Source organism: Ursus americanus, chromosome 5 (genome assembly GCF_024610735.1).
Source record: "Ursus americanus isolate L20-20 chromosome 5, mUrsAme1.1.p, whole genome shotgun sequence".
NCBI lineage: Eukaryota > Metazoa > Chordata > Mammalia > Carnivora > Ursidae > Ursus > Ursus americanus.
In genome coordinates this window covers 28,401,704-28,690,061 of record NC_142131.1, presented here as the reverse complement: position 1 = coordinate 28,690,061, position 288,358 = coordinate 28,401,704, and the positions used below count along the sequence as shown (strand labels likewise).

Below are 288,358 nucleotides of genomic sequence, written 5' to 3'. Positions count from 1 at the left end.
ACTGCAAAGTTCGAAGGCACAGTCCTTAAGACTCCTATCACTTCTGCGTCATCTGTAAGTTAGGAGGTTCCCAGAACCACTCTTAGGTTTGGTAATTCACTAGAAGGATTCCTAGACCTCACTGAAAGTTATTCTCAGGACTATGGTTTATTAGGGGGAAATGATACAGATTCAAATCAGTCAAAGGAAGAGACACACAGAACACAGTTTGGGAATGTTCCAAACACAAACATTTCATCGTCCTCTCTCGTGAAGTAATGACCCATTAATCTGTGAGAAGTGGTGTTTGACAGTGTGTATAGATTATTACCAACCAGAGAAGATCACCTGAGCTTTGGTGTCCAGAGTTTCATTGGAGCTTCTTTCCCTTAGAATAACTGATTGATTTAATGAGTGCCCACAAAGTAACTCAATCTCCAGATCAACTGATACCGTGTGACTCAAAGCCCTCACCCTAAATCTCATGGTTGGTCTTCTGTTATGGCCAGCCTGCACTCTAAACAAAGACACTCCTATTAGTTATGGGAGAGATCACCTGCAGGAAGCATTTTGGTACCTGCTGATCAAAAATAAGTTAGTTACAAATTTAAAATATAGTTAACGTCAGTGTCAAGGTCTAGACCTAAGACATTCATGGACAAATTATACTGGGAAGAGAAAGGATAATACGTAGGGGATCTTCTTGCTAGGGTTGGATTTAAACCTCTGAATGCTATTTTGTTTGTTTTACATTGAGTGAGGTGATTAAATTTTGGAGCCAGGGGTAAGGGGATTATGATACCATCAATAAACTTTTACTAAGGGCCTCCTTTCTGCGAGGTAACTGTTCGGCACCCAGTTCTCCAATGTTTAACTTACCTGCTCCGGACCATGAGAGGGAACAAAGGTGATCAACAAGCTAAAGCACAGATTCATTTGACTCAGAACAGTTTATTCTAGTTTGTAAAGTCAATTATCTCAATTCTAAGCCCTGTAAGAATTTTGGTTTTTTACACACATCATTTAAGTCAAAACTAAGTCATATTCTTTTTCCTAAACTTATTTTTAAATTGTGAAATGGATGATTATCAAATAAATGGAAAGTAAAGTAGAAAAAAGAAAAATAGTCCATTGTCTCATCTATCTTCAGATTTTAGACTTAAAAATAAAGCTGTACTTCTTTTTTTCTTCAAGATTTTATTTCATCTTTTAAAAAGTAATCTCTACATTCAACATGGGGCTCAAACGTACAACCCTGAGATTGGGCGTCACATGCTGTACCCACTGAGGCAGCCAGGTGCCCCCCTACTTCTTTATCCTCTAGATATCCTGCCTCTTCCCATTCATGTTATGCTTATTTTTTCATGTTATTATGCATTTTAAAAAAGACGTTATTTAATGGTTGTATAATAATCCTTGCATGGATTTAGATCGATTGTTGACTTAATCAGTTGACTTTCCTTATTTTTCTCAATTAATGTTTGTGTTTCTTTGTTTGGTAGGGTAAAACACCAGAATGTTATTCCAAAGTGTTTTTTTCAAATTTACACAAGCTGATAGGGTATTCCAGAACCTTTCTTCTAACAGATGTCAGTTGCTTATATAAAACACATGCATTTATACACGAACGAAACTTAATAATCGAGTCATATAAGTTTTTTTATTTATAATTTTATTTACCTTGACAGATATTATGGCATATTTAATAGTATGTCTCATTTGTATGTCTAATGGAGTCAAATTTCCAGAAACTGCACATGAGGAAGGAAGAGAAATGAGTGTTTTCTAGTAAGGATCAGTGAAACTTGTCTCAGTCCGTGTGGTTTAGCCTGAGATGGGCAGTCCCAGGGTTAAAGGATTAGCCCTTTATGATTCTGCTGACCAGAAGGCATGAAGTGTGGTTTTAATCTCAACTCTGTCCTTAGCTGGTGGTGTCCCTGATGCCTCTACCCTCTCCACTTGATCTTACTACTTTTCTCTGTAGGTTCCATCATGACCTCCCTGTTCTCCTGCTCAGAGCCCGGAAGTACGTGAAGTTGCCCCACTGCTGCTCAGCCTAACCCTTTCTCTGCACTCTTCCAAATCGGCAAAGTTATTGGTAATGAAGTGAGATATTTCTTTCCTCACATGAGGCAGAGCTATCTGTTCTCAATTCCTCGCTGTGCTTCTAATGGTAATAGCTCTTTACTTAGTTTCCTCTCTATTACAGCCTTCCTATCCCTAGGAATTTGGCATGAGTTTCTTTTTTTTTTTTTTTTAAAGATTTTATTTATTTATTTGACAGAGATAAAGACAGCCAGCGAGAGAGGGAACACAAGCAGGCGGAGTGGGAGAGGAAGAAGCAGGCTCATAGCGGAGGAGCCTGATGTGGGGCTCGATCCCATAACGCCGGGATCACGCCCTGAGCCAAAGGCAGACGCTTAACCGCTGTGCCACCCAGGCGCCCCTTGGCATGAGTTTCTGAGGGCTGGACCAGAAGGCAAAGGAGTGATGCATTTCATGATGTATCCAGAATTATCCTCCCTCTCGGGCCTTATACCCTGTCCATAAACAAGCCTGGGCTCTCTCATTCCCTCCTCTGGGGTTGAACTCTTTTCACACCAAGCACGTTGTCTGTGAGAGGATAAAGGAAGAATTTTTGTTCCTCAGTGGCTTCAGGGCCTCAGGCCTAGAGTGGGCTGTCAGCATCTCCCACTGTCCTTCCCATAATGTTTCTCGGTCCTATTGTGGTTGCGCTCTGGTGAGTCTGTTTGACGGCTACCCTGACATGTTTAGACCTGTCTGAGTTCTCAACTTCTTAACTAGATAGAGCTAATGCTCTGGGACCCTCACTCCACTGATTTAGAAATTATTGGACTTGATTATTTATGTGTTAACATTCATTTTAAAAATTTGACATCACCAAATCTCCATTGACTTTACGTTTCAAATTCATTTGTGTACCAAACTACAATTTAATCAAGAAACTGGTCTAATACCCTTGTGAAAATGTGATTAATTTCTTCAGAATCTTGCCTGATGACAAAGATGTTCTCTATTCTTATTTTACCATCACTGATCTTTTTGTGCCCTTTATGGTGACAAGTGGGTGACAAAGCAGGCAAAGGGAAGGCAAATTGTTTTCTAATTTTGTTTTTTATACAGAAATTTCATTGTCCTTAAAAAAACTTTTTAGATCTTTGCTACAGCTTTTATGTACTATGATAAAATACAGCATAATGTGGCAAAAATTCAGAATATATTGTAAAAACTATTATTTACAATGCAAGTAATGAAAAAAGATTAGAAAACTGTTAGGTGAATGCAAATCTGATGTGAAAGAAATTTCTTTGGCTTTAAGTATACCTGTCCATGAAATCATTCAGCTTCAGCATTATACCTGATGGTATACTGGTTATCAAGAATGTGAAAATAATCAAGGTGTGGTGTGTGCCCCAGTGGTATATGTAATATGGAGGGGGACAGAAATATGCCAAGAGGGGTGATAGACATCATTGGAGCCCAAGGTCACATTGCTTTGGCAACCTCTGACTTGAGGTCAGAGATAGTAACCATGTACGTTGATGGCTTCTTACTACTAGTGTTCACTGAGTTTCTGAGCTTTACTGCCTCAGGGATTGCCTGTGTGTGTGTGTGTGTGTGTGTGTGTGTGTATGTGTGTGTGTGTAATTAACATGCCTGGAAAGATCCCTACCAATAAGGAATAGGAGTTGGTGGATAAATGTTTCTGTCCTTCAGAGGACAATTATAAGGAACATTCTACATGGTTCCTCAGAGGATCCCCACTGGAAATGAGCCCCAATTACTTACAGTTATAAATTGCTTAATAATTCATTTATTGGAGGGATGTCTGGGTGGCTCAGTCAGTTAAGTGTCCATCTCTTGGTTTTGGCTTAGGTCATGACCTTGGGTTGTGGGATCAGACCCCACACCGGGTTCCATACTCAGCTCAGAGTCTGATAAAAATTCTCTCCCTCTCCCTCTGCCCCTCCTCCTGCTTGTGCTGTCTCTCACTCTCTCAAATAAATAAATAACAATTTTTAAAAAATAATTCGTTTATTGGATTTTCCTCTTTAGCTGTCTTCTTCCCTCTCTCTCACTCTTGCTTCCTGGGAACACCACCCAAATAAGCTACTTATACCCAAGTTCCTTGTCACTTTCACCCAAATCAAGGTCCTGGTTTTGTCAGAATCCAATTTTTGCATTACCAATATAAAGTAGTGATTTCTATAGATGATAAATATATAAACAGAATTCTCTGGTTCTGTAGAGAATGGATCAACTAATTCCTTGAGTAGGAGTTGCCAGGTAGAGGTCAATTGCAGGAGCCAAAAAAGGGGAGAAGTTTGAAATTGATAGTTGAAAGATAAGGTTCTCCAATTTCTTTTTTTTTTTTTTAAAGACTTTATTTATTTATTTGACAGAGATAGAGACAGCCAGCGAAAGAGGGAACACAAGCAGGGGCAGTGGGAGAGGAAGAAGCAGGCTCATAGTGGAGGAGCCTGATGTGGGGCTCGATCCCATAACGCCGGGATCACGCCCTGAGCCGAAGGCAGACGCTTAACCGCTGTGCCACCCAGGTGCCCCAAAGTTCTCCAATTTCTTTAACTATTGCTCAATATGAGATAGCTAGTCCTATTACGATACAATGGAGGCTAAATTGCATATCTCCTGTTATTTGAATGAGTTATGTTTGCCTAAGACCTTGTGGGCTTTTGGGAGGAGTCAACAAGACAAGCTGGAGCTAATGCCCAGTCCTTGGACTAAGCAGTTTTTAGAACCAAGAATATGAACAAATCTTAGCTTTGACCTTAGAAACCATCTCTTGATTCATGAGGATGGTTAAAGGTAGGAGAATGTCACAATGGCCAGGCTTGGTCCAGGGATATTGGTGTGGTTAAAAAGAAAAGAACAGTTTGCTTGCAACACTGTGTGGTGGTTTTCTACGGTCTTGTAACCAAGCTCCTAGGGCAATGTGTCAGGTTCCATGAGAAAGGGGCTGTGGAAATGTAAAGAGAGGGTCAAAAGATAAAGTTGTGATTCATCGAAGCATCGCATCGCAAAAAAACCCCAAAAAAACAAAACAAACTAAAATCGTGGAAACCTCCCTCTGTAAGGCCCATCCCCCAGCAGAACCCAGTGCCTTGGCTAAGATGTCTAAAGTGTATGAGATTTGAGCAGGACTGGTGTTCATGGGAGGAAAAAATATCCTCCCTTAGCCCCAAGGCCTAAGACCATACCAAGAGACAGGCAGAAAACTCCTGAGGATGCAAATGGTGGGAAAGCAGCTGTGGCAGCTGCCCCAAGGACTGTTTCAATGAAGGGAAGTGATGTGGCAGGGATGGGGGAGAACCTTGGTTCTCAGACTCAGAGACTATGGATATAGTTATCCACATCCCTGTCAGTATTTCTCCCCAGTCATCTGGCAGTTGGACATTGGGTTACAACGGCATACTTAACAAACCAACAAGATTATGCCACTTCTCTTAAAAAACAAAAAACAAAAAACCCAGACAAAAAGAACCCAACATGGAATTCTGTCCTTGGGCAATATAATAAAGTCTAATGTAGAATGCAAGGACAAACAATACAAACCCTCAGATATGAGGCCTCTATTTCACATAATTCTTTAAATAACATTTAGATTCACTTCAACTCAATTCACTTCAAATATAATAATATTTGCTTCCCAAAGGTATATTGTATAGGAGAAAATGTATGTTGAGTCTCCAGCATTTCAGGGCCTGACACATGCCAGACGTGCAAGAAACTTTACCTGTCTCTACTATCTCTTCCCTCTTTAGAATAGCTATTCTAAATAAAACTGATTTCTTTTTAAAAATTCTCAGTATTAAACAGGGAGAAAATTAACCTTTCTATAAAAACCCAATAGTCAGATTTGGGGTATTTCTTTTGGGAGATTAGAAAATGGGTTAGATTGCTGTGATTATTTCCTCTTTTACAAGAGTTCCCTGAAGATTTATGCCTAATTTGTAACTTAAGAATTGTAAACTGTCCTTATTTTGAAGACTTTTATGAAACTGCACAGACATTAGGTAATATCAAGTGTGATTATATAATTTATGGTTCATGGAAAAAAACCCAAAATCAGTTTTCTGAAAACATACCTAGATAAAAATAACAGTAGTCCTTGTTCTGTTTCTCACACTACAGTGTCCAAAGGAGTTACAGGACTGTAACACTTATTTCACTACTTTACTCTATTTATATTTTACTATATATATATCACTATGTATTATTTTACTATTACTATATTACTATAATACTACATAATTTACTATATATACTATAATATATAATATAGTATGTATTATATAATTTACTTAAGTTTATATATTTTACTATGACATTATTTTACTTTATTTTCCTTTTTTATAGTATTTTAAATATGATCACAGGTAAACGCCTCAATATTTAAGTATACTTATGTGTGTGTATAACATACATATATGTATAATAATGTCTTGCAAAATGCATTTTGCCTTGCAAAATGAGGATGATTTCACCATGACTTTTTTTTTTTTTAAAGGATTTTATTTATTTACTTGAGACAGAGATACAGAGAGAGAGAAAGCATGAGCAGGGGGAGGGGGAGAGGGAGAGGGAGAGGGAGAAGCAGACTCTCTGCTGAGCCAGGAGCCTGATGTGGGGCTCGCTGTGGGACTCTATCCCAGGGTGCAGGGATCACGACCTGAGCCGAAGGCAGACGCGTAACCATCTGAACCACCCAGGCGCCCCTCACCATAATGTTTTTTTTTTTTTTTAATAATGATTTTTTATTATATTATGTTAGTCACCATACAGTACATCCCCGGTTTTCGATGTAAGGCTCGATGATTCATTAGTTGTGTATAACACCCAGTGCACCATGCAATACGTGCCCTCCTTACTACCCATCACCGGTCTATCCCATTCCCCCACCCCCCTCCCCTCTGTAGCCCTCAGTTTGTTTCTCATAGTCCATAGTCTCTCATGTTTCATTCCCCCTTCTGATTACCCCCCCTTTCTTTATCCCTTTCTTCCCCTACTGATCATTCTAGTTCTTATGTTCCATAGATGAGAGAAATCATATGATAGTTGTCTTTCTCTGCTTGACTTATTTCACTAAGCATTATCTCCTCCAGTGCCGTCCATGTTGTAGCAAATGTTGAGAACTCGTTCTTTCTGATTGCTGAGTAATATTCCATTGTATATATGGACCACAACTTCTTAATCCAGTCATCTGTTGCAGGGCATCTCGGCTCCTTCCACGATTTAGCTATTGTGGACAATGTTGCTATGAACATTGGGGTGCATATGGCCCTTCTCTTCACTACGTCTGTATCTTTTCACCATAATGTTCTTATGCAGACTCTTCTAAGCCAGTAAAATGAACTCTACAGTTGGTTTTTTTTTTTTAATATTTTATTTATTTATTTGAGCGAGAGTGAGCGAGAGAGAGAGCAGGAGGAAGGGGGAGGAGCAGAGCGAGAGGGAGAAGCAGGTTCCCCAGTGACACAGATGCTTAACAAACTGATCCCACCCAGGTGCCCCTACAATTAGTTCTTGCATCTCATTGGCCCAAAACATTTACAATGTTTCTATGATGTCGTTGTTTGGAATTCAGAGTTTCAATCCAGAAGACTTGCACCACTCTGTTTATATTGACTACTAAAATGGTTGTTCCTAATCTTATATTTGGGCTTATTCTGAGCAAAGATGCTATGTGGGATTCTCTTTTATAAATTAAGAAATGTTAATACCACCAACCAAATCTATCTACTTAATGTCTGAAATGTGAGTCAAGAGAAGGGAGTTCTGTTCCTAGTTCCTCTATTCACTCACTCCCTTTGCCACTGAGGCAAATGACTTCACCTGTCCAAAGTCAGTTCTTCGTCTGTCATGAAAGAGCTAAACTCCCTTTCATTTCTCATGTCCTAGGAGTCTAGATTTCATGAAAGCTAATCAATAAGCTCACCCATGAGCCATATATGTGAACATCCTTATATCAGGGTTCTTGAAGTGTGGTCAGCATATCACCTCTATCAGAATCACCTGGAGTCCTTTAAAAATGCTGATCTTGCAACTGTCAAAGGGAATAAATTAGACGCATAGCTGTTGATTTGGAGGGCCATGTTTCCCAACGCTTTTCACTTCTATAGTCATGGTACACATACAAAGTGAGAATATTAGGACCCCTTGGCTGGCTTAGTCAGAAGAGCATGGGTAAGTTCAAGCCCCACATTTGGGGTATAGATTACTTAAATATATAAATAAAAACTTTAAAAAGTGATAATATTTATGCGGTGTTTTGGGGTAAGAAAGCTTAAACTGTCTCTTTGCTAATGCACACTTCACAGAGAAACTGCCAGAAGTATCATTGAGTGGGAAAAAGAAGTTGCAGGAAAATATTATATATGATCCATTTTCAAGACAATGCCAAAACTATGTATATGTAATATGTCTACATGAATATGTATTACGTATTTGTGTATGATCATGTATTATATTATGTGCATGTAGATATACAATGTTATAAGAATGTTGAAAAGATCATACTAGGTTGTTAAAGTAGGGGAAGAGGGAAGGGAAAACAGAATAAAGAGAAAAAAGTGAGAACACCAGTATGTATGCTATGAATCCACTTACGCATTTATGTAAAATAATGGATTTGTGTATAAAGACATTAAAAAAATTAAAAATGCAGATCCAGGGCCCCTAGCTGAGATTCCCTAAAGCAGAATTTAAAAGATAGGAAATGTGCAGAGGTGGGTGTCTGCATCATTAACAAGAATTCCAAGCGATTCTCTAACAGTAAAGTCTGTAAGTCTTTGCATTAGGTGCTAATATCATTAGCTGTAAACACAGTGTATTGGAAATTTCCATCCTGCAATGCAGGCTAAGCTGATACTCATTGTCTTGGAACATAGTAGAAGCATAATAAATAGCTTCTGATTATTTGAGTCATTTGGAGGACAGGTGGAGGGAGTGAGGGCCAAAGTGGTGAGACAAGTAGATCAGGTGGGCGAGGTCAAGCTCAGAAGGGATGAGGAAAAAAGCACGTAACAACAATGGGCTGGGCCCCCTTACCATTTTCAGACATTCAACCAATCTTTGTTAGGCACTAAATACATGCAGGACACATTTTCTAGCTCTTACATAATTCCCAAATAACCCTTCACAGATTCAAAGATATTAAGGGATAGCACTAGTATCAGAACTGGGATTTGAACCCGGCACATGTTTTGAGCACTAAACTAATGAACCAGACACAAGGCAGCTGCTTAGGATAGGGTGGTGAGTACAATAGCTAGCTCTTTCTCATATCTAAAATCTTGAAGCTCTGCCATGACCATCTCTGTCGTCACTTATTAGTTGAGCCTCCTAGTCAGGTGCCTAGAAGCAGCTTCTTTGTCCCATATTTCAACTTGGATCCTGCCAAAAAGAGATTATAGTAAATGTGTTTTTTTGGTCATCATCCCTAGAGCTAGTGTTTTCACAGTGGGGAAGAAGTATCATTTCCCAGGTGACTTTGCAGAGTGCACCCCCCCCCCGCGCCCCGCCACCTAAGAAGACTAATTCTAGTTTCTTTCCCCCAAATCTTAGGCACCTACCAAGTGAGAATTCTGAGATGCAGCTCTTCGTCGCTGCATCTGCTACGTGCTTTTCTGTTAGAGCAGAAAAATGAATGTGGGGAAGGGGATGCCCTCTCATTAAGTTCAGGGGTAGAACAACAAATTGTACAAAAATTCTTTATGCCTACCCATTTTTCTGTGACCTCATCCCTGGTGTTGGGGGCTGTTGAGGAAAAAAAAAATCAGAGGTGTATATTTTGCGCCCAAATGCCTTAAAGTTAAAAACAACAACAACAAAACATCCTTTTATCACCCACTAGCCACTAACATTAACTTGCGGATCTTGATTTCTGAATTCGTGTCACCCTCACCCCAGCCTAATTCATTTCCGGAGAAGTAGCCATTTTGCAGATTCCGGAGAATGGGAGCAGGGGCTGGACCCTGATACTAGATCTTCCCTCTTTCCCAAACCTCTGTGGAGCCAATCCGGATCAGTAACGCGAGACTGGTCTCCGTGATTTGTCAGTAACCTAGAGTCCAGGGACCGGAAGACGGGAGGCTGAGATTCCCAGGTGGGGTCGAGTGGGGTTTGTGTGTGCGGAACTCATTAGCAAGGTCAGGGCCCCACGGGACGTTATCTTTGGAATCAGGTGAGGAGCTTCCCCAGCTGCCGGAGCGTCTCCAGCCCCGTGCTGGAAGCGTGGTTAAATAGCTGCTCCCTCCCCAGTTGTGCAGCCTACGTTTCAGGCTGCCTTCCCAACCTGGGGAAATGGGGTCAGTGTGTGTCTTTCTTGCTCACAAAGTACCACCTCTTCCCCAAGTCACGTTCGATCACAGGGAGCCGATCTTAAATGGACAGTAATATAATTAAGTCCAGCCAAACGCATTCCTCATCAAGACGCGGAATCTCAGGCCCCCGAAACGTAGGACGGGTCACCTCGGCTCTCCGCTCCCGGCTCCCTCCGCCCCTAATCCCCACTCGGTCGTAGCCAAAGCCCGGAACGCTGGATCCAGGCCCGGGAGAACGGGACAGCGAACGGGAGCGGCGCCGCCGGCCGGGAGCCCGTGGCACCGGGCATGCTCAGTGGCGCGGCCGGCTGGGTGGCCCCGAGAGCTGCACCCGGATCTGCTCGGCGGCGGCGGCGGCGACGTGAGCGCGCAGGGGGGCGGCGGCCTCGCCTCGTCTCCCTCTCTGCGCCTGGGTCCGGTGGGTGACGCCAAGCGCGAGAGAGATGTCGGATTTCGACAGTAACCCGTTTGCGGACCCGGATCTCAACAACCCTTTCAAGGTGAGCGTGTGGTCCCCAGCAGTTTCCCGTCGCCGCGACGCGTCGTTGTTTGTGAAAACGACAAGTTCCTTCGCGCCCACTGAGCCCGCCCCTCGGTTCCCCTCAGCCGCCTAGACTGGGGCTCCGGGCCGCCGCACCCCATTTGGGGGTCGCGCCACGGCCCTCGCACCGCTCGTTTGGGGGTTGGAGTGGAACGTCTTCAGCTCCCTCTCCCGCCGCCCCCTCCGCACATTCCCGGCTGGGGAGGATCGTGCCGTCGCCCGGGAGTGGGCCCGGGCGTCGGGAGGGTTCCTGGCCCGTCTCTCGGGAGCGAGGAGAGTAGAGCTCAAGGCAGGTGGAGTTGTCACTTGACCGGAGAGTGTGGCCGGCCGGACCCGGGCGGGGGCCGGGAGGCGGCGGAGGGGATTGCCTTCGGGTGGGGTTGTCATGGGGACCCGCGGCGGCGACGAAGAGCTGCGTGGGGTGATGGCAGAGGTGTAGAAGAGAGGTGAGGGCACCGAGTACGCTGCAATAAAAAAAAATAATAAAAAAAAAAAAGGTTGTGTTTTTATTTTTTAAACTTGTGTTGCGCCCACATACCACCAGCGGCGCTATCCCCCCCCCAAATTTGGTTGAGGTTGAGAGTACTGATACCAAAGCAGAAGTGAAAAATAAATAAACACACCTGGAAAACAATAGTGCACGTGGACGACCATCTTCTTACCTAACTGCTATTAGTAAGGTGAATGACGGGATGTTTTCCAAGCTCCTACCTAGTGCGTCACCGGTTCTCTGGGCTGTGTGAGGATAGCATTTCCTACGTGAGCTTCTTTCCTTCTTGGAGTCAACCTTATCAACCCCAGCTTCGGAAGGGCTTGGCACAGAAAACGGGCAAATGAGGGAGGCTAAGATGTTTATGATCTGTGCTTAAACTAATGCAACATCTGAGTAAATACCTATTTAAAGAATAGTAGTCTAGGTTTCTTAAGGAGCTCAGTTGCTTACACGTGTAATTTGTTTCCAGGTGTTGGTCGAAGTTTATTAATTTTTTCTGGATATATGCAGTAGTAACTTTAATTTGTAGTCACACAAAATGAAAGTAACATTATTTTGTGGTCACACAGTGCCACTTCTGCCTTGAGTTTACAACTCATTATTCTGGCTTTGTCTCTTACTGTGAATCCTGGAAGGGGCTGGCACCTGTCTGGCTCAGTCCGTGGAGCATGCTGCTCTTGGGGTTGTGAATTCAAGACCCATGTTGGGTGTAGAAATAACTTAAAAATAAAATCTTAAAAAAAGAATCCTGGAAGGGGAAATAGCCCTTTTTAAAATTATTGGCCTTTTAATTTCATGGAGGATTATTATAATTAAATCCTGGTTATTGACAACCTGATTCACTGTGTAGGAATGTAGAGTAGACTCAGTCTACTATCACTTTGTTCCTAGTGTCCTATAAGAAAATACTGTGCAACCGGCCTGGAACTTTCAGGCTTTCATAGCTGATAGGGCTACTCTTTAAGGAAAGTACTCCCCCCTCCCCCGTTTAGTATTTGGTGTTCCATCATTCCATGTTGTGGAAAATCAGGTTATTCTTTAATCATAGACATTCTAAACAAACGTTTCATAACTTGCAAAATAGGTGTTATTTAAAAATATTTGGAAGGTATAATATTAAGGACCTGTTAGCTTTTCCTAATTCAGATAATTTGTTGATGTTGTTTATTCCGCATCTGACAGTTTGACTATTTTCTGTTTGGTCATTCCATTTCGTGGCTCATTTTATATAGCTGATTCCCTTCTTAGGGCAAGACGTGTTTTCTTCTTAACCTGGACTGCTCTTTTGTGACATCTCATGTTGCCATGACACTTTGCTATTCAGCCGTATGTATGGTCATTGTAGTAATTCTAAACCCAAAAGTGGTTTTATTTTTATTTTTAAATTTTTTTCCAAAAGTAGTTTTAAAGATTCATTTATTTTAAGAGAGGTGAGAGGGAAGCACGTGCGAGGGGCAGGGGCAGAGGGAGAGGTTTTTGGTGACTGTCGCATCATTGCCTATCTGACCCTTTGTCTTTCCATTTGTGTCCACCTGCCCTGCTTCTTAAAGTGAAGCTTTACATCTGCTGATTCTTATTTCTTATGTGTGATTTTTTCAAATAGCATTTCTGGTCCTCTCTACTTAAATATAAAAGTTCCTGGCTTTATCTTTTTGTTAACTTATGATCATCTTTCTTTTCAGATCTGTTCTAATTTTCAGTATTGCAATATTAAAAAATTTCATATTTTCAAAATATGATATTTCACATTTTGCAACCATTGTAACTTCTTCTTGGTTAAAAGCTCTTTGATTTTTGGGGTGCTGAGTGGCTCAGTCACTTAAGAATCCGACTCTTCATTTCAGCTCAGGTCATGATCTCAGAGTTGGGAGATCGAGCCTGCTTAGGATTCTCTCTTCCTCTGTCCCTCCCCCCACTCCTCTCTGTCCCTCTCTGAAAAAAAAACAAAACAAAACCCCCCAAACCATAAAACAAAACCTATTAGATTTTTTTGAAGTTTTTAAATTCTAGTTAGTATATAGTGTCATATTAGTTTCATTAGAATTTCATGATTCATCACTTAAATACAACACCACAACTAGTGCCCTCTTTAATACCCATCACCCATTTAACCCATCCCCCTGCCCGCCTCCCCTCCAGCTAACCCTCAGTTTGTTTTCTAAAATTAAGACTCTGTTTTGCTGTTTGCCTCTTTTCCCCCATGTTAATCTGTTTCTTTCTTTCTTTTTTTTTTTTTTAAAGATTTTATTTATTTACTTAACAGAGAGAGACAGCCAGCGAGAGAGGGAACACAAGCAGGGGGAGTGGGAGAGAAAGAAGCCGGCTCCCATCGGAGGAGCCTGATGTGGGGCTCCGTCCCACAACGCCGGGATCACGCCCTGAGCCGAAGGCAGACGCTTAACGACTGAGCCACTCAGGCGCCCCTAATCTGTTTATTTCTTAAATTCCACATGAGTGAAAGCACATGGAATTTAACTTGTTTTGCTTAGCATAATATACTGTAGCTCCATCCACGTTGTTTCATTTTTTGATGTCTGAGTATTATTCCATTGTAGATATGCACCACAACTTCTTTATCCACTAGTCAGTGAACATTTGGGCACTTTCCATAATTTGGCTATTGTTGATAATGCTGATATAAACATCCGGGTGCATATGTTCCTTTGAATCAGTATTTTGGGGTTCCTTTGGGTAAATACCTAATAGTGCAATTGCTGGGTCGTAGGGTAGTTCTATTTTCAACTTTTTGAGGAATCCCCATACTGTTTTCCAGAGTGGCTGCACTAGTTTGCATTCCTACCAACAGTACTTTCTCTATATCCTTGCCAGCACTTGTTTCCTGTTAATTTTAATTTTGCCAGTTTTAGCCATTCTGCCTGGTGTGCAGTGATACGTCATAGTAGTTTTGATTTGAATTTCGCTGATGTTGAGTGATGGTGGGCATCTTTTCATGTGTCTGTTGGCCATCTGGATGTGTTCTTTGGAAAAATGTCTATTCATGGCTTCTGCCTGTTTCTTGGCTGGATTATTTGTTTTTTGGGTGTTGAGTTTGAGGAGTTCTTTATAGATTTTGGGCACTAACCCTTTATCAGTTATGTCATTTGTAAATATCTTCTCCCATCCTGAAGGTTGCCTTTTACTTTTGTTGATTGTTTCCTTTGCTGTGTAGCTTTTTATCTTTTTTTTTTTTTAAAGAGTTTTTATTTATTTGACAGAGATAGAGACAGCCAGCGAGAGAGGGAACACAGGGGGAGTGGGAGAGGAAGAAGCAGGCTTTCAGCGGAGGAGCCTGATGTGGGGCTCGATCCCAGAACGCCGGGATCACGCCCTGAGCCGAAGGCAGACGCTTAATGACTGAGCCACCCAGGCGCCCCTGGGAGCTTTTTATCTTGATGAAGTCCCAGTAGTTCATTTTTGCTTTTGTTTCTCTTGCCTCCATGTTACAGCCGATGTCAAAGAGGTTGCTGCCTGTGTTCTGTAGGATTTTGATGTTTCCTGTCTCACATTTAGATCTTTAATCCATTTTGAATTTATTTTTGAGTATGGTGTAATAAAGTGGTCCAGTTTCATTCTTTTGCATGTAACTGTTCAGTTTTCCCAACACCATTTGTTGAAGAGACTGTTTTCCATTGGGTATTTTTTCCTGTTTTGTCGATTAGTTGACTATAGAGTTGTGGGTCCATTTCTGGGTTCTCTATTCTGTTCCATTGATCTATGTGTCTGTTTTTGTGCCAATATCATACTGTCTTGATCACTACAGCTTTGCCATATAACTTGAAGTCTAGAATTGTGATGCTTTCAGCTTTACTTCTCTTTTTCAAGACTGCTTTGGCTATTTTGGGTATTTTGTGGTTCCATACAAATTTCAGGATTGTTAGTTCTAGCTCTGTGGAAAATGCTGGTGGTATTCTGATAGGGATTGCTTTGAATGTGTAGATAGCTTTGGGTATCATAGGCATTTTAACAGTAATTGTTCTTCCAATCCATAAGCATGGGATGTTTTTCCATTTCTTTGTGTCCTCTTCAATTTTCTTCATAAGTATTCCATAGTTTTCAGAGTACAGATCTTTTACCTCTTTGGTTAGGTTTATTCCTAGGTGTCTTAGGGTTTTTTTGTGCAATTGTAAGTGGGATTGATTCACTGATTTCTTTTTTTTTTTTTTTTTGCTGCTTCATTATTGGTGTATAGAAATGGCACAGTTCTCTGTAAGTTGATTTTGTATCCTGCAACTTTAGTGAATTTGTGTATCAATTATAGCAATTTTTTTGGTAGAGTCTTTTGGATTTCCTGTTGGGTATCACGTTTTCTGTTAATGGTGAAAATTTGATTTCTTCCTTGCTGATTTGGATGCCTTTTATTTCTTTTTGTTGTCTGATTGCTGAGGCTAGGCCTTCCAGTATTATGTTAAATGACAATGGTAAGAGTGGACATCCCTGTCTTGTTCCTGACCATAGAGGAAAAGCAGTCAGTCTTTGCCCATTGAGGATGATATTCGCTGTAGGTCTTTTGTATGTGGCCTTTATGATGTTGAGGTATGTTCCATCTATCCGTACTTTGTTGAGAGTTTTTCTCAGGAAAGGATACTGTATTTTGTCAAATGTTTTTTCTGCACCTATTCACAGGATCATATGGTTCTTACTCTTTGTTTTATTACTTCGGTGTATCCCATTGATTGATTTGTGATCATCCAAGCACCCTTGCAGCCCAGGAATAAATCCCATCTGATTGTGATGGATGACTCTTTTAATGTACCATTGGATTCAGTTTGCTAGTATTTTGTTGAGAATTTTTGCATTCATGTTCATCAGTGATACTGGCCTGTAATTCTCTTTTTTAGTTGTCTGGTTTTGGAATCAAGGTGATGCTGGCCTCGTAGAATGAGTTTGGAAATTTTGCTTCCATCTCTATTACCGGGAACAGTTTGAGAAGAATAAGTATTAACTCTTCTTTAAGTGTTTGCTAGAATTCCCTAGGAAGATGTCTGGTCCTGGACTTTTGTTTGTTGGGGGACTTTGATTACTGATTCAATTTCTTTGCTGGTTATTGGTCTGCTTAATTTTTCTATTTCTTCCTGGTTCAGTTTATATGTTTCTAGGAATTTATCCATTTCTACCAGTTTGCCCAGTTTATTGGCATATAATTTTTCATACTACTCTCATAATTGTTTTATTTCTGTGGTGTTGGTTGTGATCTCTCTCATTTGTGGTTTTTTTTTTTTTTTCAGGATTTTATTATTTTAGAGTGAGCGTGAGCAGGGGGAGGAACGGAGGGACAGAGGGAGAGGGAGAGAGAGAATCTCAAGCAGACTCCAGGCTGAGCACAGAGCTAGACATGGGGCTCGGTCCCATGACCCTGAGATCATGACCTGAGCTAAAATCGAGGTCGGATGCTTAACCGACTGAGCCACCTGGGTGCCCCATCGTGATTTTATTTATTTGGGTCCTTTCTCTTTTCTTTTTGATAAGTCTGGCAAGGGGGTTATCAATTTTATTCTTTCTAAGAACCAGCTCCTGGTTTCATTGATCTGTTCTGTTTTTTTATTCTTTTGTTTATTTCTATATCATTTATTTCTGCTCTAATCTTTATTCCCTTTTTCTGCTGGTTTTAGGCTTCATTTCTTTTTCTAGTCCCTGTAGGTGTAAGGTTAGGTTGTATATTTGAGATTTTTCTTGCTTCTTGAGGTTGGCCTGTATTGCTATATAATTCTCTCTTATGACTGCTTTTGTTGCATCCCAAAGATTTTGGACTATCATGTTTTCATTTTCATTTGTTTCCATGTATTTTTTTTTTTATTCTTTAATTTCCTGGTTGACCCATTCATTCTTTAGTAGGATGTTCTTTAACTCCATGTATTGGTGATCTTGCCAAATTTTTTCTTGTGGTTGATGTCAAGTTTCATAGCACTGTGGTTGGAAAATATGCATGGTATGATCTCAGTCTTTCTGTATTTGTTGAGGCCTGATTTGTGACCCAGTATGTGATCTCTTCTGGAGAATGTCCCATGTGCACTTAGAATGTGTATTCTGCTTTAAGATGAAATGTTCTGAATATATCTGTTAAGTCCATCTGGTCCCATGTATCATTCAAAGCCATTGTTTCCTTGTTGATTTTCTGCTTAGATGACCTGTTCATTGCTGTAAATGGGGTGTTAAAATCCTCCACTATTATCATTATCAATGAGTTCCTTTATGTTTGTTATTAATTGTTTTATATATTTGGGTGTTCCCAAGTTGGGCACATAAACATTTATAATTGTTAGATCTTCTTGTTGGATAGACCCCTTTGTTATGATATGGTGCCCTTCTTCATCTCTTGTTACAGTCTTTGGTTTAAAATCTAATTTGTCTGATATAAAGATGGATACTCCAGCTTTCTTTTGACATCCATTAGCATGATAAATGGTTCTCCATCAACTCACTTTCAATCTGCAGGTGTCTTTAGGTCTAAAATGAGTCTCTTGTAGGCAGCATATAGTCGGGTCTTATTTTTTAATCCATTCTGATAACCTTTGTCTTTTGATTGGAGCATTTAGTCCATTTACATTCAGTGATTATTGATAAGAATTTAGTGCCATTGTATTACCTGTTAAGTTGTTTCTGGAGATTTTCTGCGTACCTTTCTAGTCTTTGTTGTTTTTGGTCTTTCTCTCCCACTCAGAGTTCCCTTTAACATTTCTTGTAGGACTGATTTAGTGGTCATGAACTCTTTTAGTTTTTGTTTGTCTGGGAAACCCTTTATCTCTTTCTATTTTGAATGACAGCCTTGCTAGATAGAGTATTTTGACTGCATATTTTGCCATTCACGTTGAATGTATCCTACCACTTTCTTCTGGCCTGCCGAGTTTCTGTGGAGAGATCTGCTGCTAACCTTATCTGTCCTCTCTTGTCAGGGATTTTTTTTCTCTTACTGATTTTAGGATTTTTTTCTTCATTTCTGTATTTTGCAAATTTAACCAATTTGTCTTGGTGTTGGCCTGCTTTTGTTGATTTTGATGGGAGTTCTCTCTGCCTTCTGGATTTGAATGTCTGTTTCCTTCCCCAGATTAGAGAAGTTTTCAGCTTTAATTTCCTCAATTAAACCTTCTACCCCATTTTCCCTCTCTTCTTCTGGGACTCCTATGATATGAATAGTACTATGCTTTATGGAGTCTCTAAGTTCCCTAAGTCTGCATTCACGATCTAATATTTTTCTTTTCTTTTCAGCTTCATATTTTCTGTTATTTTATGTTCTGTATCACTTCTTCATTCCTCTGCTTCTTCCATCCTTTGCATCCTTCCATCCATTACATCCATTTGGTTTCATATCTCAGTTATAGTGTTTTTTAGTTCAGCCTGACTAGTTTTTAGGTCTTTGGTTTCGACAGTAAGGGACTCCCTGGTGTCTTCTATGCTTTTTTCAAGCCCACCTGGTATCCTTAGAATTGTTGCTTTAATTCTGGATCGAGGAGCACCTGGGTGGCTCAGTTGGTTAAGCAGCTGACTTCAGCTCAGGTCATGATTTCAGGGTACGGGGATCAAGCCCTATGTTGGGCTCTGTGCTCAGCAGGTGGCGTGGGGGTTGTCTGCTTCTGCCTCTGCCTCTTCCCCCAACTTGTGCTTACGCACTTTCTCTCTCTCAAATAAATTAAATCTTTAAAAAAATAAATTCTGGATTAGGCATATTCTTATGTCTGTTTCAAGTAGATACCTGGCCGTGACCTTTTCTTGTTCTATGGGAGGAACTCCTTTGTCTTGGCATTTTCTTCTTCATCTTCTTCTGTGTGTTAGGAAAGCCTATTATGTTTCCTGTTTCAGAGAGTATTGACTTTATAAAGAAGAGGTCATATACTGTTCAGGGCTTGGCGCTTTAGGAATTGTCTCTGCCGTATGCTTTGTGCACTGTGCTGCTGTGTTTTGCTTGCTCTTTCCCTGAGGTCAGTCCTCTGCAGAGTTTCTCCTTGCCTGCAGTGGCGAGTGTTTGGATGTTGGCCAGAATGTGGTGAGTTTTAACTAGGTGTGCCCTGGTCTGCTTGTTAAAAGAGACCTGATGCTATTTCCACTGAAGAGCTGAAGCTTTGCAGAACTCTGTGGTCAGTAGGTATGGTGTGTGTGTGGGGGGGAGGGGGGGTTGTGCTGGTCTTCTGGGGGAGCGACCTGCCGTGTTAGTTCTCACACTCGCCCGAGAAAAGCAGCACCTGCCCCGCTCACAGGGCAGGGCTTGGTTTATGTCACTGTTGACACTGTGCTGCTCATTGAAGTTAGTTTATGCTGGGGGTTGGGGGAGAGTAATGGCGCCTGCCAACTTGTTTTTCCCCAGAGAGGCAAGCCACCTCTTTTAGATGTGTTCCAAGAAGGGGGAATCATCTCTCTCAGTATGTCCTAGGGGATCTTCAGATCATGCTGTCTGCCCTGGGCTGTCTGTACTCCTTCTTCACAGGAGCACTGCATCACCTGCTAGGCTCCACACCCGCCATGCCATGGGCTCTAAAATTCTAGTGTTTGAGCCCTGTGGTTGTAAAAACTCACAAAAATCAGTCCTTCTCGTTTTCCCAGTCAGTGGCTTTGGGGAAATGTCGTCTTTGTGTGATCCCCTGTGCGCTCTTCTCTCTCTCTCTCTCTCTGTCACCTCTCTCCATGACCAGGGTTTCCTCTGCTCCGAGGCACCCATGATCCTCTTCTTCCCCAAATCATGTCTCCACATCTCCTACCTTCCATGATGTGGCCTTTTATCTCCCTCTATCTATGCAATTTATTCTGTTCTTAGAATGATTTCTTGGGTGTTCAGAATGATTCAATATTTATCTAGCTGAGTTCCAGGGAGCAGGCAAGCCTGGGGTCCTCTTCCTACTCTGCCATCTTAGCTTCTCTGGACTTTACCATTTTTAATGAATGATCATATTACCAGTTTATTATAAAGCTACAATTCAGGAATGGCCCAGCAGAGGAGATGCCTAGGGCAAGGCCTGAGAGGTGAACATCTGGCCTTCCGGCGTGCCTGTCTCCCAGTACCTCCACAGGTTCAACCCAGAAGCTCTCCAAACCCCATCTCATAGGGTAGGCGGAATGAACTAAATGGTCAAAAACTATTTGATTTCTATTGCTTTTTCAGTTCTTCCACATTTCTTTTCCTTCACTTTTATATTAGGAACACTTCTGCCAGCATCTTCATTTGAACTGTCATGAAAATAATTTCTGAGGATAATCTCCTTAGATAATGTAACTGTCATGGGTTACTTGTTTTTATTAGCTGTTGTAAAATAATTGGCAGGATTCAGTTCTTTTTTTTTTTTTCTTTTTTGAGCTCCTTGATTCTCGTGGTTGTGATAGGCTAAATGAAAGAATTGATGGGATTTGAATAGTTTTTATTGTGTATCAAGAAAGTTGGAGTAACTGAAAATATGTAGTAATCTGGAAAATAGATTATTATGTGAATGTTCCTGAGAATCCACTCATGAGTTGTTATAATGTGACTTTAAAACTGGAGAGGAAAAAATCGTTTCCACATAGTCAACATTTTTTAGTTATGTCCCTTGTTCTGTTCACTTATTTATTCAATAGATATTGAAGAAATATATATCCTTAATGTTATTAATCTAACATGTAGACAAAAATGCTTAGAAAGTAAAATAAAAGTAAAATAACCACAGACATTAGTAATACAATATGGCTGTTATAAGTTAGTGTAAATGTTTGAGTAAGTGCCAGAATGAGTGAAGTTTATTCAAAGGAGAGAAAAATTAATAAGTGGTAAGAAAACCTTCATATCTTTTAATATGTTTTAACATATTAATATGCTTATTGGATTGGAAAATTCATTTTGGAAATAACATTTTATGTAGTTTTAAAAAATGAAATCAAATTTTAATAGCTGGAAAAGGAAAATCTTATGATGGATTTATTCAGATCTCGTTCTATGGATGAAAAACCCAGATATAGGATGATTGCCAAATGTGAACTATCTTAATTTCTTCTTGATTAAAACTATTTGATTTTCGTTGCTAACTTGCTCATTATCTTATACCCAGGTGTAGGTGGTTTAGAATTGGCACTAGAATTTAAATCTTATTCCTAGTCTGTTGCTGATGGCACTCTATTTGCTTGTTGATTGCATTTCTGACACCAAATTCTTGTTTTGCATTGGGACTTTGGACTTGAGGCTCTCATGAAGAGACAGCAGAGAGTAGTAGTTAAGGTTTCTGCTCAAGAGTTTAAGAAAAACCCTGAATTTGATCCTGGCTTTGTCACTAACTACCTGTAAGACCTTGGAATGTTACTTAGCCTCTCCATATGTCTGTTTACCCTTCTGTAAAATAAGATTGTAGGACCTTCTCCATAGGGTTGTTAATCGGATTAGATGAACATATATTTAGCTTGTCATAAGTGTTCAATGCGTGGTGGCTTTAATTAGATTATAATAAGTAGTATTAATAGTAATTCAAGAAATTGTAGTTAATTACAGTTAACCATATTCTTAGTTTATTAATTTGGTGAGGTTAATGGCTTTTTAAAAAAAATTGATGTATAGTTGACACACAATGTTACATTAGTTTCAGGTGTACAAATAGTGATTCCACAAATCTATGTTATACTATGCTCATTGCAAGTGTAAGATACCATCTTTCACCTTTCAACACTATTATAATATGATTGATTACATTCCCTATGCTTACTTCCCCAAGACTTACTCCTTTCATAACAGTTCATGTTCCTTTAGACTCTTCGAGGGTGCTAGTATCTGTTGGGTAGGTCATAGTTGAGGAATCAAGGCCAAACATAAGTGGTTTGCCCTAGATCACCCTGCTAGAGCTGACCCAGGTTGTTTGAATTTTAGTGCTTTGTCACTACAAAGCCTTCCTCCCTAATAAAAGAACTCTGTTCTTTTATTTTGGGACTCAAAAATTCTCTTTTAAAAATAATCTCTTAAAAATGGGCTACAATTCACCATTCTGATTTATGATATTTAAGTTACAGTAATACCAGTGGTATCCTGAGGGTTTAGTTGGAGTTGAAAATTGAAAACCTCATCATTAAAAATGACCCATTATTCAAGACTGTTATCTATTTTGTTTTCATTTTCCGTTAGTTGATGTCACTCTTGCCTTATCCATTTAAAATTTGTGACTGGAGATTGGACAGCACTAGGAAAGAATTTTGAGGATTTCTTCTGTGATAGTCTAACATTGCAAACTTTATCTTTGAACATTTATCGGGGGCATAGTAGTAGCATTTTGTGGTCTGGTATTTTATGGTCATGTCAACTGCATAAGTTCATACTCTGTTTTCCTCATGTTGATATTTTTAAAAAGCATGTATTGAGCTGCTGGTTATATTTCATCAAATTAAGATGCATCATTATTTTATTTATCATTTGTCTCAGTTACCTAATGATGTCTAACAAATAATCTCAAAATTTAGTGGCTTAAAACAACAATTTGCTCACTATTTCTGTTATTTGAGCTGGACTAAGTTTGGTAGTTTGTTTTTGAATATTATTGCCTGGAATCACTTACGTCTCTTCAATTATCTGACAGCTTGACTGCACTGGATAGTTTAAGATGTCCTCAACTCAAGTATCTGGCAATTATCTGGGGCTGTCATTGGGGGCAGCAGTTGGTTCTCTTCCGCATGGCTTTTCTACTAAGAATAGCATGTTCTAAGAGGTCAAGAGGGGAAGCTAAAGGCTTCTTGAGTCATTTCTTTTCTGCTACATTCTGTTAGTCAAAGAAGGCACAAAGCCAGACCATATTCAAAAAGGAGTGGAAAGGATTAGATTGTATTCCTTGATGGGAGGAGCTATGTTCTTCCTGATACAAACCTAGGAGCTGAAGAGATATACCCAGCATAAAATGGCGACACAAGTACAGGATAACCCCAATAGACATTCTCATTCAAGTAGGGGAGGAATGGGAGACAGGTAGCAGTTGCTGGTCTGTGGCAAGTCTGAAATCCAGCCAGGCCCATTTGTCAGGGTCTTCTATCTGGGTTAGTGAATGGTCCTTGAATAGGACCCAGTTCTGCTACTTGGAAGTCTTTCCCTAATCTATTATTTTCTTCTGGTTTTGCTTCCACCCTCTGACAAGTCCTTTTTTTTACTATAAGAAATGTTTGCAGCTGAGTAGCATTTTCAGTGTGCTTCATACCCACTTAAAGTTGGGAGTCCAGAAGCTTCTTTTCATTTTGAAATATCTCTGTTCCTCTTAGTCCAGTCTGGTCCATTTCTCTTAACAGTTTTTTATTAATTTTATCAGGGTTCAAACTATCCCTTAAAACACATCTGTAATTGATTTTGAGACTGTCTTTTTTACTTAAGGTAGAGTGTCAGGGTGCTCTGCATCTGTACTATTAAGATACGTAGAAACGGTTTTGTCCAGCTTGAGCATCTTCTGTGGCTACCGAAGGCTCTCCGGCAGGTACAGCGGGAGCCTGTTAGTGTACTGGAGTACCTCTTAGAGGTGCTACATGGCAGAAGTAGTATTTGAACATGATTTTATTTTGGTATCATGACTTTAACAATAATCACAATTGAGATGGTGATGGTGAAAATTTTGAAAGTAAACTATTCTTTTGCTGATATTAAAGATTTTTTGGCATACAATTAATATTTAGTAGTGCTGAAATACAGATCCAGGAAATTTATAGGATATTTTCTTAATATGAATCACTGGAGTGATATAGTTCCTGGAAAATTTTTATTGGATTAATGAAATTAGTGATGAATTCCTAAAGATGAATCTATAGTATTCTCTTCTTGTCCAACCCACAGGTATTGTCTTCAATTCCAAGTGTGTATTTAAAGAGGAGTTTGAACAAAACAGGATGTGACCTAAGAAGTGAGAATGACCATGGGTCTAGAATCAGGTCTAGGAAGAATAATTTAAGCTTAAATTACTCGATAGGTTTAGTCTAGAGGAGGCTAAAGGGAAGTATGAGATATTCAGATACTGGAAGGCTTCTTGCTGGGGTGAATAAACCTGTTTTTGCTTCAGAAAAAAAAAATTAAGGCTAATTGGCAGAGTTTACATGAAGGTAGATTTTTGTCCTAAAGTTTTTTAAAAAAAAGATTTTATTTATTTGAGAGGGAGAGTGAGCGAGCAAGAGAGAGAAGGAGCAGGGGGAGGGGCAGAAGGAAAGGGAGAAGCAGACCCCCTCCCCCCACTGAGCAGCCCCCCTCCCCCGAAGTGGGGCTTTATCCTGAGACTCGGGGATCACGACCTGAGCGGAAGGCAGATGTTTAACCGACTGAGCCACCTAGGTGCCCCTAACATAAAGATTTTTAAAGATCTATTAGAATAGCCTGATGATGCTTTTTTTCTGGTATGGAGTTCCCCCCAGTTGAAGAAATTCAAACAATTTGGATGATGTACCAGAGATGCTAAAGTTGAGGTATTTGTGTCTCAAGTTTTTTTCTACTTTGAAACCATATAATTGTTGCATTTTTCTACTTGTATGGACCATTTTGTGAATGCATAATCTCTCTCCTGTTGTAATCTATTAGATATTGGGATTGCATCTGATCATATAAACTAGAGAGGAGGCTGTGTATTTTAAGAGCCTGCTAGGCTCTGAGCCTCAAAGTCTGCTGAGGAAGCAGCCCTTAGTGATTGCTTACGTGATAGGTGATCATGTCCTCTGTCGTATGACCCTTACCATGCTGTCCTTACTTGACTAATCTTAGTAAAGTCACTTGGCCCAAGGAAAGCCATTCTCTGAGATGATCGGGAGCAGCTAAGATTGCTTGGTGCAAAATTTTGCTCCAAAAGTAACAGTGGTAGTTAAGTGAGCTATCTTTCTTAGGAACTTGAACTGAAAACACAGAGAAAAAGTCCTGTAGTTATGGTGGGAATAACCATGGAAAGATAAGAGGAAAGAGCCAAATTATCTAATCATAAAACACTGGATTAGTAATTGACCAGGGCTTTTGAGGGTCATTTTCTGTATTCTTTTCTATTAAGAGCTGCTCTTGAACTACAAGAGATGTTGCCACATTTTGAAGAATTCTGGTCTTTGAAACCTGGTACCCTTTTTTCTGTATGTATCTTTAAAATATCCTCCCTTCCCCCAGCATTTGAGGTGACTTGAGTCTGTTTCTTTCAACCAGAATTGCCAAAAGGTAATTGTGATGTAACATTTCCTTGACAAAACCATGGTAGAATTAAACCTGTATTTAGATCAAATACAGGTCTAAATGAAATAGTACAGGTCTACATGATATAATTAAACCTGTGTTTAGTTTTTGGTGATATAGTAATGAAAATCCAAACACAAGGAAATTTTTTTAAATGTTTTTTTATTATATTATGTTACTAACCATACAGTATATCTCTGGTTTCTGATGTAAAGTTCGATGATTCATTAGTTGCGTATAACACCCAGTGCACCATGCAATACGTGCCCTCCTTACTACCCATCACCAGTCTATCCCATTCCCCCACCCCCTCCTCTCTGAAGCCCTCAGTTTGTTTCTCAGAGTCCATAGTCTCTCATGCTTCATTCCCCCTTCTGATTACCCCCCCTTTCTTTATCCCTTTCTTCCCCTACCGATCTTCCTAGTTCTTATGTTCCATAGATGAGAGAAATCATATGGTAATTGTCTTTCTCTGCTTGACTGATTTCACTCAGCATTATCTCCTCCAGTGCTGTCCATGTTGCAGCAAATGTAGAGAACTCGTTCTTTCTGATAGCTGAGTAATATTCCATTGTATATATGGACCACAACTTCTTAATCCAGTCATCTGTTGAAGGGCATCTCGGTTCCTTCCACGATTTAGCTATTGTGGACAATGTTGCTATGAACATTGGGGTGCATATGGCCCTTCTCTTCACTACGTCTGTATCTTTGGGGGTAAATACCCAGTAGTGCAATGGCTGGGTCATAGGGTAGCTCAATTTTTAACTTTTTAAGGGACCTCCACACTGTTTTCCAGAGTGGCTGTACCAACTTGCATTCCCACCAACAGTGTAAGAGGAATCCCCTTTCTCCACATCCTCTCCAGCAATTGTTGTTTCCTGCCTTGTCAATTTTTGCCATTCTAACTGGCGAAAGGTTAGGTATCTCAATGTGGTTTTGATTTGAATTTCCCTGATGGCTAATGATTTTGAACATTATTTCTGTGTTCTTAACCTGGTATTAGGGGCATTAGAGAAAGGAGTAAATGAAGTTTGCAGAGGTTTGTCCTCACTTCTTGAGTGAGGGAGGTAAAAGGGTGGCTCTGGAACCAGGCTGTCGAGGTTTGCTTCTCTACCTCTTACTTGAATGACCTTAGGCAAATTAGTGAATTTTTCTGCCTTCAATATTTGTTGTTTTTTAAATATTTCTTATAGGAATATTTCTTTTGAATCAAGGCAAAGATGGGATGCTCTTAAAATAACAGAGGAAATAATGGTGCAAGATTATCTTTGGTTACAACATGTGATTATTCTTCTTTTATTTTATCCCTAAATTGCCTATATTTTCTCAGACGAATTTTTATTAACTTTTAAACTTTTTGGTTTTAACAGAAATAGTAACAAAAACAAAACATACAAATTACTGGTTGTATTACAAAGCTTAGGCATTTTAGAGGCTGTTACAGATCAGAACGTGAACTGAGGGCAATAAGGAAAGATTGTATTTTTATGACTTAAGTTTTGTTTAAATGTTGGAAAGTTGTGCACTTGGTTGTTTAATGATTTTTGGAGACGACATCTGTTTTTTTTTTTGTTTGTTTTTTGTGTTTTTTTTTGTTTTGTTACATTAGGGCCTCATAGTTTTGAAAATTTGTGATTCCTTTTTGAAGACCTGGGAAGCTAGCAGGAGATGAATCCCTGGTGTCATAATTGGAACTCCGAACATTTTCCTCCCGTGGGTATATCGTACGGAATGTCTGGCTTCAGTGGTGCTTTGATTTTAAGTACCGGCCGGGGGACTTTAACCACTGACTTAACAAGAGTAGTTTATTTAGCCAGATTTTGTTTCATAAGATAGTGTTCTCTATGAAGTATACATTTATTCTCAGGTGGAAAGACTACATTTAAAAGTTCACTCTCCGTAATATGACAAAAAAAACCTAAGACCTTTTAAAATTTGTTCATAGGTCTTTGGTTGTCATATTTAGTGGTAAATTGTTTGGTAATTTCAGTAGTTAGTATGTTAAAGGATAATGATCAAAAACTCAATCTTGGTGAAGAACTATGTATGATAAAACAACCTTTTCTGTAGAGAAGTCTCCTAACAACTGAAAATGAGGGATATTTATGTGGGAAGACTGCTGTTCTCTGATCCCTAGGGTATCATTTCAGTGGTATATTCATTATGGGTCAAAGGTGATTGAACTTGCAGGTCATTGACAGACATATGTCCAATTATTTTTCCTATTCTTCATGATTACCTTTTTTCTTCTTATGTCTCCGGATTTCAGTGCATTAATACTGGGGCACATAGCTGTATTAGCTACCAGTTTTCACTTTTTGGCTGTTAGGAATAGTGCTGCTATGAATACTTGTATACAGATTTTTATGTGGGCCAATGTCTTCATTCCCTTGGATATATACCTAGGAGTGAAACTGCTAAGTAATTTGATAACTTCCAAAATGACTGTACCATTTTACATTCCCAGCAGCAGATTAGTTTTTTCATACCCTTGCCAACACTTTTCTCTGTCTTCTTGTTTGTAGCCATTCTAGTGGGTTTGAAGTGGTATCTCATTAAATCTGCTTGGGTGTGATTGCTTCAGTTTTTTTTTTTTTTTTAAAGATTTTATTTATTTATTCGACAGAGATAGAGACAGCCAGCGAGAGAGGGAACACAAGCAGGGGGAGTGGGAGAGGAAGAAGCAGGCTCCCAGTGGAGGAGCCTGATGTGGGGCTCGATCCCATAACACCGGGATCACGCCCTGAGCCGAAGGCAGACGCTTAACCGCTGTGCCACCCAGGCACCCCTGCTTCAGTTGTTTTAATTTGCTAGGTACTGATTTGGGTTCACAAAAATTAGTCTGTAAGTTGCTTTTAGGTTTCGGTAAGATTGTCAGGACTTGTAATGAAATGGAAACCAGTTTTTAAAAGTTATGATTCACTGAATAGTTTCTAGTGATTATTTAGTACTTCTTTCGATCTGTTATAAAAGGTTTGCTAAATACATGTTGTTTTAGAGTCTTGCTGAGATTTTTAATGGCTTCTCATAGTTCCTTTGGTTTTTTAAAAAATAATTGGGGCATTTAGAAATAAATAGTTTTTTAGGTAGGTGAAATTCTCAGTATTTATTAAATTCATGTGATTATAGTAGCTCTGAGAAGTACAAAGTAGGAAAAAAAATTTACCTCTCTGAAGGTAGGTCCTCTCATAGCCTCTAGCTTGGGACTTTTCTTATTTAATCAAGTTTCCTAGTCTAGTGTATAATATTGATTGGATTAAGTAGAGCTATTGAAGAGTATTTTAATTAAGTTTTGTGGAGCAATGCCATGTTTAATTCAGCCCTTTTCTTTTGAGGAGATATTGTTTTAAACATAAATTTATTACATTTTCTTCTAAGAACTCAGTCTTAGGGGTCAGATTTGAATTTGAATCCTACCATGTCAACTTATTAGCTGTATGACTTTGGGCAAATTACTTTAAACATGTGTGAGGTAGTATTGTTAGCAGTGAAGGAAAGGATATAGAATTTAAGTCATACGACTGTTCTGAGGATTACATGACATAATTAAATTGTCTAGTATTGTGCTAAAATAGATGAATTCTCTTTCTCTCCTTGAATCTGTTTTTGCTTTAGCCTTTAGTTTCTCACAGGCATGCTTGAAAGAATTAAAAATATGCATTTTCTTCTAAATGATTTTAATATTCAAATTATTGTCTTCTAGCATCTCATGTAAAAAGTATGAGGTAAGTGAAAAAGTGTAGTAAAAGTCTGCTACTGTGTTATATGAAGACAGTGGATTGGGAAGCTTCTGATCAGTTCTCTTGTCATTTTTTTTTTTTAAGATTTTATTTAGTTTTTTGACAGAGAGAGAGAGAGCAAGTGTGCAAGCAGCAGAGGGAGAAGCAGACTCCCCGCTGAGCAGGGAGCCTGATGTGGGACTTGATCCCAGGGCCCTGGGATCATGACCTGAGCTGAAGGCAAATGCTTAACCAACTGAGCCACTCAGGCATGCCTCTTGTCATCTTTTGCAATTTTGAAAAACTTACAGGAAGTTCACCTTTAAGTCTGAGTTTTCCCTTTGGCTAACACAGTTGAATTTGTCCAAATGGATCAAAGTGAAATTATATGCCAGTCTTGAATAAATTGCACTGCTTCACTCAGAACTGTCCATGAAGGGGTGCTGGGGAGGCTTAGGTTAAGCATCCAAGTCTTGATTCTCTTTCAGGTCATGATCTTAGGGTCATGAGAGGGAGTTCCACATCTGGCTCCCCACTCAGCAGGGAGTCTCTTTCTCTCCCTCTGCCCCTTCCCCTAGTGGCGTGCTCTTGAGTGCTCTCTCTCTAGAATAAATAAATCTTAAAAAAAAAAAAAAAAAAAAAGGAAAGAAACTGTCCAGTGGAAGTATAATTTGTGCTACGTATGTAATTTAAAATTACTAGTAGCCATATGGGAAAAAACCAGGTGAAATTAATTTTAATATTTTATTTTACTCCACATATACAAAATAACTTTTCAACACATAATCACCATAAAAATCATTAATGAGATATTGTAAATTGTTTTGTGCTAAATCTTTGAAATCAGAAACATGGTGTGCTCTATACTTTCAACATATTTCAATTTGGACTAGTTACATTTCAAGAGTCATGTATAGCGATCGATAAATGCTCATACTTAAAAAATCTTTCTCTCACAGCAGATTTTATTTAAATATAGTTAGTGGCAGTAAACTGTTTTTACATAGTTTTAATGGAACACGAAATGGCAAAGAACATTGATTCCACCTGTTCCTGTTTCAAAGCATGAAGACGTGCTCAGGTTACCTCAAGTGATGGAGATTTATTGTACGGATTGTTGTGGGGGGAAAGGTATCCCAACACAGTCAATCTCTGCAGTTATAGTGAAACAGACTCTGGAAGCTAACAATGTGTTTCCTCAAATACCCTCCCCCTCCCCCGCCCTTCACCAAGCAATGGCAGTCATTTTCATGCAAAATCAGTGTTTATAAAACATAAAAATTCCTCTGTAGTTGTTCAAGTAAAGATTATGGGATTGATCTCTGCCATCCTCTTTTCCTTCTTCTGCTCCTCTCCTACTTCTCCATTTTCCTTCACCTTGAAGCCCTTCTGAAGATCTTCTGGACAGTGAACTGTAATACCAAGTCATTCCTCACCAACTGGAATAGCAGTAACTTTATTGCCCCTGTTTTGGCTTGGTCACATATTGGTAACCCTGGTGATTGCCATTCTCCTCAGATTCTGTACGTGCTGCTCCCTTTTCTGGTCACCTTCTTATTAGCTTCTATTTGTCTTTTTACCATGACTAGTGTCAGCTTCTGCTGCTGCTGCCAATTACCAATCTTTATGTCTGCTATTCAAGCAGCTCAAGAAATAGGACCAAATTGATCAGTCATTATCCAATATAGAGTCACTTTTGTTGGGGTCTACCAGACTTCCTCCTCCAGTTCTAAAAATGACTGCCTTTGGCACGAAAGCCAATTCCTAATCCTTTAGTATGTAGCTAACAGGGTCACGTGACACAAAGGTTGGGCAAAGAATGTCTGTTTGCTTTCTTCACAAGGTGGCTGTGGGTATTTTGGCCTATTCATCATATATGATGTGCTATACTTTCTTAATATCTCAGTTAATCATAAATGGAAACCTTTTTTGTTTCATCCTTAGCTTGGTGTTAGTGGTAATGATAACAGTCTCAGCTATCACTTACTGAGTATTTTCCATGTGCAGGAATAGTAGTAAGCATTTTATATGTAGTAGCTCATGAGCTCTATGATACATCTTACTGGTGAAGGAACTGAGTCACATCTATGTATGAATTGCCTTGTTCAAAGTTTACAGCTTTTCATTAATGGAACTGGGATTTGAATATAGGCAGTCTGCTTTTTTCCAAATGGTAAAGATAAAATCTATAGCTTAACATTTCAGAGCTGCAACTGACCAGGACAATCATCTATCAGAATTTTCCCCTGTTTTACAGATGAGAAAATTGACAGGTTAGGTGTCTTACCTAAGTTCAGAGTCTAGTCATTGCTAGGAGCTCAGAGTTTCTAATTCCTAGACTAGTACTGTCTTACGGAGCAAGTACCTAAGATACATGAGGTTTTGAGTGTTGGTCTTGAAACTCAAACCTGTTTGTTAAGCGTCCCCAGGTATAGTAAGTTGATACATAATATATGGTTGTACACAATCATCCATGTAGGCTACTATGATATTAGACTATTTAGCTTGAGGGTAGCATATATATGGAGATAAGAATTGGTAGGGTACTGAAGTTGATTAGCCACAAAACTTGTTTACTGGCTTCATCTCCTTGCATCTAGCTGAAGGTGAAAATACTTTCTACTGAGGTTATGTGTGGAGTGATGGAGAAATGTCCAATTTAATGCATGGTGGATGAAATCATTTGAAATATAATAAAGGCACACTACCCTAGAAGATTTGGTAAAGAAACCTGGATTAAAGATGTAAAAAAGCCGATTATGCTAGATGTGAAATTTTAGTTACTCTCTTTGAAAAAACATTTATAAGTCATCTCGATTTTTAATGAAATATGACTATGAAGTAAGTGGCTTACTAAAGGGTTAGCAGAATAGCCTTGGCTTAACTAAATGACATAAATTTATAACTTTAATGTTTATGGATAGTCAGATCCAAATAGGGTATTTAATTTTTTTTCCAAATAGGGTATTTAAATTCTTAAGAATGTCTATACTTCTTGAAAGTCAATAAAATAGAAAAGCCTAGTATATTCCTTTAACTCAGTAAAATGAGACTATCTCAGATTATTTTACTTGTTAGAAACACAGATTCTCAGACACCATCCCAGACATTGAGGTACGTTTAGAATGAGGTTCAGTAATCTGGGTTTTAACAAGCCCTTCAGGTGATTCCAATGTGTGCTGAGTTTGAGAACCACTGCCATAGAAGTAACCAAGTTTCCACTTGAAACAGTTTCATTTTGTTGTGTTGAAAAGAAAGTGCACTATTTTCCTGCCAAAGCTTTGGAATCATTAGTAAACAATCAGCTCAACCAATGTTTTTTCTTTTCTTTCCCTTTCTTTCTTTTAAGAGAGGGAGAGAGAGAATCTTAAGCAGGCTCCATACCCAGCAAGGAGCCTGACCTGTGGCTTGATCTCACAACCCTGAAATCATGACCTAAACCGAAATCAAGAGTTGGATGCTTAACCGACTGAGCCATCTAAGCGCCCCAACCAATGTCTTTTCTTGATAAAGTTGTGATTGTGGTAAATTCTATTTTTAAAATGTATCTGATGGAAATAATATATATAGGCATTGGAAGGTCTTGGCTTCATATTTTGTCTCAGACATACACTAATTGGCCTTCAGTTTCCTGACCTTTTTCAAGGCCATAGCTTCTTTGTCTGAAAAATAGAATAATACCATCCATCAGGGAGGGTCATAGCAGGGATTGGAAGTAATATAAGTGCCAGACACTTAATAGGCTTTAAAAGATTATTCATTATTGGGGCACCTGGGTGGCTCAGTTGGTTGAGCGTCCGACTCTTAGTTTCTGCTCACGTCTTGATCTCATAGGTTGGGAGATCATGTCACCTGTAGAGCCCTGTGCTGGCTCATTGGGGAGTCTACTTGAAGATTTTCTCCCTCTGTCCCTCCCCCTAGTCGTGTACACACACTCTCTCTCAATATAAATCTTTAAAAAAAGATGTATTCATTATTAAATCTTGAGCTTTGCTGTTTTCTTCCAGTTTACAGACTACAGCTTCCTCAATACTATTTACATTTATTAAAACTAATTTGAAACGTTAGTCATGGAATAATTCAGAGATAGCAGTTCTTTATCTTCCTTAATTATTCTTGGCAAATCCTGTACAGATTCTACTGCTTTGTCATCTAATACTACATTATGGAGAAATTCCAGACCAACTAGAAGTGATCTCAGTTCACTCGACACAGTGATTTTGTTAAACTGCCAGTTAACTCTCAGCCTCGATTAAACTCTTCTAGAATCTAGAATGAAACCAAGTACATTTTTGTTATTGTAGTTAAAAGTAGAAAATTGGAAGAATGATTTCATTCTGCATCTCTTTGGAGCTAAGTTATACCTTAGGTAGGATTTAAAAAAAATTAATGTGAATTTTAGGACACTTGATAATTTGCTGTGCGTATTTATAAAATGAGAATTGGGACTCATTGGACTCACTGTATTTCGCTAGTATTGAAAGAATGACATTGATGGCATGAATGTTGGCTGGGATCCATCTTTTTCACTCTACATTTTGCTTCCCCTATTGGTTTTCTTTTTTTTTTTTTTTTTTTTAATTTTCATGGCTCCAAAGTAAAAACTGCAAAACAAGGTACATTCAGCAAAGTTTAGCTTCCAAGCCTGTGCTCTCTTGTCGCTATATTCTTCATCTCCCCAGAGGTAATCATTCTTACTAGTTTGTGGATTTTTCTTGTTTTTTAAAAAAAAATAATTTATTTTTTATTAAAAAAATTTTTTTTTACGTTTTACGTAAGTTATCTCTACACCCAACACAGGGCTCGAACTCAGTCACATGGTCTTCCAACTGAGCCAGCCAGGGACCCCTGGTTTTTTCATCTTGTTAAGCATTTAAGTAAACACAGACACATTAATTTTTTTCTTTGAATAAGAGGTAACATCTTACTTATATTGTTTTGCACCCGTTTCACTCATTCCATGGCAGTATATAGATTTTCTTATAGTATTTTACAACTGCATAATACTCAGCTGTATAGTACTTTATCATGTACATGTACCATAGTTTATTCAACTATATTCTATTGATAGGCATTTAGGTTGCCTTCAGTCTTTTGCTATTATAAATAGTATTTTGCCAATATATCTTAGGAATAACTTCCTAGAAGTGAGATTGTGGGTCAAAGTATAAATGTAGATATAATTTTGCTAGCTATTGCCAACTGTCCCTCCAGAGAGGTGGTATTTCTTGATTATTACTGGTGCTACTATCCTGAGGAATTACTCTTTGGATTTTTTTTCTCTTTTGGAGTGGTAATAATCACTCAAACAGTATTACTAGGAAGGTATGATTAAATAAAAAAGACCTATTTATGTATTTTTTGTATTTAAAGAAGGGACATTCTAATTTGGGAAAAGGGAGTTGTATGAAGATCCTTATGATTCTGTGAAATAAATGTTGGTGGAGATAAATACCAAGCTCTGTGGAAGCACTTAGCCTGGGATGTAATGACTTGGGTATATCAGGAATTTTATTGGTTAGCATATGAAGTGTTCTTCAGATTGAGTCTTTAAGGAAAAGGAGATTGCTAGGCTTATCCTACCTTGAAGAGTATTCCTGCCAGAGGAAGCGGCGCCAAGGAAGAATATGGTGCTGAAGACTCCTAGGTCACCTGGTTTTGTGGGTAGGGAGAAGGGGAGTGGGCATTGAGACTGCATCTGGACCATAAGGATTTAGGTCTCTACTTGTTGGCCCTAAACCCACTTAAAAAAAAAATTTTTTTTTTTTTTTAATTTTTAAGAGATCTCTGCACCCAACATGGGGCTCAGACTTACAACCCTGAGACCAAGAGTTGGTGCTCCACTGACTGAGCCAGCCAGGTGCTCCCCTAAACCGACTTCTAAATTAAGATAACCACAGCGGTGCCAAGTTGAAAAATTGGATTAAAATATTCATGTTTCTCTTAATTTTCTCCCTGAGGCACACATTCTCTCTTGATAATCTTTCTGTTCCTCATGTTTTTGAATAAACTTGGGAAGAGAATGCTGGGAAGTACAGTGATTTCATTGTTGAGCAAGCCTAAAGTTTTTACTTTTTGTCTGTGCCATACTTTTAATTTATCATTACATGTTGCTTTTTGCCAAGTTCAAGGCTCCCTATGCAATAGCTTGTTTGACTTGGTAGAGAGTGAGGATCTGGCAAGGGGATGGTCCTGTGAGAGAGTTTATGAGTCTGGAAAGGTAGGCAGGGAGGAACTAAGCTAGATAGTCAGGAGTCTTGTATCTCATTTTGAGGAATTTGTACTTTGTCTTGGTGGAGAGCCTCTAAAAAACCTGAAATGAGTGAGGAACAGAGGAGAGGGGTTGGAGGAGGGGAATGACAAGCTTTTCATTTTTGAGAGGTAATTTTGATGACTGTGTCGAGAAAGTGGATTGGAGAAACAATGTAGATGAGAGAGCAGTGCTTCTCCAACCAGCAGCAGCATCATGTGGGAACTTTTTAGAAATACAGATTCTGGTGCCCTATCCCAGAACTCTGGGGGTGGGTGCAGCAATCTGTGTTTTGTTCTGATGCATGCCAAAGCTTGGGACTAGGGATAGAAAAGTCAAGAGGCTGTATTACAGGTTGCAAATGCTTTTTCATGTTAACTATGTAGTTGGGTTTTGTTGAGATGTTCATATGTGTGTGTCTTAACATTCATTCACAAAAATAGATGAACTCTCTAGGATTTGGGGACTTATTTATTTGAAAGCCTAATATGAAAAGATTTGAAAAGCTGAGATAGTATGGTAATGTATTATACTTGAAGAAGGCGAAATAATTCAGAATAAAGTAAACGTAGTCAAATTAAACTGTTGGAGTAGAATATAAGAAGTAGGTGGTACTTAATCTTGGATGCTCTAGATGTCCATGACATTGATCTGTAATGTGGTACTTGTATCTGCAGTAGGGAAAACTGATAGAAGATATTGAAAAAAAAAAAAAAGAGGGGGGACAGGAACTCATTGTGGAACCGAAAAGAAAGGATGGTGGGTTTGACCAAGATTTGCTAAGATGCTCTTGTGCAGTCAGTTCCACGTAGCTGTTTTCATTCTTTATATAATAGCAAATTTGCATCTAACTCCGTTTTTTCATTGTGGATGTGAGGGCTGTGGGTATAAATTTCAACTTTGTTGGAATGGGACTGAGTAAATCTGATAATCTTCTTTATTTTCCTCCGTTAGCTTTACCAGGTGACCAAAAGCACAGATAGAGCAAATGCTTAGTAAATATCAAAACTGTGCCTTAAATGATATGTAATCTTTTTTCCTCCTTTGAATTTTATTCTAGGACCCATCGGTTACACAAGTGACAAGAAATGTTCCACCAGGACTTGATGAATATAATCCATTCTCGGATTCTAGAACAGTAAGACCATCTTGATTGTACTACTTTTAAATGTTGAAATTAAGTAGGAATTGTATTTCAGTTATGATTGCTTTTTTGGTTGATTGGTTAAACTTGTATAAAATAAGCTGTTAGTGTTTTATTTATAATTTAGAAAGTTACATTTATTTTAAACAGAAAGGAATATCAGTAATAATCGAAAATTACCATGATGGATTTAGTGAAATACTACAAATTTTATGTTCTACATTGCTACTAATCCGTCTAATAAGTCAGTCTTACCATAGTTCTTTAAACAGGAAAAGGAAGTGCTTTTTTGGTTTAAGTGTTGTCTTGATGGTAATGTAGGGGTGATGTTTTATACAACAGAACATTCTACTCTGTGGTAGATAGACTAGAACCTCTGGAACTTCACTTGGCTTAGGAATATACTCTTCTTAAAATTTAGTCTTCATATATGTAGGTGTATGAAAAAAATCCTTAAGAAACAGGGGTTCTCTACCCTGGATGCATATTAGAAGCACCTGGAGAATTTTATTACATTTCTCATTAGGGCCCTACTCTCTCACAGTTAGGACCCTTGTGTTCTTTTGTTGTAGCTGTTTTGGTGATTTTATTCTGAACAGTTTCGAGAACTACTGGGGTAGGTTCTGTTGAGAATTCTTCCCCCAAATTTCTCTAGCAAATAATCTTGTTACTGTACTTTGAGTGGTCTCTTGGTTTAAACACCGTTGACTTTTGAAATATAAGTCATCCTGGTGAAGATAGTGAAGTTCTTCAGTTGTATGCTTGGATTTATAGATCAGTGTAATGATTGTTAATTGATCATCTCTTCCTGATGTGTGTTTTCCGTAGTCTGGAAGATAATTCTCAACTTTATTGCAGGTTTTAGCTTAGAAATTTATTCAAGATGTTTTATATTAACATTTTTGTTTTAGGAAGAGCTTTGTACAAAGTAAAAGCATTAAAATAAGAAAGAACTTTTACATTTCACTTTATTTCAAAGCCCTTATTTAACAGACTTTGCTTATGTATAGCCAGTAAATTTCAGATTGAACCATTGGAGATGGCCAATGAGTCGACCAATTTTGACATGTAAAAATGGCAATAGCATATAATTCAGCCGTATAGTAAATTTGTGCTATGAATGTATGTATGAGAGTGCATTTGGTTGTAGTTGAAAGGGAGAAAAAGAAGAGCCGGTATATTTTATTCCACTATATGTAGTTCTTTTAATATGATTTTGGGGGCTGGAGATGGGAACAAGGCTTGTTAATATTTGCTGGTAAACAATGAAAAGAGGTTTTCATATAATTTTTTTGTAAGATTTTACTAGCAAGAAGTAAACCTTTTAAAAGTAGCAACTTTAGCTTGTTCTTATCGGTAGTATTAGTACTCTTTTTGAAGTTGTTTACTTTGTGTCATGTGCTTTACCTATCATTACTGAATTCCTGTATCATTCAAAATGGATATTTTTTATTTCTGTTTTACTGATAAAAGAATCTGATAAAGAATCTGAGACACTGGTCATCCAGATAGTGGCAGAATTGGTTTAACTAACATCTCTTTTCTCTAAAGTTTGGCTTTTCCATTTTGCTAGTTCTGTCTTTATTGAAAGGTGCTTAAGAATAAAAGGTACAGTCCTGGTCTACAAAAAATTTCTTACCTAATTGGAATTTAAAACAATTACACAAAGAAGATAGATCCAGGAAAAATAAAACATAGAAGTGTGAATTATAGTTTGAAACATATAGTTTTTGTAGTCAAGGAAAGGTTTTCTGAAAGAGAATAGTCTTATGTAGGTAGCTTGGCAATACAGACAAGCCAATTTAAAATGAAACATTTGATAGAGTGTCAGAACCAGGGAAATGTAAATTATTATAACATGTGCGTTTTCCACTGAACTTTTTTACGTGATTGAAATTGTAGTTGAAATAATAAAAAAAAATCCTTTGTTTTCTCTATGTATGGTATCAGAAACTTGTCTTTTTTTTTTTTTTAATGGTTTTGACTATTTTCCAAAACAGATTAGATGTATTTGGATAATTGATTTAAGTGATATGTTAGAACTCAATCCAAATACTGTTTTAGTTGATGGGTGGTATTCATATTTATTTTAGAAAAACATTAGTGAAAATGAAGCTTCTGAATTGTTGCGTAAGGGTGTGGTGAACTGCTTAATGTCAAGTAAGAAGATCCATCAGCAGAAGGAGTGTATAAACTATAAGATTTAGAAAAAGTTCCTGTTTTTTGTTTCTTATTTAGATTTTCTTTTATATTTAGTTTTATGTTTAAATGGAACCTAAGGTATTTAATGAAGGCAACAATTAAACTTTTTTTTTTTTTTTTTTTAAGATTTTTCATTTAGTTATTTGAGAGAGAACAGAGTGAGCAAGAACATGAGTCAGGGGGAGAGGCAGAGGGAGAGGAAGAAGCAGGCTCCCTGCTCAGCGGGATCATGTCCTGAGCCGAAGGCAGACACTTAGCCGACTGAGCCACCCACGCAGCCCTTAAATATTTTAATAATAATTTACATACTCACTTTTTATTATAAATTCAGAGAAAGGAGTTGTCCCAAGACACATTACAATATAGGCTAGGCCGGTGTGTTGGCAGTATAATGGAGGGCTGTTGAGCACTTGAAATGTGGCTAGTCTGAATTGAAATGTGATTTAAAAGTGGACGGTAGTCTTGAGTTAGAAAATAATTTTTTGTGTGAACTCAAAATGAATTTTCCTACCGAAAATTATGTTGAGCATGGTGGGTAGGTTCCCTGGCCTACCTTCTAATATTTAATGAAAAAAATACTAGAAAAATGGGCTCATCCTCGAGAACTGGTGTGTATTTATGAGGGAATGCTTTCCTTTAAAACAAGGTAATAGTTTAAAATGTCTGCTACAGAGTGATTCTCACTAGTTTCAGCCCCTGGTAATGGCATTTATGGCTTTAAACAGAATTTCTTCTGGTAGGTACTGAAGTATAGGAATTAGGGACACTGTGTGTGGGGGAAGTGTGGTGCTGCTTATATAAATTCTGAGTGACATATCTCAGGGCCTAGTATACTGTCACATTTTTATTCAGGGATAGGTTGCTTGCTTTTCTTTCTGTTCTGCTAGTTGTTGCCATATATGATTTCGGTCACATAAAGCAGCGGCAGGATCTGTATCTTCTGGCAGAGAGAGAACCAAGAGAAGAAAATTCTAAGTATTGGCATGCCCACATTTTAAATTTCTTTTTTCCTTCCTTCCTTCCTTCCTTCCTTCCTTCCTTCCTTCCTTCCTTCCTTCCTTCCTAAGTAAGCTCTATGCCTAATGTGGAACTTGAACTCACGATTCTAACCGACATCGAGTCTCATGCTCTACTGACTAAGCCAGCCAGGCACTCCTGGCATGCCTACATTTCTACCATAAGGAAAAATAAATAATTGGTTTATGTGAGAACTGCCTCTAAGATAATTCTAGACATTAGGTAGACTGAGAGTATTAAGACCTGGATTCTAAACTAGGCCTTACCACTGATAAGTTGGTGACTTTAGGCAAACCACCTAATATCCTTGGATATCTTTTTTTTTTTTTTTTAATGGGTAGTGATGGAAGTAGAGGGGAAGATGTTGAGTTAAATAGTTTTTAATATCAGTTTGTCTTGAAACTGGGTGAAACTTTTAGCTCAGGGACTGACTGAATATATTTGTACACAAGTAGTTTACCTGTCCTTAATACTGCAAAAACATTTTCTACACCATAATAATTGTACTTTCTCTTGCTGTGCGTTTCTTTTTATCTTTTCTACTTTGCTTCTTGTTGTCTTGACTTTGTTGAAGCTGATTATCTGTCCTTTATGGAACCAATTTTCTTTATTTCTCTTCTTATTTAATGATAACTATTGACTTCTATCCTCCTATCTAGCCAAGTGTCATTGGCTAGAAATATCTGAGGCTTTTTTGGCTCAAATAGCTTCTTTTCCTATCTCTAATATTTGCCACATCCTGTCACTTATATCTCCAGGAGATATTACCTGTCTGTCCTTTTCATTCCTACCAAACTATCCTAATTCAAGTACTCGTGTGAAATAATACAATGGCCTATCTATTTACCTTTCTCCAGTTTCTCTCCTCTCAGCTTAAATTCCACATTCAGTTATTATAGTCACTCCCTTGTCTTCCCTTCTCTCCCTTACTTTGACATAATTACTAGGCTAAAACCCAGGTTCTGGTTATGTACAGTTCTGTCTACTTGTACTTTCTGCCCCTACCCTAGCAGCTAAATATAGCTGGAAAAAGCATGCCAGAGGGTCTCACTCTCAGTTACTGACCGGCTCAGTAGAAAACTAGAACACTAAATATTCTGGTTATATAATTGTCCACTTTCTTTTTTCTCTCTCCTCATCTGTAAAATTTCTCCCCCTATGCTCACTCTTAGGTGATGATCTTATTTCACAGAGAAAATTGAAGCAGTCAGTAGAGAATGTCCATAGACTCCCATCACTGCATCCACCTACCTGTCAGCATTTTACCCATGTTCTCTGCTTGCCTGTTATTTATAGATGAGCTGCGTATTTGTGCTTCTGTCTAATGTCATCCCCTCTATTTCTGCAGTAGATTCCATGCATTCTCACCTTAGAACTTTGCAAATTGCTCCCTCCTACATCATTAGTTTTTTCCTTCTGTTGGATCATTCGTATCTTCATAGAAATATGTTGTTTTCTCCCATCTTAGAAGAAAATCACAAAAATTTATTTAACAGCTTTATTGAGATACAGTTAATTTGTCCTTTTAAAGTATATAATTCACTGTTTTCTGGTGTCATCAGGATTGCCCAACCATTCTCAGATTCTAATTTTAGAGTATTTTTGTTTTACCCCCAAAAGTCAGACCTTTCAGCAGTCACTTCACATATCCCTTCCCTCTCCAGCCGTATCCAACTACTAATTTACTTTTTGCCTCTCTAGATTTGTCTTTTCTGGACATTTCATATAAGTAGAATTGTACAATATATGGTCTTCTGTAACTAGTTTCTTTCACTTAGCATTATATTTTCAATATTCAGCTGTGTTGTGGCAGGTAGCATCAGTACTTTATTCCCCTTCCCTTTTTAGATTTTCATACCACATTTTATTTAGCCATTCATGAGTTGATGGGCAGCTAGGTGGTTTCGAATTTTTGGCTCCCATGAGCCTTCGGGTACTACTTTTTGTGTAGTCCTATGTTTCCATTCCTCTTGTATATATACCTAGCAGTGGAATTGTAGGGTCATATGGTAACGATGTGTTCAACATTTTGAGGGGCTACCAGCCTGGTTTCCAAAGTGGGTACACCATTTTACATTGTCATCAGTCATGTGTAAGTGTTCCACTTTTTCTGCATCCTTGCCAACACTGGTTATTGTGACTTTGTGCTTATAGCCATCCTAGTGGATGTGATGTAATCTCTCCTTGTGGTTTTGGTTTGTGTTTCCCTGATGGCTAATAATATTGACCATTTTTTCCCTTCCTTTGTTGACCATTTGTGTATTTTCTTTGGCGAATGTTTAGATCTTTTGCCCATATTTAAATGGAGCTGTCTTTTTAATAGTGAATTGTGAGAGTTTGTTAAATATTCTAGGTACAAGTCCCTTATCAAATATGTGATTTGCAAACATTTTCTCTCATTCTGTGGGATGTCTTTTCTCTTCATTAATAGTGTTCTTTGCATAGAAGTTTTAATTTTGATGTCACATTTGTTTATTTTTTCTTGGGTTGCTTGTTATTGGTGTTCTAAGAAACCATTGCCTACCTCAGGGTCCTAAAGATTTACTCCTATGTTTTCTTCTAAGAGTTGTTCAGTTTTAGTGCTTACATTTAGGGTTATGATTGGTTTTGAGTTAATTTTTGTATATGGTAAGAGGTAGCTGTCCAACCTCTTTGTTTTGCATTGGATATCCACTTGTTCCAGCACCATTTGTTGAAAAGACTATTTTTTTCTATTGGAATATCTTGGCACTCTGGTTGAAAATCAATTGATAATTTAGGAGTTTATTTTTGGATGCTCTATTCTGTTGATATCTGTGTCTATCCTTACTCCAGTAGCACACTGTCTTGATTACTGTAACTCTGTAATAAAACTTAATCTTATTTCCCTGTCCAGTTCATTTATGGCATCCCCTTCCGTGTAAAACTTTGCTCTCCATTGCTGCAGAAATCCTCTGAAGGGTAGTTTACTTATTTTCGTTTCTCAGTCCTTTCTCTTGAAAGATACTTCAATGAAGGTTTTGCTTCTAACACTCCACCAAAATGTACTTGTCAGGGTAGCCAGTGACTTCTACGTTGCTAAATTAGTGGTAAATTCTCACTCTTAACCTTAATCAGCAGCACTGACAGTTGATCAGTATCTCATTCTTTTTTTTTTTTTTTTTTTTTTAATTTATTTGACAGAGCAAGCAGGAGCACAAGCAGGGAGAGCAGAGAGGGAGAGGAGGAAGCAGGCTCTCCGCTGAGCAGGGAGCCTGATGTGGGGTTCAGTCCCAAGATGCTGAGATCATGACCTGAGCCGAAGGCAGAGGCTTAACTGACTGAACCACCCAGGCACCCCTCACCATCTCATTCTTAGAACATTTTCTTCATTTAGCTTTTGGAGCAGTTCAGTTTTTCCTTCTCAGTCTCCTTTTTTGGTTTGTCTCCTCCCCCTGCATCTTCACCTGCAGTATTGGAGGGTACCTGGCATTAGGCTTTGCTTCTCTTCTTCATCTGTGTTTGCTTAGATGGTGACTTCATCCAGTTTTATAACTTTAACTTCTATCTATAGCTTTAAATACATGTGGGTGACTCCCAAATTTACATCTCCAGCACAGACCTCTCTTCTGAACACCAGGTTCGTATTTTCAGCTGCCTACTAGATATGTCTACCTGGATGTCTTAAAAATTGCAAATTTGGCATCATGAAAAGTGAACTGAGTCCCTTGCTTATAAACCTGCTCATTTTCAGTCTTTCTCCTCTCTGTCCTACTAGTTGCTTAGGCCAAAACCTTGGTGGGATTTCACTATTTGCATTTCCTTGTATCTCATGTCTTTCTGTCAGGGAATCCTGTTGGCTCTTCTGCAGAAATACATCCAGATCTGATCTTTTTTCTCCATAGCCACTGCTTGGCTTGAGCTGCGATCAGCCCTTGCCTGGATTACTGCAGTGGTGGTTTCCTGATTACTCTTTCTCCTTTCACCTTTGCCCCATTTCAGTCCCTTTTCAACTCCATGATCATGTGATCCCTTAAAGTTGACCATTTGTCTCCTGTCAAGAACTCTTCACTAGCTTTTAATTTTCTTCAGAGTAAAACCAAGAGTCCTTAAAAGAATCTGGTTCCTAACAACTCTCTGTTCTTTATCTCCTCATATTCTTTCTCTCATGTATTCCTATAGCCAGCATACTGGTCTTGGTTATATGTGCCAGCCATTCTGCTCACTTTCCTCTGGCTGTTCATTCCCTCTACCTAAGATGGTCTTCTTAGATGTCCACAGATACCTGCAGGGTTGACTTCTTCACTTCCATAAAGTATTTACTCAAATATTGGCTTCCCTGACCACCTTTGTAGAATTGAATCCACTCAGCCTTTATTCGATACCTTTACCCTGATCTTTGTTGTTGTTATTGTTGCTCCATAAAATTTACTGCTTTCTGAGATACTCTAAAATGTGTTTATTATGTATATTGTTTATCTTCTATTGCTAGAATGTAAACTCCATGAGAAGTAAGGTTGTTTACCTGTTTTGTTCATTAATGTATCTCAAGTGTCTATAACTCGGCCATTGTAATTGATCAGTAAATGTTTGATTAATGTATGTATGAATATGTATGGTCACGCCTCTCTTCCTTCATTTACCTTTCTCTACTTGGAAACTCCCATCCACGTATATTCCTTCTTTCCTCCTATTGTGCACCTCTTCCCCCAAGTATTCTAATCTTTAAAAGCCTTATTTTAAAATGGTTATCTATTCTGATAAAATAATTTCTATTTGTCCTGATTCTGACATTAATATGTATAATTTTCACCACCCTTAATAACAAGAGAATCTATGTTAAGTATAGCTACAGTCAGTTCTTGTCTGCTTAGAGACTGAAAAAGTCAATGAAAGCTGCAAAAGTTTTAGGTTTCTTTTGGCAGCCTCTTAAACTTTGTTGCCTTAGAGAGGCATTCTCAAATTTCAAGGTGTCTAAAACTCACTCTGGGGAGCTTATTTTAAAATGCAAATCTTTTCTCTTCATTTCCCTGAGTTTTTGAATCTGTGTGTCCATAGTGGGGATCAGAGTTTACATTTTTTTAAAGATTTATTTATTTGGGAGAGCGAGAACGAGCGAGCTGCGGGGTGGGGGGAGAGGGGCAGAGGGAGAGGGAGAAAGAAAATCTCAAGCAGACTTCCTTCTGAGCATGGAGCCGAGATGAGGGGTTCCATCTCAGGACCCTGAGATCATGACCTGAGCCAAAATCAAGAGTTGGATGCTTAACCAGCTGAGCCACCCAGGTGCCCCAGAGTCTGCATATTCAATAAGCATCAGGGATTTCTGATGCAGGGTATCTATAAACACATTAAGAATCCTTGCTTTAGACCCTGAGTAAACTTAATGAACTTTATTGGTTCACAGATGGAAGAGCAAGAACAGGAAAAAATAAGGAGAAATTTTCTTGAATAGGTATCTAGAATATGGAAGAAAAGCAAGAGGGAGAACATACATGTGTTTGTGCGTCAGAAAGATAACTCATGGACCAGTGCCTTGAAGGGATCTTATATATTATTTATTTAATAATGAAACATCTTTAGAATTTTCAGTGCAGAGAGCTTATTAGATTATAGAAGAATCTCTATACTATTTGTTGCCATGATTGTTATAATGTTTTTAATTCTATTGAGCCAAAGTATATTTTGAAATGAAAAAATGTTGGACATTTTTTCATGTGTCTGTTGGCCATTTATATGTCTTCTTTGGGGAAATGTCTGTTCACGTCTTCTGCCCATTTCTTGACTGGATTTTTTGGTTTTTTGGGTGTGGAGTTTGATGAGTTCTTTATGGATTTTGTATACTAGCCATTCATCGATAAGACATTTGCAAATATATTCCCCCATTCCATAGGTAGGCTTTTACTTTTGTTGATTATTTCCTTTGCTGTACAAAAGCTTTTTATCCTGAAGAAGTCCCAAGTAAAATACCAATTTTTTTAAATTGAGGTTTTTACAATTTTAGTTCCAGGATAGTTAGTATACAGTGTTATGTTAGTTTCAGGTGTACAATATAATGATTCAACAATTCTGTACATTGCTCAGTGCTCATCATGATAAATGTACTCTTTAATCCCCATCACCTATTTCAAGTATTTTATTGTTTTTGATGCTGTTGTGAATGGGATGGTTTTCTTTTTCCATTGCTTCATTATGCATGTAAAGGAATGCAACTGATTTATATCCTGTCACTTTACAGAAATCATTGCTTCCAACAGTTTTTGATAGACTTTTAAGGATTTTATATATGTAAGATCATAACATCAAAAAAATCATAACTTTATTTCTTCCTTTCCCAATTGCATGCCTTTTGCAGAAATGGAAGTCTTGAGTGGATGGTTTCATTAGTTTTCTTTTTACTTTATGTGCAAAGGTAAAAAGTTGAAGTAGAATTAGGAGCCATCCTCAGAATAGGTCTTTAATAATTATGGCTAGAGCCTTAATTGTTTGAGGTGGCTAATCAAGTAAATTGTGGCTGAAGAAAATACTGGATCCCAGAACTGGACAGTGATCTAACTAACATCTACAGATTTGAAGAAATTATTAGGATAATAGCTATTAGGTTAATTTAACTGCTTTCAGAGTTTTGTGCCTCTCCAACCTTTCTCATCATTGCTATACTACAAGCCACAATGACCACATATATCAAATTATTAGCTCTAATCCAGCCTTCATATTTATGAATTGATTGTACTTAATGCTTCATTTGTGATTTAAAGCAGTAATGAATTTATAGTAAATTTTCAACTTGGGTGAATTTTTGGATAGTATCTTATGTGCTTTTTCTGAAGTGTGCTGCCAAACTAACTTTGCCAGTCTTTTTTTTTTTTTTTTTTTTTTCTTGGTCATTGTTCTGTTGTCTACATACTAAACCAAGAGAGGGATACTTAACGGCCATTCTTTTCTAGTCAGAGAACAGTTAAGATTGATCAGCTATAGTTTTGCTGCTGCTTAATAGATAATGGAGTGAGAGGAATAAGCAATTGGAACAGAGAATTTATAATTCTTTTGATAACAAAAGATGATCATGGAGATAAAAAAAAACCTAGAAAAAATTTTAAATCTCACTATCCAGAAATAATCGCTATTAATATTTTGATGTATTTTAATAAAATTTAAAATTAAAAACTGACATAGTTTTATAACTTTTATCACTTATTGTCGGTACAAACTTTTCCAGTTTCATTAAATATTCTTTCAGACTTTTTAAATAGATGCATAAAATGATCTCCTATGGATAAAACAGTTTATTGATTTTCTTATTTTGGACATTTGGGTTATTTCTAATTTTTTGCTTTTGTAAATAATCCTGTGGTGAGAATCCTTGGCAAACACATGTTTGTGCCTACCTTGGGTTATTTCCTTATGATATTTTTTTAAGACTAGTTATTTGTGAGTCATAGAGTATAAATACTTCTATGGCTGTTGTACATAATACTAAATTAAGCTCCAGGATTATTATAGGAACTATAATCCCATTATCAATGTGTGAGAATACCCATTTTATATCTTTTCCAAAATGTGATACTCTTATGGTGGTAATGACCTAAAAAAAAATTAGATGAAGCTTACGTTGTTTTTGATTACTAATGAGGGGTTAACATTTTTACTATGTTTATTTTGTGTGTATTTTGTAAGCTGCTTGTTGAGGGCTTTTTAAAATGCATTTTTCCTCAATAACATGTTCATCTATTTTTTTTTTATCGATTTGTATGTAGTGAAATGTATTAACCAGTTGACGGTTATGTGTGTTATTAGTTTTGCCCTTTAATCTTGGTCATGAAATACTTTATATCATTCAGCTTCTTAGTATTTACTAGATATATTACCTTTTCATTATGATTTCTTTCATCTCATCCCTTTTAAATACTTAGAATACCTTTGCTTCAACACAAGATCAAATAGTCATCTGTATTATTTGTACTATGCTATGGTCTAGTGCTTTTATAGTTTAACAAAAAAATATCCATTTGAGATTTTTTCCAGTGAGATATAGAAAACTGATTTTTTCCCCCTAAAACATTTAAGTAGTTGTCTTGGCACTATTTTGGTGATCTTTACTGTTCCCATTGTTTTGAAATGCTATCTTGGTTATAGGCTTTAATTTTTATATATGCTGTTATTGTATATATACTGGAATTCCAAATTTTGTTATTTCAGACTTCGTATTTTTGTATCTCCTTGTTGTAAAATATGTCACTCTTTTTTCATTTGTTGATTACTAGTGAGTTTGAACCATTAATTAATATTTTTATTGACCATTCCCGATTTTTTCTTTGTATTGCCTGTTCAGATCTTGTGCTTCTTTTTCTTTTTCTTTTTCTTTTTTTTTTTAAGATTTTATTTATTTATTTGACAGAGATAGAGACAGCCAGCGAGAGAGGGAACACAAGCAGGGGGAGTGGGAGAGGAAGAAGCAGGCTCTCAGCAGAGGAGCCTGATGTGGGGCTCGATCCCATAACGCCGGGATCACGCCCTGAGCCGAAGGCAGACGCTTAACCGCTGTGCCACCCAGGCGCCCTTTGTGCTTATTTTTCTGTTAGCAGTTTATAGTTCTTTCAATTTATAGCAAATCTTTATTCTGGGTGGCATTATATATGCATTATAACCAATTTTCTCTAGTCTGTGATTTGACTTTTCACTCGATGTTAAGGTTGAATATACAGATTTCCCCCACTATGGAAAAGTAGAACACACCTATAAAACTTTTTGTAAGCCAAGCTGGCGTAAAGTGAAGGGTATTCCCTGCTTTCCAAAACTTCATGTTACACCACTCTACTTTTACAGAAGACCTACATTAGTACCTGTTTTTGCTAACCTGAAGAAATCTGATTGTCTTTGATTTTTATGAGAAAAGCTATCACTGTACTAATGCAGGTCTTTTGAAATGGTGTAAAGAACTTTCAAGAAGCGGGGGATACATGTAGTTGAACTTGTCTATCTTTATTGTTTGTGTGTTTTTCTAATCTTAATTTAACAAGTACTTAATGAGCATTTACTGTGTTGCAAGCATTGTTTTAGGCACTGGAGATATATCATAGACAAAATATACAGAGATTCCTAGAGCTTACATTCAAGAAGCTCTTATGTACCCTAAGTTCATAAAAATATTAACCTGTATTTTTTTTTTCTAAAAGTGTTTAAGTTTTGCTTTTTCACTCTCAGATCATCCACCTGGAATTTATTTTTGTGTGGTGTGAAGTAGGAAATTTAGTTTCACTACTAAATCTGGGTAGCCAGTTTTCTTAGCATCATTTATTGACTAATACATCATTTCTCCCCTGTCTTACAGTGAGTGTCCCCTCTGTTGGATATCAAGTTTCTGCAATTGTGTGGGTCTGTTTCTGTGTCCCTTCTGTTTATTGGTATATTTTTGTATCTTTGCCATCTGTACCACCTCTTAATTACTATATCCTTATAATAAGCTTTGATATCATAGGTCTGCTCTATTCTTCCTCAAAATTGTTTGACCTATTCTTAGCCCTTGGCTTTTGTATATGAATTTTAGAATTAGCTGTATTCTCCAGTTATTTCTTCCATTGTGCCTAGCTTCCTTTTCAGGACTGCTACTTGCTGAGCCAGGATAAAATCTGGTACATTGGTGGGGTCTTCTTCTGGCTCTGACAGTTTAGATCTTTGAACTTCCCTTTGCAGCCACTTGCTCATGTGCTTTCTTGAAACTCTTTTCCTTTTTTTCTTTCTGTTTTCCTTTTCCTATGGCCATTTAAAAGAAAACTTTAAAAAATAAATATATATATATTTAAAAAATTAAAATAAAAAAGTATATATTTAAAAAGGATATATATAAAATATATATTTAAAAATTTAAATTTTTAAAAAAGATTTTTATTTATTTGAGAGCGAGAGAGAGCATGCAGCAAGCAGGGTGAGGGGCAGAGGGAGAAGCAGGCTCTCCGCTGAGCAGGAAGCCTGATGTGAGGCTTGACTCCGGGATTCTGGGATCGTGACCTGAGCTGAAGGCAGATGCTTAACCGACTGAGCCACCCAGGCACCCCTAAAAATATATTTTTTGGCTTAAAAAAAAAGTAATAGTATTTTGCCCGGGGTGGGGGTAAATAATAAAGACGTGTATAAAGCAAAAGGTGCAAATCCCACTGATAGCAGTTTGCTGAGAGCTTCCAGATATTTTTCTGGGTGTGTACAAGTGTGTGTTTATAAAAGCAAAAAAATGGTGATATGTATTCTGTAGTTCACTTTATTTCATTAATTATTTAAAAGGCAGTCTTCTGTAACTCTAACTCATTCTTTTTGATGGCTACATGGTATGTTTACACAGTAATTTAACCAGTTCTCCTTTGATGGACTTGTAGATATCTATTTGCTCTTTGATCTTGCAGCTGCTTTCAAATACTGCTGGTTCCACTGGCAAAGTGGAGGTTGTGCAGTTTATTTTCCACCTCCCTCATGCTCTTAGTCTTTTCAAAGGGTATGAGTGGAGTTCTGTCAAAGCACTCCTATTTACTTTTTCAAAAAATCATTTTAAAAAAAAATCTCGATAAGTGTACTCTTTAATCCCCGTCCCTTATTTCGCCCATCCCTCCACCCACTTCCCCTCTGGTAACCATCAGTTGTTCTCTGTAGTAAAGAGTCTGTTTCTTGGTTTGTCTCTCTCTTTTTATCTGCTCCTTTGTTTTGTTTCTTAAATTCCACATACAAGTGAGATCATGATATATTTGTCTTCTTCTGACTTATTTCACTCAGCATTATACTCTCTTGCTCTATCCATGTTGTTGCAAATGGCAAGATTTCATTTTTTTTATAGCTAACACTGCAGTGTGTGTGTGTGTGTGTGTGTGTGTGTGTGTGTGTGTGTATACACGTCTTCTTTATCCATTCATCTATCGATGGACACTTGAGCTGCTTCCATAATTGGGCTACTGTAAATAATGCTGCTATAAACACAGAGGTGCACGTATCCCTTTGAATTAGTGATTTTTTGCTAAATACCCAGTAGTGTGATTCCTGGATTGCAGAGTAGTTCTGTTTTTAATTTTTTGAGGAACCTCCATACAGTTTTCCACAATGACTGCACGAATTTGCCTTCCCACCAAAGAGCGCAAGAGGGTTCCTTTTTTGTCACATCCTCCCCAAGGCTTGTTGTTTTTGTGATTTTGATTTTAGCCATTTTTACCTGTGTGAGGTGGTATCTCATTGTAGTTTTGATTTGCATTTCCCTGATGAGTGATTTTGAACACCTTTTCATGTGTCTCTTGTCCATCTGGACGTCTTCTTTGGAGAAATGTTTGTTAATGTCTTCTGGCCATTTTAATTGGGTTACTTGTTTTTTTGGTGTTGAGTTGTATAAGTTCTTTATATATTTTAGATACTGACTCTTGATTGGATGTGTCATTTGCAAGTATCTTCTCCCATTGTGTAGGTTGCCTTTTAATTTTGTTGATTGTTTCCTTTGCTGTGCAGAAGCTTTTTATTTTGATGCAGATAATAGTTTATTTTTGCTCTTATTTCCCTTGCCTCAGGAGACATAGCCAGAAAAATATTGCTAGCCGATGTTAGAGTAATTACTACCTGTGCTGTTTTCTAGGATTTCTCTTGTTTCAGGTCTCACATTTAGGTCTTTAATCCATTTTGAGTTTAGTTTTGTGTATGGTGAAAGAAAGCGGTCCAGTTTCATTATTTTGCATGTGGCTGTCCAGCTTTCCCAACACCATTTGTTGGAGACACTTTTTCCCGTTGTGTATTCATTCCTCCTTTGTCAGAGATTAATTGGCCGTATAATTGCGGGTTTATTTCTGGATTTTCTATTCTGTTGATCTAATGTATCCTTTTTTATGCCAGTACCGTCCTGTTTTAACTACTACTGCTTTGTAACATAACTTGAAATCTGGGATTGTGGTAACTCCAGTTGTGTTTTTCTTTTTTAAGATGGCTTTGGCTGTTTGAGGTCATTGTGGTTCCAAACAAATTTTAGGATTGCTTGTTCTAGTTTTGTGAAAAATGCTGTTGGTATTTTGCTAGGGATTGCATTAAATGTATGGATTGCTTTGGGTAGTATAGACATTTTAACAATAATTTTTCTCTCAATCCATGAGCATGGAATGTCTTTCCATTTCTTTGTGTCATCTTCACTTACTTTCATCAGTGTTTTATAGTTTTTGGAGTGTAAGTCTTTCACCTTTTTAGTTAGATTTATTCCTAGGTATCTTATTATTTTTGGTGCATTGTAAATGGGATTGTTTTCTTAATCTCTCTTTCTGCTGCTTCATTATTAGGGTATAGAAATGCAACAGAGGCACTGGGTGGTTCAGTCACTTGAGCATCTGACTCTTGATTTTGGCTCAGGTCACGATCTCAGGGTTGTGAGATAGTCCCTTGGAGCTCACTTGGGATTCTTTCTCTCTCTCTCCCTCTGCCCCTTGCTCCCTTCTCTCTGTCTTAAAAAAAAAAAGTGATGCAACAGATTTCTGTACATTGATACTGTATCCTACAACTTTACTGAATTCAGTTATCAGTTCTGGTAGTTTTTTTGGTGGAGTCTTCAGGGTTTTGTTTTTGTTTTTAAAGATTTTATTTATTTATTTGACAGAGATAGTGACAGCCAGCGAGAGAGGGAACACAAGCAGGGGGAGTGGTAGAGGAAGAAGCAGGCTCATAGCGGAGGAGCCTGATGTGGGGCTCGATCCCATAACGGTGGGATCACGCCCTGAGCCGAAGGCAGACGCTTAACTGCTGTGCCACCCAGGCGCCCCAGCAAATAGTGAAAGTTTTACTTCTTCCTTACCAATTCCTTATTTCCCTTTTTTCCTCTAAAGATTTTACTTACTTATTTTGAGAGAGAGGGAGAAAGTGAGCAAGTGTGTGCACACATGCACATGATTGCGGGGGAGGGGCAGAGGCAGAGAGGGAGAGAGAGAATCTCAAGCAGACTCTACACTGAGTATAGAGCCAGACGTGGGCCCAATCTCACAACCCTGAGATTATGACGTGAGCCAAAATCAAGAGTCAGATGCTCAACTGAGCCACCCAGGTGCCCCAACCTTTTTTCTTTTTCTTTCTTTTTTTATTTTTAAGATTTTATTTATTTGAGAGAGAGCAAGCAAGAGAGAGAGCACACATGAACAGGATGAGGGGCAGAGGGAGAAGCAGACTCCCCGCTGAGTGGGGGGCCTGATGTGGGTTTTGATCCTGGGACTCCAGGATTATGACCTGAGCCGAAGGCAGACACTTAATGACTGAGCCAAGCAAGTGCCCCCTTTTTTTTCTTTTTGTTGTAGGATTGTTGTGGCTAGGACTTCCCATACTATGTTGAATGAAAGTGGTGAGAGTGGACGTCCTTGTCTTGTTCCTGACCTTTGGGGAAAAGCTCTCAGTTTTTACCTATTGAGTATGATGTTAGCTGTGGGTTTTTAGTATAAGGCCTTTATTATGTGGAGGTATGTTCTCTCTAGACCTACCTTGTTGAGGGTTTTTATCCATGAATGAATATTGTACTTTGTGAAATGCTTTTTCAGCATCTGTTGAAATGATCATATGGTTTTTATCCTTTTTCTTATTGATGTGATATATCACGTTGATTGATTTGCAAATATTGAACCACCCTTGCATCCTGGGAGTAAATCCTACTTGATTGTGGTGCATGATTTTTTTAAATACATTGTTGGATTTGGTTGGTTAATATTTTGTTAAGGACTTTTCCATCTATTATTCATCAGAAATAGTAGCCTGTAGTTCTCTTCTTTAGTGGTATCTCTATTTGGTTTTGGTATTTGGGATATTGGCCTCATAGAATGAATTTGGAAGTCTTCATTCCTCTTGCATTTTTGGGGAAAGTTTGAGAAGAATGAGTATTAACTCTTGCTTAAATGTTTGGTAGAATTCACCTGTGAGGTTGTCTGGTCCTGGACTTTGGTTTTTTGACCACTGATTCAATTTCATTGCTGGTGGTTGGTCTGTCCACATTTTCTGTTTCTTCCTGTGCTAGTTTTAGCATGTTATATATTTCCAGGAATTTATCCATTTTTTTCTAAGTCCAATTTTTTGGCGTACAGGGTTTCATAATATTCTGTTAAAATTGTTTGTACTTCTGTGATGTTAGTTGTTTCTCCTCTTCCATTAGTAATTTTGTTTATTTGGGTCCCCCACACTTTTTTTCCCCCCTCTAATGAGTCTTGACGGATTTATTGTTTTTTAGATATTGTCACAGAACCACCTCCTAGATTCATGGATCTGTTCTATTGTTTTTTTCAGTTTCTAGATCATTTATTTCTGGTCTAATTTTTATTGCCTTCCTTTTCCTGGGCTTGGGTTTTTTTCTTTTTCTAGCTCCTTTAGGTATAAGGTTAGGTTGCTTACTTGAGATTTTTCTTACTTCTTGAGGTAGGCCAGTATTGCTATAAACTTTTCTCTTAGAAGTACTTTTGCTGCATCCCAAAGATTTTTATTTTTTTAAAAGATGTAATTTCTGGGGCGCCTGGGTGGCTCAGTCATTAAGCGGCTGCCTTTGGCTCAGGGCGTGATCCCGGCGTTCTGGGATTGAGCCCCACATTGGGCTCTTCCGCTGGGAGCCTGCTTCTTCCTCTCCCACTCCCCCTGCCTGTGTTCCCTCTCTCGCTGGCTGTCTCTCTCTCTGTCAAATAAATAAATAAAATCTTAAAAAAAAAAGATATAATTTCTTTCTTTCTTTAGAGAGCGAGCATGTGAGTGGGGGGAAAGGGTGGAGGGAGAGAGAGAGGAAGAGAGAGAATCTCAGACTCTGTGGTGAGCATGAGACCAACGCAAGGCTTGATCCCAAGTGAAATCAAGAGTCATACGCTCAACCAACTGAGCCACCCAGGCACCCCCATCCCAAAGATTTTGGACCATTGTGTTTTCATTTTCTTTGGTTTCCATGTAATTTTTGATTTCTTTGATTTCTTGGTTGGCCCATTCAGTGTTTAATAGCATGTTATTTAACGTCCATGTATTTGTATTCCTTCCAGATTTTTTCTTGTGGTTGATTTCTAGTTTCATAGCGTTGTCGTCAGAAAAGATGCACGGTATGACTTTGAATTTTTTGAATTTGTTGAGAGTTTTTTTGTGGCCTCATATGTGATCTATTCTGGAAAATGTCCAGTGTGCACTTGAATGTGTATTCTGCTCTTTTAGGATGGAATGTTTTGAATATGTCTTAAGTCCACCTGGTCCATTGTGTCATTCAAAGCCACTGTTTCCTTGTTGATTTTCTGTTTGAATGATCTGTCCATTGATGCAAGTAGGGTGTTAAAGCCCTCTACTGTCACCATTATTGTATTACTATTGATTAGTTCCTTTATATTTATTAACTATTTTATGTATTTGGGTGCTCCCATGTTAGGTGCATATATATTTACAGTTGTTATCTCTTCTTGTCTCCTTCATTATTACATAGTGCCCTTGTTTGTCTCTTGTGGTCTTTTGTTTTAAGTCTATTTTGTCCAATATAAATATTGCTACCCAGGTTTTTTTTGGCATCCATTTGCATGATAAATGTTTTTCTGTCCCCTCACTTTCGATCTGCAGGTGTCTCTAGGTCTGAAATGAGTCTCATAACAAATATACATGGATCTTATTTGTGTATCCACTCTGTCACCCTCTGTCTTTTAATTGGATCATTTAGTCCATTTACATTCAGAGCAATTATTAATAGATATGTAGTTATGTCATTTTGTTTTATGGTTGTTTCTATAGATTTTCTGATTCTTTCTTCTCTTCCTGTCTTTCATGGTTAATTGGCTTTTTTTCATGATATGTTTGGATCCCTTTCTCTTTAGTTTTTGTATATTTATTACTGGGTTTTGATTTTTGGTTACCATTATATTTGTATATAACATCTTCTGCATATAGCAGTCTATATTAAAGTTGATGGTTGCTTAAGTTTAAACCCATTCTTTGCTCCTCTTCCTCCTGTCTTGTAGGTATATAGTGTCATATTTCACATTCCTTTTATTTTATGAATCTCTTCAATGAGTTTTACAGAAATATTTATTTTTACTGCTTTTGTGTTTTTTATTTTTTGTACTCTCACTTATGGTCTTTCTTTTTCACTCAAAGAATCCTCTTTAAAATTTCTTGTAGGGCTGGTTTAGTGCTTATGAATTCCTTTAACATTTGTTTTCCTGGGAAACTCTTTATCTCTCTTTCTATTCTGGATGATAACCTTACTGGATAGAGCATTCTTGGCTGCATATTTTTCCCTTGTACTGCTTTGAATGTATCATGCCACTCCCTTCTGGCCTGCAAAGTTGCTGCTGAAAAATTCACTTGTAGCCTTATTGGATTTTCCTTGTATGTAACTGCTACCTTTTGTCTTTAAATGTTTTTTCTTTATCCCTACTTTTTGCCATTTTAATTGCTATGTGTCTTGCTGTGGACCTCCTTGGGTTGAATTTTTTTAGAGGATCTCCCTTCCTCCTGAATCTGGATATCTGTTACCTTCCCCACATTAGGGAAGTTTTCAGTTATTTCTTCAAATAAATTTTCTGCCTCTCTCTCTCCTTCTGAGATCCCTGTAATGTTGATGTTACTACCTTTGATGGAGTTGCTGAGTTCTTTAATACTGTTCTCAATTTGTATACTTTTCTTTCCTTTGCTCAGCTTGGTTACTTTGTATTACTCTGTCTTCCAGGTATTAATTCATTCCTTGGCTTCATCAAGACTGCTATTTACTACATCAAGTGTATTTTTAATTTCACTTATTGTGTTCTTGACCTCTGGTTCTTTTTTTTATCTCCGTGTTAAGGGTCTCACTGATGTCCTCCACTCTTTTCTCCAGTCCAGTGAGTTTCTTTTTGATCATTACTTTAAATTTTCTTTCAGGCATCTTATTTATAACCATTTTGCTTTGGTCTCTTGCTGTGGTTTGGTTTGTTCTTTCATTTGGGAGATGTTTCTCTGTCTTCTCATTCTGTTTGACTTTCTGTGTCTGTTCTCTGTGTTAGAGAAGTCAGCTACTTACTTTACTCTTAACAATAATAGCCTTTGAAGAAGAGGTATTATAGAACCCTGTAGTGCAGTGTCCCTGTCCCCCAGGGTGTGTTGCGGGTGCTCTGCTGTTGAGTTCTGGCATCTTTTTCCTTCAGTCCGGTTGTTTGCTGATGCTCTCTTTACCTACTGTGAGTAGCAAGGCGTGCAGTGGCCTCCTTGTGAAATAATACCTGCCACTGCTGGAACTGCAGTCCTGCAAAAGAAGCAGGTCAGGAGATGTACTGGCAGGAGGGTCTTCTGGGAGGAGGGACCCCACAGCAGCAGGACTCAGGGGAGCATGACTGGGAAGGGCTGATCTGCCAAAGCACATATGGCGGGGCTTGGTTTGGTGTAAGCAAGTTAAGTAGCATGTGTCCACACAGTGCTGGTTTCCGCAGGTGGCTGTTATTTATGCTGGGGAGCAGGGGAGGAAAATGTCACCTGCCAGCTCCTTTATTCCTGGAGGCGTCTCCCCATGATTGCTGTCTCTCCGGGCTGTGCTCTGAGATGAGCAAATCTCTCCCCTTCTTGTCTGCTCATGGCATTTTTCAAATGGCTAGTTCTACACTGCATCTGCATAGGCTGTTTTTCATGCTCTCTCTTTAAGATGAGGGACTCTGTTTCCTAACATCTTCTGGGCTCTCCCAGTGCTGAATATGCTGGTTTTTAAAATTCTAGGTTTTAAGTCCTGCTGGTTTTAAGAACTCATGAAATTTCAAAGGCAAATATGGAGATTCATCCTCCCTGCTAGCAGGCTCCCCTGTATGAAAGTCTGTTTGCCGCTGTTCTCTGTGCCATGGGCTCCTTCTCAGTGGCGGCTGACTGCGGTCCCTTTTGCTCCCAGACTCTATCTTTGCCCTTCATACCTCCTTTGATGTGGACTCTTCCCTGCCTTTCATTGTGGAGTGACTGCCAGCCCTTGGGCTGTTTCCCGTTATTTCCGTGGATGTGGATGTTTTCTAGTTGTATCTGTGGGAGGAGCTGAGTTTAGGGCCCTCCTCCTCTGCCATCTTCTCAGCCAACCTCTTCTATGAACTTTTTAGGGCCCCGGCACATCCCTTTCTTTGGTGGAAAGAGTTAACAATTAACCTTGATGTAAATTCCTCAGTTTGGCACTATTTGTATTTTACTAAAAAGCAATACTTCACGGTTTTGTTTTGTGTTTTTACACGTGGCATCCTGGAGGAGAGTGTTTGCGGTGTAGTGGTAGCGGTAACAGCCAAATTGGAGAGTTGAGGAATGAGTGAGTTTGAGAAAATGGAGATGGAGCGCTGAAGCAGCACTTTACTACACGCTAGAGGAGGGAGAGAGGAATTCTTGGTGTTTTGCTTTTTTGGGGGGTTAGGCCTTTTGAAAGAAGTTAAAATTGGATCTCTGTCTTATATAATTTGTCCTTTTCTTAATCTTCCTAGCCTCCACCAGGCACTGTGAAAATGCCTAATGTACCCAGTACACAACCAGCAATAATGAAACCAACGGAGGAACATCCAGCTTATACACAGATTGCAAAGGTTAGTTCATGTTATGTGTGTAAATTTGTATTGGAAATTACAATATCAGTAACATCTTCAGGGTAGAATTCTTTATATGTTGCCTTACTTAATTTTTTTTTTTTTTGCCTTATTTAATTTTTAACTTACTTTTGAGTCTGGGTTAGCTAGTTTGTCAACCCTATAACACAGTGCTTTTTCAGCTTGTAATATTGACTTTATCCTATTATTAGCAGTTATTGAATTCATATATCCTCTTTATGAACAACTTGTTTAGGGAAATTTTTGTTGCCTTTTGTTGGCTTCACTTGTACCAATAATAAGAAACTATTGGAAAAGAGTTGTAATGGCTAAGCAAAGGACAATGGTAGGAAGTAGCAGGTGGTAAAAATATGAGAATAAAGGAGATGAATAGGATGCCTTGTGTTACATAAAGGCAGATGGAGTTTACAAACCAGAATTTCTTAATCATATCCTTCTTTCATCTCATTGTCTTCTAAAATAGAAGATACTGTATATTCTTGCATTGGAAACCTTAGGTACCATTCAAACCAATTCTTAAGAGGCAATTCAGTTATCATTTTCTCCCTTTGTCTGTTTTGCCTCAGTTGTTCCCTTTGTTCATCATTCTCATTTAGGCATAGAGGTCACCTTAATTTTATTTTCCCAATTAGGACTCTGACTTACTGAGAGAATTTTGCCCTGTTCTAAATATGCCCAATATTTTCACTGACGGTTTTCATAACCAAAAAACCAAAATCAGGGACGCCTGGGTGGCTCAGTTGTTTAAGCGTCTGTCTTCAGCTGGGTCCTGGGATTGAGCCCCATATCGGGCTCCTTGCTCCGTGGGGAGCCTGCTTCTCCCTCTGCCTGCCGCTCCCCTGTTTGTGCTCTCTCTTTCTGACAAATGAATAAATAAAATCTTTAAAAACAAAACAAAACAAAAAACCCCAAACCAAAGTCAGTCAAGTATCTCCATAATATCTTCCGAAACTGTAACTTTCAGTGAATTCCTGTATTTTTTTAAAAGATTTTATTTATTTATTTGAGAGAGCGAGAGAGCCAGGGGTAGCGACAGAGATAGAGCACGACCAGGGAGGAGAGGGAGAAGCAGACTCCCCACTGAGCGGGGAGCCCCATGACTGACTAAACCACCAAGGTGCCCCTGAATTCCTATATTTTGGAAGAGTATTTGAATTAAGATTCTGACATTGTATGACTCTTGATCTTGGGGTTGTGAGTTCAAGCCCCACATTCAGTGAAGAGATGACTAAAAAATAAATAAACTTAAAAAAAAGTTTCTGGCATTGTAGAGGAAGAGAGGGAGTAGATAGCATAGTCGTGTTACAGGATTTTCTAATTCTGACAACCTGTTCATTCATTGATGTTTTGTTTGTTTGTTTAAGGAACATGCTTTGGCACAAGCTGAGCTTCTTAAGCGCCAAGAAGAACTAGAAAGAAAAGCAGCAGAATTAGATCGACGAGAACGAGAAATGCAAAATCTCAGTCAACATGGTAGTATCCAAAGAAGTTTGAAATAAAAATAATTTCTAAACACTTTAAATTATGCCTGTACTAGCTCTTAAGTCATTTGGTTTATGGATAAAGCCATGCCATTTTTTCCTGTTCTAGCAAGATCAGAAAGCAGATTTCCTGCTTGTTACTCTGTAGCTCTCTGATCTTGGCTGATTTGCATAGTCTTTTGATAGATTATAACAGTGTTAGCCTTATCACACAGAAAGTGAATGTGAATATGATAATTTTGGGGTTTGGCCAGGAGCCTTTGATTCTGCACTTGGGCCCTCTTTGAGTCTATTGAAGCTTTAAGAGTACATGGGATTGTGCCCTAAATTTAACTTTTTTATTCAGCCCAGTTTCTTTTTTTTTTTTTTTTTTTTCTGTTTATTTATTCAGCCCAGTTTCTAATTATCTGCCCCTGTCTTCAGCAGTATAACATACCTGTCAAATCATATTAAAAAAAAATGTGTGGCACGACTCTGGGAAGCCTCGGGTTTCTCAATAATACCAAAGAAATAAGTACTGAATTGATCACTTGCCATGAAATCTATTAGACTGTGACTACCAAAGGCCACTTCAAGGTCGTATCTTAGAGAAAGGTAGCAGTGTCTGGCTACAGGATTAAAGAGCTAGACAGGTCATTGTTACTATGTCTAGGATAGTGACAGGGCTAGGTCAGCAACAATATACTGAACTATTTCTTCCTTATCTTAGATTGTGTAAGCCTAAGTCAGAAGACGACAAATACAATATGATTTCACTCATATGTGGAGTTTAAGAAACAAAACCAACGATCATAGGGGGAGAAAAGAAGCAAATTGAGAAACACACTCAGCTGTAGAGAACAAACTGATGGTTACCAGAGGGGAGGTGGGTGGGGTTGGGGGTCAAGGAGTGCACTTGCTGTGATGAGCACCAGGTATTGTATGGAAGGGTTAAACCACTATAATGTACCCTGAAACTAGTATTACACTATATGTTAACTAGCAAATTTAAATAAAAACTAAAAGTAAAATTTATATATTCAAAGACTATTAAAAAAAAGTGTGTAAGCCTAGGGCCTTGTGAGGACACATTCATCCTTGGCCATTTTGTTGGCTTGCGACATTAGAAAGAACATCTATAAAAGGAGAAACTAAAGGTTTATTTGAGATCAGTGTTTTTGAAATACCTGTAGTAAAATCTGTCCTATGTCCTTAGTATTGACTAATATAAGTTATTTCTATGGGAGATACTTTAGTAAAGATAGTAATGAAGAGTGAGAAATTAAGTGTTAGACTTTGTAGTACATTACACTTATCCTCTATTAACTCATTTAATTATCAGTATAATTCTCTGAAGGGTGGTATAGTTGTTATTCTCTTGTTATTTCTACTCTTAAATTTATGAAGAAACATAAGATTTTATAGATGTCTTCAGATTTTATCAAGTCTTTAAGAGTTTAAGGTACACAGTGCCCCCTAGCCAATAAATGGCTAGGCACTTCTGTTTTCAGGTCCTAGTTCTTATGTTGCTATTCTCTGCTCCTCTCAAGTAGTATGAAACTTATATGAGAAATGAATATGAAATTTGGAAAGAATTATAAATAGCACAGACATGTTGGGAAGAATCAGACATAGGTCTTTCTTGTTTTCCACTGTAAAATTTTCTTCATCTATACAAAGTATATAAAATCAAATTTTCAAAAATTGTTGCATATAATTTCTAAAATGAGAAATGGCCTTTAGGTGTTGTGTTTACCTTCTGTTTTTAATGTTTTGACTTCTTGCTTTAATTTTAGTGTTTCTATTGCTCCCACCTCTTCCCAAGCCCTATTTTCAGTTTCATTTCTTTATAAAGACATGTTTTTCCCTCCTCATAGTTTGAATTTATTTTTCCTCTCAGTTTTTGATGGTGTTAAAATTCCTTGGCTCCCGTCTCCTGACTGTTTCATATTTTCTCCTAGTTTGATGGTTTTCTTACATGGATATTTTGAATATCATTTTTTCAGACTTTGGGATATCCAAATTTGATTCTTTGGTATTAGTGAATCGTGTGTTTCTTCATGGAGTTAACAGTAGGAAACTCAAAATTCAGAAGCTGGTCTTCCCTCTCCACATGGGCTAGGAATTATATTCAAATACTTAAGATGCTGAAGAGGAAATTGTAGATATTTAAAAACTGCATGACCTTCACATGACAGCCAGACTCTTGGGACTTTGAGAAATAAGTCTGTTTTTAGGGTAGAGTCACAGGGTATGTCTTTTTGTTCTTTTTTGTTTCTTGTATCAACTGTATATAAATGGTTCCTGCTAAACATTATTTGACACTGGAAAAATATTTTACCATCTACTGTTTTCTAAAGTGATACCCTGGGGGAAAAATTTCAGATTTTTTTTTTTAAAGTAATCTCTACACCCAGTGCAGGATTTGAACCCACAAGCCTAGATCAAGCGTCGCATACTCTATCGACTGAGCCAGCCATGTGCCCCTACTTTGGGAAAATTTTTAAAAATGCAAAGCTTGGCTTTCAAAGCTGTATAAATATAGAAATGTAGAGATACAGGATTTGATCTATAAAACATCTATGAAAGAACAAATAATGTTCTTTATTATGAAACCAAAAGTAAGAATAGCACATATTGGTCCTAATATACTTTTTTTTTTTTTTTTAATTTGCAGGCAGAAAAAATAATTGGCCGCCTCTCCCTGGCAATTTTCCTGTGGGACCTTGTTTTTATCAGGATTTTTCTGTAGACATTCCTGTAGAATTCCAGAAGACAGTAAAGATTATGTACTACTTGTGGATGTGTGAGTATAAAATAAATTGTATGTTCAACAGAGTTTATGTTTTATTGTCAAAACCACCCTTTTTGGAATTCAGATATTAAGGATAGTATCACGAAAAGGTTTTTTTGTATGGCTCTTAATTTTCAGAGTGAAACATATTTAGGTATTGCAAAATTAGACTGTATGCGACAATCTAAACTGAGGAAAGCATATATGAGAACTGGCATTCTTTTGAGGAAAGAACTTCTCTGTCACTTATATGTATGTTTTGAGGAAAAAGGAGTAGTTGTAAAATACTATCTAGGTAATACTTGTTTTGAAAAAATTATACTATTTTTATACAAATGAAGGCTGTTTAAAAAATTCTTCAAAGCAGTATGACTTTTTAAAAGGGCCATAAAATATTATTATAATTTGTCTTAGAGCTTTGAGCACAATTTACTTTTCTAGTGGTTGATAAGTACTTTTATTATTGGAAGTACCTAGTTAATATAGGATATTTTACTAAATGGAACATTAGGACATATATTTACGCTGTGGTGCTTGCATTGTTTTGAGTATAATTACAATTCATGTAATAACTAAAATAAAATGTAAAGCTGTTAACAGTTCTGTGTACACAGAATTCCCACTTTTTTTGTTTCACTTTTATTACAAACAGTAGTCTCAGCCCCTTTTAATGTTACTATGTTAGTAGGAGAGATGTAGCTGAGTTCTGTTTTGTTTTATAAATATATAACTTTCTGAGGTATTTAGAGTACAGTTTTTCTTAATCCTGTTGAGTTGACAGATCTCGTATTTAAAGAGCTCTCAATATTTAAAGAAGCATTACCTGGAATAAAGTAAGATCTAGTACCAGCTCAATGATGTTTCTAAATTTCATAGAATGGAGATTGTTTTAATAAGTTATTTTCAAGAAGTGTCAACCTGTTAATGATTTCAGAGGAGACGAGTGCTTCCACACTGTAGCAATAATTATAATGAAAGAGAACAGTCATTGAGAATTTATTTGTGCCAGGCACAGTACTCATCACTTTGTATACATGATGTTATTAACTCCTAACTACACTGTGAAGCAGGTACTCTCTTACTTACCTAAGGTAGGGAAACCAAAGCTTAGAGAATTGGAGTAACTTGTTCAGGACCGCACAACAATTAGGATTGGAGTTGGATAGCTTGACTCCAGAGCCCAGTCTAGATTTCCATGTTTTACAACCTACGGAGTACCAAAATGAAGAAATAATTTATGTTTTAAACCCAAATAAGTGAAGATATACTTTCAAAAGTACCTTACTTGAAATAAAAAATTTACTCTATAAAGGAACTGAAGCAATTAGAACTATCACTGAAATGATTCTTAACCTCTTTGAGTATATTCTTGAATTTAAAAAAAAAAAAAAAAAGGAAAACAAGCCACTTAAAGATCAGTTAGTCAAGAAGATAATTATACTGTTTAAAATCCGTTTATGTTAGGTGTTTGTGTTGTAATGCAGAGTTTATCAAGAAGAATATTGTAGTGATAGTTGCATATTTAGGTCCACTAATAACAGATTTGAGTGCTTAATAAAGCAAATGGAAATTTTCTGTGAAGTTGAGTCATTCAGTTTACAAATCATGTGGAGAAAATGCCCTAAAAATTTTAGTGTTATATGTATACCTGGAATCCACCAAGTGGATTGGAATGGGATTGAAATTAGCAACATAGAATCATGTGTTTCACGTTACCTTGCCTTTCTGTATATTTTTTGATCTGTGTGTAAGTGGACTAATTGTTTAATAAGTAGGCCTGGACATCTTACTTCTTGGGGGTACAAATAAATTACTTATTGATCATGGTTTTTGGTTACTGTGAAAACGTTTAGAAAGAAATTTTAATAGATTACACAAAATTAAATTGACATTTTTATCAATAGTTGGAAGAATTTTTAATGAACCTTAAATACACATAACCATATTTTCTTTCTTTCCTTAGGCGAATTAGGAGATAAACCTTTAAAAATTCTCTTAAGGTTGAAATTTGAATTATAATGTTGTGAATATATAAAACTTTTTTGGGCAGTTGGATGCTATTTAATATTAAAAAACGATAACTTCCTATTTCACGGTCTTTTGAAATCTGTTTTTAAGCCATTGACAAAAACTGCTTTTATTTTGAGACTAAAGATCGTGTGTAAATTTATTAGGAAGCTAACTTCGTGAGAGTTAGAAATCCTAATGGTAATAAAGTTAATAAGGAAGAGTCTTCTTTGTGTAATAGAATGGAGTGGAGTTTTATTTTTTTTTTTTTTTATTTTTTTTTTTTTATTTTTTTATTTTTTTTTTTTTTTAAGATTTTATTTATTTATTTGACAGAGGTAGAGACAGCCAGCGAGAGAGGGAACACAAGCAGGGGGAGTGGGAGAGGAAGAAGCAGGCTCATAGCAGAGGAGCCTGATGTGGGGCTCGATCCCATAACGCCGGGATCACGCCCTGAGCCAAAGGCAGACGCTTAATGACTGCGCCACCCAGGCACCCCCTGGAGTGGAGTTTTAAACGTGGAAGAGCTCCTGTATTTCTGTAGCTGAAAAATTGAAATGCAGAGGTTGATTAGCTCAATAGAATATCTCTATAACCCAGGTGTTTTCACTCTTCCTCTGGTGCCCTGTCTCTTAGAGTTTGTATATTTTGCTAGTCAATAAAGCAAATTTAGAGGCACCCTATAATGTATGTCTTTATCTTCTTTTGTTAATTTAACTAGTTTTATTTAATAAGTTGGAAAAATTTTAAAGTTTTTAATATAAGTTGAGATTTTTGTATTTGGATTTACTAGGTTTTTCATTTATTTTTAATTCAAGTAGTAGTTTCTTGGTGTATTTTTCTTATATTAATTTACATTGAACATTATTTTAACTTTTGAAAAAAAATATTTCTTTTAATTAAGCCTGTGAATAAATTTTTAAGAAATCCTTTTAAAAAGTTATTAATTATAATGGGTAAATGTAGTTCTTTAGGATCAAAGTATAGTTAGATAGTACTCAGATTTTTTGTTTTAGGTCTTTCTGGATATGTAATTATTAACAACATATGAAGAATTTTCCATTAACTGTGTTAATTAAAAGCAAGTTCTGCCACAGCAGCTGAAATGCATTATTTCCTTTCTTTAAAAGTAAGTTTAGTCCTCTACCAAAACACCGTATTTATCCCAGCACTTTAAAAAATGATAACCCTATGAAGATGAATAAGCCTGAGAGATTGACTATATAGTTCTTGAAATTGCTACTGTATTAGTATTTTTAGGTCAGTGCTTCTAATGAATTGCTTAAAAATGTTACAAAGAGATTGCACAGGGCACTTTCCCAGTTTTTTCCTCCTTGTATAGTCTACTCTGGGAGGAGTTTGCAGCCTACTCTGTAAAAATGTAATTCAGAGCGTTGGATCTTTTTCCTCCCAAGTCCTGGTTCTTTCCCTGGCAGGGCCTTGGATCAGAGGCACATCATATGTTTCTTTCTCAAGGAAGAATCCCTTAAGGCAGTGCTTCTCTGGTAATTGCCCATTAGGAGAGGGCCAAAAGAATTGTTGCCAGACAGTGCATATATTAAGGACTCTTTTTCCTGTATATACTGTTTTCAAATCAAATGTGTAAGAAACAGCAATGTGTTTTGAAAGATTCTGACTGGAAACAAGGGGTAGAAGACATTTGCTCTAAGGAAGAATTTTTTCATTTACAATTTTTGTTGAATGAATTCATAAATTGAATGTAAACATTTCTATTTTGTTTTTTGATTCCACAGTCCACGCTGTAACCCTCTTTCTAAATATCTTCGGATGCTTGGCTTGGTTTTGTGTTGATCCTACAAGAGGGGTTGATTTTGGATTGAGTATCCTGTGGTTCTTGCTTTTTACTCCTTGTTCATTTGTCTGTTGGTACAGACCACTTTACGGAGCTTTCAGGTAAAATGTGTGTACTTTGAAATATACTCTTTAAAACCTGTGAAGTAAATAATTGGTAATTAACCTTAAGGGGAAAATTGACACATTTTCACTAAAATTTTTTTTATTGTGTAACATATTCTGACAAATTCATATGTAACATGCCTTTGTAGTAACTAGGTTTTGTAAGTCACAAAATCCCGTTCTTTTCTCCCGCTTGCGAAGGTCAAACATGAAAATGAATGGAGAAATGACAGTAGTCTTATACCTTAATACTTGTAGAATAAATATTCTATTTCATATGATACGCTTGACATTAAGGAAAATTTTGTTCTTTATTCCCCTTCAAAAAAAAAAATCAGAAATGGTGATTATAGTCCAATTCTTAAATGAACCTAGGTAAGGTCGGTATACCTATGATATTTAAAGTGAGTCACTTTGACCTAGCAAGGTAATTAATTTCTATGTAAATTCACTTTTAGCTTATCAAAAGTTCTCACATTTAAGAACCATTAAGATTATAAGATTATAATATTTTGTATGATATATTTTAATCAGTGGTTAGGATTAATATTTCCTAAATGCATGTTCTGTGAGGTATTAATAAATGTTGCCGAAAAAGGGACTTACTAGCTTAGGTTTGGAAAAAGCCGAATAATAAATTTCTTCACTTCAGGATTTCTTAGATTCTTTTAAGAACCTACTGTGATTTGACTATGAAACCATTATTTTTCTGTGGAACACCTTGTTGGACTATTGCTTTAAGAAATAAATGTAGGGAAGTGCCGATTTAGATAACAGTTCTCTATGAGTCCATATATTCAGTCATTTATCAACTTATTTTTGAGTAAACTCGTTTGTGAGTAATGAACCTTTTTTTAGCTCTCATGAGTGAGGGGCAGCGTTACTAGGAAATAGGTTATGTATTGTGCAGATGTTATACTGGAGAAAATACAGGGCCACATTCAGGTTTTTTTCCCCATTTCAACATAGAATTTCTTTGATTAACCACAGTGTGTATTCCTTCGTTGTGGAATTAGAAACCCAGATATGTAAACAGATGGAAAAAAAAACACAACAACAGAAGGAAAAGGGAAAAGATGAGGGAATTTGGGGAGAAAAGGAGTCATTCAACAGAAAACTAAATCGGTTAGAATTGGAATGAAGGGAAGAAAATGGATGGAAGGAGGAAAAGAAGGAAAGAATCTTTGGATATATTAGAATATGGAGGTTAGTTATCAAGGAATGGGGAGAGCTGCCCCCTCTGGATATGGGTTGGAGAGGAATAAAAGGACCTATTTACTCTTTCCATGATCTAGGAAGAGAGTTACTGCTGCTTTTTTCCTTGTTATCAAGGCCTGGCTCACAAGGTTTTAAAATTTTTTAACATCTGGCTTTGGGTTTTGTCTGCGTAGTTCCATCATGTTACTAATACATTTGTAATGATGCTGGTGGGTTAAGAATGGGATTGTTTTTGAGCCTTTAAAAGCGACATGAGGTGGCGCCTGGGTGGCTCAGTCGTTTAAGCATCTGCCTTCAGCTCAGGTCATGATCTTGGGATCCTTGGGATCTAGCCCCACATTGGGCTCCCTGCTCAGCGGGGAGTCTGCTTCTCGCTCGCATCTATCCCTCCCCCTCCACCACCTGTGGGTGCGTGCGTGCGCGCTCTCTCTCACATGCTCTTTCTCTGAATAAATAAACAAAATCTTAAAAAAAAATGAAAGTGACATGAGACTAATGACTTCTGGGTTTTAAACCTTCTATGACTAATGTAGTCAAAACAAACTACTAAAAGCCAGCTTTCTGCCTTTTATTACTTGAAGTCACTTGGTTCCTTTTATTTCCTTTCTTTGCCAGTTGAAATAAAAATGCTTTGTGGAACATTTTTACTTCTGTCATTATTAATCTGTAGGCTAAGTTCTTAGCTGCATCTCAGTTAGAGTTTATCCCAAACACATTAATTATCTGGGTTTCCCTGTTCAGAGCAGAACTGAGAGGAATAATCTTTAATGGGGAAAGTTGAAATTAAAGTATTTTACATCATTACTGTACCTTCTCAGTATGTAACTTCGGCATTTCTTTCATCCACATTGCCACGTGTTTCTGCGCCTAAGTCTTTCCTGCTGTATGTGGTAGTTTGTTAAACTTGTATTGATAACAACTTTTTCTTTAAATATGAAAATCTCATCACAGGTACATTGGATATGATTCTTGATATTAAATATAGGGCTTTAAATAGACTTATTCACATGAATGCTTTATTTTACATCAGTTTTGATAGGGATTCCTGCCTTTGAGAAAGGCAGTCAGAATATGCAAGTGTTTCATATTTTGTTTCAAGACTGATGATTAAGAAATGAAAACAAGCATCTGAACATACTATGTAAGTCAGTAGAAAATGGTAGCTAAAACCTTTTAGGCCAGGTTCAAAGGTTTCTTGAGAGAAGTAGTTTTTGAAAGCATTTAGTTTTTATTAATCAGACTCTGGAGTGAAGCTAATATGCTTTTTAAAAGTTTTCGGGTTTTTTTTTTGTTTGTTTAAAGTTTTACTTATTTATATTAGAGCAAGAGCGCACAAGCAGAGGGAGGGGCAGAGAGAGAGAAGCAGCCACTTAGGTGCCCCTAAAAGTTTTCAAGTTTTACTCTTCTCTCGCTAATGTGTATATCTGCCTCTTCTGCCATAAGATTATTTAAATATCTCCTGAATTTTATTTCTCCAAGTTTCCCCCCAGAAGTGAAGAAAAGACTAGTAAGCAGTAAGGCGCACCTGCGTGACTCAGTCGGTTATGCATCCGACTGTTGGTTTTGGCTCAGATCATGATCTCAGGGTTGTGAGATCAAGCCCTGCCTCCAGCTCACAGCTCATGCCCTGGGCATGGAGCTTGCTTAAGATTCTTTCTCTCCCTCTCTCTCTGCCCCGCCTCCCCCTTAAAAAAAAAAATAGTAAGCAGTAAGAAAGATGGCACAGATTGATTTTAGAATAAAGTAGTCATTGCAAACATAGAAGTTAGAGGAGGGGGGCGTTAGGTTTGAGAATGTGATCAGATTTTTCATTTTTTAGTTCAGTGATTTTATTTTTTTCTTGTGGATGGAGGTAATTTCAAGTTTCTAGAGTAGTTGTTAGCTTTGTGGTGGAGTGCTAAAAATGAGAGGACATATCAGGAAGCCTTTATTTCTAGAATGCAATGGAAATGTACCTTAGCCATTTGGAATTGCATTTTTAATTGCTTTATGTGGTTTCTCTTTTGCCTCTGGACTCCAGAGTAAAAGTAAATAAATCAGTATCTCAAGAAATTCCTTTTTAAAGGTTAGCAGTTAACTGTGTTATCAAGAATTTGTTGTAATTTGCTTAATAATATGATGGCTGAGTAAACCTTTTTTTATATTAACTCTAATCTGAGAAGAAAAATATGATTGTTTTAACTGAATTATAAAATGCCTTTAGATTGAATCAAAGTATTTGGTAATATTTTTAAAGCCCAATGGAACATTTAAATCTACATTTAAGTGATTATATCTAGTAATCACATATAACACATCATAATGATAATTACACATAATTTTAAAATGTGATAAAGGTAGACTATTTAGCAATAATCATTTTTTACTTAGTTATTATGCATGAGAAGTTGGTTTTCCAGTGTCATCTGAGTTTCTGTTTCAGTATTTTATTTGCATGCTCATTATTGAGTTCACTGGATTCTTTCAGGGGTATATTAATATTAAAAGAAATAACTTACATTTTCCACCTGCTTTACAATCATGAAGTATCCTAAGGTTAAATGAATCACTCATTGAACAATGATCATATGCTAAGCTGGAGATACAAAGAAGACATGGTGCTTGCCCTTAGAAATGTATAATATAACTGATTTGAAAGTAGGCATTTCTGAGGCTTTGGCTAGTAAAATTTATATATAAAAATTGGGTGATATTCCAACACCCCCAGAATATTTGAATTCCAAAGGAATTTAATATTTGTGACATACGTTGTATATAAACCTTGTATATACCTTATATCTCAAGATAGAAGATCAGTTATCTTCAAATTAGTCTTCTTGGATTACCTATTAGAGGATTTCAGTTTTTAATAAATATTTTTCTCTGACATCAGGTAAAAAAAAAAACCCTGCTTTTATTGGCACCATTGAAATATCAAAATGTTCATGAAAAAGATGGTTTTCAAACTGTGTAAAATACTGTTCTGTATGACTTATCTTAGTTTTCCATCAAGAAACTGGTTTTACTGTTGCACTTACAGGACTTTGTCCTTCATAACGTTATCCCTCCCCCAGAATCTGAAGGACCATGTAGAGAAGTTTCAGGTATATGTGCTTTTAAAAGTTGTTTAATAGCTATCAAAATTAAATCTGAACTTCTCATTTTGTCACATATATATTTTAAAAAGATTGTAACCTTGATCTTAATTATGTGCTTCCACAAATGACTAAGCATTATGTAAATACTTTAAGATATTAGGTCATTATTAATGAGGCAGTGTTTTGTTGAAAAAGCTTACTTATTAGGGGGCGCCTGGGTAGCGCAGTCGTTAAGCGTCTGCCTTCCGCTCGATCCCGGCGTTCCGAGATCGAGTCCCACATTGGGCTCCTCCGCTTGGAGCCTGCTTCTTCCTCTCCCACTCCCCTTGCTGTGTTCCCTCTCTCGCTGGCTGTCTCTCTGTCACATAAATAAATAAAATCTTAAAAAAAAAAAAAAAAAGAAAGAAAAAGCTTACTTACTGGAAATAGATTGAAAAAGGGTAAAAACCCTGGCTTCTCTTCTTAAGAGTGTTGACCTCCTAGGAAAATGCAGTATAAAACTTTAGTGCCTCAGTTTGTTGAATGTAAACAGGGGATAATATTTGCAGAGTTGATAAAAGGATTAGAGATAATATATGCAAAGTACTAGGTTTTATAGGTTGTCAACAAATGGTAGCTGGAATTAATGTTTTGTTTTTGTGTTAGGTTTTATTATTTACTTTTGATCCATAAAACTGTTACTTGTTATAGATCATCTTTTGCTCCTTTTAGTTCATAGTCCTCTGGGGCCTCAGTCTGAGCTAGAGGAAATCATAATTTATGCTAGGGTGTATGTAGGTCCTTGTGTTGAGAGAGAAAAATAAACTTAAAAAAATCTAGTATAATAATCTCATCTTTTAATTGGAGCTTTTTGTCTTTATTTAATGTAATTACTTATTTATATGGATTTGTATCTGCCTTCTATTTTTTTGAAGAGGAATAATTCTTATATTATGAAAATTCAAAAAAATATTAAAGTTGAAAGAATTTTACATCGAACATCATATATACATCATCTGGATTCTATCACTAACATATGGTTGCATTACAAGGTAAATTGTAGACATTAGTAACTAAAGCTCAGTATTTGTTTACAGTTTTGATTTGTTCTTGTGGTTTTTTTTTTTAATGTAAAATCTGAATTCACAAACCCTATCAAGATATGGTACATTATTACCATCACCCAAGAAAATTTCTCAGGGTCCCTTTTTTTGAATCCCCTTTCCCACTCATCCAGAGGCTACCATAAATACTGTTTTTTTTGTCATTGAAGTTATTTTTTTTTTAAATTTAAATTCAGTTAATTAACATATAAGGTATTATTGGTTTCAGAGGTAGAGGTCAGTGATTCATCAGTCTTATATAATAACCAGTGCTCATTACATCACGTGCCCTCCTTAATGTCTATCACCCAGTTACCCCATCCCCACACCTCCCTCCCCTCCAGCAACCCTCAGTTTGTTTCCTAAGATTAAGAGTCTCTTATGTTTGTCTCCTTCTCTGGTTTCATTTCGTTTTATTTTTTCTTCTCTTCCCCTATAATCTTTTGGTTTTTTTTTTTTTCTTGAATTCCAAATATCAGTGAGATAATGTGATAATTGTCTTTCTCTGATTGACTTTTTTTTTTTTTAAAGATTATTTTTATTTATTTGACAGAGACAGAGATAGCCAGCGAGAGAGGGAACACAAGCAGGGGGAGTGGGAGAGGAAGAAGCAGGCTCACAGCAGAGGAGCCTGATGTGGGGCTCGATCCCAGAACGCCGGGATCACGCCCTGAGCCGAAGGCAGACGCTTAACTGCTGTGCCACCCAGGCGCCCCTGATTGACTTATTTCACTTAGCATAATACCCTCTAGTTCCATCCACGTCATTGCAAATGGCAAGATTTCCCTTTTTTGATGGCTGAGTAATATTCCATTGTGTGTGTGTGTGTGTGTGTGTGTATATATATATACATACACACACATATATATATACCACATCTTCCTTATCCATTCATATGTTGGTGGACATCTGGGCTCTTTCCATAGTTGAGCTATTGTGGACATTGCTGCTGTAAACATTGGGATGCAGTGTGCTCCTTTGGATCGCTACATTTGTATCTTTGGGGTAAATACCTAGTAGTGCAATTGTTAGATGGTAGGGTAGCTCTATTTTCAACATTTTGAGGAACCTCCACAACTGTTTTCCAGAGTTCTGCCTTCTATTTGTATGTACTAACTACTGTGTAAAACATATCTCTTCTATACCTTTTTCTTTCTTTGCCTTTTAGATCAATAAGTTCTATTTTTTAAATATATTTTACTTTTTTTCTGTGTTTTTTTTTTTTTAATATTTGCTAGAGTGTGCTTAAGTGCGAGCAGGAGGAGGAGCTGGGGGCGGGGGAGAGAGAGAGAGAGAGAATCTCCAGCAGATTGCCTGCTGAGCTCAGAGCCTGACTTGGCTCAATTCCACAACCCCAGATCATGACCTGAGCTGAAATCCGGAGTCAGTCACCTAGCCAACTGAGCCACCCCAGGGCCCCTATGGTTCATTTGTTTTTATTTAGGTCTGCTGGCACTGAATTCTCTCAGATTTTTTGTTTCAAAATATATTCATTTTGCCATTTTTTTTAGCTTTATTGAGGTATAATTGGCAAAATTATAATACATTCGAATTGTTTAATGTGATGATTTGATAGTCATACACGTGAGAGTATTCCCACATTTGGGTTAATACATCCATCACCTCAAATATTTACATTTTTCTTTTGCTGTTGAGAACTCTTGAGATCTACCCTCTTAGCAAATTTCAATTATATGGTACAGTATTATCAACTATAGTCATTATACTGTACATTAGATCCTCAGACCTTCCTGATTTTATAACAAAGTTCATACCTTTTAATCAACATCTGCTCATTTCCCCCATCCCTGGCAACCACCATTCTACTCTGTTTCTATGAGTTCAACTTTCTTTTTTTAGATCCCCATACAAGTGATACCATTATTTATCATTCTCTATCTGGCTTATTCCATTTAGCATAATGCTCTCCAAATTTCACGCACATAGTCCTAAATGGCAGAATTTCCTTCTAAGGCTGAGTAGTACTCTATTGTATATAAACCATTCTTTTTATTGGTGGACATTTAGATTGTTTCCCACACCTTGGCTATTGTGAATAATGGTGCAGTGAACATAGGATTACAGATGTTTCTTTGAGATAATGATTCTGTTATCTTTGGATAAATGGCCTGAGATGGATTGCTAGATCATATGGTAGTTATATTTTTAATTTGTTGAGGAACCTCATACCGTTATTCATAGTGGCTACGTCAATTTACATTCCCACCAACAGTGCACAGCTCTTTTTCCTTGTCAACACTTGTTATTTCTTATCTTTTTGATAATAGCCATTTTAACAGGTAAGAGATGATAAATGATTGTGGCTTTGATTTGCATTTCCCTGATGATTAGTGATGTTGAGCACCTTTTCATCTACCTGTTGGTCGTCTGTGTGTCTTTGAAAAAGTCTATTTAGATTTTTTTTTTTAAGATTTTATTTGTTTGTTTGACAGGGAGAGAGAGGGCATGTGAGAGAGCACAAGCAGGGGGAGCAGCAGAGGGAGAGGGAGAAGCAGGCTCCCTGCTGAGCAGGAAGCCCAACACCAGGACCCCGGGATCATGACCTGTCAGGCCAAAGGCAGACGCTTAACTCACTAGACACCCAGGCGCCCCTGTCTCTTCAGATCTTATGCCCATTATTTTTTAGTTGGATTTTTGTTATTGTTGTTGTTGAGTTGTATCAGTTCTTTGTATATATTGGATATTAATCTTTTACAAGATAAATTATTTGCAAATATTTCTCCCATCCAGTAGGTTGTCTTTTCATTGGTTTGATGGTTTTCTTTGCTATGCCAAAACTTTTTATTTGTGTAGTCCCACTTGTTAATTTTTGCTTTTGTTACTTTTGCTTCTAGTTTCAAATCCAAATAATCAGTGCCAAGAGTGATGTCAGGGGGCTTACCATGTCTGTTTTCTTTTATGAGTTTTATGGTTTCAGGTGTTTCTTTCAAGTCTAAATCCATCTTGAGTTAATTTTTGTGTATGGTATAAGATAGTGGTCTGATTTCATTCTTTTGCATGTGGCTGTCCAGTTTTCCCAACACCACTTATTGAAGAGACTCTTTTACTCCATTGTATATATTTGGCTCCTTTGTGTGGTACATTAATTGACCATATATGTGTACATATATGGGTTTGTTTTTGGGCTCTGTATTCTGTTCAGTTAATCTATGCGTTTGTATGCCATTACCATACTGTTTTGATTATTACAGCTTTGTAATAATAGTTTGAAATCAGGGATTGTGATGCCTCCAGCTTGGTCCTTCTTTCTCAAGATTGCTGTGGCTATTAAAGTTCTTTTATAGTTCCATACAAATTTTAGGATTGTTCTATTTTTGTGAAAAATGCCATTTGAATTTTGATAGGGATTTTTTTGAATCTGCAGATTGCTTTGAGGAGTGTGGACATTCTGACAATATTTTTCCAATCTGTAAGCATGATGTGTCTTTCCATTAATTTGTGTTTTCAGTTTTATATGTCTTCAGTTTCTTTAATCAGTGTCTTACAGTTTTCAGTGTAAGGGTCTTTCACTTCCCAAGTTAAATTTATTCCTAGCTATTTTATTCTTTTTTAAGCAGTTGTAAATAAGATTATTTTCTTAATTTCTCTCTCTGATAGTTTGTTGTAAATGTAGAGAAACACAAAAGATTTTTGTATATTGACTTTGTATCCTGTAACTTTACTGAATTTTTTAGTTCTAATAGTTTTTCAGTGGAGTCTGTAGGGTTTTTTTTATATATAAAATTATGTCATCTGCAGATAATGATAGTTTTATTTCTTCCTTCCATTGTGGATACCTCTGACTAGGACTTCCAATACTGTGTTGAGTAAAAGTGGTGAGAATGGGCATCCTTCCACTCTCGCCATTATTATTCAACATAGTATTAGAAGTCCTTGGAACAGCAGTCAGACAACAAAAAGGGATAAAAGGTATCCAGATTGGCAAAGAAGAAGTCAAACTGTCTCTCTTCGCAGATGACATGATACTCTATATGGAAAACCCAAAAGACTCCACCCCCAAACTACTAGAAGTTATAGAGCAATTCAGTAATGTGGCGGGATACAAAATCAATGCTCAGAAATCAGTTGCATTTCTATACATGAACAATGAGACTGAAGAAAGAGAAATTAGGGAATCCATTCCATTTACAATAGCACCAAAAATCATACGTTATCTCGGAATTAACTTAACCAGAGATGTAAAGGATCTATATTCTAGAAACTACAAATCACTCTTGAAAGACATTGAAGAAGACACAAAAAGATGGAAAAGTATTCCATGCTCATGGATCAGAAGAATTAACATAGTTAAAATGTCTATGCTACCCAGAGCAATCTACACTTTCAATGCCATCCCGATCAAAATACCAATGACATTTTTCAAGGAACTGGAACAAACAGCCCTTAAATTTGTGTGGAACCAGAAAAGGCCCCAAGTTGCCAAGGAATTGTTGAAAAGGAAAAACAAAGCTGGGGGCATCACGTTGCCAGATTTCAAGCTATACTACAAAGCTGTGATCTCAAAGACAGCATGGTACTGGCACAAAAACAGACACATAGACCAATGGAACAGAATAGAGAACCCAGAAATGAACCCTTGGCTCTTTGGGCAACTAATCTTTGATAAAGCAGGAAAAAACATCCAGTGGAAAAAAGACAGTCTCTTCAATAAATGGTGCTGGGAAAATTGGACAGCTACATGCAAAAGAATGAAACTTGACCACTCTCTCACACCATACACAAAGATAAACTCCAAATGGATGAAAGACCTCGATGTGAGACAGGAATCCATCAAAATCCTAGAGGAGAACATAGGCAGCAACCTCTACGACATCAGCCACAGCAACTTTTTTCATGACACACCTCCAAAAGCAAGAGAAACCAAAGAAAAAATGAACTGGTGGGACTTCATCAAGATAAAAAGCTTCTGCACAGCCAAGGAAACAGTCAAAAACACTAAGAGGCAGCCCACGGAATGGGAGAATATATTTGCAAATGACACTACAGATAAAAGACTAGTGTCCAAGATCTACAAAGAACTTCTCAAACTCAATACACAAGAAACAAATAATCAAATCAAAAAATGGGCAGAAGATATGAACAGACACTTTTCCAATGAAGACATACAAATGGCTAACAGACACATGAAAAAATGTTCAAAATCATTAGCCATCAGGGAAATTCAAATCAAAACCACACTAAGATACCACCTTATGCCAGTTAGAATGGCAAAAATTGACAAGGCAAGAAACAATTGCTGGAGAGGATGTGGAGAAAGGGGATCCCTCCTACATTGTTGGTGGGAATGCAAGTTAGTACAGCCACTCTGGAAAACAGTGTGGAGGTCCCTTAAAAAAGCTAAAAATTGAGCTGCCCTCTGATCCAGCAATTGCACTACTGGGCATTTACCCCAAAGATACAGATGTAGTGAAGAGAAGGGCCATATGCACCCCAATGTTCATAGCAGCATTATCCATAGTAGCTAACTCGTGGAAGGAGCCGAGATGCCCTTCAACAGATGAGTGGATTGGTCCATATATAAATGGACCACACAGATGTGGTCCATATATAAATGGAATATTACTCAGCCATCAAAAAGAATGATTTCTCAACATTTGTAGCAACATGGATGGGACTGGAGGAGATAATGCTAAGCGAAATAGTCAAGCAGAGAAAGACAATTATCATATGATTTCACTGATTTATGGAACATAAGAAGTAGGAAGATCGTTAGGAGAAGAAAGGGAAGAAGGAAGGGGGGTAAACAGAAGGGGGAATGAACCATGAGAGACTATGGACTCTGGGAAACAAACTGAGGACTTCAGAGGGGAGGGGGGTAGGGGACTGGGATAGGCTGATGGTGGGTATTAAGGAGGGCACGTATTGCATGGTGCACTGGGTGTTATACACAACTAATGAATCATCGAGCCTTACATCGGAAACCGGGGATGTACTGTATGGTGACTAACATAATATAATAAAAAATCATTAAAAAAAAAAAAAAACTAGGGCTGTAGTGTATGGTGACTAACATAATAAAAACTTATTATAAAAAAAAGTTAAAAAAAAAAAAAAAGAATGGGCATCCTTGTCTTGTTCTTCATCTTCGAGGAAAAGCTTTGAGCTTTTCACCACCGGATATTATGTCCGCTATGGGCTTGTCGTATATGACCTTTTTTATGTTCAGGTATATTCCCTCTACACCCACTTTGTTGAGAGTTTTTTTCCTTAAAGATTTATTTATTTTAGAGTGGGGGAGGGGCAGAGGGAGATGGACAGAGAGTCCCAAGCAGACTCTGCACAGAGCACAATGTGGGGCTTGATCTCAAGACCCGGAGATCACGACCTGAGCCGAAACCAAGAGTCAGATGCTTAACCAATTGTACCACCACCCAGGCGCCCCTTTGTTCAGATTTTTAATCATAAGTGTATGTTGAATTTTGTGAAATACTTTTTCTGTATCTTTTGAGATGATCGTATGATTTTCGTCTTTCATTTTGTTAATGTGGTTTATCACTTCAATATGTGGATGTCAGACCATCCCTGCTACCTTGGAATAAATCCCACTTGATCATGGTGTATAATCCTTTTCATGTATGGTTTGCTATTTTTTTTAAAAAGATTCTACTTATTTATTTTTGCAAGAGGGAGAGAGAGAAGAGAGCCCGAGCAGGGGGAGGGGCAGAGGGAGATGCAGACTTCCTGATGAGCAGGGAGTCCAGTGTGGGGCTTGATCCCAGGACCCTGGAATCATGACCAGAGCTGAAGGCAGACACTTAACCGACTGAGCTACCCACATGCCCTGGTTTGCTATTTTTTGTTAAGGGTTTTTGCCCCTGTGTTCATCAGGGATATTGGTCTATAATTTTCTTGTAGTGTACTTGTCTGATTTTGTTATCAGGGAAATGTTGGCCTCATAAAATGAGTTTGAAAGTGTTTCCTCCTCTTCTCTTTTTTTAGAAGAGTTTGGTATTTTTTGGAAGGATTGATATTAATTCTTCTTTAAATGTTTGCTGTAATTCAGTAGTAGAGCCATGTGGTCCTAGACTTATGTTTGTTGGGAGATTTTTGATTACTGATTCAATCTCCTTATGAGTAATGGGTCTGTTCAGATGTTCTGTGTATTCGTGATTCAGATTTGGTAGTTGGTATGTTTCTAGGAACTTATTTCTTCTGTGTTATCTAACTTGTTGGAGTATAAACTCGTGTATTGAATTCTTAATTTTATCAGTTATTCTTAATTTTATCATGTGTACTTGAACATGTTAAAAAATATTCCCTAGTGAAATTCTGTTGATGTGTTCGTTTGCACACTTTGTATCTAGATCACTCTGTGGGTCTGTTTGTAGTTAAAGTAAATTTATAGTGTTGTGCAGCCTTCATCATAATCAGTTTAGAACTTTTTTCATCACCCTAAACATTTTCCTGGATCTCATTTGCAATTAATCCCCATTCCCACTCCTTAGCTCCAACAATTCTTATTGTCTTTTTTTATTACAGCCATTCTAGTGGGTGTATAGGAGTATTTTATTGTGGTTTTAATTTGTGTTTTCCTGGTTACTAATGTTGTTTACCACCTTTTTATTCACTCATTAACCATATGTGTGTTGTCTTTGTTGAAATGTCTGTTCAGGTTTATTGCCCTTACTATTAAGTTTAGAGATTTTCTATTTTTTTAAACTATATATTATGGATACAAATTTTTGATATGATTTGCAGATATCTTGTCCTAGTCTGTGGCTTCTCAGTGGTACTTCAGGAGCACAAAAACTTTCCATTTTAATGTAGTTTATCACTTTTTTCTTTTCTGTCTGGTTCTGTTAGTGTCTTATCTAACTATAGAATCCAAGATTATAAAGATTTTCTCTTGTATTTTCTTCAAGAGGTTTATAGTTTCAGCTGTTGCATCATCTATCTTGAGTTAATTTTTTTGTGTGGACTAAGGGCTTAAAATCATCTTTTTGCACATGGATATCCAAATAGCGCTATTGTTAAAGCAACTGTCTATACTAAATTGCCTTTGTACTTTTGTTGAAAACAAAAATCACTTGTTTATATATGGGTCTCTTTCTGGACTTGCCTCATTGTATTGTTTGGCGCCTTTATTAAAAAACCATTGGCCATAAAAGTAAGGATTTATCTTTGGACTCAGTTCTGATCCAGTGAACTATGAGTCTGTCTTTACACAATGTCCAATTCTTGATTAACTGCTTTATAATGTAAGTTCCTCCAACTTCATTGTTTTTTCAGAGTTATTTTGGCTATTTACAATTCTTTCACTTCATTTAAATTTTATAATCAGTTTCTCTATTTTGCTAAAAAATAAATATGCCTCTTGGGATTTTGATAGGGGTTAAGTTAAATTTGTAGCCCTCTTTGGGGAGAATTGATGTCTTAACTATATTGAGTTTTGTAATCCATGGTATTTCTCCATCTATTTAGATACTTTTAATTTCTTTCAGCATTGTTCTCAAGTTTTAATTATACAAATTTTGAACTTACTTTGTTGAATTTATTCCTAAGGCCTTTATCTTTTTTATGTCATTTTGACATTCTTAATTTTTTCTTTGGATTGTTTGTTGTAAGTAGTTGGAAATACAATGGGATTTTGTGTATTGATTTTGTATCCTTCTGTCTTGCTGAACTTCTTCATCAAGTTTAGTCTTGAGATGTTCTGTGTATGTAGGATTATGTCATATGCAAATAAAAGGTTTTGTGTTTTCATTTACAAACTGGATATCTGTGATCAATGTACCTTTCTTTCCTTCCTTTTGTTGATTATACTTCTAGTAAAATGGGAGTAGAAGTAGAAAGAGTGACATCTATGCTTTGTTCCCCTTTTTAGCGTGAAGCATGCATCATTAAGTATGATGTTAGTTCTAGAGTTTTTATAGTTGCCTTTTATTGGTTTGAGGAACCTCTCCTTTATTTCTACTTTGTTGAGAATTTTTAATCATGAATGATAGTGTATTTTTCCAGATGCTTTTTCTGTGTTGAGATAATCATGTGGTTTTGTTCTTTTATTAATATGGTGCATTGCATTGATTATTAGATATTAAACCAACCTTGCATAGGGATAAGTCCTCTTTGGTCCTATGACTCCCTTCTGACAGCTGCAGTGAAGGTGCTGATTTTCATGCCTTATTGTGGTTGAAATGTCATGCCAGGACAGTATAGGGAAGGGAACAGTTCCATGTGAGAATGCTACAGACTTATGCTGTTCTTAACCAAAGTTTCAGTTTTTCTGAATAAAGCTGTTTCTCAGTTATATGCCAGTCTATTGAAATGGTTGGGGTTTTTTTGTTTGTTTTTTTAATCCAGCTTTTTTTAGTTTTTACTTTTTGAGGAGATTTGTTGACTTTGTCACTCTGTTGTGCTGGAAGTGAATTTCTGTTTCTTGATTTTTAACTTTCAGGTGTCCTGCACTCACTTCCTGCTATGCATAATGATATTTCAACTTTTCCATAGCTTGTATAGTCGCCCTTTCACCTCCCTTTATTCACTCTGTCTCCCCACAGTCCTTCCATTACATGTAAGATAATTTGAGTTTAGGTTAATATTTGAAGTTCCTTGTTTACTGCTATGTAAATAATATTTACAACTGGACTTTTTTTTGTACGACTGCCATTACTGCAGGAAATATTTGCCTTGTTTTGGTCTCTTCTTTTTACACACACACACACACACACACACACACACGCACTTGCACATGCACATCCTTTTTCTGAGTCCTTGCATATGTCCTGGCATAATTGAAAAACGATGCTTAAATACATTAGGTGATCTGTTTCATCATCTGCCCCCACCCCACCCCCACCACAAAGACGTCCCTTTTAGAGTTCTTGTTCATCCTCCTTCATTTGAACTGGTTAGTTTCTGTGTTAACTTGTATTTTCTTTTCTTTGTCTTCAGTGTTATGTTCCTATACCAGGGTTCCATCTCCTATCTCTCTGTCTCTTTCTCTCTGTCCCCCTCTCCCTTTCTCTCTCTCTGTCTCTGTCTCTGTCTCTCTTGATTTACTCTGTCATTATTATTATTTTTTGGCCTAGTACATCTTCATCAGCTAAAAGGGTATAAGAAAGATTGTTCTTTTTTGAGTCTTAGCACGTCTGGAAGTGCTTATTTATTACCACACATTCAGCTTATAGTTTGATTGGATATAAGTTGGAAATTATAGTCCTCAGAATTTCGAAAGCATCATTCCCTTGGCTTTTAGTATCATTATTTCCATCGAGAAATCTGATAGCATTCTGATTCTTAATCTTTTCATGTGGCTCATTTTCTTTTTTCCTTTTCTTGGAAGTGTCTAATATTTTCTCTTTATCCATGGTATGCTGAAACTTAATGAAAATGGGTGTTGGTGAAGGTATCTTTTTCATTTATTACACTAGTCACTCTCTGAACCCCTTTACTCTGGAGACTAAGATCCTTAAATTCTGGGAAAATTTATTGTATTGTTTCATTGATTTTTTTTTTCCTTTCTGTTTTCTTTGTGTTCTTTTTAATAAAATATCTTGTTAATCAGATATTGGGAATCTAATGTTCTTTTTTCTTGTATTTTCCATCCTTTCATTCTTTTTTCTAGAATTTCTAGGATGACATTAATCTTCTGAATACCAACACTGAAAACTAGAAGACAGTTGAGTAGTGCTGTCAGTTTGAAGGAAATATAATTTCTAAGCTGGAATTATATACTCAAACTATCAAATTAAGTGTCAGATAAGATGGACAACAGAACTTCACAAAGTATACCTTTCCTGTATCATTTCTCAGGACTCTACTAGAATAGATGATCCCTGCCAAAATGAGAGAGTAAAACCATGAAAAAGGAAGACATGGGGTCCAGAAATCAGGACTTCTAATACAAGAGAGAGGTCTAGTTTATTCCCAAGATATTGCTGAAGAGAAGTCTCAGGATAGAAGTTGGCGGCTATCCCAGGGCTTTATCAACTCAGCTTTGAGCTGATCAGAAGATTTTAAGAGAAACATTTTTAAGAAGATAAGATTGATAGAATTTTTAATAAATTTAAATGTGTTAAGAGCAGATTTTCACAAATTAAGGGGCAATTGATCAATTCAGTGTGTGTGTGTGTGTGTAGCTAGAGCTAGTAATCTAGAATGGTTGTGCAGAGTAGAAATTTCTATTTCTTGTCTCAGCTGTGAATAACATTTGCATAGTACTAATAAGTGAGCAGTACTACTCATCTGACCAAAATTATAGCTGTATTTGGAAGATGGAAACAAAGTGTCTATGTGCAGGGTCGAGCTAGAGGTAGGGAAGAAGGATTTAAAGGAAAGCAAAATCCTTATTTCTGGAATAGTAAGTTGCTATTTAATGTTCAAGAGAAAAATCAAGTAGTAGTAATATGAGTATACTGCTCAAGGTTATGGACATAAGTATCCAAATGATTAGTTAAGAATTAAAAATGGTTACATCTGAAGAATGGCAATGGATTGTGGAAGAATTGTGGGGGTGTTGGAAGATTACTCGTTTTTTGAAACAAGCATGTAGACTATTAGACTCTTTAAACTATTACACATATAACCTCAAATTATAAAAAAAATAAAACTTAAAAAATATGCACTATGAAGTGAAGTGGAAGTTGTTTGAGTGTGAGTAGGACCTTTGAGTAGCCTCTGTAAAGCAGGATGATATAGCTGGACCATTCCATTCATGTGCTGCCTATGTTGGTAGGTGGGTTTTTTTTTTTTTTTCTCTTCTTTTCCTCAGAAACAAATGTTTCAGAGTGATGTTTTTTACTCTCTAACATGAGATTAATCTGGCTACTGTTATCAGAGTTGTGTGAAAAGGAGACTGGGTATCCTCTTGCCATTCAGACTATGAATGTTCACTTAATTTTTGTTTTCAGTATGACTGTGGTCCTCTGGTTCTGGTGTCTTGGTTTCGGATTCCCTTTGGTTCAGTTTCTCTAGGAAGTAAGTGTCCAGTCTTCTGCCTTGGTTATTGAATGGCATTTGCCCCGTGGGAATGGGAAACAAGGATCTGAGGTCAAATTGCTTTTTAATATAGACTTTCAGCCAGTCTTCGTGTCTTTACCCCACTTGCATGTTACTTTGCAAAGATAGTTTGTGTTTCTAATTTTTGAGGTTTTCTTAGGTTAACACTTTCTTAGACAGTTTTTTTCTTAACTTTATTGTTGACTTGAATTTCAGTTTTGTCTGTTGATCAGTTACTACTTGCCTGTCTCCTTTCCAGCTTACGAAATTTTGTTACCATCATCTTCTCTTTGTTTTTGTTTCTGTGGTTTTATACATTAAAAAAAAAAAAAAGGAACAAAATTATTTACTGTCATTTTAGTGGCACTTGGGGAGAGAGTAGAGGTAAACTTGTATGTTTAACTGGAGATCCAGGTATACTTTATTTTTAATGTTTTGTTAATAGATTTTACTTTTTAGAGCAATTTTAAGTTCACAACCAAATTGGGAATAAGGTGCAGAGATTGCCCATATAACTCTTGCTCGGACATATGCATAGTTCTCTCTGTTACCTGTATCACCACTGGAGTGGTACATTTGTTAAAATCGATAGACCGACAATGACACATTATCACTCGAAGACTATATTTTATATTAGGATTCACTCTTGATGTTGTACCTTTTAGAGGTTTGAATAAATATAATAACATACATATATCCACTATATATATAGTTTCACACAGAGTAATTTCTCTGCCATTAAAATCCTTTTTGCCTTTTCATCCTTCCCTCTCCACCAACCCCAGACAACTACTGATCTTTTTATTATCTCCATAGTTTTGTCTTCTCCAGAAGGTCCTGTTTTTGGAGTCATGCAGTAGGTAGCTTTTCATATTGGTCTCTTTATTAGAAATGTCATCTGTGTCTTCTCATGGCTTGATAACAGATTTCTTTTTAGTGTTGAATAAGATTCCTTTGGATGCACCACAGTTTGTTTATTCATTCAGTTACTGAAGGACATCTTCGTTGCTTCTAAGTTTTTGGCAATTATGAATAAAACTGCTGTCAGCATTTGTGTGCAGGTTTTTGTGTTGATACAAGTTTTCAGCTCCTTCAAGTAAGGAAATCTATGGAAAAGTGGGGAAGAACTGACATCTGGACAGTATTGACTCTTATTCCGTGAACATGAAATATATCATCATTTATTTATTTCCTTGATTTCTTTTATCAGAGTTTGTAATTATCCTCATATAGATCTTGTACATGTTTTGTTAGATTTATACTTGCGTATTCCATTTGTTGGGTAGTATCGTAAATGGTATTGTGTTTTTAATTTCAAATTCCACTTGTTCATTGCCGCTATGTAGTGGAGCAATTGATTTTTGTATATTTGCATTGTATCCTGCCACTTCACATTAATTGCTTATTAGTTCCAGGAAGTTTTGTTAATTCTTTCATATTTCCTATGTAGATGATCATGTTATCTGCAAACAAAGATAGTTTAATTCCTTCTTTCTCCATCTTTATACCTTTTTTTTTTTTTTTGTCCTAATGCATTAACTTGGACTTTCAGTTTGATTTTGACAAGCTGTGGTGAGGGTGTGTTTTCTTGCCTTGTTCCTCATCTTAGAGGGAGGGCTTCCCAGTTTCTCACCATGAAGCACGTTAGCTGTAGGTTTTTGTAGATAATTTACTGAGAGTTTTTATCAGGAAATGTTGGATTTTGTCAAATGCTTTTTCTCAGTCTATTGATTCCTAGAATCTACGATACACATTCACAACACTTTTAAGTAACATACCACTTCTCGGGAGTACTTTTTAATATCAAAATAATCCTAATATCTCCCTCCTTTCCTTTTTATCATTGCTGTCATTCTTGTCACTTATATGTAAGCATTTATCTACACATAGATAAGCCTTTTTCCTTCATTTTCTCCTTCTTTGATGCTCTTCCTTTATGTGGATCTCTTTTTCTGACATATTATTTTCCTTCTCTCTGAAAAACTTCTTTTAACAGTTCTTGCAAGGGCAGTCTACTAGCAACAAATACCTTCAATTTTTGTTTGTTGGTTTATGTCATTTTTCTTCTTTACTTTTGAGGAATAATTTTACAGGGTTTAGAATTCTAGGTTGGTGGCTTTTTTTTTTTTCTCTCAACACTAAATATTTTACTGAACTGTCTACTTCTTTGCATGATTTCTGAGGAGATGTTGTATGTAATTATTATATTTGTTTCTCTATAGCTAATGTGTTTTTTTCCTCTGGCTTTTTTCAGGATTTTTTATCTTTGAGTTTTTTGGGGGGAATATAATTTGCCTTGATGTGCTTCTGTTTAGTGTTCTCTGAGCTTCCTGGATCTGTTATTTGGTAATTGACATTAATTTTGGGGGAATTCTCAGTTAAAATTGTAATAATCTTTTCCTTTCTCTTTTCTTCCAGCATTCCTGTTTTACATATGTACAACTTTTGTAGTTGTCCCATAGTCCTTGGATATCATTTAATTTTTTTTTTAAGTCTTACTCTCTTTGCTTTTTATTTTTGGAGGTTGTTAAGATGTCCTCAAGCTCACATTCTTTCCTCAACCATGTCCAGTCTACTAATAAGCCCATCAAAGGCAATCTTTATTTCTGCTACAGCAGTTTAGACATCAGTCATTTCTGCTTGGTCTTGCTTAGTTTCTCCATCTGTGTGCTTACTTATAGTGCTAATTTCATCTTGCGTGTTGTCTCCTTTATACATTGGAGCCCTTAGCATATTAATCATAGTTGCGAAATTTCTGTTGTGATAATTCCAACATCCCAGCCATATCTGACTCTGGTCTGATGCTTGCTGTCTCCTCAAACTGTATTTTTTGCATTTTCGTATACTTCGTAATTTTTTACTTGCTAGCTAGACTTGATGTAATAGGTAAAAAGAACTGCTGTAAATTTTGCCTTTAGTAATATGACTTATGGTTGTGGGGGAGGGGAAGTATTCTTTAGTCCTAAGATTAGGTGTCTTTTAGGGAACCTGTGCCTCTGGACTGTGAACTTCACCAGTGCTTCTCAAGCTCCCTACCCCCTTAGATGGGACAGTATGGCTAGAATTGGTTGGGGTTGGGTATTTCCCTTTCCTAATGTGGGTTAGGCTGTAGTAAAGCTTTCTGCAAATTAGGCTCTGGTTAGTTTCTCCTGAGGGCAGACCTTGTTAAGAACGTGTGTGCTTTGGAGTATTTCCAAATCGTTCCTTTTCTCTTCCTCCTGCCAGAAGCATGAGGGGATTTTCCCCAGTTTTCACGGTGAGAACCAGGTTGAGCTCTTGGTGGTAAAACAAACATGTGGGGCTCCTCCATGACTAGGTGTCCCTGGAGATTTTAACTCCAAGAGTTGTTTGTCTGAGCCTCCGGAAATTCAATTACAGTTGAGATTTTTCTACCCTGGCACTGGTTCCTGCAGAGGTTTCTGCTCCGATAAGGTTTGATCTTCTGTATTCACCTGTCTCTCCAGTTTTGGGGTAGCAGTTTGCTCTGTGACCTCACTTTCTTTGGGATTTAAGAAGAATTGCTGATTTCTCAGTTTGTTTAGCTTTTTACTTGTTGTTAGGATGGATTGACTATTTCTAACCTGCTTTCAGGTGTACTTTTTAACAGTAAGCTGTCTCTGGGCATCAGACAGGGTTTTTGTTTGGTTTGGTTTCGTTTGTCTTGTTTCTTTCTAACATGCTTAATATCCATGGGGATATTACACCTTTTACGTTGGATTATTTTGCTCACTGGAATTAGAAATTAAATATAATTGAACTATAATACGATTTTAAACATCTTAAAAAACATATTTTAATAGAGAATGAACCAGAAAGTTTAATTTAGCTTTTCCTCTAAAAAGATAATTTTATAGTTGATTTTAAGCACAAAAACATATTCAAAGATCAGGAATTGATATTATTTGTATGCTGTTTAAATTAGTCTTTCAGTTTGTTTATATGCTGTTTAAATTAAAGTCTTTTAGTGAGTTGAAATGCTGCCTTTTGTAATTTTTTTCATCCTCTCTGTTTATATAACCAGAATAAGAGAATTTTTCTTTTTTTTCTATTTAAAAAGCATTTATTTTTTAAAGTTTTTATTTAAGTTTCAGTTAACATACAGTGTAATATTAGTTTCAGCTGTACAGTATAGGGATTCAGCACGTCTGTACAACACTTAGTGCTCATCACAAGTGTACTGCTCAGTCCCCATCACCTCTTTCACCCATCCCCTAGCCACCCTCCTCCCCTCTGGTAACCATTAGTTTATTCTCTATTGTTAAGAGTTTTTCTTGGTTTCTCTCTCTCTCTCTCTCTTTTTTTTTTTACCCTTTGCTCTTTTGTTTCTTAAATTCCACGTATTAGTGAAATCATATGGTATTTGTCTTTCTCTGGCTGACTTATTTCACTTAGCATTATACCCTCTAATTCTATCCATTGTCTTTGCAAATGGCAAGATTTCATTCTTTTTTATGGCTAACTAATATTACACTAACTGATGAATGGGTACATACCACATCTTCCTTACCCATTCATCAGTTAAAGGACACTTGAGCTGTTCCCATAATTTAGCTATTGAAGATAATGTTTCTATAAACATTGGGGTGCATGTGTCCCTTTGAATTAGTATTTTTGTATTCTTTGGGTAAATACCTAGTAGTGTAATTGCTTGATCATAGGGTAGTTCTATTTTTAACTTTTTGAGGAACCTCCATACCGTTTTCTAGAGTGGTTGTGCCAGTTTGCATTCCCACCAAGAGTGCAAGAGCATTCCCCTTTCTCCACATCCTTGCCAGCACCTGTTGTTTCTTGTGGTGTTGATTTAACCATTCTGACAGGTGTGAGGTGATACCTCATTGTAGTTATGACTTGCATTTCCCTGATACTTATCAGGGAATGTTGATCATCTTTTTATGTGTCTTTTGGCCATCTGTATATCTTCTTTGGGGGAATGTCTGTTCATGTCTTCTGCCCATTTTTTTTTTTAAGATTTTATTTATTTGTTAGAGCACAAGTAGGGGGAGCGGCAGAGGGAGAAGCAGGCTCCCCGTTGAGTAGAGAGCCCAAGGTGGGGCTCGATCCTAGGACACTGGGTAGACGCTTAACAACTGAGCCACCCAGGCACCCCACTTCTGGCCATTTTTTAATTGGATTAATTTTTGGGGTATTGAGTTTTATAAGTTCTTTATGTATTTTGGATACTAACCCTTTATCGGATATGTCATTTGCGAATATCTTCTCCCATTCTATAGGTTGCCTTTTAATTTGTTGATTGTTTACTTCACTGTGAGGAAGCTTTTTTTTTTTTTTTTTTTTGGTGTGTGTGTGTGTTCCAGTAAAGCTTTATTTACAAAAATGGAAGGACAGTGGGTTTGGCCCCTGAGTCATAGTTTGCTGAAGCCTGGACTATGGGAATAAAAGCCTTTCTCTCTGTAAGACCAGTTGGACTGGAATCCTATGTTTAGAGACCCTCAGAGGAGTTCTTTTGCTGAAAGTAAGCTGCCCTTGTAGAGGGAGAAGGCAGGAATCTGTGGATGTAGACGTGCAGACGATGATGGCTAGTGGTGAGGTCAAGCTTTGGGAAGTGATAGGGCCACCCTCCAAATTCAGGAGGTTATGCTAGTCTTCTAATAGAAGTAGAAAGCGAACTATTTGTCCCCCGACAGTACCAGTGCTGACAGGACCAGTAGTGTAAATACATAAAGATAGTGGTGGGGTCACAGAAGGTGGCAGTGAACAAAGATGGGCTCCAGAGAGCAGTAAACCATGATGAATACAGGGCAGGAGCAACAGTACAACGATAAGATGGAAAGCTCAAGTAAGAAGAACCCCAGAGATTTATCCTGTGCCCATAGAAACAGTGAGAAATAGCTGAGTGACTCTTTGGGCCAACTTTCAAGCCATAACAACATGTAGAGCAGAAGGAGTTATGCAGAAGCTTTTTATCTTGATGTAGTCCCAGTAGTTTATTTTTGCTTCTGTTTCCCTTGCCTCAGGAGACCTATCTGGAAGGAAGTTGCTACGCCCAATGTCAAAGAGGTTACTTACTGCGTTCTCCTCTAGGATTTTTATGGTTTTAGGTCTCAAATTTAGGTCTTAAATTCATTTTGAATTAATTTTTGTGTATGGTGTAAGCAAGTGGCCCCGTTTCATTCTTTTGCATGTTGCTCTCCAGTTTTTCCAACACTCTTTGTTAAACAGACTGTGTTTTTCCCATTGGATATTCTTTCCTGCTCTGTGGAAGTTTAATTGACCATATAGTTATGGGTTTTCTCTTCTGTTGATTTGTGTGTCTATTTTTCTGCCAGTACCATACTGTATTGATTACTGCAGCTTTGTAATATAACTTGAAGTCTGGACTTTTGATGCCTCCAGCTTTCCTTTTCTTTTTAAAGGTTGCTTTGGCTATTCTAGGTCTTATTTGAGAATTTTTCTTTTTTGACACTGGAGTGTGAAGTATGACATTAAACTAATCTGATGGAAAGATAATATTCTTTCTGTACCTGCAAGGAGAACCTACTGTTTATCATATTTTCTTACCATATGTGAACATATGGTACTTTAAAGTCTACAAGTCATGTTTAATATTTACAAGCTTTCGAATGGGTTGTTAGTTGCTGAAATTTCCCACCTAGGTCTTCAGACTAAATAGGGCTCATGTGTTTGTTCCTAATTTGTTACATTTACATTATCATTTAATTTGTGGTGAATCCAGGTATTTCAGTGGTCTCCACTCAGTGGGTTAATTTATTTTAGAATATTGACTAGCAATGCTTATTTCTCAAATAGTTTTTTACCCAAGGTAGGTAAGAACTTACTCTTCATTATAAAGGTCTGTGCCAGCTGAGTGTTGAGTGTATAGAGAAGTAAGTGACCTGTTACTTTTTATGCAGCTTATTTCATAATAGTTTTTCTAAGTGTAATGTTAAGACACTTGGGTCTTTTTCAGGGAGCTTAAGGTTATCCCTTTCTAACTCTATGTGTGGAGTTAATTTTCAACCTAAATAACATACGTAACAGATTGAGTGCAGAAGCTATTTTGAAAACTCATATAGTAAGTAGCAGTGCTAAGGATTTTAGAACTGGGTAACGAGCACCTCTTTTTGTGCGCACTTGAAAGAATGTATATTCTGCTATGGATGGGAAGAATGTGTAAATGTAAGTGTGGTCATATTGGTGGACAGTGTTGTTCCAGTCTTGTGTAACCATAATAATTTTTTGTCTACTCGTTTTGTTAGTTCCTGAGAGTGATCGGTTGAAATTTTCCAGTTTATTTGTGGATTTTCCCATTTCTTCTTTTAGTTCTATTGGTTTTTGTTTCATGTAGTTCGATACTATCTTGTTAGATAGATACATATTTATGGTATGTTTTCTTTGTGCTTTGACTTCTTTATCATTCATTATGTAATGTCCCTCTGTAATGTTTTATCTGATGTTATTAAAACCACCCCATCTTTTGATTCATGTTTGCATATTATATATTTTTTTGTTATTTTTGACCTTTCAGTGTGTTTACATTTAAAGTAGCTCTTTTTGGTAAATAACATATAGTTGGCTTTGGTTTTGCAACCAAGTTGACAATCTCTCTCTTTATTAATTAGTGTGCTTATGTCATTTACATTACTTGATCTGGTTGGATTAAAATCTCTCTTTTTATGAGCTGTTTTCTATTTGTTCCGTCTGTTCTTTGTTTCTTATTCATTTTTGCCTTCTTATTATTCTTATTATTTTTAAAAGATTTTATGTTTTCATGTTTTTTCATTGTTTCTACCTCTTACCAACATCTCTTTTTAGTGATGACTGCGTTTTTATAATATACATCTTTAATTAATCTGAATCTGTGTTAAAATAATGATGTGTTAAAAATAATGTGTTAAAATAATGTTAAAATAAAACATAAGCACCTCCCAACAGTATACTCTCATTTTCTTACTTCATCCTTGGTGCTCTTTTTGTTATATAGTTTATTTTTATATATACTAGGGACACATAGTACATTGCTATTATTTTTGCTGCAGACGATCATTTCTCTATTAGAAGAATTAAAAATGAAGAAAAATAAATTTTGTATTTGCCTTCATTAATGCTAATTTTTGCTTTTCATTTTTTTTTTTTTAAAGATTTTCTTTATTTGAGAGAGAAAGAGAGAAAGAGCACGAGAGGGGGAGAGTCAGAGGGTGAAACAGACTCCCTGCTGAGCAGAGAGCCTGACGGAGGACTCAATCCTGGGACTTCAGGATCATGACCTGAGCCACCCAGGCACTCTGCTTTTCATTTTTTTAAAAAAAAATTTCCTTCCCTTTTTCTGTCTCATCATAATTATTTTGCTAGAAGAATTCTCTTTTATATTTCTTTCAGTACAGTTCTGCTGGTAATCAGTTATCTAGTTTTTGTCTGAAAAAAATCTTTATTTTCCATTCATTTTATTAAAGATACCTTCACTGGTTATATAATTCTTGTTTCACAGTTCTGTTTATTCAGTACTTGAAACACACCATTTTGTGTTCTGGCTTGTAAATGTTCAGATAAGTCTTCCGTAATTATTCTTATTATTTTTGGAATGTGTCTTATGCCTGGTGTGCTCTGGGCATTTTGAATGTGATTGTGTGTGGTATGCATATGTGTATGTGATCGTATGTGTTTTGGTTTGTATCCTTACTGTTCCATAATGTTCTTGGATCTGTGGTTTGGAGTCTCTTGTTAACTTTGGAAAATTCTCAGTCATCATTTTTCAGGTAATTGTTTTGCTTTTTTTCTTCTTTTTCCAGAATTCTTACTATACATAATTTGGACTGTTTGATACTGCCCTACATCTTTTGGGTGCCCTGTTACTTTTTTCTTCACTCTTTTTTATCTCTGCATTTCATTTTGTATAATTTCTACAAGTTCACCCTCAACTGTTTTGAGTGTGTTGATGCGCTTGTTAAAGGTGTTCTTCTGTCTGCTTTCACGTTTTTCTTTCTGCCATGTCTGTTTGGTTATTTCTTATAACTTACATATATGCTGAGATTCTTCTTTTGTTCATTCATGTTGTCCACCGCTGTGACTTCAGTCTTGAATGTATTAATCATTGTTATTGTAAATTCTAACATCTAAGCTATATCTGAGTTTCTTTTGATTGCTTTGTCTCTTGTCAGTATGTTCAGTTTTTTCTTGTTTCTTTTTATACCTTACAATTTCTTATCCAAACCTGGATATGTTTCGGGGCACCTGGCTGGCTCAGTTGGACAAAGCTTGTTATCTCTTTATCTTCGGGTCATGAAGTTGAGCCCCATGTTGGCTATAGCAATTCCTAAAAATAGAGAAAAGAAAATTAAAAACTGAGTATGTTTCAAAGACAATAGAGTCTGAGATAAATAAGGTTTATGGAAACAGGCATGTCTTTTCTGTTGCTAGGCTTTTAGTGTATTTGTGTGGAGGGGACAGTTCAGGCAATTCAGTGAAAGTTTGGAGATTTTTTTGTTAGTATGCTTTATGGTTGCCCTTAGGTGTCTCACAGACTTCAAATTCCTTTGTTAACTCATGTCTCGAGTGAAGCCTGGTTTTCCAGTCATTTTTTTAGCATCTGCTCCTTCACATCTCCTCTTTATATGTGTCCTTCAGAGAAGGATTTTCTGCACTCTTTTTCCTCTTCCATGGAGTAAACTGTTGCTTCTGCTTGCTAGCCTAGTGGTAGGAGGGAAGGGGTCTAGTTGAAGACTGGAGGATATTCTTTGTTGTTCTGATTCATCCTCCGTCCTAGGCAGGTTTTGTCTCTGGGGTGGCGTAAGATGGGATGGTTCAGTTTTACCAGTGATCCTCCCCCTCTCCACTCTGTAGGTTATCTGTAATAGTCTGGACTCTGACATACCCCTGTCCTTCCTCCAGTGTTAGAGGATGTTTTTTTCTGTGCTCTTTCCTTACCTGCTCTCTTTCCCTGCCCTGAGGAAGATGATGTTTGCTCTCCTCCTTCCTCCACTTCAGTGTTTTGTTTTGAGGAAAGGTGGAGGAATTTACGGGTACTGTTGATCCTTTCTCTCAAACTTGTACCTGGAGTGAGGCCTGCCTCCAGGCTTTCTTCTGAGCACATAGGAAGTGTATGGAAAAGAGCCTATAGGTGGATGTGAATTCCTCTGTGTTTTGGCTCCTGGGGGTTCATTCCTCAAGCCAATTTTCAGCCTTCAGTAATACATTACAAGCTTTTGGTGAATTCTTTGCTGATTTTGTCATTCACGGTCTGCTCTGTGTAAATAACTGCTAGTTTCTTGTCTCTCCTTGAGTTACATTCTAGTTGGTTTGTTGCCTTTTGGTAAGTTGTAGTGCAACTGTGATTTTGCACATCATCCAGCTTTTGTTTTATTCTTATGGTGAGAGCAGTGCTCTTTCCATTTTTCTATATCCTAAGCAGAATCCTTTCCCCACTACATTTTGGTTTTAATTTGACAGATATAGGAAAGTTCCTTCTTAGGCGTGAAGCATGACCTTAGACAAGGTATGAATCATCTGTCAGTATATACATCAATATTGTCTTCCATGATAGAAAACACTCTAGATGTTTTATGTATTACTAACACTAGCTATCAAAAATGAAAAGGTAATGAAAATGAAATCCATGTTTATTTATAGGTATAATAATTCATGCATTGATACTGAGGAAACAGCGTATGGTTGCTTTATAGTAGCCTAGCCTGTGCACTAATGAATGAATCATGAAATTTTTATTGGCATACAGTATTATAGTCCTATTCATAATACTGTATTAGAAATACTATATTTAACGTATTAGAAATACTATATTTACTAATTTCAGGGACAAAGCATCCGTAAAACCAGTTCAGAAGAAGGGTTCCCATTGTCCGGGCCTTCTTGTTGTACAGCCAAAGGATTGGCAACTGGTGTTTGTTTATCTTTTCCCTTGAAAGCTTGGAGGTTAAAAGCTTTATAGATAAGCACAGTCTTGGTTATAAACCTGACTGCATTTGCACAAAACAGTAGAGTTAGCGTATCCCTTCTTCCCTTAAATCCTTGTGCTCGCTTCTCTTCCTTACTAATAAATGTCCTTTGTGGCATTTTTTTTTTCTTGAATAAGGCACTTTCATCTGCCTTAAACACCTGTTCTGGCAAATACTTTCTTCTCAATGACTTTCTTAATGGCATCTGGGATCTCTTTTGCTGTCTCTTGGTTGGCAGAAGTTGCTTCTCCTGTTACCTTGACATTTTTTTTTTTTTAAGATTTTATTTATTTATTCGACAGAGATAGAGACAGCCAGCGAGAGAGGGAACACAAGCAGGGGGAGTGAGAGAGGAAGAAGCAGGCTCCTAGCAGAGGAGCCTGATGTGGGGCTCGATCCCACAACGCCGGGATCACGCCCTGAGCCGAAGGCAGACACTTAACCGCTGTGCCACCCAGGCGCCCCAACCTTGACATTTTTTAAGCCAAACCTTTTTCTAAAATTATCAAACCATCCTTTGCTAGCATTAAATTTTCCAGCTTTAGATCCTTTACCTTCCTTTTGCTTTAAGTTGTCATGTGATGACCTCACTTCTTCTTGATCATATTAGATAGATATGCCTTTATTATAGCATTCCTACACCCACATAAAAGCTGCATTTTCAGTATAAGATAAAACGGTATTAGACAAAAAATGTAAGGTCTTTACATCCGCTCGTGTAGATGCAGTGATGGCTTCATGAATTCCTTACGCTGGATTCATGTATCTTGAAATGATGGGCAACCGCAGCTGCAGACCTCTCAACCTATGGTACATATCAAGCAATTTAACTTTTTCTTGTAATGTCATGACTTTTCTGTGTTCTTGGAAGCACTTCCAGCATAACTAGAGGCAGTTTGTATGGGTCCCATGGTGTTACTCAAGGTTTGCTATGTTGTACTAAACACAATGAAAAATATGCAAGAAATGTGAGGCATCACTTACTACTGCAGCGTGCAACTTGCTAGAGAGATGGACTGCTTACTCAGAGATACTAATGTCACATGGTATTTTAAGTGGGTACTGGCAATACTTGAGCTCACCACAGTAGCAACAGGAGGTGGGTATGAAACTATCACGGTAGTACAGTGTATGTACTACAGTTAATTATATGCATTTATCATTTAGTACCACATCTTTACATTTGTTTATGTGTCTCTTGACTATAAGTGGTGTCATGTACAGTCTTGGTGTTGTATGCATAAGTTGTGATAACTTTTTATAATAGATTTATCATTTACTACCATAAAATATGCAAAATAGTTTAGTATCTACATATAGTTGTGTTCATGACCTTTTTCTTTTTTTCATATTTCTAGGCAATGTGGTTTGTGAATGTTTTCACATTGTTCCAAATCTCCAAAAAAAAATTCCAAAACATTTATTGAAAAAAATCCATGTTTAAGTGGGTCTACACAGTTCAAACCTGTGTTGTGCAAGGGTCAAGTGTACTTTCAAATGTGCCTCTTATATACCAGCTGAGATGCAGAAGGCAGTGTTAGCTGTAGAGTTTTAAAATCCCTAGCACTTTACAATGGTAGAGGTTTTCAGTACATATGGAAATAATTTAAGGTTGATGAGACAAATGTTTTTAAAATATCTTTTGATCAGTTAGTTCTAGATTCTTTGTTCTCTTAGCTGGTTATTTTGCACACACGTGATAATAAAAGAAAACACAAATAAGGTGAGTAGCATTATTCCTTGAATGGCAAAAACAGGTAAGTAAGGGACACTTATATATGGTATAGTTAAGAGTAGTTTAGATATAGAACAGAGCAGAATGATACATGTGCATATATTTACTTATGTGTATATAAATACATATGTAATGTATCTGTAACATACATAATATATGTTAAAGTAAGTAAAACCCCTTTAATAAGAAATTCAAGATGAACTGATATTGGTGATAAAGTTTTTAGTTTATTTAATAAAAGTTATTTGTTTTTGGTAATACTCCATGAGATATATTATTTTTCTCTATGGCATTTTACTATAAGTAATAAGCAGTACATACTTACTAACTTGAAAAATGAAATAAGATAGTTGATTTAGAATTTAAGTATATGTGAACATTTAAGGAAATAGTTGAGTGGATAAAAGGGTATTTCAAAGTAGATTAAGTAGTTAGGGAACTTGTAGTGTGGAAATAATAGGACTATAGGCATTAAGTTATTTAAGTGGTTGACTCCTGGATGATTTTAGCTGTTTATGCTTTCTAAACTGAATGGCAATTCAGTTGTGAGATTTTAGTTGTTTGGAAAATTTTTGCTTAATCAAGTAAAAGTTTTAGTAAGTTCCACTCCTTATTTTCTGATTAGCTACAAAATAGTATTTTGTCAGTCATAACCTCCCTGATTCTTCTTAAAAAGGAGTATTTTAAAGAACTTAAATTATTACAAATGGAAAGAAAATTTATAATCTCCCTTTATATAGAAAACACTACATTGAGCATTTGAAGTTAATTTAGAGAGTGGTATTCTATTGATAGATAATTGGCTTTCTTGGGCAAAATGGAATTGAAATAATAGCCTAGGGATAGATTTATCCCATGGTTAAAAACATTAGCTTTGTAGACACACAGACGAGTCTCAGCATTTCTGTCACCAGCTCTGCATTTGGATCACTTAGCCTCTCTAAATCTGTTTATTCATCAGTAAAATGGAGTCCGTGTTTTTGCCTACCTCACAGCGGGTATTGTAAACATTAAATGGATAATGCACGTGTTTGCCATGGTCACTGACACATAATGTTCAATAAATGTTAGCTGTTATTAAAAACTACAGAGTCAGTTAAGTGTAGAGGATAGAGTGTTAAGTGTAGAGGATATAGACCTTGAACCCAGGTCTAGGTTTAAAATTTCATTACATGTGAACCTTTTATTATGCGTCTCTGCTTTTGGCATAGCATAGACGGGAGGAAGACAGTCTAGGGGTCAAGGTCTCTTTCATCCCAGTCCTATGCTTTTTCATTTAGAATAATCTAGTGAGTGGTTTTTTAATGGTTTTTATGTAACAGACTCCATTATGAATCTAAAATTTTTGAGTTCTCTTTTTAAAAAAAATACACATATGCAAAATTTTATGCACAATTTGGGTGGGTTTGTGCTGTTTCCTTTTAAAGCTTATCTGTGGAACACCTGTTCTTGGAGAAAGAATTGATTTCAGCACAAAATTGTTAGAAGGAAAAGGGGTTACATCCCAAAGTGACTAAGACAAGGAAAGTAGCTGTACCTTTGTAGGTTCCTTTTTATTGTAATGTTTACATCAGTAAGAATTTTATGTATCACTTTGTTCTCTTAGTAGTAATGAAGTTACCAGCCATGTCCCAGAAATGCTCAGGATCTTGTCAGAGGCCAAATACCACTTGTGTAAGCAAAATATTCTGTGAACAAAACTGTTTCAGTGTAGTATTGTACTAGTGTAGTAGAGGTACCAGATAACATTTATTGGTTACTTACTGTGTGCCTGTACATTCCTTGCTAAGCCCTTTACATCTATTCCATCCATAAAAAAGTAGATTCCACTGTTACTCCCATTTTGTAAATAGAAAATCTTAGATTTAGGCTTAGATTTTGCTTGAAGTTACACAACTTTTAATGGGAGACTTTTGGTCAAACCCAAGTCTGTCTAAAGCTACATGCTCTTGACTCTTATGCCAAGTTACTGAACGTAATATGTTTAGTATTTTAGTTAAGTTGTGCTGTGCTCCCTTATCATGGGAGCTCCCTTATACATTTTACAAATGTAAAATTTTTGTTAGCTCTTTCGAAATGCTGAGATACCTTTTCTTCTCTGCTTCCCCAAACTGTAGTTGTAATTAATATCTCTGATACTGATAGGTAATGTGAAATAAACTTTTAAGATCATATAAATCTATTTTCTGAGAACTTTTATGAAAATTTAGGGGAGAATTTTTTTGTTTTAAGGTATTGTAACAGGGCACCTGGGTGGTCTAGTTGGTTAAGCGTCTGACTCTTGATTTTGGCTCAGGTCATGATCTCAGGGTTGTGAAAATTGGCTCAGGTCATGATCTCAGGGTTGTGAAATTGAGCCCTATGTGGGGCTCTGCACTGGGTGTGGAGCCTGCTTAAGATTCTGTCTCTCTGGGGCTCCTGAGTGGCTCAGTTGGTTGAGTGTCTGGCTCTTGGTTTCAGCTCAGGTTGTGATCTCATGGGTTGTGGGATTGAGCCTTGTGATTGGGCTCTGCATTCAGTGGGGATTCTGCTTGGGATTCTCTTCTCTCCCTCTGCCCCTCCCCTGCTCGCTAGCTTGCTCTCAAATAAATACATCTTAAAAAAACCCAAAAAGGTATGTTGTAACTTGGCAGTGTATTATTTGAAGACAGCCAAAACTAACTGGCTTATTTGAGATTCAGTTTCTAGTAGACTTTGATCTGGAAGAGCTAGGTTGGCCAGTAGTAGAGCGTTTATTATTTATTTATTGATTCTGATGAGGAAATAGATTATGTACGTGGGTTTATTATGAAAACATATTCACAATACCATAAATACTTGATTATAAACTGAGGCAGATTACAATTTAAAACTGCTTAGCTTAAATAAATAGATAGCATTTTTTTCAAGTATATTTGTACTTTTTCTTCTTTGGCTTAAAATAGCTATATACAAGCTGGCTTATTTAAACAGTTTATTTACTAATCTTTTCCTATATACAAGACCTACCCCTTTTGGTTCTGGATGCCAATAGAAGTCCTCTACACCCCTGATGATGTTTTTTTCTCCTGGACTTCTTCTCATTTTGGCTCTGTCCCTTTGCAGCCCTCCATCTGGGTGTCTTCTGGCAGCCTTACCTGGCTTTTCCCTCAAGCATCTCAAATGAACTTGCTATTCATGTGATGATTGTATTGGTCAAATTTGTTAATTTACACTTTACAGAGTTTACCTCTTTTCAGTATATGGGAGGTTATTTATATTTAATATACTTTTTAACACTGTGATTAGCTCAATTTTTTGCATATAAATTTTTAATAATTTTTAGGATTTGGGGAGGGAATGTAATCCCATATTGTAAAATTGTTTTCACAGGATAGTCAGATTCACATGTTTTTGTGTCACTTTGATACAAAGAGCTGTATTTTCAGTGACTGCTTGTATAGTTAAAAATGAGGCAACCTGGGGCACCTGGGTGGTTCAGTGGGTTGAGCGTCTGCCTCTTGATTTAAGCTTCTGTTGTGGTCTCAGGGTTGTGGGATCGAGAGCCCTGCATTGCATCGGGCTCTGTGCTCAGCAGGGAATCCGCTTAGGCTTCTCTCTCTCCTCTTTCTCTCCCTCCCCTTCTGCCTCTCCTCCTACTCTCACTTTCTCTCACTTGCTTTCCCTTCTGTCAAATCTTTTTGAAAAATGAGTTAAACTTTTAAAAATTTGAATCTAATTTTGCGTTTGAAATAATTTGGATAGATTGTATAGAAAAAGATTTGTGTACTCTTGGAGGTAAGAGTTCAGGTAGTTATCTAATGAGTTTATATCTCAGAGAAATTTGAAGTCTTTTAAAATAATCATTTATATTTACATGGTAGGTGTACAGTGAAATGAATTTTACTGTCTCTTTGTCCACAAACAGAAAAATTGGTTAATCACATAAAGCAAACAAGATAAATTGAGAAAGGTATCTAGCCTGTTCAAAAAGTAGATGTAGACCAAATGGGTTTCAAAGACTTTGGGGTTTCTATTTGATCGATTTAGTATGCTAACTTTACTTTCATATGTGCTAACTGTACATTTAAAAGGGGCAGGTGAACCATTTTTAACATTCTTCAATTTTTATCTGAAAGCAATATTTTGAAAATACTTGCTTTTTAGTAGGACTTCTTTAGTAGGACTTAAAATATTATGTATTTTCTAATAGATTTCTTAACTAGAGGTTGTTATTAGGCAATTGCAGCTTCTAGAATATATCTGTGAGTTTGGAACGAAGAAAGATCCTTCTTAGGGAACTGAAGTAGCTGTTGTGAAGCCTTTAGACATTATGTAGGAAGCTCTTATTCAGAGTATATATTCCATATATAATTTTAACCATTTTGATAATATGGTTTCTTGGTACACAGGTAATGAAGTAAAAACTCAAACAGGAACAAGAAAATTATAAGTTAGGATCTTTTTCTACTAAAGGGATAGGGAAACAAATATATTTTAGGAGTACCTATTTGAAAAGAGTAAAAAAATTGATTTATTAGAAGTGGCATAGTTTACCAAGTATTAGCCTGGAGAAATGAAGCATACATGGGGTTTCTATTTGGTATTAAAAAAATTGCATTTTATATAGCGAACTTTTTATTGCTTGTTTTTTTGTTGGTTAAGTTTTCTAAGTTTTATGGTCAGTAAGTAATACCAACTTTGGCATAATATATTACTGATAAATTACTGTGAAAGGTGGGACCATTCGATTTTAATCTAATACAGAAAACATTATTCATGAACTATTAAAATCTGCTTTTTTGTACTTTGGAGAAATGGCTGAATCTAAAGCAAGGAAAATACAAAATGAGCAGAGATCAAGTGCTTAAGCAAATAGATTCTAAAAGGCTAAAGCTGGAACAGTTTTAGCAACAAAATAATGATAATGTTTAATTTTAACCTAAAGAATAAAATAAATATCCATGAGTCCATACTGATAGAAACAAATGATGAATAAACAGATGGAGCTGAAAGGACAAATCTTTTTTTTTTTTTTTAAAGATTTTATTTATTTATTCGACAGAGATAGAGACAGCCAGCGAGAGAAGGGAACACAGCAGGGAGAATGGGAGAGGAAGAAGCAGCTCATAGCAGAGGAGCCTCATGTGGGGCTCAATCCCATAACACGGGGATCACGCCCTGAGCCAAAGGCAGATGCTTAACCGCTATGCCACCCAGGCGCCCCTGAAAGGACAAATCTTACATACAGAATTCCAAATAATTGTGGATTCTATGCTTGCTAAGGGGTAGAGCTTAATTGTCCTCTGTTTTAGTGTGGGGTAGACTTAGTGACTCATCTTAAAAGCTGAGTACATGTTTGCCAGACAAAAAAGAGGACTGTATTGGCCATTTTAGACACAGTGTAAGTAAAAGCATTGAGATAGCAAGACATGTTTCCAGTTTCTGTTATGAAGATGTGTGTGTGTGTGTGTGTGTGTATGTATGCTGGGTCACATTATTTGGATTTCATCCTCTTCCTGGTGGGTCAAACATTAGAAGGTACAAGCATCACCTAAGGAGCACTCCTGTAAAGACAGTTTTACATTATGACATGAAGGTGGATCTTGAAATGAGAGACTGAGAAGCAATCTAGATTAAAGAAGAAACAGAAGTAGAAGTGAGTGATATTATAGAAGCCAAGGTCAAAGAGTGTCAGATTCCATTAAAAAAAAACCCAACAACAAAATAAAGAGAGACAAGAAAATTTGGTTTGGAAATTCATAGATTGCCCATGACTTTGAAGTACCTCTGGAGGAATAGGTGAGGAAAGGCCAAGTTACAGTGGGTTAAGAAGTGAATGAGAAGAGGGAAGTAGAGGAAATCAAGACTTCTTACTGATGGGAAGGAGGGAGATCAAGTAGGTGGAAGTTTAGCAGCGGAGATAGGGCTAAAGGAAGGCTAGTCGAAGATGAGAACTATGTGTTTATACACTGGGAAGATCCTAGTAGAAGACCTGAAGACACGTTAGGGGAAGAGATAAGTAACTACTTAAGTAGAGTGCTCCAGAGGAACTAGAATGATGGACTGAAGATTTTTATGCAAGTGTTAATTTTGAAATGAGTGATACCGCCTCCTCACAGATAAGCAGTAAGGAAGGTTGGTATATATATAAACTTGGAAAGTCATTATATGGAGAAGAAAGTTGAGGTTTATTTCTGTGGCTTCTGTTTTCATCTCTGGTGAAAGAAACAGTTTTATGTTGAGACTGAGAACATTGAAATGTTAAGGGCCTTGAAAAATGTGTTTTGGGGTTGGAATGGTCACTGTGATGAAAAGAAAATGGAGTAAATTTGGGATGGTTGAAAATCTTGCCAAATAAATCAAATCCAATAATATGTTAAAAGGATACCATGTCCTAATCAAGTGCATAGAGCTTTTCCAGGAATTCAAGGCTGGTTTAACATTTAAAAATTAATTAGCATAATTCACCATATTATAAATTAAAATAGAAAAACCATATGATTATGTAGAAGAAGCATTTGACAAAATACAACACTCAATCACTCATGAAAATACCCAGTAAACTTAGAAAAGAGAGAACGTTAGTGGGGCACCTGGGTGGCACAGTTGGTTGTGTCCGACTGTTGGTTTTGGCTGAGATCATGATCTCAGGTTGTGGGATCAAGCCCCGTGTCGGGCTCTGTGCTCAGCGTGGAGTCTGCTTGAGACTTTCTTTCCCTCTCCTTCTGCCCCTCACCCGTGTGTGCTCTCTCTCCCTTTCTCTAAAATAAATAAATAAATCTTTAAAACAGAAAAAGAGAGAGAACTTTCTCAACTTGATAAAGAGCGTCTATGAAAAACTATAATAGCTTATACCATACTTAATGGTGAAAGACTAAATCTTTCTACCTAAGATCAAGAACAAGATACAGATGTTCATTCTCAACACTTCCATAAAACATTGTAATGGAAGTTCTGTCCAATATAAAGGGGCAAGAAAAAAAAAAAAAAAGAAAAGGCATCTAGATTAGAAAGGAAGTAAAAACTGTCTTTATTTGCAGATCATTTGGTCATTTGTGTAGAAAATATAAATGAAGAAATAGACCTTGTTAGTAGTTGGGAAGACGTGATGTTACTGTGATGTGAATTCTCTCAAAACGGATCTGTAAATGCAATGCAGTTCCAGTAAAAATTCCAGCAGGTTGTTTTATAGAATCGAACAGGGTAATTCTAAAAGGCATATAGAAATGTAAAAACGTAGAATAACCAAAAGAACTTTGATTAAGGACAAGGAATTTGGAAAGCTACCATTACTTAATTTGAAGACTTAGTAGGAAATCCCAGTAATCACAATAGTGTGATACTGACATAACAGGTAGACGGGTAGAACAATGGGAGAGAATAGTGTCCAGAAATAAATCCACTCATATACAGATGACTGATTTTTTAAAAAGATGCAGTGGTAATGTTGTACAGAAAGGGCAATCTTTTAAAGAAATGATGCTGTATAAAGAAGAAAAAACCTTTAATCCATACCTCATACAATATTTTAAAAAATTAACTCAAAAAGGAAGATAGACTTAAATGCCAAACTGAAAGTATAAAGCTTCTAGAAAAAACATGAAAAGAAAATCTTTGTGTTCTTGGCTTTGTCAAAGATTTCTCAGATAAATCAAGATCCATAAAAGAACAAATTGATAAATCGGAGTTCATAAAAAGGCAAAACTTCTGCTATTTAAAAGACACTCTGCAAAGAATGAAAAGACAAGCCAGATACTGGGAGAAAAATCCTGCCAAACATATATCTGATAAAGGACTGGTATATGGAAACACACAGAACCTAACAGTAATAGGAAAAAACAGTTAAAATCTTGGGAAAAGATTTTAATAATTCACCACAAAAGGAAGATGGATGGCAAAAGACAATGAAAAAGTGCTCAACATTAGCTATGAGGAAAATGCAAATTCAAACCAAATGAGATAGTATTATATACCTACTAGAATGGCTAAAATTTAAAGGACTGACCATACCAAGTGTTGGTGAGCTGTGGAGGAACTGGCATACTCCTACAGTGCCACCGTGACTATGAAATAGAATAACCCCTTTGGAAAACAGTTTGGCAGTTTCTTAAAAAATTAAACATATACCTATCATGTGATCTAGCCATTCTACTTTTAGGTAGTTACCCAAGAGAAAAGGAAAGTTCTCATGTGAAGACTAATAGAGGAATGTTAATAGCACCTTTATTTGTAATAGACTTTTAGGTCATTTCTAGTTTTTTACTATCAGTAGGTGAATGAATTGGCAGACTGTAGTGCGTCTGTACGGTGGACTACTACTCAGTGAAAAGGAGTGAACGCTTGATGCACGCAACCGAACGAGTGAATCTCAGAATAATTGTGCTGAGTGAAAGAGAGCAGACGAGAAAGTGTATACTGTATGATCTCATTTATTTAAAATTCTAAAATATGAAAACTGTAGTGGCAGAAAGCAGTGGGTAGGATGAAGAGGGAGGGATTATCGAGATGCACAAGGAGACTTTTGGGAAGTGCTTACTATTTTGATTGAAATAGATGTATGGGTATATACATGTCAAACCTTATCAGATTGTGTATTTAAAATAGTTGCAGTTTATTGTATGTTAATTAAACCCAATGAAACTGTTCAATAATTTAAAAGAAAACAAGAACTTTTTTTGCCAAGATGTTTGTGATACAGTTGAAAAGTGAGAGGACAGAAAATGAGGTTGGAGTTAAAATGTCATTGAGTATCTGGGGAAAGGGTTCACATACATTATCTTGATAGCCTCAAGTAGTTGCCAGTGATATTTTTAAAAATATTTTTATGTCTCAGTGTTTGAATGTCTTTCTTCAGGTGAATATAAAGGTATTGAGAAAAATGACACTATCCTCTTCTTCCCCCTCCCTTTTTTTTAAAGGAGTGACAGTTCATTCAGATTCTTTGTATTCTTCTTCGTCTATATTTGTCAGTTTGCTGTACATGTACTCCAAGCTGCAGGATTTCATAATTGGGGCAACTGGTAAGTCATTTACTTTAATTACTCTAGTTTTCATCTGTTTATCTAGTATCTCCATAATTTTGGCTTCCTAAAAATAGTTAACATAGAAAAGCCAGATTAGCAAAAGTAAACAAATGTAAAAATAGTAAAAAAATGCAATTTAAGAAATGTCAAAGCATAACCTTTGGGCAAACTATTCTACTGAAAATTACATTGCCATTTTTAAAAACAGCATATTGTATTTAGTTTAAATGAAATGTGTATATAACGGGCACTAAGAGGAAGAGTGAAAAGGATACTGAGAAGTGGTCAAATAGCTGGGCCAAGGATTGTGGAAGGGAGAGAAAAGAACTTCTGGGACTTAAAAAAAAAGGGTATCTATTATGTGTAAAGCACTATTTTAGGTATAGAGACCCATATTTCCATACACACACAAATACACACATATGCACATGGACACTTATCCTTGAAAAATGGGATCACTGCAGTGCTTACTCTGTGGGAGACCCTCAGAAACTGAAATTATTTAGACTCAGGCTAGGAGATAATGGCAGATTAGTATCTCTCTTCATACACTTTGGAGCAAACATTCCTTGAATGAAATGGTGGGCGGAAGAGTACACATCTCTAAAATTATCCCTCCCTCTCTTCTATTATAATGGAGTTGCATACAGTTGAATTCTTATAAGCAAAAGCATGTACAAGGCAACTTTGCTGCAGTGTTTACAAAAACTAAGCATGTAACTAGGGTGTACTGAGGGCTTAAATTTAGTGTGCTAGTTCTGAATCAGAGTGGAGACTGGCAATCAGACAACTATAGGTAGCTTTGTGGATCCTCTAATGGTCATGCATACATGCAGAGAATTTATTTGGATACTTTAAAACAGTTCTGAAAGAAAAACTGTACATTATCATTTCAAATAGTGTATTTAGTCTTTGGCATATGAGGGAAAGGAAATGTTTTAAATGTTTAATTAAAAAATATACTGCTTATGTTAACAGCACAAGTTTTTTTGTTCTTATGAAATTGAAGTAATTTCTTTTGCTCTTTAGCACAAATTTGGAAAAAAATGTTAAAAACGAGCATAACATTGTGTAGTGGCTGCATAGCACGGGAGCCTGCTAGTGAGGGAGCATATAGGATGACGTGTTCGAAGATATCTAGACCTCATGTGCTTCAGCAGACTTTTAAAAAATTAAAAATTTATATTGTTTATTTTGAGTTAATTGCAGATTCACATAGTTATAAGAAATAATACTGATTACCCAGTTTTTTCCATTAGTAGCATCTTGCAAAATCATGGCGTAATATCAAAACCAGGGTCTTGACATCGACAGAGTAAAGATAAAGAACATTTCCATCACCAGAGGAACTCTCATGTTGCCCTTTCATAGCACATTCACTTCCTTCCTGTCCTCATTTCCTTCTTAACCCCAGCAGTCACAAATCTGTTCATCATTTCTATTATTTTGTCATTTCAAGAATGTTATATAAATGGAATCACAGGGTATGTAAGTTTTGTCTTTTTGTGCTTGGCATAGTTCTCCGGAGATTCATCTAGGTCTTTGTGTGTATCAGTAGTTCGTTCGTTTTTATTCCTGAGTAAAACTGTAGCTGTACCACAGTTTGTTTAATCATTCACCAGTTGAGGGACTCTGGACTGTTTCTAGTTTTAGGCTATTATAAATAAAGCTTAACTCTGTAAATGTGAACAAATTTTGTGTGAACATCCATTTTTACTTCTCTGTGATAAATATCCAAGAGTATAATTGTTGGTTCATATGGAAGTTGTGTATTTAGTCATTTTTAAGAAACTAACAGACTTTTCCAGAACGGCTCTGCCATGTTACATTCCCACCAACAATGTTTGAGTGACTCAGCCTCCATGTCCTGACCAGAACTGGTGTTGTCACTTTTTAAAATTTTATTCTGATAGATGTATAGTGATGTCTCACTGAGGTTTTAAGCTTGTGTTTCTCCAGTGACTCATGATATTGAACATCTTTTCATGTGATTATTTGCCTCTTTATATCCTCTTGGTGAAACACCTTTTCATGTCTTTTGCCCATTTTCTAATGGAATTTTTTTTTCTAACCCTTTAGCTTTGAAAGTTCTTCATATATTCTGGATGGTAATTGTTGTTTGTATATACAGTTTGCAAATATTTTCTTCCATAATTAAGCAGAATTTAAAAACTGAAAATAATAATGAGCTCATATGCTTAAAAAAAAGTAAAATCTGGTGGTACACACTTAAGGCTCTGGTACTTAGTGTTGGATTTGAATTCAGACTATGCCATTTATTAGCTGTGTGACTTCGAGCAAGTTAGTGAATATCTCTGACTCAGATGCTCATCTGCAAAATAGGGATTTAAAACAGCATCAGGGGGCGCCTGGGTGGCGCAGTCGCTGAGCGTCTGCCTTCGGTCAGGGCGTGATCCCAGCGTTTTGGGATCGAGCCCCACATCGGGCTCCCTACTCTCTGCTGGGAGCCTGCTTCTTCCTCTCCCACTCCCCCTGCTTGTGTTCCCTCTCTCGCTGGCTGTCTCTGTCAAATAAATAAATAAAATCTTAAAAAAAAAACCAGCATCAGTCTTATGGAATTGTGAAAATTAAGTGAGTTAATATAAAGAACTTGAATATTGCCTGGCTCATAAGTGCTGAATATGTATTGGTTACTATGTTATTTTTTAAAAAGCAGGTATTCACTTACTTGTCTAACACTTGTTTTTTTTAATTGCTTCTTAGTGGTTGGATTTCATCCCTTACTGGTCTCAACCAAAGTATTCCTGTTGGAATTATGATGATAATCATAGCAGCACTTTTCACAGCATCAGCAGTCATCTCACTAGTTATGTTTAAAAAGGTAAGCGAATTTTACATCTGTAAATTTTTATACTTAATCTTATGTTCAGTCCCCATCTTCCCGTTTTGCTCTTAGTTCAGTGTAACCTCAAGCAGTTTTGTCGTTCATCTTGAGCGCCTGTTCTCTTTGAGGATTACCTTTTACAGTTACAAGTTAAGCACAAAGAAAATTTCATCACATTTTTAACTTCCTGTAAAAAGGAAATATTTTAAAATCCTGTTAGCTCAAGGTTTCTTAGACGAAGAGTCAACCTCATTTAAAAATTTTGGAATTAAAATTTTTTTTCTAATTTCTTTTTTTTGAATATAAAGCATATTAGCCTGATTAATACAAGAAGTAAATTTGTGTGGAATGTGCGTTTTGTTTGTTTTTAAAATTGAAAGACATGAAATTATGAATATAAAGTAAGCTGGTGACAGCTTTGGGCTGTGTTACAACATGAATTTGTTTTTAGTTGACTGCCCAATTATCTTAGCTATACTTCTCTGTATAAAATTCCCATGGCTGTTTTCATAGCCTTAAAAAAAAATCATTACATAGGGTGAGAGAGAAATCAATGGTTTTGTTTATATAAAGTTTTACTGTGTCTCAGATAAGTATTTTTGATATTCTACATGTGTTCGAATATGTAGATTTTACATGATATAGAAACCCTGGGAATAACCCCTGTGTTTTAAGATGATAAAGACTTTTTGGTGGGTTTCACTTTAAAGAAGATAATTCCTTAGGACAGTTTTTTCTTTATTTTTTACTGTCTGGTAACTTGAGAATATGTACAAGGAATACTGTACCTTATATTTAAGAATAACTACTTGTGCATTTGCCTTTTATCCGCCTCAAAACTCTGAAGACTGGGCTGTGTTCTTTCTTTTTTTCTTTTCTTTTTTTTTTTTTTTAAAGAATTTATTTATTTATTCGACAGAGATAGAGACAGCCAGCGAGAGAGGGAACACAAGCAGGGGGAGTGGGAGAGGAAGAAGCAGGCTCATAGCGAAGGAGCCTGATGTGGGGCTCGATCCCATAACGCCAGGATCACGCCCTAAGCCGAAGGCAGACGCTTAACCGCTGTGCCACCCAGGCGCCCCTGGGCTGTGTTCTTTCTGCCCGTATTTTGCTACTCATTTTCTCTCTTAAAAACTTTTCTTTTCTGAACTACACACAAGTACTATCAAAACTCAGCTTGCCAAAGTTACTAAGTTCTATAGCCTTTTTGCAGTTACCTTTTCCCTTGAATTCTGCAGTCTTCTACCCTACAGATGGCTCCTCTTCCTCAGTGTTTGTAATTGTGTTCTGAATCTCCTGCCTTTGAGGCTGTTCTTTCTTCATTTCTTTGTCCAGCTCCTAAGTACAGGTCTTCTTAAATGAAATCAGCTCTCTGCTCTTTGTGCTATATAATCTTTTTCCTGGAGATTTCAGTCTCTCCCATTTTTTGAGTTCCTTCTCTTCTCTATCGTGGGTGACCTAGAGTCTTGGAGTTGGAAGACATAATGCTTTGCATAAAAATTTACTTGCTTGATCAGATGAGTGTTTAGGTCTCCAGTTGATTGATACCATCTCACAGTAATGCGTCAGCGACTCATTAGTTCCTTCTCAGAACTAGCTCTTCTTCCAGAAGTTCTGATCCATAGTCAAAAAATATTTACTAAGACCACATAATATATGATTTCATTTATATGAAGTGTCCGAAACAGGTGAATCTCTAGAGATAGAAAGTAGATTGTTGGTTGCCTTTGGCTGGGGGTAGGGCAGAGAAGGATGGCTGATGGTTATGAAATTTCTTTTTGTGGTAATTAAAAGTTCTAAAATTAGATTTATAGATGATATATTCACAACACTAAAATACTAAGCCCCATTGAATTCTACACTTTAAAAGGATAAATTGTTTATTATGCAAATTTTATCTCAGGGAAGCTGTTCTTTAAAAATGAACATTTATTAAGTACCTACTATAAATTTGGTGATGCTAAGTATTTTCTCATGATTCCATTTAAATTTATTTCAGCACTTTGCTTTTATCCGTGTTTTCGTTACTTTTTAAGTCACTTTCCTAGATACTTTCTTAGAATCCTTTTCATCTTTCTTTCCATTCCCAGCCTCAGCCCAGAATTTTTTTTGCAAGTCACTCACACTGCCAACTTCCTTCAATCCGTTTTATGTGTAGTTACTATGTTAATCTAAAAAAAACCCAAGCCCAGCAATCTGAAGATTTTTTTGAAGTGGACTGGGTTGAGAATGGAATTTTGGTGGTTGTGGGAAGTATGGCTAGTAGTGACCTTTTACTGCTCCTGGATCCATACTTTCTCCTCTAGTCAAACTGTATTTCTAAGTTTCTTTATATGTATCACATATGTTCCTTTGTCCCAGTTTTTGTTCATGCTAGGCCTTTTGACTCCTCGGTTGCTTCATCTTCTATGCCAGTTGAAGACCTACAAGTGTTCTTTTAAGATCTAGCTCAAATCTTCATTCCTCTTTCACAGAATCTTTCTCATTACCCATGTCTTCAGTATTAGGTCATCCTCTGTTTTCTTGGGGGAACTTAGTGTCGGTATTACTCACTGCAGCATCTGGGCACAAGCCACTTTATATACCTTTCATTCTGGGTGCCCAGCTTGTTAAAGTTCCTCTGGGTGAACATGTCCTTTAGCATTGGAATTAGAAGAGCAAGAGCTATGGAACCATACACTCAAGATTGAAATTCTGGTGCCTTGACTTAGAGCTCTGAGTTGAGGCAGCCTTCTGTAACCACTCAAATTCAGTGTCATCACCTGTTCTGTAAGCTCCATGAGAGCAGAGACCTAGTCTGTTTTCTTTGAGGTTATATTTCTTACATCTGGAACAGTGACTGACAGTGATTGGCATGGGAGAGGCACTCAAAGTATTTGTTGAATGAAGGAAGGAATGGAAATAATAACTACTTCCATAGTGTTAGGGTGAGGATTAAGTGAAACAGGGAACATAAGTTGCACAGCACAGAGCTTTCTCAATTAAAGTTAACTTTTTTTTTCTGGTCTTCTTGACCCCTTTATCAGTTAATATGTAGGGTCTGGTTTAGTGTCTACTTTTATAGTAGATGTCTGTATCAATCAGTGTTTTATCAGAGAAACAGAATGAAGAGATTTATTGAAAGGAATTGGCTTATGTGGTTTTGGGGGTTTGCTAGGTTAGTCTAAAATCCATAGGGCAGGCAGTCGGGGGTGGGGGGTTGGAAAATCTCAAGCGAAAGCTGAAGTTCCGGTCACAGGTGGGATTTCTTCTTCCTCAGAGAAACCTCAGTTCTGTTCTTAAAGCCTTTCAACTGATTGGATCATGCCTACCCAGATAACTCAGAACACTCTCGTTTTCTTAAAAGCAACTGATTAATAATCACATGGACAGAATGCCTTCATAGGAACACCTAGATTAGTGTTTGATTGATAACCTAAGACTATAGCCTAGCCAAAGAAACATGACCATGGCAACATCTCTTTGGACATTTCTTTAATTATTCCATGTGTATCATTGGGGGTGCTTTATAAAACTAGAAATGTAATAAGTTTTAGAGTACCATGGAGGGTTTTCTGGTATGTTGCAGTTTCCATTCATTTGTTAACCATTTATGAGCAATGTGTTATGTGTCAAAGTACTGCACTATGTATAAGCTCAAGGAGCTTGCATTTTGGCATGAAGGAGAAACAAGTGGCTAGGTACCACAATTCATTGATTAGTGGCTATTTATAGGGACAAGTATAGGGATCATAGAGGAGAGACACCTAAGTTTTGGAGATCTGTGTACTAGTGAGGTTTTTTAAAAGTATTACCTTAGCTGAGATGCCATGATGAACAGGAGTTATCTAAGTAAAGGAACAGGGAGAAGAGAGAGGATAAGTAGGTACGGGGTAGCAGGAATACTGTTTTCATATTTAGTGCAGGAAATAACGTGGCATATTCAGGGATTTAAAAGTAGCTCAGAATGGATGGGAAATAAACCTGGTGCATGAGTTGGGTGGGGGAAGATGTGGGGTGTTGCTTGTGGAGGACAGGGAAAGAGGGGGCTGTACACATAAGTTACATTCTGCAAGGTCTTGTAAACTGGGAAACCTTATTAAGAAGTTTAGACCTTCTCTACTGAGTGGTGGTGAGCCACAGAAGGGGTTTAAAGAGGAAAGTAATGGCATTGATCAATTTAAGCTTTAGAAAGACTGTTCTCAAATAGATTTGGCATTCGTAGGGCAGGGATATGGTACTTGGAGAAATGAAGCCTGGGAGACAAGGTAGGAAGCTGGTAATGGTGGTGGTCAGAACTAATGAAACGGCAGTGTGAAGTTACTGTAGTCAAGGGAAAATGAGGAGGTAGTGACTGATTGGACCTGAGCGTGGAATTGGAGGTTGAGGGAAGACTCAAGGATTACGCAAAGGTTTTAGATGGTGGGTCATTCAGGAAGAGAGTACAGGAAGAAGAAAAGATATATGGGCATCAGGGTACCGGGCTGGTTCATTTGCTGGGCATGCAACTCTTACTCTCAGAGTCATGAGTTCCAGCTCCACGTTGGGCGTGGAGACTATGTACATACATATATATATATATATATATATATATAGAGAGAGAGAGAGAGAGAGAGAGAGAGAGAGAGATGTATGTATATATATGTGTGTATATATATATATATATATAGAGAGAGAGAGAAGATATATGGGCATCAAGTCGTTTTCCACTTTGAATCAAGGGACTTTAAAATAATGCTGGAGCACCGAAGTATAAACACATGGTAGGCTTTTGGATGTATAAATTGGGAGCAAAGGAAAGAACTTTAGGCTGAATTTCTAGACTTGGGAAGTAATGACTTCTTGATGTAAATGAAGCCTAGGAAGTGGGTTTGGTAGTGAGATGAGGGTAGAACTGCAGATCTGTGAGGAAAGAATGTGGAGGGAATTTTAACCAGTAGTGATGGTGGCATGTGTGGCACAGATGATGAATCAGCCAGAGTGTGGAGATGGTGTTTATTCTCCAGCTGCTGTGTAACTGACCACTGTGTGCCTCACTCTAAAGTCTTTGACCTGCAGCTTTTCTCCCAGGTACACAACTCTTTAAGATCCAACCCATGAAAGGAAAAGTTTTATTGCTGTGCTGATTGTATGCCAGGCATTCAAAAGAAATATGACTGCTTCCAAAATAAATGTATTAATATGGGAATTGTGCCGCATACTGTATTTTGGTTGACCTTTTTTTTAACTTCATAGTTGAAGAAGTTACCGGTGAAATCCTTTTATATGTGTTCACTGTCAGTCAATGCAATACAAGTCCCTGAACTTCTCTGAAATAGGAATTTAGATGAGATGGTTTTCTGTATGATTTTATGAAGTATAATAAATGGGATGTAAGCTAAAATATAATTGAGCTCAGATTTCATACCATAGTGGCAAGGATTTCTCTTACTTTTTTTTTTTAAGGATTTTATTTATTTGAGAAAGAGGGAGCACAAGCAGGGGGAGCAGCAGAGGGAGAGAGAAGCAGGTTCCCTGCTGAGCAGGGAGTCTGAAGCAGGGCTCCAACCCAGGACCCTGGGATCATGACCTGAGCCGAAGGCAGACATTATCTGACTGAGCCACCCAGGTGCCCTGATTTCTCTTACTTTTGATAGAAATTGAGATCCAGTAAAAGCACGGAACAGCTGAAAACATACTGGCTGTTTCCTCTGTGTGTATGTAGCCATAGTTGCTAACCACTAGGGGTCAGGCTCTTCATAAACAGTTAATGCCCTCCAAAAGTTCCCAAAGCGCACTATTTGACTCTAGAATTGTTGCATTTTGTTAGGCTATTCTGTGTCTCCAGCCCCAGCTAAACATGCTTGGTGGTATATATTTATTTCAGTGATAATGAATACAATTTTGAGAATTCTTTTGGCATTCTGATTTGGCCTTGCATAATTGGAATAAGTAATCATGGCTGTATGAAGTGCCCAGTATGAGTGCTGTGGTATCTTTGTTTCCTCCTAGTGTCATTTTATAATTAAAATTTGAAAAAATTGAAATGCAAGAATATCTGTCTCTTCACAAATAAGCGAACAGTTCACCTCTTACCTTTCACAGGTTTCTTAAACTTTCACTTAGATTGTTTCTAAAAGGTATTTTTTTAAAAGGTCGTCTTTCTATAGTAAACAAATAGAATTAAGTAATAGTTTTGGACTAAGAGGGGGTATTTTCAGTAGATCGTACCCAGGGAATCCAAAAATTTCCTTCTTTTAATTGGTTTAAGAGCCAGAACAACTTAGTATGGAAGAGATAAATAGATGATACATAATTTGTATTCCTTTTGGGACTTAGTTTTGAGTGATTTTTCCCATGAAATTTAAGAAACTGTTCATAGACATTTGTGTTCACACTAATAAAGTAATTACTAATAGTGATTTTTTTAAGCATTTCAAAAGAATTTTAGAAAAAACTTATTTCAGGGGTACCTGGGTGGCTCAGTTGGTTAAGAATCTGCCTTCAGCTTGGATTGTAATCCCAGGGTTCCTGCTCAGCACGGAGCCTGCTTCTCCCTCCGCCTCGTCCTCTCTTTCTCACTCTCTCTCTCAAATAAATAAGTAAAATCTTTTAAAAGAACAAAAACTCATTTCACTTTTAAAAAAACAAGTTTCCCTAAATGCTTTAAAATTTTTTAAATGCCAGTATATCCATTCTGAAAATACTTTTCTGTGAGACTATAGAATTTGGGTATATCATCCAGAATAATGACGTCTCATTGATTAGTTCAATTGGTGTTTTATAGTAAATGCTTTGTAAACATATCCTTACATTTAAGTAATAGTCGTAGATTAAAAGTGATGCTTTCACTTTTTTTGAAAGCACTGTTGTTCACTTCTTTCTTCCTTTCTTCCTTCCTTCCTTTTTCTTTCTTTCTTTTTTTTTTTTTTTTTTGCTTTATTTGGATCTAGGACAGAATGCTAATAATTTTAATATACTTTTTTTATAGTCACAAATAGGTGTACTTCTTTTGTCTCCGTCTCTTTCTCTGAATCATCCAGCACTATAATTTTTCCTGTTATGAATCAGTTTCAGATGATTCACATTGCCTGTTAAAACGCAGGTCCACATGCTTGTTATCTTCATCCAGGGGACACAGGGTAGGTACAGTAATACTTCCGAATCCCTAGAAAAATTGGCACTCTGAGAAAGTTGTTTATATCCTCTCCTCAAGTGGTATCCTTAGTATGTTCACTTTTTTCTGATTGTCCCCTATTTTTGTTATTCTTTTCTGTAAGTACTTAATAAATCCCAAATCAAGATTGATATGTCCTAATTATTGAAAATCATCTTTACTTAGGCATGTTCAAATTTGTTGGCTCTGCTAATATTTATAATGCTGTACATGATATTTTATCTAAATAATCTTTATTTTTAACAACTCATGTTGAGTGATCATTCATATATTATGTAATTTACCCATTTAAAATGTACAATTCATGGTTTTTGATATTTTTTCAAATTGTGGCGAAATATATAAAATTTGCTATTTTTATCATTTTTAAGTGTACAATTCAGTGGCATTAATTACATTCACAGTGTTAGGTAACTATAGCCATTATTTCCAAAACATTTTCATCATGCCAAGCAGCACTCTGCAGTCCTAGAGCAATAACTCTCCATTTCTCCCCATACCCAGCCCTTGGTAAGCTCTCAGCTGCTTTCTGCCCCAATGAATTTGACCATTCTAGATATTTATATAAGTGGAATTGTAGGATAATTTACTGTTGTGTATGGACTATTTCACTTACCATAAAGTTTTCAGGGTTCATCCATGTTGTCTGTATCAGAATTTCATTCTTTTTGTAGCTGAATAATATTCCACAGCGTGTACATATAGTATATTGCTTTTATTAATCTGTGGACGGGCATTTGGGTTGTTTCTCCCTTTTGGCTATTGTAAATAATGCTACTCTGAATATTGGTGCACAGGAACCTGTGTTAATAATCTCTTTGCTTTGAATTCTTTTGGGTATATACTTAAGAGGAATTGCTTGGTGGTCAAATGGTAATTCACCAATAAGTTTTTGAACAGCTACCAAACCATTGTCTGCAGTGGCTGTACTGTTTTACATTCCTGCCAGCGTTGTGTAGGTTTTCAATTTCTCCACATCCTTGCCAATGTTTGTAATTTTTCATTTTTTCTGATAAGAGCCATCCTCGTAGGTGTGAAGTATAGTATGATCACTTTTAATTTCTTAATTTTTTTTCCCAAAACTGAAATCACTTCAATATGGTACACATGATTACATAAAAATTCAGGGTTTTCACAAATAGATTATGCTCTCTTCTAAACTTACTCCAGAGGTAGGTATTCATATTTTATATCACCTGTATAAAATCGTATGTATATATTAATATAAACTTAAATCATAAAGAAGACAGGGCATTCAGTATCGAGATTTACAATCAATGAAATGAAACAAATATAAATAAGGAGTTAATAATAAGTAAGCATAATAATATTTTTAAACAATATGTTGACATTAAAAATTTTTCTGTTCTAAAATACTTTTTTTTTTTAAGATTTATTTATTTATTTATTAGACAGAGAGAGACAGCCAGCGAGAGAGGGAACACAAGCAGGGGGAGTGGGAGAGGAAGAAGCAGGCTCCTAGTGGAGGAGCCCGATGTGGGGCTCAGTCCCGGCAAGCCAGGATCACGCCCTGAGCTGGAGGCAGACGCTTAACGACTGCACCACCCAGGCGCCCCCTAAAATACTTTTTATTTTTCTAGTAACTGAATTACAGTTGACATACAATATTATATTAGTTTCAGATGTACAACATAGTGATTCGACATTTATAAACATTATGGGGACTCCTGGGTGGCTCAGGTGGATAAGTGTCAGACTCTTGATTCCGGCTTAGGTCATGATCTGAGGGTTATGAGATTGAGCCCCGTGTTGGACTCTGAGCTGGGTGTGATGCCTGCTTAAGATTCTCTCCCTCTCCTTCTGCCCCTCCCCCTGCTCACATGCATGTGCATGTTCTCTCTCTTAAAAAAAAAAAAAAGGAAATAAACATGATGAAATACTTTCCATGATAAGTAGTTAACCATCTGTCACCATAAGAGTTTACACAATATTATTGACTATATTCCCGTATGCTGTACTTTACATCCCTATGATTTATTTATTTTGTAACTGGAAGTTTGTACCTCTCAAACCCCTTCACCTATTTTTCCCATCCCTTCACTTCTGTAACACCCCTCCCAACATCCCCCCACCCCTAGCCCTCAGCAACCATCATTTTGTACTCTGTATTTATGTGTCTGTTTCTGGTTTTTCTGTTGTTTGCTCATTTGTTTTGTTTTTCAGATTCTGCATGTAAGTGAAATCATATGGTATTTGTCCTTCTCTGACTTACGTTACTTAGCATAATAATACATGGATCCACCCATGTTGTTGAAAGTGACGAGATCTCATTCTTCTTTTGGCTGAGTAATATTGCAATATATATATATACACCACATCTTCTTTATCCATTCATTTATTAGCAGATACTTAGATTTCTTCTTATCTTGGCTATTGTAAATAATACTATAACAACCGTAGGCATACATAAATCTTTTCCAATTAATGCTTTTGTTTGCCTTGGGTAAAGAACCAGAAGTGGAATGACTGTATCATGTGGTACTTCTATTTTCAGTGTTTTGAAGAATCTACATACTGTTTTCCATAGTTGCTATACCAGTTTACATGCCCACCAACAGTGCAGGAAGGCTCCCTTTTCCCCATATTTTGGCCAACACTTGTTATTTCTTGTCTTTTGGAGGATAGCAATTATGGCTGATGTGAGGTGGTATCTCATTGTGGTTTTGATTTGCATTTGATGGTTGGTGATAATGAGCATTTTTGCACATAGCTGTTGGCTATTTATATGTTGTCCTTGGGAAAATGTCTATTCAGGTTCTTCTGCCCGTTTTTTAATTGGATTGTTTGGTTTTTTGAGTTGTATTAATTCTTTATATATTTTGGATATTAGTCTCTTATTATTTGTATTATTTGCACATATCTTCTCCCATTCAGTAGATATTTCCTTTTCATTTCGTTGATGGTTTCCTTCACTGGTAGAAAGCTTTTTAGTTTGATGTAGTCCCATTTGTTTATTTTTGTTTTTGTTGCACTTGCCTAAGGAGACATATCCAAAAAAATAATGCTAAGACTAATGTCCTAGAGTTTACTACCTGTGTTTTCCTTTAGGAGTTTTATGGCTTCAGGTCTTACATTATATGTTTAATCCATTTTGAATTCATTTTTATATATGGTGAAAGAAAGTGGTCCAGTTTCATTTTTTTGCATGTAGCTGTCCAGTTTTCCCAATACCATTTATTGAAGAGACTTTCTTTTCCCCACTGTATATTCTTGCCTCCTTTGTCACAGATTAAGTAACCATGTAAGAATCAGTTTATTTCTGGGCTCTGTATGATGTTCCATTATGCTATGTGTGTCTCTTTGCACCAGTACAGGACTGTTTTGGTTACCGTAGCTTTGTAGTAGAGCTCGAATCTGGAATTGTGATACTTCTAGCTTTGCTCTTCTTTCTCAAGATTGCTGTGGCTATTTGGGGTCTTATGTGGTTCTGTGTAAATGTTAGGATTATTCTAATTCTGAGAAAAATACTGTTGGTATTCTGATAGGGATTGCATTGAATTTGTAAATTGCTTTGGATAGTTTCGACATTTTAGCAGTGTTTTTTTATAATAATTTTTTATTATGTTATGTTAGTCACCATATAGTACATCCTTAGTTTTTGATGTAGTGTTCCATGATTCGTTATTTGCGTATAACACCCAGTGCTCCATGCAATACGTGCCCTCCTTAATACACATCACTGGCCTATCCCAGTCCCCAACCCCCTCCCATCTGAAGCCCTCAGTTTGTTTCTCAGCGTCCATAGTCTCTCATGGTTCATTCCCCCTTCTGTTTACCCCCTTTCTTCTTCCCTTTCTTCTCCTGCTGATCTTCCTACTTCTTATGTTCCATAAATGAGTGAAACCATATGATAATTGTCTTTCTCTGCTTGACTTATTTCACTTAGCATTATCTCCTCCAGTCCCATGTTGCAACAAATGTTGAGAAATCATTCTTTTTGATGGCTGAGTAATATTCCATTGTATATATGGACCACAGCTTCTTAATCCAGTCATCTGTTGAAGGGCATCTCAGCTCCTTCCACGACTTAGTAATTGATTTCTAGTTTAATACCATGGTGGTCAGAAAAGATACTCGATATGATTCCAGTCTTCTTAAATTTATTGAGATTTGTTTTATGGCTTAATATGTAATCTTGGAGAATGTTCCATGTGTACTTGAAGAGAATGTGTGTTCTGCTGTTTTTGATGCAGTGTTCTGTGTGTATCTATTAAGTCCGTCTAGCCTTATGTGTCCTTCAAAGCTGCTCCTTCCTTGATTGATTCATTTTCTGCCTGAACGATCTATCTATTGATGTAAGTGGGGTGTTAAAGTTCCCTAGTATGTTCACTTTTGAAACAGCCTGTGAGGTAATTGCAAACTAAGCGATTTATTTTGTAACACAGGTACAGTCTGCTAGAGCAGTATTGTACTTCTTTGGTAACTATAAATAGGGTAATTTTGGGCCATTTATTTAATCCCTAATAGATAAACAAGTAATTAATTATATAGTAGCTTCTACTGCAAGTCATTATGTCGTGTTTTTTGTTTGTTTGTTTTTTTAAAGTAAGCTCTACACCCAACGTGGAGCTTGAACTCATGACCCCAAGATCAAGAGTTGCGTGTCTATGACTGACCAAGACAGGTGCCCCAGCAAGTTACTGTGTCTTATAGCAGATGTAACAATGAGTGGAAATTAGCCCTTCCTCTCAAGGAACCAAAAGCATGTGGGATATAAGACATGTATGTCTACAAACCCTACAAAAGAAGAAGCATGCTGTACATCCCTAGAAGGTATACAGGTATCGGAGGTGCTCACAATAGGGAGAGCCACAGCTGGGTCACAGCAGTATATGAGATAGGCCTCGAAGCATGAGTGGGATTTCAATAGTGTGAAACTAGAGTATTCATTCAGGAGGTTACAGAAGAGGTGTCTGACCCTGATCTGTGGGCAGTTCACAGATGGTTTATAGGACATGTTTAATTGAAAGCATTACTATGAGACTCATAAGCTTTTTAAAACTCAAAGTAAGAATCAAAATTTCAAAAATTAATTTCTTTGTTTTTTCCCAGGTTTTAAAAAAGTGAAAATAATTTTGGCATAACAGGCATCTCATATTTATAAAAGCATCATTTCTTGAAATCGTATGCTGTAAGCTTTAATGGAAATGTACGTTTGGATCATTTTGTTTAAGTGCTGTACCATGGTTCTGTTCTTTCTGTAGTATATAGTACAAATTTTTTGTGTCATATGCCACCACAGTATATACTGGCATGTTTTTGAAGATAAACTAAGGAAGCAAAATTCCATTTTGGAGTTGTATCTTGGCTGTGACACTTCTACAGATATTTAAATATTAATTTTAATTTTTATACATATTTACATGTTACATATTTACATAATTCTCATTTGATCCTTAGGAAGACTCTGAGAGACAGATAGGGCAACAAATACTCTTGTTTCAGGGGAAGTAAACTTAGGGTGTTTTTTTTGTTTTTTTTAAAGATTTTATTTATTTGAGAGAGAGCATGAGAGGGGGGAGGGTCAGAGGGAGCAGCAGACTCTCCAATGAGCAGGGAGCCTGAAGTGGGGCTGGATCCTGGGACTCTGAAGGCAGATGCTCAACCCTCAACCAACTGAGCCACCCAGGCACCCCTAAACTTGAGGTTTTGAGTGGTGACCAGCCAGGTAGAAAGTAGTGGAATCAGTAGATACCAAAATCTAGTGTTCTTTCTGTATTGCTCCTAGAACTAAATGTTTAGGTTAATGCAATTCTTGTAACTGGAAGGTTAGCAAGTATTTAAGCTCTTTGGTTTTTCAAAATTGTAATATTTTATCATAAAGCTTTGTCCCTAATTTCATAAAAAGGAATGTGAGCTATCAGTAGATATCACTCTGAAACAGCAGGGAAATGACGAGCTTTTTGAGATGGTGATACTTAGAATTAGCCTGTCATATTGCTGGAGCACCGATACAAAGAATCACCGTTTTCACATGGATATAATGGATTTCATACAGCATGTGAGCATTATGCACTGAATACATATGCAGTCTTGTCCCTCTGGGTGGCTCTCTGAGTCTGTATGGATTTGGACTACTGAGAAATATGTGCTCTTCTGCCTTTGTTTTGTCTTCCTGCTCTGGGGCTGTGCATTACATTTTGTAAGTAATGAAATATGAAACCCATTGAATATGTAACATCAGGCACTCAATTTAAAATACATTTGGGAAAGGAAATAACAAAGCAAGTTAGAACAAACATTTGTTTATTACGTGCCTATAAACTTGGGGGAAAGGAGGAGAGACAGACAAGTGAACCTGTGGTGGCATTGCACTGTGACAGGGTCTAATAAGTAAAGGTTTATTAGATTTCTGTAACACATTTCATTTTCTTGGACCTAATCATATGAACTCTGTTTGGAGATAATTTTCTTGAACATAGGAGTGGTAATTCATCTGTATCTTTTATGTTCCATAGAAAACTTGGTTTCAAAAAGGGAATAGGTACCTGGGTGGCTCAGTTGGTTGAGTGTCTGACTCTTGGTTTTGGCTCAGGTCATGATCTCAGGGTCGTGGGATGGAGCCCTGTATTGGGCTCTGTGTTCAGTGAGGAGTCTGCTTGAGATTCTCTCTCTTCCTCTGCCCGCCCCCCACTCACTTGCACTCTCTCTCTCTCAAATAAATAGATCTTTTAAAAAAAATTACCAAAAAAAGGAATAAAAATAATTATTTATGATTCTGAAAATTCCCAACATGAAGAAATGCTTTTGAGGATGTTGATCAAAATTACAGAACAGGAAGTGGTCATGTAATGGAATGACGTTTGACAAACGTGCTATTATGAAGATTAATATTTCAGATCCCTTTGTGTTTATAAGCAAGGATCAGCAGTTTTGTTTGGAACCATTTTTGTGTGTCGTAACAGTAACTGTGGATAATGCATAAAGATTATCCCTGGAGAGAGAAAGGAATACAACAGAGATGCAATATAACATTCCGGTAACGAACATGTGGAAAAGTCATTTTCTCATCATTCTCTCAAAGTATGAAAAGAATTAAATTACGATAGTGCTATAGTACGAGAAGAAAAGAATTTTAGGGTTTACCTAAAGTGTACTTGTCAGCGCTCTCTTTTATTCCCTGACCCTTTTACACTTTGTTCCACTGTAATATGGTATTTGCCTTCATCACTATGTCAGAAGAACTTAGTGCTGTCTTCCACCCTGGACAGCCCTTCATTTCTTAATGTGGCTTTCTTCCCTTGGCACCTGTGAAAAAGTCTCTGGCTTTTCCCATTCCTGTTTTAATTATTCCTTGCTATTGTGGGTACCTCTTAATAAGATATTGGCATCTTAACAGACTTTGGTACTTGACTCTTTTTCTTTTCTTCCCCCGTGGACCATTTTATTTATGTCAGAGTTGCAGCTACCACTGATGTGCCATTGCTTTTCAAGTCCCTATTTCCTGCCCATTTCTCTCTTGAGCTCCAAACCAGATCTTCACCTGCGTGTTGTCGCAGGTCTAGAGTAGGCGTCCAGTCACCATTTGTGGAATGTGTGAGTGTTTAGAACTTAGCATCTCCTTTCCCTTCGAAACCAACCCGTCTTGTCTATTCTCTGTCTTCTTGAAACAACTTCGCATATCTAAGCTTGACTTGAAAGTCTTTGATTCATTCTCCTTTTCCTCATTCCATATTTACTCCACAAGTATCAGTCCTTATCCAGGATTGGGGAAAAGACTGACTTGGGCGCACTGCCCCGATGTTCCCAACCTGCTTTGATTGCATTCCAGGCAGGCTTTATTTAGGCCTCATCAATAATAATATAAGTTAATAACTTTAACTATTATATTAATAATATAAGTTTATAACTTATAATTTCCCTTTCTGTCTCTTCCTCCCTCCCCCCAGGTTTGTAGGCAGGTAATAAATGAATATTCTAATTTGTTTTATTCTTTTTTTTCTCAAATTTATATTAAATTGGCTGATGTTATGTATTGTTGCGCTTCATAGTTTATGCATCTTGAAACATGTGCAAATAGAGTATTTTTGAGCCTTGAACTTACAAATAAATCCTGAAGATTTAAGTGATAAATCAGTATGGACAGACAGTTACCAAAGTTTTTCTTTGTAAATCCTTTAGGACTTCACTGTACACAAAAAGTAAAATGGTATACAGAGTGAGAGAGGATAGCAGAAGTATCTTTAAGAACATAAGGAGTTCTTGGTACATTAAATGATAAAATGATATCATTTGATTGTAATAGGGTTAGTGGTGTATATGTTCAGCATAGAAATAGATAAGGTATTATTCTCTCTGAATTGTCTTAGGTAGTAAATTAATAAATTAAAGTCTGAATGTCTCTTGTTGTGTTTAAACCATTCTCTGTAATATCTTAAGTAAGTAGGTACAGCAAGAAACTTAACCTTTTGCACTTGGTTAAGAAGTTTTAAAAATTATTTTTGGTTTGCCATAAGCGTAAGTACCTCTTCTGCATTGGGGATAAAATGGAAAAGCCTGTGTTAGGAAAATACTTAAATACAATCTTGTGTGCCAGTGTGGCGGCTGATGTTCTTGACCTTAGGAATCATGGCTGCAGGCTAGTCCTTTTATCTCTGGGTAAGGTTGAGATTAATTGAAGAGTTGCTGAAAATGAATGTATAGATTACCACTTACCTTGTCCCACTGTTTTGTGCCTCCATAGGTACATGGACTATACCGCACGACAGGTGCTAGTTTTGAGAAAGCCCAACAAGAATTTGCAACAGGTGTGATGTCCAACAAGACTGTCCAGACTGCAGCTGCAAATGCAGCTTCAAGTGCAGCAACTAGTGCGGCTCAGAATGCTTTCAAGGGTAACCAGATTTAGAGAGCCCTCCAACAATACACTGGTACCTTCTGACTGTACTTTTTCTCCAGTTACTGTATTCTATAAATATTTTTATGTTCAAAACAGTACACACGGCATGTATATTTCCTGTTCACTTGTGCATGGGCTAAAACCAGAAAAACTTGTCTTATTATTTACCTAGCAATTTAATATTTTGGTGCCCCCTGCAGAAAAAAATATCACATGCTAAATAAATATTCTCCATATTTTTTGGGGGATGAATGTTCAGCAACTTATTTCAGTGGTGACACACTGAAATTAATATGGTACTTATGATTAAAAATGCATTTAGTACTAGCTGCAGTCTTTCTTTCAAGAATCTTAGACTTAAGGATTACATATTGGAACATTAAGGCCATACTTCATTCTGTTTTCCCCATTTATATTGAAAGAAATAGGCCATCAGGGACTTAGGGACTTTAAAATTGGCTTGCTTTTTAGCAGTTTTAGTCACCAGTGACGAGCCTGTGTGCATTTCGTGGTAGATCATGTAAATTTTAGCCTTTTATTTTTGTTCCTTTTTTTCTTTTTTAGAGTAGTTGATATTTTGATATCATTCTCTGATCTTGCATGGGCGCCACATTTCTTAAAAGAATTCGTATTTTGGCTTCTGCACTGCTTATGGTTGTAGGATTAGGGAGTTGCTGGTAGAATCAAAGAAGTGGTTTTCTGCAATAGTTTCTTTTAAATAAAAATTCATTGGGTGCAATTTGAGAACACAATATGCAGTGCATTATCCAAAAAAGGGTAGATAATCAATGGAATAGAATGTAGTAATGATAATGTTTTTTTTTTTAATTTTCAGTATTCGTATCAGAATAGAATATTACTGTATGGAAACTTTGGTATATTCTTGTGGCCTCTCATTTTAACTGAATTGAGATTGTGTTTGGCAGCTCTTTTTTGGGGAGTGTGTAATTTTTAACAGAGGTATTAAAGTCTAGACTAACTCCTTGTCCAAAAAGAACATACAGTATTTCAGGGATTTTTCTTTTAGCCTCTCATCTGTAGTGGGATTAAAAAGAAAAAGACGCTGTTGTTTCACATATACTTGAATCCCTAATGCACCTCAGTCTTTCAGTTTTTGAGGCAGACTGAATACATTAAAATTTTTCAGCAATAGAAAAAACAACGTGCACCAAACAAGAAAATACAAATACAGTTAAATGCATTAATTATGACTACAACCACATTAAAAATGTTACTATGCAGCATAGGAATTAATTCTTACAGCATACTTGGTTTGAAACTTTGAATCATTTTTAGTAGAGATTAAATGACTCAGAGACGTTTGTAAAGTCATTATATAGTGTGTTTCGGAAGTCGTTAGCTAATTTAAGATTGCAGACTAATCAGTGATTTGTTTACCTTGACTTCAAGTAAGGATAGTCTATTGGATTATATTATTTGAGACTGCAGATCCTTTCTAAAAAGAATCAAATGGGCATAAATGGTTAAATCACTTTCATTCTTTTCCCCAAATCTGGAGATAAATGAATTTCATGTTGGGGGTGGGATGATGAGTTCTTACTCTTTATGAGGGAAGCTTTGTGTGACACTAGGTAACATGGATCCATCTGGATTGTGTTTACATTTGATTTACTTGGGATTTATTGAAGTAATGGACTTGGAAGATATTTCCTTTGTTCTGATTAAAATAGGATTCAGAATATGAATTTAAAACTGTTTTTATGAATATTTCTGATCAGTGATAATCTCCCTATTTTCTCAGCTAGTTCAAGTTCATCAGATTCTATAATCTTACTGAAAATCTGTTTTATCACAGTGTGCTTTACTGAGTATGTATTTTACAAACATTCAAAACATTAACCACAAACTATAACAGTACTTATGTTCATCATTAATTTATATCTCAAGTTCATTTCTTTTTTTCTTTCAACTACAAATGAATATAGAGACTTAAAAAATACTGACATACTTTCCTTCAAGAATAGGAAGTCTTCTCTCTGTCTTGTAGAAATCCCCAAAGGTAGCATTGTTAAACAGCAAATAATTAAAACCAACAGTACCTTTTTGTGTGTGGATGGGGAAAATGTTTTAAAATCCAGTTCCTTGGGTTCATACAAGCTTACGAGAGAAAATTGTTTTTTTAAAAACATAAATGTGCATTAAAATGATGGCAATACTAACAGTTTGATAAGGTATAGGGATTTTAAATTCTTATATTCTCTATTCTCCTAACAATAATGAGTAAATGGTCACAATTTTCCAGCAAGAGATTGGCATTTGTTAATGTTTTATATTTTATACTAACATTGACCCAGTATCGCAGTCATGAAATGGTCTTCATTGTTGTAAGCATTCGTGTCCTTTTTCAGTTTGCAGTAATAAACTGTGGCTATTTTATTTCAAACTAAAATTTGAACACTGGAAAATCGTTGCTCAGTGATTTGTAATTTGGGACTCGGGTTATTTATCTAGGGATGTTTGTATATTTCGTCAGTGAGTAATAGTGCGCCGCCGTCGCAGTGAGCATCATGGTATAAATGCCTCCACCTGTCCCTCTAATGTTGCATGTTTTCAGTGGTTCGGAAGTTTTGTATATTTATTGTATTAACACAGTGTCATAAAATAAAATGCTGTTTACTGGATGTTAGTTTGTCTAATTTTAAACACAATATTAGCGTTTCAGAGGTAGAGATGATGCTGTGGGGTTAATGTATATAGAAATTTCACATTTGATTTTTAAAGAAGCTATAATTCTATCATGTGCTGAAGAAATTAAATAATATAAAAGACTTCATTAAAAACTGAGCAACATAAAATGAGAATTTTTCTGTTGGATTAGACCTTTTAGGGGATGGAACATGAGCTTCACTCATATATTTTGATCACTTTGAGGTCAAAATACACATACTATTTAGAAGTTAATGAGATTCAAAATGGAAAACCTGTTTTGTGGCTCACGTTTCTCCTTGTGGGTTAAAATGGATGCCTCTGTACTAGTATTGTATTGACTAGCTTGAACTTGTGTTCTGTTTCCTAACCTAGCTATCTGTTGTTGCTTTATGTACTGATGAACGTACCTATTTGTGTATTGTTGGATTTTTCACTTGGGTTATCTAAAGAGGATGTAAAAATCTAAAATGTTCGTGGTGAATCTTATCTTGAGAAATATGTGTTAAAATAGGAAGAGCATTTTAAATTTTCTGGGTGTTATCTAAAAAGTGAGTTTGGATTTTCATTGGGTATATCTTCTATAAATCATGTTGAGCTAATGTGTATGGTTTACATTTTATGGGGAATTTATGTGAAATTGAGTTTATTAGTTGTTCCTGTAATTTATTTGTACTAGGATAATGCTTTTATAGTTATTGCTATATCTTTTCCTGAAAATGCTGACACATTAGCATTTAATTTTATGTCTTTACTGGTAAAAAATCTATGTTCTAACTGTTTATATGGAGTTTGTTACAGTTTTGCACATTTCCCCCTGTTAGAATTACCATGGCTGTCAGACACCATTTCACTGTATTTCCTTCCATTTTTCCTTGAAGGAAAATGTTTAGAGGGATTTTTTTGATTCCATGTGATTAAGACCTGTAGAAGTGAAATAAAAGTGGTTAATGTAAAAATAATGGTTAAAAATAAAAGAAGCCTTACTTTGATAGATTTTCAAGTACCATAGTATAAATTTATTAAGAGTAGAATAATATATTGTAAACATTAGAGTTGTTTTAAATACTTGTTTATTAAACTAAAAAGTTACATCTCAGTGGTTAAATATTATGGAAAGTAAAGTATCTCCACTAGAATTTTAGGGTACATTTTATAAAACAGCGTGCTTTTTGTATTGATGGGTGTTTTAAAACCTTACTCTATCTAGAGCTTTGTCATAGTACATAGATAGCTAGAAAGAAATCTATAGAAATTTTCTAAGCCAGACATTGCCACTGATCTGTACTAGATAAATATCTGTAAAGATTCTAGGAAAATAGGGAAAGACCCTTCCCTAGTGTTCTTACCCTTCCTATCAGTTTCATATTTACAATTTAACTTTGTGGTTTTGGTGAGACAAAGCCTTCAACCTGTAGAATTTTCTTTAGCTCTGTTTATATTTTCAAATGGCAGGGGAGATGGGAGCTACCATGTAGCAGTGCAATGAGTGTTAAATTTTATGTTTATCTAACTCTTGATTTATTTTTCAGGTTATCTTTTTTTTTTTTTAATTTTAGGTTTTTTTTATTTACTTAAGTGATGGCTACACCCTGTGTAGGACTCAAACTTAGGAGCCGGACATCAAGAGTGGCATGCTCTGCGGACTGAGCCAGCCAGGTGCCCCATCAGCTTATATCTTTCTGGGCTTGTATGGCTGATGATATAGTTAAAACCTTCCTGCCACTGAAGCCCATTTTATCTTTTCTCTAATAGGATAAAAAATAGTTAATCCTCTTCAACCTAGTAATGTTTCATAAACTTGTATAAGATTACTCTGAATATTATTTTCTCTACACAGTTACAATTTATAGAATCATAGCATGCAAATTTTATTTTTTAATTCTTTAGTTAGTTAGAGCCCTAACATGTAATCCTAGAATTCCTCCAGAACTCATTTAGTATTTTGTAGGTCGGTGGTGACTCTTAAGGTAAATCACAGTTGCGAGTAGTTGTTACTGGTGGCAGTTTATGGTATTCTTCAGCTGTTCCTTCGGCCAAAAATCGCTGTCTTTTATCTGGTCAGAGTAGTTCCTACAATATTATAGTCTACACAAAAAACTCAGCCCATTGGTCATAGACATTCCTGAAATTTTTTCTAGTTTGAAAGTCATATATACCTGTTAGAAAATAATTGGAAAATAATGAATGAGAAAAAAATAGTATGTAATTCTGTCATCTAGGTTTGTCTGTCAGTGCCGGTGTTTTATTGTATTTTTCCATCCTTTTTCTATTCATACATTTTTTTATAGAATTAAGGGATATAAACAATGTGGATTTTTAAACTCTATTTTCTCTCATTTAGCATTACGTCATAATGGCCTGATAGTAAGCTTCTAAAATTTAATTTATGAAATTAATACACACTTGAACATAAATTTTAGAAAATACTTATAAGCAAAAGAAGAAGTTGCTCATAATTTTATACCAATAAATAACTGCTATTAAAATTTGGCTTATATGTTTCTATTAATTTTCTAGGAAGACAACTTTTATCCTCAAATTGAAAAATAAGTTTCCCTTCCGCATTCTTGTCCTAGGTCCTCTGGGGATGTTTATCTAACTCTCACTAGCCTCATCTCTTTGGGCCCCTTGAGAGCACCCTGGTACAAGATGTCACCTAGCCATAGCAGGCTTACACTTTGCTCATTAAATGACAAAAATGCACAAGGAGGATGAAGTACATAAAAAATATCCTAATGGCTTTCCATTTCCTGTATGATGCCCAGCAGCTCACCCATATTTCATCCCATTGTCCCAGTAATACTCTTACTCTGTTTTCTCTCGGAGCTATCTTGAGTTGGTTTCCTGTTACTTTTAAAAGAATTTAAGTGGTTTGTAATCTTTTTTCAACTATGATATGAATATATGTTGAACTTTTTTCATATTCTTAATATATTTCTATAACATTTAATACCTGTATAGCTACCCTTATATGCATGTATCATGTTATTTTTTAATGAAAATTTTATTGAGGTAAAATTGACATATAACATTAGTTTCATTACAACATAATGATTCAGTATTTGTGTACACTGTGAAATGATCACCACACTAAGTCTAATTACCATCCATCACCATACATAGTTACAAAACTTTTCTCCTTGTGATGAGGATATTTAAGATTTATTCTCTTAGCAACTTTCAAATATTCAGTACAGTGTTATTAACTGCAGTCACCATGCTGTACATGACATCCCCATGCCTTACTTATATTAATACTGGAAGTTTGTATCTTTTGACTCCCTTCACCATTTCACTTACCCTCTCTACCCTCCTCTGGCAACCACCAGTCCGTTCTCTGTATCTATGAGCTTGGGTTTTATTGTTTGTTTTGAAAAAAAGGTTTTCTTTTAGATTCTGCATATAAGTGAGATCATAGAGTATTTGTCTTTCTCTGATTTAATTCACTTAGCATAATGTCTTCCAGGTCCATAAATGATATTGCAATGGTAAGATTCCATTTGGGGGGGTGGAGGCTGAGTAATATTCCAATATTCCAAATGCACATATTGCAGATATTTTCTCCCATTCAGTAGGTTGCCTTTTCATTTTGCTGATGATTTCCTTTGCTGTGCACAGGCCTTTTAGTTTGATGTAGTCCCGCTTGTTTATTTTTGCTTTATTGCCTTTTCTTTTGGAGTCAGATTCAAAACATCATTGCCAAGGTCAATGTGAAGGAGCTTACCACCAATGTTCTCTTCTAGGAGTTTTATGGTTTCAGGTCTTAGATTCACTTCTCTAATCCATTAACTTTTGTGTATGGTGTAAAATAGTGGTCCAGTTTCATTCTTTCGCATGTGGCTGTCCAGTTTTCCCAACACCATTTATTGAAGAGACTGTTCTTTCCCCATTTATATTTTTGCCTCTTTTGTCATAGATCAATTGGCCATGTATATGTGGGTTTATTTCCGGGCTTTCTGTTGTGTTCTATTGATCTGTCTGCTTTTAGGCTAATATCATACTGTTTTGATTTCTATAGCTTTGTAATATAGTTTGAAATCAGGGAGTGTGATGCCTCCAGTTTTGTTCTTGGGTTTTCTTTAGTTATTCAGAGTCTTTTGTGGTTCCATACAGACTTTCCTATTTATTTCTTTGAAAAATGCTATTTGAATTTTGATAGGGATTGCACTGAGTCTGTAGATGGCTTTGAGTAGTATGGACATTTTATTTTTTTAAAAGATTTTATTTGAGAGAGAGTGAGTGAGCATGAACAGGGGGCAGGGCAGAGGGAGAGGGAAAAGCAGATGCCCCACTGAGCAGGGGGCCCCATGTGGGGCTTGATCCCAGGACCCTGGGATCATGACCTGAGCCAAAGGCAGACACTTAACCAACTGAGCCACCCAGGCACCCCTACTATGGACATTTTAGCATTATTAATTCTTCTAATCTGTGAGCAGAAAATATCTTTCCATTTGTTTGTGTCATCTCTGGTTTCTTTCATCAATGTCTTATTTTAGTCTTTTTGATGCAATTGTAAATGGGATTGTTTCCTTGACCTCTTCTGTGACAGATTGTCGTTAGTGTATAGAAGCATAACAGATCTTTTGTATGTTAACTTTGTATCCTGAAATTTTACTGAATTCATGTATTCTAACATTTTTCTGTGAACTCTTCAGGGTTTTCTGTATATAAAATGTCACCCACAGATAGTGACAGTTTTATTTCTTCCTTTCCAGTTTGGGTATCTTTGTTTCTTTTTCTTGCCTTCTTGCATTGGATAAAATTTCCAATAGTGTTTCGAATAAAAATGGTGAGAGTGGCATCCTTGTCTTATTCCTGAACTTAGAGGAAAAGCTTCTAGCTTTTCACTATTGAATATGGTGTTAGCTGTGGGCTTGTCATATAACACCTCGTCATATTATCACCTTTATTGTAGAGGGTATGTTCCCTCTGTACTCACTTTGTTGAGAGTTTTTATCATAAATGTTGAATTTTGTGAAAAAAATTTTTCTGCATCTATTGAGATGATCATATGATTTTTATCATTCATTTTGTTAATGTGGTATATGAGATTGATTTGTGGTGGTTGAACCATCCTTGCATCCCTGGAATAAATCTTACTTGATCAAGGTTTATGATTCTTTTAATGTATTGTTAAATTTGGTTTCCTAGTATTTTTTGATGACTTTTGCATTTACGTTTATCAGGGATTTTGTCCTGTAATTTTCTTTTCTTGTGGTGTCCTTATCTGATACTCATTAGGGTAATGCTGGCCTCATAAAATGAGTTTGGAATTATTCTCTCCTTTTCAGTTTTTTTTGAAGAGTTTGAGAATGATTGGTATTAATTCTTTGAATGTTATGTAGAATTCCCCATAAAGCCATCTGGTCCTACCCTTTGATTTGTTGGAGGTTTTGATCACTGATGCACTCTCCTTACTAGTAATCAGTCTATTCAGACTCTGTTTTTTCATGATTCAGTGTTGGAGGGTTGTATGTCACTAGGAATTTATCCATTTTTTCTAGGTTGTCCATTTTATTTGCATATAATTGTTTTTAATAGTCTCAACATCTTTTGTATTTCTGAGGTATCTTTTTAAAGTCTTCTGATTCTTTTTGAGTGCTCTTTTTTCCTTGATAAGTCTAGCTAAAGGTTTGTCAATTTATGTTTATATTTTGAAACAACCAGTTCTTAGTTCCATTGATCTTTTCTCTTGTTTTTAGTCTTTTTTTTCATTTATTTCTTCTCTGTTATTTTTTCCTTCTTCTAACTTTGGGCTTTGCTTGTTCTTTTTCTAGTTCTTTGAGGTATGAAATTAGATCATTTGAGGTTTTTGTGTTTCTTAAGGTAGGCCTGTATTACTATGAGCCTCTCTCAGAACTCTTTTTGCTGCATCACATACTTTTTGGTGTGTTGTGTTTGCACTTTTGTTTATCTCAATGTATTTTTGATTTCTCTTTTGATTTTATTGACCCATTGGTTGTTCACAGTTGCATGTTTAATCTCCACATTTTTGTAAATTTCCAGTTTTATTCTTGTAATTGGTTTCTAGTTTCATACCATTATGGTTGGAAAAGATGCCTGATATGAATTATTCTCTTAAATTTATTAAGAATTGTTTTTGTAACCTTACATATGTTATGTCCTGGAGAATGTTTCATGTGCACTTGAGAAGAATGTTTGCTGCTGCTTTTAGATGGAATGCTCTGTATATATCTAGTCTAATATCCATCTGGTCTAATGTATCGTTCAAGACCAGTGTTTACCTAATGATTTTCTGTCTGGATGATCTATTCATTGAATGTCCTACTATAATGTCCTACTATTATTATATTTCATTGTGTTGTTTTGTCTCTCTTTCCCTTTAGATCTGTTAATATTTGCTTTATATATTTAGATGCTCGTGTGTTGGGTGCATAAATATTTATAAATATTATGTCATCTTGTTGGATTGACCCATTTATCATTATGTAATGCCCTTCTTTGTCTTTTTTTACTGTCTTTATTTTAAAGTCTATTCTGTCTCATGTAAGTATTATTAATCCAGTTTTCTTTTGGTTATTTTTACATGAGAGATATTTTTATACCTTCACTTTCAATCTGTGTGTGCCATTAGATCTGAACTGAATCTCTTCTAGACAGCATAAAGTTCGGTCTTGTTTTTTTAATCCAACATTCAGCCACTATTATGTCTTTTGAGAAGAATTGAGTCCATTTACATTTAAAGTAATTATTGATAGTTATATACTTATTGCCATTTTGTTAATTGTTTTGTTATTTCTTGTTACTCCAATAAGTTCTGATTTTCATGTTTTTGTATTAATAATTTATCAGAGAATGTATTGTTCCTAAGTTTGGGGGCCTAGCCTTTTGTTACTTCTTTAGGACAAATTGCTGGGTCAAAACTTAAGTTATTTTTTTTAAAGTAAACTCTACCCCCAGTGTGGGGCTTGAACTTACAACTCCAAGATTGAGTCACATGCTCTACCAACTGTGCCAGCCAGGTGCCCAAAACAAGCATATTTTTAAAGACCTTTGATTTGCACTGCCAAACTGTTCCAGAAAATTTTATCAACTTATCCCCCATCAGTATTGTCTGAAATGTCTTCTCTATCCACACTCTGCCAACATTGCATGTTCCTTTTCTAAAGTCTTTGCTACCAGTAGGTCTTGACAAATAATCAGGTTTGTTTTGTTAGATTCTGGTGTCCCATAGATGATGGGCTAAGTCAACACTAACCTATTTATCTTTTTGGTTTTGCTAAATAGGATTGACCACGTATACTGCATCCACAGAGAAATCTTCCTCTTCCTGAAAGCACTAAGTTAAAGATGATTAGGATGGAAAAAGAAATGGTGGCCTCAGGTAGCCAATCCAGTGACCCTCTCTCGGTAAAATTAGATTGGTTTTAACAACAAGTTATGTTATTCTTCACAAGTTTTTAGCATTAACTCTTAAGATTAAATGACAGTCTGGGCAGACAGAACATTCTCTTAATTTTCTTCTAGTAACTTATTGAGGACTTTATACCAGAGAGTGTACTAACTGCTTTAATATATCACTTAATCCTCACACCAAACCTATGATGTAATTTCTATTATGGGCCCCATTTTTATAGACGAGTAGATTATCCTAGTCATTCAGTGAGCCGTGGTGAAGGGGCAGCTAGACCCATGACTCCTGCTACATATGGGGCTGCCTCTGCCCCATGGTACCATGGTATCACTTCTCTCCAACGGTTTCCTTTCCATCTTTCCAGATTCATAATTCATATCCATAATTCATATCCATCCTTTAGGGACAGTGGACCCTAGGAAAAAAATCAGTACCCAAGAAAAAAAATCACAGCATGTATTTGAAGTCTCTACACCAAGGCCTAGCCCTGCGTGCGGGTGAGTACCTGCTGTACCATTACCAAATGGTCTTTGGCATTTGTGTGTGTGTTTGGAGAAACTTTAGTTGAAGTCAAATCCTTATTAGGTTAACTACTAAAATAGGCTTTTTAGCTAATAATAGCTGCTTACCCTGGATGATAGATTATTTATAGTAAAATAATAATTATCAAAGCATCATCTGTTTAACCACAATCATATATCCTGATGAATTTTTAGTGGTACTTTTCAGGATTGAGTGAGTTGAGACAGGGTGTCACCATCAAAGGTAAGAAAAACTACCAGGTCTTTCTCTCAAAGGGAGGAGAGAGCAGTTTTCATCAGTTGTCATCTTATGGTGTGGTCTTTTGGAGTTGTGCTTAGAAGTTATTCTAAGATTTAACTATGCAGACATGTTGGTGTTCCCCCAGGATTCGTATTGGCCTCCTTTTCATCATGTACATTTTAGGTACAAGGAAACTGTCACTGTTTGAGAATATAGACTTGGATGTCAAACCCATCTTTGAGCCTTGGCTTTGCCACTTACTAGCTTTTAACCTAGGGAAAATTCCGTTTAGTTCAGTTACTTGAGTAACAATCTATAACATGAGGATAATTTTCTGTTCATGGGGTTTTGATGAATAAATGAAGTGCTTACCACAGTATGTGCACATAGAAAGTACACAGTAATTCAGAACTCTTGTTGTCTGTCATTTCCGAATCTCTTTGTCTAACCTGGTCTTCACAGTGTATTCCTGGCTGCACACAGGACTTTTGGCAACCTAAGCCGAAGCTTTCCACTTTATGCTGTTTCTGCTCCTCTTTAATTTCTGATGTTGGTGATACCATCACTTCCCACCCAGTCTGCCCAAGCTCCTCTTCTTTCCTCCCCTCCCACCCCCAACTCCCCCCGGCTTCTAACTAGTCACCGAACTGTCCGTTCTTTTTCCAAAGCATACCTGATTCATCTCCTGGTCTTCACCATCACCTGCCTTAATTGAGGCTTTCTTCTTTTGAGATTAGGTCATAGTGGTTTCCTTCATAGGCACTTGGTTGACTGCTTGCCTCTAGGTGTTAGATTTTTCAGGATATTTGACTATAAAAAGCCGAAGAGCTGCTAATATCTACATGTTACTTGATTGACTTTTCCTTCCCATGTGGTTTTACTGCTTCCTCTTACTTATTTACGCTTTTATCTACATCCTGTGTACCTCAGCAAAATGAGCAGTTCACAGCTTAAGACTTATCTCGCAGAACGCTCCAGGGTGAGGAAGAAGCTGCAAGGAAGATGATAGCAGTAGGGACAGCAGCTAGATGGCCCCAGCCAAATGATTAAGCAGCTGATAGGGACTCTGAAATAAAGGCAATTATTGGTTCTTGCTGCTTTTAAGAGTAAGCTAAACATTGGCTTTGATGCCGTTATTCTTTAGTGTTGAGAGTTGAAAAGGTAGTGAATTAATGCAAACCACTGAAATAACCCACTTAAAATGTCCAATTTTTCAATAGTCAAGACTGTTCTTAAGTGGTTTTATGTTAAGGAAAGACTTTTTAAGGAGAGCTAGGAGTAAGTTGAATGCAGTGTTCCAGGAAGATCAATCATGGGAAGCTGATCCAGTAGCAAAACTGCCAAGTAAAAACTAAGGATGAAATGGGAAGCACATGTGAGGGTTTTCCAGCCTCCGCTGACATGTAAAGCCAGGGTCCTTTCTCTTTTGGATTGAAGATGTGATAACTGAAAAAGCAAGTGAAAATTTCCAATTTTGTTTGGACTACCTAGATCCTAATTTTTTTGGAAATTTTTTTCTTTTGTGATTTGGATAATTTTGTCAGTTTTTAATTTTTGTTTATATTAGAGACTTAGCAAATGTCAGGTATCTTTAGAAGCCAAAGCGTAAAAGTAGTTTCAGCTGTCGCGGGCTGTTGAAAGAGCCATTTTTGTTTATTCTATCAGGTAAGTGCCTCATGGGATATGCAGAGTTGAGTGAGAGTTTATGAGAAGTGTTATTATTGTCATCTTTGAATTTCTGAAGGAGAATTCTGCTTCTTGATGAGGCTTTCTATGGGCAGGATTACCTTCAGGAAAGGTGGGTGTGCACCTGCCCCACGACTGGCTTTTAATTTCGGTATTTTTGTTGGAAGAGACTGTACCCTTCAACTGACTTTCTTGTCATTATTATACATGTTTTTTTGAAAAGTGTTAATACTTGGAAACGTTTTCGTATTTCTTAAATTTACTGTAAAATTAAGATATTTGTATAATATTTGAGAGTTCCCCCCCTCATTTATGTTGATGCTTCTCCAAGAAAGAAATAGGTACTTAATCTCGAAGTTAAAGTCAACCTAAGGTAGAGATATATATGTGACCAATGAATGGTATAGTTAAAAAAACCTCAACATTTTCCCCCTATCATTAATAATAAGTTAGTGTTTAAAGTAAAAGTTGACTGGTAGGTGTTTGCTTGACAGTTGTTGAAACTAACAGACTTGAAAAAATCAGAATGAGTTTCCAAAATCTGGTTTAATTCTGATCTGGGGAGGGGAGGGCGTTGTGAAATACATATGCACAGGAACCTAATCAATGCTAGACAAACAACGTATTAGTTTACAATATAATAGGATAACCATAAATTTGAAGGCTCAAATTGAGTCCATTAGCGGTAAATACAGTTTTCTGTTTGGCTCAAGTGGCTACTGAATAGCAAGTGAGGCTGAGTTCCTCCAAAGCACCTAATGACCCCCCAGCCTTGGAAGGAGTTTCACCACAGTCTCCGAAGAAATCCCAGTCATGCCTTTAACTCTTTTGGCCCTTGGGAGTCATCACTGCCCAAATACAAACGCAGGCCAGGGATTTCTAGTGGCCACATGTTATTGCACAGAGAGGTCTGTTCTAAGCCAGACTCTTATGGCTAAGGTGTGAGATCAGCCCTTAAATAGTGGTCTAGCATTAACGTGGTCTATCAAAGCATGTTAAGAGAAAGCTCCTTAGTGATTATGTACCAGCTACTAGTTTTTGCACTAACAGAAAAGGCAACGTGGCAGCTTCACATTTCACATAAAAGACTAGCATTATTAACTGGGCCTGATGCTGGCTTAATTTTCACGTAAATCTAGTGATTAATTTAGACCCAGGAATAAATGATTTCATACCAGTCTTTTCTTCACATCGGTTTGTGTAGCATTTAAATTGTTATGGGTTAATGACTAGGCCATGAAGGCAAAAATGTTTAACTCTCCTTTGCCAAAACAGAAACAATCCCTGTTCTGACTCCTGTCCAGTTTCCAAAAAAACAAAACCTACATACACCTTTGTTATTGCACATCTTTCACACAGACCTGTGTATGTATAATATACATATAATCTATTATTTTAAATATGCTACACATAAAAAAAAAGACTATGGCACTTTACATGTTTAACAAAGATCATTACACCACAGATGTTTGAAAACTATACAAAAACCCTTACACAATTAATGTAACATTGTTGAATTAGCACACAGGTTTAAAAAATCCACAGAATTCAACGCAAGTATTTCTGCCTTCTTGGAGTTCATTGAGAAGCCCAGCCCATCGCAAAACTTTAAGCGCAAATGCAGGCAAAAATAAATAAGACTTTTCTGGTAGTAGTAATGGTTCAGGTGTATTAGATTTTTGGACTGAGGTGATTAGGTGACTGATATTTATTAGGAAAATGTGGGTCAATGATCAGTCCAATTGTTTAATATATTTCTAATACGTTCCTCATCTTCAGTGGTTTTTAAACAAACAGCTGTACAGTTTTGGTGTAGACTAGCATGATTTTAAGGTTTCATTTTTCCCAAAGCCTGGCTAATGGACTGACGGTTTAAAAGGCCCAGCATTAGTTCTTACTCTGTCTCTGCTACAGAAATTCCACCTCTGCTTTGCTTATTCAGTGTTTAAGTAGTTTTTAGTGGTTTGGGGTGATGTGTGTGTGTGTGTGTGTGCACGCTTTGTCATCTGTAGCAGACTAATGGAATAAAAACACTGTCAAGTGAATTTCTTGAAGTAACATTTTCACTTGTGACTACTGTTTATCAGGGTGTCCTAGAGATAGATGTCCCCACCTTTCAGGTAGTAAAGATGGTGGACATTCTCGGAAGGTCCTCAGGGCTTAGGACTTTAACCTGTCTGTAAAAAGGGAGTTAGAGAACCCATTTCCGAACACTGATTTTGTACAGTAAAAAAAACAGTAGAGCGAACCTGCTGATGAAAGGAGACCCCCCCCCCCCCCGCTGTTTTTTTTGAATGAAAATTACTGCCAGGGTTTAAAAAGTAGTTACTGTAGGCATTGGGAGTTAGTTAATTAGAGCATAAAAATACACGGCAGGGACAGGAGCCCTGTCCACTGGCTTCCAGAACCTCTTTCTGTGTGGTGTTAGAGGGCTAATGCTTCCTGCGCCTGTACAGTAAGCTGCTAGGAGGAGAACTATTTACCCCTTCTCTTTTCAAAAAAAAAGTTGTAGGACTTAAATCTTGCTTATTCTGAACTTTGGTCTAAGAATGGTGAACTGCTGAAGGCCTGGTTCTACACCACCACTCCTCTTGCCCTTAGCTCTTGCATCTGTGTGATAAGATGGTTTGTGGTATAGGCCAAAGGCCAGAAGGGAATAAAACTTGAGTTGCTCCATTCCATCTACATACAAAGCAACTTGTTTGCAGGAAGGCATGGTTTTAGACTCAGCCTGGAGATGATTCACTTCGGGCACTGTTGTAAAACCCGAATCAGGTTTCTATGCCTGGTGGCACTTAGCATATAATACCTTAACCCAAAGAAGGTGCAAGCCATTATTTGTTAAGTTTTCAAAACAAAGTAAGCTCTCAAGTGAACAGATTCAGAAGCCCAAACAGACCTATACTTTTAATTCTTCCAGAAATCTCATAGGTCCACTCCACTTGCTTATAGTGTGAAGGAGTGTTTCTGTCATCCTGTAATTCTGAAGCTTCAGGTAATACCCAGCTAGGTTCTTGCCACTGAGATCAGTCCAAAGTAAATTTGAGGCGGTTGCTAATACCATTTTTCTGAATTTTATTGGCAATTTATAGAAACTAGATTATAAGGTCCTGAATCCTTTTTAATAGTGGTGTTTCGTTCTTTTTGTAAACAGACATAGGCAGGTGGTATGGGCTTGATCTAGCTTTCATTTTTGCATTAAATTTCTACTCTGTGCTTCTCTGGGTATGAAGGCTTGCTGCAACTCACCCACTGAAGTAATTTTAATGTTCTTTCAGTTTGCTTTCAGGAACACCACTAGTAACTGGAGAAACTTAACTTCCCATGACTAGCTCCTTTTTTTTTTCCCGCAAAAAAGGTCATTCTGTTGCTGCTGGGGTTGAAAATACAGCTAACTACCACATGGTTACACATGGTTACCAAACAGTGGGAAAAGGTCTCCCCACAAGTGCTGAGATTCTGGCAAGTTCTCCCAGTGAACATCAGAGTGAGCCACAGTTGGCTTGGAGACCTCTGTTCCTGGAATGAGGAACCAGGGTGAGGTTTCCTTTGGCAGTCAAAGCTCAATCCTAACCCTAGGAGAAAAACATGGGATCTCCTTTAGAAGAGGGGACTGGGCCAATACTGGTGCTAGCCTGACTGCTGGGCAGTGGAATGAATTTGTCTTCACTAGCAGGATTTGCTACTCTTATTCCCATGATCATATAGGTCCTTATTCTTTCCTTACTCAGATTAATAAAATCTTGGAGGGGCAGTTCACTGATCCAACCTTACCCTGGAATTCAGCCTAGAGGAAGTCCCACAGTCAGATTCCACACTGACCTTCTGGCCCCTCTGGTCGTAAGAAGCAGTGTCTTACTCCCTCGAGCACATAACCTATCCCCAGTAAGTACACAGTCTTCATTTTAGTCTCAAGAACTAGGAGGGACAAAAACACCAACCCCAAAACCTCATTCCGAGGCAGTGATGCTTACAGGCACGAACCTTGTGGCAGAAATACATCTCAGAACAGCCTGCAGTCTAGCTCACAGCCTCCTGTTACCAGAAGAGCTGCTCCCGTAATGGTTTAGATCATGATCCTTCAGGAGCCTTGGCGAAGATGGAGTCAGACAGACTTGTCAACTACGTGTCAGGGTTCACACAGTAGTTTCATATTCCATCTCTGACAGTTTGAACTCTGGCCCCTGAGTGCAGTCACTTAGCTGGATGTTGCCTTGCACTGGTCCTGTTAAGGCTTGGCGCCGTGGAATGTAGGCTTTCGTAGATAAAGGCTAGTTCTTCACTTGACTCAGACGATGGAACCAGAGGGGTACTGTTTCACAAGGTCACACAGAAGAAAATGGCATTTGTGTCTCTTCCAAACTAGAGGAGGCAGATAAGGTTTTTCCCCTCCTCGATTTCTTCCTGTACCTTGTCACTGGAGGTTGCGATTTCTGCTTGTGCGGAGAAGACGGCACAGACGAAGGTGAGGACTGTGCCTCCGATGGCGGTGTAGAAGGCCCAGCCCAAGGAGCAGTCTCCGGGTTTGTAGGCCGATGCATAGTGTCCGCAGTAGCCTATGGCCTTCTGGCAGCCCCAGCCAGCGGGGTAGAGGATCAGACCCAGGATAAGGAACAAGCCTGCAAGGCAGAAGAGGAAACAGGTGAACCCCCCCTGGCTTCACACACGGCTGTCACTGCTACTCATGTCCTGCTTTGGGCTGCGCCATCTGTGTTGTAGGAGCACTGGGACTGTGTCATGCAACTCATCTGATCTGATCAAGAAAGACCATCACTTCCCTAGAGACAGATCTCGCCTCCTTTGTATATGTTGGAATGTGAATCCATTAATAATTTCTCTTCTAGAAAAGCAACATTAAACTTGTTACTATTTCTTCTCACAACTCTTATTACAGTGAGCATTTCCCTTTTGGTCTAAGGCAGAGGCTGGCCAACTAGCTCAAACGTGGACTTGGCTCTGTGAAGTTTGTTTTTAAGATTTTATTTGAGAGAGCGTGAGTGAGAGAGAGCGCAAGCTGGGGGGGGGGCGCAGAGGGAGAAGCAGGCTCCCCACTGAGCAAGGAGCCTGATGCAGGACCTGATCCCAGGACCCTAGGGTCACAACCTGAGCCATCCAGGCACCCCTGTAAATAAAAGTTTTATTGGAATGTACCCTATGCCCATTTGGCTGTAGACCATGGCTGCTTTTGTGTTGGAACAGCTGCAAGAGGATGGCTTTATTTTATGTGGCAGGAGAAAGACGGTATTCTCTGCAAAATGATACCTAATATACATCAAGATTGCTAACTTCATACCCCCAGAAGCTGTTTTTTAGGCAATTTTAACCTCAAAATTTAATCATGGTTCTAAATTCTCTTGTCCTACCTTTACTGAAGTTCTCTACACACGAAAACTTCTAAGTCATTTACAGGAACTCTCCCATAAAAAGAACAGGACTGAATTGACGGATGATCAAAGACAGTGTTTCATAGTGGTCGATGGCATCTTCTTGCCAGTGCTCCTAGAACAGTTCGGATCTGATTTTCCCTACTTTGCAAATGAATCCCATTGTTCTGCTCTGGAGGCCTTAGGGGACTTTCTAACAAGGCTGGAATACAGGGAAGTGGTTCGTGTGTTCACTGTCTGAAGAAGAGTGCTTCAAAAAAGAAGTCTTTCTAACATTGCAACCCTTTATTTCTGCATAGGTCAGAGTGCTGGGCAGGGGGCAGGGAAATGCACTCCAGGGTTAGAAGTGAAAGACACCTCACCGAGTCATTCCAGGGAGGTGCTGTTAGAAATGACTGGGAGCATGGAGCTAATTCCCCCAAGAGTAAGACTGCCAGTGGAGAATGTGTTGGTACTCTGGAATATGCAAGGGTTTAGCAAAGACTTGCTAAGTTAAGAGGTGGGCTGGTTAGTAATTAAGAGCTCTGAGGTAAGGGTACCATCAAGGTCTGAATCCAAGCTCTTGCCATTTATGAGCTGGGTGACCTTAGAGAGGTCTCTTAACTTGTCTGGTTATGATTCTTCACCTTTTGTACAACTGGCTAATCCTTACCTCAAAGTGACTGTGGATTATTGAAGTGTTTAAAAAATACTTTATACGTCCATAACAGTAACAGCTGTAACAAAACTGGAACACAGACTAGCAACTGATAATAGGTTAAAGCCTCTGGCGGACCTCTCTCATATATAAACACAAGCACAGTTTAAAGTTTACCACTTTTATGAATAAGCAAATGAGGTCCGTTTTGAGGGTATATATGTTTTGAAAGGTGTAATAATTTGGGGAGGGAGAGAACCCAAGCTACAATTTAATACCCTTGGAAGAATAATCTGTTCTCCATCTGAACATATCTTACTCTGCTGGGGAGATCTCAATCTACTGAGCTAATTCTTCTCTGTCTCTAAGGCCTATGATAAGGCCTGATTAATCCCCATCTCCGTCCCTAGGAAAGCTCCCCCGAGGTAGACAGCCGTCTGGTAGTCTCCTCCCTCAGGTCCTCAGTTACCACCGTGGAAACAGTGAGGTGGCCTCACTGGACTTCCGTAAGGATTCGGAGGCGCTCTCCGGCACGCCGCCTCTACGGCCAAGCTCTAGTGCCTCTCCCCGGCAAGGGAGCATTAGCTGCTTCTCCCTCTAAAAGTTCCAGGTGTTGGGCGCCTGGTGGCTCAGTTAAGCGTCTGCCTTCAGCTCAGGTCATGACCTCAGGGGGCTAGGGTATGTCTGCAAGCCCCACGGGATGGGATCTGTGCCGAATCCACAGGCAGCCAGCCTCCACCAACACCAAGAGTGCCTTATCCAAATTCTCAGAGGGTCAGTGTGTCAGAGGATGGAAACTGCCACTGTCTACCTTGCCCTGGCTGGTCACCTCTCCTCCCAGCACTCATCAGAGTTGTCATGAACACAACTGATGCCATGAAAATGCAGGATGTACGCCTCAATGAGAGAAAGAGAACAGGAGGCCTTCAGGTGAGCAAAAATAAAAATTTAAAAATCCCATTTTTCATCTCTCTAGTATTTAGACAAAGGCTCTCTACCGAAGAAATTCCAGTAAGTTTAACAATTCAGGTTGCCTCTCTAGTGACTGCCACAGTTAGTCCTCACAACATCCCGACTCCAGCCTGGGCCCTAATAAGCATTCCTTAGTCATAAAACACTACCTGAAAAGATTCTTTTTGCTTCTTAGTAAAAGTGAGGAAAAAAACCCATCACAGTTCCCCATCTCAGGATAAAATCCAGCTTTCTCTTTGGCCTTCAAGGCCCAATAATCTGGCTCCCTATCACGTATTCAGACTCACCTGTGCCTTTCTCACCCATGCGTACTCTACTCCAGCCTCACCAGCCAGACGGCTCTTCCTTGGGCACACGTCCCAGCCGTGCTCGGGCCTGCACACCTGCTGTTCCCCTCACCCGCAGTGCTTTCCTTCCACACAGCTTAGGCTACATGCACATGCCACCCTGTGCGTGTGGCCTTCCAGTCCACTCAAAATTCCAACCACCTACCTCCCTCCTTTCCTTGCTTTATTTCTCCTAGCAATAACGAACACAGAATAGACTTGAGTCACATGAAACTTTCACTATTTGATGATTTTTGATTATAAAAATGGACTGTCCTAGAGTTCAGCCTACTATTTTACTTCTTTTAACTGTTATCCTTTTCCACCCTAGACCTGAAACTCCATCAGGGCAGGGATTTTTGTATTATATATTTACCACTCTAAAGCCAGTACTCAAGCCAGTGCTTGGAACATAGTTAAACCCATAATAAAATTTCTCCAAACCCCGGTGCCTCCCCGTGAAAACCAGTAAAATAACTTGACAGATACCAATCAATGAGAACGAAATGTGTCAGCAAGAAAGGAAAGAGAGACTCTTAGCGGGCTGGTTTAGCCTGTCACACCGTCCTGTTCCAGGCCTCTGAATCCCAGTGTTTAGAAGCAAACTTATGCCCTGAATTCCAAACAGGATGAATGACACCAACTAATGAGACAAAATTAAAGTCTTAAATAGGCATGTAAGACAACTGGCATAAGAATATAGTCAGACATACCACGTCTGCTGCAAACTTAGCATGGTTTTTCTGGTCCTCGGTTTGGAGTATACCCACGGACTCAGCATGCTTCTGGGTTACAGCTAGAAATCAAATGGAAGGCGAAGTGTGCTCTGGATTGAATTTCACATAGAAGCCAAGCCAGAAAATGGTCTGATCTTCCTGTGTAGCTATTAAAAAAGAAGTTTCTGAAGTTAGGCCAGCCTATAGTGAGTGGTCTCTGGGGTCTTTCCACCACCTTGCCCTAATGCATTATTGTTTTGGGAGGGGGGCATATATGTGTGTTTTGTGGACATTGATAGAGTAAGTAAGTGACTAGGCCAGTAGGCCTCGGCTTTTCTGACTGGCATCTCTTCCCACGTGTCTGATTAAGCAATGGGTGGTCTAGCTGGGAGGAAGCTAAGCAGGGAGAATGATACTGGCTAGCAACCAAAGGAAACTGGCACCACCAAAGGAAAAGTAAGGGACTCCGAGCAGTGATAACTTCTGCTGTGGCTCCACTTGCTAAGATGGTACTCCAGAAGGTACCATCTGCTCATCATGGGGTCACCTGGGGATGACTCAACCTTATCTGGGAAAGAAAGAAATGAAGAACTGATGGTTAGTTACTTGGTGTACCTGCAGTGCCACCCCAGGGCTGGAGACAGAGCTCTGACGATCTCAGTGAGGCTGGCCACATGGTCCTGGTGCGCTCGTGATGAGCTGGGCACCAGCTATCACCACGCAGCGCCCACCGTGTCTCTGGGCTGTTTTAGTAACATTTTCCCCTGCCTGGATGGAGCTTTCAGACTCAACCCCAGACTCCCAGCAGTTCCATCTTGCTGCACAGCAATCTTCAGTCTCTGTGGGCAACCTAAGCATGTGGTGTGGGCTTAAACAATTAGACTTCGTGAGCTCCAAAAGGGCAGAAACTACGTCCTGTCATAGCAAGCATTTCCAGTGTCTGAAACCGAGAAGGTGCTAAAACACAATGCGATGCAGCAAGAAAAGTTTCAGTCCTCTTGCTTTGTGGTCCGCATCTACTGCCTGCCGCGATTAGGCCGACCACAAAATTGTACATCGTAGGTAATTTTCTTGCTACTACCCTGGAATGAAATGATGTTATCAAATCTAAGTTTTAAGCAAAACCCTGAGGTAGAAAGATAAACATCTCCATGATCCTGCCAAGGCCCCAATTTTATAAAGACCAGGAGTTCCTGAATACAATCATACTTTACTTGGTTTGCAGCTGACCATCTCAAGCTTCATGAGATGCCAGGAATGGGGGCAGCCCAGTGTGAACCACAGCTCTTCAGTCTGTGAAGGGAACGAGGAAGGCTCCATGGCTGTTTGACAGTGTTTTCCTGGCTGTTCAAGCATCACCTCCTTCCCTCCAGGTCAACCACACAACTGTCACTTTCACCACGGGCTGGCCAAGGGAATGGACTCAAGGTTTCTTGTCTTTTGTGGGTCACCCACCATTTGTACGGAAGAAGGCCATTTTTCCTGCCCTGAAAACGTGAGAACTAAAAGCTGGCTCTTGTTCCAAAGAAGAACAAATGGATCTTTGGACATGATGTTCCTGTTTCCTCATCAGACAGGCTTTCAGACTAAATAGCAAAGACTGACTAGACCTCAGTTTGCAAAGCACTTTTTTAAGGACATGAAGAAAAAAAGGCCAGCTGCTACTGCTCCTGTCGACCTGTGGAGAAGCTCCTGGTGAGGGACACAACACTTGGCCTCCACTGGATTATAATCGAGCAGCTCATTCTGAAGTTGTGAGATAGCCTCACCTATCTCAGTCAGTACACAGCAGACAGTTGACAGCAGGCTTAGTAGCTTTTGGTAACTCTGGGTTCCAGTTGGGTAATTTGTGAGGGGAGTCCCCTGAGTGTATGTACCACGTGTTTGTCCTGGGCACAGCGGTGAGTGGCTACGGCAGGGTTACGAGTGGGTTGATGTGGGGTTTCACAGGCTTTAAACACTTTTAGTCCAGTAATACTCAAGGAATCTGGTCACACTCCACACACCACCATTCCCTGAACAAGGGACTCTTACTCATGCTGACCCCTTGGGTACTCATCTACCTGGAAATATCCCCCCCTCACCCAAGTTTCACCTCCACGGAAACATCTGTCACCACGTGCTGCCAGAATGGTCTTCTCTGTGTGCTTCCACTACCCTGTCCCTCTTCAGCTCTTCGTCACGCTGTTTTGTAGTCTTGTTCAACAACCATTTACTGAGTTACCGAAGTGCCAGTCATTATACTCAGCCCTGAGTAGAGCAGTACCCTGGTAGGACTCTGAGCCCCTTGAGGGCAGAAAACTTGATTTATCTTAGTATACATCACAATTTTGTCTTAGCATTTACCATAAACCTGATGGGTGTGTCATAGTTAACGTCGGATAACAAAGGTCAAGAGTTCATGAAATAGCCACTGACTCATTTAGGAACCCAGCAGGAGACCCCGTGTTTGTCCCCTTCGGGTCTACCCTGTGACTCAGAGCTCTGGGATGGGGACCTAGCTTCCAGGCACCCCAGCTGAGTTCACTAAGGCAACATGCCAGGAGGCTGCCCCTGCCACCACAGCCTTGCAGCCATCTAACAGGAAGGAAGGCAAATCAGACAAAAGAGTGACTGGCGTCCAGTATCCCAGCCCCATTCTGGGACACAACTCAGAGAGCACTCCAGGCTTTTTGGGAGTGGTACTGTCAATCAGCAAGTCCAAAAAAAGTACCGACAGTACAGGATTAGAGGAAAAGTAAGACAGGACAGTCCTCCTTGCAAGTAGTTTAGACACCATCCACCAGTGTTCCAGGTGGGAAGCCATATTAGCTTTTCCTTCTCAGTGTCCTTTGCTGTCATTAACTTTCCAATATCTTAACATTGGAGTGCCCAGGGCTCAATCCTTTGTCCCGTCTGTTTCTCCTTACTGATCTCACTTGGTCCCACAGCTTTAAATACTCGAGGCTGACATCTCCCGCACTCTGATCTCCAGGTCTGTATCTCCAATTGCCTACTTGGCCTCCACTTGGATGTCTAACAAGGTACTTGAAAATTATGTCCAAATCTAATTCCTGACTGCCACTCTCCACAGTCTTGTCTTTGCCCCGTGGACTTCCTATCAACAAATGGGAGTTCAATTCTTACACCCACTCAGGCCAGAAACCTTAGAATAATTTTTGATTCCTCTGTCTCAGAGCGCACATTACTCTATGAACAAGGCCTTCATTCTAACTGTTCCCTGGGCCTGCAAAGCTCTTCCTGATTACCCATATGGCTACCTCTTTTATCTCCATCAAGTCTTTAAATCTGTTCTGACTCCTACCATGACTACCCTATTTAACATTATAACTTGTCCTCTTATCCCAGCATACCTAACCTCTCTTACCCTGGCTACACCTTTTTTTTCTTCCCCAGTACCAACCACCTTTTAATATACTAAGTAACTTAGTTTATAGTCTGTCTCCACCGTCTTCAGTGTAAACTCCATGAGAAGAAAGAACCTTGCCAGCTTATTCTTTATGGATCCCGACTGCTTAGAACAATGTAAGACATGTAATGGGTGCTCAGTAATATTTGCTGGGTGAATGAAAAGACAGGGTGCTGTGATGCAGATGTTACATTTTAAAGGAAACCACTGGAACGTACTTGCCAAGTTTTTTAAATGGTTGGAGGAAAAAGCTTCACTCGATAAAATGAATCTCGGGAGTTGGCTGGCAATTTCTGCTAACAGAACAACAGCCATACTTACTAATGAAACCCACACAAGGTCCAAACCATGGGACGTGACTGCAAGCACTGAAAACCTCCTTTCTAGCTCTAGAAAATGATGCTCTTTGGGAGAAGACAAAGAGAAAAGTATTAAGTCAATTAAATAAATTTTCAGTTATCTAGAGACCAGCCTTAGTTTAGCCTCAAAACTCTGAACTTGTTTCCAACTCTGGCTGGCTGGAGTGAGGACAGCTAAAAAGACAGACTGTAGCTGACCTGTGGGACCTTTCCAGGACACCAGCTGGGAGGGGAGCAGTGCAGGGATAAACCTGGAGAAGTCAGGAAGGTGGCAGGTGACAGCCGAGAGGTACAAGGGTAAATGAAGGAGGAGACGGACCGAGGCGGTCTGCAAAAGAGGTAAGGGTAGTAACCAGAAGCAGCAGGAGCCTGGACAATGGAAAGACACCAGAACGTGCCAGCACTGAAGGCAGAGGATGCAGAACTACTGTACGGCGCAGGAAAGGCCCCCTCCCATCAGCAGCCCTGAAGGCAGCGTCACACATGGGCATCTGGCGGGCGTGGTCTGCACTCCAGGCCAGGAATACCCGGTTAGCTATTCACCTCTAAGTCTGGGGCCATCATGTTAGTAGAACAGTTGATGTCCAGAGTGGTTGACAACAAACGCAGGGATGCTGGTTAACATTTATCTGTACATTTACTGATCTCTTCTGTCTAAATTTTAATTTCCCCCAAGTCACCTTTCATGCTGACAGCTGGAAGTCATTTTGGCAGTCCTTAATAGCTACGGGTAGGGCACCGACTGTTGTTAGGTGGGGACACTTCTCTTTCACAGGACCGCAGGCGAACATACCATGCTTTGAGGAAGGCAGACCTCACCAGACACATCCAGTTCCCACCCACTGAATTTGCCGTCCTGCTGGTCTCTTCCCAGTCACCATGCTGTGAACCTATACACTCTTCACGCGCAGGGGCTTTGTGAGACATCCTGTAGGGTCATTCTCAGTCACAACACAAGGTGAAACCAGGTTCTCTCTACTCTTACAAGGAAGAAGCAATGTCATTTTTATTTAAAATTTTTACCTATGAAATCCTAAGGAGCAAGTACAGGGCTAACCATCTGGAAAACTATACAGAACAGTGATAGTAAAAAATAGAAGTCTTAACTGTGACATAATACGCTTTTGTCCCATAAAAGAACAGCACTTGTTTGAGCTCAGATGGATGCGCCTTCAACTGTGAACTTGTAAGAGCGGTAAGAAGTGTGTTGTTTGTTCCCTATTGCTCGGCTTCTACGTCTCCGTCCCTATCCCAAGTCTACACCGCGTGCCTAAGCCACAGTCCTCTACGCAGGCTGTGCTGTTGGCCAACTTCACATGTCATTTCTGATTCTTGCTTTCTTTCTAGTCTTGACATCTTCACAAGAACCTTTTGGGAAGGTCTTCTAGGGCAAAAATGCTAGATTGCAAGTAAAGATGAAATGGAGCTAAAGCTACACACATCTTCCCCCGATTTTATACATTCACGACTAGTACTTCAAAGGTGGAAGTTTATACAGATGATTAGAACTTTTTAAGGTTAGAATAACTTAGAATAACAATGGCAACCACTGCCGCTTACTGAGCACTACAATGTGCCAGGCACTGGGGAAGCACTTGGAATTGAGTTCATTCAGTCCTTTTCACCATCATATGAGGTTGGTACTATTAACATTATCACCGGACAGATGAGGAAACTGAAGCCTGTGGGGATGCGGTAGGGCCCCACAGCTAACGAGTGCTGGAGTCGGGACTCAAATCTAGGCGGTCTGGCCCCAGACTCCACTCGGGAGCCACTGTGCTCGACTGCTGCCGCTTCATGCAAACCAGAGCTTCTAAGACAAAAGCATCTGTCCGGCCCAAGAGGGGAGATGGGGATGGACTCAAAGCTGGCTTACTTATTCCTACAAGAGGTGAGAGAGCCGATGAGGAGGAGCACTCATCAAGTGAGAAAACCACAGGAGTGCTGCAGGGGGAGGGCAAGAGGGAGGGAAGGCCGCACCAAAATAAAGGGTCACCTATTGTTCATTTAGGCTGGTTTGCTAACGCCACAGCAAGACAGCCACAAATAAAGAAGTTCTATCCACACCTTCTCTTTCATTACACTCTGTCACCATCCTCCTCACTGCAATATAGATGCCACTGTGGCATGGCTGCCCCTGGCTAAAGAAACTTCTAGAAAGAAAACCTAGTAAACAGGTCAGAACCATTTCAGGTTTGCTATGATGTCCTCTTCTGCAGGATGTGCAAAACCCGTGTGAGCGGAAGACTGCAAGCAAACCTGAAACCTATCGGACTAGAGGGAAGAAACGTAAGCCATATGATCCACACACATTTTCGTCTTTGCTCTGAGATTCTGTATGACTGGGAATTGTCTAAAATTGCACACCCACCTAAAACAATAATGCCGTCCACAAGCAAACGTATCCTGTGTTCTTCGCAGGACAGCTGATGAGACAAAACACAGCACTGACGGCATTCCCAGACAGGCCCCAAATTACACCCACCTCCAGCAGGTCAGGCCACTGCAACCATCTCACCCCCTTCAAGTGGCTTTTCTTAATTCGTAGAACACAGCTGCTGATCTTTGTCTCTCCTGCTCTCCTCCTAATCCTGCATCCTTGTGCCATTACCTGTGCACCCTAGGTGTAAGTCATCACGTGTTTGCAAGAGATCTGCTTGTCTCACTGCATGCCGGGATGTCACCCTCAGTCTGCGGCACCTGGCTGGCATGACATCTTGCTCAGGACAACTGCAGACACCAAGATGGGGGCTCTCAGGGCCCTTCCCCCCACCCAAGGAGAGTCCCGGGCTCACGCCTGCCAAGTTGCAACGCCGGCTAGCAATGGTATTCCAGTCTGCCTGACTTCTCATATGCCAGGCAGGCCACTATCCTCAGTACGAAAATGTCAAGTTCGCCATTCAGAGTCAGGGGTACTTGGATAGTATTTATAAATAGAAGTAATAAAGTATTAGTTGTAACATGAATCAAGGATTTCTGCCCAAGAACTGCCACCTTTGGTTAATCTGTACCTTTGACATCAACTTGCCCGTTAATTTATTCAAAAGCCCAAATTAGTGCTTGCCAGTTCGGAAATGATTCTTATTAGTTCTTTGGGTAGTGGCTCCATTAATCTATTTATACCCTGAGAGGGCAGAGGTCATGTCAGGATTGAGGCTTAGCAGCACCGGTAAAGAGTTTCCTCTTCTCCAGATACCTAGAAATTTATAGCTGTGCTAGTACAGATCATTGTAACATAGATCATGTTTTTATCAATGAACATACATTTACTGAGGACTTCTGTATGTAGCAGGGCCCATTCTGAACAGCAGAGATAGAAATGTGAAAAAGACACAATTTGTACCTTGCTTACATTCTAGAACAGTGGTTCCCACACTTCTAGACCTCACACACTAGTACGATAGCCAGAAAAATTACTGGAAGGTCAGTATTTTTATTTTGCTGATATAAGGACACTGAAAACCATCACCTCCTTTCCTCATCCTTTCATAAAAGGATATTTTAACACAAAAGCAGTGAAGGATGTAATCTGTTCTTCAAACGGAATACACTCAGCTCAATGAAATCTCACTGCATTGTCCCTGTCTCTCTCCTTTTTGCTGTGGACGGCTGGTCCACCTCAGCAGAGTGGACCAGAATTCATTCAGTAACTGCTGGCAAGAGGCCCCTCTGAGGAGTTGGGGGAAGGAGGGCAGAGGTTGCCTGTATCAGGCTGGGGACACCTTTCCTAAGAAGCAAGTAAAAGACTGAAGAGTAAGAAGGCTCTTTTGAATAATGTCTCTTTGGAATCCAGAATCTAAACTTGCTCTCGCTGCACCTCATTTTAAAATTCTGTTTATGGGGGCGCCTGGGTGGCACAGCGGTTAAGCGTCTGCCTTCGGCTCAGGGCGTGATCCCGGCATTATGGGATCGAGCCCCACATCAGGCTCTTCTGCTATGAGCCTGCTTCTTCCTCTCCCACTCCCCCTGCTTGTGTTCCCTCTCTCACTGGCTGTCTCTCTCTCTGTCAAATAAATAAATAAAATCTAAAAAAAAAAAAAAAAAAAAAAAAAAAAATAAATAAATAAATAAATAAATAAAATTCTGTTTATGGACAAGCCAGACTGGGCCCAACTCTGACATTTAATAACTCTGCTTTGATAGGCAGATCAGGAACTGGAGGTCAAAGGGTTCACTGGTAATCAAAAGGGTTTTTGGCTGATACCAGTGTCTTTGCTGAGCAGATTATATCCACGCATCATCTTCGTACATGATTAATAACAGAGGTTTTTAACCAACAAGATTTTCTGAAGGGAAGGAGAAAAAAAGTGAAGGATCGGGTGTCAATTTTTTAAAGAAGTTTGTATTAATGCTCACACCATGTCCCCAGAAGAATCTAGTATGGTACTGGTTTCCTACTAAAAACACACAGGGAATTATAATTGGCAAGAAAAATACTTTTCCAGGGTCGGGGGTGGATAGCGGATGACAGAGCGACAGAAAGAGAAATCTTCGGAAGATAATCAGAGCACAGTTGTCATAAAAAGACTTTACAACCAAGGCCCCCAGAGGAAGTTTCTGTTAGAAATACTCAGAATTAGTGGCCATCAATTAAGAATTGTCTGATGCCCTTAAAATATACAGAGAAACAATCTATAAGAAAGCTGCAGTTTCTCCCCTGCTGGAGCCTCCTGAAGTCTTTCTCAGCAAGATTCATGTTTATATGCAAATTCACTGGCAGTTTCTAAAGCCTTAACTCTTAACAGTTAAAAATGCATCCTAACAAACTAATTTAGCCAGATTATCCCTTCCTGTGAATTAGTGATACAGTTTTCTTCTCATTCCAAGTGAGAAGCTATTTTTTTTTTGAGAAGCTATTTTTTTTTTTAAGATTTTATTTATTTATTCGACAGAGATAGAGACAGCCAGCGAGAGAGGGAACACAAGCAGGGGGAGTGGGAGAGGAAGAAGCAGACTCATAGCGGAGGAGCCTGATGTGGGGCTCGATCCCATAACGCCGGGATCACGCCCTGAGCCAAAGGCAGACGCTTAACCGCTGTGCCACCCAGGCGCCCCTGAGAAGCTATTTTTTAAACTACATGCAACTGGGAAAAAAATATGAAATATTTTCTTGATAAATTATTCATCCAACATGAAAGATTAAGAGCGAGCTTCTGCTGACTGTAACCAAACTACACTGATCATTCAAAATAAACTTCCAAAATAAATAAAATGCAGTGTACAGCAGAGTAAAAGACAAGTGAAAAAAATTAATTTTTGAGCTAGCAATTTTTAGGACAGTAAGTAAATTTCTTGCCTGCTGAAGTCTTAGGGTCTAGATAATGTTAAGTAACTCGTCCACTGCGGCAGGCGTCTTTTCAACACAGGATCCTGACGTTGGCCTCAAAATTCCCAACACACAGCAACTGTGCATTCGGTTTGAAATTTTTAATGCTGGCTTTGTATTCTCAGTGTTTATTTTAGGTTTCACTAGGACTAGGATCTATCTTTTAAAAAAGAGAGTGATTCTTGGGGGCGCCTGGGTGGCTCAGTTGGTTAAGTGTCTGACTCTTGATTTCGGCTTAGGTGGTGATGCCAGGGTCCTGGGATGGAGCCCCGCACTGGGCTCCCTGCTCAGTGGGGAGTCTGCTTCTCCCTCTCCCTCTGCCCAGCCCCCTGCTTGTGCGTGTGTGCTAGCTAATAAATAAAAAATCTTTTTAAAAAAATAAAAGAGGAAAAAAGAGAGAGAGTCCTGGACATTTACTAAAGCCCGCATACAGTCACTGAACTCGTAAGTCTGGCTGCTGTGCTGCGGCACAGCTCTGCACAGGCTGCAGGCTACTTTTCAGGTGGCGTCACGGCTTAGAGCACTAGCCATGCGGTACGCGCTTGAAAGCGAGTGCCCGACTGCTCTGTAAGTATGCAGAGCCATACTTAAGTGATTATTTGTTCGTGGAATTTGAACATACATCATCCATGGCTCCATGATCATTTACATCTATAATTAAGTGGTTACCATGGCAAACCGCTTTCTACATTTTATTTGCATATCAACTGCTATATCGGATTTTAAGAGAATTTGCAATTTTCTTCTAGACCTTCCAACTGAGTCTTTAAAAACAGATCCCATTCCCTGGATTTACTCAAATTAATGCTTGGTCCACCTGCTTTTAGGGAGTAGTTTTTTTAATCTAATGATATGGTTGAGTTCTCTGTTCCGTTCATATACAGTGATTTATATGTATTTTTTTTGCCTCTCTAGGGTACAGTTTATGAAACAATGGCTCTCTAATACGGCTGGGGAGCAGAAACCCAAGAAACTGGAGACCTGAGTCTACAGGTCTTTGCACTTAGTAGGCATCCCATAAAAGCTCCTTGACCTGATGTTTAATTCTCGCCTGCTGTTCCACATGCCCGCAGTCTTCAGATTTTACCAGGGGGTTACTAGACGTTGATGCATTAGCAGATGTGTTGTAATCGATGGTATTTTTAAATTGATTCAGACATAGAACCGTTAGACCTGACTTCTGGGGGAGGCATTCTCTGTCTGCAGAGCCAGAAATAAAGATCCTCCCTTTGACGCCGGAAACTTCCAGTGCTTTGTTCTAAGAAGGAAAAGCATGGATGCTTCCTCTATTTTCCTCACGCTTTTTCTCTGAGGGGATTTTGAAGTTGGGCAATCAAGGTCACACAACCTTCTTGGAGAAAGCCAGTTAAGTTTTTCAGGTGTAAAACTATGGGACAAGGTCTCAGAGAGTTAGGATTCTCTTCTTCTCTCCCTCTGCTTTCTAAGCCCTTGTTCTTATTTTTCTCCTCGCCAGTGGCTATCTTCCTGGCCCAGAAGTGAATGCATAGAGCAAGAGATAAGTCAAAATATATGCTGAGACCAGGTTGAGTCGTGGTTATCTTTTTGATGCTAAGGTTACCGTTCAGCCTGTGAAAAACAGCAATGGCAACACCCAGTCCTAGATAGCGATCATGGTCTATTTCATATGCCTGTCCATACTCCCACACACACTCTGACTACGACAAGCAATTCTACAAGCAGCAAAGGCAAAACCCTCCACTTGTCTCCTCTCTCAGATTCTTTAATTCCTTGCCCTTTTTTGCATATTGTCCTCCTTCATCCTCAATCATTGCTCACTTCCCAGAAGGCTGAGCCTGCCCGCAGCAGTCGCTGAGCCATGACAGTGGAGAGCGATTCCCATGAGCACGCCCTCTCGCCCAGACCAGCGAAGGCAGAGTTCAGCCCCACAGCAATCTATCTGGTCAGACTGGTGGAGCAGCTTGTTGAGGCAATCCTGTTGGACTGAAACAGATATAGACAGAGGGCTACGGGGAGTAGAGAGCGTGAGAGCCAACCAGACACAAAGAAGCAAACGAGCATCTGCGCGAAGACTGAAAGACAGCAGGCAGCCAGGCCCAGCAGCTCATGTGCTGGTTCAACCCTCACGGCAACCCCAGTGGAATAGTCCAAGCCAAAACAAGTGAGCCAAATCCTGAGCTCATTCTAATGGCTTCTGTCCCAAACCTGAGTCACTGGGGATTCCATGGACTTCTAAGAGAGCCCTACATGCATTTCTAAAAACAAACTGCTTGATGCTGTCATGGAAAACCTGGATCTTTGCGTTCTTCGGTTTCATTATGGATTACATCCAGGTCACAACCTAAGGAAGACAGCTGGCAGCGACAACCCTGCTGGCCGGTTACCCAGTTTTTGTAATGAATCCCACAGGGCTCCAGACTGATGTGTGTTTCTGGCTCTGCCAAGTTCTGGACAAGTCCTCACCTCGTGAAGACCGATCAGCCTGTGATTTAGTCTGTGAAGGGAGCCTGAAAAGCCACCTGCAGTCAAGGATCCACTGCGAGAAGCTGCCTGCAGCAAGGAAAGGAGGCAGGGACTGTGTGTGTCAGGGGGACGAGCAGGCAAAGGAAGAAGTCCTTGGTTTTCCTGTCAACTCAACTGCTGTCTTCTGCTTTTCAAAATAATGCCCCAAGGATACCCACAGTCACCCCAAAGCCACAGGAATGCTCTACGCTTTTCAGCCCCAACACAGGCAGGCTATGAAGGGGCCAGGAACGGCCCTATACAACACACTGATGTTTGATTTTCAACAGAACAAGGTAAGTTCTAAAGGCTAGAAGAGAAACCACTATTCCTTAAAATGCAGCAATTCTAGGAAACATAAAAAAAAATACTAAGTCCTGCCAAGAAAGCAGAAAAACTTTACTGACGATATAGCTACCACTTATTATTTACTACATGCCAAGTACTGTGTTTAAGTCTTTCTTCTCATATATGATCTAATTCAATCCACAAAACAACCCTAAGGTGTTATACCTAATTATACCCATTTTACAAGTGAGAAAAGACGTTCAGAGAAGTGAGGTAAATTACTAGCCATTTCACAGCCACTGTAAGGTGAGGTCAGGACTGATCCAGAGGCAGGTGAGGCCTGACCTCTAATTGCAGCCAAGAGTGAAGTACTGAACTCCAAAGGCATGTGTGCTAAGTATGCAGGAAATGTCAGATGGGTGCCCACCAATAGGCTAGACCTTGAGGGCAAATCCTGTATCTGGGTTAACTTAATAGTCAATAGTTGTATCTTACTGTTATTTTTAAGTAACCTAGATTTTGAGAGTTCCACTGAGGTAGCAAATTCTTTCACATCCACTTCAAAAACCAAAATACCCAGATTTTGATAATTTATGTTACACTTTCTATAGACAGCGAGGGTACACAAACCTAAGGCCTATTTATTCTTTAAAATTAGTTGCAGTAAGGAGTACGCTTACAGTATCGCGTAATTTTTCTTCCAGTTGTATTTTACAAAAATGTTATTTTTGCCAAAACGAAAGTTTTAAGAGCAAACACAGACTGAGTGTATTTCCAAAGAATGCCTTTGTTGTACTGGCAACAGCTTCTTTCTCACCATTTGTTCCGACGTCACATAGACCCAGGCCTGAGAAGGGGGGCTGGGGGGAGGGAAGACTGATGCTCGCAGCTGCACCGAGTCCTTGGCTGAGGCTGAGGCTGGGGCTGCCCAGATGCTATTACATATTGGCCGACAGGAGAGAAAGCAAGTCAGCTGTTTCAGACACTGCTGGGGCAACTTTCTCAGCCATAGATTTAAGGACCATGGCTGCCATTTATACTGGTTTGAACTACCCAGTGTAGACCTCCATTAGGAGAGAAAGAGCCCACCAAGCATCCCTTATAAATGTGCCCCCCTCCCCCAAACCATGTAGGAGTCACCTGCCTAGCGTGTAGTTGATGTCACCCATGACTTCTGCTCAAGAGAGAAAGGCTGGGAGGAGAGAAGAAACTACTACTTCCTGTACTTCAGTTCTCAGCCTCAGACCGGTGGGCTCTAGAAAGACGGTCTGACTATACAGGAGTTTTTGCCACCAATTCAAAAGTTTAAGTGATTTCAGACCTTCTGGGATGCTGTATGTATTCACGGGGAACATAAGTGAGAGGGGTGGGGAGAAAGTTCTCTTAGAAAATCTAGACTCTGGGAATGAACAGGTGACCAACAGACTAACACCTCAGGTATGCTACTATTGCCTTCTTTTCAACCCTTATTCCCAGAGGCCTGATACAGACAGAGAGGGAGAGAGGGAGAGGCAAGTCAGGAATAATTTACTAACGTGTATGTGTAATTCCTATGACATATACTGATCTTTGTGCCAAAATGAACACTCTTGTCATTTATGTGAAACAGCAAACAAGAGCACCAAAAGATTTGTTGGACTAATCCTCATTCTTAGAGACTGAGTTCACCAGACTAACACCTTATTAAAAACTACATGGGGGCACCTGGGTGGCTCAGCTGGTTAAGTGTCCGACTCTTGATTTCGGCTCTGGTCATGATCTCAGGGTCGTGGGATTGAGCCCCACATCGGGCTACGTGCCGGGAATGGAGCCTGTTTGGGATTCTCTCTCCCCCTCTCCCTCTGAGCCCCCCCGCCAACCTGCATGTAAACAGTCTGTAAGACTGAAAGGGTATCTGTAAGCTGCTTCTGAATGACTGTAAAAGACAGCTCAGGGTGTTATGGCCCAAGATGACCCATTCGTACTATAGATGGCTAGATGTGCTAGAAGGCCCTCGGTTTCTCCGGATGAAAAGCATTCTTAGGGATGAGAAACCAGGAGTTCTGCCTGCATACCAGCACTTTGACAATTCATTGTAAAGGCATGAATCACCAAGGATGAGGAAATACACATAGTAAGGAAAAATTACACAGAAATCCACTTCTCTGGTCAACCAGGGCTCTTCAACAGGATTAATAAACTGTGCGTGCTGCCTTCTCTTCATCCACCCATTTATTCTGGCTTTTCAAAAGCCTTTGGTAATACTTCTCAGCAGAAGTTTTAAGATACACACAGCATATACGCACGTACCCCTGAGGCACTGTGTGTCTCAGGGCAGTAAAGTAGGGGTATATCTCTGACAAGAAAAAGATGAATCTTATTTAATGTATCTGGGAGGTAAAATGCCAAGCTGAAGGAGATGAACTTCAGATTTCAGAAGGGAGTCAAAAAGGGGATAATGAGCTTCACGAAATTAAAAATCTAAGGTAAGGTCAGATTTTCCAATCTCCCCTCTTTTCAGATGAGGAATGCCAAGGTCCAGAGAAATGGCACATTTATCTCAAGCAAAACTGAAAATTAGAATCCTGGCCTCCCAAAGTCTGTGAGTGCCTAGGAGCGCCCGAGTCCTTCATGGTCTGGCTAGTCCTCTCAGAGAGATGGGGGCCCCAGAGGTATATCCCCCATGCAAACACATCAGGACTGTGCGGCAGACCCTCTCTCATTTCTCTAGGCCCCTTATCCACCAACCACCACACACATGTATACGGGGGCTCCCGTAAGATTGGACGGACAGAAAACATTATCTTATCAGCTGTTTGGAAAATAACTGGTGTTTCATCTGCTGATTTGGAGACCAACCCTGCTGAGCTCAGGCAGACTAGAGTTAATTCATTTGGGGTCTGTTTCCTTATAGACCTGGACACCAGGCTCAGTGCTTATCTTCACTGTTGAAGAGTCCCACGCACAAAGCTTTAGGATTTGCTGAGGGATGAGTCACCCGTGCCCTTCAGTTAGGGTTGTGGGTGGATTACCATTCTCCTGTTAGAGTTCAGATTAACAAACACTTTGGTTCTAATTGTTTAAAAAGTGATCCCCCCCCCCCGAAAAATCAAAGCAGGAGTCTATTCCTTAGTTCCTTGAGGATGTCTTCAAACTGCAGCATGGGTGTCTACGTGTGTGTACTTCTGCCATCCAGAACAAAGCCCTTGAGCCTGGACAGACCGAGTGATACCCTGTTGGTTCAGGGTCCACCTTTCAAACTATATGGGAAAGGCTATGAAAGTGCTGGTGCGCGTGGAAGTTCTCCTGCAGCTCACTGCCTCCCCTCTGGGATCACTCCAAAGGGCGCATACTCTTCTTTCCAGCAATTTCTAACAAGCTCATTAGTGATAAATTGCCTGCAAGTGGAACAGTTAGTTTGTATTTTCTGATCTGAATGCACAGAACATTCTCAGACTCCAGGAGACAGACAATTTAAACCAGAACATTATTAACACAGAGCAGCTGATACTAATTCCTTCCCAGCCTGCTTCTTCCCCTCCCAAAGCAGAAATCCTCCTGCGGTTGGGGACAGGGCTGAGTGGGCAGCAGGACCACACTCACTGCCCTGGACTGAAGGCCCCCCCACTCGCATGCCTGCCTTCCCAGCACAGGGTGCCTGCTGCAAGTGAGACTCTCTCACCGAATTCCCTCAACGGGATGCACTGACCTGGAAAGCGTGCTTTTAATTTAGTGGGAAAAACAAAAAAGTAGGAGTAGTTACTCTAACAAAACCCAACAACTTAGAACCCAAGCAAATGAGCAACAAAGAGGAACATGAGAGAAGAAGAAGAGGGGACAGCATAAGGGAGAAAGGGAGCGATGAGGGCAGCACACTTATGCTGCCTGGAACAGTCTTTCCAAAGCCCATCTGACCAGAGAGGAGACGGTCTTCCAACTGGCAGGGAACGAATAAGGCAGGGAGCGCGCTGCACACGCAGTGCAAGGGCCCCGGCCCTCTCCCGCACACTTACCTGCGATTCCTTGCAGCAGCCCGCAGACGTTGAAAATACTTTTCTTCATGATGCTCTGCACACACATGGTGAAGACGGACACCAAGGCCACGGTGCAGAGAATGAAGATGCCCACGGCTAGGAAGATAGCGGTGGCCTGCCAGAAGCCGCTGGCGATCTCGCCGAAGTTCTCGGCGTACGGCCCGCACAGCGTCTCCCGCTGCACGTGCTGCACGCCGGGGTTGCGGATGCAGCGGGCGTAGATGCCCAAGGTCGGGTGGTAGGGCTCGGGCGAGCCTCCGCTCCGGTCGTCGGGCTCGGCGCCGCTGCGACTCTTGGCTTTGCCGATGAGCCAGTCGGCGCTCATGAAGGCAATGAGCTCCGCGAAAGCCACCACAATACTCAGGAGGGTCCAGAGCATCGAGCGACAGGTGACAATAACATGACACATATTGATGTTCCAGGCGGCGAGGTCAGGAGTCCAGGGGGTGAATGAGAAAAGCCAGCGGGCGCGGAAGGAGGCTCAGGCGGCCTCAGCCAGCGGTCGCTGCTCCGGGCGCTCGCTCCCGCAGCCTCGGGCTCCTTCTGGCCGGCGTCTGGCCGCGCGGTCGCGGGCCGTCATGCTGCCATGTCAGAGCTCGGAGCGGCCTCACCTACGGAAGGGAAGGGAGGAGGGCGGTGAGCGGCGGCCAGGCTCCGCCCCCAGCGCGCGGTCGCCAAACCCAAGTGTGCGGGCGCCTCCCCGCGCGCCGGCCTTCCCCGCCCGCCCCGCCACCGCCCCCGCTGCCGCTGCTCGAGCGACCGAGCCCCGCCGGACCCGCCGGAGCAGCGACCGTCCCGGACGGCACACCGCGCGCAGTCACCGGTTTTCTTTGTTTCGACTTCCCCTGTCCCCGCTCTCACACTGTCTGTGCGGTGGTTCCCTTATCTCCGGGCGCACAACGGCCGCAGGGCCAGTTTCTGCACCCACCCGGGCGCGCCCTTTGGCACAGGAGCTCCCGCCAGGGCCGGGCCCCCTTGGGATGTGGTTCCTGCTCCATCACCTCTTCCTAGAAAATGTCAACAGCACGGAGATCCAAAGAGATCTGGATAGGACTCGAGGCAATGAACCCTGCCGACAGACTGGCTATGTTTTTATAAAGCTCACAGGGACACTCTTGGTACTAGATGAACGAAGTTGGGGAAAACTCGCACCAGAAGCTTTTGCTTAGAGATAGAGCGCAGCAACACCCACTTTTATTGCCTGGGAATCAAATCAGCAGCAGAGACCTAAGAGTGAGGGTTTGCTTCATAGGTAAATGAAAACACAAAAGGAAACAACACTATGAAAAATAACACACTCCTCCCCAAACTTATTTTTATCCATTTCTCACAGGGTGATTTCTGGACAAAAAACTACACTAATTAAAACTCAAAGAAAAAAGAAGAAAACCTTGAAGAGTTCATGACTTACTCACTTGGGGGAAATCATTCAAAAAAGAGGCATTAATGACCACTGACTAAGTATCATTACCACTGAGTAGACTTGTTGACAACAGCACTTGCCTAGGAAGAATGCGTTCCTTGAACTGTCCCAACTCAGCCCATGGGCCTCTGCCCGAGCTTCCATTCACTCCAGGTCTGCAACTCAACATGCCCATTGTTCCTGGTCTCACAAGGGCTCATTCTGTTCCCAGGGACAAATGGCTTCATTACCAGAGGGCTTTGCTCTAAGAGCTCAAACCTTTAGAGGAGTCTGAACCCTGAACAGGGGTACCATGCTCCTCGGCAGCCCCATTTGCTGCCCCTTTTCCAAGGTCAGGAAGAATCACACAGTTCATATCTGACATGTGGGCACAAGGCTGTGCTGTGAATGATTAGACATTATTAACTGAGGTCATGTCAACCTCACGAGAACCACAAAGAGCCCCCTGGCATGTTGGCAGTGGGGTGGGGCAGGGAGTTACTGAAGAGGAAGGGCAGTGGGGAATAAGGAAGCCCAGAGTCAAAGCCTCGACACCACGCTAGGTGACACGCTAGTGAGAGATCACTATTTACCTCATAAAACAGCACATTTAAAAATCCTCACATCATTATAGTTACACAAGATGCTGTTTTGGGAAATTACCTAACACAGTACTAAGGACACAACCCCTTCATAATTGCCAGTGTGTGTGCGTGTGTGCTGAATGCAGCTCTGCTGAGCACGGGTGAAGGGAGAAGTGGGTTCCACTCTAAGAGTTTTGGAGTCTCTCAGGTCTGGGTTCCAAACGCAGCTCCCCCACCCACTGGCCATGTGGACGCCTCAGCTCCCTCACCTACTCCATGGCAACAGTAAGGTATCCTGCCTCACAGCGCTGCTTCGAGTAACTATCAAGAATCTGCTGGAGCACCGCAGTGTCTGGCAGAGTAAGCACTCAGTAACCGTCAACTCCTTCCCCTCAGAAGGCTTTCCCTGAACACGGAGGACACTGGTCAGACCCAACTGCTGGAAGTGCTTGCAGGTAACAGAAACTTGGCCATTACACGCAAACATTAAGCCCAGGCTAGTTAGAGATGGATGAGGTCACTTGTGTCAGCCTCCCCAACAGGCTTCACGGGTGCGTCCTGGTCTTACTTCCTACTTCCTCACTGCCTAACCCGCTGCCAAACGCAACTGCGGAATCAATCAGCACTGGGCCAGAAGGAGAACCTACTCCCACTCCCTCATCTCACCCCACTCAACCCCAAATACCACCAAATAGAAATGCCTTCCGAGAAAAGCGTTACCAATACAAAAAAGCTTTGGAGGAGATTCTTAGAATGCAACAACCATTCTGAATGAGAACAAGAAACCAGCCAGGATGACTCCCGGGAGGTCCCACAAGTGGCGCCCACCTGCCCGCCCGCCAGGCTCACACACACTTTGAACGGACAAGTGGAAAGCCAGCCCGTGAGGAGAAGATGAGGCTTCCACAGAGTCTTTTCATTTGATTAGAAAACCAGTTCACTGATGTGCTAGCTGATCTCGATCCCTGCTCCTCTGCTGTTTAATGGACAATTTTCAATGTGAATATAAACCTTCCGTGTGTTTGGGCTCTTTAAGGCTCTGCGACAACCTCTCAGGTGGCCTGGATCTTAAGGACCATGTCACGTGTCCACTGTCCTGGTCAGCAAGCTCGGCTCAGAGTCAGGCCTGCAATCAGGTTGCCGCTTATGAAGAGAAAGGATGTGAAACTTCAGGAGAACGGAAGGTGGCACATTCAGTCTTAGCGAAATGGTCTGTGCCAAATTTAGGGCAGGATTATTTAGGGAGCCAAGTGCTTAAGTCCACAAAACATAGTTTTCTGTCCGTCTGTGCTAAAACATTCCCCCATCTACTGCACCAAATTTTCGCATTCAGGCCAGCACGGCTGGAAGGAGGCTTTTATTCTCCTGTCTGGAATAGGGAGATAACATGCTTTGCTCTCTCCAGCCTAGTGTGCTAGTAATTACCGTTAAGTGGAACAGCCATACTACACAAGGCGGACCGACTGGCTTTCCTGCGGATCCAAGAAAAGTCCTCAGACTGACAGGACAAGGGAAAATCTGGAAATGCATTAAAGGGCTTCACCAGGAGCCTATGCTGTCGAGTGTGCCAGTCTGGCCATGTCACACGTGCAAGGACAGACCCCTGCTGGCACAACATCCGTATCAAAGGAGAAACAGATCCTCATCATGGCAGATGTTGTGAACTGCGGGGATCCCAGCACAGAGCTCCTCGACACGCCCTCCACGGCCATCCCCTGCACTCCCTGCTTCTCCACAACTCACCCACTAAGACCAGGCCCTCGCGGACAGTCCATGTAGAAGTCTTCTCTCCACAGGCCACCATATACATTTCCACTCCGGGACTGCTGACTTTGCTGTCGTATCCCTGATGGCTGGGATCATCCGGACAGTCCTCGGACTGTTCTCTGATGCTATGATTCTCACAAAGGTCCACAGTCGGAATGCAGAGCAAGGGGAAACTGACAAATGGCCGGTCTCCACAAAGCCCTCATATTTAAATAGGGGTGAAGGTAGTAAGCTGAGTTCAGCTGGGATTGTCACTTCCATCACAGGGTCCTATCTCTGGCAGCTTCTGCTGTCAGTGAGCAGGGAAGAAGGTGCAGGTGGAGCACAACCCCCCAGGGCCAGCTGGCCGGGAGATGATGTCACAGAGACTGAGGAGCAGAGGCGTAGTGAAAGGACTTGACTCAAGTGTGTCACAAGCTACCCCAAGTGTGCCGCCATTACTAGAGCACATTAGTGAAGCCCGTGAATGAAGCCATGACAAAGTTTTGAAGAACACTAGCTTGCTTCTTCACCTTGGTTCTCTTTTTCTACTTTATTATGAAAGGGGGCAAACAAAGATAGAAGTTGAAAAGAACAGACTTTGAACATTCAGCTTCAACGCTGGGATACAGCCTCATGCTAATACTCAGACGGTTTTTTCGGAACCATGTGAAAACAAGTCACAGATGTCTTGACCCTTCAACCCGAAATACTGTAGCATACACCCCCTCAAAATAAAGACATTTTCCTACATAACCACGGTAAAATTAACACGCCCAAAAAGCTGACAATACTTTCCTTCTATCTAAAGCCTGGTCCACATTCAAATTTCCCTCTTCTGCCCCATTTCTTATAGTTGTTTTCTTAAAACCATGACTCAGTCAAGGCTCATACATTGCATTTGGTTTTGTATCTTGTTTCTTTTAGTAAAAAACAATCCTTTCACCCCTAACCCTGTTTGCATTTTTTCCCTTGACACTGAGACTTTTTTTTTTAAGACACCAGGCCAGTTGCCTTGAAGAAAACCCAAAAATCTTGATTTGTCTATTTCTTCATGATGTCATTTAAAGTGTTCTTTATCCCCCGCTTTTTAGAAATGAGGTTAAATCTAAAGGCTAGTTTAGAATCAGCTTAAGTGTTTTTGGTGAGACTCCGCTGCAGGTGACGCTGTTTATTCCTACTGCGTCACATTTAGAAGGAATAATACTGAGTGCACCTCAGAATCAGAATAATTTTATACGTATCTAGACATACACGAATATGTGTATGTGTACATGTGTAAGTATATATACACTTTATATGGATATATAGAGAGAGGGAGAGAGACAGACAACATGCCGGGTCCCCAGAATTTGGGGGAGGCAGCATGCAGGCGGCTGGCTGGGCAGGGCTCCACATGTTTGGAAGTGCTCCTTGGGTGAGTTTTGATGGCGATGTTGAGAAGCCCTGTCCTAAGAGATGCCATCCTGGAAGCTTTAAAAGTCCTTTACCAAAGGGATTTTACTTCTAAGAAATGTTTGTTGTATTTCTTTGCAATGGAATCACATTTTATATATGATGTATGAAACACGGAAAGCTCTGCAGACCTGGGGAGTAAGATATAACTTAGAGAGAGGCAGCCCTTTCCAGAAGGACTGACTTGAACCCACAGAGCCTGAGTGTAGTGATGAGGAAAGCTTTTGCGTGACGAGAAGGGCAGGCCATCTTTCCGCTAACCTCAGAGCCCTCCCGTTCAGAAAGGACAGCCCTGGGCTCGCTGAGGCCCCCCGGTGACCTTGCCCTCGGCCCGCCAGCCTGGCCTCAGCCAGTCTACAGGGGGCCTCAGGGGCTGGCAATACCACGCTGGGCAAAGGACACCACGCTGTGCGAGCTGGGATGGCGGGGTTTTAAGAGCTTTGTAAACAGACTCAAGATCAGATCTCAGCTCTGGCACCAAACAGCTGTGTGTCCTTGGGCAGGTTGTTTACATGCCCCTCCTCGGCCGGCCTCAGTTTCCTCTGCAAGAGAAAGGGTAGCAACATCTTCCTCCCAAGGCTGCCAGGAGGAATAAAGGAGAAAGCACATGCAAAATCAGCAGCAGCGCTCCCCGTTCACTGTGCTCAACATAACTTAACTACTAGTAACCGTATTTAATACATTAAGTAATGATCAATTATCATGTTCATCACATGATCATATGACTAAATAATATTCATGTGACCTGAATGACCAATACACTTCCCAGCAGATTGCATTTTGCTCCCACGTCACTGGTGGTTTCTTTGGCAGTATGGTCTCCATCCCAGTGTCTTCTGGAAGGATAATAGGATTAGGTGAGTAGAATATATGTGCTTTTTGCCTTCTACGAGTTGGAAAGACCCTCCAGAAGGCTGCTTCTTGTAGTGTGGTCCCTGGACCACCCCCCATCTCCTTGAGGGAGATGTAAGCCATAGGTTTTAAAAAAACATTCAGGGGGCGCCTGGGTGGCACAGCGGTTAAGCGTCTGCCTTCGGCTCAGGGCGTGATCCCGGCGTTATGGGATCGAGCCCCACGTCAGGCTCCTCCACTGTGAGCCTGCTTCTTCCTCTCCCACTCCCCCTGCTGTATTCCCTCTCTCGCTGGCTCTATCTCTGTTAAATAAATAAATAAAATCTTTAAAAAAATTAAAAAAATAAAAAAAATTCAGTTCCTGGTCCCTACACACTGCATCGAACTTTCTGGAGGTGTTGCCAGAAAGTGTGCTCTTAACAAGCCCCCCGGAGACTCTCTGCACAGTGACGTCTAAGACCAGGCGGGGGGAAGCCTCGCACTTGGGGAGGTCACCGGCCCCGGCAGCGCCTTGGAGGACAAGAGGCAAGGAGGGGCTTGCCTGGCTCAGGAGGATAGAGCCAGACCACCTGTCCTCGGCACAGCTCCCAACGCCACAGAAGTCACTGGGCCAGTGAATGTGCAGGGACACAAGCTGCCTCCCCGCTCACATTATGTCCAGTGGTCCTTGCACAGCACGAAAGAGCTCAAGCAGGACCGTCTCTTCAGAGCACGGAGCAGCTCTCAGAACTGACAGACCGTGCTGGTCCAAAAAGCTCAGCACCTTGTATGACTTTAAAAAAAAATCAGCTACCAAACAAGGTTTTGCGAACTCTCATTTGCCCTGGCCACCCCCTCAAACACGCAGACTAGGAAATGCGGACCTCTTGACAATATTTAAGTAGAGGCCCCAATGCGCTCATCCTTCCACTGTCTTTGGAGTTCCAGCCTCACAGGCTCACATCCTCCTGCTTGCTGCCACGATCTCTTCCTCGCTCCCTCCCCGTCTCTGCTCTGACTCAACTTGGAAAGCTCCTGCTCTGGTTCTCAACCAGGACGATTCTGCCCCCTCCCCCTTGCAGGGGACATGTGGTGATGCGTGGAGATATTCCGGGCTTGTCACAGCTTGGGGAGGGAGGGGAGGTGTGCTGCTGGCATCCTGGGGGCCAAGGACGCTGCTGACCGGCCTGCAGGGCACAGGCCAGCCCCCACAAAAAGAGGCAATGTCAGCAGTGTTTACGGTGAGAACCCCTTTCTGGAGGCTTCCTGCATAGAGCAGTGTTAACATTTGTAGGTGCAACATAAGACAGACTGCTAAAGCCGTTGCTTTTTACAAAGGTCTAAGGAGTAAGCCACGTTCTACAATCTGGATGGACATTCACAGTATTTACTACATTAAGTACATTTTTAGTCATTTTTCTGAATTTCTGTTCAAGGTCCATGCTAGTCCGTATGTCCCAAGATGGCAGCCTTACAGGATGTGGATCCCAACATGTCAGCATGAACACACTCAGGGACAGTGCCCTTGACCCTGCCTCTTCGGAGACCCTGACAGTTTTTTTGGATCACACACAGAAGTCAGCTAATGTTTTCAGTCACCTCTCTTCTGCAAATGGCAGAACAGGGTAGGAGGTCATTCGCTCTAACTTTCTTTGCTTCCCTGAGGGTCTTGCACTACCTCAGAAAACTCCAAGTTTGACCACATGGCCTTTATTTCTCTCAAATCCCCCTCCTCCCAAGCTGGGCTGTCCACTCCGTTACACGCTCAGGTGGCCTTGGCCAATCCAAATGCCAGGAAACCTCAAGGAACTTCCAAGGAGACCCAGGGAATGTGCAGGCATTCTGGTTACTACCCGACCCCAGCCCGGCTCCCTCTACCAGATGCTTTCCTCTCCGGTTGACCCGCTTAGCAGCGTCTGCTGCCTGATGTCCAGTGGTCCTTGCAGAGCACGAAAGAGCTCAAGCAGGACCGTCTCTTCAGAGCACGGGAGCTTTCCTCTCGGGTTGACCCGCTTAGCAGCGTCCAGCGCACCAAGGGCCCACCCTCCGAAAGCAACTGAATGAGCCTTTTATTTTCTAGGCCTGGAGCACCCAACGAGCTCTTGCTTATTGTCAAGTGTGTCCCTTAATTCCCTGCTCCTCACAACTCCTTCTTGATGCCCACTCTCACTCCTCTTGTATCCAATCCATCTGCTTCCTACGCACCCATTTCTAAAGTGTCATTTTTATACTTCCTCCCCGAGGCATCAGCAACCAGAGGGAGCAGGTCTACTTGTCTGGTCCTATTTTCTAAATGATCCCTTCTTTAAGATTTCTGAAGTCCACCTAACTTATTTCTTAATTTTTGCCTTGTACAAACCTCATCATCTAAAAATCTTCAGAAAGCAAGTCTTTCTTTACGGGTCTTCTAGTCTGTCAAACAGGAGGGACCGAAGACTCATTCTCCGAGGTCGACGCTGACGTTTGATCTCGCACACATCCTCTAAGCCAGGGGCCACAAGCCTGTGCCCTCCGCATACTGTGGGGTCCAAATGTTTCTGGTTTGTTTCAATGGAATTAGAGCTTGAACTTCAAGAGTTGCCTTTTAATGTCAATGTGGTATATAATTTTAAACTAAAGGTGTTCTTCCTAATGCTCATAATGAATTCTGTGATACCAGGCAAAATAAGTCTTAAAGTGAGTCTCTTGAGTTTTTTCAGAATCAGTAAGAAAGTAGAGTGTTTTAGTGGAGAAAAGTAACAAAGGATGGAAAACAAATAACTTAGAAGAACTTATGCATAAAAATTAAGATATATAACTTCCTTCCTCCTGAACACCCAATGAACACCAGAGACTCCAAATGCCCTCTGTTTAAGTGCCTCAACTCTGAGAATAAATAACCCTTAGGAACAGGCTTCTGGCTTGTCTAAGTGGACAGCTGGGCAGCCTCTCCCAGCATGGAGGAGCACGGACATTCATTCTCACAGCAACTGCAGGCTTTCTAGTCCCTTCCATACACAGGCAGAAAGAATCACTGCTGTTCACGAGATACAATGCCATCAGTCAGGTTCCCTTCCAACAGCTTGAGAAAAACTGAACATGATAAACGGAAAGGATTATGCCATCTGTTATTTCTGAGGCTCTCACACAAACCCAGAAAACCCAAGAATCAACTAGAACAAGAGTCCCATTCTGACTGGAAACTTCTGCGGAAGCTTTTGTGGAAGACTGTATTATTCTTTCAAATATACTCTGTCTCTCCTTGGAGGAGGGTCCTATTTTTCCAGCCCATCCCCATCAAGCCTGACCAGAGCACTGGCTTCAGCCAATCCAATGTGAGAAGTGACACATGCCCACTTCTAAGTAGAAGAGTTTGTGAGCTGGCACCTTATTCTCCATCCCACGAGATCAAAAACACCTCAGACAGAGGCCTCCCCATCAGCCTGGGTCCCTGACAGCACAAAGCAGGGGCCCTGGATCCTTGATAAACACGCAGTGTGGGCCCCCAACAGACCCTGTTGTTGCCAGTGCTGAGATGTGAGGGTCGTGCTCCTCGCGGAATCCGAGCACCTGCCTGTCCTGACCCTCTTGGGTGTCAGGTTCAATTCCATTTCTCCATCCTCTACCATACACACAGCAAAGAACTTTCTGCAATTAAACATAATAAATGAGAACATTCAAGCTCAGCCACTGTCTCAGGGGTACTCACTGAACAATTCAACGAGGTAAGCTGCTCCAATACAGGGATTGCTCTCACTCTATTTATTTTAGGGTTAATAAATGGACGTACTAAGAAAGAAGAAAAATTCCGTTTTGAGTAAATGAGGCCATTCATGACTCAGAGGACCAGCTTGAAGACTCACTTCCCACATCAGGCGCTTCTCCGAGGTCTCTTACCAAAGAGCCCTGAGTCACTTGGAGCTGCCTCAGCTTTCCCTTCTCTGCTTCTACTCCTTCCACCCCGGCGGGGGCGGGGGGAGGGGGTGTCTCCAGCCACCTTCTGCAGCCGCCAGCAGGACGACAGCTAGCTAGCTGCTCCCTTCGCAGGAGAGCTGTGAGCGGTGCCCGAGGGGAGGCTGGGCCGCAGCGGCTGCTCAGGAGAGCCTCGCAGGGGCAGCTGGTAGCAGGCATCGCCGAAACCAGGGCGCAGGGCTGCCCAGAGGCCGGTCTGTGACATGGGTCAGGGCGGGTCCCTCCAAGGGACTGCAAACCACAGGGCTGGAGTGCGGTATCGACTGACACAGTGGACAAGAGATCCTTGAGGAGGTCAGAGGGCAGGACGAGACCCTGGGGCTCCGGCTGCAAACAGCCGCCAAAGGCGAGAGGGGGAAAGTCAGGGAGGCACAGGGTGGAGGCAGTGAGTGCCAGGGGGACAAAGAGCCAGGACCACACTTTACATTTTTTCAGGTCATCTCTATCATTAGAATCAGAATATTCCTTCTAGGAATGTGGCCACTTCGGAGATGGCATGAGGGTGAAAACCGGTGGCTTCCATGAGGAAGACTTCCAACTACTGAGAATATCTGTCATTTAAAAATGAAGTTTTTAAAATTTCAGTATTGCCTCTTTTTGAACCGAGTACTTTTTTTTTTTTAAGTAATATGGTATCATTTTATAAACTCAGTAATAAGTGACAGACAGACGTTAATCTGGAAATATTCGCTGGTAGTTAAAAAACAGCAAAAACAGTTCTTCTTTCCTAGCATCCTCCCCTCCACCGGCGCTGAAAACCTCACCCATTAGTGTTATTAACACAAGAAAAGCAGAGTGGTTAATGTTCAAGCTGGGCCTTGGTGCCAAGGTTCCACCAGCCGTTAAGGAGGTGACGGGTGTGAGCGGAAGTGCTATAGAAACCTCCTCTTAGAGGCCAAAGGGACAGGGCAGGTGCATGACTCAGAGAAGGGGTTCCCACCTGCAGACCGAAACTCCACCCAGGAACTTCCCAAAGGGCACAGGGCAGGGAACCGCCTCAAACTTCACCCAGGACCCCCTTGAAACAAGCCCATCGCAAAGCTACCCACCGTCTCGTCCGCTTGCAAAGCCCTCAGCGGACTGATGTCATTTCTATTAGTCATTAAAAGATATATATTATCAATGAACTGGGCCTAAAGACACAAGACAACCCTCATCCTTAAAAACCAAGAGGATAATTTTGGATTTACCAGAGACCAAGATAATGCTAGTCATTGCTCACCTTCTTCTTTTCAAACCTTTTCGATTCTCACTGAAGTCACTTCTGTTTCTAACCAACACTGCTAAGCAGCACTGGAATATTAGAAGTGTTTGCATGAGTTGAAGGAAAAGGCCAAAGTCTACTGTCGACTACGCCTGTATTTCTAAGAGCATCACTGAAATGTTCGCACTCATTTTTTATTACTTCACTCACATCGATACTGGCTTTCTGCAACTGAAGATACAGCCTGCAGCCTGCAGTCTGAACCGTGCTGTCTGCTGTGTGCACATGCCCTGAACGCCAGTGAGCGCGGAGAGGGGGCAGACGTCGGCCGAAGCGCTTACGCACCCAACACACACGCAGGCGAGAACAAGATGCACACGGTGGCTGCTCACAGCTCTTTGTAACTCTAGGCATCAACGATCCCCCTCTCTAGAGCCGCCTTCTCTCATATATTTAAGACCCATGAGACACGGTGTGATCGTGAACGTGCACATACACTCGGATTCGCAATGTCCGACTTTTTTAAACCTCTGAAAAATCAGCCAGACGAAGCTGCATACTGTATCCACACCCAGTTCCTGAACCACTGTCCACTTCAGTGATCTCACAGCCAGAGATCAAGCTACCCAGCATTTTTCCACTTTCCCTAATGAGAATACCATTCAAAACCATAAGCAGGTATAAACTTCCTTCATTTATTAACTGGAGGAATTCCCCAGATATTTAGAATTCAAACTGTTTTGGCAACAGATGGGCTTAAGTACAGCTCCCAAAGGGATGCTCACTCTTCCAGGAAAAGTATGTTCGATCCACAGCTGCTAGCAGCTTCAGGTAGCTGCAAAGGGAGAGCAGTCCCAAGTGCAACGGGCCTGGCCTACGTTCCTGAGCTGGCCTCATGACTGAGGAATGTACCAGGCGGAGGCAGCCCCAGCAGCCTTCTCACTGCAGTCTACATGGAGGCAGTGCGGACTCCAAGTTCAAGATGGTCAGAGCAAGTCTGAACTCTTGTACTTGATCAGATGACCCAGGACTTTCTTTCTGGAAACAGGGATTTACTGTTACAGTTTCTAACAAGAGTGAGGCATAGTGAACAGAAAGTTCAACTGGATGTTTCAGAAAAGAGAGTCTGTGTCAGAAGACCATGCTGCTTAAAAACGAAAGCGCAAGTGCTAGAAAGACTGGGAGCAGAAATGGCTTTAGGTTCCCTTCTAGAAGAGACGCCCCAACCCTCTGTTCCCCAGCTTCTGCCCTGTAAGGGCTGGTAAACAAGGTGGGCAAAGAGGAAGCCTGTCCTGGTTTCCACAAGCGTCCAGCGCTATGGACACCAGGGCCACAGTGGGGTCAGCTGCAGGGCATGACCCACTGAGAACCCACATGGCTCGGTAAGAGAAGGGTGCAAGGCAAGAGCGTCTCGGGGATCCGCAGAGGAAAAAACAACAGACAGCGTCTGGTTACGTAATAACATGGAGCATCCCCGAGACGCTGACACATACTCCGCGCTGATCACTGCAGGCCTCATGAGAAGACACCCTCATATGACAGAGGAAGACCTTTTCTCTGCGTCCCAACTGCCAAGCTCTCCCATGAGCGGGTGGCTAATAATTCTGGGTTCCAGCATAATAATAACAATAATAATTCTGGGTTCCAGAGTCACCCTCTCAGAGTTCCTACAACACCCGCTGCCCTGCCCTTGCAGACCAAGGAGATCCCCTAGAAAGGCAGCATGGGGGAGGGACTCGGTCTGGAGCCAGACTGCCTGGACTTACATCCTGGTTCTACCACTCCCTAGACGGTGACTTTGGCACAGACCTGCCTCTGCACCTCGGTCACTGTGTCTGCAGAACAGGGTGCCAACAGAACCTACCATAGGGGCTTGTATGAGGGTCCATGAAGTCAAAAGAACAGGCTCAGAACAAGGCTTGGCACCTGCTCGTTGCTGCCGGCACATGGCACATGGCCCAGGGTCCAGCCTCCCCACCTCCTGACTCACATCAGCATGGCCACTTTTGGGGTTGTGCCTGAGGCATTCCTTTTGCCATTCAGACCTTCCTGCTCTGTAAGGCCCACCTGGCATGCGGTCATTTGCCTCCCCTTCAAACACCAGTCTTTCCCATGTAAAAGGAGAGACAGAGCAGGAAGGATAGAGCATGGAGCCAGACCCTCTTTCAGCGCTGTCACCCTGACGGCATCTAGCTCTGTGTCTGTGGACAATGAGGTTCACCTCTCTGAAGCGGGGATGATCGACATATCTACCTCACAGGCTGTTACAAAGCATGACAATACCCGGACAGGTAACGTGAGGGAGAATTGTCAACACTCATTAGGTGGTGGGAACCATTACTATTATCATCATGTTGGTCAACATTTATTTTTCTGCTCTCAAAAGGCTGCTTGGCTCCACAAGCCCACAAAAAATCATCTTATAGCATCAGTAACAGGTGGGGAAAAAGCCCTAGACAGGAAGCCAGGAAAACATGGGTGCTGGTCTAGGCTTTCGCCTAACTGGCCTGTGACCGGACAGCTCGCTGAACTCTCTGGCTTCAACAGCTCAGGCACAGTGACAGGGATAGGTTTGCAGATCACCACTGCCATTTCCGGTGCTAAAAGGCTGTCAGTTCAAGCACCAGACCACCTCTTACCACCTTCTCCCAGACCAAGGGCTCCCCTGGAGCAGGCGGCTCCCCAAGCCCTACTCTTCTAGAGTGGGAGACCTGTCGGGGAATGGCAGAGGGGAGACCCTGCAGGAATGCCAAATGCAGTGGCTTAAAGGTGGCAGCAGAGGGGCACGTGGGTGGCTCAGCTGGTTAAATGTCTGACTCTTGATTTCAGCTCAGGTCATGACCTCAGGGTGGTGAGATCAAGCCCCTCTTCAGGCCCTGAGCACAGCAGGGAGTCTGCTTGAGATTCTCTGTCTCCCTCTCCTTCTGCCCCTCCCTTGGCTCACAAAAAAAAAAAAAAAAAAGTGGCAGAAAAGGTCACATCCGATCACAGTGCTGAATAGACTAGGGGCTGGGGCACATGCCCTTGCCCAATGCACAGGGACGCATCCAAGGGCCATGGTCACAGGAGCTGGACTAGACTGGTTCCCCCTTCTCATTGTCTTCCTGTTTTCTCCCTGGGGTGGAAGAACCCAGCTCTGACCTTTCATTTCCAGCTCCAGAGTGTGTCTCATTCTTGGAAACACAGCAGAGCAGTCCCCACTCCAGGCTTTGGGCTTATGGCTACAAATGAGGCCCCCTCCTGTCCTCAGCTTCCGAGATGGTTCCTGCAACCTGAGGGACCCTTATTCAATTCTGAAAATCCATGGTCATAAAAAAGGTCCTTTCTTTCTTAGATACTTTGGCTATCCATCCTAGGCAAGTAAAACATCTGATCATGAAGAATTTCACAGCCGTGTGCCAGAGGACATGATAGAATACAAAGTCTTCATCGTTCTGAAGTACTCATGTCTGGTTTCACAGGTACCAGCTGCCTCACCAACGCGCCTCAGTACGAAGTCTCCAGCTGGAGAAGCCAGCAACACGGACGCTCCTTTTGAAGGAGTTTAGTTTCAGGCAGGAGTCAAAAGTCATATCCCTTTTATTTCGAAACATAAACTGTATGAAACTGTCCCATAAAATTAATGATTGCTGCTGTTTATCCTCTGTTCTTTGGTGAATTATTAAAGTCAGGCAGTGTAATTCTCTCCTCAGTTGTTAATGGCCCCGAAGGCTGATTTGCATCCTTCCAGGGGCACTTATTTCTGATAAGTACTCTTATTAATGATCTAATAAAACGTCTTGTTTTGTTATGATCAACCAAGTGATTCGAATGATGTTTAAAAATTCAGCAGCCTGGTGATGAATTTGCTGAGCTGACATTAATTTAAAGTGATTTTCCATTTTCCTTGGCATTATCAGTGAGATCATGGATGGATTAAAATTTTTTTTTTAAATTTTGGTCCCAATGCTGTCAAAGGTAATCTTTTACCAAGATTTAGTAAAATTGATCGGATCAGAAATGATAATCACAGAGAGTGAAGGCCAGGGGTGCGAGGAGCCAGTAAGACAAATTATTTGGTGGTTAAGCCACACACATCCTAAACTGGCAGGCTGCAGGCATGGGCTGCGAAAAAAAAAGCTATGTCCACACCAAGAACAACACTCACAAATACAGTTTCACGCCTCCCAACTTCCTGACCTTTGTTCCAAAATGCCCTTTAGCAGAGGTGGCCATTCACACAAGCAAGGGCTAAACCCTATTATGCCTCCTCGATGGGGGCAGGAATACAAACGCCCTGCGCCCTGCCCGTGCAGAAGGCTGGCTCTGGGCAGGTGCTCGTAAGCTGATGAATGCCTTGTGCACACGCATTAGCGGATTAGTGGAGAAACCCCGGGCCCAGACGCTTTGCAGGACAGAAGTAACGGATTTCTGGGGTAATGCTGAAACTGTCCATATTCTGCAAAAATAGCTCTTCTTTTTCCTGGGACCGAGAATATCTGATCGCCTGATTTTTTTTTTTTCTTCACCTTTCTCTGAAAATAATGCTCATTAAATCTTTGCTAAAACTAAAGCACTGAACAAGGAGTCCCAGTCTGCAGCTCCCTAAACCAGAGAAGTCATATTCCTATGCATTTATTTGTCCTTATCACTGGGATTAGCAACCGAGCACTCAAGCTCTCAAGGGGTAACACAAGACAGTTCCCTCTAGAAACTAACACCTTGTTCAAGATCTGACTGTCCAAGGTGTGCAGAGCAACATGGGTCACGGAGTAGGGACAGGACGGGCGGGAGGAGAGACAGAGACACTCACTGCCCTCAAGGGGAGTCAAGAAACAGAACAGACAGACTCAGGCCCCTGAGGGGCAAGACCGGCCATGGAAAACTCACCAGCGTGGACCAGGGCGGGCAGGACAGGAGGGGGACAATTTTGAGAAAACTATGGTAAGGTTTTATCAGGAACATAATGACTGGGAAGTAAATTGAAGGGAAACTGCAGTTGGGGGAAAAGAAGGTGAGGGTTATTCCTGCTTCTGTTGGATAACCCCAGAGGGGGCATAACAACACTTCTGAAGGAAGGCTGAAGGGCTGCACGATGCCGACACGCCTCCCATTCTGAGCGAAGCAGAAGTGGGGCAACCCTCCTGTGCTGGGGTATGTGAGCAGAAACGGTGGCTGCGGGACAAAGAGATTTAATCCCGGTCTATCTGCTGGCTAGTTAGTATGATGAATTTTAAACAGAAGAATTAAATAACCTATGTTCTAACAGCCCCTGCTTCCCCGTTCAAATTCACTTTTTCACAGACAGGATTATTCGTGAACTTTTCATAATGATTGCAAGGACCTAGGATGAACTTTGAGTCTGGCTTTCTCATCCAAATTCTATCAAGAAAGAAACTCAAGAACACATTGGGTTTAGGCAGTTTTAAGAGACAAACATGCTCTGTTGAACATCAAGCCCATACTATTTTCGGAGGCCAGAGGGGGCATACCTATCGGCAGGCCCGCTCTGTCCTCTGCTTCTTCTCCAGAGCACAGGGTCCTCTGGCCCTGAACACCAGTGCAAGTGCAATCACCATGCGAAGCAGCAGCTTGCCCTTGACAAATAAGTGTTTATATTTGGCTCAGGGGAAAAATAAATGACATTAGGGAAAGAGTTTGCAAATATAAAGTGTGATCCCAAAAATAAATTTGCGACCCTTTTTGCAAGCTGTTCCTTCCTGCTAAGTTCTCTAGGAGCTCCTGACCACAGGGGACAAATCAGGAGAGGAAGGAAGGAGGCACCAATGGATGTGACTGAGAAGACTGGGAGCTCTGCGTCTTATGTAAGACACACTATTTAATGAGGGACAAAAGTCCCCCACGTGCCTCACCAGAAAGAAAGAGAAGTCTGCTCGGTCGTGGCCATTTCTCAGAAACCATGCGGCCAAATCCCGGAACCAAGGGCTGAAATGATCCCATTTCTGAGAGTGAAAGGTTCACACACCTTCAACAATAACTTTGTAAGTCTGTTCATGTGCCTGGATCTGAGCCAGGGCTGGGACACCGAAGTGATGCGTCCTCTTCCTCAAAGCCGTCACAGGCTCGGCAGGGGACGGGAGAGTCAACAGGGGTGCCCGGCCCCGAGCACTCAGTGAAGAGGGTGCGCGGCGCTCGCCGGGACGCAGACGAGGCCCGGGGCAACAAGTGCTAGCACACACACTGTCCTGTGACGCAGGAACGTGACAGGGAGAGAGAGCAGGAGCCATCTAGGGAGGGGCTGGATAGGTCTGCAACTTTGAACTCTGTCCTATACATTATGAAGAGGGGCCCCCGGAATAATTTCAGCATGAAAGTGACAAAATCAGGTTTGCATGTTAGAAGATCACCTCTAGGATACCTGCAAGGATTAAGCCAACTAACAGGAAGGAACACACGTGTCCTGAGTAAGTGTGTCTGCGCGTGCACTTTGCGCGCATGCATGCAGAGGTGAAGCAGGGTCTGCGGGGAGCTGGCGATCCCCAGGATGGTTCAAGGGGGGCGGCTGGGCCCCAGATCCCCCAGACTGCTGCCACGAGGCCAGGCAGAGCCCGTGCTGCCAGCGACGGCCTACCAGAGGCCCGTGAGGAAGTTCCTGCCGCGATCCAGGTGAGGGCAGGTAAGAGCCTGAGCTCCCGTGGTGAGAGAGCAGGTCTGAGAGGGACGCGGCCTAATGGGAGTATGGAGGCTGTTGGGAAGAGGAGTCCGGATTGACTCCCAGGTTTCTGTCCAACCACCTGAATGCTTCCATTCCCCGGAGTAAGAATACGGAAGGAGGGACATGTGGGGCAAGACCATGTTATCTAGTCTGGGTCAAGAAGAACCTGAGATCTCTGCGGCCATGCAACAGGCACTGAGAGGAGGTCTAAGAGCTCCCAGAGTGAGGGACACCAGGGACGTACCCTGAGGATCCCAGGAAACCGCCAGAGAGACGAGGAGCAGTCGGAGGGGGGAGAATGAGGGGACCACGTGTCTCGGAAGGCACGATGGAGAGAGATCACAGGGGGTGGCCATGGTCAGCAGAGACCAGGGCAGACAGTGCCATTCGCGTCCTCCCAAACATTTTATCCTAAAAAGCAGCAAGGAGATCGCTGAGCAGGAACCAAGTGAGTCTCACTATGGTCTGACTTACACTTCAGAATGCCGTGCACTGCATTTTAGCTACATCCTCAATTTGCCAGCCCCGAGCATTTAATTAAAAGGAAAGAAAAAGTCCCAAGGAGTACTTCATCCGAGGAGTCATTACAATAAACAGGCAGGCAGCACAAGGTCATGGCGAGGAAGAACGGAACAATACCGCGCTGTGGATGCGGCTGGGGGGCGTGGGGAGGGGGCTGCAGGGAAGGAAATGAGCTGGACAACGCACAGATGTCGACGTTTTCGCTGCCAGCAGTTCAGACAAACAGGAAGACCTTAAACTTCTCCAACTGGGAACGCTCAGTTTTGCCTGATGAGCAGAGGGGCTGAGCACATGACTGGAACACAAAAACAGACGGTTGTGATTAAGGCTGCTCCACACGGAACCTGTGTGCAGCCTCGTTCACGCAGAGCCTCGAGCCCGGCTTACCCTGCGCCCAGACCACGCGCCCTCGGCCCGGGCCCCGCTTCCCCAGGCTGCTCCACGGGGCTTGGGGGTGTGTGGTCTGTGAAGCTGAGAGCTGCACCCACCCCTGGGACCAAACAAGGCCGACACGCTAAACTTCACAATTTTAAGATGTCCTGCTGCTGTCTAGCACAGGACCTACGTGCATTAAGCCTGTAGGGAGGATCCGAAGAGAAAACGGCGAGCGTCATTATCCAGGGGAGACGCTCTGTTCCTGTACCCGTATCACAACGGAGGTGTAAGAATTGTTAGAAATCCTTTGCAGTTCACAAGTTAGGAATTTCATGAAATATTTTTTCCTTGTAAACAGTTATATATTTTTTTCTCCCTATCGAGTAACTATGCGAACAAGGAGTAGTTCTTGACGTAGCTGAAGTTTCCGAGTGTCACTTGGAAGGTGCCCCTTAACTGTTCAACATAAATGCTCTGCTCTAACTACAACAGGGTTTCTCAAGCTCAGCCCCTTTAACATCTGGGCTTGGGTAATTCTTTGGTAGCAGGGCGCGTCCTGCAAGTTGTAGGATGTTGAACAGCGTCCCCAGCCTCTTCCCGCTACATGCCAGCAGCACTCTCCCCGTTGTGACAATAAAAAGTGTCTTTCGATACTGCCATATGCCCCTGAGGGACAATTTTGCTCTAGAAGATACCCACTTGTGGTTAAGGCACAAGAGCTAGACTGAGGTGAGGTCAAGCCCTAGCTGTGACACATGCTAGCAGAATAAAGTTGGGCAAGTAAAAGCCTCCCTATGCCTCAATGTCCCCAGGCATCAAATGGGGATACTACCACCTACTTCACAGGGTTGATACGAAGATTAAATGAGAAAATACATACAAAATGCTCTGCACAGAGCCCATCACATAGTACGCATTCAGTAAATGACAGCAGTGATAGCGGTTAAAAAAGAGAGTTGTAGACCCATGACTCTGGAAGACAGAATCAAGCGTATCACTCGTTTGGCCATGCAAACCACCTACAGAGCTCATGTCTAAACAGTCCTCACAAGGGCACTTACGGCAAGTATGCTAGAAATACAACCACTCATTAATACTAACCTTGGGGGGAGAATAAAGAAAAAAGAAATGAAATGGAAAAACTGCTATTTACTGAAGACAAATAACCTGACACGAAGTGGAAAAGGTAAAACCACACCTTTGAAAAACTACTTGGGCCACCAATTAAAATAAACAGAAATCTGGGGTGTGGGTACCATGGTAAGAATGAGCACCTACACAGTTGAACATGGTGGTCACTGGGAGACCAAGGGGATGTTGTAACTCGATGCAGCCAGGACAGACAGCAAGGAAGCAGGAAGGTGTGAGCACTGGAGACTCTGGCCAAGAGCAGCGAGATTTCACTGCTTGTTCCTGTCAGCACAGTGGGGCCTGCTGCAGAGGGTAGCAGAGCCCCCCATGGCCTCCCGAGGGTCCACTGGCTTTGAGGGCAGCGATGAGGCGCCACAGACAAGATCTCTCCTCCTAGACGTGCCCCGGTCCTCAGTGGGGCTGGCAGGACATCACACTGCTGCGTGGGGAACCCCCCTGGACTGAGAGAAGCCTCCCTCATCCGCTGGCATCGCAGCCCACCTCCACCACCCCTGCACACACGCATGCATGCACACATGCACGAGGAACACAGAGCACCTCCCCTGCTCAGCCGGCGTGGCCTGTGCTTCCCGAGCAGCCTGGCTCTGGACGGAAGAACCAGAACGCAAGCACAGTCAACCAGCATCCAGGTTTTCTACGGTTTGGCAACAGTGACTTCATCCAGTAGCTGGAGTCTGAAAGAAGCTGAAGACAGTCATCTGACTCACGGAGAATGCAACACTAACTTGGAGATATCTCCTAATGAACCACTCATAAACACAATCGAGCCTTTCTCTGGAGACAAAGCCTGAAGTTTATGGTCAAAGACCCCTTTCACTGTTTTCTGACCTGGGTTTCACATGTATCTCAGTGACACACGGTTGTATACTATGTCATTCAAACGCACCATGTTTTTTCTTTTCTCATTAAAATAAACTGAATAACCCAGGATACTAGTAGGCTTGTGCCCAGCGTGGAGGGCTGTGCGCATTAACATTCAACAATGTGCCCACACATGCATCATCTAAGCCTCCGTCTTGTCCACTCAAAAACCCAGTGGAGGCGAGGGACGTTTTACCCTGGTATACTATTATGTTGTTGTCAGCTGAATGCACTCTAAGAACCAAATGAGGAAAACAAGACAACCCTCCATTCTTTTCTGAAGGATGGCCACGCAGCGCCCTCCGTTTGACCCCAACAGCCAATCAAAGACATCACATGGCATTTACATTCCAGGGTAATTTGTGTAAGATTGAAACTTCTACAGCACAACTTAAAAAGCAAAATATTTGACATAAGTACAGTACCCAACGTGCAGTAGAGGTTAGAAATTAGAAAAATAGGCAACAAATAGATAGTTAAAATATCCTAAGCCATTTTGACAAACTCCCAAAAGTTGAATGCTAAACTCACTTTGCTAGAATTAATTTGGGAAACATTTAGCCCTGCTAGAAGGAGAACTGGACTTCCCCAGCCAACGTTTTGTCAAGTCACCATTTCCAGAGTTTGTTCCTGTCAGTGTTCCATCTGAGTAACTAAGTGTTCCTCTCCCGCCTTGGCTGGGAGGACTAACATGGGGCCAAACACCTTGGAGACAGAAAAACAAACGGACCCAGTTACTAGGTTTTAAACTCAGTTCTGTCTGGAAATCAGGAAGCAAGATCAAGCTTCGGGGAAGCTCCAAGGCTGATGAGATTTTTTTTTTTTTTTTTTTTTTTTTTAAAGCTCAAATGAGAAGTCATCCAGAGCTCAGAAGTGCAGAAGGCTTAAGAAATGGCCATGAGGATGGCCTCCTGAGGGCACAGTCCACCTTCACCACTCGGGACAATTTTTTTATTCCAAAGGATCAGAAATTTGGATCAGTGTCCTGCCTCGTCATTCCCACCTGACTCTTCTGTGTTTGCAAATTTTACATACAACGTCTCTGCCCCAAAACGGATCTAGATGGTCAGTTTCACTGTACTTCTAGTGGAGCGAAGGAATGGAGAATTTTAGATTTTGCCTCATTCACAGGGAAAGAAAGGAAAAAATATTGTGAAATTTTCACATTTCCTTATTACAACGGTTTTTTCCATCATAAGAGGGAAATGACTGAAAAATGTCATTCAGCTGGAAAAATCAGCTATCTGCCCCCAGGCACCCTCCCACTGTAGCTGTATTTGTTCACAGACATGATGTTTATTGAGCTGCCCAGCTAAGAACATGAAGTCAGCCAAGGCCTTCACTTCTGAGTCCTGAAGAGAGCAGACAATGGATGGGAGCTGGGGTCACGAAGGGTGACATCCAATACTCACCAGTCTTGCCTTCTCCTTTCTCCTGTTTCTCGGTTCTGATAACCCTCTCTCTCCATTTTCTGAATCCGACCACGGCCAGGACTTTTCATTGACTACAACTGATCTCTGAGCCACACCATCTGCCTAAAACTCGATCTCTCTCTCGGGTGACTGCGCTCCCAGAAACAGAGTCCTGAAATGTTTGGACCGATGCACTGCATGTGGGCGTTCAGCTACAGAACCGTGTCTGCTGTGGGCTTCTACCTACCGGACAGACTGCTGTAACTCAACTCAGTTTGCACACTCCCTACTTGATGCTCTCAGACTGTCCTTCAGCTCCGGGCCATGTCCGTGCGTGTGCAGCAGACCACGCCGATGCGGCACCGGCTGGCGGCCATGGTGCGGGCTACGGGCCTGGCGGGGCAGCAGGCGCCACGCTGCGTACCGTGCGTGCCCGCTGCTGAGCTCCCGCACGGCGTCCAGACACGCTTCCCAGACGCGGACACTGAGCTCTAGGCCACAGAAGCAAATCACTAAATACAGAGCTTTCCTTCCGACATCCGAGAGAGAGCATGCACGTTCAAAAGATGCTAATAAATGCCGACAACCAAGTGCTTCTATTTTAACCACTGTCGTGTTAACATCACTTGAAAGACTACTTTAGAAATGCCTCTTCAACTGGACACAAACCAACCGAGTGTTAATTACACAGCCCTGTCAAAGGCAAGCACCTTCATACCTTAAAATTACATGTTTACCCATACCAAAAAAAAGTTTACTCATACCAATACCTAGAATCGTATAAGGACTGAAAAGTACTTTTCCTGGTGACCTCATTTAACTGCCATAGCATTCCTGAGAAAGTTTGGAAAGAACTGATAAACTACAGCACTTTTCCCTGAGGCCTGAAGCTTTCAGACTGCCTCTAAAAGGTGCTGTGCGGTGTGCAGGCAACAGGGCTTCGTGCGGGATGGAGCCCCGCCACGGTGCTCGATGACTAAATGCTCACAGGTTTAACAGCACAAAGCATTACACAAGGAGACAGGTGAGAGGATTTGTGAAACAAATCACTGAATTTTCAAAGTACTATATACTCTCAAGAAGGGAAATCATCTGACAGACTGAATCATGAATTTGTGCAGTGCGAGAATTTACAAAAGCACCAACGTATGAATCATAGCCACAAAATGTTTTGTAACATCCTTGTAAAAAATCCGCCTTATAAATGTAGCAGCTCTTCCAAAAGCACTTGTCTTTTTGTTTTAGGTATTCACTCATTTAATGATTTGTGAAAATAATTTATAAAATCTACCTGAGGTATAATTTCTGGAAACTAGAAGAGGAAAGGGAGAAAAAGAAACTAAACCCCAGTACAGTGGACTGTTTGGATGTCATTTTGTCTACACCGGAAGCATTACCAAAAAGAGAGATTATCATGTTACTCCGTCTGGTGATACTAAGTCAAGCCATAAATCCAATAAGCACTTTATTTTTAGTATAATTACTCAAGGGCACTCTAATTAATAGCTAAATACCATCAGTAGGAACTTTTCTAAAATTACAAATAATTTTGTCATGAAATTTTAAATGGGCTTCTCTGAAATGCCAGGTGATTGTTAAAAGCTGCCCCCAAATTCTAAACTCTGATCAAATTACATCATTAGGACTTAAAAACAGCAAATTAACTGACTTTGGTGTTGTGTACACATGTGGCCTTAGTCAGCTGTTTCTCCAACATTCCTTTGCGGAGAAGGTCCACATGAAACCAAGCTGAAAGACAGGGACTCATTCTGAGAGGTAGGTCTATACATGGAATGGGGAGCTGGAGAGTTCCATCCCGACACGAGGTCTTCATTAATTCCTCTCCTGATAAGGACCCATCATTTAGTGAGATCACGTGCCCTGAGTTCTAGAGCTACTGGTAAGATGTTGAGTCAGTGGTTCGTCTGGGAAGTTGCAGCCCCATTTGTTGACTCGTACTTACTGGACCAGACATTATTAACCACTTTTACAGCATGAACCCCCAACTGACCACAACACTCACTCATCCTTGGTTACCAACCACACCTTAACCCTCCTCACATGCAGATGCGAAGATGCTACTTCAAGGTGACTCCCTCAGGACTGGGGTTGTTTCTGAGCAGTTCCTATGTGGTAGGAATAATGCCCCCACAGCCTGCCTGCCAATGGTGTCCCCTCAACCACAAGTTGACTCATTTCACAATCAGCAACGGGTAAGGACTATTCTTGAATAAGCAAAAGGTCATTTTTACTTGGTAGAGACTGCCAGGTTCCTACCTAATATCCACTCCCCTCTTCTTCACGTGGAGTACCTATGGCCAGAAACTGGGGTGAGGAGAGTAAAACACTCTCCTCCAGCACAAAATTTAACAGGACGCCAAAAATGGACTAAATATGATAAGTAATATTTTAATATGCAATCATGTAAAAACAAATCAATTAATTTCAAAATCCACAATGAACCAAAATAAAATTTAAATAAAGACCAGGTCAGCATTACCAATTTTTCCTTCTACCTCAGGTTCCAATATGACACTGCAACATTGTATTAAAACATCATTTATCTTAGTTACTGGGTTTTTTGGTATACCCTTAAATTCTGCACAAAGGCTGAGTGCCTTACTTGCCTCACCGTATTCCTGGCCCTGAAAGAAATCGTATCTTATGGGAGGTGGCAATGTGTCCAGCTTTCAAAAAAAAAAAAAAAAAAAAAAATCTACATTTCCTTTGCAGATGAGGTGGCCAATGAGACTTAAATGGAGAAGATGGGGAGAGGTCTCTGAGAAAGCTATTTAAAAGGACCTGCTCTGTCTCTGTGTCTGTCTGTCTCTGTCTGTCTGTCTCTCTCTCTCACACACGTGACTATGTGAGGTGGTGGATGTATTCATTAACTCGGTGGAAATCATCACATGGTAACCTTAAATTTATTATAATTTTATTTGTCAACTATACCTCAATGAAGCTGGGGGGGAAAAACCTGATAAGAACAAAGGACCTCACTCAGTTTTGATACTAGCTTTTCCTCTTTGGGGAAGTGACCATGAAGGCTCCAGTGGGGACTTACAGGACACTAGTGACTGTGGAGCAAGAGGACAGAAGGCAACCTGCATCTGTGACAACATCACGCAGCTCAAATCCTGGTCAGCCTTTCTCAGGATTCTTACCTGAAAACAACACAACTCCTAGTTCGCTTAAAGCACTGTAAGCGGGCCTCAGGTAACTGATACATGCAGTTCTGAACTGATAGACTAGGAATACTTACTAAAAAACAAAAAAAGCTAATCACAGTGATAAAACCATCACCTTCATTTAAATGGGACTGTTCAGAAGAGACACCACCAACATCTCAGAGACTTCTCTTCCCACCTTATTAACTAAAAACACCAATGTTTCCACCCAAACGATTCTAGTGTCAGTTTACCATTAGGAAGGCCATGTGCTGGCCTCCCGAGGAATTAGAGGCAAAGGCCAGGGAAGGCTGTGGATTAGAGACGCTTCCCCTGCTGGTGGGCAGGCGCTCAGCTGGAGCCTCACAGCATTGCCCCTGCTGCCTGCTGACAAGGAGACCGAGAGGCCAAGCCCACGGCGCCCCAAGAGCCTGATTCTGGTAGACTGGGCAGTGTACCAAGGGACTTCAGAGACTCCTCTCCCGTCCTCTCCTCTACAGAGTCTACTTCGGCCCCACCAAGAGGCTCCCGGACACCGAGACCCTTGGCTGCCTTGGGCCGTTAGGGCTTCGCTGCTCAACCTTAGCGAAAGTAACACAGGCTTAGCTCAGTGCACTTTTCAAAAACCAAAATTTTAGAAGATGCCTTGCACATTCCTGATATTGCTCTCCTCACAAAGGAGTAACACCTCCATATGGAAGATATATCGGGGAACACTGAACATTAAGGCTTAACATATTTTTAAACTATATTCTTAAACAAATGAAGCTTTGTTCCATCAGGTATGGCAGTAATTCAAACCATATGAACAAAGTGTTGCCTGGTGACATTCCTCAGAAGACGTGTGACAAATATATAGGAGAATAAATCAGAAGAAAAATCAGCATTTGTTTGTAAACGTACTGCTAACACTGTGGGAGCAGGGGTGGGAGGTGTGGGGCGAGGGGGGGGTAGTGGGAGAGGTAAGTAAAAGCATAACTTTTCAATCTCCCTGAACAAAGGAAATAGGGGGAAAAAGCCCTCTCGGGCTAGGAAGATGTCAGTGCAGGAACTGAAGGCTCCTATTCCAAGGTCAGAGCCCCCTTTTCAGCAGAAGAAAAGAAAAGAAAGCGTCATTTACATTTCTCCCGGCTTGTGTGGGTTGTTAAGCAATAAGCCATGTGCCAAAACCTTAATCTGCAGGATCAGCTCTGAAAAGAGGAAGAGAATTCTGCCAAGCATTTATCAACACCTAAAATTGTTTCTTTTCATTCCTAGAACTAAAGCTGTTTTATTAAATTTATAAACCTGAGGTCCGTCGCTTGCCTCCAAACCTGTAGGCCTTCCTCAGACTTTAAGCCATTGCTCTAAGAAAGCAAGGGGGGGCACCCCACGCCAAGGAGGCTGTTAGAATAAAGACTGGAGGCCCCCGAAACCCTCCCCAGCCCGCAGACACCCCCGCACCCAGCTGGGGGCCTTGGCAGGACGGCCTCCCCACAGCCCTCTGGACAACTCCAAAGAGCAGTACCCCAGATGGCACCCTAGGAAGGAGAAGCTCTGCAGCTGTGGCCACACCATCATGTGACTGCTAGATGCTGGCGGAGGGGGAGGGGGGAGCAGAGGGAAGGGAGGGGCAATGCTGCTGGCCGCCATGCCCTCAAAGGTACAAGTTGGGGGGATCTCTGAGACCTGGGCCTGGACCCAGCAGTGTGCTGGGGGCCACAGAGAGGAACAGGAAGTCAGTGAGATCCTGGGAGGCACACTGGTGCAGAGCAGGGAGCACTAGATTGGGAGTCCAGCAACATGCTCCCCTAGCCAGCTGTGTGTCCTTGGGCAAGTTGCTTTGCTCTTCCAGGGCCTCTGCCAGCCGGTTCCTGCCCAAATGAAGTCATTAGAAAGACAACTGTCAAGGGACCCTCCCAGCTCCAATGTCCATGACTCAGTGATTCCCTGTCCTCAAGCCTCACCCATCCCTGGTGCTGAATCACTCACGTTGTGACTACTGGGATTTATTTTCTTGACCACCCTTCAGATTCAAAGCAAAACAGGAACATAAAGGCAGAACTCCAGATGTAGGGTCAATCTTCCCTACTTCCCATGTTACTGAGCCAGCTGCAGATCTTTGGGGGAGCAATGGCCTAAGCTTTGGCCCCCAGGGCACCCTTGAGCCCAGGGCCGCCTCTGCCCAGCCAGGCCTTTGCCGGCCCTGTCCCACCCCCACCCAGGCCCTGGCGAAACTCCCTGTTCCTGCCAACCTGTGACGGAGGAGGCAGGGGCTGTGATGAGGCCCAGGGATTTCACTTAGAGAAACACTGCCAAAATCACATAGCCGCCACAACTTAAGCTTTTCAAATCTTAGAATATTATTTTTTGCCCTGTACTGTAAGTCCATGGCAAAACTTAAAAGCTTTAATAGCATTTTTGTTTCAAGTTGAACAAGTTTGCTGGAATGCAGGGAGAAAAGCCATCAACTTCTTAGGAGTAACAGGGAAGAAACACCATTTTCCAGTGTCCCAGGACTGCTCCCCATTTCATTTTAGTTCTTTGTATCCCACAAAAGGAAATGAAGCTTCATCTGAACTTTAGCACGCAGCACAGGTGAGACATCAAGAAGTGGTTTTGCCAAGGAATCCAAGACAGTTCTGACTTGGAACACCACACTTAGCATCCCAGTGCATGGGGCCCCTAGCTTTCCACTGAGCGCTGACCCTGAGTGAATCACAGCAGGGGGGGGGGAACAGAGATAAAGACAATCCTCAGAAAACCCCCTCTCCTACAGAGACCCCACCCCCACCCCCCATTCTCAGTCTCGGCTCCTGCTTATCTCATTGTCCCAGTTCCGCACAAAGGGGAGAGGGGAATTGGGAAGTGCAAAGATCTAGGGCCCCTTTCCCACCAGAGCCAACTGCCAGGGGAGAAAAGCCATCCACAGGGGCTCCTCCCAGCCAGCCACCCCCCCCCCCCCATCTGGGTCCCCAGCTCTGCCTGTAAATTCCCAACCCCACCCACTCACTGATGCCTTCGGGCGCCCCTCACCGGAACCCCCTGGAGAGGAGGAAGTGAGGGAGGTCTAGTGCTTGCTCCCCTCCCAAGCCCTAACCACAGGCACACCAGGACGGCCAGCCCTGGACTCCATTACTGCCATCCCTCATCCACAGGATGGGCCGGCTATGGGCTCCTCCACAGGCCTCACCAACTACACCATTTCCACAGGACAACGGGCTCTGGATTCTGACACAAACCGCTAACAATCTCTAGAATACAATCAAAATCACAAGCTGGAGCCTACTGGCCTCAGAGTTTTAATAATCAGACTGGCTGTTCATACCCTTGGAAGAGACTTAGGCCTTCTCCCTCAGGAAATGGGGGTCAGGCAAAAGATCCATGCAAAGGGAGCTCACCGGGTTTCCTTCTGTGAAGATCACCCAGCCATGGTTTCTGCAGCCAGATTTCACTACAAATCCTCAGGGGCCCATGCCAAAAACAGACTAATGCCATTGACTGAAAACAGCCCAGGGACCAAACGTGAGTGGTGGCAGACCCCACAGGGGATGAACTCCCATGGGGGGAGGGGAGCGGTGTCAGTATTCAAGCGGAAACTGGCCAGGGCTCTGCCAACTGTTGTTGCCTCTCCTGTTCAGTCAGTCCGAGGCCCCAGCAAAAGGATGACCCTCGCCCCGCCCTTGCAAGGAAGTCTTTCAAGGAGACAGAGGAGTACAGTCTTCTACTCAGCTCTAGAAGAAACTCCAACAGCTTACAGAGCCAGCCCAACTTTCCCCCCCAGTCTCAGCCCAGGCCTATCATACTCATCTCCTACAGATGGGAACAGAATCCTGGCCTCTCAAGGAATGATTTTATTCCCCTGCCACCTTGCAAACTACCTATACGCTTCTAAAGGCTTTAAAATTATCAAAATGACTTTAACCTCACAGCTTTAGTGTCTGGGCTACTCTTCTGCCCTTACAATTTTGGTAAAGTCTGCTCCATTATTTTTAGAAGAGTCTCTGTATACATCAGCTAGTGCAGGTTTGTGCTTTACTGAATTAGTCATTGCATCTACAGTGGTCACAGTTTGCCCAAATAGATGCAATTTTTACCAGCCAAATTATACTACACAACACTCAGAATCTTGTTAGTCACCACCACCAGGCTAGGGAAACATCGTCAGTGTGACCCGAGGCAGCTGTCAAAGCACTGATCTTTTATTTAGCTTAGGCCAAGTACAGGATGATCAAAACGGAGTGGGGTAATTCCCCTGTCTGTGTGCCTTCACCCCTCCTCAGAGGCCTGAAGATCACAGGGGACTCTAACCCGTGGCCACTCAGAGTGTGTTCCCAGGAACAGAAGCATCGGCACCACCCTTGAACTGGCTGGAAATGACGACTCCCGGACCCCAGCCAGACCTCCTGAATCAGAATCTGTATGTAACAGTCATAGGCACAGTAGAGTGTAAGAAGCACTCCTCCCAGGCCTTTCTCCTTCCCCCTCCACACTCCCCCAGCCATCCTCTAGAACATACACGTTGGCCTCAGATCTGAGAGCAGCCCATACTCCCTGGAGGCTGGTGAACCTTTCTCCAAGGGGCCGAGCTGCCATGGTAACCCCACTCTGCAGGCCTTCCACCCACCTGGCTGCACCCTGCCCTGCTGGCCTCCTCCACTGACTTGCCTGGGATGGTGAGAAATGTGCGAGGCATTTCTGTCCCCCCAAAATGGTTTATTCATGAGGAAAAAGATCTATTTTTAAGTGTCAACTGCCGGCCCATCCTGGCTCACCCAGTCCCTCTCCTCCCACTTGTCCAATTAAGAAAGATCATATTGTTTCCTGGCATACAGTTCCAAGGGCATGGAGCACAGGCAGGGGACCTGGAGAGGGCTCCAAGAACAGCTCTTAGTGAATGGAAACAAGATGATTTCTGCTCAAAGCAATTTCCTCAGCACCCACCCTTTCCTCCCACCATGGACCCCATGCTGAAGGGACGCCAAGGCCACGTGGAAGTAACAGAACACCAACATATGCAAGACATATTTTTTACCCTCGAAATACAGCAGAAAAAAAGGAGAGCCAATCAGTTAACTCTCTTTTTATCCCACCCAAGTTGAAACCTTAATAGCCTAAACCCAAGTTCCCAGATGACAGAGAGAAGAATCCAAGTTTTTCTTATATGGAGGAGTGTGCCCAAGAAGGAAGGATGTAACAGCAAAAGCTTCTGAGCTTGCTGTGCTCTCAAATTCTGAATTTTTAGGGGGATCTGGAAGTGACGGTAACCAGCTAATTTACCTTACTCTCCTGGGGTACTCCAGGGATGGCAAATACGCCAGGCCATTTGCCTTTCCTGAGCTCACAGTAGATGGCACTAAGTCACCACAGTGCTTTTCACCACTGAGCCTAGATTCTGCCTTAGAATCCTCCCCGACAGAGCCCCTATCCCTACAGAATCTCAGAACCCACCCTAGAACTCCTCAGTCAGGATGTACACTGGAGCAAGACCCAGGTGACTCACACGGTGAGAAGCGCTGGTGGAGCTGTGCCTGACGCGGGCCCACAAAATGAGATACACGTGCTACCCCTGGTCTTGTGTCCTGGGGTTGCCAACGTTTCCAGAGGCTTCAAAATCTGGAGGCTTATAAGTAACAGCTGACCCATTAAATTTTTTAAAAAGTTAGTAGCATTTAAAGATTGCAAGACAATGTAAAAATCTAGATTTTTGGCTTCTCTTTGGGAGGGAAAAAAACCCCACACACCTGGCAATACTGGGCTTACATTTCCACATGGCAGAGACTAGAGTTAAGAAGTGGCTGTTCATGGGGCGCCCGGGTGCCGTAGTCACGTAGGCATCTGACTCTTGATTTTGGCTCTGGTCCTGATCTCCGGGTGGTGAGATCAAGCCCCCCGGTGGGACCCCTTGCTCAGCATGGAATCTGCTGGAGACTCTCTCTCCCTCTCCCTCTGCCCCTCCTGCTTGTGGTCTCTAAAATAAATAAATCTTTTTTTTTTTTTTAAGTAGCTGTCCTTTTTAGAAAGGACATAAATTCTTCACTTTACCCCAGTCTCCACTACTCCTCATAGCCTATTTCACTCCTTCCTGCTGCCCACCCGAATGTGTGACTGTACCACAATGGAGACTGTCATGTTTGCCAAGTGATTAAGGACAGCTGCCCACAACACCAACCTTCACATTTAACGCTTTTCACTGGTCCTGAAGGGGAGCAGCCACATGTGCATTGGCACACTTTCCCCTTCCCCACGTGATCCCCACATGACAGGAGCACTGAGTGGAAGCTGCCCTTCACAGAGCTCCTGTCCTGTTGGAGACCCAAAGGCTGCCTGAGGCCTGCAGCTACACCACACATCCCTTCTGCTGTCTCTGCCCAGCACCAAGCGCACACCAGGAAACACGACCCTCGACAGCGTGAGCCTCAAATTCCTGGCTGTGCCACTCGGGAGCAGCATGAGGACCCTGGGCAAGCCCCTAACCCCTCGGAGCCTGGTTCCTCCTCTGAAGTCAGGGGAAGCACTTAACTCAGTGTTCTACTGAGTTACTGGGGGGAACACACGGCAGCGTGTGCAGCGCTCAGCACAATGCCTAGAGCGTCTGTGCATCTTTCAATTACACACAGCCGGTGCTCGAGAAATGTTTGTTAACAGACTGGCTTTCCCATCCCCTTTGACTATCCCACTCCCCAGAGACATGGAGAGCTTTCAGACCCCTGCACTGTCATCTAGGTTGGGGATGAGGCGCTGCAGTCCCCGGGGGTCTCTGCACAAGCTGGCCACATCAGCGTCTGGGGATGTGGGCTGGCGGGATAGACACCTAAAACCGCACAGCCAGGCAGGGCATTTTCCTTGCCCCCACTCACAACTTCTACACAAACCAGGCAACTTTTTGCTTTTTTTTTTTTTTTAAAAGGTCATTAGCATTTCCATATGTCTCCCTTTGAAGTTAATAAGATATATTTTTAAATTCCATTCCAACCCAATCTCTCACTTCTCTGATCTCACAATGCACTTGGGTAGGTCCACACATTTTAGCATTTAATGCTCTCTCAATATTTCATCTAGACCTTATGACTCTCCAGAAAAAGTCTAAGTGGTCTCTAAGGTGATTAGCACAATGTGTGGCAAACAGAGGTATTTTTTTTAAAGTACACATACATGCATACACATATAAAACAATTTCCTTTTGAGGCAAAACAATAGATGCTTTTGCATTTATTCTGCACTAGCAAAGTAACAAAATATATGCCATGCCCCTCAATATCCATTTCCTTGTGCGCTAAGAGCCATGTTTCATGTTAACTAAACTATGAAATGGAACTCTTCCAGTTTTCTTTGGTAATGTTTGAATGTATAATAAATGAAAAGGGACCGAATTAGGTCACTGTCTTGTTTGTTTCCTTAAAAAGAGACTGGTGATGATCTCTGGGCCACAGCATTTTATCTGCCAACACTGCAAAATTGACGGAAGAAACATGCTATGTCTTTCCAAAAACAATGGTTTCCGTGTTAGTTCCTCCTTTCAGTTCTAATGTCTCAGTCACTGAGTTCAATGCGCCACAGACCCTAGTCTTGGCCTTCCTTTTTAGGAACCATGATGGCCTCACACTCATAGCCTGCAGAATGCAGAGGGCCTGGTGGTCACTAGCAGGGACTGGCGGGAAGAGAACCGCACTGGTCATTTTCAGTCTCCCTAAGATGGGGAGGAAGTAGAGCTGTTTGGGACCCTTCCTGGCACCTATGTCCCATGCCCCTCATTCAAGCGTCCTGCAGCTGCTGCTGCTTCACAACCAGCTATGACTCCTAAGGGGCACATCAAAACAGCTACAAAACCCACTGTTTTAATGGCAGCCCTGGACAACAGCTCTGCCTCCATGGGGCAGACAATGGTCCCGTTGAAACAGCTCTCTGGGGTGGATTTGGAGTCATCTGCTTGTCTGAGCAAACCGCACAGCCCTGCCAGGCAGCTGTCACCTTGCTATGGGGACATGGAAAGTTGTTGTCATCCTGCCCTTGGCCCTTAGCAATAAGGAAACCCCTGTGTTTTCGGTGAGGAAAGAGTGCTGGCCTCTAGCAACCCCAGAGGGAATCCTGAGAGTGTTCTGAGCAGAGCCTGAGGTCTCCAGGAGGGAAAAAGTTAGGAATATTAACACTAAGAAGAAAGGGGCAGAAAACTCCTTAGCTCCCAGAGAGAGGAAGTAGGTCTCTTAATTAACTGCCTGATATTTCACCCGTGAGTGACAGCCCCACCTCCCCAACTCTCTACCACCCCCACCTCAGCCCAGATCTGCATGGCACTTGCTCTCCAGACAGATGCTAAATCAGCTACCTTGAAATGAACTAACAGGACTTCTCAGTTGGTGGGCAGTGAAGGTGGGGGAGAGGAACCATTTGGGGAAACAAAAGGGGCACGAGAAAGTGGGGAAGGCAACTTCCAAGTATCCATTGATAACAAAATATAAACACACTGACTGGAGGCCCAAAGGCCTTACGAGTGCTTCCTCTGTAGTTTCTCATCTGAGTACCCCGAGCAGTCATGAGATGTGGGAGCCCACTGAAGGACACTACGGAGCCCCTCTTTCAAATGTCTGCTTGTAGAAACCACTTCACATTTACTGTTGTATGGAGAACACAGAGGCAGCCCACCGCCTGTCACACCCCATCGGACTCATGGCTGGGCCAGTCACAGAGTCCTTGGGAAAGGGGAGGGTCCCCTTTCATAAAGACTTACACTATGACCAGCCTAGCAGCTGATAAATCAGTCACTGAAACAGATCCTGGGGACCTAGTTAACACACAAAAGGGAGGAAAACGTAACAAACCAACCCACAAAATAATACTGTGCTACAAAAACCACAGGAAGAGAACTTGCAGTGCAGGAAAACGCATCACAGGTACATGGTAATAATTAAAGCCGAGCCAGGTGCCGGGATACCCACACAGGTGCGGGCAGTCACTAGCCTGTGCCCACCGAGCCTACCAACGGTAGGAGCCATAACCACTAAGGCTAAGTTAAACCAGAAGGAAAAGGGAAAAAAGTATCCACATTGAAAAAACACATTTCTGTAGCAGAAATAACATTAGGATGCTTTGAGTTTGAATTATGACAAGGGTCCACTTTAAAAGGGAAGCCATTTGTAATTCTAGAATCCTTAAGTTACAGCAATTTAGTAGCTCTGTGACCTTTGGATTTTTTTTAAACCACTGTAGTTAAGCTTTTGTCCAGCTACCTCTGCATCCTTGGGAAATAAATTCTTCAGCATTGTGTCATGGCTCTGATTTGCCATCAGGAAAGGAGAAGTGAACAATCTCTGAGGGACCTCACACTACCCCAGAACATGTTTTCTCCAGTAAGGTCCCTTGAGAGGCTCAGGTTTCTGAAGGACAAGCACTGCTGTGGGCCCAGCAGCACGATCTTTACAGAGCTGCCAAACCCACTTGCTTTGTCCCTCTGTGGAACCTACCAGCAAAGGGAGCTTGTGAATTGCTTCCTGAGACTTCCAGGAATCGCCCTGCTGGGCTCCTCCTTGCTGCGGCCTGTGTATGTGTCCTGGGAGCCACAGAACACATCTCAGCCTCTCCTGCTACCCTCAGAGCTCCAGTCAGGCAGGGGCCCGCATGTGCCTACCTCAGTGCTGTGGTCTCCACACCCTTCACGGGCATAGGGCCACCGCCAATCCGTCCTTCACGGTCTAGCTCCGCTGCCATCTCTTCCACAGAGCCTTTCCTTTCAGACTATCTGCTCGCACTGAATGGGATCCAGTCTTTATCTGCACCCCTTCAATGGCACAGCACTTTCTACAGCACGGTGTGTCTAAGAGAACATCTTTTCTCCCTTTCCGGAGAGCCCCACAAACTTCTTGAGCTCCGAATCCTCACCGGACTTGCAGTCACATGCCCACGGGACTGCACACCCAGTGCCTGCTCAGTAAGTGCCTAGGGGAACCTGCTTCTGCCCGCAGGGAGGGCAGCAGGTGTCCACAGACCTCACTGGGGCACTGCGATACGCTGGGATGGAGTCTCCCGTCCTCCCTGCTGAGGCTCTCTAGGCTTCCCACCTTCCTTCACTGTCCCTCTGAGAGGACAGAGAACAGCAGGACAGTCATGGCCACAGCCTCACCCCTGAAACACAGTCCTCAGTCCCCAGGCCTGGCCTCCCGGATATAGGGGGAGAAAGAGCCTTCCCTCAGCCACAGTCACCTGCAGATACAAACATCTGGGGGCCTGAGACAGGGAGATCTGCCCGGTGCCAACCAGGACAACATATCAGGAGGGTCAGGACGAGGCATGAAGCCACTGTGGTACGTGCACTGAGGACAGAAAACGTGACTGGGGGGAAGGGCTGCCGGGGGGCAGGGGTGTCTGTCATAGCCTCTGATTGTCTCCTGCAATTCCAGGCTAGGATGCTAAGGGCAGCCCGCCTCCAGCGGGCCAGGCTGCAAGCACTCTGCCCTGGCTCTCGCAAGGGGCGGAGAAGGCAGCACAGTTACTGCTCTGGGACCAGGTGGGAAGGGCTAAGGGTGGCTGAGGAGAATCACTGACCACCCACCAGCGCTGAAGCAGCAAGGAGAGGGAGATGCTTGACATGGCAATGGAATTTCCTGTTCTGGGCTCTGTGCAGCCCCTTGGGTGGCTCTCTTCTAGACGTTGTGCAATTCCCTTACTTCACACCCCCAAGCTGTGCGGGCCTCACACCCAGCCTGCTGCAGACAGCAAACTCCAGAGGGCAGGGACCACAGCTGTCTCCCCAACTGAACATCAAAACCTCCCACAGCATCTGGTGCATACAGCAGGTGCCCAGTACTGACCTGTTGAGTGACACCTCGGAGGTGAAAACAGAGCTCAGATTTTTGGTTTGGAATCATCGGAGGTAGCGCATTTTGAACACAAAGTACGAAGAGCGTATCAGCCTCTCCATTCCTGGATTTATGTAGTAGGGGACAGGGTGGGCATATAAAATCTCCAAATCAAAATCCAAAGCTGCCTTCTTATGGGGCTACCATCTCTCACAGAAATCACCTCGGTTATGATTTTTGTCAATAGGACGAATACGTATCATTTGTCTGAATCCTCGAGTCACAGACGTGTGCCGATGCAGTGAGGCCCCGCAGCTCTCCTGACTACAGCGGTTGCAAAGCAGCTTGTTCTGGCGAGACCAGGCCACCTCGGTGGGGAAAGTCAGGCCGATGGCAGAAAGTGTGCCAGGAAGTCCTGGGCCATATTCTGGCGTGCGGGCACACGCACGCGCACGCACACAAACACACACACGCCCAGAACACACAAACAAAGACAAAACCATGAAGTGACTGTGTGAGCACGCATTTAACTGCCTCTTAGTCTGCTTTTCAGTAACTGGGTCAGAATCTGAACTTTTCTTTGTCTTCCTTTTTCTAAAAGAAAACATTCCCTAACCAAAATATGGAATTCATCTGCACTGTAATCCCAAGTGGAGCGCAGACTCATTTCCTCTTGATCCGCGTCTCACTCACGCCCACTCACTCTTGTTTCTCATGGACAATGAATGGAAATACTCCCCTGTAGGAATCTCAACCGCCCTCTCCGAAACAGATGTTCTGGAAACCCCTGACAAGCCGCCTGTCACCGTGAGGCACACTGCACACTTCACAGCCAGTCGGGTCCGACGCTTCCACACGCCCAGCTCCAACATGCCTCGCAAGAGCTCAGAGAGCTGTTCCACGAGATCAGATAGAACTCTGTCGTTTAGCAACTTGGTCTCCGTGTCCCCTTTCAGCAACATTCCCCATCAGGAGGCCACTTCTGAGGCCCTGCTTCAGCAAAGTCATTGTCATCTGCTACAGAATCAAGAGTGGGGTTTCTCAGGCACATCTCTGTAACGATCTAGTACGGTCGAATCCTTCGATGAAAGCATTACTTTCAGGAAGTGAGCCAGGCACTTGGGAAAGAAAATGAACTTTTGTAAGCCACCAGGGCACTGTTCATAAATTTCTGCGAGGCGAACGGCGCCCTTGCGGCCTGAGAGAGTTATTGCTCAATACTTCCTAAGCACCCACAGAAGTTCATGTTTCTCCCTGAGGGCCTCACTTGCTCCAGGGGAGAAACGCACTACTAGCTTTCGTCTCGGTTCAAACTGTGTGATGCATGGAGGCCGATCATTCGAGCCACCTGCACGTGCTGTGAATAGTTCCTCCAACAGTTCCAGCTTTTCCAAATACACCTATAAAAACAAAACTAAATGCCTGCTAAATTCACTCGTTAGGGGACCTACTTTGCTCCAGAGTCAACTGACCAGAGAGGAGTTTCAGTGGAGCCTAACACACTTGCTTGAACAATCTAGTTATCAGCCAGAGTGAGGAATAGGTTTGTGCACATTTGGAAGGCCATGAACTAAGGCAAGAGCAGACAACCAAAAACAGACCCCTTCTTGGGCTTTCGTGAAGATCATGATACAGAGGATGAACTGGAGAAGCTAAGGAATCTGAGAGAAGCAATCGACATTTAAAAATTTAAAACCTGGGGCACCTGGGTGGCGCAGTCGTTAGGCGTCTGCCTTCAGCTCAGGGTGTGATCCCGGCGTTCTGGGATCGAGCCCCACATCAGGCTCCTCCGCTATGAGCCTGCTTCTTCCTCTCCCACTCCCCCTGCTTGTGTTCCCTCTCTTGCTGGCTGTCTCTGTCAAATAAATAAATAAAATCTTTAAAAAAAAAATTTAAAACCTGCGAAGCGTTATTTCCATCTGTCTTAGCAATGGGCTTCAACAGTTCTGATTTCTACTGCATCAATAAAACTTTGCATGACTATCTGTGAGCCATTAAATCCAGACACAAACATCTCTCTAGTGCTGTACGTGCCTGCTTAGTATTAGTACTCACTGTAAAGGTTAGAGCTTTGGCTCCTTTTCTCTACATTCTTTTTTCTATCAATGAGGATTATTTACATGTAAGACTAAATTTCAGTTTTAGATGAAGTAAACTTTGAGTGGAATGACCATGAAGTTGTAATTATGATTTTAAAAAAACAAAAGACATTTTCTCAAACCAGGTATCCTTAGGTCCTCCATTCACCAAACCCATTAGGAGGAAAAAAATACACATACATGCATACATACAGACACACACACAGAGATAAAAATAAACAAGAGATTAACAGAGAACGGCAATATAATGGAATATTTAAGAACATAAACTCCAGCCCAAAGGACCCATCCCCAGCTCCATCACTTTATCAGCTGTGTGACTTTGGGCAATTTAGTCTCTGAGCCTCAGTGTGTGAAATGGGGAGAGTAGAACGTACATGTCCTAGCATGGATGATTCATCTTGAGTCACAGTGTCCAGCAAAAGGAAAGTTCTCAGTAAGTGGTTGCTTTTATCATGTGGTTCTTACTAACCTCGACTCCAGAACCCGCTGGTGCTTGCTTACTTAAGAACGACACAATCTGGCAGAGTCACTGGCACATACGACCGTAACTGGCCTCTTGTTCGCCTTGCCACTTAGAGGTCACAGTCTACACGTTCTGTTTATATTGACAAAGAGTTTCCTGATGACACAGTAGTTACACAGAAATATCTATTTGTTTAGTTCTCTGCTTTTTGCTGCTTCCAAATGTCTGTGGATTGATCTATGTGGATCCCAGAAATGTAATCGTTAGTTGCTTGGCTAAAGAGGCTTCTCTCTGTGTTTGTTTTTACTAGAAGTCAGTCCTCTGAACCTGTGGTTTACAAACTTTCTTTTCGAGCACAGAACACCATTTATCAAACAGAATCTGACCAGCAACCCTAGGCGCATGTATGAAACAGCTGGGAGCAGAGCTGGTGCTGACTATAAAATAAGGAGCCGGCAAGGGCCACCTTGCTCCCATGACCACCACCACCTCCAGGTAGTCCTTAAAAGGCCGCTCGGAACTGGAGCGACTGCAGCACTCTGCGGACGGTGCTTCACAAAAGCACTGATCTAAACCACTCTTCCAATCTGATCTCAGAGCCTTTGAACACCACATGGCCTGAACTTGAGTCTCATTGGTGAGCTCCTGCTTTTCATCTCCCAGCTCCTAACAACAAAGCCAGAGACCCACAAAACCACGATCCCTTGCTTACCAAACGTTCCTAACATGGCTGTGGTCTGTACAGATACACAGACTCTTACTGTCTTTGTTTTACTGGACTGTGCACTGAGTTACAGCAACTCCCCCAAAGAAATGCCGTAGGACCCCGGTGCTCACATGGCTGTGCCGACCAGCGTGTACGATGCATGTTATCACTATTCCTGGCTTCTGGAGGACCATGTTCCACTTACACGTTGTTCCACGCTTTAGTCCATGACATATAAACCAAGGTCAGTCCAATCTAGCAAAGACTCAGAAGAACGTTGGAAAACCTTTCAATGCCTATGCCACTCTCGTGCTGAAATATATACCCTTCCAGGGCTTAAGGAGTACCACACAGTTTCCACACATATGAGATGTTTCAGGGATGAAAAAATTAGAGAGAAATTCAGAGGAGGGGAATGAGAAGGCTGAAGCAGCTGGAGAAAGTCATCACTTCAGAAAGCGCCAAGCCCGTGAAGCAGGCCCCTCCTCCTCAGTTTAACGGCTGCTCGGCGGAAGCATGACATAGATTTAACTGTGGGAAGGCAAGAGGTAGAGGGAGACTTGCTCAGGGTGGTCTGAGGGAGACCAGCCAGGAGGGATGGGGCTGGAGCCAACCAACAAAAGATCCCAACCAATACGGAGGAAAATATTTCCTCCACAGAAAAAGCCGCTCCATCTCTCAAGGGAATGGCTGGAAGACTCCCAGCCTGAGTCATTCGGAAACAGATTTTACAAACCGCTCCAGAGTATCCCAGGGGGAATGATCAGGCCATGACGGAGGAAGAGGCTTCATGACCAGCTCCAACTCCCATGATTCCCAGAACCTTCTACTTCTTCCCAACTCACTACAGCCTGCGTGGCCATAGCTTGACTGTCACGACCTCCCCTGTGAGCCCTCAGGGCCTGGGCGTAGCTACTGCTGTGGCTCTGAGTCCTCCCAGCTGCCAGCGGGCGCCTGCAGTCCCCATGTCCCTGCACACAGCCCCACCTGGCCGCAGGGCACTGACGAGATGGTGAAGGTGATAACCAAGGATGCAGAGCTGCCAGGCCCCAGGCCCTCAGCAATCGGGCCTCGGCCAGGGGCACTGGCACCGGGCCTCTTACGTTTCCGCACCTCACGGGGCCTTGGACATCTGCTCATCAGCTCTGCTCCCAGGAGCCGGCAGTAATGAAACGTGCCGTACGGCTGCAACACTGGCAGGCCTCACATCCCCGCAGCGGGCCAGCCACGGCAGCAGAGGGGCCGCCTCCGAAGCTGCGTCTGCTCGAATCTCATTGTCAGCCTGAAGAATGAGCCCTAGGTGACCCGGTCACCTCGGAGATAGCCATCAGACAGGCCTCGGGACAACGCTGGGGGGAAGGCTACAGCTCCTCCATCAGTCCCTCTCGCCTTCCTCCCGAGGCAGCGTTAGCGCCAGCCGCGCGGCCTCACTCACACTGGGACTGGGTGCCAGCTTCTGGTGCCGTTAATCATACACGAAACACATTTTTCTTGGTAGCTATTCACTTGACTGGGGTTTCTAGAAAATCCCTGTCCAGAAATTTCATTTTAAGCCAGAAAAGCCTCACAGAAAGTATCGGATTAGATAAACCACCACATTTTTGGTCTCGTTTCAGTCTTTAGTTGGGTGTTATGTTAAGTCAGTATCCCTGCTAACTACTGCTGTGTAACAAAGCTCCTCAAAAACAAGGATTTATTATTTCTCAGGATTTCATGCGCCATCGGGCAGTTCCTCTGCTGGTTCTGCCCCGGCTCATGGATGCACTGCTCTGGGCTGGGTCAGCCATGCTGGAAGGCCCACTGAGGCTTCGTTCAAACATGCGGCAGTTAATGTTGCCTGCTGATGGGGGCACCGTGGGCCTCTCCTCATCCTGTAGGCTGGACTGGCTTCCTTCCACACAGGTCTCAAGGCAGAGTCTCAACAGGGCAAAGCAGAAGCTGCCAGACCTCTCGAGGTCTAGGCTCTGGGATTCACACAATGCTCGGGCTGCATCTGTCACTCCAAGTGAGTGAGAAGGCCAGCCCAGCCTCACGGGGTAGGGAAATAAGGCTGCAGTTCTAGATGAGAAGAGCAAAAAAAGGGATTCGTGACGGTTTCAAATCTACCACATGTCAGCATCTTCCCAGTGTGTCAGAATGACACGAGTTCTGGACAGGGGTCACAGGTGCTCTTAGAACAAAGAGATCCCAGAACAGATGCCAAATCCTAAAGCCCACCCTTGAAAAGCCGCTGTATGCGTTACCATGTTAAAGTCTGAAAAGTCTCACAATAAAAATAAATCCTGCTTAACAATCAACAAATAACCTTATAGAAGCCAGAAAAGACTACTTTCCTGTTGTAGTTGGAAAGCTGGGTCACGAATCCTCAATTTTGGGAGTAGTTCTGGTTTTGCATGCTTTGTTCCTGATGACCTATGAAACACCCCAGAAATGTCACACATGTTTCCAGACCACCTCCTAATATATGGAAGGGACACCACTACTGCAAGTCCTGAGGTGGGGTTATAAAACTAAAAGCCACCACAGTTATCTCTCAGGTAATTAGAAATGAACAAACTTCCACTCAGAATCATCTCGAGTAGCCCTAGAAAACATTCTTAAAAGTTGTAGGCACAAAGGTTTGCAGGCTTTTTCTTCAGATCTAACATTTTTGTGCATTGACATTAGTACTGTTTCCTACAGAATGAACATGACCATTAACTCTAAATTTCACAAATTTGAAATTCAGTGAAAATAGCACAAAAAATAGCAGAGCAGGAGGTCAAAGGCTATTCTTCCACAGAAGCTGATGAAGAACTATTCTACTTCTTACCTGCCTATTGGTCACCAACCTGTGCCCTTCCATAAATCCGTACCCTTCTGCTCCATCAGAAAGAAAAAGCTCATCCATCCTTAAAACCAGGTTCTCCACTGGCAGGTTTCAATAGCAATGATATTGGGGAAAACAGGTCTAGTGCTCTGCTCATGAGACCGCAAGGGTTCCAGTGGTGAGTGAAGATTCACATGGGCTGGGCCAAGTCAAGCCATGATCTAGGACCGTGGAGACACGTGCACTCACGAGACCAGGAACAAGGGCAGTCTCCTCAGATTCAAGACCCAGACCCGAGCACGGTCCCTGCACACCGAGTACAGTGCACAGGGAAGGCACACTGCTAAATGCAAAACTGAAAACATGTCCTATCTACCTCTGTATCTCCTCTTGTATCAGGGAGAGTGACTGACAAGGAGAGAAGAAACTGCTTCTGGCTGCTACAAGTTTCTCAGAATTGACTGCTCTTACACACTCATTCACTGAAGTACAGTGATTCACCCAAAGACACACAGCTGTCAGGGATCAATTTACTAAATTGGAACCAAGACATCTCAGTCTTTCTTTGGCATCAAAAACTTTTGTCTTAAGCTGTGAAATCATCAGGGAAACATCTCCTGGATAAAAGCGAATCTACAGACAAATGGGGGGAATTCCATGGGAAAAAACACGCCATGTGTGATAAAGAGGAAGTAGGAATTCCCACGGGAGACGGAACCCTGAGCACAGTGGTCAGTCTAAGAAACCAACGAGGTGCCTGGCTGAAGGAGTTCCGCAGCACAGCCCCTTCGAGAGCCTTTCTGGGAATGGATGAACTACACGCAAGTTTGACTTCAAGGAGCAAGAGGCTGGTCGAAGGATCTGCTGAGAGAGTAACGGACCAACTTCCTCAGGGTTCCTAGAGATGCGTCTGGGAGTCCGTTTTAGCTCCTGTTCCCTCCCAGTTCACCGTGAGAAACGGCTCCAGGATGCGGATACCACATCGTATGCTCTTTCCCTCTACCAAGGTAGCTAAACCATTAGAAACAACCAAGGGACTCAGCTGCTCAGCGGGGTACGGGAGAAAACCTGCAGCCGGCTTACTACTTTGCTCCCTTTCCCAATCTGTGCAGTGAGGGATTCTAAGCACAGATGTGTCCATGAAGCACGGCCTAAAGCACCCACACTGATGTGATGACATGGCGAGAGCAGAGAAGGGGGAACTAGGAAGAGATAAGCACTAATAATTCTGTTACATATAGCGGGGTATTTCCAGAAATACAGAACACTGGGCTTGCTGGAGTGACAAAAAATACATGGCCAAGAGAGGACAAGGATATACTTTACATCGAATACTGACCACCTGTGTGAAGCATGTCGCTTCCCTCATCGACAAGGCCACTTAGGATCATGGATCAGCCGCTAAGCGCAAAATGTTCATTTTATGGCCAGAAGGCTGCATCTGTGCAACGCTGAGCCCCACACAGGTTGTACAAGCCCCGTTCATCATCCTACGCTATTTCTAAGACGCCAGGATATTTGCTGAGGAAACTGGAGGGGACAGAGGAGGTTCAGCTGTCAATGCCATCTGCCTTCTGACGGTACGGGAGAGACAACGAAGGCAGTGGCCAGGCCCTCAGGCCTTGGACAAGCTGACTTCTCCTGTCCGCGGGTACAGCCTCATGACACCATGTACCACAGTCCCGCCAACCACTCACTGCTCCCTGAGCACACCCGGCACTCCCAGCCCCCTGCCTCCGTCCACACCCGTCCCCCCCCTAGACGCCATTCTCTTCCTTCATGCCTTAGTGAAACGCAGTCATCACTCGGGCCCAACTCAAACGTCACAGCTCTGGAATGCCCTCCCCAAATATCAGAATTGTTCTTCCATCCTCTGTCCCCAGTTATTATCCCTTTATCGCAGAAGCAGTGACTTCTCTGCTCGTCCTCTCATGGCTGGATCGGGAACTCACTGAGGACAGGGACACTGACCTCCTCTTTGCTGCTCCACCGTCACACAACAGGTCTGAGATCGTATCCACTCATCCCCCAAACGACACTCACAGAACAGCCAACAGGATATTAGAAGGTATTTTCCATTTTAGGATGTGTCCTCAAGACCATGTGCAACAGAGAAGAATCAAAAAAATAAGAGAGATGGGTTCTTTTTAAGGGGCACTAACAACTCGGATTCCCCCTTCCTTCCTTCCCTAGGAATTTCCCAAAGTAATGTGGATGGCTCTGTTCAGACTTGGCTGGCCACGAATTTCCGTCAGATTTTTGTTTTCTTCCAGATCTGAGTGCATGGAAAAAAACCCGTAATTTCCTTGTGGGCTTAGTAATAATTCTGTAGGCCGATCAGCAACGAGGAAACCTCGGCCCTGTAAGAAGCCCTGACAGTCCAGTTGTTCCATCTGTTACTGTCAAGGCTTATCAGGGTTTTTCACTGAGGCACAGTGTATCATTTTAGGATCCTCACCTGGACACCTCTCAGAGATTGTCCCTACATCCCTCCCTCCCCCGTTTCAGGATCAGTGGCATCGAATTCTCAGTATTTTAAATTCACTTCAGTATCTATCTGACACTGATATAACTCACACTCTGCTAGCAATCTCTGCATGTGCTTTGTTTCTGACCACCTGTGACGTCTCCAAGTGACCTTGCATATCATTGTTAAAATGTTAAAGCAGCGCGTTCGGCAGGCGCCATCAGTGGCCCACGCATACCCCTCCTCTCCCTTGGGTGCATGCTGACAGCAAGCGCCCACAACCACCACCCAAGCAGAGAGCAGGCTTAAGTGCTGGCCTCAAGAGCAGCCACCCGTCAGTGACAGATGGGAGGTGGAGGCAGTCTCCCCCCGCTTGCTGGGCCCTCCAAGGGCTGGTTCTGAAGGACGCCTCCTAGAATTCACTAAGGATTCAGGCCCAGGTGCCCACAGCAGCAACTGACTCGAAATCATCCCTTCATTGCCTTTCATCTCCTCGGGAGTTCACATACCTGTTCCTTTACCAGTGTCTTCCAGAATTACTTTCCAACAACCTACTTGTGCTTGAATCCTGGCCATAGGATCTGCTCTGGGCGAAGCCAATCTAAGAGAAGTCCCAACACGGAAGCAACCTGACAACCAATATGGGAAGGCAGATGGACAGGGACACCCTGCGTCCAAGTGTAGTAAATATTCACAGTAAATAAAACACTGTCGCGGCATATGCGTGCTGAAGAACCTTTCCGTGTCATAGCCATAATGAGCCTGACGGCCTCAGGAAGTGAACAGAGCTGTCTTAAATCTCCAGGAATTAGTGTGTTATATGTGTTCTAAAAACAGACTGGATTTCAGGGGCTGTTTCCAACGTCCATGGCATTAAATTTCCTCTTATTCTTCCCAGCACCATATTTCCAATAAGCCCTGAAAAAATGTACCCCTGGGGAAGGATATTTTGCTATCTTAATAAAGTCTTTCAGTCCTTAGGAGACAATTCACCATATTTCATTCTCAAAAATATTAATTTTACTCCCCCGAAGAATCTTATGAAAATATTTGTATTCCTTGCCTGAGTTCCCTGGGAGGTGAAGTTGAAAAGCTAGCTAATAAAGGATAATTCCAATATTACAAAAAACAATACATATTGCAATATGGAAATAATTAAGATCCAAATAAAAAATGGCAAGCCCTCAAATCAAACACCCTTTCACTAGAAAGTAATGTCCAGGGGCTCTCATTTGACTAATATGTATTAGACACCATTCGAGGCATATTTTGCTTTAAAACAAGCTTTAAAACTTGCTTTAAAACAAGTAGGTACCGAATTCAAGTTTCTATAAAAGGTAAATTCATGGATGAGGATTCAATTCACATGCAAAAAATTCATAAATATTCCATTAAAATACCATGCCCTTGTATTTTAGAGAAACCTGATTTTTTTTTTTTTTTTTAAAGACTGTATCTGATTGGGAAAACACACCTTCCTTCCTCCCAGAAGTGTAGCCTGGACCAGAGTGGGAAGAACAGGGATGCAGATGAAGCATTAATGAAGGAGGCAGAACTGAAAGGTCGTCATGTAACCCGTGGGATGTGGGCAATGAGGTAAAGGGGGGTCTCAAGATGCTGCCCAGGTGTCTGGCTTGGTAGACGGGCTGGAGGCCTTTTTAGTGGGATAGAAAATTCAGGCCACAAAGCCAGGGAGAGAGAAGGAAGAGGTTCATTTTGGGGCACGATGCATCGTAACTGCCAGTGGGACACCAGGGGAAGACCCCCTGGGCCTGCAGCCTGGAGGAGAGGTTTGGTCTGGGAGGTCTGGCCCATGAGTGACAGCTGAAGTCACAGGGTGAGCCATATAATTTGGAGAATGCAAGGCAAAGAAGGAAAGGGGTAGAGGAGTCCCTGGAAACAATGATAAGGAAGAGGCAAGGAAGTCGGCTAAGCAGTCCGAGAAGAAACACCAGGGAGAAGCAGGTATGAATCACTTCATGGGGTCAGTGAACACTTTATTAGGAGCCAGCATGTGGAGTTTATTGTTATTATTTCATCAACATGAGCTACACCATGTGCCCTGCACAGGCGGGGGGGGAGAAGTACCAGGGCAGGAGGCAGGGTGATAGCTGGCATGCCTACCAGGTCTGGTGCTCCCTGGGTACAGCTGACTTTCCAGATGCTGACAGTCCCAACCAAGAAGTCATATTAGAACCTCCAAGTGTGTTCTCTTTGACACTTTCACACCTGATTTCATCTCCCATAAAGGACAATTCCATATACAAGAACTATTACTAAGATAGTATGTGCAAAGTTATGCATCTCAATAAACCTTTCTAGGAAAAGGGGTCAAAATCATAAACATCCCAACCCTCATAAATGACAATTTCACCTGAAGAAAACGACATAATCACAAAAAAGGAAATACAGGTGGCTATTCTGTTCAAGAAAAACATTCAATTTCATTAGAAATAAAAAGAGCAAAAATTAAAGTGAGGTGCCATTCTTATTTCCCAAACTGGCAAAGATCCAGGTCATTAGGGATCCTGACAGGGAGCTCAAACAAGCACTCTTACTGCCAGGGAGAGCCCAACGTTCCTGGAGCTATTTTTAAAACTGAACAAATATCTGTAAAAGGACAGTGGGAGTTTATATTCAATGATTTTAAAAAATCAGAAAACTCAAATGTTAAAAACAGAAGGTCAAAATGATTTAAGTATATACCACAGATATAATTTTCCAACACTGAAATACTTTTAACAAGAAGCTTCTAATGATATGGGGAAATGAATACAGTATCATAGTAAACAAAAAAGTGACTGTAAAGTTGTATACAGAGAAAGCACTCAATTATGGGAGGAAAAGAATGTACAAAAAGAGACACTCTTTGGGGTTTAGCCACCAGATTGCAAGTGGTGACCCCTAAGGAGACTGATTTTTTCTTCTCCTGCAGGTCTCTACTTTTCTGTATGAACCTGGATTATTTTGATAATCGGTAGAAAGCACAAATAAACATCCCCTGGCAATTCTAGTCCAGCAATAACAGCCCATAAGGGTTGTTGCCTGACTTCACGATATGCAAGCATAAGAGCAGCTAGAGAAAACACAACTCCTGGAAGTTTGCCCAAGTGACCTTCTCTACAACCACCCTTATACCAAAATGTGTGACAATTTCCAGAAGGGGAGGATTCCATGTACCTGCCGTGGGGTGTAAATGGTCAGTAAGTTGGCTACCCTGACTGTGAACAACAATGAGAGGTCCGTGAAAGCAGCTGACCACGAGGCCAGGCTGGCTGTGACTTCCCAGGCCATAGCCAGTCCATGAATATGAGGAGAAAAATGGATGGAACTTCAACTGACCAGGGATGCAGTTTGAGAATGAAGCAGGAAGAGAGAAATGTGTTGATGAGGCCACAAGACAGGAACCAGCTCTTTCAGATTAGTCACACTAGATTTCTAAAGTGAATTCTCAGTCATATTTGCCTTCATTACATGAAAGAGATGACCTAAGCTGTGAGTTAATGACAGGAAGAGCCCATTTCCTAAAACGACTTGGCTGCGTACATAGAATAATTTGGATCAAAATTGGGTACATTTCTAAGTCCATCTGAGCTTGCCAATTAGCTCTTAAGAGTTTTCCACAGGCTGTTCTGGGCTGGTAACATAAGGTACAGAGACTGGGGGCCAATCGCATCTTTACAGGCTGCCTGCACTCTAACCCTACGAAATGTGGGGAGTGGCTCGGGGGATGCTGGCGTCTTGAAGGACAGGACCACTGTGTGAATAGTGGTTCCCACCGGTACAAGAGCACAAGAAAAGCAAAAGATTACAAAAACTTTATTTTGGCTTTTGAATTAATCCAAAAGGGAATGTAGATTAAATCAACATTTAACTGAAAAGAAGACGGTTGCTGTTAGGAAGTCCTGATGAAATTTCAAAGAGCAAATAGGGTGTTTATGGGTGCAGATCTCAGACTTTAGAACTACACTACTGCCTTCTGATAAGTAGGGATTGCTGTGATTTGACCTGAGAAATGATAAAAAATCTATACAGCTATGACTTACCTATGTTAACAAGCTTCACGTAAAAGCACACATACATTTTACAATGACGGCGAGGGAGACACCTCTGGACCACCTCCATGAATATTCATGCAGATGAGGAGGGCTCATCCCCTTCCTTTCCAGGAGCAGCTTACAAAGTGGATCATTAAGGTGAAAGAGCTTTCCATGTAAGGGTCACAGCATTTCTTTGTGCAGATGGAACAAGAGGAGTACCAACTGGAACCACATCTACTGGATGGAGGAGCTATATACAGCCTCTTCCATAGACGTGAGCATTTCCTCACAACAAAACTCTATGTTTGCTGATACGAGATCCAGATCATCCTTGTGGACTTACTCCATCAGATGGAGGACCTGAATTCTCCGTCGAATAAACCGTTACGCCCAGAATTTCTAGGAGGATGATGTTCTCGGCACATCAGCACTGAGAAGAGCTCTTTTCCACACAGCGAAGCTTAAGAACCCCCAGCTTCACCTATCCTCCCCCAAACAGATGACTTTTTCTACTTCTCAAAAGAACTGAGGCCAGCACATGAGAATTCTCTCAACATCCACTCCTTGTACCTGAAGCGTATTTACGGCAATACTACCCTTCCTATCCAGAGAGCTGCCCCAGCTCCTCTCCAGAGCTAACCACACACGGGCCCAACTGTGGCACTGCACTTCATTCCATTAGCTGCAGCCCTGCCCACCCGAGCCTCCCAAGCCTCCCTCTCCACCCTCATAGTTTCTTGCCAGGGGCACCTTCCTCCCTGGTTTCCAGCCTCTGGTCAATCTGCTAGCCATGGTGCCTTCCTAATATTAACCTCATTTCTTTGCTTAAAAGAACCTTTGTAGGGGCGCCTGGGTGGCACAGCGGTTAAGCGTCTGCCTTCAGCTCAGGGCGTGATCCCGGCGTTGTGGGATCGAGCCCCGTATCGGGCTCTTCCGCTGTGAGCCTGCTTCTTCCTCTCCCACTCCCCCTGCTTGTGTTCTCTCTCTCGCTGGCTGTCTCTATCTCTGTCGAATACATAAATAAAATCTTAAAAAAAAAAAAAAAAAAGAACCTTTGTGGCCTCCCAAATTATAAATGGGTCATACTCCCAAACTCCCTTATAAACTGGAAGTTGAACTTAAGTCTACATTCACTCCCCCAATTGCCCAGTGTTTAGCAAGCACCTAACGTATGAGACACTATGCTGTACAGCCCTAACATGCCCAAAGTGGAGTTCTCTTCAGAGGATGTTATAAAACTAGCTCTATAGTCTAACCACAGACATGTATCTTCCATGCATTCTACCGATATTCAGTGAGCACTTAACTATGCATCAGACATTGTACTGGGCACTGAGGGTATAATAAAAGACTCAGAGACTCAGAGCAGCCCTCAGAAGTTCACTGTCTATCCAGGGAAGCAACTTTTCATTCTGTCCCTGCTAAGAATCCTCAGCACTCTATTGAATGGCACAGGTCTAGCCAAAACTTCTTATCATAAAAAAGGCAAGCTGTTAACACACAAGTAACAAAAGTGGAGAAAGAACTGCTTTCACTTTAAGTCTTTAATATATCCAATTACTCTGATTTGCTTTTTTAAAATCTTGAAAACCACAATCTTGTTTTTACTTTATTTTATCATTTTCCTATCCAGACACCATGTATTTGATTCAATTTACCCTCAGTAAAGGAAGAAGGCCATTACACCCTCCCCTATTAACTGCTTCCAAGCTACTGGTGGAAACGAACTCTATACTCTGCCCCTGGAACTGAAAAACCTCAATGTCGTAATAGTTAAACTCTACGCAGGGAGAAGCCACTTTTTGGTGGCTACAGATTCTTCATGAAATGTGATGATGGCTTGTATTTAATACAGAAATCTCAATCCTGTTTAATTCCTGAATAGAACGATATCGGAAAGTAAACTCATTCATTTACTCAGCCTGGAAAAGTATGAGGATGGCAATGTATCCGCCATGTTTATCACATGAAGGCATGTGGTGTCACAGATCAAGTACACACAACTGCAAGAATGCTGACAAGGTAAGTGGCTGGTCTTTGTTGGCACCGATCATACAGGAACAGAATCAGAGGTTAGGAAAGCTCACCACTATCACCCTGTGAGCCAACCATGATTCAAACCCAGACCAGCATGATTCCCCGGTCAGATACTCTTCCCTCAGCTCTTAGAATACACTTCAGTGTCACGCAGGGCATGAATGAGAAACAAACACACGGTTGATCCTAACTGGATTCTCTTGTCATGTTTCACACATACACTGGTGACAACTAAGCATCTAGCCAGCAACCATTCCCTTGAGAATGTATCTCTGTATTTCTGGTACCATAGTAAGGAGAGAGGGCTAATTCACTGTAGGCAGTTAACAGTCATTTTCTCCTGGATGACAGTTCCTACACTAATCTCCTGGGCCATGTCAAAATGTGACTCTGGAAACATGGTACCTGCATCAAATGTCAAAATTAACAACCATCAAAGAAACAGAACATTTAGCTGAGAAGTAGTGTTTGGGTTCATATCCTGGTGGATAGTGGTGAGTGCCTCCCTTGGCACATTTCAGAAGGAAGTGGAGGAGAAAGGTCTACACCAAGACATCAAAACTGAGCCTTGGGCTGTATGACATAAGGTCCAGGTAACACAACAGCTATGTATGTGCCTTTTCTTTTTCTTTCCAATTTTGAATATTTAAAAATATTCCTCTAACTGTAGATGGTGAACAAGAACTTTAAAAAGAGAAAGAAAACACTTTCACAATCTTCACATCTATTGGAAAAAACTGTATTTTACTTAATAAATTAGGAATTACCCCATCCTTTTAAGGACCTTCTAAAGCATCGATGTCCAATGGAAATATTATGTGAGCCAGATATGGCATTTAAAATTTTTAGTAGAAACATTTAAAAAGAAAAAATTAATTTTAATATTTAACTTTATATATCCCAAGTGTTACCATTTCAACATATAATCAATGTAAAAAGTATTAAAAATATTTTACATCCTTTTTCTTAACACTAACACTTCAAAATCTGCTGTGTACTTTGCACGTAATGTACACCTTAATTCAGGTACTAAGTTTTCATCAGAAATACTTGACCTGATTCAACCATATAAAATGTACAGTTGAAAAAATAGATCTGCATGCCCAAGTTGTCTCAAACATGCTTAGAAGTTTTCCAATAACTGAATTAACTATCAGTTCTAAATTTTCAATGAACTAAAATGAAGTAAAATTAGCAATTCAGTGCTTCCGTCACACTAGCCATGATTCAAGTGCTCAACAGCCATATGGGGAGAGTGGCTACCAGAACGGACAGTGCAAGTCTAGAGCTCTCACTTCACTCATTTGGTCAATTCTAGCAAAAATTCCCCCAGATGGGGAAAGGTCTGTTGACTCATGAATGGAAAGCCAAAGAAGACTAACTCCCAGTGCTTCCCCCTTCTGACGAGGGAGTCCCACATTGGAGAACAAGGTCACTCTCAATTTATTCAGGAAAAACATGATCCTTCCTGATCTAAGTAATATCACATCACATACAAGGCAGCTCAATAAGCCAAAGTTCAAACTCACGAGATTTTAAAACCATGGGTATTTTTTCAAGTCAGATTCTCTGCCTCCCTTCTTATGTCCTGGCAAATTTATGAGCAGATTTATTGAGATTCACTAGGTGCTAGTTCCATATGCCTCACTCTACACACAATACATCACTTAATCTCACAGCAATCCTGTGAGGCAGGTGAGAGCCAGAGAGGGGTGTTAATAACTTGTTCAAGGTCATATACCTAATTATAAGGTGTAGAGCTGGGACTAAAGCCCAGAAAATCTGACTAGATTTTTTTTAGAAGCCTGCCCAATAGAAGCCCCCTAATACCAACTATACACCCTACATTCACGCTTTTCAAAGATTTCTCACAACCCGCCCAGTAGGCAGGGCAGAACAGAGCAGGTAGGACCTTGCACGGGAGGTTCCTGGCAGAGCAGTTCCTCCATCCCACATGAGGCGCTCCTGCTTCCAAGGTCCCTGACGCCAAGACGACACGCAGGAGGTACTTGTTGCTGCCGTTACACCACACACATGCTATCTTTACCTCGCTGCATCCTCCGAAGTGCTCTGGGAGGAAGCGGTATAGCCACACGTAAAGAGATGGGAGTTCCATCAGGTAAAAGAACATGCCTTAGATCATGGAGCCCAATGGCACCCAGCTGTGCCCAGCAGAGAGGGACTCTCAGCCTTGGACCACCTGATGACAAGCCCTCCTCAGACTGCCATGACTCCTTGTTCAAGAGAAACCTTTCAACAAGTTGATACGACGTGAGTAGTCAGATTTCTTCATAATTCACATGCCGTTATTTCAGAAAATGCCACTCCTGTGTCTGACTTGGTCACGTTTTATTGTACTTGTATGGGATCAACTTCCAATTTTTAAAAAAGAAAAAGGGTGAGTTTTATCTGGCTAAATCTTCAGAGAGGGGGACTTCAAGGATGAACATGACTTAGCTCCTGGAGGCACTGGCAGAATGGAATCGGCTTCTCCCCAGAGCTGGATTCAACAGACCAGCGTGGCAGTGATCCAGGGTGACAACCCACAGTGGGGCATTGGACTACATGGGAAATATGGAGACACTCAACTCAGGGGTTCACAGGCGACTCCTTACATAATGGGCAAAATGGCAACTGGACCTGTTTCCACTCAAACAGACAGTGCCTGGGAGTTGAAATAAACACACTTCTCACCAGCACAGATCTGTCTCTGTTGAGAAGATTTTCCCTTGTAGACCTGTATGAGTGAAAACAGGCCTCACTACCAACCCCAATGTCACCTGGCTGACAGACATCTGAAAGTCTGGACCTGAACAATGCGTGGCAGAGTGTTATTATTAACCAAATTTTAAACAGACTTATGAACACCTGGTTCAGAAAATCACATGTAATAAATCCCTTATTTTCAACATACAGGAAAAGATATATATATATTTTATTAATAGTCTTTATTAATAGAAAATCAGTTTCACCTACTCCCAGTAAATAAATAATGGAACAGATACATCAAGATTATCAGTTTGATAAGGTCGCCAATGATTAACCTTCTTCACAAGACACCCACCCACCTTGGGTCAGCCCGGGCCTTCCCATGAGAAGGAATTTTGCTCAAATAATTTCATAACTCACGAGTGTTTACAGTTCCCATAAAAAAAAAAAAAGAACCCAATCTTCCTCATCTAACCCAAGCAGTAGTAGCTATTAGACAATTTACTAACATTCCAGAAATCAATGGTTCAATTCATTATATAAGGGCAATTTTAACTTCCCCAGAATCTGTAAACAGGCCTTTTACCTGTAAACAGGTAAAAAATCACCATTCCACAGTTGAGATGGTGTCTGTGAAAATATGTGAAGTCACTGCATATGGCAGAGCCTCCTGGATAGGGCGTCAGTGGGTCCCACATCCAAACCACATACTTGCCTGAGCTGTGTCCTCAAGTTCAATACAAGGCCCCTAGAGGACCAGGTTGCGTACTGTCTGCCTTTTCAGAATCAAAGATGGACAAAGTCTTCTAAAACAATTATTTAATTGATTTTCCTGAATGCATACTGTAGGAGATTACTCAACCCCTAGTATTATTACTAACACTTTCCAAAAGTGACCTTTATAAATCAGAATCTATAGACTCAATCATACATCACCTATTAGTCAACTGTTTTCAACTTTTATTTAGGCAATTCCTCTACCTAAGCTGTCATCAGGTAATAAAACTGGGTAATTTGAATTGGCCATCTCTACTTCCCCTTTCACAGAGAAATGATAACACATGGTGAAATGCACAGAGAACTTAAAAGGAAAGACAACTTCGAGTCAGCTATGCCCATTATGAAGAGCTCCGAAGTTTGTTTATAAATGGTGACAGAACCTTTATAGGGTCTTTTACAACATTTGTGTATGCTCATCCAAGAGGTATTTTTAAACAAAAAAACCAAAACCAAAACCAAAAAAACTAGTGTGACCGTTCAAGGTCCAGAAGTCTGAAACACTATACCTTTTCAAGAAGTGATTTGCTACTCACCTGGAAAGTGTATCCAAAGAATTGTTCTAATAAGGGTATCTGATTTTGACTACTTACCTATTTTATCTGCAGGAATGCTGGGAAGTGTCAATGAACAACTTCAGAAAAATGCCACCTGGAGAAACAAATTGAAAAAAAAACTTGGAATTTTTTTTTTTTAAACATAAAGAAGACTTAGCATACAATTTTGTGTCTCATTAAAATATGTAATGTTTCAAATACTGGCCCCCAGGCAGCGTATAGTTCAACCTGCATTAGAATATAGCCACCTGTACGTGGGAACAACTGCCGATTCGTAGGAACACTGATGTACTAATACAGAGTCCAAACCAGCAATGAACCAAAAAATACGAGAGCAGTGGGGGAGGTGCAGCCCATGAACATGCCCCTTATTACATCCTTTCCCTTCACAAAAAGGCCAACCTGAAAACACATAAATAAAACTTGTATCCTTCGGGGCACTTTATAAACAGTCCTAAAAGGCTGAAACGAATTAATTGTGAAGGAGGAAACTATCCTGGCAGTACTCTATATCCTTTTCAGCAACTCTAACTTCTTTTAAAGCTAAACTTACAAGGATGTCCAAGACTGGAGAAAGGGAAAAGTGGCTATTACAACTCTAACACAGTAAACAAAGGAAAGAAGAAATAGGAATTTAATGATTAGTTTACTCAGAAAACAAGTCGTCTGGTAACATTAGAAAATTATAAACCTATTAATATGTTCACAAAACAAAGAATCCCAAAATGTCCATTCGGCATTGCTTTGAAATATTAAACATAAATGAAACAAATTTCTAATACAAAGTACCACAGTTACTATCTGGTGGAAATCCATTATATAACAGCATAACACGGCATCAGATTCTAAAATTTCCAAACAGACAGTATGTCCACTGACAGCTGATGAAACTAATGTTGAAAGAAGGAGAGAAACCTCCCCAGCATCACAGAGACCCAGGGTTTCCAAACTGCAATCTTTTCATCCTGCCATGTGGCCCCTTGCAAACACCTTCTACTCTACACCTGCTAGTCTAAGTCATTACCTCTACAAATAGAAACCTGACATTCCTTAACACAAAAGCTCTGGAAAACAAATCAACTAGCAGATAAAATTAACTTTGCTTTTTGTATGCTTAAAAGTAATTTCTTCATTTCAAAATGGTTAGCCTAATCACGCTATTTAAGACTGTAATGTAACACTGCATGTAAGTAAAGAAATATTAAATACACAGCTAGGAGTCAAGACGTATTTTTAACTCCAGCTAAGACAGATGAAACAAAATATTTGACAGCCTCAATTCTACTGATGAACAGAAAAACAGGAAAAGTCTACGTGTCCATTTTCTATTAACAAACTTTCAAATATCCCATCATCAAATTCTCATAATGAAAGCCTGTAATATCAGGCCACAAATATCCATACTTATAACCAAGTAACTAATTTAACAGCAGCCGCATCAGTGTGAATCTAAACTGGACCTGAGTTTGAAAAGCCAGTGTGGGGCTCAAAGGCTCCTCTATCTAAAGACATCATCTTAGTTCAATAATAAACTTGAAGACACTGAACAACAGTCACTGGGTTTCACTTTATAAAAAATAAATACACAAAAGAATTCTGAATTCATAAGGTTCTTTGTTTTAATAGCTTAGGGGAGTTATGATTTTTTTTAAATGGTTCTTTATAAGTTAATTACTAGTTAAATTCCAAGCATTTCCCACAATTTTACCCCTTTAGGGAAAGTCACAGGAAGTCATGATCGGTGTTTTTATCTGAAAACTGCTTCTGTGAAAGAAACCGCTAGGATTATTATAAATGGGTCTGTTGTGGTAGAGCTTTTGATACACATTTCATTACCTCTCAAAGCCGAAAGGGTCACAAACACACTGACTTAGCACAGTTCAAAATCGAAGATAACATTTAAAAAACTTTTTGTCACATACAACGCAAGCAAAGCTCTGGACAGTTAAGAAAGATCTCCAACCTCTAACAGTAATAGAGAAGGCAGGGTCATATCCTGATTCCCACCTCACTCGCGCTGCCAGTAAAGGGCACTTCCTAGAATAAATAAATTTGGTCTGAAGCTCTGAAGAGAAAAGGCATCTGGGAGTAAGCTTTCAGTACCGTGATTACTGGCAACAAAGTCCCATCTTGTGAAACTACCAAAATGATGAGAAAGATAAAACATGATAGTAGGGCATTACAGTTATTTTTATTAAAAATGTCATTTTAAATGTTCAGTAGACTAAAAATATACTAAGTCATAGAGCCCTCAAAACTTCACAAAAAATAATCACTGTATTAGGCATTCAGTCAGGCACTGATCCATGTACTTGATGGGAATTAACTCCCTTCTCACAAAAACGCTGAAGTAGGTACTAATTCATCCCGCTTTAGAGACGAAGGTGCAGAAACAGAGAAGTCTTTCAAAGTTCCATGGCTCTGAGAAGTGAAGATTCGAGTCCATGTACATGACCACATTTAATCCTAAACAACTATAATAACAGAGGCAGGGAAAAAAAAAAAGTAGCCCCATTTTGATCTGAGGGAAAATGAAATTCTGAGGAGTAGAGAGACGGACTTCCCCCCAAATCATGCTGCCCAGCAGCAACACGGGCAAGAAGAGAACCCAGGGCATCCAACTCTAGGGTCGGGGCTGGGGTTTATTATTTGCTTGTTATTGTTTTCAATTCTGTTAATTAACACGTAACTCAATGAAGAGAGTGTATCCTGCCTTTAATCTCTGAGAAGCCGCTTCAGGGTCCTCCCAGGGGCTGTGGCGACTCTAAGAACATGGAGCAGAGTGCATGCAAAGGTATTATCATGCTGCCACTTCATCAGTTTCCCTTCCTCTATGTGCGACTGCGTTTTTTGCTTACTGGTTAACACACACAGAGGAGTTTACAAAAATCAGAAATAGATGGCTTTGTGATTTATCATTCTTTCATCTTCATTTTTAGAGATCAGTAGTCTCCTTGGCCATCTGAATGAGTTATAACCTAATAAATGCAGGCACCGATTCAGCAAGTACCCTAAATGAGATCAAAACCACTGTTATTTTTGCACATTAAGGAGTTAAAAGTCTGTACTTCCCATTCATCTCCATCTGGGTTGCGTGCCCTTCTGCTCCACTTCCGGAGATCGGAGGAGAAACAATAGCTGCCTTTGGTGGCCGAGCACGGCACCCACGGGACAGGCACCAGCTCTCATTTGTTGCATTGAACTGCCAAAAACAGGAAGCTGAGTTGTAAGACCCCTTTCTCAGTTACAAATTTCTATGACTTGATATATGCTGATGGGAACTGTTTCATGTTAACTCTGTAAAATGAGAACCAAGAAGTGTAACTTGTTTTGGAAGTTGTAAGGATACATTTCAGGTCAACTGAAAAAAGAATGTCACCATAAACAGAGTGGCCACACAGAGGTCCAGGTTGCCGCGGGCAGGGGTGGGGGGTGGTGGCTAAGAAGCAGCAGCTCATGATCACAGAAGCCAAAGAAGGGTGAAGACTCGATTACTGTCCTTAACAGAGAGACTCATTCCATGAACCTGCGACAGTTCAGTACACCCTTCCTTGGTGAGAATGCGAGTTCCCATGGCAGAACACCATGTAAGTTAAATGACGCTTTACAATTCATCTTCTTATCTGACCCCCGCAGTGAGTAGAAGGCAGCTGGAGTGGGGGTGTGGGGCAGACATCATTTACTATTCCTACTTTACAGACTAGGCATTTGAGCCACTTCAGCTAAATCACACAATCGGTAAATGCGAGATCTTTCTAACAACCAAGACATGGTGCTTTTCAGCCATCATACTTACTCATCAAGGACGAGGGCAAGGATGGGCCCCAAAGACTCAAAGCATGAAAAGGAAACCACAGGAGATGAACTAAAGGCAAAATACAGTAAGAGCCCTATTACTCTTAGAAACCACTCTAACTTCACCCAAAAAGTACTCTGTATTTTTAGTAGACAATTCTCTAGGTTCTTTCCTACTTGTGTCAACTAAAGGAATAGTTGTCTGAATCCTACTTAACTATGCTCTGCTGATAAAATGTTTGTTTATGGTTCATATTTTAAGGGGAGTTGGTGGCAGCAAAAGAGACACAAAGAGCAGTGTCCCGTTTCTGCATCCAAAGCATAAGTTATTGTTCAAAGATTAGGCTGAGAGGTTGTTTTTTTTTTTGAAGTCAGTGAGGTAGAGACTCTATTCTGACAACAGGTCCAAGAGAACCTCACACCTGGGTCTGCCAACAGGAGGTTAAAAGAAATGGGTCAGCCACTGAAGACTGCTGAACCTTGCAAGATTTTTTAAGGAAAGACATGAGAGTGTCAAATTTCACAAACCTGTCTACAAGCAGAGGGACTGGCAGGTTGCCAAAGGCTGGACTGTGTTAACTCATGTGAAATGCTGGGAACTTGAGCCTCTACGATGCCCGCCCTGCCACTCAGCCACACAGTGAATGACGGAAGTTCAAGGTTCTAGAGGCTTCACAGTCTATAAGCCACATGTTGCTCATCACAAAAACTTCCTTTTACTCTTAAGGAAGGACAAACTACTTGAGTCAAAAATCACATCAACTTGAAGCTGTTAAAGGGTAAGTTTTTAAATATCTGAGAACAACAGAATAACCTACCCATGTGCCAGCACTAAGTCAGATTCAATTATACTGCCTTTCAACACACCAGGTTTGTGTGCCACGTTCATTCATATGACCAGCAGCCTTTCCCCCAACATTTAGTTACCGATCGACTGGACCAGAAGCTCCCTGAGACTGTAACTAATTCTAACTTACTCCCTGACATATCTCCTGCACTTAGCACCGTGCACGGCACAGAGCAGACATTTTATAAATGTTTACTGAATACATAAAGGGATGATTTCCTACAGATAGTCAGAAAAGGCAGGAGGGAGAAGAGAGAAATACAGGGTTGACAGGATGGAGAAAATCATTAAGCAAACAGACAGCTGGAATTCCAGCAGGAGAAAGTACAAGAGGCAAAGGATGAGTCAGCAGGCGTGGAAGGAGCAAGGGGATGGTGGTTACCCTGTCCACGTGGATGTGTTTCAAAATACCAGTGTCTGAACCAACCTCCATGATATCCTTGGAACACAAGTGGTGGAGGAAGGGGACAGGAGCAAGTGTATATAATTAAAGAGCTCTTTGGGTAATTCTGCAAAATGCTTCTCCAGATGACAACAACTCTTAATATTCTTGGCCCGTTTTTTTAACCTTAAATATAGCTACGTGATCATTTTGCAAGACAGAAACAGTTGTGAATACTGCTGGACACTGGTAATGAGCAAACCTCATCAAATACCCCAAGCACGGGTTCAAGAGTAAGTCCTTTAGGATGGACAGACACAGGTCGCTACAGACAGGTGAGTGCAGCATGCTCGGAGTGCTCGCCAAGGCCAGCGGGTGGCCATGCGGGTGGCTTGGACTAGAAGCGCTGACAGGCCCTTTCTCTGTCTGACATTCCTTAGCAGACTGCATTCCAAATCTGGGCATCAACTTACTAACAGACCAGTGTTTCTGAAAAACAGAGGCCAAGATTAAAACTAGAAATAAATGAAGGCTACACACTGGAAACCTTTCCAAAGACAGTAATACGGACACACTCCACACTCAGGTGAGAGCACACAGACGGCGAGTAGAGATGCTGTTCCCAAGCTGGCCATCAGTTATAATCCCCTTAAAGTCCAGGAATGAGCCAGTCTGACCTGTGGAAAGGCCCAAAGACCCTTGTATAGCAACACCTTCACACAGGTGAAGGTCATTGAGGGGGCACGGCTGTCACGACATCAACACAGGCTAACTCACCATTCTGGAAATGTCTTCTTTAAAGCATTTGCAATGTCCTAAAAATGAAGGAAAGACTCCTGAGGCTGATTCTAGTGGTGAAAGACAACTGACTTTTGGAGGCCTGGCTCCCCTATCTAAAATATTTACCCTTTTCATTACCTTGTGCATGTGAAAAGCATTTATCTGTCCATTACTTTATCCTCCCCTAGTCAAAAATTATCTGTTGGGCAACTATTCCCTGGCTAGCACCAGGGAGACCAAAACAAACAAGGCATTATTTGCTACTCCCAAGAGAAGTACCGTCTCCCCTGCACTGCTCAGCAGTCCTCTGCCCTGGTCTCCCAGTGCCTCCTGGGACTTCCACTACACGAGGGGTCTGGTGGCCATCACGTACACAACACACGCCGGTCACTGCGGTCTCTTCCAGGTGGACTTCAGCATCTGTCTACATCACCAAAGGCTTTGTGCTTTCCTAAAACCTTAACACTAGTGAGCAAGTAACAGGATTTTAGTGAAGCAGAGCCAGAGAAGAGGAGCTTCGATTACCCCTTGGAGAGCTCAGAAGGCCTGTGTCATCTCAGGAGGAGCGAGGATGTCTTCTGAATACATGTCGGAGGAATAAAATCACTTCAACACAAAGTGAATGAGGACAGAGTGACTCAGTTTTTACCACTTGCCAGGGAAAACTTTCAAAAAATTTGTAAAAAATACATACATACATACATACATACATAAATAAAAATCTGTATCATAACATGGGACACCTGGGTGGCTCAGTTGGTTAAGCATCTGACTCTTGATTTTGGCTCAGGTATGATCTCAGGGTCATGAGATCGAGCCCCACATTGAGCTCTGCGCTTAAGACTCTCCCTCTGCCCGCCTCCCCGCTCTCAAAAATCAATCTTAAAAAAAAAAAAAAGTTGTTTTTCCACTAGAATATAAGCTCCGTTAAGGCACAACCTTTTGTGTGTTTTAGTCTGTGCTGCGGAGATCCCTAACATCTGGAGTGGCACTTGAGACAGAGCGAGTTCTCAGTGAGTAACAGTTGCTGAATACATGTGTGGGCAGATGATGATGTCTTCACCAAAACAGGAAACCAAGGGAAAGGGGGAGATCAGGTGAGGGTTTGGAGGAAAATTTGCTCATTGAGGCTTTTCAGCTTGAAGTACCTGGTTGGGCAGATTCCAGCAGGCATGGCGAGAACTGAGGAAAGAGGTCAGTGCAGGTGATACAGTTTGGGAAATCTGCACCGTACAGGAGGTGTCTGAGGCCATACGTAAGGGGGCGATTACCCCCCAGAAAAGCAGTCGAATAAGGGAAGAGCTGGCTGTTGTACAGTAAAGTCAGTAAATAACAGCATCTACCTCGTAAAGGTGTGTCTACTAAAGGAAAGAGCTCACGTGAAACACCTGACCTCTTGAGCTCTTTGAGGCTTAGCCAAATTACGCAGCAGGTGCTCAATAAATACTTGCTGCAAATGTGCAAACACCTTTCAAGACTGATAAAGACCATTTTTAGTGCCATCTTATCCTCACGGCATTTGGGCACAGCATGGATGCAAGAACTGTATGTTTACACAAGGCTGTGTTTTTCTTTTGGAGGACTCTGACTTACTCCAGTCTGATCAAAGATTAAGAGATTCTCCAGCATTATCTACAGCGTGAAATAATGCTGTCTTCCTTTTTATTATCTAGTGGAGGAAAGTAAACAGGCAGGAACACAATTACCAGAAATGGGGGTATGAAAGGCTAAAACTCGTTCATACAAGGTCCAAGTACATGAACGTCTACCGTGGTCCAAGCACTGTAGTTACAGATTTAAAGCTAAATCCACAAGGAGAAAAACTTGCTGCCACAGACTAAAAAAAGTAGTGACAAATGTGGCATTTCAGCTAAACTCAAAGGATGAGTTAAATGTAAAGGTTCAATTTCAAGAAAGAAAAAAAAAATCACTAGTTGGCTTAGGTGGTTTGCTTTTAAGTTCGTGACTAACTATAGCTTAACTAAAAATAAGCATCCCAAGTCAATGATGGGAAAACAAACGTCACTATGAGTGCCCCATTTATAAGAGTTAGTCAAGGAGGTAGAAGTTTAACACCAATCTGCCACTGAAGCAACGGGGTTAAGTGCCTGCTGTAAGTGCTGCTGGGTCTTTGGGGAGAAGGACCCTGTGGTTTCAGTCGTCAGGGCAGAGGAGGAAGTGAGCAGAATTCTTCCCCAGCTACAACTAGAGTGTCTCTGCTTTTATCTTTTTTTTTTCCTATATTAGAATTCCACTGAAAATTTTGTTTAAAAAGAGCACTCATTGTCAAAAACAAACATTTTGAAAGCTACTGACGTGGTAAATATTAATTCTGGGGATAAAAATCAACAAAAGTTTTAAAATTCTAATTTTTTTTTAAGATTTTATTTATTTGTTCGACAGAGATAGAGACAGCCAGCGAGAGAGGGAACACAAGCAGGGGCAGTGGGAGAGGAAGAAGCAGGCTCATAGTGGAGGAGCCTGATGTGGGGCTTGATCCCATAACACCGGGATCACGCCCTGAGCCGAAGGCAGACGCTTAACCGCTGTGCCACCCAGGCGCCCCTAAAATTCTAATTTTTATACCCATTTTCACAATCAGCTCAAGAAAGGGTGATCACTGGGGGGTTGGCTGGTGCGGTGATTAGGAGGTGCAAAGGTTTCGTAATTGTGTAATGTTTGAATTGTTTTTTATAAAAATGAATACTTTTCCCACCAAAAAAGGGTTTGAGATACTTTACTTCAGCCTACTTGTCTTTCCTATTTTTCAAAGAAAACAAATTATAACTAAATGTAATTGCTTCCCTGGGCAAAGATGAAACTGTACAGAGGCTTCATACATTGCTGTGTTTACACTAAGAAACAAGAGAAAATGTTCCATGTTTCATTAATAGTGAAAACCTATTGATAGAGAACCATTCTCTAGAGGAATGGTGTGCATGGGAATAGTATTTTTTTTTCCCAAACAACTTCCATAAGACTCCTGTTCTTTTACAGATGGAAATCAAGTGTTTTGAATTTTAATTACAAAATGGTGTTTAAATGAAGAAATGAGAACAAGAAGAGAGAATGAACGATGGTCTTAAGGAATTAGCAGCAATGTCTCCTCCAACGGCAGCCCTTTGCCCGATTCCCGAGGGCGAGGACTGTGTGTCATGTTGAGAGCTATGGAGCCCTATTTCAGCAACCTCTAGCCTAACTTAGTGAAGAAAGTCTTGTCCTCAGACCAAGAGACCCACCGACCGCTGGCACCGAGACTCTGGCTCACAGGCGGCCTATCAGATGCTCCTTTGAAGCTGTTCCATATGCAAGCGAGATGCCCTCCAACCGCAGAGACGAACGCCACGCCCTCCACTATCAGGAAAAAGGCCCCACGAGACCCCAGGAGGAAAAGCTGAGTCCGGACATCCTTCCACCCTCTCTAACCCTCCCTGGGACCCGTGGCATACATGTGAGAGGCAGCTGGTCGGGGTTAAAAGTACAGTCTGGCCGCACAGTCCCGCCCAGCTAACTGGCCCACAGAGCAACTGAACCCTGACCTTGGCCTCACCATCCCCGTTCTCTAAGCACATGTGTTAACTGGCTGCAGAGCCTTGAACCATGTAGGCCTCGATGATTCCCAAGCTAACATACACACACACAAGTGACAGGACATAACTTTCTCTAGTGAGGAAAAACTGTTTTATTTATTAAGAGCTAACCACTTACCAACAAAGTTGACTACCGTCAATGGTAAACAAGAACCCATAACTTAATTAAATCCCTTTCTGCACAAGATTCTTCTGTGCTAGAGGGTTACAGACGCCTCACTGAAATCTCTGGAAAACATTTTCCTGAGACGATTCTGCTGATGCATCAGATTTGGCTCCCAAGCTCTCATTTGCATGAACTGAAGAGCATTCGTGCTGGACCAGGGTGATTCTTCCTTGAGCCAGGCCTTCTGCACTCGCTGTGGGTACTCCTCAGCCACCAGAATTCCACCACCTCAGTGCTGCGTATGTGTACCTCTGAACTGCTTAGGGCAGGAAGGACGTCAGAGACGATGGAGCACAACGCCACCATTCCACCAAAACAGGTCCAGAAACGGGAAGTGACAGAAAAAGTATTGGTGGCAGCCTGGGAGCAGCGAACAAGGCCCTCCCTCCCAATCCTGTGTTCATGTCAGGGGATTAAAAACTAGGTTCCTCAGGGCCCCCTGGTGCTCAGATGTGCCTCAGAAACCATGGAGCAGGAGGCAGCGGCGGGGGAGGGGGGGGCAACTCCCCAGAACAGCTACGGTTTATCTGTTTCATGTATTAGAGTTAAAAATAAGATTTTATTTGAAAGAAAGGGTTTCAGTGTAAATACACAAACATCTTGAAAACCACCACATGGCAGAACTAACTTCAAATAAAAGGAAAGTTAAAAGAGAGAAAGAACTAAAAACATAGGGTCTTACTTTAATGAATGTGTCCTTTCTTAAAAGGAACGAGGAAAGAAAACAGTACTAAAACCAAATGTTATAGCTTGGAGTTCTCTCCTTTATTTTTGCCTGCCCAGGAAAATAAAACAAACAAGCAAAAAAAGACAAAGAGAAGAAAAACAAAGGGAAGATAATATATTTTAGTTTCTAGGTCCTTGGGAAAGTCTTAAATCCACATTGCATTGACTGGACAATTTCAAGAAATAGAGTCACAGAGGGCATTAGCCTCCTAATTTAAATTTCAAAGATAAATCTTTACTTAAAAAAAATGGAAATTTTTTTCATAAATTGCCTGTTAGGGGGGAAGCAAGGCTCCCAATTTCACATTTTGCTTTCTTGTCTGTCGAGCAGCTTTAATGCTTTGAATTTCTCCATTCCTAAAAAATCAAGTCCTTCTTACAGGTATTCATGAGCCCTCGAACTATGTCTCTTTAAGGTCACCAGGCAGGAGGGAAACTGGTTTGTCACTATGTGGTGGGCTAGAGCTGGATGCAATTTGCAGAAGGAGGGGAAAGCCCTGGAGACATTGGGAATCCAGCAAGTCACCAAGAACTATGTTCACTGTGGTTTGGCATTCCACAAAGAATCTTTTCCTTGACTTTTTAATTTTTGTCACTCTAGACTCATACTGGATCCAGATGATTTAAAAAATCTTGCTTCAATCTTCTTAACTTTTTACAGTTAATAGCTTCCAATGACATTGAACCAAACAACCTTTTTGCATTTTATAGACCATTTAAAGCCAGCAAACTAATCATTTAGTAATGCAATAGTTCTTTTACAGGAAGTGTCCTGGCTCTAAGTACAGTTCTTTGGGGACTTTGTTAATATGCTCAGTCAAGTCAACTCTGCTTAAGCCAAGTGTCCTCTCAGTGCCATCCTCTGAAAGGATCGAATGTCACTTTCTAAACCAACAACCCCTCTTATGTCCTCCCTCCCACTCACTCCTAAATTTCCACCAGCAACACTGGCAATCAATGCAAATGAGACACACAGCCGTTTCTAGGCACAGGGAGCTCAACACATTTTTAAGGAGCTCAAAGAGAATGCAGCAAAGTACTGATTTCCTTATGCTCTACGGATATATGAATATTAATACAAGTTGTTTTACAAACTTGGAACGAAGCAGGAGGCCATCTTGGTTAGGCTCCAAGCCAACTTATTTAAGTGACCTAATTTTTATGTTCTACTTTTGAAGATCTCCAGGACAGAAATTCCACAATCTCCATTGGTAGCCTGACTTGTGGTTTAATCTCCTTCAGAGTCAAAGGGGCCGTTTCTCTCAACTTTTTAAAAAAAAGTTAAATTAGAGCTTAAATCTTGTTAAAGATGTTATTTGAACCCTGAAACTGGTAAATGTAAAAACAAGCGAACCACCAAGAACGAGGCTACAGCACAGGTCGAAGCGTCGCCGGCTCACTAAAGATGGTCACACTGCTCCGTCCTGCCCAGGCGAGGCTGCGCGCGTCACGGACGTCCACATTCACAACTCAGATTCACAAATTTAAGAAATGACTCTACAGTATGGAATTGTTGAATCACTGCATTGTACACACGAAACTAACAGAACGCTCACTGTATGTTAACTAATTGGAATTAAAATAACGACTTAAAAAAGAAAAGAGAAGAAAGACTACAGCTCCTGGAAGGAAAGGAGCTCATATGCAACAATGAAGTATTTCGCAGTCACTGGGGAAAATCTTTCCCAGGCCTTCCACACTTTCCAAATGAGAAGAAATTGTGTTTTTTGGTTTCCTTTTCCTCTTCTGTTTTTCTAAGAGTCCCCTAAGCAAGATCATACTCAGGTTTTCTCCTTTTTTGAAAAAAGATGAACTTTCCACTGAACTGCACTCCTTAAAACAAGTCTTCTGGAGATTTTACCCTTGGCCTCCTGGAATTTTTCAATGAAGTTTGAAAGAGATGTTTGCCTGACCCCAAATGTTATCCTAATGAAGACTCTGTTTTTAATTCCTTGAACTCTTCTCTTTCTCTTTTCTTGTCATGCCCTCTGGGAAAGAAAGATACATACAGATGTTGGCTTGACCTCAACTGGCAAACACCAAGATAATAGAGCTCTAATAGTTTCTCAAAAACTTGGACAACATCACAGAGATTAATTATGCCTTGTTCTCTGGCATGATTCTCCACACTTCACCTTTTTAGAAGATCAATGTAAAGATAGAAAATGCCAGCATACTAACTTTGTGACAAAAACAAGATGCCAATCACTGGAAGAAGAAAAGGAATGTTATGGGTTTCTCAAAAGCAATGAGAAGCAAAAAAAAACAACTATGACCCTGTTAAGAGGAGTTAGAACCATTTTCTGCCGGTTGAAGAGTCCAAATGAGGCTGAGGGCAGGCTGTCTCGGCAGGCGGCATCGGAGGAATATGGGAATTGGGCACCTACAATCAGGGTTTAGTTGATAATTTCCCTTTTCTTGCAAGAAGGAAGCTTCCGGGCCTGGAGGTTTGGCAAGTCCATTTCAAACGGTCATATCCACCACCACCCCCCGCCCCCACGCCTTTAGGAATGGCTTGGGCTGTCTTATGTACATACACAGCCACGTCATATGCACTTCATATGCATTTCAGCGTCTTCCTCCTCCTCCTTTCCAGGTACTTTCCTCTACCAAGAAATCAAGGGGTGAGATCAACAGCTTCACTTTACTGCCAATTTTCTCTGAGAAGTATCTTCCAGAAATCATTTAGGTACAAGGCTTCTGAAACCAATCTACTCGACTCCATCTGAAACGCTTGGCTCCCAGTAGCATACCTGCTACTAACGACCCATCCTGGAATAAGGCGAACTACCGCATGATCCATCAAGCACACACACGAGCATGGGGGGGGGGGGGGGGGCTCAGAGTCCAAGTCCGGCCAGTCGCTGCCAGGAAACATATCCCAGTAGCAGGAAGAGCGCCGATTCACACAGCGCTTTGTTTCAAGAGGATCCTTTTGAGAAAGTGCACTTGGTGTAATACCGAAAATGAACTCAAACCCAGTACAAAAGTGTAGTTTATTTCCTCTACTTTTTGAACCTGAGTCTGCAAGGGAGATGAAAACTGCCCTCAAGCAAAGGAAAAAGGCCTTCACGTGGCCAATAAAGTGCCGTGAGTTCAGTGATTTGCTCTTTTTTTTTTTTTTTTTTTACAGTCTGGCCGTCTCCCTGCACTGAGGGTCAAACCGGCGAAATCATCTGGAGCCATGGCTGGAATCTTCCCAGATTTCGGGACCAAGCCAAGTAGAAAGATGAATCTGCACAAATGCCCACCGTAAGGGAGCAGTTCACACTTGCTGACTGGCTGGACTGATCTGTAGGATCTGAAAAATTGCTCTTTGGCATCTCATTTATATCTCATTTATATTCCAGCTTTATCTATCTAATCAAGGACTTTAATGGGGATCTCCAGGTAAAGGAAAAAAACACACAAATCACTAGAGTTTCCTCATCTACGGGAATCAGAAGCAAGATGTTTGAGGATGGTGATGGCCAAGGAATTCATATGATTAGCAATAACAGGAAATAAGTGAGCAAATAAGGATTTTCAACCTTTTGGTTTATTTTATCCAGCTCAACTCAGACTGGCTACTGCTTTATCCCTGGGCCACTCTGCAGAAACAGGAGCCCCAGAATTAGAAACAAGGGAAACTGTTTTCTTCCCATCCCATTCAAAGTTTCATTAACTAAGTTTCATATTAATGGCTTGTTGTGGGGTTTTTTGTTTTGTTTGTTTTGTTTTTAAAAGGACTGATAGTTCAAAAAATGGTTTTTCTTCTAGGGGTGCCTGGGTGGCTCAGATGGTTAAGTGTCTGCCTTCGGCTCAGGTCATGATCCCAGGGTCCTGGGATCAAGCCCCACGTTGGGCTCCCTGATCGGCTTCTCCCTCTCCCTCTGTTGTTCCCCCTGCTTGGGCTCTCTCACTCTGTCAAATAAATAAAATCTTTTTAAAAAAATGGTTTTTCTTCTGGATTCTAAATGAAGGAGCTTTTGTCTTAGTTCATGTGGAAACCATCTGGCCTAAATGATGATTCGAAGGTCTCGGCAAACAGCTGATTGTCAGGACACTGTACATGGAGATGGCATTCTAAGCCAATCCTAAAGGGAGGGAAGGAGCTAACTGGTCTAGGATGTTCATAAAAGTTAGATTAAAAATGATAAAGTTAGAACAGAAGCGTCCTATTGTCTTTCACGTTTCCCCTAAATACATGAGTAAGAAAAAACAAGGATGAAAAACTTATAAACGTCAGGAGAAGAGCAAAAACATCTGTTCTTTTTTTCATTAATACTAAAAATGAGGGAAGCGGTGTGACCCCACTTTTGGGGTCCTCATGTGGGCCTGTCTCTACCTATTTCTAGGAAATGAGATGAGATGATACTTGCCAACCCCTGGTTAAGTGATACACAGGAACAGAAGTTCCTCTCTGCTTCTGCCTGGGATAAAAATACTCCATAAACCTTTAAAGGATGAATTAAAAGATTAGCTCTGGACAGAAGCTATGAGTGCCACTGTCCTTGGGAAGGCACGGGGGTCAGCATGTACCACAGGCCCAGCTGTCTCTTTTGCTTGATGAGGCAGAAGAATCTTGCAAGTTTAAGCTGGGGTATGTGGAATAAATAGGAAACACATGACAACAGAGGCTCAATAGCTGTTCTCCATGGAAACCAGCCTCAAGGAAGATATTACGGGGCGTGTGTAGCATGGGAGGGTCAAGAGTGCATGTTCAGCCTGGAAACAGCCCAGCCACACATGGGTCCAAGGAGAGAGAACCTTCTATAACCAAAACCTCAAGAACACTGAGAACCTTAGCAGTAACAATGGTCTTCCTCCTCTTCATTATCATGCATTGACTGAGGTCTTGCTAGGTGCCACAGTGCTAAGCACTTAATAGCATTTACCTCCATGGACCACTCACAACAATTACATGAGACAGTCTATTAACTCCATTTTACAGATGGGGACACTGGGAGTTGGGGTACCATGTGCAAGGTCATACGGCCAACAAGTAGCACAGACCCTTCTCACATTACCTCCCAGTGGTCTAAAAGGCCATGCAACACCAGAGCTAGAAGTGGGGAGAATGGTAAGGCCATTTTTATCCCTCTCTTTTCCCTCTCTAAAGGACTTGAGGACGAAGACAGCACTAATTCTGGAGCTCAAATTCTTGGGTTTAAGTACCACCTTCACCATTTGCTGTTTGGGGATGTAATGACCCCAAGGGTGGCCAATACCTACCCATTTTATTCTCCTTTCCCTGGGGCAAGTTATTGAGACCTCTAAGGGCTTTTGTCCTCCTGTCTACCATGCGATCACCATCATGTCACCTCTCCAGGCAGCTGTAAGCATTCAGTGAGTTGATTTTGATATGGCAGTACACAAGACAAGCCATTGTTATTCCATTTGATTTTCATGTTGTCTCACTTGCAGAAAGTGCTAAGCCATCTGGTTTTGCAGAAGCACGGTGGGCAGTATAGGACAGTGCTGTCCTCATTTCACAAATGCGGTAACTGAAGCCCGGCACACGAGGCCATCACACAGCCACGTGGCCCTGCAACCCACCTTCTATTCCTTCCTCCACCCTTTATCTCGGTCACCACAAAACCTCACATGCTCGGTCCATGAACAGAACTACCACTCAGCACAGTTAAGTGCCCCAACAATGGTACCTTGCAAGACTGGAACCCACTCCTGCTCCCTGCCCCCCCCCCAACAGGAGGTTAAGTAAAACAGCAGCAGAAACTTCTGGATTTTGCAGGAAAAAAGCTGATCCTTCAACTGTGTCCCACTATTCAGTTTAGGGTCCTCTGTTTATTAATATGGTATAAGCTATGTTTTCTAGCAATTATTTGAAAAGCTCTGGAAAGGGGCATTTCAATATAACAAGAACTAGAATGTTATTTTTATATATACCAAGACTTGGAATATTCTAATTGTTTTTGCTGCCTATTAAAGGTTTCGTGGATTTTTTACCTCAGTAAGTATATTTCTTTGTTGGAGGTGGGGAGAAACCTAGCAGCTTTTGCTTCAAAAAGAACAACTGTTAGATTACTGTCACAACTCCTATCATTCCAATCTGTCCTTCATCATCAATAGTAAAGGCATTTCTTACAGTCATTAAAGCCTTGGCCATATGGATTGTGAAAAAACAGATATAAAACAAGGCAAACCTAAATATCCTGAACCTTGCTAACGTTAAACTGTCAGTTGCACAGCCAATTAAAGTTGGTCACAGAGACTCACATTTCCCACAGTCGATCTGCTGGCATGGTTGATGCTTGTTGGCAAAGAAGCCAATTAGAGCCACCTTACTAAACAGGACAAACGAAGACTGCATTGCAAGCTAACTGTTACGGAAGATTTCCACTGCTCTGAAGGGCCTGCGGGAAAACAATAAATGATACCCCAGGAAAGACCTCCAGAAAATGCTGACACCTCCAATCTCTGCTTTTGTCTCTGCATCCCCCACCTCTTGGACACAGGGACTTGGGTCTGAATCCTAAATATCCTATACTCACATGTAAGCCATTATGAGTAGCTGTTCTTGACATTTAATTCCACATCTGCTCTTCTGCAGCCTTTAGAAATCTTATAAATTTCTCTGACAACTGTTTGCAAAGGCCATAATCACAGGCATCTGTAACTGGATCCCCAGCTACGGGGCAAAACACCATGTAATTCCAACAGGCTTTTGGTCCAACCTTATTTGGTTTCTTGTCTCTCTTGCTTGCTTTAAAATTGTGCTGAGGCTTCAATATGCAGAGAGAGCTGATTAGCACTGGGAGGCGGCGGCCTAGGACCTCTGCACCATTCCCACCACACAGACGTGGGCACATCCTCCTCATGTCCCTTTTGGTTGTGGCTGTTCAGGCACCTTTAGGAAGAGCCCTCGTGACGGTGGCAGGAGGCAGTGGGAGCCAAAAGACAGTCCCTGTGCCACTTCCGTTCCTCCCTAGTGCTTTCAAACTCCCAGGAGGAGGCCTGAGGGTGCACATGGCTCCAAGCAGACTGGACGCAGATGCATTAAGGACTTCAACTCCCGCACTTGGGTTGCTCAGAAGCCGTGTGGCTCTGGAGCTGGGCCTGCCCTTCCTGATTACAGCTGGCCACTGGCATGACATGTGATCTCGAGCAACAGGATGAACCTCCCTGTGCCCGTTAGAGATTTTTAGAAGTTTCACAGCACCCACTTGTTAACAGGACTCCTGTCCCGTTCTTTCATCCTGTTAACACTCCCAAGAATCAGGTGGGAAAAGTGCTTGCGCCAACTGGGGGCCACACAGAGATTCAGTAACCCGGGGCAGGTCACCTCCCCTGTAGGAAACCTCCGTTTTCGCTCCCAATTTCTAGCCATCTCCTGTTTTTTATGGGGAACACATGTAACAAGGCAACAGAAGCATTCCTCAAGGGATGAAGCATGAAAATCTAGCCATCACTATCACGGCCGCCTCACGATCCTCTTCAAAAACTCCACGCCCATCATGAAGAGCTTTGGAGCCATACAGGCAGGGTTAATGCAAGTTACTTCACCCCACAAGCCTCGATTTTCTCATCATTGACGTGGGCATGAAATAACAGCACCTAACTCAGAATTCTTGAGAGGATTAAATGAGGAAATGTACAGAAAGCACCCAGAATAGTGCCAGAAACAAACCAAAAAAATGGTGCCTAATATTAGCCACTCTCAGTACCCTGTAATTAACCCTGCTTTCTTTCTTGTTTCACCAAGCACCTTTCAAAACAAATTCTCTTTTTCAAGGCATTCGACCTTAGTGTGCCAAGGGAAGAGGAGGAATTCATCATTACTGTTACCTATACTATCTGATATCCAACACACACGGAGCATATTTTATTATTCCCTTTCTATGTGAAGTTCAGAAAGGTGGAGGAGCTAAGGCAAGGGGCGGGGGGCCGCCAGCATTCAAAGGCAGGCCTAAATAACCCAGGCTATGCTTTGCATTGCCTTGTTTCCACTGGATAGGAAGTGGGAGAAAAAAAGCAGCTTCCCCCTAAATGAGAAAGTCACCTAATTTACATAAACAGTGTGGTTCAAAGTCTATTGTTAAGAAACAGCTTTTGATTGGGACTTAAGAGTCAACACTCAGCTCAAAGGGCACCTACTCTTCTTGCCTTCCCTCCTCTGCTCCTCCCTAACCTGCAGCCCTGTGCACAGTGAGGTGAGAAGGAGCCTCTGCCGCATGTCCCGGCCTGTGTGGACCAGGGCACAGCCCTTGTTCCCCAGCAGCACACCTGCTGGTTTGTGTCGGTCCCCTCCAACGGACCCTGGGTTGGTTCCCTGAGGCCCAGCACATCTGTTCACCTCATTCACCCAAGGCCCCACCTGATGCCCAGCCCAGAGCAGCGGACAATACCGTCAGCTAAATGAATCCATGAATGCTGTCCATCCATGGAATCCTTGCTGCACTGAGGTCTGGTTTATTTGACAATTACTAGAGGTTAAAAGGTCCCAGAATTAAACCTTGTCACTGCAGAATACGATCTGTCTATTTCCCAAGATCACACCTTACAAAGAACATTTCATAAGTGATGTAATTAGAAAGACACCTAACTAAAACAAATTTTATAGTTATGAAACTTGGCTTGTGTCTGCTAGGAAATGTTTTTGTATCAAATACAAAGGCACAAACTTTCACACACATGACTAGACTATAACTAGTGCCTTATTATGTATTTTTGGAGGGTCATCCGGGAAAGTCCAGTCAATAAAAACCAAAAAATGGGCAATAGGTTTAAAGGTATGTTGTAATGAAAGCTTACCTTTGAATCATTAGGTTTCCTTTGCAAAAGTACCACGCAAGAAAACAGATACAAACTTAGATAAAGGCATTAAGTGATTATGTAAGTAAACTCCGAGTTCTTTACACTACACCTACAGCCCACAAAGTCAGTTTGCCTTGCCTCTCGTTTATTTTTAATAACTATATTAAATCCATTTTTTTTCCTTCTCACCTTATGCATTTTTCCAGTTTATAAGTGGGTCTTCCTCCCGGAAAGGTTGAGAATCAGGGAGGCATGCAACTGCCTCGTGAAACTTAAGTGACAAATTGTTAGATAACTGTTTTAAAAACCTCTATGATGTTTACTCACGGATTTGATAAAGACTGATAGGCTTTCGTCACAAAGAGTATTTAACATGGAGTAAGTTTATACTTCATTTAATACTCATACAAAAGCTAGAAAGTTACATCCATGCTGGAACATTTAATCTTACCAAGTAACGTAAGGTCATGATAGCTCCAGGATAACTGCATACAAATGCATAATGCAGATTATGCCCTACGTAAGCACAGTCAGAGCTGGGGAGAGTCCCTCTTCCCTCACACCTTTGATTCTACTTAGGGATCTGTGACTGTTTATACCTGGGTGTTTATGGTATTTCTGAGAAAATCTAACTGTTTACCAGTAAAAATTACCCAAGCTACTTCTTGCTGCTAACCTAGTGACACATGAACGTGGAAGAGGGAAATTGGATTTACTATTTTTCATAAAATCAACTCAATCCATACACAGTCCCTGTCCACACAGAAAGACACGCTACCAAAGTAAAACACCCAGGACTTACGATGTATGTATAAATTCATAGAAGTGAATTAAGATGAGGACGTAACCTTAAATGACCAGTTTATCTGTTCCCATGACCAAGCAACAAATGAAATGCCAAGAACAAGGGGAAGGAGTTGACCTACACAGCCCTCACATTTTTCCCTCTGCAGCTTTTGAAACAGTTTACAGTTTCTTTATCTTTATTAGGACATTTTCCCTCATCAAATTAATGAGTCACTAAACAAAGGGCTTTACTAAAATGCTTACATTTGGGAATGAAGTATCTGTTAAGGCTTTAGCAGAAAAGACAAGTCATACTTTGCCACTGCTTTTCAATAAAATCATCTAGGAAAAGCCAGGCAGAATTGCGGCGATAGAAACATAGGACAACCATGTACAATTCAAAGTGACTCCTGAGACCAACCCAAAGAAAACATTTGCAGTCCTTTCTGCCCCCTAATCCTTAACAGCATCATTTCCACCCTCCTATCTTTATGGAGCTCTTTCTTCCTTTCTTTCTAAGATTTTATTTTTCAGTAATCTCTACTCCCAATGTGGGGCTCAAACTCACGACCCGAGTTTGAGAGTCACATGCTCCACGGACTGAGCCAGCCAGGCACCCCTGAACTCGCTCTTTCTGACAACTATTAAACAAGACATTCTACTGGAATAATTTGCATTGTTATAACCAGATAATGTGCAAAGTAAGTGAGGGGAGAAGTCAGCAGACTTCAAGGAACAAGCAGCTTGTTAGCTGAGGTAACAAAAACATAAAATGGATAGTAAGAAATAAAGGGCAACACATACATTCATCACATTTTCTTATGGTTCTATCTGGGTACATGCCACTGGCTGAACATGTGGGTGATGGGTATGCCGAGAGCCAGCACAGGGCAGCTGTGAAGGATGCGCTGGACACTACATCTGGAAAGTCTCTGAACAGAAACGGTTCCTTTCGAATCATTCCCATTTGGTGGTCTTTCCACAGTGGTCAGAACACATATTCTTGAATTAGCAAATGGTACAATATTCTTCTTAACAAGCAACACAGACCTACAGTTAGAGATCAACAGAAGTTACAGATTCCACCCCGGGAACTCTGGAAAGACCAGAAGTACTCAGAGATGGCAAGGCACTCTGTCTCCGAAGCTCAGGAAGGGCACAGCGCCTGGCCCCCAGGAGCCGGAGGAGCGCGGCCTCACCCTGCACAAGCAGCCCCTGTAATCCGGCTCCCAGTTCTCTGTTAAAGAGACAGCGGAGGCTCCACCAAGTAAGAGCCAACCTGTGTTCTTCTCCTGTGTGGCTTCCATTTCCCAGGGTAAATTGCATAAATCCTCTGCTCTGTGAGGGCCGAAGAGTTCTTTCTCCTTCTTCTCTGAGTTTCACAATTACATACCACACTGACCCTTTCTGAACATCCTTCGCTTTCTTGGCCTCTCATTTCCTCTACATTAAGTCCTGCCTGATCCCTCCTCCAAGTAGTGAAAAACCCAGGTACATATAATCAGAGTCAGCTGAATTACTCCTGGAGATCCAGGTCGTTGTTCTTAATTTCTAAAAAGTTCAAAGCTGTACAGAGGTTCCTTTACGCAAATAGGCAGAACCAGCTGTACTCCTGAATCCTTAATATCCCTTCAGAACAAAACCAACAGCACTATACCCATAATCATAGCAGCATTATTCACAATAACCAAAAAGTGGAGGCAACCCAAGTCCCTATTAACAGATGAATGATCAACAAAGCCACCATGGGCAGCCTTCAAAAAGAAGGAGATTCTGACAAGTGTTCCAATATGGATGAGCCCTGAGGACATTACACTAAGTGAAATAAGCCAGCCATACAAGGACAAACACCGTACAATTCCTCCTACATGAGGTTCCTAGGGTACTGACATTCACAGGGAGAGAAAGAGAAGGGTGGCTGCCAGGAGCTCGGGGCGGGGGGGGACTACTACTGAACGGGTACAGAATTTTAGTTCTGTAAGATAAAAAAAAAAAAAAAAAGCTCTGGAGATGGGTGGTGGTGATGGTTGCAAAACACTGTGAATGTATTTAATGGCATTGAACTCTACAGTTAAAAACATAAAAATGGTAAATTTTGTCATGTGTGTTTCACCACAATGAAAACAAAATGAAACAAAAACTCACAGGCAGTTTCCACATCAGTTTTTGGCAAACTGTGTGCCATCTCCATCACTGGGCTTTCTGGGTGGGGGCAGTCATCCACCGCAATGCTGGGCCACTACCGGCTTCTGACATGCGCACTGTGCTAAGGAGCAAGGGGAAGCCGGCCCTGGGGGTGGAGGGGGCGGTGCTCCGAGGGGAGTCCTCTCCCAGGCCGCGTGGTTTCTCCGGTTTCTCCGTCAGGAATGCCTGACTCACTTCCCTTCATCGTGGGAATCAGAAGGGAAACATTTCAGGCCCTGAAGTGGGATGGGTAATAAGCCCTCCAGGTTCTCTGAGTTAAGGAAGGGGAGAAAGGAATAACGAAGTCAAGAGCACCAGGCCCAGAGACCGCTGGTGCTCTTTCCACCTGCTGGTTTTCTGCCTCCTCCAGGTACCTCTCCCTTCATGTTCACGCTCCTGTAACGTAGCATTTTCAGGATAAAAAGATTAAAAAATAAAAAAAAACGAAACTGCTCTACAAGGTCCTTGTAGACCCAGCCTTGCCTCCAGGAGGTCATCATTTATGATACGCCCTAGTGCTACACCAGCTGAAACATACGGACAACAGGCTGGGTTAGAAATCCATGTTTGAATGGGCAATGATGTATCCACAGCCGCTGTGGTAAGGGTGGGAGCGGGCACATTTTGAGAACAGGCAGTGAGACCAGAGACTACACAGACCAAGTACGTGTAGAAGGACCTGGGAGCTATGCCCACAGCCTAGAGGGTAAAGACTGGACCATGGTTCCAAGAGGGCCTCGCCCCTAAACTGGCAGGTCATGACCTTCCCCCAGTCCTGCCCTATTCTGAAGCATCCCACAAGCGGATGCAGGGCACCGTGCTTGTTGAGGCAAGAAAGAGAGGAAGTGGAGAGGACATCTCATGCCTATCAGTCTTCACAATAATATACTGATATAGCAAAAACTTGCATAGAGCTCATCACAAGCCATTCTTCTAACACTTTATAGATACTTGTTTCAACCTCACAACTTCAGGTACTGTCTTACCCACTGATGGAAAAAACAAGACATAAAAAGGGTAAGGAACTTGCCCAAGGTTTCAGAGCTACTAAGTGTGGGAGTGAGACAGTTGCCCTTGCTCCTAACCATTATGGCATCCTGCCTCTCTGAAAGAAGGGCTAGACATGTCACTCGACAGAGAGGCTGAAGGACATTTGGCACTATGTAGCATGGTGGTTCTGCCCCTCCCCCTATTTTTAGGGGGGAAGGCAGTAGAGCCTTGTGTAGAGACATCCGCCAAGTCAGGATGATGTAAGTAAGAGGTCAGCTTTTACAGCTCGTACTTACTAGCTATGTGGGCATGTTAATTAGCCTCTCTGAGTCCTGGCTATCCACTCATCTGCAGTATATGCCCTCTAGTCTATCTAGAGGATTAAACCAAGTTCCTGGCACACACTCAGTAGAGAGAAGCTATTATAGACCCAGCCGAACGTTCTCAAAACAAGCATCTGACAGGGGCGCCTGGCGGGCTGAGCGGGTAGGGCATGCGACTCCTGATCTCGAGGTTGTGAGTTTGAGCCCTAAGTTGGGTGTAGACGTTACTTAAAAATCAAAAGTTAAAAAAAAAAAAAAAAAGCACAGTCACCACCTAACAAATTAATCAAAATTCTGTAATAAAGTAGTAACGACTCTAAGTCTAAACTGTCGGTTGATAGCCACAACCCCACAAATCTTGAACAGTCCGTTTACCACAGTGTTTGGGGAGGGATTTGGTAATTCTTCCTAAGTGTTCCCCTGGGACAGTTAAGAACCAAGACACAAGGGCACAAATTAAAGTTAGCAGAATGTTTTACTTACAAACATAGTGCAAAAGTTAAAGATTCTTGAAAATGACATTTTATAATAGTCTTTGATTCCAGGAAGCCAAACATTCCGTAATTAGTAAATCACATATGAAAAATGAACAGCCTTCAACGACCAAAGAAAGAATATAAATTGCTCGTCACATCTCAAACTTCACAGAGAAACCGCCTGATGAGGTTAACCCTCCGAACGGCTGTGAGCCCTGTGTTCTCTCCGTCAGAACGGACCCTGGTGACCGGCACCTGGCCGGCCTAGCCTCAGGGTGCACAGCACTCTCTCAGGGACCAGGATAGCAGGCTTCGTACCCGGCACGTTCCCAGCTCACATACAAGAACGTGAAAATCACCGGCACCACCTCTACAGACGTTTCCCAGGGCTGCGCCGAACCAGGATCTGAGGAAAAGCAGCCAGCTAGACAAACCATGGGCAGACACCCCACCTCCGGTCAGGACGCAGGGATTCTCCTTCCTGGAGACAGACATATTTTTACAACAAGCTTTTCTATTTTCCTTACAGATTGCTTCAACTGTAACAGCACAAACCAAACATCTGAGATAATGAGTCACCTACTGGCTTGAATCCGAAGCACCAGGTCAAATGCAGTTGAAGCCACGTCAGTGCTTAAAAGCAACCCTAGTACAGTGAGTGGACAGATTTCTGCCACCCACCCGCTGCGTGCCCTCTCTACCACAGTACGTGATGTCTCGGTCACAAGACACATAAGGAGCACTCCCGGTTCTGCAGGGGACCATCAGGAGAGCCTATGGTGTTCCTTCCCTCTGAAACTGCCCCTTTTTAGAGGGGATCCCAGACAAGGAAAAGCCAGAAAAGAAACTCAAATTTAAAGCATTTTTTCCTGACAAGCATTCCCGGCAAAGAGCAGTTTGAGAGAAAGGCATGGTTAAATTAACAGTAATCGTATTAAGTAATATCACTCTTATTTGTGGATTTAAGTTAAATTTGTTCTGGATTGGGTAATAAAGTTGAGACATGTTTTCAACCCTCAATTCTCCAGCTATTCTGAACTAAACCGAAAAAACAGATAACAAGATTTACAATAAATTACAAGCAACTTTATGTGACACCCAAATTATACATTTTCCCTCCTTTATGATATCATTATAATGTCTGTAATTAAAGTCAGCAGATACTACTTGAAATTAAATTGAAAAGATGCACAGCTACAAGATTACTTCTCAAGAAAGATGGAATGAGACAGGGTCCTCATTCCGAAAGGCTGGGCTTTCAGGAAACACAAGCCTGTTAACGCAGTTCCACATCATCTCGTTGGAGATGAGCGACCGCCTAGAGGAGGACCACTCAGAATGAACGAGTGAGTGAATGAATGTCAAATAAATGAGTGAGCATGCCCGCATGAATGAATGGTTCATTGAACATTTGACTAAAGTAGCTCTGGAATTGCAAAATTTCAGGAGTACCTCTCATGAGTCTTCTAATGCCCAGTTTTCCTTCAACATAAGTTGGTCTTACCTCTTCCAAAATATACCAGAACTGTGATAAAGAGAAGCACGGTAAAAATGACTGATCTTCCTTGGCCAATCCTTATGACTATTATCTAATCACTCCAATTCTACTTAGGGATGAAGGTATCGTGCACCTGCCTCAAAGTGTCTACCACAGCTATGTTTTGACTGTCCAAAAGTCGGGCCCCCAGATTCTCAATCACTCAGAATCCATCTAGGAACCAGGAAGGAGAAAGGGGCTCTGAGCAGGGAAATGCTGTCCAAAGCTCAACAAGCCACACTCAGATACTGATAGAATTTCTAATCATCCAGAGCAGACAAATTCCTCCTTTTATGATAATGTGGGTGGTTTCTTCTGCTCTTTCAAAGTTTTTGCCTTCTTCCCACTAAACCACAAAATTAAGTGACCCTAAGTTGCCCATGTTCCAAAGTCTGTAAATTCACAGGAAACCAAATTTAAACATTTAAAAAGAAATTCAATTTGTAAGTACTGATTAAATAAATTACAAAGTAATATTTAACACACTGAATGTGTTAATTTTGTGAGTAAAATGCCAAGCCCAGTTCTTGGCCCTTATTCTGTATCAGAATCACCTGCTGAGACCTGAAAAGTCACAAATAATCCACTACCATGCCTCAAAGATCAAATATGAGGATCCAATACTACCCTCCAGAAATCAAGTACGATGATTTAGGACTGCTCCCAGAGATTGAGTATGTGATCCATACTGCCCTCCAGAGATCAGGTGGGCCTGGGATGGAGTGGACACGGCCCTGGGCAGCGAGCCAGGCAATAAACTTTCTAAGCCTGGCTTTTCACTTCCCGTGTGACCTCGGGTACAACACATCTCTTCCACGTGTTTCCTCAATTCCAAAATGGAAGCACTGTATCAAAGAACAACAGAGCCTCTTCTAGCCTAACACATACAAATTTTTAAAATTGTCTCCTAACCCTAGAGTTCTTCCCACGTTGGAAACTTACAGCTCTTAGTACCACATATAAGCCAGGAAAGGTAGAGACAAACTTACCAAGCGTATATCAGGGTACATGAGCAGACTGATTCCACAGGATCAAAGGATTTGTGTGGGAAAGTGAGGAACGGGCAGGGTAGATTAGGGAAGACCATGGACAGGAGGCTTGGAAGGTCCTAAAACTCGAAGACCCCATCCTTCCTTTTGCCTTTTAAGGAACAGAACAAAAGAAAAACTGGAAGGAGAGAGAAGTGAAGTGAGGGACAGTAATAAGTTCGATGCATTTCATGAACGTTTATCAAAGGTACCTTGTGCTGTATTACAGGAATGGAAAGGAGTAAGATTCAAGTGAAAAGCAGCAAGGTCTCTGAACTCAAGGGAACTGTGATGGAATCAGCGGCTCTTAAACTACGTATGCATTAGTATCACCAGGCAAACTTGTTAAAAAATGCAGGGTTCCACCTACCCATCCCAAACATAAGAAACCAGAATTACTAGGATACGGAGCCCAGAAATGTTTTTGTTGCTCACCAAAATTTGACAACCACAAACTAACGATGAAAGCCAATTTTCAGATAATACCGTAAAGACACAGGCCCCTGAAGGCAACTCTGACTTAGTTATAGAGAACACACACCGGTTAAGACCCAGGTTCCCACACCATGTGCCAAGGTGCCCCGGAGAGCCGCAGGGAACTCACAGGAAGACGGAGGGGATTCCAATTTCTCAAAGAAAACACAGTGAAGTTTTGGGCACTGAACAAACTATGAGGTCAAGTTAATTCACAGATTGCATTACATGACATCATTCATATGTTTGTGAAAAGGTGGTTTTTGTTTTTTGGGGTTTTTTTTTTCAATTCCTGTGATAAAAACGCAAGTATCATTTGAAAATCAATATGGAGCAGAAAATGTGAGTGGGAGTGTCTACTCTAATTCCAAGGTTTGAGAAGCTGTGCACTGTCCAACAAGTAGACACATCATTAGTAAATAATGGTACTTATTTAAGAATGAAATAAATTTTTAAATTTTAAGAGAAAAACATATGTTTTTACAATTTATAAGTCTTTTTCAAATGGCCAGTGTTTAACTACTTACTAAGCAAAACCGTTAGGTGTTTCTTTTGAAAAAATTATAAAGACATGTAAAGCACCATGAAGAGAGAAAATCTGGAAACTTCTGGGTCATTACAACTTTACAACGAGATTTTTTTTCACCGCACAACTTCATTCACTTCATCAAAACAGATCCAACATTGCATTCTGACAGAGAAAGCATTCTGGAGGAGTTCCAGAATGGTGCTTTTCCAAGTAGTCTCAAATGAGAACAATGGATAATCATGACTGTCTATCCACTGATGAGCCATAACTCCATGAATTATTTTCTTCCATGTTGTATTTCAAATAACATTCCAAGTAAAACATGGGTAAGCATTATTACGTTTGTGCAAAGCCTTCAAACATGAGACAGCCCCACTAATTTCGCAAAACTGGAACATACAGACCCCTTGGATAACCTAAGCATAGTTATGCCTAGTTTTTCCAGCAACAAGTCACAGGAAATGCTGAGCTCACTGTAAGTGTTGGTATCATACTGATCTCCAGTCTTTTTTGGCACAGCAGTACTATTTGTTTTGTTATACTACACCATTCTTTTGTCCTCCCAAGTGTTACATATACGGTTTTCTTTTTTTAATTTTTTAAAAAGATTTTATTTATTTATTTATGAGAGAGAGAGATAGAGACCACATGCATGCATGCACATGTGCGTGCAGGGGGAGGGGCAGGGAGGGAGGAGGGGGAAAGAATCCCAAGGAGATTGCTGCAGAGCGCCAGATGAGGGGCTCAATCCTACCACCTCAAGACCACAACCCCAGCAGAATGTATAATTCATTGCTCCACCGACTGAGACACCCAGGCGCCCCATACTTTTATTTTTGTCAATTAATGTGAATTGGGTTTTGAGTCTGCCTGTCTGTTCAAGGATTCAATGAATAACAAACATCAAGGCTTACTGCCTAGCCTTGGGATCCTGTCTACTTGTGACCTGGCACAGATAATGGTACCATGGTGAGTGCTTCTTAACCCTCAAATTGGAGATTTTTCAAATATCTCCCAAATTACTAGCAGTTTTTAAAGTTCTCTTTAGAAAACGCCTGAAGGGGCACCTGGCAGGCCCAGTTGGTGGAGCACGCAACTCTGGATCTCAGGGTTGTACGTTCAAGCTCCACGTTGGGCTGGGGGGGGGGGAGAGAAAGGAAGGAAGAGAGAGAGAGAGAGAGAGAGAGGGAGAGAGAGAAAGAAAAGAAAAGAAAAGAAAAGAAAAGAAGAAAAGAAAAGAAAAGAAAAGAAAATGCCTGAAAAGACAGAATTTCTGAAGTAGATGTTCAGAGTCAAACCTCTGACTATAAGAAAATTTTAAGTAACAAAGCAAATCTTAATTGTCTCTCTTAAACATCGTTTTCTCAGATGAATAAGGAGCAAGCAGTACACTCTTTGGAAAGAACTGCTTCCTAGGGAAACACACATCAAATAATGGGTGGGAGCTTTTTCTTGTGTGAAAATTACACTGAAAGACTGAAGCTGATAGCAATACACCTACTAAATTCCTAAATAGTTTTGAAAATCTCAAACGGGAGGTTTTTTACTTTAAGATGAGCCTTTCAGGGGCGCCTGCGTGGCTCAGTCGTTAAGCGTCTGCCTTCGGCTCAGGACGTGATCCCGGCATTCTGGGATCAAGCCCTACACCAGGCTCCTCCAATGGGAGCCTGCTTCTTCCTCTCCCACTCCCCTTGCTTGTGTTCCCTCTCTCGCTGGCTGTCTCTGTCTAATAAATAAATAAAATCTTTAAAAAAAAAAAAAAAAGATGAGCCTTTCAAGTCAAAAATTTACAGAGCTGTTCTTGTCAAGTGAGCAGACTAAATACTAATTCTAACAAAACCCTGTTATTTCACCTTATGCTCTCAGCATATGGACATACCAGTTTCACATTAAGAGTTAATCAGTAAGCTCTTCAGTTTGGGGCTGGGGCTGCGGCTGGTGAGAAGCGAAGTTAAAACTATGACCTGGGTCAAAAGATAATTTCTCTGCGTTGTGAGTTTCAAAAATCAAATCATAAAGCTTTCAGAGAGATAAGAGACTAATGAACGCATGCAAACAATATACTTACCCCCAAGAGAGATATTACTAACAAAATCCTAGGAAGTTGGTAACTAAAGTAAATGTTCTGGCTGAAAAAATACTTTCCACAATGGAACATCAATGCAGACAACCAGGACGGTGCTCCCTTCTGGCCTGTGTCCGAATTCAAATTAGCAGTTTAAAGAAAAAAAAAATTCACCAAAGCTCTGAAAACACTAAAAAGTAAAAGGAATGACACTTAGATTTGCCCAACACTTGACCAGCATGTTTGCCATTTGCCCAACCTCGACACAGGAGTGACCCTGCAGGCCAGGAGGGCACTCAAGTCTGAAAGATCAAGTAACAACAGGCAGAGAAACCTCTGAGGAAAACTGTGAAAACACAAGGAAGGAGAACAACTCCTACCATTTGGTCTGGTGATGAAGGCGAAATGAGGTGTCATTGCGGATGATAAATATGTGGACCCCTGACTTCTCTGTGAGGCGAAGGTGACAGAACAAATGCCTTTTCTTGAAGAAGTGATGCGGTTTGCCTCGAGATTTGTGAGGCTGAGGTGATTCCATCATGTTCACAAAAACCACCATTGAGAATTCAGGTCCAGAGCAGAAGGTCCCAAGAGTGCAGAGTCATGGATTATTCCCTGAATTCTTCTGCTCAGAGTAAGGGCCCACTAGCCATACACATTATTCTCAGGTGTGTAAATGAATTAATACTCACGGGGAAGGGTCCCTGTGAGGTAGGCAGATTGCCCAAAACGGAGATGTTGGTTAAGAACAGATGAGGAAGAAATTTGGTAAGAGTATTGACCATCTCTGTGCAACAGACTTATATCGCCCATCAATTCAACAGCACTAGAGAACAAAACAAAACAAAACGAAACCTTCCAACCCCTCACAGGGTTCCCAGGGCTGGAGTAAACACAGAACAAAAGTCCCCGTGTTGGCTGCATTCTCACCAGGCCACTTGCTAACCTGCTAGAGAAAAAGGAGAAGCCAGAGGCTGGGGGAGGGTGCGGGGAGCTGCTTCTCTGGCCCATCAGTCTCCTCCTCAAAGTCATTTTTCCTCAGAGCCTCAGTTCATCCAGCAGATGTAGACCACCTCACCCCTAGTTAAACACTGCTGAACAATAAATGTCACGGCTAAACTTCAATATGAAGTCAGTGAGAATTCCTTAAAATCATTAAAAACGTTTAAAAATATATACTGATGTAGCAAACACATACATACCCCCCCACACACATTTAGACTCTTCTCCTAAAAACATTGATGAGATATGGTATCAAATTTAAAAGAGGTTCCACTGGGGGTGCCTGGGTGGCTCAGTTGATGAAGTGTCTGTCTGCCTCCAGCTCAAGTGATGATCCCAGGGTCCAGGACAGAGCCAGGTGTCAGGCTTCCTGCTCAGCAGAGAGTTTCATGCTCCCTCTGCCCCTCCCCGCTTATGCTCCCCCCCATATATAAAATCTTTAAAAAAAAAAAAAAAAAAGAGGTTCCACTGAAATTTCCAGAAAAGGCAGGCCTATCCAATACATACTGTGGAGAGAGAATGACAACACACTGATCCCAAAATATACACATGGTTCAAGGGGATGATGACAGCCAATGAAGAAGGGAAATAATAAAAAAAAATTAAGGTCTAAATGATATTGACATTTCTTTGACTTTTTGATACTGGGCAATTGTAGACAGAAAGATTTCTATTAATGTCATGGGAAAGTAGAAGGTGCAACATTGTCTTAGAATACCCAAACAAGTTAAAATTTTCATCCACCAGCTTCTCTAAAGGCATTTTATTCAAGCTAAGGAAACAGGATTGAAAGGAACACATCCTTCTCAAATTCTACCTTTATTACCTGAGCAAAAAAGTATAGTACCAGCAAAAAATGGTATGTTTGCTACATAGAGAGTTGGTATTCTTTTTTAATTTTTTTTAAATTTTATTTTAAAAGAGCATGAGCGGGAGGGACAGAGGGAGGAGGAGAGAGAATCCTAAGAACTGAGCGCAGAGCCCCACATGGGGCTTGATTTCAGGACCCGAAGATCCTGACCCGAGCCAAAACCAATAACTGGATGTTCAACCAAATGTGCCACCCAGGTGCCCCAGGTCTTTTGTTCTTGAAGAACACGCGTCTGCCTTGGGGCTGGGGGTGGAGTCGCAGAAACCCTTGACCATACCCATTCATATACAAAGCTGAGAAAGAGCCCATTGCAAGAACTGACCCCAGGTATGAGAATGCTGACCCAGAGTTCAGTCAAGCGTCCTAGAGCCCAGGGACTTTGGGGAACAACTTGCCAACACTGCATAAACCCAATTCAGAGGCCTGCTACCACAGGGCCCCCCGCCCCCAGTCAGAGCACATCACAGCAGCTCTCACTCACTGAGCACCCAGTATCAGCCAGGCCTGTGCCCTGTACCAAGTAATGGCTTTGCAGCACAGGATCGCGTATAAAGCTCAGCACCGCCCACGACCAGGCAGGTGCTATTCCGCGCACGTTATGGAGCTGGAGGTTCCGAGAGGTAAAGCAACAGGTGGGAACCGACGCCTGGCTACCTGCACAGACTGGGCTCCGCAGCATGCCACTGAACTCATGGACTGATCGGCCCACACAGCACACGAAGTCTCACTGTAGGTACCTGAAACCTGTTCGTCTCTTGCCAGTGAAAAGGTTTCAAATCTCAGAGGCAATTCCTTTTCCTTGCGTTCATTTTCCCCTTTCTTAGAGCATCTCTTCAGAGGACCCTTGAAGCAAAGGGGAAGTAGGAATATGGAACAAGAGTGACAAAACAGGTCATGCTCTTTTTACCAGGGATTTCTCTGCAGGGAAATATATCCCCAAGAAGAACCCCAAGGTGGGAAGGGGGGCACAATCTGCTTAAAGACGTTTGCAGCAAGGGCGCCTGGGTGGCTCAGTCAGTGGCATGTCCGACTACTGATTTCAGCTCAGGTCATGATCTCAGGGTGATGGGATGGAATCGGGGCATTGAGCTCCTCACTCAGCAGGGAGTCTGCTTGAGATTCTCTCCCCTCCCTCTCCCTCTGCCCCTCCCTCCCAGCGTGTGCACTGGCTCACACTCTCTCACTCAAATGTTTTAGAGGAAATAAAAAAAGTTTGCAGCAGGATTATTCATGCCAGCCTCCAACTGGGAAGAGTTCAAATGTCCTAATGTGGGGCTAGTCGAGCACACCATGACACATAGATGATTAAATACTAAATGGGCTATTCAAAACGAGACTGTGGTTAATGCAGCTGTATGGAACGTAAAGTAACAATAACGTTAAATATCTTGAGTACAATAGCATGTACCCACCAATGAAAACTATTAAACAGATACAATTTCAGATACAATTTCAGAACCCAATCAGAATGTCAATCAACTACAGTCTGTTATGGTGGTTTAAAGCTGCTAAAGAAATATAAACTATAGAAAGTCAAAACAGAGACCAATAATAGACTGCTATGTGATCGAAGAAACTTATATTCATGCCAACATCACATGTACATTCTGATCACGGAAATTAATTTTTTTAAGATTTTTAAGTAATCTCTACACCCAACATGGGGCTCAAACCCACAACCCTGGGATCAAGAGCCACACGCTCTACTGACTGGGCCAGCCAGGCACCCCTAATTTCTTAATCTGTGTTATTAAAATACCTGTCTATTCTATAGCTTCTTTTTTATAAGATTGTATTTATTTGTTCATGAGAGACGAGAGAAAGAGAGAGAGAGAGAGAGGCAGAGAGGAAGGGAGAAGCAGGCTCCCCCACAGAGCAGAGAGCCTGACATGGGACTTGATCCCAGGACCCTGGAATCAGGACCTGAGCCAAAGGTAGATGCTTACCAGATTGAGCCACCCAGGCGCTCTACTCTACAGATCCTTGAAAGCTGGCTTTAAAATAAAGTCAACAGCCTCCCTGGGGAGAAAGGAGGTGTGAGATTCGTCATCAGTGCTGCTCAGGAAACAGTTCCTTTAATCCTGTTTGTTTATTCCAGTCTTTGTATCTATGAACTCTTAAATCTCTTCTATTTAAATCATAGCACTAAACCTAGGATTAAAGATGCGGTGAATCTTCTGATAGAATGTACTTAACTTTATGTCTGGGCCATGTGCTTACAACACTTTTGTACTTGAGTAATTTGCTGAATGCACCGGTATGAAATAATGTGTCTGAAAACTCACCTTTTAAAATGTGTTTTATCAGAAGATGTGACAGGAGGTTTCTATTACTTCTGCTAAGAAAAGGTTATCCCAGCCCCACCATGGACTTGTACATGTTAGTGGGCTCTGAAGCCAGGCGACAGAAGCCACGGTGTGGTGAGCGTTTACATTTTGTCTTAAACATGATTAGGAAGAGGAGTTTAATGAAAAGGATTTCGATTAACTGTTGATTAGGTGACAAAATCAGACCTTCTGCAGGACAACCAGGCAATCAATGCAACTTTGAGATCTGGCAGGTGTCAGGAGCAGAAAAGCACTGATACATCACCCAGCCTCTGAACAGGAGGATGTGTGTCTGGAAGACAGATGTCACCACAGGGTCATTAGCCATTCCAGCCACCTGTTTCATGGACCACTTCTCCATGCTGTAGGCTGTCAGTCCTTCCTTCTGCCATCCTTCAAAACACTCACCAGGACTTTTAAGATCTTTTATATCATCATTATCATCACTATGACCATGATACTCCTATGCTGGATAGAACTCAGTCACCTTATGACACACCTCATTTCCACAATAAGCAAAAATCACAGAAAAGGCAGTGCCTTTATGCTTCTATTTTAAAGTAACAAGTTTAACTAAATCGTCCTTACTGACCCACTTTCTCCTTTGATCTGTCACAATTTACCTGAGGAATCAAGACACAATAACCTGCATGTAAGTTTTCTTTGGATTAATCAGTTCCACATCTCAGAATTCCCCAGAATTCAATATAATGCAAAAATTAATCACTTCTGCATAGTACTGTCAGCAGACAATATTAATTACCTTATGTTTACCATCTGGTTTGAGGTCCTTCCAGTTTTCACATTTGCTATTTAACCCTCACAACCCCTGCACACAGTGAAATCTCTTTAGTCAGCCACACTGGAGAACACGTTCTACAAAATCAACATCTCCGATACGAGTTCTGATGAAACAACAAGATGAAACAGGTGTCACCAACAAAAATTCTGTCCTAAAATACATAACTTAATTCAACTCGACCAATATTTACCGAATGCCTACCACACCCTACCCCAGGCAATGTGCTCCTGAGTCAGGCTTCTTAAGGGGAACAAAACCACAAAATAAAAAATTTAACCACCTTATGTATGTCCCTAAACATTAAAAAACAGAAACAAAAACAAAACACGGTCCATGAACTCCAAAAGTCTGGCAACCACTGATTCACAAGATTTTATGGCACCTTGACACTCCGTATGCCTAAGCAGCCATCTGGTTTCAGATGGGCATCTCTAGAAACGGCCGCCAGGGACCGGGCCGTGAATTACAGCTCAGAGCTATTTAATGTACAAGACAGAAATGTATTAAATGGCAATGAAGTAGTAATTACTAAATGGTTCCCTAGGGGCTCAAAGAGTCAGTAATGAACTACCACTTACTACACTAAGATTGCGAGTTACTAAACGGCACTAAAGGAACAGTTCGTTGACTGGTACCTTGGTGTCCTGAAAGAGTCATTTCCATACAACTCAGCACCAACATGCTTAGACACTAGGCCAATCCCGCTGTTTGCTGGAAAACAATGTGCCTTTCCAGCCTGGAACTCCCCCATCTGGTTAGCTGCCTGAGCAAGCACTTCATTCAGTGACACCCACCCACCAGCAGTGCCGGGCACTCATTCGGCCTGCAGCCTGAGTGTGGGGTATAGTAAGACTGCAGCCCCACTGAGTATGTCACAGTCCTGTCTCTGGTACCAATTCACACCCAAGGTTGTGGTGAATCTTCTCACATAGGTTTGTATTTTGCCATTCTGACATGAACAAAGAACATTTAAAAATAAGTCATGATCTAATTTACAAATAAAATTTGCCACATTTACTCTGACAACCTCCTCTAAAATGTCTTTTTTGTGCATCCTACTTATTTCCCTCTTCTTGGCTCCCACCTCTCGTTCCCATTCTATGCTAAGTTAGCCTCATCCCTAGCCATTCCTTTCCCCCAGTTAGTGATCCCAGCCTTTTAAATCAAAATTCAACGTGAAAAGTCTATCCCCTCTAGAACGTTTTACCTGATGAGGAGATAAGACATTGAAAAACTCTCCCACTTACTTTAAAATCATCCCTTCAAATTCCAAATAGGTTTACAAAGAAAACTAAGTTGGGGTGCCTGGGTGGCTCAGTTGATTAAGCATCCGACTCTTGATTTTGGCTCAGGTTCTATCTCAGGGTCATGAGATCAAGCCCTGCATCCGGCTCAGCACTGAGCATTGAGCGTGGAACCTGCTTCAGATTTTCTCTCTCCCTCTCCCTCTGCCACTCCCCTGCTCTTTCTTATTAAAAACAAACAAACAAAAAAACAGAAAACAAAAAACAAAAACTAAGATGGTGTTATTTTTCTCCCCTAAGCTAAAGTTGCCTAGGTCTTGTTATTGCAATAGTCCCAACAGGCAAATCTACTTTTCGTGGATCTACGTAACACTCAGACAAAGGGAGCATACGATGAATGTTAAACACTGAATCACTCTGGCTTGTAAAAGAATACACACTACAAAAGCTTTTTAAGATGATAGATGATAGCCTTATCATTAGATGAACTCAAGAAAGTGTGAAAGAAAGATAAGCAATTAACCAATGAGCTGGTCAAAGTTTCAGGTGACACAGAGGATGGACCGATGAGATCAAGGAGATAACGTTCAAAGAGGCGGAACAACAGGACATTAATCATATGGATCTGGGGAAACTTTCACAGACTGAAACAAATGGAGAAAACATTCTAGAAGAAACCAGAGAGCCATGAAAGCAGTGCTTCCATAGTAGAAATGCTAGAATACTCACCTCAAGATGATACCTTCAAATAAGAACTCAAAAGTTATTCTTTTAAAATCCCTATTAAATTACAAAGTAGTATTTGCTACTTTTATTGCCAAAAGCTCCCTTTAGCAAAGTTTTAGGAGCAATATGAAAAGTATGGAGCATGACAGATTGCCACAATAAAGACTGGAAAAGGGCACTGGCTTTAAATGCGTAATCTCCAACGTGATGATTAATTGCAATGAAAGTCAAACGAAGACATTACTGTGTAAGAGCACAGGACAGTCTGTCCCAAATGTACCCCCATGGCATACTGATCATTTTGAACTGAAGCTACCTGGCAAACAGCTGGTGTAAGACACTCAGACCCTCCCCCCATCCCCCTGAAATAAACTCCCATATGAAAGGTGCCTCCCTGGACTAAGAAGTAAAACAAAAAACCTTCTCATTACCAGAGATGGGAACTTTAAAGCTGAGAAAGCTATAGAAACAAACTTGGTTACTTTTTTACTCATCTATTACCTCAGCCCAAATGCCACTTAGAATACTAATTAAAGCTCCCAAACATCTGCTTTCTTTATCCTGTCAATTCCCCACCAATTTATTGTCTCTTTGTCTAAATTGTATAAGAACAGCCTGACTTTGGTCATTTGCTTGGGTCCCAATTTCAGTACCGCGCCTCTGTGCACACATAATAAAACTTGGGTTTTTTTCCTCCGGTTAATCTGTCTCATGTAGAATTTAATTCTCAGTCCAGCTAGAAGAATCTTAGGCCGAGGAAAATTTCATCCTCCTGTTTAACTGCATTCTAGAATGATGTAAGGGAAAATACAGACTTTTTGCTTCTTAACCAGTGAAGCTACATCCATCATTAAACCTCCCCTTAATTAGTTATCCAAAGTCTATTTGCCAAGAAAAAAAACAGTAGCTGAAGAGTTCAGGAAAATTAATCATTTAAAATACATTAAAAGAACAGCATTGAAGAAGTCAGCAACAGGTTTTCCTTCATTATGGGACAATAAAAATGGTTCAACATTTCTGTAGGTAGCTTGTCAGCCTTTATGAAAATCCAAATAGTTATTATATTGTGACGCAGTAGTTCTAACCCATTTATCCTGTGAGAGAATCAGACTGGTACAAGGATGTTTAATGAAGCATTATTCGTAACAGGGAAAACGTTCCATCTTTAAGAGACTGGTTAAATAAATCACAGCACATTCATACAATGGCATATGTTTCAGGTATTAAAAAGGAGGGGTCTAAATTTACTGACATGGAAAGATGACCACAATCTATTGTGAGGAAAAAAACAAAACAATGCTTATAATATGATCTTGTATTTAAGGCTGTAAGTGTGCATATGTGCGTGATGATAGCGAAACGTAAGGGCGATAATTATCTTTAGAAGGTAGGTACTTCGCATGGTTTGCCCTTTACTTAGACTTTTATATGCCGTTTAAACTTTCCACAATAAGCATTTCTTTAAACAACAGGAAAAAAAAAAACAGAAAATTAAGCTTTTTTTTTTTTTAAGATTTTATTTATTTATGTGACAGAGAGACAGCCAGCGAGAGAGGGAACACGAGCAGGGGGAGTGGGAGAGGAAGAAGCAGACTCATAGCGGAAGAGCCCGATGTGGGGCTCGATTCCATAACGCCGGGATCACGCCCTGAGCCAAAGGCAGACTTAACGACTGCGCTACCCAGGCGCCCCTAAGCTTCTTTATATGTATAGGGAGTGGAATCACTAATGCATCTTTTTAAAAAAAAAAAAAAAAAAAAGAACCTTTTTCTAGAGAGAGTACCAGTCGTCCTGTAATACAGGATGAAAATTCCCAGTCATCCACCAGAAGCTCCTGAGAGGAGACAGCCTGAGCCTCGGGCTGGGCTAGTAGATCCCAGCGTAACTGCAATCAACTACCCAGACTGCCATGGGCAGAGCCGGCAGAGCGACCGTCCACGGTCCCCCGGCCTCCTCATTAGCACACACTCGCCCTCCTGCTCCGGGGCTCTGTGAGAGGCAAGGCAGGACAGCAGCTACTGGTTCAGGATATGCCAGCTGGGCCCTCTGTGCTCAGCCCGTGGCGCCCCGTGGGGAATCGCTAAATGCAACTTCACCAGAAGGGAGTGGGAAGATAGAGACCACCACATGTCCTGGGTCCACTCACTTTTCCACAGATGCAGCCAGGGGACCACTGGGAAAGAAAGTCTGCTTAAGATCAGTAAGCATGCCCACCAAACGGTGACAAGATTCCACCGAGGAGCAAAGGGTCCAAAGCACGAGTTACTAGGTCCCTAAGAGGCCCAGTGGGGACCCAGAAGAGCAGTGTGCCCTAGAGGTGGTGTGGGGAGGACAGCAGAGGGGAGGCAAGATCACTGTGGGCTGAGGTAAAGAAAGGCTTTCCAAGCGGAACTCAGCCTGGGCCTGAATTCTGTTCCTGGTCAGTCTCTACACCCAGACAGGGTAAGAATTGTCAACCGGGCCTGGCCCACAGGGCTTCTGGGCTTCCTTCTCAATAACCGACATACCACAGCCTGAGGAGGTTATGAGGAGCTGAGCCTCGAACTGGAGGAAGCCACGCCAGAGGCCTGGGGCAAGAGCATTTCAGGCAGGGGAAATGGCCATGCTGAGGGCCCTGAGGGGGGCAGGAGGAGCTCGGTGGCTGAGGACCAGAAAGACAAGTCTCAGAGCCGGAGCGGAGGGAGAACAGGATAGCTAGAGTGGGGCCTGGCAAAGATGGCAGGATTGCATCTTGACAAGGAATTTGGATTTTATCCCTAGTGCAACAGAAGAGTGGAAGATTTTAAGTAGCATGTGAATGCAGCTGAATTTGTAGCCTCATTTACATTTTTAACAATCCTGACAGCTACTGTGTGTACGTCATGGATCATGTGGGAGGTCAAATGTTTCAAATTTTACTGAGTATCTATTGTTAAAACTCAGAATGAATAGGCCACAAAGCAGAGTCTTTTTCATTTTCTTTTTTTTTTTTAAGATTTTATTTATTTATGTGACAGAGAGACAGCCAGCGAGAGAGGGAACACAGCAGGGGGAGTGGGAGAGGAAGAAGCAGGCTCCCAGCGGAGGAGCCCGATGTGGGACTCGATCCCGGAACGCCGGGATCACGCCCTGAGCCAAAGGCAGACGCTTAATGACTGCACCACCCAGGCGTCCCAGCAGAGTCTTTTTCTAATCCATTTTCCCCATGGGTGGTACAGAAAGCTCCTAGAACGCACACTCGCACACTCCCACACTCTTTAAAAACCCACAGGACATGGTAAGATGGTCCTTTCTAGGGAATGGATTTCTCTCTCAAACAACAATTTTAATTCTGGTGTGTTTCTCCTCCAAAAGCAAAACAGAAGAAAACAGTAAGACAGAAAAAATACACAGTTGGCCCTTGAACAACTCAGGGGTTAGGGGTGCCGACCCCTGCGCAGTCAAAACTCCACACGTAACTTTTGACTCCCCAAAACCTGACTACTAATAGCCTACCCCTGACCTGAAGCCTTACCGATAACAGAGTCAACTAATACATATTTTGTGTCTTATATGTATTACATACTGTATTCTTACAAAAAAGCTACAGAAAATCCACATATTAAGTGCACCCAGCCATTCAAACCCAGGTTGTTCAAGGGTCAAATGTATTCTTTTATAGCAAAGGGCGTGCTTTCACTACATTATTTTGTTACCAATTAATGCAAAGTTAGCTGTTCATTGACAACGGAGCACTTCCTACTATCTCCTTACATTCAAACTCTGATACTGTGAAAACATTTCCTCTCAGACGAAAGAACTTTTTTTAACTAGTTCAATAATGATATGGAAATAGAAAAATCACCCTGGTCTTTTGCAAAGATTTTTCCCTTAAAAGGTAAAAATAGGAAAATAGCCACTAAAGCAAATGGTCAGTACAGAGTATGATTTGCATCTTTTAGACCTGGAATGCCCTTAAATAATCTCTCCTCCAAAACTCATGAAAATATGACTACTATTTATCTAGAGCCTTCCGTTAAGCAGTTAAAGTGCTTTACAAATATCATCCTCATAATAACCCCATAAAGAGAGGAGAGTTTGCTATAAAAGTTCATAGGGCGTGAAAACTTGGCTCAGTTATTCAACAGCTTGATCCAAAAGCAATTATTAAAATTAATTTTTAACAGCAACAAAAATAATTTGGCTGAAAGAGTAAACTAATAAGCAGTCAACTAGTTACCCATGGAACATTTCCTCTGCACAAAGGCTGCCATTCGTTACCCCAATACCCAGAATTACTTCTATGAACCAGCTCCTATAAATCTCAAGAGCCCAGAGGACTGGTGTCAGGGGCTCTCTCGAAAGCACTGGACTCCATTTTATAGTAGCACTTAGTCCTACATTTCAAATGCCCTTACGTCTGGCACCAAATGAGCTGGGGAGAGAGTGATTTCCTAATGAATTAAGGCTGAGCAAAAGAGCCATCGTTTGTTGTGCATGTGGGATCCACTAACTGCTCAAGGACATACAGATTCGTCCCAGCCTCTCCCCCCCTGGGAGCGGCACCATGCACACACCTGGCATCTTGAAGTCCTCCTGGCAGGTAAAACACAGCAAGGATGGGGAAGCTCTGTGGAGTGAGCAGTTTGTGCAAGGACGTGCTTGCTGGTGCAAAATGCCAACCTCCATAAGCCCTTTTCCAGGTTCTGAGGAGCAGAGGCCATAGGAAGGAGGCCAAATCCATGGAACCTTCTACTTGGAGGTCAATGTCTCCTTTGCCAGCCTTCTACCTCCGTTGTGGACTAGTTCTCTCGTTAGCCATGGGCAAGTTTCCCAGGTAAGAAATTTATGCAGCATAAAGGCAGTTGGTTCTATAAAATAATGACAGGCTTAAAACATGCACCAATCCAGAATTATCTGATATACCCTAGAGGCAAACAGAGTAACCAGACCTGGGAAGAAGCCTTCCCAGACTCGTCACAGCATGGCATGGGGGAAAAAAGGATTCACAGTCCTCCTCCCACCTACTACTTGTGTTATTTACACAGGTTGACTTATATTCACTGAGCTTCTATTGCCTCATCTCTTAAATGGGTCTAAGACTCCACAGGAAGGTTGTGAAGATTAAATATGCTAAGTAATGTGCAATGCCTGGCATAAAACAGATGCTAATCATTACTCTCTTCTGTTAGCATGAAGTCAACCTCCTGTTTTCAGTGATTTCCATCCTTAGTGCTTGTTACTCTCAGTTGCAAATTTTTTAATCCATTCCAAATGGACTACCCATATCTACTTCATACTAACAGAAAGGCCAGGGTAGTGATTTAAAATTGGCTTTGGCTCAAGCAGAGCTGTGGTTAAAAACCCAGTTGTACTACTTATTGGCTGTAGGATGATCCTGGGAAAGTTTATGGAACCAGTGACTCAGTTTCATCAGATGCACGACCGGGACATTAACATCACCGTTAATGGATTACTGGGAAGATAACTGCAAGGAGTAAACAGCTGCCTTTGTCAGAGAGCCCTGGTCAGTATCCTCCCTGGGATCGAGGGCACCCGAAGCAAATGCCACTGCATAAAAACACTTTCTTTGCTTGGTCATGAGACACTAGACAGGAGCCCACACAAGTTGCAGAACAGACCTTAGAAATAAGGCTTGCTGACCCATGTTGATTTGGGTGCCCATGCTATGTCTGAAACATTAGCAGATGACAAGGTTTAGCTCTACACTTTAAAAGCCTCTGTGGGTAAAATACACCTGAACAGTCCTGACCCTGAATCTGGTCTGGTCACCGTCAATGCCCCTGGGAGAATGGGACTGGTGTGCCTGGGCACTTGGAACAGAATCGGGAGTACTTCCAGCCGGCCCCTTAGGAAGCAGACTCCTACAGGGAAATGCTACTGGTACAACTATACCCACCTTCTTTGGCCAGGGAGTCTCTTCACATCTCCCCTGGGTCTCAGGAGGGTGGGAGATAGCAAGAAAGCCCCATCCTCTGTGCATCTGGGTAAAGCCCATTCATTTTACAGAGAAAAGAATCTACTTTTGAAGTCCACCTCTAATATTAGAAAAGCAGTCCCAAATCAGTGCTTCTCACAGTGTCTGGCACATAAACCTATTGTTTTTGACTGCAAGACTCTACCCATTTTATTGGAAGTCATTAAGAAATACTCTAAAATTATTTTGTTATATTTGAACTTAAAATTGTGGTGAAATCTATATTGCCTCTACAAATATAAAAATACGAGCAACAATATAGCTCATATTTAGAAAAAGAAAAAAAAGGTCTAAAAGATTCAGGCATAGGGAGATGATCTTGGCACCCGTTAGAGTGATACTTTATCAGAAAGATGTAATTATTGAATATACTTAAAATATACCAAGTGCTGACCCATTTGATCGTCACAAAAATAATGATCCCAATTCACAGGTGACAGGACCGAAGCAAGAGTCTAACTTTCCAAAGAGCACCCAGCTGTAAATGTCAGAGCTGGTTTCAACCCTGGCAGTCTGGCTCCAAAGCCTGGGCTTTTAACCACTCTATTTTTAGTCACAGCTTATAAATGCAAGTTCAAGACTCTTTCTCCAACATGATTTGCAGGAGAGCCTTCACCTTCCATCTACAACATGGGCAGTATCAACACCTCAGGAGTGCTTCCTATGCAGGCATTTAGGATCCCTGGTTCCTATTCCTGTAAAGCCTTAGGGCAGACTAATCCCCTCCCAGATCCAAACACCCCTGGTACATGGAGGAGAGAGGGGGAGAGGACAGGAGTCAACCTTGTCCCAGTTGAGAACCATTATAGTAAACAGAAAAGGAAATCAAAAGGACATCAAGGAAATTTAAACAAGAAATGCCTGTCAGAAAGCAAAGGAAGATAAAGAAATGAGAGACAAAGGGAAGACACACACCAGATTTCCTCCCTTTTCCTGCATTGTTCAACTGGTAATTAGACTAAAACAATCCAAACTTCTGAGAAGCCATCAGGACTCAGCAGTTAACAGAGAACTGTTTTCTGAAAACAAATCCATATATGGTAGGCATTCTTAATCCGTCCTTTCATAAACTCTAAGCTTCAAGATTTCAAATTAACTTAGGACCTGCCAGACAACCATCATTCTACAAATCTGACCTCCTGATGGGAGTATGGGGAAAAGCCCTCGGCTGTGTTCAGCCTCATCTAAGAGAACTCAGACTGTCCCAGAACAAAACACTGACTTTGGATTCAAAACCTGCTTGCTACAATAAGAACCCATATTCTGACAAGGGCACCACTCATTTGGCTTCAAAAATAAAGACAGCCAAGAAGGTCCAGCTGATGGATACATGAGAAATAGAACACTCACACTCCTTCCTCAGGCTGCCCTCCCTTCTCTACCATCAGATGGGGCGCCAGCCGGGGGAGACCACCCAGAGGCAACGCCCCTAGCTGACTACAGAGAGAGGCTTACCTCTGCAAAGCTGGGGTTAGGATGTGGGATTCGACGTGCCCCATGATGCTTATGCTCCTCAGACCTGGAACATCTGCCACATAGCTACACCGTCTCCAACACCACCTGCTCGCCACTCCTCCCCCTTGTCCTCCTCCTTCATTCTGCCCTCTACTCTCTTTCCCCTTCTTCCATTTCCTTGGCAAATCCAAACCTCCTTCCCCAGGCTTCCTTTGTAACTACTCTAACAATGGATTGCTTCTGAGGACATTTTACGCAGAAATCACAAAGCCAGAAAGGGATTTTGGCAAGAATTCCAAAGCAATCCCATCCAGATTTCAGAAAACCATGCCAGAAGATGATCAGCTCCCCTAATCCCTGGTATGCATACTGACAAGTCCCAAAGAGAACAGGAAAGGATGCTAGAAGGGAAGAGGATGTGGTGACCCGCCCAGCTCCCCCTAGGGAGGTCTCATTTACAGTCTTTCACAGCCTTGGCAGAAGACAACCACAGCTCTCCTTCCATCTCACCTCCACCAATACTTCCTATTAGCCTGCCTCTTCTCGCTGACATCAGCATGCACAGCGACATCCCTGGAGGTCCACATCGCTAACAACCTGGACTTGTTCGTTTCCGGCACTCATCTTCGAAGAGGCAGCTTCCTCAGCCTACCTGCCCTAATTCAGGAGAAGCCACCCCGGCACATGGGCTGCTAATTCTGGTTTTCTTGAAGCACATGCTGGCTTCTGGGAGAGCTCCCTTTGCGGGCCTCAAAATGTGAAGCGTCAAGTCTCCTGATGATGATTGCTATGTTATTTTCAGGCTTTCTTAAAAGTATCAGGCACTTCACATTCACAAGGACACTATTAGCTCTCTTGCAAGAAAGGGATGAGTTCAAATAATTATATACTTCTCCTCCCTAGCCAGGTAAACATAAAGGATATTCCGTCATACACCAAAAATGCAATTTTTACAACTTACACTTTAATGCTGTTTATCGCTAGGAAAGATACCTTTTAGAGTGTCTACAACTCCAAGACAGGATTCAGGACAAACTGATCTAATCTTCTAAGAACTGAAAAGCTCCTTCAACGTGCACACTTCTTTGGGCCTTGGGACATCAGAGCAATAATCTGGAATAAGGAACCAAATGAAGGCAAAGGCTCTGAGCCTACCTCCAGGTGAAACCAGAGCAACTTCCCATTTGTTGAATAGGTATTATTAAGCGGCATTTATTAAAACATTTGATAACAGTTTAGTAAGTCTATGCCAGAGAGGCATTAATGTCCATCAGCCAGCAGGGTGAGGCAAAACATGGTCATGATTACCCTGAAAAAGTTCTTTAGCAAGAGCAACAAACCATTATCTCAAGAAGCTTTCAGAACAAGTTTTTCAGTAGCGCATTAGACGAATGGTTGATATGTTTCTTTACGACAACTTTTTATAGTGTCTCACATTTTGTGGGTCAGGAATGTGGACAAGGAACAGTTTGGGTGATGCTTCTGTTCACGGGACAATGTCAGGGGTGGCACATGGTGGGCGGGTGGGCTAGTCTGCAGAATCGAGGTGGCTTCATGCACATTTCAGTGGGGATGGATGGAAGGCTGGGTTCAGCTGAGACTGTCCACGGCATCACCTGCCACAAGGGCTACAAGGCGGACCTCTTCAATGGCAGCTCAGGGCTGGAAAAGCAGCGTTCCTGCAAACAAGCCAGAAACCGCATGGCCTTCTATGACCTAGCCTCGGAGGCCACACGATGACACCGTCTGTCATACTTTACTGGTCAGAGTAGAGACAAGCCCACCTAGACTCAAGGAGGTGGACATTGCTTTCAGGTCTAGAAGCTCCCCAGCCACCTTGTATAAAACATAATTCAAAGACCCTGAGGTAAAGGTAATTTGCACTTGAGCCTGGATGTGAACATTCAGAATTGCTTGTTTCAGGGGCTGAGCCTGACAAAAAAAGAACAGGAGTGATTGCTTTTCAAAAACCTGATCAAAAACAGCAGGGAAACAGCCCGATAGCATTATCCACACTTGGTAAACAGACCTGAGGTTGAGAAATTGGCCATGAGCCCTATTATTACCAAGAAATCCTGACCTGACAAGGCAGAGATTTGTGTAACTGGACCAATCGCTTTTCTCTCTCCAGCTCCGGCCTTTAGAAACTTCCAGGAGAGATTTCACTGAGGCTGCCTTCCCTTGAGAAGTAAATCCCTAAACCGCTTTATACTCCTCGCGTCTGAGGCATCCCTCGCGCTGTACACTCGCTATTGTATTTTCTCTTACTCACTACATCGTTCTCATAAAGGCAAGAGACGTGTGAGAGGACCCTGACCTGTGATCACCTGAGGGAACCACCGATGGAAAGCACCTCCGGGCACGCAGGCTACAGCAGCGGTTCTCAGCCAAGACCGGCCGCCCCGCCCCCGCGGGCTGCCCACGTCTGGGGGGGGGGGAGCGTTCCGGGGCCGCTGCTCACCAGCCTACATCGCACACAGCGCAGCCCAGGAACAAGGAACTGTCCCCACAAGACGTCAAGCGCCCCAAGGCTGGGCAGCCCTCCTGGGAGGCACCCACTCTACTGGAGCACACGGCTGAGCAGACCCCCGGTAGAGGCCTCACCATCTTCCCCGCGGACTTCCTCGCGGTCCAATGCACACACGCAGCAGCGCCACGGGAATACCTCCATTTAAAAAAGCGTTCTCCTGAGTCAAAAATCCCAATTCTCAGGAAATCATTCTTTCCCTTCATTTTTAAGAGTTCCTTTTACTTTAGGTGACCGAGCCATCCAGGAACACTAAAGACAACAAAAAAATAAACATTCGGGGCTTCAGTACTCCGTGGCTCCCGTATGCCCTGCTCCTTCATTTCTCAAGATCCTGGGCTGGATGTTGATGGGGGGCGTAAGCAAGCCCCGCCACGGAGTCACAGCTCCTCTTCCAGCCCCCTGTGCAGCGTGGGAGGGGCCTGCACATCTGTCACCTTCCAGCAGGACCACGGCAGCCCTGAGGCAGACGCGGCCCAAGCTGGCCAAACACACCCCCGCCCTCCGCCACGTGTGGCTCGGACACCACGGAGACCCGCCTGCGCGCCCAGGAGCCGCTTTCCTCCCCGCGGTGGCGCGCGCTCACGCTGCCGGCTCTGGCCGTGCCAGTCCTACCCCGCTTTCGGCCTATACATCAATAGCCATCCACTTACCACACAGAAGACCTTTTATGAACTCCTAGGTTCACCTTTGGGGAACTCCGGATCGTCATTTTTATTGGGTCTCTTCCACCACACATTTGTAAAGCTACTTCCTATTTCAAACATTAATTGCTGTTTTCCTCTTAAAACAAGGTTTCAATGACACCACTACATGGCACATAAAACCACAATTCCCTCAGTGAAATAAATTACATCGCTGGGCTGGTGCAAACGGCAGCAGCAGACTATTAGCAGGCCAGGCCCGTTAATGGTGTGTGATATGTTGCCATTCTCCCAAGACAAACATAAACACTTTCTATACAATTTTTGGCTTTGCATCCTCCTTTCCAACTAACATTTTACCCCAGGAGGTCGAACCTCAGCTGTCCCACGGAGCAGATGGCCGCTGGGCATGGCCCTCACGGGGTAGGCATTCCTCCCAACAGACTCAGACTCTCAAACCAATCTGCCACAGGGCTAATTTAATTTCTAAATGACTATTAATTTTACCTCTCGTCAAATACACACTCTAGAACTCCTCTGATCGTAAAGGCAAAGGAAGCCCTGGGAAATGCCCGTGTCCAGAAGCTGTGTGCTGCGGATAAAGGCTAAACACAGGCCCTGAGCGCCAGGGAACTCCAACCCCAGCAGGCTCTGATACGGAAAGAGCGGCAACTGTGTGGAGAAGGCACGACAGCCCTCACAACACCACCAGCTACACACATGCTTTGAGCACCTGGGGGGGGGGGGGGCGACAATTCAGAAGAAACTTTCAGAAACTCCTGGATTACTCAGGCAGACTTGCTCCTATCGTAGCAATTATGATCCCTACCTACTAGGTATGCCTTACCTAGGTCATCTCAGTTAATTCTCTTAACAACTCCACAAGTTGGTAAGATTATCCCCCTTTTACAGAGAAGGAAGCTAAGCCCTAGGAAGATTAGTAACTTGCCTAACATCACAGAGCCTGGATGTGGAGAGCAGAGACTAGAACCCAAGCCTCCTTGATGCAAGGCTAGGCCTTCCCCACCACAAAACCCACCCAAACACCCACTCAGTCCAGCCCCAGCCCTGGACTCGGCCCCAGCACTAAAACGGGGCTGAAAAGGGCTGTCTCCCAAACATTCTCTTCTCCCAAGAGCGTGATACATGATAGCTCTCTAATGTTTATTAAATGGTAAAAGACTGCATAATCAGCAAACAAAATCCAAGCCTGTGTATTTAATCATTCCCATTTTGAGGCAATAGAAAATGCATATGGCTTAGTTTCAGGGTGAGCTGGGCTGCTTGTTCAGTACAACTGGGCTCCAGTTTTAAGGACCAGAAGACAAGGACCAAGACATCCTTGGGACCTGGCCAGACTGGAGGAAAAACTCAGTCCTTTCATGAAGACCCTAGGGTTCAGGTGTTACCAACAGAGGTTGATTAAACTGGGGTGGAGATCAGGGATTTAATCTTGGTTCCTAGGAAAGAGCACAGCAGGGGGAGGTGATCAGCTAGAAAAAATACAGAAGGAATAAATGGAAGAGGCAGACAGGCAGGGCATATTAACAACTTCTCCGAATTTTAAAGTTCTCTGAATTGTAAAACCAAGAGCAAGATACTTGCAAAATAACCACAGACTTTGATTCTTACACTCCTACTCTCTATAAAACTATACTTACATGATTTATACCTTATTCGGGGAGTAATCAAAATCATGAATATGAACCAATCTTTTAACTTATTAAAATTTAACCCGTATAAACGAGAATCCTATGAATATACAATTCCATCACATTTGAGCATTTAATTTTGTAAACATGAACGCTACCATATAAACCTCCATTAACTTCCTTTCTGCCACTGTGGTTACAGACCCCCATAGATTGCTTTAAAAAAGATAAAGAGAACTACTGAAATGAAACTATGCCACATGCAATAAAATAAGTAAAGAAAAAGTATGCCTTCATGAACAGGCAATGCCACCACACTTCTCCACTAGAAGGTCTGCTTTCTAAATTACCCTTCGTAAGTGCTGAGGGCTCACAGCTGGGGAGTCAGGCATTCCCACCACACATTTGCTTATACTTTTAAGAATCCTGAAGAGAATTATCAGGTATTCCCCACATGTAAATGACTTCAAGAAACTAGATATTCCAAATAAGCTGTTTTTGTCGACATATATGTAGTATTAAAAATTGAATTTGTTTCTAACTTGCATGGTTTTGCACACAGAATATTTTCAGTTCAAGTAAAACATTTCCCATTGACTTGCAAAGCCCCATGCGGGCACTGCACGCGAGGACAGGCTCAAGAATAACTCCATGGGTGTGGAACAACAGCCCAAGTGAGAAGTTCGAACACCAGACTGAGGACACTACCACTACAATCACATCCCAAAGCCTATTTTCACCAAAAAACAAAGTAACGGTTAATGCCACTGTGCAAAATGGAGCTTGGTCTTTTATTCAAACTCTAATAATCTAGCCAATGGTACTCATTCTTCATCCTGCTATGGAGACCAGCTCAGACCCACCTCTGGTCTACAGCACACCTGCCAGCTCTAGATCAGTAAGGCCTGTGTGCTTTAATACGGAACAGAAGCCGCTAACCCAGCTGACTGCTTCTGTGTCATCAATCAGGGTTAGACTACGGCTCACCTCATGACCCACCGGGAGATGGGATGTCTGCCGCCGCTTATTTCCTGGAGAGAAGCAAGAAGACATCACAGGAAGTCACTATCAGCAAAGTCAGGTGAACCAGTGAAAGGGCCATCAGGGAGGAGGAACTTCCAGACAGAACAGTGTTCCCTCTCCCTGAGGAGGCAGAGAAAACTCCACATGAAAGTGGTCAAGTTGCCCAGGGTTCCAGAGGAAGCACACTCACCCCTGGACATCAAGGCCACACGGTGAAGCCCAAAGGTCAATTTAAAGAGACACATATAACTCCATCCAGGCTAGAAGGATGGGATGATGGGCAGATGGACCAGGTTCATCAGGGACATGAAACTCACCAAGCAGCAAACAACAGCATGTCCTCACTCAGTATTTGTGAATTTAAACAAAAATTCCTGACCTTACAAATTCTCTTTGGTAACGTAAAAAAAATTTTTTTATTATTAAGTAAACCCTACTCCCCACCATGGGGCTTGAACTCACAACTCCCGAGATCAAGAGTGGCGTGCTTTACCGACTGAGCCAACCAGGTACCCACTCTTTGGCAACTTTTAATCTTGAATTAACCTCCTGTAGCTATTCTAAATTTTAAAACCATGTAATGGTCGATCTTTTTTTGTGAATTAACTGGGAAGGTCACAGGGAGAGAGACAAACAGCACTGCCTACCTTCCGGGCCTGCAAGCGGCAGCGTGGCTTCCCACGTGAGTTCCTCAGTCCAGCACACTGCAGGGACATAGTTTACGTGCTTGCGGCCGGTGACAGCAGCCAGCGGTGCAGTCTGCAAAACGCACTTGGGCAGTGGCAGCGACCCTGATTTGCTGGCTCATGGTGTCTGTCAGTACAGAGACCTGAGTCCTCCTCCCATCACTGCAGTACCCCGGTCACATCCACGCCATCTCGTACACGTGCACTTCCACAGTAGACTGAAAAGTTCCCCGAGTCCCAAGGAGCACATCCCTCTGAAAAGGAAGGCACAGGGCCACAGGAGGAGGATGGGCCCCCAGTTGCCGGTACTGTTCCTGGGTGGAAGGGCCACTTCAAGCCTGTTTGTTCCACAGGCGTCTGGATTTCTCCAGGGAGGCTACGAGGGGGGCCATCACCTCTCCACAGCCCGGGCTCTGTGCAACTCCACAGGGCACCACTCACACACACAATATGGCAGTCCTTCCTCCTGCCCACCCCCAAGGCCTATCTTCCCCCTGACTTCACCACCAACATGAAGCAATCTGTTTAATCTCACCACGTCTCGATTTTCTTATCTACGTGTAATCACAATAAACTACATACAAGCTACTTGGCACCACTTCTTACACTTTTTTCAGCTTATAAAAATACCTCAGAGAGCACTCGACGAGGAGTCAGTGAAGACAGGAAGATTTCCTATCTTCACTTCTATCGTTCATTCACCTGCCAAGTGCACAGTAAGCACCTACTACGTGCCAGGGACCAAAGTTATAAAGGTGAATGGGCATGACAGACAAGGGCCCCTGCCCCCATGGGCTTTCGGGCAAGTCATTTGTTGCGTTTAACTGAAATCAAAGGACTTGGACAAGCTCTTTTAAGTCCCTTCCAGCTCTCCTATTCTGCACTCCCTGCTTTCCTGCCAAGAGGGGACTGAAGCATTCTGGAATGTTCTGCTTCCCTGAACACATGCTATTTTTACTCCACGTACATATAGCTCAGGCTGCAGACGTGTGACTTATCTCCATTCTGCCAAGCATAAATGACTCGTTTTCATCCCAGAGTGGATTCGACTATGTGGAGCCCTACGCTAGAAGGCCTACTGGCATGCACATCTCAGGCTCCTTGGCACAAGGACCCTCACAGCCCCATCCCTCCACACAGAGGAAATCTGCTTCCTTCAGATCAAAACTACAGAAAAACAGGAGCAGGGCTGCCAGGGCTTCCTCGCATGTCGCCTGGGTTTGTTTATTTCTTCTTCATCAACTCACATCATTTCTGACACTGCACTTCAACTTCCTGGACACAGCCAGGGAGAAAAGCTTTTAAGAGGCACTGAAGTACAGCCAACTTCTGATCAGCCGCTGTAATGAAGGAAAGGAAGAGCACACGGCCAAAGCAAAACGACTCTTGCCTCTAAGTACTACAGGGTGAAGATTTCTTGAACAGAAGGTGGAGATGCATTAGGGCAACAAGTGAAACTTCCCCCCACCCCCCCAAAAAAATCACCCTCAGCTAACATTTCAGGAAAACACTTGGCTGGAGCTTTACTTTCGGGGAGTTCCCAAGAGCACCACATCAGCAGAAAGGGAGATGCCTCCAGTTTCCATTATCACGTTATAGGGGGAAATATGAGCTCCTGAATCAAGGGGGGGGAATAGATTTTGATAAGAATTCTACATACTGAATCCATGATTAAATGCACTTCACAGGGGTTAAGGTTTTTGTTAGCACATTGTAACAGAAGTTTTGTTTCTCAGGGCTAAGTTCGTAAATTCTCGACAGAAATGTATGCAGTAGAGAGAGAGAAGCTGGAGAGAAGCAAGCAATCAGACATGAGACAGTAAGAGTATGAATGAAGATGGATACGGGAAGACCTGGGCCCCAGAAACAAAGCAGCGAACAGCAGTGCTGTCAGCACCTGATGTCACTGTCCTTCCTGATCATATGCATGGGCATTCCAGAAGGGACTCAACACTTTATGACTATGTCAGACACACAAATCACCCTCCTCATCCTCCCAATCTCCCCCACTGCCACCCCGCCCTGCCCTGCCCACCCTGGTCACTTCGCTTCCCCTTCAGAAAGAAACCAGGCTGCCTTGGGGAATGGTGCCAGCTGGTGGCTGGTGCAGAGAACTATCTAGTAACCACTACTTTTTTCTTCTCTTGGAAGAATCTTTATCATTCTCCTCCTCCTCTTTCCCCCGTTTCTTCATTAATGATCACAGAGAATCTAATCTGAAAGTTAAAAGTCCAGGATAGAATTCCAACTCCCCTACTGCCCTCCTGGGAGACCATGACCACGTCCCAGAACCTCTCTCCGCCTCACTCTCTAGCCACATGGGTAGGAGTACGTGTCTACCGAGCAGGGCTCTAGGAAGCAGTAGACGTGAACATATGGAACAGAACAAGCAAACAGAGGGCACACCTCCCTGCCAACTCCCCACCGTAAGATTTAACACTTTGAACGCTGCTCAGCTCAAAGGAATGGGATGACCACCATGCCCCAAATAAATCACGTCAACAGGTGACTGGCAGCCTTCCTCAGAAGTGAAAGGCACGATTCCGATTCTAAAGGAGCGCTCTTGTCTGGTGGATTCCTTTCTCTCCAGGTGAATGTCACGCTCCTGAGTACCTGGCAGACAGGTATGCCGGGCCACGGATCAACTGCTTTAAGTCACCAACTCACGCAGAGCAGGAGAAACTCTGTTCCTGGCCATGGTGCCCGGAATGGTGTCTGTGCTTCCCCAGGCCCTCCCCCTGGGGCCACAGAAACGCAGCTGCAGGCTCCCTGGGACGGAAAAGGCCAGCACCCACGAGGCCCTGCTCCATCCCCAGATGCCAACTCACCGTGATAAAGACCTCAAAGGGGCTAATGAAATTATCTCCTCTGCCTTTTATTCCTCAGTAACAACCACAAAATTAGATGAAATGACCCCCTGCTCCTCTAATTTAAGGCCTATTTTATTACCTTCAACCCCAATTCTCTCTCTTTTAAACAGATGTAAGACCCTGAAGACCCACAAGCCAATGGGATTAGTAATTGACAGCTCCTTTATCCGGGCCGTTCTCCAGAGGGCGCTTCTCCTTCCCCCAGGGTGGGGTCACCATCAGTTCAATCTTCATGCTTCAGAGACAGCCCCTTTGAACAAGATCAGATGTTTCTCCACCCCTGCCTGGTGCTCCGCTCAAAGGAGCAGCAGCCCCTTCTCGCTCAGAGCATTAATGTCAACTCAGCCAGAAAGGCGAAGGCAAAAGGAAGAGGTCAGCATGGTTAATTGTCCACCAGGCTCAGATGCAGGCCCCCTCAAACCAGCACCTTGGGAGGGCTGATCACCCCCATAAAATGTGAAGTGCACTTTGAACCCAAGAACAAGGAGAATGAGGACTATTTTCCCCAGCCTGCTGGGCTGCCATGGGAGCTCCGGCTATTTGTTTTCTTTTCCAGTTTGTGACCATAAAGGGGAGGAGGACACCCTGTAGCAACCCCAGGCAGGCGAGGGGAAGGCAGGGAGGTGAGCACCAGGCGCGGCCCTCAGGACATAAAGGAGAGGAGAGATAAGCATCAATGCAGGCGGTCTCAATCGGGCCAAGCAGGGCTTCCTCCAGCTTTGAAGAAGGGACCTGAGAGAACAGGATTCCAGAAGTCTCAGAAACTGCTCCATGTAAGAAATGCTTTCTAAAGAAAAGGAACCATTTAAAATGCAGGGTATTTACTCTTCATCATTAAAAGACACGAAAAAGGAGATTCTTTCACTCTCTTGTCTATTTGGGAAAGTTACTTTTATTAACTAGTTATCCAAAGGCTCCTTCCCAGCCGGGTCCCCATAATTGTAAAAAGATGCTAAGGAACAGGAAACAGCCATTTCTTAACTGGAAAAGGACATGACAGGGATCAAAACAACAGTCCCTTCATAAAGCAGAAGTCCAAGAGCTTCCATGTACAAGCAAGTTTTCCTGGAAACATGTACTTGTAAGTTATCTTTGAAATCAAGAACAGACTCCTATCGTGGTTAAGACAAACCAGACAACAAATCACAGCTGACAAGCGACCTGATCGAAGGACAAAGTGGCTCCTAAATGATGCACTGACTGTGCCCTGGAAATGGGGGAAAAAAAGCAAACTCTTCCCCAAGATGTCAATTCCTGGGCGCAGCTTTGCCATGAAACGTGAAAGCCTATTTTGGAGACTCTGCTTCTTTAAGAAGAAGAAAAGAGAAAGGCTTCAACTGACAAACAAACAAACAAAAAAAAACAGTCACCTGAGGGGAGATGGGCCATTTATTTTTTGTGTGTATCTGTCACCAGCTGCCGTCTGGGTTCCCTGCCATTTCGGCAGCGAAGGACATGGTCAGTTAGAGACCAGCATGCTCATGACACCAGAGCCTGTGTCGACACCAGAGCACAGCTGCTGTGTCCGCTAGCTGCCTTTGCTCTCATGGCTCCCAAATGTCTACCCCGGACACAAGGGGCCCATGCTGGACAGTGTCTTTGGATCAAGGCCAACACTCCAAAACAGCTACAGTAAATACACACACACCCACCCTGATATACAAATTCTACTGAGGCACCAGCAAGCCCATCTTTAGGAACAGTCAACATTTCATGAAATAAGAAACCACCTCCCCCCAGACACACAAAACACAAAGTTCAGAAGCTCTAAGAAAATGCGGGGACTCTATCACTTCTCGGGCTAATGAGAACGATGTGGGGTGGTCCAGAGTCAACCAGAGAATGCTAGTGAAGTGTGTGCACACGTACCCATGTGTGAATGTCCCACATGGAAGAGGACTGGCTCAGGAACTTGATGACCTGACCTACCTCATTTGTTTTCTAACTCGATTAGACTTGTAGAGAATCTGGCATCTCCTAGAAGCTCAGTGAGTGGATCCTTACCCACTGTGAGCACACCCCATGATTTGGCCGTGTGAAGACCAGACACAGGGCCACCACCTTGCACCCAGCTTCCGCAGGAACAGTGCAACACACAATAGGCAATAATACCTCAAATTCCAAAACCTACTGAAAAGCTAAAACTCACTGGTATCTTAACATCTGGGCTTGTAAACTGCAATTTATTTCCTTAATTTATTTTTCAAGTATGATAGACAATCTGACTTCCATGGAGACTGGAAATTCCTGGGCAAAGCTCAAGTCCTCACGCTACCCAAGCCCTAGGAAATTTTAAGAACGTGAATAGGGTCAGCTGAGAGTCAAATTTCTTGTACTGCCTTGTCTTTCACTAAATTCTCGCACGCAGATGTGTAACTGGGGCTCAGCACCAGGTCAAAGAAAGCACAGTTATGTGATTGCTTTTACGTGGGACTTGTAGGCCAGGACCTCTACTAGGAATGCAGAAACCAGAAGACAACCCCTTTCTCTTTGCTTCAATGCTGCACACACCTAACCAAAACAGCTGGGAAGGACAGACACGAGTGCTCATGAACAAGCAGGAGAGGAAGGCAAAAAAGCAAAGACTCAAGACCATATTCTTCTCCGTGAAGACCCAGATGCCATGCTGGTTTCAATATTCAGTGAACCACCAGCCCGGGGCTGCTACTCCCAACCCCCATGAGGAAGCAAAATGGCCTCAAGCCAATCAGCCCACATCTCAAAGAAACCGTCCTGCCGAGAAGTTTGGGGAAGACTGTGGTGCACTGATTTAAAAGCTTTTCGCTAACCTTATTTAAACCTCAACTGTGTTTTAAAAAACAAATGCTCAAACCACTCAGAAACATTTATATTTCCTCTAGGTTGTAAATTGGGAAAGTCTATTGTTTGCTCCCTTACTGCCTACACATTCAGACACACGTTCAATCCTAGGGCTGAGCAGGGCTCCCAGGGTCTGGCTGACAATGGCCTCTCCCAGGGCAGCCAAGAGGGCTGGCTGCTCACGGCCACAGGCTGTCAGTTAGCACATTAGTGCTCCGTGACCTAGCACCACTGATTACTCCACCGAAAGACCAGGACGTGAAAATGCCTGACTTAAGGATAAGGAGTCTATTTAAACTCCTATTGACTTAATATATTACGGTAAATTCTCAATTACGCATGATAATATGAGCAAAGAGGCATAGAATCAATCCAAAAAGAAACTCTACAAATCATTTACTTGGTTTAGAAATACACTGATTTTTTGGTCACCGTACTTTAGCTGAGGTTACAAGGGTTTTTTTTCTAGTCAGATGTATTTATTCATTTATTGAAAGTCTGTTCCATGCCAGGAAACATGCTAGGTGGGACATGGCAGCAAAGGAAGTCACAGACTGGAGGGAGAAGTTGTGCAGGAACCCGTAGTGCAGCTCATATGGCAAGCAAGTGTGTTGGGCGAGCAGAGAGGTGGTGACTGGTTCTGCTGTAAAGCTGGGGGGAAGGCTAGGCTCCAGAAAGCCTCTCGCTGCAACAGTCTGATAAATAACATATGAAATTTGGGCTGGGTCTTAAATGAAGAAAAAGAATCCTAAAAGACCAACTCACATGGACGGGGGAAGGGAGCTCCACTCAAAGAAAACAATGTTAGTAATGAGAAGGCCAGCAATGCCCAGGAGAAAACCAGCCAAGTAAACACCTTCACCCCGCAATTCCCAGCAGGGGCAGACGACCACTTCATACCTTTCTTACAGGAAATGTTGCCCTATATATATGGATTTTCTTTCTAATGAATGAGAACTTTGGGTGGTTATCAGAACGCATCATCATGGCTGGAGTTTGCCTACAACCTACCTGAGCACAAGCAGGTCCTTACCTGTATGCGTGCTCCTTAACAAGAGGCAAAAACAAGCCAGCTGTGAATTCAAGAGTCTGCTTCCCAGGTGACCTGAAAAACAACAGGAAAGGGCCATTTTTGTTAATTTGGAACAAGTAGTCTTTTAACACTCCCAGGAAAGACCTGCGGACCATGCCTAGGGCTCCTGGGTCTCAAAGCAGAGAGTCTGGCTAGAGGGTTGGGTCAGGGAGACCTGGGTTAGAATCCCAGTGCTGGAACTCAGTGACCTGGTAACTGTAAGCCAGATACTTAACCTACCTTTGCCTCAGTTTCCTCCCCTGCAGTATCCTTCTCAAAGGATATCTCAAGGATACTTCTCAGCCACGCTGAGAGTCACATGACTGAACATGTGATGGGTTCACTGCCCTCTGGGAGCTTACAATCCAGGGAGACAGAGAAATAAACAGGCAGTAATCAGGACCCTGACGCAGCTGACAGGAGCCAAGTGAGAAAAACACAAGATGATATAAAGACTTTACAGAAGCCCTAGCTGGTCCCAAGAGGGGTCGAAGGAAGCTCACCAGAGCAAGTGATGGCCACCCTGAGATCTGACAAGCAGGAGGTGGCCAGACTAAGAGGACAAGCAAAGAGCCTGCCAGGCAGAGGCACCAGCAGAATGGGATGCCCTGAAGTGAGAAGAACAGAGTGACTTTACCCAAGAAAGGGGTTAGTGACCACTGGAGTATTTCAGGGGCCAAGAGGAAGACTGGCAAGACACGAAGCTGTAAAGGGACAGAATCACAAAAGGCCTTGCAGCCATTTTAGAGAGTTTGGAATTCCCCTTAAGGCCAATAGCAAGCCTATGAAGGCTCTTACAGAGGAGAGCAGCATGGTCCAGGAACACCTCAGAAAAGAAGGTATTAGAAGGAGGCAATAAGAGTCCCACTCAGCTACCCCAAATGCCACATACCTGGTCCGTGTGGAGAGCACTGAGAGAAAAGGCTCTCAGGCTGGGTCCCCTCTCCAGTGAACCACTGCTTCCCAGTTCCTCCGGCACTGGGCAATTCCCCACAAGCAGACACCCCATTGGGAGTGGAGTCTGCCTGACCCAACACACCCTCCAGAAGGTCAAGAAGTGCCTGGTGTCACTGTGGTTCTCAAAGTGTGGTCCCCAGACCAGCAGCATCGACATCAACGGGGAGTGTGTTAGAAATGTGAATTCTATGGGGCGCCTGGGTGGCACAGCGGTTAAGCGTCTGCCTTCGGCTCAGGGCGTGATCCCGGCGTTGTGGGATCGAGCCCCACATCAGGCTCCTCCGCTATGAGCCCGCTTCTTCCTCTCCCACTCCCCCTGCTTGCGTTCCCTCTCTCGCTGGCTGTCTCTATCTCTGTCTAATAAATAAATAAAATCTTTAAAAAAAAAAAAAAAAAAAAGAAATGTGAATTCTCAGCCCATCCCAGACCTAGCAACTCAGAATCTCTGAGGGTGCGGCCCAGCCGGACGTGTTATTAAAAGCTCTCCAGGTGATTCAGGTGGTCCTTAAAGGCAGTAAAGCACTAAATGGGGACAGTGCCCGGACCGGGGTTGGGAAGAGTACAGAGTACAGAGCTGGCCTGGCCTATTATCTGTGATGTCCATTTTTGTTTACAAGAAAATGCACGACCTTGCTGATGCTCGGAACTGCTCCTAGCCCTGCAGACTGATGGGTAGAGAGCCCAGGGCCCACCGCTGCAGGAGGATTTTATTTCCCCAAGAAATGCCACATCACCTTCTGCAGGCTGCAACTGCTTTAGGGCAGGCAAAGGGAACTCCAGCCTCAGCAAAGGGGACACACACTTCTCTTTCTTAGTTATTCATTCATTCATTTTTTACTTTTTTAAAGATCTTTTATTTTTAAGCAATCTCTGCACCCAATGTAAGGCTCGAACTCACGAGCCCCAGATCAAGAGTCGCATGCTCTTCCAACTGAGCCAGCCGGGCGCCCCTCATTCATTCATTTCTAAATATGGAATGCTTCTCAGATTTGTCTCTCATCCTTGCGCGGGGGCCATGCTCATCTCTGTACTGTTCCAGTTTTAGTGTATGAGCCGCCAAAGCGGGCACACATTTCTCTGGACAATGCTTCTCCTCCCACCTAGATATAAAATCTGACCACTCCAGAAAAGAAACGGGCCATCCAGAAAGCTCTGTGTGGTTTTATGCGAGGGTCAGGTTTCTTCCTGGAGTGTGGAGCACCCTCTGCGGTTACAGACACATCAAGGCCCAGGAGCATCAAGTAATTCGGGGTTGAGAAGAGCTCAATTCAGCTGCCTCTCTCTCTGAATATCTACCTTCTCTCTCTAGGGAAAAAAAAAAATACCCCTCCCCCCACAAAAGGCATTTTTCTGTAAAGAGCAGGCAAATCCTCACATTCTTGTTTCTATAGTTCCTGGTTTTCTTTACAAAGGGGAAAAATGGGGTCCAAGACATAGAAACAGTATTCGGATCATGGTGATCCACTGCACGCTCTAACCACACTACTCAGCTTCCAGAGCCTGCCCCTCTTGGCCACGCCACAACCAGGCTGGCTGAGCTACGGGATCTCCTAGCAGGACACGCCAACACGGGTGGACCAGGGGCACAAGCAATACTGCAGAAATCCCCAGTGCCTTCCCTAGACTGCACACCCCAGCTCTCCAGCCTCCCCACCTGCTCTGGGCATGTGGTGCTCACACCTTCTAACGGCCTCTTCCACGTCACGCGCGGCCTACCCACCCTGCACTGCACACCTCACTACCCACAAGAAAGATAACGACTGTTCTGCTGTCTCCAGACGGTCAGCTCCCTGAGGGGCTCAATAAGCTTGAATGACTGAACACGTGAACATACAGACTCACCTAGAGTAAGAATTTCAGGCCTAGATTCATCCCCTCACCTTCTCTAGCACAAACAGGTAAAAGGACTTGTCCAAGGTCAAAGAGCAAGCTCACGGTCACACCATGGGAGGCAGTATAGACGGTTCTCAATGCTTCCCAACACTCACAGGCTGTGTGTTCCCACCTTTCCTGGATACCAGGAAACCAGTACCCACTGAAGACAAAGGTATTTTATTTGTGAAAGAATCGATCGATTCATTTTTTGTGTGTTTTATCTCAAGACCCTGCCCAAGAACCTGAAGGGACATCTTGTGAATCTTAGAATTAGGGGCACTAAACCTCATCTAAAGTGATAGGAGGGACTCTGGGGGCATGAGGGGCAGGAAATGGCCGTCAGTGAGGGTGTGGCCAGTCTTCATAAAAGTTTCCAGAGTTCTGGTGCCTGGGATGGACTTCTGTATCACTTCTCTATCAGTTCAGGCTTGCTCAGTCAGCAGGGGCAAATGTAATCTCCCAATCCATCATCATACTATTCTGAAAACACACTGTTAACACTCAAACAAGCTTTGGTAATAGGATGTCCAAGTTCAGAGTTCAGCCAGGAGCTATAAACTATTCTTTGCAGATAAGAGAGAAAAAGCATGCACTAACGCACACTTTCTAGGTGGCATGGGATCTCAGAAGAGTCAAGCCCTTCTCAAAACCAGCCGGGAAAAAGCCTCTACGTAGAGGAAGGTCCCTCCTACTGGCCAAGTTCACCTGTTAATAAGCAGGTACAGACACTGACTCATTTCCCAAGCTTCTCTCTCAAAATTAAACAGACTTTTAAAAAAGACAAAATAATCCCAAGTACAATTACGATGTTTAATCTTAATTTTCTTATCTAAATCGCCTGGCTTTTCATTACAACTGGTCAAGTATATGTGAAATAGCCCCATTAGATGGAAATATGCCACACACATCATCAAGGCTGAGTCCCTGTAACACAGCAAACACACGTGCGTGCACACACACACACACACACACTGAACCAGAACGAGTTCTGCGCAGTGCCCTCCCAGGTAGCCTGGCTCCTGGTGAGCTGCCCCACACACCTGCTGCCTCTAGCTATCCTCTGTGGCACGCTCTCCTCGTCCAGGACCCCACTTCACCCCATCAAAGTCAAGAGTCCATGCTCTTCAAACCCTGATCGTAGCTAACTGCTTTTGAGAAGCATTTTATGAAATTATTCCTGTGACGGTATAAGAAACATGTTCCCTGTCCTACAGATGCTTACGTGTTGAAGAAGAGGTTTAAAAAGAAGTGTTTCACCCACATTTCCCTAGTGATAAAAATCTTAGGCACACAGTTAAGTGAATTCCACTTTATTTTTTAATTTTTAATAGATCAGTTTATGACTCCCACTCGGCAGTTCCTGGGGACTTTGATGCTGTCATACATAACTCGAGACCTAGCAGGAATCTTCTTCATCTCAGTGACCATTGTTAAAGCCACTACAGGGATCTCCCTGCCCGATGTTACAGGTGTTATCAGTCAGGAAATCCTAGTAATAAAGGTTCAAATAACCAAAGATCTCTGGCATGAAGCCTGCTTCTAATGTAGTTTCTGATGGAAATTTAACAGTGTCAGAATCACCAGGGAAGAATCCCTTCTCCACCCCTCCAACCCCATCACGCCAACCATTTCCTACTTCATCCACTTCATAAACTGGCTTGGTCTCTAGGGTGGGACTGAGATGACCCCACATTTGTAGAAAGGGAGGTCAATGTTGACGTAACAGCATGGAAAGCCCAACTCCTCAATCTGTCAGTTCACCCGGATCAGAACCAAACTGGTCTGTGGAGGCTGAGGACCCTTCCTCAGCCATCTCTAGTCAGCTTTACTTAGAAAGGGGACACTCATTATCCCCAGCTGTCTGTCTAAACCAAAGTGGGTGAGGGTGTGGGAAAAGTCAGCTGCAGGACATTCCTTGGACTTCGCCACAGAGGCCCAAAGCTTAGAGACTAGTATTTCCAAGAATGCCCAAAAGCACTTAACAGTCAGTGTCTATAAAACCTTCCTAAAAATAACAGCTTCACAGAACTGATGTCTTACGCTGTTGAAAAAGGACTCTCTGATTTGGTCCCATCCAAGATAAGGGCCTCTCCGTAAGAATAAAAGCATGTGTCAAGATAAAAATTAAAGTGGTTCCACGGGAAAAGAAACCAGTACCCAAGAGGCCAAGAAAAGAACATGTAAGGGTGTCCCTCAGACATGGTCAGCATCACAGGCTCAGACAGATGGGTTTCTAAATCAGTGTTCCTCTACATTCATGTTTCTAGAACCTACCTGACCTTAAGAACTACCTAGAAGCTTTGTTTAAAAACATACAGATCCCCAGGACCCTCTCCAGTCTTATAAAGTCAAAACCTTAGAGGAGGGGTCTATGCCTGAACTACATTCAGTACTTAATGTTTCAGAAACCATGTGAAGAGCTTAAAAGCTAGTTTGGCTGCACTGTCCTAAATGGAACCTCAAAAATTCACCCAAGTAAACACCTTAGAAATCTTAATTTTCACTCAAATATTTTTAAATAGTCTCCAAAACACCACGTAATCCACAAACATGGTATTAAATCCAAATCAGAACAAACCCACGGGAGGAAAAGTCAAAATACACTGAGGTTCTCCTTTCTTACCTGGCAAGTCTCCAAGTCATAGTTGGGTACTTCTCTTGACCTAGATGATGGTATTATGGGTTTGTTTTTGTTTATAAGATTTTATTCATTAATTTATGAGAGAGAGGGAGAGCACGAGTGGGGGGAGCGGCAGGCAGAGTGAGAAGCAGGCTGCCCTCAGAGCAAGGAACCCAATGTGGGACTCCACCCCAGGACCCTGGGATCATGACCCGAGCTGAAGGCAGACGCTTAACCGACTGAGTTGCTCAGGCGCTCCTAGTTAGAGCCCTCTTTATCTAGTTAAAATTAGGAAATCTATCTCAAGGTCCTGGGATGGGGCCCTGTCTCAGGCTCCCTGCTTGGCAGGGAGTCTGCTTCTCCTCCCTCTGGCCCTCCCCCAGCTTGTGCTCACTCTCCCTCTCAAATAAATAAATAAATTTTTTTTTAATTATGAAATATAGGGGCACCTGAGTGGCTCAGTCGGTTAAGCAGCCAACTCTTGGTTTCTGCTCAGGTCCTGATCTCATGGGTGGTGAGATCAAGCCCTGCCAAGGGCTCCATGCTCTGCGGGGAGTCTGCTGGAAGATTCTCTCCCTCGGTCCCTGTCTCAACGTGTGCGAGCACGCATGCCAGCTTGCTTTCCCTCACTCGCTCTCGCTCTCAGATAGATAGATAAATAGAATTATGGAATACAGTCAACATGTATGAGGAAATCAATTTAACTAAAGCTTAGCAAAAACAAAACCTGCCCTTTAGGTTAATCATATCCCACCTGAAAGACCCTCCAGAACCTCTCTGCCCTAAGGACTAAAGGGAAACAATACACAGCTGCTCCTGAGGAAGTGAGGAAGCTGAGGGTCTTCCATCTCACCCCAAAAGACACCAGCCCTAAGTAGCAGGCAACCAATTTAAAGTCAGGCCCCACAGGTGCTTCCTGGTTATAAGACTTTACAGGTTTCAGCCTCCAGCTGACTAGTTCACGGTCACACAGGTCCCAGCTTTGCGTGAGGCCTGGCTGGCTGCTGGGAGTGTTTTCCACAGAGCCACGAGCCCCAGCGTGGCAGGAAGCTCGCTGGAAACACAGAACCGCACGCCCCAGCCAGGCCTGCTGAAGCAGTATCGGCACTGTAACGGCATCCAAGGCGTTCCTGTGCACACTGAGATCTGAGTGTGCCAATGTGAGACTTCTACCCCCACCTGTGGAACAGGTCATCAGCCTACCCACGGACACTCCAGACTCTCAGAGGCCTTCTGCCCTCACACTCTTGTCAGTCTCAGTTTGTCCTGGGACCTAATCACCATCGGCAGCTGCTAGTCCAAAGCCCAACTTTTAGGGAGTTAGAAAGAGGCAGTTAAGTACTGATCATCTCCTACATCCTCGTCTCACTTTAACATTCCTTAGAAGGCTGAAATATGGACCCCATGAGCATCGATCAATACAGACAATCCAAAGTCAAACAATACCAAGGAACGCTGGCTCTCTCGGTTCCAACACTGTGTTAATGAGGGCAAGGGTAGCTTCCTCTCGTTCGTTGGCACAGACTCCAACCCTCTCCCCTCTGGCTGCTTACAAAGGCTGACACACCCCTGGTTACTAAGAGGACTCAGAAGAATGACAAGAGAAGGCTTAATAGTACAGCACCAGTAAGGAACTCAAAGACGCTCAATGACTGATGATCAAGGAACACAACACACAGCCCAGAGGGATGGCCGACATGACCGATGACCAGGTCAGAATTCAGAATGATCTGGACAGCACCGGGAAGTCCCAGGGTCAAGATTTTAAAAATCTCACACGCACATATAAGCAAGAGGAAATCTAACCTGATGGCACTTCTCATTTTAAAATGTTTTTAAAACATGCCAGTTGTGTTGACTGGAGTAGCTGCCAAGAGACCTCACGTAGTCTTAGGGTCCATGAGTCTAGTTTCTGGACCTAGGAAGCAATGGTCCCTTTGCTGCAGAGCTGATCAGACTATCTTCAACAGTCCACCGGCCACCTGTCCACACAGGTGAATATACAACCTGTCACACTTTGCCATCACCACCACCACTTGGGTTCTTTTCATTAAGTGTGGCCTCTTTACCTGGCTACAGCTCTTTTAGACTTCAGGTTATAGTTATACGCATTCCTCACATGGGCTTAGCTCCCTTTGATGCTGCCCTTTCTCTAACTAATAGAAAAACTACAGACCTCAGCACAAACTGGAAAAAACACATCAACAGAGCAGACAACGTAAGCACACTCATTTACTAAAAGGATTCAGATCAAAAAGGCCTACAGTCACCTGTTTAAGCCAGCGCAGTACACTACACAGTACAGCACAAATCCATGCAGAATTAGTAATTAGGTTGGCAAAACAAATTATGAGCTCCCCATACAGAAGAACCATGAAAGGACTACTATAAAAGTTAGCAAATGACAGAGTCGAAGTATCTGTTTAGAGATACTTCTCTATGTCGGATCATCTTCTGGGAACAGCCATTTAAAAAACTGGATGAGATTTTAGACTGTTTTTAAAGTTGTGACCCGTGTTTTTCTTAAGTCGATATTGAATACACAACTGGTAGTCATTTATGAAGACAAAAAGACTGCTTACTGGTAAGTTTGCAGTTCCCAGACTCTCCAATCCGTTATTTTTAATTTCAGAAAATTTGGTCTCTATGGGCAAGAGGGGGGAAAAAAAAGTTTTAAAATTTTAAGAGGTTAATTTGCCCTGAATAAGTGTATGCCATGCACCACTTACCTAACATTAAATGAAGCTACTGTCCACGCAGTTACAACCATCCTTAAACAACTGGCTAACTGCCTGAAAACTGGAAAACAACATGTGAAATTCGGCCCAACTGCAGCCTGGCCCAGGAGAAAGGAAGCTTGAACTCCAGGTGCCCTTGACAACACAGCTCAGTGTGGAAAGAAAGAAAATGCTGAACAATAGAATCAGCAGAGGAAAAAGAGCCCCTCTAATTTTCCAGGCTTGCAGAGAGGTTGCTCCTAAAGGGATATTTAAGACCTCGCTGATGGTTGGGGTTCTAATGAACACTGAAACAATTTTTAAAAAGAAAGAAACCTATCAGTATAGTACAGATTTAATTGAGTACTTATCAGATTTAATTCAAGAGTTCTTATCCATCAGAAAGATATTTACATGCTTAGCTATGGAAGTGAAACACCTCTCAAATCACAACTACAATGTTTATGAAAACATACAAAATACAGGGTAAGGGGTGGGTTCTTGCCTATAGGTCAGGGGAAGCTGCCCCAGTCTGGCTGTGGGTCACAGCACCCATCCCGGTTGTATTCCCAGCCTTCCACTACGAGCAACTGTGTTTACAACAAATAGGAATTCCAATTCTTTTTAAAGCAGAAACCTGCTTTATAATAGATGCACCACAGATTTAAGGAGATGTACAGTGTTGGGGCCAGTAGTATTTGCACATGCACGCACACACACACACACACACACACACACATAAACCCACCAAATCTTTTGCTCTGATTTTAAAGTAACATGCTATTATCTACAGAAAATATGAAAAACAGGACAAGAAAGAAAGTAACCAGTCACTTGTAATCAATCACAGCAGCCCAACATGAACAGTTACAAGTTTAGTCTCCATCTTTCTAGGCTGTCTATGGCTAAGAGCTTTCCTTTCAATGGCACCCCAGTTAAGCAGGCAAGGGTGAGGGGAGGTGCTCTTGCTGACAATGGTGAGTAATCCCCACTGGTCTTACCCTAAATCCACAGCAGTCAGGGGAGGAAGTGCGCACAGATCCAACAGCATGCCTGCCATTAACAAGCAATCACTGGGGTCTACTCTGCACACTTTTAATTATTCCACAAATGAATGAAATTCAAATTAACAGCAACAGCCCTCGAGGGCCATATGGTAACTTCAAAAAAGAAGGCAGATAAGCCTCTCTTTCATGGACATGGAAACAAAAGTTCGTTTTCCCAATATAAGTTCTCAAGGCATCTCCAGATTGGGAGCCACCTTCCTGTCTTGCAGACGGCTGCCTTCTCACCGTGTCCTCACACAGAGGCCTCTCTAAGGGGAGAAAATCAGTGTTGGGAGAAAGGGGGTATGGAGCCATTGGAAATAAAGACCTGGGAACCACAAGCATGTGTGCAGCTCCCTTCCAGCCATCCAGGGATCCCCATAAGTCTGTGCATTTCTAGGATGAGAGATATTCAGCCCACACGGAAATATCCTTAGTTCCACAAACCCGGGGTGCTTTGAAAGGCCCCATATTTACTGTTGTAACATCCTAGCTTCATACACTAGCCTGGGCTGCAAATCTTCAATGCATTACCCTGAAGTTGCCGAAAGCCAGGAAACCTGGTGACACCTCATGAACTACTCTCTGTCCACACAGAAGACACGAGGAAAGAACTGCTTTCATGGCTAATGTCACCTCAGTCAGTGTTAAACACTGTTTGTTACGGACCCGCTGAAACCCTCAATATTCTTCACTCAAATCCCATAACTGACTACAGAATTCAGTACTTAATGTTTTAGACACCGTGTGAAGAGCCTAAAAGCTAGTTTGGCTGCACTGTCCTAAATGGAACCTCAAAAATTCACCCGAGTAAACACCTCAGAAATCTTAATTTTCACTCAAATATTTTTTAAATAGTCTCCAAAACACCACTTAATCCACAAACATGGTATTAAATCCAAGTGAGAACAAACCCACGGGAGGAAAAGTCAAAATACACTGAGGTTCTCCTTTCTTACCTGGCAAGTCTCCAAGTCTTAGTTGGGTACTTCTCTTGACCTAGATGATGGTATTACGGTTTAACCAAGAAAACACGCAGATAACATACCTCTTTAACTGGATCTGGTATTTTACAGATGCACACAAAACTACTTTCTCAGCAGAAGGGTCATCTTTCATTTTTTTAAATACAACACATACCTGTGTAATAGTTCGAGGTGCTATGACAAAATACCATGTGACTTAACAACATTTCTTTCTCACTGCTCTGAAGGCTGCGAGTCCAAGACCAAGGCACTGTCAGGTTTGGTTCCTGGTGAGAACCCTCTTCCAGGTTTGCAGATAGCAGCCTTCTCTCTGGGGTGAAGGGGGAGCTCACCAGCTCTGCTCTCTTTCTCATCTCCGGGGGACACTGATCCCATCATGGGAACCCCACCCTCATGACCTCATCCAAACCTAATCACCTCCCAAAGGCCCTACCTCCAAATACTTTAACACGGGGGACTGGGGTTTCCAAATACGAATTTTGGGATGTCTGTGTGTGTGCTTTGTGTTGGGGGGGGGTGCTACTCAGTTTCACCAGGTGTACATCCTAGCTATTCAATATGTTCAGAGCCATTCTACATATATTCCTCTCAATGATTTCAGGTCAAAATAACAAACAGATCTCACCACATCTGTAAAATAACACCAGTAAGAGACTGGTCATTTAAGGCCAAGGTGAGGAGCTTGACTATCCCCAGTTAGGCCCGTTGAAAGGATAAAAGAGAAAAATTCAGTTACAAGGACACCAATTACTCCACCCTGAGCACTACTTAGTAAATCTCCACCAACTAGTCAACCACTTGCCACTACTATAAAATACCTCCATCTTTCACCTCTAGCTCAGACCTCTCTTCCTCCCTGTGTATCCAGCTCTCTGCTGGGCATCTCCCTGGAAGGCTCACAGTTCAGTTGGGATTCAACTGAGCTCATTAGTCCTCACCATCTCCTCCAACTGAGGTTCCCCACAGCTGCTTATCTCAATGAATGGTGCCATGACTGGTCACCCTGGACTCCATCTCACTACGTGCCCACAACCAAAAGATAACCAAGGAAGTGTGACCAATCTCTCCCAGCCTCCCCCCACCACTCCTTCGCCTTCTCCAAGTCCCTCATGGATTCCTGCACTAGCCTCCCAACTCACCTCTGTCCCCATTCTGGTCTCCTTGTCACCCAGCCCACTTCTGGGCCACCAAGATCTTTCTAAAGCACAATAAAGCAAGTCAATTACCTGCTGCCAATTCTCCACTGTTCAGCCAGCTTTGGATATGAAGTTCAGATTCCTCAGCGCAGGACCCAAACCCAGTACCCTCAGGGCCTTCCCTACACAACCTTGCCTCCAGTCCACACAACTGCTATCAGAGCCCTGACTACCTTACATCTTTGCAAACCTCCTAGACTCCAAACATGCAATTATTATTGCATCATGTATTAATGTTATTTTAAAAGTGATGCAAAAGAAAACCTGGAAGGTATATGAGGAACCAAGTATCCACTCTTTAGTCCTTCAGTCACACCTTATGCAGCGAGCGAGCTCCAGAAAGAAGTGTTTCAAGTGCCACACCAGATTCTTCCCTAGACACACTCGGGTTTTAAAAGCTGATGATCAAAATTGACCTTTAATTCCTTCTTTGCCTTTTTAAGGCTGAGAAATTTCACCTCTGAGAAAAAAACTATTTGTTTTCATGGCATGTGGCTGGTGGTTCTACTCACCCACTACTCAAACTGGACACAGACTTTTATAAAGCACGGGGAAAAAAGAACGCCCTCTCTCTCCCTTGCCCCTACCCAGAACCCACAGGGCTGGCTGCCTCTGTCACCACCCGCAGCCTGATCACTCCCTCTGAGCAGGCCAGCTTGTGGGAGGGAAGCAAGCCCAGCCAGCACTCTGCTCTCCCAGCACAGGCTCTTCTAAATCACAAAAGGAGCTTCCCGGGATTATGGAGGTCCTGTGCACACAGAGTTTGCTTCCCCAACTAGAACGTGTACTCTGAGAGAAGAGGCCTGCTCTTGCTTCTTGCTGTGTTACCAGGGGCCAGAACAGAGTCTAGCCCTTGGGACAGGCTTCATAGGTATTTGCTGAATGACAGGATAAAAGAATGGATGAATGAGCAAATAGGCAGTCCTCCTCAATTACAAGAACAATATACAGCATAATTCCCCTGCTCAAGAAATAGTGTTTTGCTAAGAATGCCTTTTGTTCACTTTATGTTAAGTACAACCTTAATAAAAACTGGGCAGTGCATCACTAACCCCAAAGCATACTTTAAAGTTGCTTTTTGGAAAAAATTCTAGAGATGAGATATTTACTTACTGCTTGTATCTTTCCAAGAGCAGTAAGCATTGAGTAAAATGTTGCTTTCAGGATTCCCCAAGAGGCATACACCTTGTCCACCACTAAAGGTTTTTGGTTTGGTTTTGTTTTTCCCTCAAACAAAATTTGGATATTTACTTTCATGGGACTGAAACCTGAGAACCTGCCATCACAGGGTCAGTGAGGCCTGGAATTGTAAGCCATACCTGTGCTCTTGTCCTCGGAGCCGCACAGAGCCTGTACAACACAATCCCTAGAACTGGAGTCCCAGAGAAGGCTGACCAGAACGGGCCAAAAGGAGGCAGCACGTAAGTTCTAGAAAGATGAACTGTTTCTGTCTGTGGGCTGCCAGAGGCAGGGGTACAGCCTCAACTCAGGGGCTGCCTTAAGCAACCACAGTTCACTTTCAATCAGGTATCCATTCCGACTCTGAATGGCACTGCTTTTTCCAGGCCATTTGAAATACTTGACAACCAACATTAACATTTTCTGAGCACTTAGCACGAGGCACCTCCCCAAGTCCTATACAAAAGTAATCCTAGTTAATCTCCAAGGTTAGTCTTTGACTTGAACTCTTACTGCCACCGATTTATAGACACAGAAACCAAGGCTGAGAGAAATGAAATAACTTGTCCAAAGTTCAGATAGTAAGCAGTACCTCTGGGAACTCGACAGCACCAATTTGGGTCTCCTGTATTTTCACCTCCTATTCTGTCAAGTCTTTGCAATAAAGAAGTTGAGAAGCTGTACACAATGTTCATTAAAAAGGACTATGTACTTCTCTACATGTTGTTTTTCTGTCTTCCACTATGGACTTTTCCTTCCTGCCCTGTCCACTATATGCAGTGGAATCTCTTTGATTCATCAGTCCACACATCTTTGTAGGCAGGGGCCATCAATTCTGAGCCTATCCACATGGATCAACACTATACATTCCTTCTTCCAGAAGGCATCGCTTTGCTCCCATCTACAAAGATCCTTTTTCCTTCCTAAAGACAAATGACTAGTTCACGTACCGTGATTCAAATTACATTTGAGCATGTTCATTTGCAGAGTAATTATTCTTCCTAATTGGACTGCTCTAAAGACAAATGATTCTCCCTCCCCACCCCTATCATCTGCAACATGCCATGTCTTCTTTCCTGGCCTAAAATGTTTGCTGCACCCTTTGCAAACCACAACCAGACACACTACCTGCTGTACGTGTGAGTGCTTAGAAAAATATCATACCATAATAGTAGCATTACTTCAAACTCAACTATTTCATCCCAATCTGACACACATTAATAACAAACCTGTCACAGTACCACAGCAAAAAGAAATGAGAATCCTGGATTTTATTTCTTTCCTCTATCTTTAAAACATTTCATCTTCCCACTAACATGTGTTGCCTATCTCTTAAATTTGAAAAGTCGTTGGTTTTTTAAAAAGACCAGGAGGAATCAATCAGAAACACCCAGGAAAGGGCAATGCCAAAGAAATTAGCACGGATCCTCGCTTAAACCTGTTGGAGGTGGAGCTCTCAAGCGAGTGAGTGTAGCAAAAGCAACGTGCCCATGATAAACGTTCCTTCGAACTCGGTTACTCAGGTTTAACTCCCTGGGACAAGACTCTAACCGCTCCCCTCCCCCTCGCACTCACCCCTCTCCTCCCTTTGGCTCAAATACACACTGGTCTACAGGGGCTACTTTGCGATTTCAAACAGAAATTGTACTTCTACGTGTGGGTCACTGATGGCAACCTACAAGTACGCACACAACCACACAGAGAAAACGGGAAATAGAGGAAATGGTCCGGGGGGGGGGAGCGAAGATGGGGGTGGGAGATAAGACTTTGTCTTTACTCTCATTTACTCGCACTGAAACAGCTCACGGACTCTCGTGAAACTCAGGACACTCCTAGTTTAAGAGAAAAGATGAACAGGATGGAAGAAAATCCTTTTGAACACTAGACCGCTGAATGGAAGGGAAAACAGGGGGTGGGGAGAAACTTCGTGCCTAAAAACATCCAGAAACACATAGAGAGTCTTCCCCAGTCCTTCACCCCATTCTATGGGCTCAACCACCCATCCCAGATGTGGTCTTCCCCACTCCACGCCCACCTCCTCCAGCCCGCAACCCAATTCACTGCGCTGCCCACAAAAATGCAGCCCAGACTGGAAAGCAGCTGACGTCTGTGGCCAGCGTGACCCAACGACACCCACCAGGCCTTACCGGGGCGACCACCGCGCGGCCCCCGAGGCGCGGTACCAAGCGCGCGGACCTCGGCGCCGGGCTGCGCCCAAAGCCGCGCGCCGCGGTGCCCGCGGGAGCCGCCGGTCGGAGCCCGCCAGCGGCGGCGGGAGAGCTCGGCTCGCGCCGGCTTCCCGGCAAATTGCCGTTCCAGGCACAATTTTTCCACTTCTGCTGCCGGCGGCCGCGGCGGTGAGAAGAGAAGCAGCCGTTCCCTCCCATTCCCAGCATCCGACACCCGTCCCGGTCCCGGGGACGGTCCTCTTCCCTCCCCGTGGGCTCCGGGGGCGCGGGAGCCAGGTTCCCGCGCCAGCCGCCGCGCACGCAGCCCGAGCTCCTCCCGCCCCGGCGGTTCCGTGCCCCCCACCCGCGCCGCCCGCCCCACCTGGCCGGGGCTGCGGGCTCTCTCTCCCGCAGCGCGCGCGGGGCCCGGCGACTCCAACTCACCCGGCCCGGGCTCAGCGTCTCCGGCTCCGAGCTCGCAGCCTTCCCCCAGCCGGGGCTTTCCGTTACGCCTCCTCTCAGCTAGCCGCTCGGGGAAGGAGGAGGAGGCGGCGAGAGGAGGGGGCTAGGGAGGGGAGAGGAGAGGAGAGGGTCCCCGGGTGGGGGGAGGAGACGAGGCGAGAGCGCCGACCTCGGCGGCCGCCGGCGGGGCTAGCAAGGAGGGAGGAGAGAGAGGGGCGGGGGCAGAGAAAGAAAGAGGCGGCCGAGCCTCCCTGTCCAGGATCCGGCCCCGCGCCGCTGCCCAGTCACCATCGCCGCCCCCGTCCCGCTCTCGGGCCGGGCGCTCAGGGGGAGGGGTCGGAGCCCGGGGCTCTCCCGGCGCCCCGCGCGGGGCGGGGCGGGACGGCCGGGGGCGAGGCGGGGGCGGTGGCGGGACGAGGAGGCCCGGCCTCCGGAGGGGAGTGTCCTGCGGGGCCGGGGAGGCTGCTGGCGAGGCTGCTGGCGAAAGGGGATCCCCGGGAGGAGGGGCGCAGGCCCCGGGGCCTGGGAGCGGGTCACTGCGCCCGCCGGGCGGCGTCGGCGCCTCCTGGAATCCTGCGGAGGACCCCCGGGCCGCTC

General features: G+C 41.7%; 2 protein-coding genes and 1 non-coding gene across 5 annotated transcripts; 1 reads left to right on the top strand and 2 right to left on the bottom strand.

Moving 5' to 3' along the window:
- Nucleotides 1-10,109: 10,109 nt before the first annotated feature.
- Nucleotides 10,110-126,925, top strand: SCAMP1 (secretory carrier membrane protein 1). The gene is made up of 9 exons (XM_045796414.2): nucleotides 10,110-10,843; nucleotides 36,514-36,591; nucleotides 58,182-58,280; nucleotides 59,666-59,774; nucleotides 62,439-62,567; nucleotides 66,317-66,476; nucleotides 105,339-105,440; nucleotides 108,168-108,285; nucleotides 124,128-126,925. Exons 1-9 carry the CDS (start codon nucleotides 10,787-10,789, stop codon nucleotides 124,290-124,292), a joined length of 1,017 nt encoding a protein of 338 aa, XP_045652370.1. The 5' UTR covers nucleotides 10,110-10,786; the 3' UTR covers nucleotides 124,293-126,925.
- Nucleotides 126,926-137,303: 10,378 nt separating this feature from the next.
- On the bottom strand, nucleotides 137,304-287,869 carry LHFPL2 (LHFPL tetraspan subfamily member 2). Of its 3 annotated transcripts, none has more exons than XM_087862046.1 (5): nucleotides 287,744-287,869; nucleotides 272,495-272,588; nucleotides 215,480-215,537; nucleotides 160,667-161,298; nucleotides 137,304-141,395 (listed from the first exon to the last, which is right to left on the bottom strand). In XM_087862046.1, the coding sequence occupies exons 4-5, from the start codon at nucleotides 161,094-161,096 to the stop codon at nucleotides 141,139-141,141; spliced, it is 687 nt and encodes a 228-aa protein (XP_087718172.1). In that variant the 5' UTR covers nucleotides 161,097-161,298; nucleotides 215,480-215,537; nucleotides 272,495-272,588; nucleotides 287,744-287,869; the 3' UTR covers nucleotides 137,304-141,138. The 3 variants fall into 3 exon arrangements, with proteins under 3 accessions (XP_087718172.1, XP_087718171.1, XP_045652369.1); XM_087862045.1 differs by having other exon boundaries at nucleotides 272,517-272,588; XM_045796413.2 differs by lacking the exons at nucleotides 215,480-215,537; nucleotides 272,495-272,588; nucleotides 287,744-287,869 and adding an exon at nucleotides 161,549-161,908.
- Nucleotides 274,478-274,581, bottom strand: LOC123791590 (U6 spliceosomal RNA). The gene has a single exon (XR_006779453.1). It is a non-coding gene; the product is annotated as a U6 spliceosomal RNA (small nuclear RNA).
- Nucleotides 287,870-288,358: the final 489 nt, after the last annotated feature.

Excerpts from the sequence above, each read along its gene's own strand:
- LHFPL2 (XM_087862046.1), bottom strand. The coding sequence starts at position 161,096 with ATGTGTCATGTTATTGTCACCTGTCGCTCGATGCTCTGGACCCTCCTG. Across the intron at positions 141,396-160,666 it reads GCTGCTGCAAGGAATCGCAG|GCTTGTTCCTTATCCTGGGT; the intron begins GTAAGTGTGCGG and ends TCTGCCTTGCAG.
- SCAMP1 (XM_045796414.2), top strand. The coding sequence starts at position 10,787 with ATGTCGGATTTCGACAGTAACCCGTTTGCGGACCCGGATCTCAACAAC. Across the intron at positions 66,477-105,338 it reads CCACTTTACGGAGCTTTCAG|GAGTGACAGTTCATTCAGAT; the intron begins GTAAAATGTGTG and ends TTTTTTTTAAAG. Across the intron at positions 108,286-124,127 it reads CACTAGTTATGTTTAAAAAG|GTACATGGACTATACCGCAC; the intron begins GTAAGCGAATTT and ends GTGCCTCCATAG.